Source organism: Malaclemys terrapin, chromosome 1 (assembly GCF_027887155.1).
Source record: "Malaclemys terrapin pileata isolate rMalTer1 chromosome 1, rMalTer1.hap1, whole genome shotgun sequence".
Taxonomy (NCBI): Eukaryota; Metazoa; Chordata; order Testudines; family Emydidae; genus Malaclemys; species Malaclemys terrapin.
In genome coordinates this window covers 127,376,408-127,611,367 of record NC_071505.1, presented here as the reverse complement: position 1 = coordinate 127,611,367, position 234,960 = coordinate 127,376,408, and the positions used below count along the sequence as shown (strand labels likewise).

General features: G+C 44.3%; 1 protein-coding gene across 4 annotated transcripts; it reads right to left on the bottom strand.

Moving 5' to 3' along the window:
- Positions 1–11,848: 11,848 nt before the first annotated feature.
- ETV6 (ETS variant transcription factor 6) lies at positions 11,849–178,894 on the bottom strand. 4 transcript variants are annotated; one of them, XM_054038605.1, is made up of 8 exons: positions 178,453–178,894; positions 121,216–121,345; positions 44,706–44,870; positions 40,552–40,686; positions 33,385–33,930; positions 17,791–17,933; positions 15,636–15,736; positions 11,849–12,281 (listed from the first exon to the last, which is right to left on the bottom strand). In XM_054038605.1, the coding sequence occupies exons 1-8, from the start codon at positions 178,483–178,485 to the stop codon at positions 12,176–12,178; spliced, it is 1,359 nt and encodes a 452-aa protein (XP_053894580.1). In that variant the 5' UTR covers positions 178,486–178,894; the 3' UTR covers positions 11,849–12,175. The 4 variants fall into 4 exon arrangements, with proteins under 4 accessions (XP_053894580.1, XP_053894588.1, XP_053894595.1 ...); XM_054038613.1 differs by having other exon boundaries at positions 121,216–121,342; XM_054038620.1 differs by lacking the exon at positions 121,216–121,345.
- Positions 178,895–234,960: the final 56,066 nt, after the last annotated feature.

Sequence of the window (234,960 nt, the reverse complement as noted above, 5' to 3'; positions counted from 1 at the left end):
CCCACTGCAGGATTCTCAACTAGCTCCCTGCCTCCGTTTGCCAGAGCCCAAATCCACTGACCTTCAGGTCACACTGCAAGGCCTATGTATTCTGCTGTGCTTTTTCTTGGGGGTGAGGGACACATAGTGGGAAAAGTGAAGTTGAAAGGGGGTGATCTGGCAGGATTTGGAGAATCATTATTATTTTATGGCTTCTGTGGTAATTTATTGAATATTTGCAAATGTGGCCAGGACAGAGGATGGTCATACACCTTAAAAGAAAACAAACTGATCAGAATTGAAATAAATACATAACAGTGAAGTAGAAAGAGCAGATTATCTCAAAACTTCTCAAATCAGAAACACAGGAATGGCTCTTTAAGAAATAAACCAATAGCCATTCCCTACCCAGGACTGTCAGTCTTTGGCTCTAACCAGTTCCCCACATTTAGTGATGTGTAGGTCCCTACAGGCTCAGAGATTCAAGAGATTTTGCTGCCCTTTCCACTTTCCCCCCCAGGACAGGCTGGTTGAACATTTTTCTTTTAAACTTTCTTTTCTTTTCTGAAAAATAGCTTTTTGACCAAAATGAAAACGTTGGGTTTGGGTGACTTTTGTGTGTGTGAAAAAAATGACTTTTTTTTCTTCTTCAGTTTTTGAAAACCAAAACCTGAAAATATTTTGTTTCATTGAAAAACTTAGTGAAAATTTTTGAACTACGTGAAATTTTTTTTTTGTTTCTTTACCACCTTCACCTCCAGAATTCTCCATCCTTCCAACGACATCAGAGGTTCGTGGTTCAGCCCCATGCCTAATGGCTATTATGTTGTGCTCTGGGGGAGGGACTCCCTCCTGACCCTTTGCTGATCAGCTGATGACCTGGAGCATGATACTTGGGCTAATTCCAGACTGGTTCACCATTTCCTATTCCTAATGTCACCTTAAAATGTCTGCATCCCACAGCATCTGTCACGAGGATAAAAAAGTAGTGTTTGCATCGATTGTTGCTTTGTCTTTAGCCATCTGAGCATCTCAAACCCAGCAAAGACATTTAGGAACCAAAGGAAAACCTTTTTATATTATCAGCATTCTCCCTGCTTGAAACAGCTGCTGTACCATAGTATTGGCTGGAGCACTTTTTTGTGTGTGTGCTTCAACTGTAATAAAGATTTCAATTATTCATCAGTACAGAAGCTCCTAGACAAATGCCCAGTTATTATTCATCTATAGCTAACTAGCCTCCTGTTTCCTTTAGAGGTATTACAAGTCTCTTTGTGTGCCAGAGAGCCTGTGCATGGTATAGCTCAAAGCAAGATTTGGTGTCCTGCACTTACTATTAAAAAGTTTGCAGCACTTTTTCTGGAAATTGTGCTTCTAGACTGAGAGAACAGAATGGTTTCCCCACAGAGGAACAGCCCTATTGCTAGAGAATACCAGAGGGCAATTATACAATAGCTGTGCAGAGATGGAAAAGCTTATATGTCCATAAGTGGCTTTTTCCTATTTCCTTTCTGGCAGTTCTTCATGTCCTTAGACGGAATGTCGGGGACAACTTGTGACATGCAAAGGATCCCCCCACTCCTCACTCAATCCCAAACAGACTCCAGTAATGGCCCCTTCTCCATATTCACCCATAAAGTTCCAGTGGAAAAATACAGCAAGAATAAATAGTTGCAGCTGATTTCCATATGGTCAGCCAGGTGCCGCCCTGTGTTCACTTCCTAAAACCAAGCCACTCCAACCTCAAAATTTCCTTGATACTCCTAGAACACAGACAAGGAAATTACCAATCCCAAGCATTCAGGATTTAGTCTTTCTCCCTAGACTAACGAGCCTTTAGTAACCAGTGAAGGTACTTAGTCACTGTAATTAAGTAACCTCTCAACCTTCTTTCTGATAAGCTAAATGGATTGAGCTCTGTAAGTCTCTCACTGAAAGGCATTTTCTCCAGCTCTCAAGTCATTTGTGTGACTTTTTTCTGCAACTTCTCCAATATTTCAACATCCTTTTTAAAGGAGGGAATGGAGTCTCCATTACTGTAACAACAATGCTCAGTGCATCATTCTGAAGACACCCAACATGACAAACTTTGCATTGGATACCACACAATCATTTTACAAGGATGAACATGGGGGTGCTGGGTGTTCCCCCGAGATACAGAATGTAACACTATGATATCCAGGAGGCCTAGACTAGAGGATTTAATAGTCCCTTCTGGTCTTAAACTCTGTGACTCTATGAAATGCTCCTGTGATGAGGTGTTCCTGGCCCTTCTTGGCTCCCTACTGGGGGCCCTGTGGTCCTACTACACCCTGCCCTAGTAAGGAGCAGGAGAGGTGGGTCTTCCAAGTCTGCCTAGAGAGATTGCATGGAAACAGCCAATCAGAGCCAGCAGACTCAGATAAAAGGTGCTGCGGGGGCTTTTCTTGGGTGAGACTAGAGGGGTCTCTGCTCTGTCCAAAGGAGTGCAATGGGCTGTGTTTACTGGACCTGGGAGTGAGAGGACCTGAGAACTGTAGCCCTAAGGTAAGGAAGGGTAGAGGCAAAGAGAATGCAGCAGTGATGAATTAAAGGCAGTACATGGAGGCTGTTTGTAGGGTCCCTGGGTTGGACCTTATAGTAGTGAGTGGGCCTGGGCCCTCACTAATGAAGTGGTTTTGCTACCCTGGAAGGGTTTTGTTTTGTTTTGTTTTTTGTCTGTGTGACTTGACTGGAGGGCTGAGCCACAGAAGACCTGCCTAGTAAGGTCAGCAACCTACAGGGGGTGCCAGGAGCAGGAAAAAAATGACAGCACCACACCTAGCTAATAGGAGGCTCTCTGGAGGTGAGTGTCCCCTGTCATAGATCCTTTCCGTAACTCCCCCAATTCCTTTGTACCAGCTTAGCTTCTTTGTCTCACTTTAGACTTAGGGCATGTGAATCCCCTGTTCCGCTGAAATCACAATGAACAATACCTGCCTTGTTAGAGCTGCCCTCCCTTCAGTTACCTGCCTTTGCCATGATGAACGTTGAGAAGGGATAATCTGAAAACATTACCCATTGAACAGAGTTTGGCTTCAAATCAATGACCTCAGGCTAATACTGTTCATCAGTCAGTGTTTAGATCAATTATAATTCCTGAACTTTTATCATTCTTCCTGTTTCAGCCATTCTTCCAACACTTCTAGATGCTGGAAAACTTTACACACAGATGTCTGCAGGAGGCAGAAAGATTTATTTGTTTCTGCAGGTTTTGTAACTGATCCTATCAGGCATAATGACCTCTATTGTCTTACAGGAGGCACTGTGCTTTGTTCTCTTTCAAATGGCGCTTGTAGCTCTTCAGCACTAGAACAGCTGAGTGAGATGAGAACTATGCCTGGTCAGTAAGTGTCTTTATATTCAATACGGGTTGGGTCGGCTCTCACCCGGTGTAAATTGGCTTTGCTCCATTGCAATTGATGATGCTTTGCTGATTCACCCGTGCTGAGGATCAGGGCCAATGTTTTTAAAATAAATATGCCAAACTGAAATTTAGGCGGAGATTAAATAAATGTGGAGCTGCCCAAAATTTGACCTAACATTGTTTGCACAGTTCTTTCATTTGTTATATATATTTGACAATTAAATTAATGCCAAGCAGAGAAGCCCCATGATAACAAGCCACTGTGTGTAACCCAGTGCTCATGAGTAACCTCTCGATAAGAATGAGCTGTGTGTGTAGAGGGAGAACTAGTCTGTAAATAAACAGATTGTAGTTCCAGCTTCCAATGGCTTATCAATTGTGGAAAGCTATTTTTAAAATCTGTTGACAGTGTTCATTTAAAGTAAACAAGGATGTTGCCGCAAGGACAAAAACCATTGTGGCAACAAGGAAAAAAAAAAAGTTGCCTCTTAATTTCACTGATTACTTTCCCTCAGCTAGATCCGGGCTTGTGGCTAGCTAAAGAAATTGGCAGGTGGCAGGTTCCCCAACTCACTCAGTATTAGCACATGCATGGCTATGCATACTTGCACACAAATATTTCAGTGGGCATTTGGCAGCTTGTCATTTCGTATCCAGACGTCTCTTTTTTGGGTGTGTGTGGAGAGGGGGAATAACCAACATGTCCTGCACATAGAAGATGGAAGGAAGAAAGTAACGATTTGGAGAAGTTCTATGCTCTGTGTTCTACAGGAGGTCACACTAGATGATCACAATGGTCCCTTATGGCTTTAGAACTGATTAATGTTGGTGCCTTCCAAGCTTCTGTTTCAATGTAAGAACTTGACTCAAGCTGCAGAAAGACAGGAAATCTGGAAAGAACATAATGTGTTCTCCTCACTGAATATTATTTCTTGCCCTGGGCTCAGATGTTTCAAGTTGGATCCTCAGCTGTGCTGGTCCATCTCTGGGCATAGGCAATGCTGGCTCTCTGGCACTCTACTGTCTCCTTCCTCCCTGGTGATGCTCCAAGGCCTCCGGTGCTGCTCTAAACTCCTCCTGACTTCAGAAGTCCGTAAGAAGCCAGTGCACAGCTGGGGATAGCTGGAGCAGTGTGATCAGGACTCTTCCCCCATCTCCCTGCCCCCCGACACACTCCTTATGCTGGGCCTAGGGCTGATAGTTGAACACATGCCACTATGTCTTTTGGAGGTAGGTGTTCATGGAATATACTTAACTCTTTAACCTGCTGTAATTCTGCATTGTCCTGTGTATTGCTGCACCACGGTAAAAAATAATGTAATAAATCAATATGAAAAGGTGTATATTAGACATCCAAATAAAACCTTAGTTAGGCTCAGTGCTGGGAATGCTACTCTTGTCCTTAATGCCCCAGTACCTGCTTGCTATCTAACTTTCAACAAGGAAAGAAATTTGTTTGGGCTAGAACTTGACACAGCGTGGTAATGCAGGGATAATCTGCATTTAAACAAATCTTAGATCTAAAGTGAAAATGCATGTGTTGGTTCAGCCCTACCACTAGTGAATGTTTGTTTCTCTGATGAACATTAACCCCCAAATTTGGTATGACTTCCAATTTGTGCACTACATTAGGGGGGTACTGCTGACTAGGATAGAAGCAGGCTGGCAGAGCTATGAGGGTAGTTATGAACCTGAAATAGCACACAGTGTGGTACATTAGGATTTAGGCATACTGGTAGATGAGTGGGAATACAGGACTTTAGTGGGATACTAAATGGTGCTACAGCACAGGAATGGGATAGCTTTACCAAGGACTGGAGCATTTTAGTACAGGACTGTTTATATACTTCACTGGAGAACGGTCATTCACTGAAGCGAGTAACACTGTTTCATTCTGTGGCTTCCAGCACCTGGGAAAATGTGAGTTCTCTTCTGATTCAATCACATACTTCTTAGGTGGTTTCTTTTTGGGGTCGCTGAGAAGAGCTTTGGGTATAAATCTCCAAGGAAATAGTTTTCTTGGAAGCTGCTGGCTTGTATGCCAAGTCCCCATTTTAGAGCATGTTGGAAAAAATCCAAGTAAGAAATACTTATGTCCACATCATAAAAAGCACCCTTATAATTGACAGCCTCTCTGGCAGGCTTAATGGAGACACCACAGCTTGGTGGGCACGGAGCCTGACCGCCCTTCTCGAGCCTACATGTGTTCCCACCAGTCAGAGCTGGGCAATGTTGGAGGAGGGAGGGCGGAGCTTCCACAGCAGCTGCTTGGGTAATTCGTGTTCTGCGAATAAGCAGATGACTTCATAGCCCCAACTCTCAGGCTGGTACCTTCCAGCAGCAGTTTATAAAAGCTAAATGAGGATGTTGAGTGTGTACTCCTTCTCTGGGCTGGGATGCTCAAAGGGAGGTGCACTGAGACCTAGATCCTCAAAGGTAGATAGATGCCAAGTTCCCATTGAAATCAGTGGGAATTGGGCACCTAACTCTCAGAGAGGCTCTGGGCCTGAGCTCCCTGAGGAAGTGAGAGCTTTTGGTCCTTAAACTAATCCTGACCTCAAATCACTGAATCTCCTTCCCATTCCGAAACTTAATCATAATCCCCAAATTGCTGCTCTTGCCACTGTTCCAAATGCCTTTAAACAACAGCCCAAAGGCTGTGTTAATTAAATTTGCTTCTTGGCTAAAAAGCAAGAAAACAACCCCTGAGGCTGGAAGCATGGAGCAGCCTAGGGAATCTCCCTTTGGCAGGATCCCTAGCTACACAGGTGCACTCCCCCCCCAAAAAAAACTTTTTATAACCATGGCTGAACAGTCTATGTAGATAGTTGTATGTTGGAGGTCACTCCAGACCAGATTATAATTGTTGTGTATGGGTAACTCTCAGTCTTGAACTACTTCACAACACAAATTTATCTTCACCTCTGCCAGCCACCCCAGAAAGCACCAGGCCCAGCTGGCCGAATGAACCTGCTGTGACATCATGTAGCAGCTAGCCGGAGGAGCACTTTAAGAACTTTCATGAATTACCCATCAACAGGCATGCAAGCACTCTGAGCCCCATTGTACAGATGGTAACTTACCCCAAACTACCCATATCACCTCAGCGCATCAGACGGCTACCCCTTCAAGGCGTCAGATGCCTGGCCTGTGATTGGCTCCACTGAAGGGAATGGGTCAACCCAGGACTGCCTGGGGTTAGCTAGCTGGCTGAGTAGCCGGACGGCAGCTAAACAAGGCGCACCTGAGCCTACTCAAAGGCTTTGGAGAGCTCAGCTGGAAACAAGCTCCGGAGGAGAAAGGATGCTCCAGAGCAGGGGCACCCCTAAGGAGCCTTACCTAGGCAAAAGCTTTCTGGGTACGGAGACCTGGGAGAGACCCTGAACGGGCAGGAGAGCAACTGCAGAAGGAGGCCTGGGCGAGACCCTGAACAAATTGTGGGGAGGGAACGGGGAAAGATTGCAGAGCTCTCCAGGCAGCAGAGAAGCCTGAGGCCTTACAGCAAAAGTTGCTGCTGATAGAATCTAGAGGCCTTTTGTTTTGGGACTTTTAAGTTTTATCTGAACTTGGAGTTAAGAGCCTTGAAGCCCTTGTACAAGTGCCCCTTTCAGACAGCTTTACTGAAGGGAGATAGCTGACTATAGAATAGAGCAGGAATAGGCAACCTATGGCACGCGTGCCAAAGACAGCACACGAGCTGATTTTCAGTGGTACTCACACTGCCCGGGTCCTGGCCACCCGTCCGGAGGGCTCTGCATTTTAATTTAATTTTAAATGAAGCTTCTTAAACATTTTAAAAACCTTATTTACTTTACATACAACAATAGTTTAGTTCAATATTATAGACTTATAGAAAGAGACCTTCTAAAAACTTTAAAATATATTACTGGCACGCAAAACCTTAAATTAGAGTGAATAAATGAAGACTCAGCACACCACTTCTGAAAGGTTGCCAACCCCTGGAGTAGAGTGTTTGGCTTCTCCTTGACTGGGCTAAGTGACATCATTGTTACCCCATTAAGGAGGAGAATCTGAGGCAGGCTACAGCAGAGTCTCACTGACCTGCAAGGGGATGCTTGTGAGGAGACAGTGCTCAGAACCCACATCTCCTGACTCCCGGTGAGAAGAGTGGCAGCATAGTGAGATGAGGATGACCACCTGCCCCTGTAGAGCTGAACTTTGCCTTCATAGTACCCTAGCCTTGACGGAGCCAGGGACCAAGAGACTGGATTTGGGAATGGGTTTGCCATGTGGTAAAAGTGTAGAATATTAGCTGCTATTTGCCTAGGTCAGCTGGCTGCTGTTTCTTGGGGACATCAACAATCTATAGGAGAAATCCTAGTCCCCAGACTGCTTCATTTTCTGTATGACGGTTGAGATGTTTGACAGAAAAAAGCTGCAATGACGGTTCCTCATGTTACTTCAGCCTTTTCCTTCTCTAGCCCTTCTCCAAAGCAGCTGGTACTGCAGCAAAGGGAAACTGGGGTATATACTTTGATCTATGAACAAGTGGGGTGGGATTCATTAGTAAGTAAGAGAACAGAGAGAATGCTCTGAGGGATTGGATTCAAATTGCAAACCAAAGGAAGCATGAAAGATCAGACTCTGCCCACATAGGTTTGGCAATGGCAAGCCTGCTGGTTTCTTTTTGTGATTGAAAACTGCTGCTGCATTCTGTGTGTATTCCCTTGGTGGAAAAGCAGTTGCAACACACCGGAACTGTAATAGCTTAAAATTGCATCTCACAACGATTGGATCAACAGAAACTTGGCATTCCCATTTTTATATTAAAAATTTTTTTTATTGAGATGATGTAATTACAGACATTTTTAAAAATTATTTGCAACTCACTGGCCCTGAGAATAGGCTTTTGTTTTGTTTTTGTTTTTTTACATTCATTTGATTCAGTCCCATAACCCCACACCTTTTTTTTTTTTTTTTTAAAAGCCATCAATAAAAACAGACTAGAATTCATTTTTAAAAAAATGCATTCTGGATTTGCACATGGTTGCAGTCATATAAAGAGAAATCATGAAGAATGCATGCTCAGTATTTATCGGAGATCGGGGGGGGGGGGGGTGGTTGCAGTTACTTAGTGTTTATGCAGGTGGCCCTAATAGTGTTTTCTCAATGGATAGTCCTCACAAGGTTTGAGACTTTAACTGCAAAAAGGTTTCCTTATTGGCTTACAGATCTGCCATCTGTCCTGCCCAAGCAGCATTGTCCCACTTCTGTTTGCAGAAGGATCTGGCTTGTACAGATTTGTAGCAAGTTGATGGCAGGGGAGGGCCCTGTCTAGCCACACTATTTCAAGAAAAGGCCCATCACCCAGTGATTAAGGGGTTCCTTAAAATCTTTCTCCCTTTTCCAGTTTCCTTTGAGGGAGTGGGCAGAAAGTAGGGCTACGTAGCAGTTGGCAAATCCTACGCTGGGAATTCAGGGGCTGAGGGCAAAATTCTCCTTGATAACCACACTTCCAAAACTGGAAGCCATATGGAGTGTAGATAAAACATGACTGAACTATCAGTATAGGTGGGAAATGGATCTCTCTGCAAGACAGGAGGGAATCCATTTCCTACAGTTGCTGTAGAAGTCTTTTTCTAACAAACTGGCCCACAGGATACTAAGGACACCTCAAATTCAGATATTGCAAGTCCCTTCAGCCTGGCTGGCTGCTCGGTCATACACTCCACCTCTTGGCACTTGCTCTACCACTCCATAAGCCATTTAGATCTTGACTGAAAGATGGCAACCCTACTTATCTGAAAAGTTCACTATGCTAAGGACCTGCTGTGCATCCAAAGACTATGTTCATTCTTACTGGTGTGTCTGTGTGGGTCTTCCTTGGCAAAGCTATTCTTCATTAAGGATGTGATGGAGGAAGTGGACTCTAAAAGGGGATGGAGAGTCACATGCCATAGTTCTGTGGTGAAAGAAAATTCCCAACATTCATAACACCAGAAAGGAAACATAGCTCAAATATTTTGCAATCTGGATTATTTCTTGGTTTCTGCAGGTGTCAGTTACCAATTATTGTCAAAGGCAAAACATTCTCTGTGAAATTTTACCCTGGGGCAAATAGGTGTGAGTTCAGGATTCCTTACCTTCCACCCCTTTACCAGCCCCATGATGACGTTTCACCATGTTTGCCATCACAAATGGCAAGGGTGTGTAGACCAAATTGGCAAACTCCTCAGCATACAAATACCAACACAGCAAAAAAATGTAGCTTAGAGCCCTTAAATACAAGAGTTCTCCTCCTCCTCCCAACCGTGTAGTTGGAGCAGAGGAAATGAATGATGATCACCTATTGGTCACGGCCAGAGTACCAAGGGATACAAATAGCAAACTCTTCCTTTCTACCATCTAAAAATAGAAAGAAAACAAGTGAAGAATAAGGAACTTCCTTTAAATCTGATGCCTTTTTGATGTTTCTCTCTCCATTTCTCAGTTGCAGTCTCCCTTTTTTTTGTCTTGAGTTTTCTTGGTTAGGTGTTTGCCAGCTCTGTGTGCTATGGCTAAAGCCAGAAGGTATTTTCCCTCATCATCTAAGCATGAGCCTCTGCTCCTAAGAAGGGACTGCCACTTGTCTCCTTAAACAAGGTCACTTTCTTTAGCTAAAACCAAACAAAAACAGCTCCCTCTCCCTTCAGTTTCAGGTCCATGGCCACAGAGCCAGAATTCCTCAGCACCTCCCCCACTGACCCTTTTGAACTACAGGGTTTCAAAGCCACCTCAAAGACGATGGGGTGGTGGTTTTCTCTTTTGCTGATATTTGCTGCTGCTGTTCTTTGATGCAGGAAAAAGTCAAATTCGCAGTGTGTTGCAATCTGTAAGCACATCCACTCAGAGCATGGGGAAAAAAACAGTTCATTATGTGGCTGGATGAAGCTTGGGGGAAGATGTATTGCCAGTCTTTCTTCATGTGAGGCCAACTGGGAAGGGTTTGTTCTCATTCCAGGGTGTGGCACTCTATGTCCATTAAAAACCCCTTCACTCTGCCATAGGTGACTCAGTGCACCTTGCAGTGAAATTAGACTATACTTACTTAAATATACAGGGTACCATGCCTAACCAAATGGAAAGTTTTCTGGATAGCCACATTCCTGTTCAATATTTGGTTAAGATCAGGTTTTGTATCTGGGCTTTTTGGTAAGATAGATTTAATGATCCCTTGATTTCTTCCATTTCAGAATCCTACAAAAGAGATTTTATTAATGTCCTTTCCTTTGGACATCACATGATGCCTGTGCAGAGAAACGCTAATCTCCTTGTTGAAAAATTACTTGATCTTCTCCTTTCCCAAATGAATATTTTGCAGATAGATTTTTTTCCTTGACTAACAAGGGATGGCTGAGGATGGGTCCATCACTTGTCCAGAAACCACCAATTCTCATCTCTACAGAGACCAACCGAAGTACAATTACAAAGGGAAATCGTTTCTCCAGTCTCCGACATAAAAGTCCATATGGATGAAAGGACCATTGCTCCTGCTGATAGCAATCTAGGCAAGGTTGTCTCTTCCACCAGGAGCAGGCAGCAGCCAATGCTGCTCTTGCCCTAAAGGCTGCACACCAAACTGGGGCTGCCAAAACAAGAATATCTTAAAATTAAAAGGACAAGAATGCAATGGGGTGGATTTTTTAAAAATAAACAATGCTAAAAATGGGTAAGCTGAGAAGTGATCTCTGGCTGGTAGAACTGCCTTTAGGAGGGGTGGGGCAGGAAGTGGGAGGCATCAAATAACCAGTTTCAGGATACCAGTATAGCTATTTGGTCTCTGGTTGTCTACCACATATCTTCATGCTTCTGATTTCACTTTCTCTCCAGCGGTGCCGGCTGATCCTGGGGAGGCTTCTGAGTATTATAAGCAATTGCATCTTCATCCTTTTTCTTTCCTCTTAAGATGTAAAAACAGCCCTTCACCTCTACCTCAAAAACTGCTAGCTGCTGTGGAAATCACAACTACTTGTAATCACAAATACTTCAACCCTTGCTTTTTGATAGACGACTTGGACCAGAAAGTCCACCTTGTTTGTCACTTCTGTTCAAAATCTTCTTTGCTAGAGAAAGGGCGAAAGCCAGCATCAGTCTATTGTGTTTTGTCTGAGGTCTTTCTTGTTTTCCCGCCCCCCGCTTCTCAGAGCACTTAGATGATTTGGTCCATGTGCCAGAAGTTAATAGGAGCCCATTGCTAGCCCAACATACACTGGGTCCCAAGCTTGTAGCAAAAGATGATTTTTTTTTTTCCTTTTTCTTCAATTAGTAGGTGGGTGTGTGGATAAATTTTCTTGGTAGCTTGAGACCTTCCTTGTGCCAGCATGAGCAAATGTTATCTGAGCACCAGCAGGGTGACCCCTTCTGTGCCATGGTCACCATAGTTTTGATACCACGTTATGTTGTGAGACTTACACAGAAAATAATAGCGCTCCATTTATTTCCATAGGAAAGCCCTCTGAAAAAGCGAAACCTGGCGTCTCGTCCTACATGAATTAAGAAAAGGCAAACTGCATATTTATTAGGAAAGAATGAAACAAACCAACAAAAGGAAAATAAAAACAAGTCAAGGGAGACTTGGCAGGGACAACGAAGTAGTGCATGAGTCCAGGCTCTCTCTCCTCCACCTTGCTGCCGCCACCACCTCTGCCAGTTTTTATTTTTACTAAGGTGCTTTGGGTCCTGCATGGTCTTCAAGGTAAGCGTTGACCCCATATTCTGCTCCTGTGTTCTTGTTCCCCTTTCCAAACTCCTCCAGACGTCCAGGCAGACATTTCTCCCACGGACCCACTGAGGTGGTGCGTGTTGGTTCCTTCAGCACTCATCCTCTTGATATATTTGTTCATCCAGTTCCTGGGACTCAAGGTGCTCAAGGCGGTCTGTTCGGCCACTCATAATCTCATCTGGAGTCTTCATGAACCTTCAAAACAAAGTGACAAGTCAATCAATGACTTTCCCCCCTTAGCCCCTACTATGAGTCTGAGTTTCCTGGGCTCCTGAGTATCCCTAATATCCTGCCACAACATCTCCCTAGTGACTCTGACCCAGATCCTCAAAAGTATTTAGATGCCTAACTTCCATTGAAATCAATGGCCATTATCCTCAAAGGTATGTAAGAGTCTCTGTGCTTCCTTCCTAGTTTTTCCCCCCACCCAGCACCCCAGTGTTTTCTGCATGCCATGCCCCTGGCAACCCCAGATACTGATGGGCTTCCCTAGAACACAATCAGAAAAGCATTTAATTACCTGTTGGTTTAAATACACTATGTGGATATGAAGGCAGGCCTACACGAAAGGGAGAGGAGAAGCCAACTGTACAGAGTGGGGCCTCCAGCTCCATGCCTACTCTGCTCAGTATCTGAAGAATGGGGGAGATGGGCATAGGCTCAGACCTCATCTTCCCTCACTGGCCTGCAGCAGAGCATAGGAGAGGGAGGAGTCTCTCACGTGGATTCTCACTCAGACCTTCAGTCCAATACACCAGTTGCCAGAGCAGGGAATGGGTTGAGAGCCCTAGCACCACTTTTAGTGCAAGTGGTGGGTTGTGGGCTGGGAACAACTGGTATGTATGCAGTGGGGCTGTAATTTCCAGCTCAGGTAGACCTACCTGCCCTAGCTTTGATAGTTAGCATACTAAAAATAACATTGTGGCCCTGGCAGCGTGGGTGGTAGGACAGGCTAGTTAAGAGTCTCCGTATGTACTCAGGCAGTTAGCTCATCTCCCCAGCTGCACTGCTGTGGCTACGGTGTTATTTTTTAGCGTGGTAGCTTGATCACAGAGCTAGTGTACATGTGTATGCTGGCCTGATCTGGAAACTACCTCTTCAGCTTCAGTGCAGATGTATCCAGAGAAATATTGTGGGCACAAGGCAACAGCTGGAGGGGGGGGGGACACACACATTCTAGTTTTTAATACCCACTTCAGTTATGACCATCCCTCTACACTTTTTCATGTGTATACTCCCCCCCCCATAGATAGATGTCATGTTTATATAGATATTAAGATTCTGATTTTGCCTTCTGAACTAGATGAAATGGGAAGAGAAAGTGGCCCAGGGACGAGGAAACTCTAGTTTAAGCATAAATCACCCTCATAATTAATAGTGCTACAAACATTGGGACAAATTGTGTGAGGTTTGTCTAGACTGGGTGCAATGAAACATTTTCCACGGTATGAAACTCCCTTGTAAGTGACTTATTGGCTAACACAGCGCAGCCCCAAATTTATGAATCTGAGGGGGAAGTTTTATTTTACCCCGAATATGTACTCAGTAGCCTCACCCAGTGAAAACAAAACCAACTGTTGGCAAGCATGTAAAAACTCCTGATCCAGAAAAAATGCCCACTGAAGTTAAAGGAAAAGATGTGATAACACCTCTCCCTGTGAGATTGTAGCGCTCGGGCCTTTTATTTTGGATGCTGGAAAAATCTGGAGTCTCTCAGTAAATGTACACTTGCTGCCCCTTCTCATTTGGAATTTCATGTATGCACTAGAAAGAAAACAGTGGGCATGATTCAACCCTGTGCAACTCCCATTTTATGCTGGAGTAACTCCACTGTTATGAATGGAGTTACAAAAACTGGAGTGGGGCAGTGGTGACTCAGGCCTTATATTTACAAGTAAAACTCACTAAAGACTGGGTCCAGATTCTGCCCCAATTTCTGCCCCATACCAGTCCACTGACTTTAATGATCTTGCATGAAGGTTAAGTCAAACCAAGATCCTGTATTTCTCTCTTTCCTTCCCCCCCCCGCCCCCGCCCAAATCCCTCTCAGCTTCTGTCCATCCTATCTTCTAAAAGACAGGATTCCCCATGTACTTCCAGGTTATAGCAAATTGCACTGCTACACTTTATCGTATTAGTTCTGATGTTTCTTAAATTATTCCAAAGGCACCACTGCCTATGCACAGGGTGCCTTTTATAGCATTTGTAATCTAAATAAATAAAATAGTAAGTAAATGCTGGTGAATTAAGCAAGGCCAAGCATCGGCACTGACCTCTCGTGCTACAGAAAACACTCAGTCCCTCTAGTACAGATCTCTCTCTACCTCCATCTTGCTCTCTGTTAGGAACTCTGCATGGTGGTTTTAATACAACTGCCTGCATGTTATTCACAAAGTCACATTCCGCATTATTCTACATTGATGTGAGAAAAACATGAATGGGGTGACTTTCTACAGTGGTTCTTTTTCTCTTTCAATATTAATAGGACCAGCTAAAAAACATCAATTGTTCATTGGAAAGTTTGCAATTTTAAAAAAATTTCTCATCAAAAATTGAAATGACAATTGATTTTCCCTCCCCATTTACTCCCTTTTTTCCTTTGTCCTTTTTTATTTTTATTTTTTTATCAAAACACAAAATTTCCATGAACCTACCCTTTTCCATCAAAAATGTTTTCAATGTAAATATTTTGACTGGCTCTAGTTATTTCTTTTTCCATACCATGCTAAGAAGCCCCAAACAAAACCCTGCCTTCCAGTTAAAATGAGTGTTAGCTGAGGCCCAGATCCAAAATCCATTGATGTCAAAGGAGAAACTCCGAATGGCTTCAGGGTGCTTTGCATCAGACTCTAAAGTGGGATCAGTTTCCAGTGATCCTGCCTCACTAGATGCAGAGTTCCTCCTAGATACTGATAAATTATAGACCTAGACACCCACTACATCTCTGTTTCCCACTGTCTAGAACAGTGGTTCCCAAACATTGGGATGTGTTGCCAATACTGGTACTTCAGGTTTTGTGAAATGGCTCCCCTAGCTTTCCCCTTTCCTCTGTTCATTATAAGCCTCTATGTTGGGTCCCATTTCACGGCCGCTGCACACCTCCCATTCCGCAGTACATGTTATAAACCCTGCTGGTGTTCAGGGAACTCCAAATCCCAGTTGAGTGATCACAAGATGAAGGTTTGGAGTAGCTCAAGCTCCAATGTGGTGAGATCAAGAGACTTGGGTTTAAATCAAGCACTGCTGTGACTTAAACTGTTAAACCAAATGGGAGGCGCACAACTGAGGTCTTGAAGCCTGAGCCAGTGTCCACTAGAGTCAATGGAATGATTCCAATGAGCAGTAGATCAGGCTCTTTGTCTGGTACATTGGTACGGCCCCGTGAAGGTGTGGAAGCACCAGTGTGGAAGGCTCTTTCAGCTTTATGCCCATTGACAATGGTGCTACATGGCTGGTAGTGGAGCAACTTGCCCAAAACTTCTTCCTGCTATCATCAAAAAGAAATCACCTCAAGCAGAGAAGGGGGAAGAAAAAAAGAGGAAGAATTACCTGAACAAAAGCCTTTGTCCTGGCTCCTTCCGGATGATATTTAGTTTGTAGTAGTGGCGTAGGGCTCTGGACATTTTCTCATAGGTCATATTTGTTCTGTTCTGTTTGTTCCAAAAGAAAAGCAGTGAGAGACAATTCAGTATGCCCTTCCTAAAGCTTTGGAAGCAGCTATAGAAATACCACAGCTAGGCAAAATGACCATGCTAGTTAAAGAAGCTACCTGCTCTGATCCTCTGCTGTTTGTAGGCCCATCCTGCCTCTCCAGCATTCTATGGTTTTCTTTTCACACAGTGTGATTTGAATGAGGGTGGCTTCCAAAAATGGGGAGAGATTTCTAAATAGGTCACATTGGATTGTGCTCAACAAAGGCCTTCATCACCAGAAGAGACTTCAGTATGAAAGAGAGTATCACTCCATGTAGGACTTACTTTCAATGAATGGCCTTTTGTAAAAGTTTGTGAACAGCTAAACTTTATTTGACAGCACTCCTTCCTGTTAAAGATGGTGCTTCTCTGGGCTTCCCCTCCATTAATTAGTTAATTTTTAAACAGCACTTTGAAATCTAGAGCCTGTTTCTTGTCTCACTTTTTTCTGGTGTAAATCAGGAATAATTCCACTAACGTGTACATATGTTTAAGTTGCAACCCCCCCCCCCACACACACACACACTTTGGCACACTGGGAATCTCTGCTCAGGAGAGGCTCATAACTGGAACAGTAGGAGGTGCATTGGCAGAGCCGTGCTGAGTGTCAGAGGTCTGAAATAAGATATGCTGGCACAGCTGTGTGTGGGAAGTTTGCGCAGTGCTTGCCCATTCTATGCCTGACATGAGCGACTGCCATCAGTCTCTTACTTAACTGAGCCCAGATCCCTCACTCTGGTTTTGTTTTCCAAAAGGGCCCCTGCTTGAGAACGAGACTCCTTTTGTTTGCCCCTCCCATTGAGAGCCAGGGCTGGTTTGGTGATGCTTCAGGGAAGGCTCCAGTGGCAAATGAGAGCGTGAGAATGGCAGTGTTCTACCTGGAAAAGCTGGGTTTTGTTCACCCAAGCCCTTCTGCAGCCAGCACGCTCATTTTCCAGCAGAAGTGCCTATTCTCCAAAGCCTTCCTATGCTATAAGGCCAAGATTTTCAAAAGTGGCCTGTCAGACAGTGGGTACTCAACACTTTCTGAAAATCAGGCCCCTTTAAGGTATCTCAAAGTTGGGCACCTAAAACTGAGGCACCCAAATCTCCATTCAATTCTCTCCGATCACAGCCTGGGAGGAGGGACAGGGGGCACGTAGCTCTGCGTGCTGCCCCTCTCTGCAGGCACTGCCCCCAAAGTTCCCATTGGCCACAGTTCCCCCATTCCCGGCCAATGGGAGCTGCGGGGGCGATGCTTGCATGCAGGAGCAGGGTGCGGAGACCCCTAGGCGCCCCCTCCCCCATCCCCAGGCCAGGGCAGGCAGGGAGCCTGTCTTAGCAGCAGTCCCACTGCGCCACCAGAGAGTGCGATTGATTGGGAGAGTCCCCAGGATCGACCAGTCAATCACAATCGACAGGTTGGTGACCAATGCTTTAAAGCAAGCAAATCAGAATCATTCTCAGACAAGGAAGATTCTAACACTATTGTATTTAGTGTTTCTTACAACATAATATTTTCTCTTCCCAGGCAATAGCTGTTTTATCAATGTGGCAAGGAATGCAGAACAGCTCAGCCTTTGGAAAGAGAAAACAGGCAATGTCTCAGATGAGTCCCCAAGTAGAGATTTCTATTAAATTGTTAACCTGTGGTTTTCCTAAGAAAGCTCCATGCCAGAGACATTATGGCCCCTTCCAGACATCACTCTAGCTAGCTTGAGCACCCAGTAGGGTCAGACCTAAGGAGGAGGGAGATACCTTCAGAGAGCAGAACTATTACAACCCGAGTCCATATCATTTTCTAGCTAAATGTCTTTACCCACAAACTACCAGGCTCTTTATATAATGCCTGGCTTTCTTTGTTCCCCGCTGATGAAGGTTGGATGCTTTAGATACGTAAACTGATACAAATAGAATGAAAGATTAAACCTTTCCATAAGTATTTTACTTTCTCTTTCTCTCTTTAATGTTTCTGGATGAACTCCAGAATATTACAAATGGCAACATTCCAGGAAAACCCCACCGCTCTTTACCTTGTGGTTTCCCCACAGCCGAGCCAGCCCGTTGGGATCCACTATCCGAAATATTTTGGATTCCTTGTCCTCCCATCGGATGAAGTTTTCGTACCGGCTGTCAGAAAGCAGCTGATAGACGTAATCCCAAAGCAGCCTGCAGTCTGGGATGAGAAGGGCAAGAAAACATAATTCAGATACTTCTAACAGGGATGAATTTTGGGAGCTCGCAGATCAGCTTGCAGTAAAAAGACCGTGACCCCATTTATGGCTTCATTTCTCAGCCTTCGATGCCCTTGGGATGAAACAAGCCAGTAGCAACCAGAAGTAAAGGCCTGGGATAGAAGTTTTTGCCACTGGTCAGACTATCTCTCAGATTGATAATGACTGAAAATCATTACCAGCTCTCTGAAATGAGAGGCTGGGCTCAGTCTTATTTCACATAGAGAAGTACCCGTACAACAATAACCACTGACACAATTAGCCTTAACTGACCCCTTTATTGGCTGTCTCTTCAGAGAAGCCAAGGAACCTGCAGCCATGGAGACTAAACTACTGGCTCCCTGCTCCAGGTGGTCACTCCAGGTCAGTGCTAAGGCATACTGGTAGAAGCGTGCACGTTATACCTTTCCTATAGAACAGAAGGTTTCAGTGTTCTACATTATAAAGCTGACACCTTTCACCAGTTCTAAATGTGCTTTTAAAAAAAACAAGCAAGCAACTGGAAAGAAAACCAAAGTACTGTAATTATGTGAGAACAAGAGGTTAAATACCTTCTATTTGGACAATTGAATTAAAATTCCCTCATGGCAAACACTCCTGAGGTCACTAACAGATTTAAATTTTATTAGAGAATATTTAAACAATAAATGGTACAGAAAATTTGAAGCATCAGTTATTGGTCATTGGGGGTAACATACAGAGTATAGGGGGGATGTTGGTGTTCTGGGGTTGGGCAGCACACATAGTATATACAGACTGCAATGTCCCCAATGAGGAGTGGGTAACCAGTGGGCGGGATCAGGAAACAGTCGATAAGCGGTGAGGGTCTATCACCCATACAGGAAGTAGAGACAGTCATGGTTGTAAGTAATTGGGCTGGGTAATGGGGATGGGGTGACCCTCACGTGGTGGGATTCAGTTAGGTTTGGTGGGTTCAGGGCTCAGGGGATAGAGTCCAGCAGAGGGGGTTTGTGGGCACACGAGGTCTCCCCGGCTCACTCTCGGTATTGGCGGTGTAGATGTCCCGGGACCAACTAATAGTGTCCGAGACCATTAGGCGTCTCGGCTTTAGCTTGATGTTTTGAGGCAATCTCTTACGGCAGAAGAAGCCAAGAGGCTGAGCTGCTTCTCCCTTTTTCCTTGAGATGTGTACGTGGCACACACGTACAGCATAATAACAAGCAACTGTGAATTATAGATTCACAATTCCTTGGATAGTCCTGAATAAACCACAAAAGTGCAGGCAGAACCCTAAGATGGCCTCATACTTGCCTTTTATCAGAAAGGCAAAAGAGAAGCACTTCTTCGCAAACAAACCAATGAGAGACAACATGGTTAAAACACAGGCTGAGGCATCAAGAGATGTGGGTTCTAGACCCAGCAATACAAGTGGCTCACTTCAGCATGTCATTCTACTCTTCTTTGCCTGGGTTTCACTATCCGTTAAAATGGAGATGATAATATGCAGAGTGGGAGAACTTAAAATGGGAGTATTACTAATATACGTGAGTTATGTTAATATGGATAGAGGTATTTTTAGTAGTATTGCCCATTTTAGAAATGTAGGGTCTCTGAAAACCTGTACTAGCTCTAAAACCGGAATTAATGTTGCTGGTGCACCTTTGTACCCTGCCTCATAAGGAATGCTCTGAGGAACAAAGCCTCAGAACTAGCTACGTTTCACACAAATGGCAGCAGCTACTTAGCAAAACTAGTCCCCACAAGCACAGTACCTTGGTGCGCCTCTCTCTTCACTAAATATACTGTTCAATTCAAGGTCTCTCTGCCCTCCATGGGACTGGCCCTGCCTGAGAGGTTGACTCTCTCTCTCTCTGTGACCATGTCTTCCAGAACTGGTACATACCATGAGAACAATGCAACCTAGCATGTTGACTGATACGATGAGGCTTGTGAATGTGGGGCAGAGCTGGCTGAAAATTTTGCAATCGAAGGTTGTATTTGTGTGTGGGGGGGATATTTTGGGGGAAAATTGTTTTAAAAAAAATGATTAATTTTTATTCGCAGAAAATTCTTCATTCCATTTGAAATTTTCTCCTGTTTGATTAAAAACAATAATTCAGTTTTTCATTAAAAATTGGAGTATTTTTGCAGAAAATTTCAGAGGGGAAAAAAACCTAAAGCATTTTTCCTAATTTCCCACAAAACAGCAACTGGCATGCTCTGTTTTGCATGACATGGACCCTTGAAACTCACTCTCACTGGAGATAAGAGCAAGCTGCAGGCCTTCCAGCAATCACAACTATGATACTTAAATGGGATCCATCACTGTAGTATCTGACCACGTCATAATCTGTAACATATTTACCCTCGCATTCCCCCTGTGAGGCAGGGCAGTGCTATTATTCCTATTTTTACAGATGGACCACCGAGGCACAGACAGACTAAGGCCTCTATTCACAAAGATACTTACTGCCTCCTCCTCTGACTGTGCAAGAAACACCATAGGCACCTGGAATCAGGTGGCTGGTTCCTGTTCGTGGATTGCTAAGCAGAAATAGGCACCTCTCTGCAACCTGTACTTAGGTGCCTAACTCCAAGAGAGATCCAGGGCTTAAGCCACACCTGTCTAGTTGGCATCTCCCACTGGCTGGCTTAGGCAGGTCCCTGCGTACTATGCTGGCTTTGTGGAGTGCATTCTAAGGCACCTATCTCCCCCCATTCATTGTCTAGGGAGCGTAGGTAGATCAGTGTTGTGTAGATCAGTGTTGTTCCTGTGATTTTTCTAGGCGCCATGATGCTCAATGTTGCAATGCTTCATTCCCTTTGTGGATCCCATCTTAAGTGACTTCCGGGAGGTCATACAGGAAGTCTATGGCTGAGCAGAGAATTGAATCTTAGCCTCTCAAATCCTGGGCTAGCACCATAACTACTGCATGATCCTCCGCTCATGAACGGATCACAGAATCCAGTTAGTCAAGTACCTTTTTTGTCAATAACACTTCACATGCCAGCCTCACCCTCTTACATTTACAATTTTTTTTTTTAAATGTCAGTAAATTAAACTGCCTATTCCTGTTTTCTCCTACAGGCAATGAAGGAAGGAAAACTCTGTTTTTGAATTTGGTTTTGGTAATTATTTGGGAGGTGCTTGTTTATAAAACAGTGGAGGCCCATGTAAGTACCTAAAGAGACAGATAATTCATTACTATTTATGAAAAACATTGAGCTCTTTCAGTGGAAGACACTATGGCAAAACAAATGTTAATACAGGAATCTTAATTTAAAAAAAAATCCCCCTCCCCCCGTCCTGTTTGTTCTCTCTGTTTCTTCCATTCCCCTCCTGGCTCTGATCTTCCAGAGCATTGTTTTTACCCTTGTTTGATCATTCATGGATATAATGTTCCACCCTGTGAACTACCAGTTTTTTTTCCTATATGGGCTGTGGTATGTTTAGCAATACAACCTGCACATTCTAGTCCCTTTTACACTAACTGAAATGTAGGCACAGGTACTGCAGGATGAAAATACACCTCTGCCTAACAGGAAGCTTTCAAAAATTGAGTAGCTAGTGGAGATTGCTGAGGGTAGACTCAGCATTGGCCTAACTCTGCTCCCACTGAAGTCAATGGAAGTTGACTTCAGTGGAAGTGAACTTAGATCACCGTCAGCACTTCTGAAAATTCGACCCTGAAGCTGTACAGAGAAGTACTCTTTTTTAGTTATATATTAGAGTGGAATAATCTATACTGTTGTAAGAATTACTGAAGAGGCAAAACCTTTATCCCTGAAGGTACATTGTATCCCTAATCCACTGGGATTATTTCAGTCTGTTGTATCCTTTACAAGAAGATTGGGATAGGGCACCTGCACCGGAATGGGTGAGCGGTACATTACCACGTCTCTGCTTTGACAAACTCTGATTGCAGACCTTATGATTCACATTTATAGGACTCTGCTGACATTTGGCTGACCCAAAATTTTACACATAACCTTGATTTACGTTTTTGTGTCCTTCAGAATTTCTGATACTGGGCACTTCTCTTTTCCAAATCATTTTGAGTGAGTGCAGACTTCAGGTATCTTGAACAGCATTGATTATATATATATCTTTCATTTATGGGATGTATGATAGTAGGCTAGCAAGTCGTATGTTGGCACAGTTTTGCTGTCCAATTTCTTCTATTTTATGAATAAACATAAATGGCCAATACTTGCTTCCATTGAAGTTAAGGGAGAAACTCCCATTGCCTTAAATACAAGGGATTGGGCCTCAAAGAAGGTTTTTAACTCTCCTGTCCATCTGTACTACATGGCAAGGTAATTAAGAAATCGGGTAATTACCAGGGTAATTAAGACAAACTAGCTTTACAGATGGAGTTATATGACCATGGTTTATTTTTGTAAAATCTAGAAAATTTCTCCAAAAGTGCTTTTCTGTACAAGTGACATTAAAAATGATGTTATAGTACACCTCTACTCCGATATAACCCTGTCCTTGGCAGCCAAAAAATCTTACCACGTTATAAGTGAAACCGCGTTATATCGAACTTGTTTTGATCCGCCGGAGCATGCAGCCCCGCCCCCCCCCCCCCCCCCCCCCCGGAGCGCTGCTTTACCGCATTATATCCGAATTCGTGTTATATCGGGTCACGTTATATCGGGGTAGAGGTGTATAAAGTTTTTAACTGGGCTTAGAATGATTTACATAGCTCACCCCTGGCTCTGCCACACAGGCTTATTGCAGCAATTCCAGTAAAAGCTTTGTACCACATATATTCTCTTGATCTAAGTTCTGTTTGTAGTTCTGTCATAAACTTCCATTGTGACCCTCAACAAGTCAACTATCCTATCTGTTGCCTCATTATCCACATCTGCAATATGGGATGATAATATTTTCCTGCCTTGTAAGTTTAATTAATTAATGTTTGTAGCTCCTCAAATGGAAGCCATTGTTGAAGTACAGAAGTAGATTATAGCTCTCTGTACATTATTATCTAGCTATATCTCTGCCTGTATGTATTTCTGGATATATGCGTGAATGAGCTGTGAGATGTAAACCGTTCCTAAAATCTATTAAGAGCTGATAGCAATGCCAGCTAGTCTTCCTTAGATTTGCAATAAGGTTTCATATTGTACCTAAAACTTAAGTGTCATGACAATTTGTGCATTCTGAATGTGTGGTCAGCCTTGACCAGAGAACACTAGAGGCTGAAGGTTGTAACTTATGATATTGGAAAGGGACTTTTGTGTGACTTCCTCAAATGGTAGCATATCTGACCAGTGACCTTGATGTCGCAATAACTAGGTCACTCTTAAACATACCCATTCTTGGAACAGGTAACACTGCTAGTAACCTGGCTAAGATTCTTGGGTGCACAGAATATAGATTTTTCACTGGGTTATATGATATTTCACTAGAGATAAGTAAGGGAGTCACTCTTATGGTACTATAGGTCCCATGGCCAAGAAACCGAGCTCTCTCTCTTACGCACTGGGTATCCACTGCTGAAATCCTCTTCCTTTGGTTAAAGAGAAATATTTCTATTTCCACCAATATCTCACACTGCAGAGCATTATATACATTTGTTTAGTACAGATCGCTCACTCACATGGAAGTCAATATGGCTTTATAGAAAAATAGATCATGCCAAAGAAACTTAGTTAAGGAGTCAACGGAGTTACGACAATATATACCAGCTGTCTGCCCCTTGCTGTATAGATTAGTCCAAAGTTTCTCTGGCATAATCTATTTTTTTTTTTACTTAAATGGAGCTACGATAATTTATACCAGCTCAGGATCTCCCCCAGATGTCCACCATTTCTCTAACAAAATGATAGCTTGTGGGCAAGCACATTTGTTTCCAGTTTACATCCACACACAAACCTCTGTCCACAACCAAGGCTAATGCATGGTTGTTGCTCAACCCAGTTACAGAAACTTTTAGAACAAAAAGGGAAATTCTACTGTGGGGTTTACTGCTACATTCAGACAAATACTGAGACTGGATTTTCAAAAGGGCCGTCTAATTTCGTGACCATTAAAAACCATCTGTTGCGATGTCAGCAAAAATAATAAAAGTAATCTAATCTCATACCTCAGGGTATAAAATAATTATTTGGGGACGAGGGAAGTCAACAAGGAATCAAGAAACCTTTCTCACCCTCTCTACAGAAGAGAGAGAGCGTATGTGTGTGAGAGAGAAAAAGTGTACACAGGCTTGACAGACTACTATTTCTGCAGTTCAGTAAAATCAAAGCTGAGGAGAAGGTTGCCAGATTTTACAATACAACAGGCCTTACATGGCTTTTGTCTTGCACCCAGATACAAGGGTGACAAACTCAGGAGAGAGACTAGAATCTGGAACTGTGCTGCGTGCAGTCATGAGGGTAGGGCTGGGCAGGGAACAGAGAAGAGGAAGTCTGGGCTCATCTGGCTGGGAATGGGAACGTGGGGGTGGGAGGCTCAAAGGCGTTTGGCCTTTGCATTGTGTTTGTGGAAAGATGGCAGGGAGCTCAAAATCAGCCTGTGTAAGAAGCGTGCCAGGAACTGGGAAACGGGGTAACTGAAACTCACACCCACGAGGCATCGAAGATGAAACCAACAGCAGAAATGCAACTGCTGCTCTGCTCTCTGTTGTTTGTCTTGCTGCAACAAAGGAATTCACATCCTAACAAGCACACTGAAGGCAAAGCACTTCATACAAGGCATAGTGCCCCACACCAAACAGGTATTTCCAGTATAGATGTCAGGTGTTGTTTCCTCCCCCGCTAAAACACTCATTTTAACTTAGTCCCTAAAGAAATCTCCCTCAGAGCTCTCATGGCTTTTTGTCAACTGTTCTCACGGGAAAAGAGGGCAGGGACGAAGAAAGAGTGGGATTCAAGCCAAACCTGATGGAATATTCCTGGGCAAAATGGAAGTTCTCCCCCAAATGCTCAGTATGGCCCAATCTTATTCAACATCAGGAAACCCTGAAAGTGGCTCAATAGCCAAATGTAGTACAGGAAAGGATTAAGGGACAAAGGCTCTTCAAGATTATTAAAAATATCTCAGATGAGTGAGAAAGCGAGGGCAACTTCACTTAAAAGAGAACCCTCCCAACAATGGTCGTGCTTTTGACTGTACAGTGCAAAAAGCTCCAGTGTTTTACACTAGGGGCCCTATTTACCTCTGGGTTGTCTCCAATAGTAACCTGACCTGCAGATTCACAACCATGGAAAATTCAGCTGGAGGGATCACAACAGCACAAGACACTCACAGTCCCGCTCCGCCAGAGAGCCTGGAGCTCTCTACAGAGTGAACATAGCCAGGGCTCTGCTGATACACCTCATCCCCTGGAAGTCCCTCCTGGAAGAGAGGATGCAGTGCGGATGCAGTAAATTACATATACCCTCCCCTGGCAGAACCCCTGCGGAGAATGACAGTAGAAATACTCCCTGACTCTCAGCAGGGGTTAATCTTGTCATGGGGCACAGCTGACACCCCCAACACAGAGGGGTACAACATGAAGGCTTTGAGGCCTTGGCCACATGCAGTTTAACTACTGGTGTGAATTGAAACCAATTTAGTTCAACTGGTGCAAACATTTTGATTCTGGTTTAAACCAAGTTTATTTCAGTTTAGTTTAAGCTTATTAAACCTAAGCCACTCCTAAGGCTACGTCTACACTACGGACCTTACAGCGGCACAGCTGTACTGCTGCAGCTGCGCCTTTGTAAGGTCTCCTGTGTAGCTGCTCTATGACAGGGGCAGAGTTTTCTCTCCTGCTGGCTTAACTCAACCACCCCCGATGAGCGGCAGTAGCTATGTCGGTGGGAGAGCAAAAGTGCTAGTGTAGACAAAGCCTAAATCAAATAAGTGTGTCCACACAGGACTGTTAACTGTTGACAAGGCTTGAGGTACTGAAGTGAATCTAGCCCAGGAGTGCACAATGTTCAGTCTAGGGAGCTAGATCGCTGTGAGGTACTGAACGCCTCCTGTGAAGGGTTTCGCACCCAGTTGACTTCAATGGGGATCTACTTATCCCATCTGTCTAGCTATGGTATTTGTGGAGTGTAAGTCACCATAACACCTAGGCACTGAAGCACAGTAGAATGAGAGATGCTAAAGATGCAAAAATAAATACTATTGTTGCTTCTGGCTTCCGATCTCACCAGAACAGGACCATAATCTAATCTGTGCCCCCTGTAACTACAGGGATAGGACAAAGGCTGACCAGATGCGGGATGCTACTGCAGGTGAAATCAAACAACAAGCAATTTCTATTCATTTATCAAGTGACAAAAGCTGAACTGAAAAAAGACACTCTTATACTGAAATGAGAGTGTCGACACGGGGAATATACGGATATAACTATATCAGTTGAAATTCACACCCTAGGTTATACTGAAAAAAATTTCCCATGCAGACCTTGCCTTATGGCCTCATTCACATCACTCTGGCTGTGCAAAGGGGCCTTGGGGTATGTCTATACTTAAACTGTTACAGCGACATAGCTGCAGCTATGCCTCTGTAGTCCTTTAGTGCAGATGCTACCATGCCGACGGGAGAGGTTCTCCATCAGTGTAAGTAATCCACCTCCCTGAGAGGTGGTAGCTAGGTCAATGGAACAATTCATCTATCAACCTAGTGCTGTATACACCAGGGAATAGGTCTGCATAGCTTTGTCTTTCAGGGGTTTGGATTTTTCACATCCCTGGCAGATGTAGCTATGCAGATGTGAGTTCTCAACGTAGACCAGCCCTTACAGTGTGTGTAAATTACAGTGTAAAGGGGCCTCTGTGTAAATGAGGCCAGGTCTACATGACACACTTACTTCTGTATAACTGTCGCTCAGGGGTATGAAAAATCCACACCCCTAAGTGACGTAGTTAATCCGACCGTAACCCCCTGTGTAGACAGTGCTAAGCCCGGAGAGCTTCTCCCATTGACATAGCTACCGCCTCTCGTGGAGATAGCCATTAAGCCGACAGGAGATCTCCCATCGGCTTAGAGCATCTTTACCAGAAGTGCTACAGTGGCGCAGCTGCATTGGTGCAAGTTTGTAGTGTAGACCTGCCCTCAGAATCAGGCTCTTAAGTCTATAATTCAATGGCAAGTATTTAAACAAGGCCAACGATCTTTTCGTTGGATGGCACAGTTGGGGAAAGAGTCACAGGCCACGTCCTTGATAAAAGTGATTCTGCTGCAGTGGTGTTAGCAACATTAGGCATTGTTTTCACTGCTAAAAAGGGGGTATTTTTTACTTGAGGGTAACTAACACATGTGAGGTAGCTTGAGGTTAAAAACAAAGTGAAGATAAGGCACTTCAGTTTTAGGTGAGGTAATTTGTGGATGGGCCATAAGGCTGTTAACCTCACAATTTACCTTACAGTAAAACTGCAGTGTCTGGTCTTCACTATGTTTTTACCTCAGGATAGCTCAGGAAAGTTAGTACTTGTGGCACCTTAGAGACTAACAAATTTATTTTGTTAGTAAGTCTCTAAGGTGCAACAAGTACTCCTGTTCTTTTTGCGGATACAGACTAACACGGCTGAGACTCTGAAATCAGGAAAGTTAATTACCCCTGAGGTAAAAACAATACACCTCTTTTGGCAGTGAAGACAAGGTCTTAGTGTAAACACTAGCTGCTGACACCATTCTCAGTACTGGGCCGTCTAACCCTGCTGGGAGGAAATCTAATCAACAGAGTGCTGAAAATTGAGTTGGCAGCCAAAACCCTGCGTGAAGTCAGGCTCCCACACTGCTACAACTGTGAGTAGTTTTTCAAAAATGTCCCTCATGTAGATAAGGGTACAGATTGCAGAGTCAAATCTGAATAGCTTGAACTGTCAACATTTCTCTCTTGCAAAGAAAAGAAGATCACTGAGTTACAGCTTGCAAGACAGTTCACTGTCTAGCATCTCAGTTTGCACAATGAAGTTAACACTTTCACTTGCTCAGTGGCAAGGTGAGCTGGAGAGGGGAGGAGCAGCAATCATATCTGACAGCTAAGTACATAATTGAATGGAGAGCCTGAGGGCTTGTCTTCACAGGGAAACTGAGTAGAATAGCTATTCCAGCATAATTATTCTGCAATATCTCCCTGCATGGACACTCTGTTGCAAAATAACAGTGACTGTCTACTTCATTCAGAAAGCAGAGTAATTATTCCAGAATAAAAACACTTTCATTCCAGAACAGTGTCCACACAAGGGAGTTATTCTGGAATAGTTAACATGAGAATGGCCTTTCTGGGTCAGACCAAAGGTCCATCCAGCCCAGTATCCTGTCTATTGACAGTGACCAATGCCAGGTGCCCCAGAGGGAGTGAACCTAACAGGTAACGATCAAGTGATCTCTCTGCTGCCATCCATCTCCACCCTCTGACAAACAGAGGCTACGGACACCGTTCCTTACCCATCCTGGCTAATAGCCATTAATGGACTTAACCTCCATGAATTTATCTAGTTCTCTTTTAAACCCTGTTATAGTCCTAGCCTTCACAACCTCCTCAGGCAAGGAGTTCCACAGGTTGATTGTGCGCTGTGTGAAGAATTTCCTTTTATTTGTTTTAAACCTGCTGCCCATTAATTTCATTTGGTGGCCCCTAGTTCTTATATTATGGGAACAAGTAAATAACTTTTCCTTATTCACTTTCTCCACACCACTCGTGATTTTATATACCTCTATCATATCCCCCCTTAGTCTCCTTTTTTCCAAGCTGAAAAGTCCTAGCCTCTTTAATCTCTTCTCATATGGGACCTGTTCCAAACCCCTAATCATTTTAGTTGCCCTTCTCTGAACCTTTTCTAATGCCAGTATATCTTTTTTGAGATGAGGAGACCACATCTGTATGCAGTATTCAAGATGTGGGCGTACCATGGATTTATATAAGGGCAATAAGATATTCTCCGCCTTATTCTCTATCCCTTTTTGAATGATTCCTAACATCCTGTTTGCTTTTTTGACTGCCGCTGCACACTGCGTGGACGTCTTCAGAGAACTATCCACAATGACTCCAAGATTTCTTTCCTGGTTAGTTGTAGCTAAATTATCCCCCATCAATTTGTATGTATAGTTGGGGTTATTTTTCCCAATGTGCATTACTTTACATTTATCCACATTAAATTTCATTTGCCATTTTGTTGCCCAATCACTTAGTTTTGTGAGATCTTTTTGAAGTTCTTCACAGTCTGCTTTGGTCTTAACTATCTTGAGCAGTTTAGTATCATCTGCAAACTTTGCCACCTCACTGTTTACCCCTTTCTCCAGATCCTTTATGAATAAGTTGAATAGGATTAGTCCTAGGACTAACCCTTGGGGAACACCACTAGTTACCCCTCTCCATTCTGAAAATCTACCATTTATTCCTATCCTTTGCTCCCTATCTTTTAACCAGTTCTCAATCCATGCAGCTGGGCATAAAATCTTGGTGTTGATGTTAATAACACAAGTCCCATTGACTTCAAGAGTGCTAGGATTTTATCCTGCAGTGGCCCAGGCTCCCATCACAGGTATTGTGTCTCCCATAGGCACAATGCTTGCAGGAGCTCCCGCCAAGACACTGCCCCCTGATCATCCCCCATGCCATGTGGCAGTGCCTTTAAAGCACAATCTAGCTGTAAATCGTTTGATAACATACCTTCCCAGTATATTTGAATAAGTATTAACTCCAGAGCTTTTAAAGCTCTGTTTTTTATTATACACTCACAGGATTAATTTTACACAGTTTATTGAATATTGACGTGTCTCACTGAAACATGTAAAAAAATAAAATAAAACTACAGATACAGCTATAGGGTTTGATTCTGATCTCACACTATTTATACACTTATGTGGCTCTATTGACTTCAGTGGAGTTATTCCTGATTTACACCAGCGACAGTGAGAAATATGCCCATGTTTTGCATAAATAGAAGATAGATGGACCTGATTTTCTTGCAAATTAAGGCCTCTTTACACTCTTGGTAGCATAATGGGGCCTTAAATGGAGTGTAAGTGTAGCATATGCCCACTTTAAGAACTCTTTACCCTTTCAGAGCAGCAGATGAGAGTTGGGCCCTACAGTTGCTGAAAAGAGAAAGTATTTTATCATCAGTCAAATTACTGTTTTGAGAAATGATGTTACACAAATTTGTAAAACAGATTAATCATCCAGCAGGTGGAGGTCATTATTTTGTCTGACAGACTATCCAGCATTCTATTGATTGGGTTTCTGAAAACAGGATGTTTGTGGATAATGGCAAAGGAAAACAACATTTTCTTTTCAGCAACAAATAACTGTGTATAGGTTTTTTTCTTTTTTGGGGGGGTAGGGGGTGTTAAATTTTAAATGAGGAGGGTTTAGGGCCAAATTCTGCTCTGATTCCCACCTTTTGCAAACTCACGGTAGTGGGAGGGTGTAAACCAGGGTAGAATTTGGCCTCTGATATTTTAAAATTTAAATATGTTTTTATTTTAGGGATGACATTTTTTTAGAGCGGTCTCTATTTTAACAGATTCATTTGCAGACTCCCAGCCTCTACTTGTGGGCACAGAGCATGCTCACAGTTGCACAGACATTTTTTATGCACTAGCACCTACACACAGGGGTAATGGATTCTTCCTGCGCATACAGGGACACAACGATCACCTGCAAAATCAATTTCTTCATGCAAAAATGCCATATTTGCCTAGATAGTCACCATGGGTCAACTCTACCCCTTCTGAAGCTGTTTGCCCTTTTTTCCTGTTATGCAGTAGTAAGGCCCTTATCTATTTGTGAATAGTTGAGAAGACCCTCCTTTGTTCACTAACCTACTCATAACACTAAGGATTTAGGATGGCTTTCTGGAATTCCTCGGTGTTGCTTTGGGGAATATATACTGGGAAGGCATTGTGGCCTAGTGGATAGGGCACTGCACTGGGACTCAGGGTTCTATTCCCAGCTCTGCCACTAAGCCTGCTGGGTGGTCTTGGGTAAGTCATTTCTCCTATCTTTGCCTCAGTTTCCCCATCTGTAGAAAGATGCTCAGGTACTATGGTGATGAGTGTAGTAAAAAACCTATATAGAATCGAGTAGATATCGACTTCCTCTGTAAAGTGCTTTGCAATCTAGTGAAGAAAAGTGCCATATAAAAGTTAGATGATATTATTATTATAATTCTCAAAGTTCTTTTGTTAAGTCAAAGCAGCATATCTCTCAACATACCAAGCACCTAACCTGACACTGGTAGTATTATGAAGAGAGGGAAACTCAAACTGATAAGGGGTTAATCTTGACGTAAAGGGTTAATCTTGACATAGAAACAGATTGTGTAAAAAATTAAATGACTTTATGCCAAGTACTCCAGACAGGTAGAAGGAACACATTATTACCAGAACATTTTCTATTAGGGGCCCAGTGATGCTCTCATTGAAGTTAATAGTGAAATTTACTTCCATAGGTATAACCTTAGGCCATTTGTGCTTTTGCACTGGGTAGTATCTGGCTGTAGTGAACAGGAATTCAGAAGTATCCACTGTAAAGAGTTTGTGAGCCTGTAGTGGCCCTCCCTGTGTTTCAGAAACTATCCAAATTTGCCAGAGCATCACAGTATATACATAGCTAGGGCCTTGCATGTTGTATATAATCAAAAACATGGTTATTTTGACCCCATTGCACCTAGGTAGTTCCTTTACATTATGTTTGTTGGGTAAAGAGCAAAGTACACAACACCAGTGCTGACACTTGTTGCAATGCCCAGCATGCTTTCTTTTGGGGATATCACACCCATCACAGAACCTATACGAGACCATAGCTGGCTGACGTTAGTACAGGGAATTTTGTTTTATTTTAAAACATTACAGAGTTTTCCAAAGTTTTACTATATCTTATTTTAGAACTTAAAAACTATTTTAGAGAATGCACACTATTCAAACAAACAAACCCAACCCAAATCTTAAGATTTCCCTCACCCCATTGCACAGCCTGAAGTCTCCAGGAAGGTAGAGTGCTAAGACAATGTCACCAGCAGAGTGCCTGCTCTGACATTACACCAAGCGTACCTGTCAACCTGCTACAGGCCAAATGTGAGACAGAATGTATGATGACACCCAAAAGAAGAGATATAAGAAAGTCATTCAGACAGGAAACTTAAAATACGGTGGGATTCATTCTTGGAATGTAAATGATTCTACAACTTCTCTTTCAACAGGGTGAGGGTCTATGCTCTACGTTATGTACTAGGTTAGATGATCATAATCATACCTTTTGACCTTAAAATTCATTAATCAATGATTCCTTGTTTCTGATGTAATTATTAACAATAAAAGTGAAGAGGCTCCCAAATCTGTTGCAAGGAATTTTGGGACTCAGTGAGGCCTTAAAATGAGGGACAACTCGGAGGTTTGATACCAAATACAAGCCTGTGCCCCTCACTGGGCCTAGACATTGCAAACCTGACATTTATTTTCTGAAGTAAGTTTTATGTTAGCATAAACGTGTGGAATGTCCTCTTCACTTGGTTATTTGGGGCATTCAGCATATATTTCTAAAGCGGTTGGATTTCCCCCCACCTTGATCTATTTACAGTTCTCTTTTACGCACAAAAAACATTTTCTGTAACCTCAGTTTCCTGATTCAGCAGATGTGATGTCAATTATTTACGATAACAAAAGTGAGACAATGTCTGAGGTTTGTGTGGGATGGAGGTAAATTTGAATCTGTAAAGAAGGACAGTGGGTTAAGTGTCACACAGGTTGCCAACTGTTCCTTTTGGTCAGATAATAGAGCAGTGGCAATTGTAGAATTTGGAGATGAATGTTCCTCCCTTACCCACCTCCCCCACAGTGAAGGCATTATGTCAGTAATTATGAGCCATTTTGAGGTTTTTACTGGTCAGTAAATGTCTGGCAAAAGGAATTAAGGGTCTGAGATAAAGACAAAGGCTTTTAAAGTGCTATCCAGTCATTAATTGACTTGTGGAAACTGCAGAACGGGTCATTAACATTATCATAAAACTTTTTATTTCAGACATTCCAACTTTGCTGCACTGTTGATGGGGCTTTCCCCTCCCTGGACCATTTTAGAACATTTGTTTCTCACCATTCAGAGGCCCATTAACTACTCCATTAGGGCAAGCTCTATTTCAAAGAGTTTTATTTTAAAACTAATTGGGAGTGGATAGAGCTGGGGACTAGGAGACAGGACTCCAGCATTCTAATCCTAGTTCTGCCACTGATTACTTGCTATGTGATCTTGAGCAAGTGACTCTGCACCTCTGCTTACCTACCTGTATAATTGGTTTCAGTAATACTTACCAGCCTCTGCAATGGAAGTTGTGAGGCTTACAAGATGCTTGTACCCTTTTGTAAGATTATAAAAGCCCAAAGGAAGCTCAAAAGGTCCTTCCTAATGATATTACATGGTTCATTAGATTAGTGCGTGGCAGACTCTGAATGAAGACCATGGGCTAGAGAATATTGCTTACCTGCTATTCTTCCAATTGGCATTGCATGCTCCTCAGGAGGGGAGACGGACACCATGATGTGGTTCATGTATGCTAACTCTTCCCGGTGGGACAAATTGATAGGCTTTACCTCCCTGTGTAGCCCATCCTCAGACAACCGTGATGGTTTGAATTCTACAGAATGCCTGGGGTTCAGTATCAAAGGGTGCATGATGGGGCTGGGCATCAGCTGGATGACCCTGGTGTTCTCTTGGCGGGGGCTGGAAGGCTTCTGTAGTACTTCAGGAGGAGGCGGGCAGTGGTTGTTTTCTATAGGAGACACTGAGAGAGGGTAGGGCTCTTGATGGTTGTTCTCTTGGTGATGCCTTGTCCCTGGGACCCTATCAGCTGGGGAGAGGCGGCGGATAGTGTTGTCCAATGGGGACTTCAGCGACCGCTGCTCGGGGTCTGGTGACGGTCGATGATTGGTGGTGATAGGCGATCTAGAACGATGCAACAGTTCAATGGTTGGGGGGTTGTGATGGACTGTTTCTGCTGATGGTCTTGAAGGTCTCTGGACAAAGTTGTCTGGGGAGAAAAGGTGAAAAACATAGATCATGATGAATGTGACAGAACCACAGGACCTAACTCAAGATTCAGTGCGTTTCTGGAAAATATGCTCTAGCACAAGTTATTGGGTTCCCCCTGAGTGAAATTTAATGGCCTGTGATATACAGGAGGTCATACTAGATGTAGTGTGTTCTGGACCACACCTCTATGAATCTACAAAAAACTCATTGACACATTTTAACATAGTCTTCATTATATCTGAGAGGGAGGGAGTGTTGTCTATGAGAGTAGGAAACTAGTGGTTAGGACATCTCCGTTCTAGTACTAACTCTCCAACGAGTTTCCTGTGTGACCTTGGACAAGTGATCTGTTCTCCCAGAACCTCAGTATCCTCACCTTTAAAAAGAATTACAGTTATTGTTTGCAAAGCATTTTAAGATCCCTTGATGAAAGGTGTTATATAAGTACAAGTTATTATTATTATTCATTTCCCTTTGTGCTACCTTCAAAACTGAACATAAATTTGTCCTAAGCCAACATAACCTGGCTTTCCTACAGTAATTTAATAGTGTGAGCGTCAAAGCCACGTAGGTGGGAAGCACTCCATTAATAGTAGGAAATCAGAGAGGGTGGCAAGAGAAACTTCATACATGGCAGCTTAATGGGGGACGTGTCTTTGTTAGGCCTAACAGCTTTGTTTCTGTGCATATGTTACAAAGACCTGGATACATGTTTTGTCTTTCATGTTACTCTGCCTGCAGGCCCTGTAACTTAAAATTGAAGCCCAGAGCCAGCAGCAGAGTGGCTCAAGACATGGGACGAGTACTGGATACATTAGTCATAGAGTTGTAGAAATCAGAGATGGAAAAAAAAAAAAAAACCCTGTTAGATCACCTTGTGAATATCACAGCCTAATGCTTCACTGGCAGGAAGTTTTGACTGATAGCCTAAATTTCACCCGATCACCACCTATAAACCCTCTAGAAGTGTCTCCACCAAGATTTTTCTCTTGTAGGATCATTCCAGATGAAAACTTTTAGAGCATCTGATGCTGGAAAAAACAGTTTGGGTGGACCTTTTGACACTAGCAGCGTCCCTTAAAATTAAAGGTACATGCATCTGATGAAGTGGGTTCTAGCCCATGAAAGCTTATGCCCAAATAAATTTGTTAGTCTCTAAGGTGCCAAAAGGACTCCTCGTTGTTTTTCCTTAAAATAAAGGAGAGCTCAGAAAGCATGGATTTAGAATACCATCCGAAAGGGTTGTTAACATCCACAAACCAAAACATTTGCTTCAATTAACATAAAATAAACTGATTTTGGCTGATGAAGGCCATAGTTTTCTGAGTAGAAAGCTACAAAGAGCAAACAAGGTGGGTGAAGTAATATCTTTTACTGGACCAGCTTCTGTCGGTGAGCTTTCAAGCTTACACAGAGCTTGTCTCTCTCACCAACAGAAGTTGGTCCAATAAAAGATATTACCTCACCCACCCTGTCTCTCTAATATCCTGGGACCAACATGGCTATAACAGCCCTGCATACAACAGAGAGCAAAGGCTAACCATTTTTTATCTAGAAAAACAAAGCTCAAATTTCAGCCCTGTTTGCCAATAGCCTCAGGCGATAAGAGCAGGAAACTGTTAGGCACATGTCAACAATCAAAACAGGTAAATGTGACTGTCTTATTTGTTCACTCATCCACTCTGCTCCTTTAAGAAGGCTTGTTCTCCTTGCTCTCTCCTCCTGTCAAGGGAGAACTGCCCTTTGAAGCTTCTATTCAGGCAGAAAGGAATATATGGGCTCCTTGCCTACCCTGGAATCCATACAAGCTGCAGTAGAGGGATCAGCACCGACCCATGCAAAAGCCTTAACATACAATGCTCTATTGCTGGGAAGATGAAATTCCAGTCAGCACTGGCTCAGTGACCTTAAACTGACTCCTCTGCCCCCCCAAATGGGCACCTACATGATTTGCCAGCAGCCAGCAGTTTCCTTGTGAAGGCCTAGGAAGAAGCTATGCCTGCCTGGAGTTTATTTATGATTCACACACCTGAGGTCATAAACAAGAAAAATGTATTTGTGTAGCTAGTTAGGTTAGGAACAATGAAATGGCAGGAGGAAATGAAACTTACAGATCTAGGCTATGCTCTGACTGCACTGGATGAAAAACAAAGTTTAATAATGGGGCTTCAAAATGGGTTTAAAGTACATTGTGGCCAGAGATGGTTTTGAGTTTGGCCAATTGATATGGAAAGGCCCACATTGCTACATTGCTCAAACATTGTTCAAAAACCATGGCCTGGTCTATGATCCTGCCTAGTGACTTCAGTTTAAACTGTGCTTAAGGAAGAATGTTCAGTGAGCATAGATGGGACCTAACATCCATTAACCACAACCGAAGGAAAACCCATTTAGTTACGACTGCTTCCCCCATACCTGGCCCATGTCATATACAGTGCCCTGTTTTCTACGGGCTGCCCAATTAAACCGCCACATATTCATTCAAATGCATTATGCTCATTCTTGGGCTAGATGAGCAAAGAAGCTTGAGAAATGAGAGAGCAACCAGGGACATTGCATTGAGTTCATCCTGATGTCTAGTAGCAGTGCCGTGCTTCTGTATGGGAACTGAGTCTGTGTACTGAGCTGGAGCGGGACTGAACTCAGCCCAGGAGCAGGAAGGAATGCCTCTGTTGCTCTCTACTGAAACCTCTGGTGGAAACATTATGCAACATTGATGGGCTCCAGAGAGGGGCACCTTCATCCCCCTCCTTCGCCAGGGGACGGGATGCTGCAATAAGGATCCTTTAGTGAAGGGCAATGGATCTCAGAGGACTCCCTCTCAACTCCTCTATCAAACCTAGCAGGACCAGAAAAGGGCTCACTTTGACATCAAATTCCCTTCATCATCCTCTTAATTTGGAAACTGACACAGTTAAAACACACTGATGGTCAGATCCGGCTGCCCTTACTGAATAAGGCACTTTACTCTGTGAGCACTTCCACTGTAATGAATGAAACCAAATGCGGTAAGGTCCTTCTCACTGTGTGTAAGGGAATCAGAATCTGGCCCTGATAAATTAAACATCCCTGTGCATGCACTGCACCAGCTCGTGCCAGAATGAACATGTGAACACATCTGCCTGTGTTGGAATACACCCTCAGACCATCCTTTCCATGTAGCTTTTTAAAAGTGAACTGGATGTTGTGGAAAGCTGCTGGCCTATCTGATCCCTGTAGGGATGGGTGGGTGGAAAGTTGCTGGACTGACAGTCCTGGTGACTGAAGCCATCTGTTTAGCTACAGAACAAGTGCAGGCAACAACAGTGAAAGCTTCCTCCACAGCATCCCAAGTCATTCAATGCTGATTCAGAGGGACCACTAGAGATGAGGGGCTAATTCAGTCTCCGTGGCTCATTTGGCCCTTAATATCTCCACAAAAGACTGCCAACAGGGGGTTCCAAACCAATGGCAGTTGTGGTGGCGTTTTTGTAAGAGATGTGAACGACTGCACACTGGGAACGGAACAAACTGGGAACTGACCGTTAAACTCACTTTGCATAGGCTGTGAAGAGCCATGAGGCTGTAGCAACTCTTGGCCACCATTGATTTTGGATGGATTGGTTTCAAAACAGACGTTAAAATGATGATGATCCTTAGGAGCAACTCCAGCCTCAGGTGGAGAGTTAAACGGAGAGGGAGATTGCAGAGGGAAAGAGAATGAGAGAGACCTCATCAGGGAGGGATACAAAAATCAATTTGATATCTGTGAAACTAGCCTTAAAGAAAATCAAGCTTGAGGAAGGTCACATGCCAAGGAACCTACTGGCCCCTCTCCACTGGTCATTGTGAGTTAAGCTGGGGTGAATACCCAATAGAGAACACAGCACAGAAAAAAAAAAAAAAAAAAAAAAAAAAAAAGTAGATTCAGGAAGGCAGCAAACATTTAGCTGGGCAAGTTCCTCACGCAGCAACAACGAAGGGGGCACAGCAAAAGAGTCAAAAGTACGCAAGACGCACTCATCACCTGCCTGTGAATGCTTGGCATAAAGAGCTTCTCTCACTGCCCAGAGTATGTGGCTGGGAGTCCATAATTAAAACATTTGTATCATTCTATATGTAGCAAAATAAAAATAATAAAATGAAGCTAATTGTAGTGGTTGGGAATGAGTATGAAGAAAAGAACCAGCGTCACAGCACTGAGTGCTCTAAGGACCAAGTAAAATAGGGCTACAAATCGCCTTAAGAGAGGGGACTTAAAGGAAGCAATCAGATTTGGTTTAGCAAGTGATGCAAGCGAACGCCTAGTCAAACAACACTGTGAAACCTTCTGTAGCTCAGGATTGAAACCAGGTGGGCTGTAGTCCACGAAAGCTTATGCTCTAATAAATTTGTTAGTCTCTAAGGTGCCACAAGTACTCCTGTTCTTTTTGCGGATACAGACTAACACGGCTGCTACTCTGAAACCTAGCTCAGGATCGTCATTCTGATCTACCATTCCCTTCTTTTGCTAGTCTGGGATGTTTAGGCAGCTGTAAGGGGCTATTAGTGTTTCTATTAGAACCTGGCTGATACTGGGCATATAAAGATCGTTAGTTTTCTTGTAGATGCTGAGGCACTTTGGGTAGAAATCTTGTAGATGCTGAGGCTTCCATAGAAATCAATGAGAGTTGGCCCTTACTGTTAATGGAAATTATGTACAGTGATCAAGTGGAAAAGTGATCCTATTGATGACAGAGTTGTGTGCAGTAAGGGACACTTGGTGTGGAAACCATTCTACTAGATCATTAAATCTATAGCCTTTAAATCACTGGATAGGCTTAAAATCGTAACTATACTCTTCTTACACCTGTGACTTAGCTACCCCAGCCTAAGAGATTTTGCCCAAAGGAACTGAGTACTAAAGTACAAAATGTTCAAACCCTGGAATTTTCCCAGTATGTTCTTCATCACACACATTTCACAAAGGGTTCACCTGGCCCATTCCCAGTTTTCCATTAAAAAACCAACAAACCCTTGTGTGTGATTACAGGACTCGTGAAAGTGAGAAATTAATAACAGCCTCTGCCTAAAGCCAGGTATACTGGGCAGGAACTCTGTAAATTTCCTTCACTCAGCTCTGCCAGTGCAACCTACTCCTGACTTGCATCACCTCCTTGTTATTCTAGTCCTGACATTCTCATGCAGCTTTGCCAATGCCCTTCAGCCCTGCCCTGCAGTGCCTCCTGTTATGCCGGTCCTAGGCTCCCCACAGAGCTCTGCCAATGCCCCTTAATCCTGTCCTGCATCATACCTCATCTGAATTTTGCAAAATTGTGCACTTCTAGGATGAGCGGGGACTAGGGTGAAATCCAAACTGTTTTTTATTTGTGATTAAGGATGGGAGATACCAAGAACGGCTAGTTGAAAGTTTTCTGTCAAAACTTTTTTGGGATGGAAAATTGGGTTTTCAATTAAACACAAATTTTCCTGGAAAGTGTTTTCTTCCAAAAAAATAATTTTTGTCAGAAAAACAAAAACCGCAAATCTGAAAAAATATCATAAAAAAGTCCAAACATTTTCTGACCAGCTCTAATAAAGAGTAAAAGTGCCCAATATCTGCCATGCCATAAAAGCAAATCCATTCAAAAAAGCACCACTTGTTATGCATTGTGGGGAGATATCTGCAAACAGACTGGTGAATTTGTCTATATTGCCTCCAGATTTTATCACAATAGTAAAACAAACTAAATTTAAGCAACAGTTCTACAAATGTTTCTTTCATCTCCCCAACTATGTATGTGTCTATCTTATCCATCTAGTGTTGATCACAGTGACAATGTGTTGAAATTTCAGTTCAATCTCAGAAGTTAGGATTTTCCAATAAAAGAAAGCCATTAGTGCTCATGACAGGCCTCTTTGGTCCTGCCACTGTCTAAGATGTAATGTTCAGGATAGTTATTTATTTGTTAATTTATAAAATGTGCTTAATTACAAAAACACATGGCGCAGGTGCAATATTTGAAAGAGAAACACACACACACACACACACACACACATACACACACACACATATAAAGAAGAACAGCCTTTCCCTGAAAACAAAATAATTACCACTCTTACAATTAAGGCAAAACTTGAGCAAAAAAATGGGCCTGGCACCATGCCATACATGTTAAAAGTCTCTAGAACCACCAGAGGAAATGAATTCCAAAGTCAAAGTCTCCAGTCCCCAATTTCAGCCAGCCAATCACAAGTGCAGTAAGAGTACATAAGGTGGGAAGGGAGTTTTCTTTCCCATAAAACTAGGGAAAGGAAAGTTCTGTGCAACAGAGTGGGTTCTACATATAAGCTCCAGAAAAGTTATCCCCACCTAGTATATTTTTAAACAGGCTTTGAAGCAGGACAAAATAGCGGAAAATAAATGGAGATTTACACCAGCAAAAGACTAAAATATTATAAAGCACTAAGAATTTGCAACCAAATGGCTTGGTGGATCAGCTTGACATTCTAACAACTAAAGGACTGTTCTACTTCTGAAGGGAGAGAGATTGTTTTAAAATGAAATTTTTATTGGTTTAGAGTAAGAAAAAACCTCCTGATGGTCTCATCCAAACTGCTGACATAATGACACCTCCAGTAATAAAAGAGACATTATTACCTTCATCGTGGTTCTGGTGTAATATGACCTCTGGCTGAGCATGGATAGAGTTCCCAGGGTGGAAGAAAGGTGAAAATAGCATGCGAGCTTTCCTTTGCTTCAGGATATGCTGAAGGAGTTCATACAGCACGTCACCTGAAAGACAAACAGGCAGCTAAAGGAAATGAAAAGTTACAGACTCTTGGAGAAGACTCATTTGGCCACTGGATGCATGAATTCTAAGCTCCTGGTGCCATTTTCAGATCCAAAAGTACCTGCAAGAAGAACTCGCATCTTTCTCACTCCTGAGTAAGACTCCTTCTTGGCAGTCCAAAAGTTGTGCATGTCACGCAGAGGCAACAGTAATGAAAAGTGGGGGGAGCAATATAAACCTCAGTCCAGTTGCACTTAATAGGCTAGTGGATAGATTTTGTACTTCCACATCACCTCCCATCTGAGGATCTCAAAGCACTTTACAAACATTAGTTTACTAAGAGGAGGTGTGAGACTTAATTATGTCCCAGTTTTGCAGATGGGCAAACAAGGGCATAGAATGTTTAAGTCATCCAGGCAAAACTTATACAGCAGGTTCATGGTAGAATGACAATCAGCACCCAGATCTCCTGGCTCTGAGCCTTCTGCTTTAACCATTAGTCAACACTTCCTCCCTTAAGTTTTACTGTATAATGAGGTTTTATGCTGGAGAAGATATACATTCCATTAAAAAAACATCACTGATGCTCCTCCACACCGGTATGTGTGTTGTGGCAGTGATGTTCCTGTGTCATTATGACATTCTATGGAAATCTAATAGAATGTTGATAAATTCTCCCCACAGTAAATTTAGCAGGTCAGTCAGGCCCAGATCCGCAAAGGTAGCGAGGCACCTAACTCCAATTGTCTTGTGGGTGTCAGCAGGAGCAGCGCCAGGGTTTTTGCCGCCCTAGGCGGCAGCGCTCCTCCTCTGAGCATTTGACGGCGGGGGTCCTTCCACTCTGCGTCTTCGGGGCACTTCGGCGGCGGGTCCCAGAGCGAGTGAAGGACCTGCTGCCGAATTTCCGCCAAAGACCTGGAGCAAAAGGACCCCCCGCCGCTGAATTTCCGCTGAGGGTGGCAAAATGCCGCCCCCCAAATCCTGCTGCCCTAGGCGACCGCCTAGGATCGCCTAGTGGAAGCGCTGGCCCTGGGTGTCAGTACAGACTCACACAAAGCTACCTCAGAGCTAGTGCTCATTTATTAGCAGTGCTTCAGGAGTCTTGTTCCCATTCCAACAGCACAGCATGGGAATAACTTCCAGCACTGCTAGAGTTTGCAGGTAACAATATGGTGGCCTCAAAGGAACACACATTGCAGTTGCCAGAAGACTGATTGTTTATGTGGTGATTTATTTATTGTGAGAATATTTCACCTTTCAGTGACCTCCCGCCTCCAACTGTACCTCCAACCAACAGTGGAGGTGCTTTTTGCCTTTTAAAGCTGGCGACAAGGAAGCAGTTAAGTAGAAAGAGTTAACCAAAGCACAAAATGCAGGTGATTCTAAGTGCCCCAGAGTGTGTGTGATTAATCTTAATAATACCACATGCAGCCCTTTGCCTATCTCCTGCCCCCACATGCAGGAGTGAACAATATTCAACAATGGTACTTTGCCTGAAATATTAACTAATTTTCATAGGTCCTTTAACTGTCTTAATTAAAGTGGCATTTAGGAGACCTTGGATTTTCTATTACTGTTATTTTTCTTATTTCTGTAACACCTGTAAATCCATTTCATATTCAGCACTTGCCGCTGTAAACCTCCAAGGTTCTACCAGTCGGTCAAAGATACTAAACCTTTTTTGTTTATTTCCTAGCTATTTCAGCCTAAGTCATCCTCATTTCCATAGTCTGACTTTTTGCTCTATTTCTCTGTCTTGGCTGCCTTTACTATGTCAGGGGTGACTTTGGGGCACTTTTAAAAGAGTCTGTAATGCCTGAAAAATTAATTAAAAATGAAGCCTCGTATTTAATACATAATGAGAGACCAGAGAGGGATTTTACCACGTAATTTGTATTTTACAGAGCAAGATAGAGACACACACATAAATTGTGCCAGATCACTCCAGGAGAATATGGTGGTCATCCTTAAAAACTGCCCACCTTTGTTTTAGGCCAAGTCTACACACAGCTTTTAGACCAATATAAGGATTTCATGAGGGATGTGATTTCCTACAAAACAGTACAAGCCCTTGTGTGGATATATTGGTTATATTGGTATAATGGTGTTTATCCTGGTATAGCTATTCCCATTAGGGAAGGGGAATAAGTTATACTGGTATAAGCACATTTATACTGCTATAACTGTATCTACACAATGGGTTATAATGGTATAACTGTTTTGGTTAAAAATAATAATAATAATCACAACCCTCACTGAAATGCCCCTGCCAGTACAGTTAAAGTGGTGTAACTTTTGAGTGTATGGAAGCCCTTAGCTAACTTAATAACATTAGGGCAGAAATGGCATTATTCATTTCCTTATACTTCAAATACAGGGATATCTGGGAAATACTTCAAATACGAGATGATGTTATTTAGTGATCTATAGTCATCTAAAAGTTTTAAGGGCAACCTCTGTGCCTGTTATTGCTGTATGTGGCATAGATTTAGCAGGCCTGAATGGAATGTTTTCTCAAAAGTTTGTCAACAGCTACCATAAAAAAATTAGAATAAAATTTTAAATTGAGTTCACAGATCAGTAGTCAGTAAAATCATGCCTCACATTCAGCAAAGTATGAGCTCCATTCACAGTGAGGAAATAAATTCTAGAGCCAAGGATTCTCCTCCGTGAATGCTCAGTCCCCAGCCCGCAGATGCTTAAATCCAGTTGACGTCAAGTGCAGTAACAGTACATGCAGGGACAAGAGAGGTGTCTCTCCTAGACAGCTGGTGCTGGGGATAAGGGAAGGCCAGTCACATGCAGCATAGTGGGTGCTACATACAAAACACCAGAAAAGTTGTCCTGCCCAAGGTTATTTATTTATTTCTTAAGCAGTCAATGGGACTTAAGCACATATTCAAGTGCTTTGTTGAATCGGGGCCTATATGAAAAAAGGATGGGCCAGATCCTATAAGAGGATGCTAGTAGAGGGAGGTGCCTTCGGGGAGTCACAAGGTTAGTGTCTTTCAGAACTACTCCACATTTTGATTGGTTAGTGCAACACGATCTGTATTCCTGTGTCTTCACATTGGAACTCTGATAGCAGCTATTTTCCAGACACTCAGTTCAAGCTGTATGATCATTTCTGGTAGCTGATTGAATTACAAGCCTTTTTATTTAGCAGGGGTACCCTATATGGTCATAAAAAGAAAGCTAATAACTTTTATTTAGAACCATTCATTCAAATTTAGTTAAACAGCCCTGACACAGGAGAGGAAGGAGGTTCAGTGTGATTGTAATGCTGAAGGCGACAGACTGCAGGGAATATAAATACAGGCAGGTGACACACACATGTTTCTAAATCTTCTGTGTGAGTACATAACTAAATTATTTGGCAACAGGCGGATTGAGTCACACACCTGCCTGTGCTTTGCCTGGGGCTGGACTCCAGCATGTGAGAGAATATGGGCAGAGTAATGGGAAGCCCACGGGAGCTGTAAAAGAGAGGAAAGGTCCCCAGGGATGAGTTTTGCTGAAGCTTTTAGCAGCACAATCAGCTGAGTCAACTGTGAGGCAGAATGCTAATGCAGGCTTCTTAAGTGGCTGGAGCAGTTGATTAACTCCCTTCTCTAGTTGGGTCTGTGAAATGATAAGCCTTTAAAGGACAGAGCTGGATGTTCTAAACTGCTGCCAGGCAGTCTCTCTCTGGGTTTTGCAGAGGGTTTTAACTAGAGATGGGCCAGGCACTCTCAGTTTGGATTGGGATCTAAACTCTCTCAAAGTTCAAGGGTGTTTGGATCTCTCTCTCCCTCACCCTTTCTTATTTTACTGGATGTTTCACTCTTCCCTGGCCTAATTTGCATAGCTCTCCTTGTCTTTCCCTTCCCACCCCAACAACTATGGGTGTCTTTTCTTGTCTCTGCAACCCACCTTTCATGGCTCTCTTCCTCCCTCCCTTCCTTCCCAGAGTCTGTCTCTGCTTCCGTCTCTTTCCTGCACCCTGTGTGGCTCCATCCTTCCCGGTGTAGATAAACCTCACCTGAATGAGGAGACCTGTATCGAAAGTCCTCTTTGGTCAGGAGCAGGAGTGCTTTGCCATTCATCTCAAAAGTGTTGCTGTCAATCGGCCTCAGAGAAAACTCCTTCTCTGCCCACTTGAGCCACTGGGCCACATCATCCCTGCTCCAGTAAACTGGCTGCAAGCCTGTGGGAGATAGAAACACTGTGGTCACGTTAAGAAACTGGAACAAAGGGTAAGCGATTCTGGGAAAGGACTAGTGCAGGGGTCGGCAACCTTTCAGAAGTGGTGTGCCGAGTCTTCATTTATTCACTCTGATTTAAGGTTTCGCGTGCCAGTAATACATTTTAACGTTTTTAGAAGGTCTCTTTCTATAAGTCTATATTATTGTATGTAAAGTAAATAAGGTTTTTACAATGTTTAAGAAGCTTCATTTAAAATTAAATTAAAATGCAGAGCCCCCCAGGCTGGTGGCCAGGACTCGGGCAGTGTGAGTGCCACTGAAAATCAGCTCGGCACGCGTGCCATAGGTTGCCTACCCCTGGACTAGTGAATCAGTAACTGCATTTGGATGCAAAGCCTGAGATTGGTCTGGGGCAGCAATACAAAGTTACATCCACGCCCCAACCCTGACTGTGAAGTGCTGCGTTCGTCCGCATGTGTCTGCCTCTGAACAAGACACAAGACCACAGCTTTCAACTGGCTGGATAGAGATTGTGCTCATCTACATACAGTTATGTTGGTTCGTGTGTGTGTGTGATTTTTAAGAATATAATTATACTGGAACAACCCCTAGTTTAGATACAGTATAGTTTAGTCCCCTTCCTACATAGAAATAACCTACACTGAAGAGCTCAAAAACTTGTCTCTCCCACCCACAGAAGTTGGTCCAATAAATGATATTACCTCACCCACCTTGTCTCTCTAATATCCTGGGACCAACACGGCTACAAAAACACTGCATACTATACTACTATAAGCACATTTGTACCGATATAACTGTTCCCTTACAAGCCGGGTTGTGTCACTTTAACTATACTGATATGGATAAAATGATACAACTTTTGTGTATAGACCAGGTTTAAGTTTGGTCTCGGTGCCTGATCTTACTACCAGTGAAGTCAAAGGGAGTTTGGCCATTGATTTTATTGGACACAGGATGAGACCTGGGATGGGTGAGATTAAAATATCAGTCTTACATACAATTTTAAAATGGCTTCCTTCCCAAGGAGAAAAAAGCAGCTTAATTTTCAGGCAGCTGCTTATACCTAGATAGATAGGCAGGCAGATTATCTCTTATCCATTGGGAGATAAAAGCTTCCTTTCCTTTTCCCCTTATGAGATGACTCATTGTTTGACTTGTTACAATGCGTTATGTAGAAAGGAAAGCTTCACACTGCGCATAGAAACATAAAATTTGCCATATCTGATCAGATCTTTGGTACATAGCCCCTGGCAGTGCTTAAAATCTTATGCTTCAGAGCAAGATGAACCACCCTTTTTTATATTGCACCTGGCTGATTGTATGCTGCTGCATATGGGAAGACGTTTCCTTCCTGACACACTATTCTATGAGACTGATTACCCCAATCTTTGCAAACATAACTACAAATCTTGTAGTTGGTTATTTTTAAAAAAATGATATGCAGCCCTTTTGCCAGGGTTAAAAAAAAAAGTCATGGGTAATGAATTCTGTTCTGCTGGTATGAAAGATTCAGATTCCCAAAGCAGCTAATCGGAAAGCCCCCCGCATCAAGTTACATACAGAACTGAATCTGAGTCAGGAGGGGAATTGAGAGCAAGCTTCTGGAGCTTCAGATGAGCACGTACTTGACTCCCGAAAGGAACGAGATACCGCTGATCTGAACAGCAGTTACTCAGCAGAAAGACACCATATCAAATCTGTCTTCATTTGTAATGTACTCCTTAGCATTGCATTATGAGCCACTTACAAAACAAAGAATCACATCTAATTGTCTCTGCAAGAGGACCTAAACTCTCTACCCCTCCTGCAATTTAGTCATTGGTTAGAGTGGGATCACTGAGGTGGGTGTTTTCTGTAGCTCCATCCTTAGGAGAAGGTCTATGCAAAGAGATGTGCACCATGGTTTAAAAAAATATTGAGACTCAGACTCATCTTCCTCTCTGGTAGAAGGAATTCCACAGCCTAAGGTCCTCCCAGTGGAAACAATCTGTTTCCAGACCCCAAGAGTTTAATCCTGAGAACTGCCAACTGCAGCACTCGTGTCAATTGCAGCTCTTGTGGTTGGATACGAAGGATGAGGTGGGGTATAATACAGCACAGATCTAGGACATTAAGGACTTTAAAAAAGAGGAGAAGGACCTTGAAACACCCAAGAGTGACTTTCCCTGCCTTCCACACAAATACGGATGGTAACAAACACCCCAAAGAATATCCCCCAAAGTTTAAAAACTATGTAATGTTTCTTTGCATTTCCCGTCGGCCTCTCCCAGAGCAACCATTTCCTCATTTATTAAACACCTGTTTCTTCTTCCAACCAACACGCCTCCCCTCCTCTCCCTTCTTCATGCATAGATTAACAGATTGTAAACCCAGAAGGGACCCCAGTGACCATCTAATCTGACCTCCTGCACTTGCATCTCATCTTTGATTCACTGAGACAACGTTCCTTGGATTGAATGACTCTTGTACTTGGACGTGGTGCTTTCTCAAAAATGCTTTCTACATACACAGCCATGTCATTAGGGAATGCTGCATTCCAAAATATTTCCTAGTTTAGTCCTCCAAGTTCCAGTCTTTAAATCCTCCTTTCCCCAAGAAAGGTTAAACTTGTATCCTCCTGCAGGAGGAGACCTGTTAGGTATGTGTCATAGGCCTGGTCTACACTACGGGGTTAGGTCGACTTTAGCAGCGTTAAACCGAATTAAGCCTGGACACGTCCACACAACGAGGCCCTTTCTTTCGAATTAAAGGGCCCTTTAAACCGGTTTCTTTACACCACCTCCGACGAGGGGATTAGCGATAAAACCGGCCTTTGCGGGTCGGAATTGGGGTAGTGTGGACGGAATTCGATGTTATTGGCCTCCGGGAGCTATCCCACAGTGCTTCATTGTGACCGCTCTGGACAGCGCTCTCAACTCAGATGCACTGACCAGGTAGACAGGAAAAGACCCGCGAAGGTTTGAATTTCATTTCCTGTTTGCCCAGCGTGGAGAGCACAGGTGACCACGCAGAGCTCATCAGCACAGGTAACCGTCATGGAGTCCTCCCAGGATCGCAAAAGAGCTCCAGCATGGACCGAACGGGAGGTACGAGATCTGCTCGCCATATGGGGAGATGAAGCAGTGATAGCTGAACTCCGTAGCAGTAAAAGAAATGGAAAAGTATTAGAAAAGATCTCCAAGGCCATGAAGGACCGAGGCCATAACAGGGACACACAGCAGTGCCGCGTGAAAATTAAGGAGCTAAGGCAAGCCTACCACAAAGCCAGAGAAGCAAACGGAAGGTCCGGGGCAGAGCCGCAAACTTGCCGCTACTACGCGGAGCTGCATGCGATCCTAGGGGGTGCAGCCACCACTACCCCAACCGTGTGCTATGACTCTCTCACTGGAGAAACACACAGGGAAGACGGTTCGGGGAACGAGGAAGATGACGATGGAGGTACTGTAGGTAGCTCACAGCAGCAAGGAAGCGGAGAAACCGGTTTCCCCAACAGCCAGGATATGTTTGTGACCCTGGACCTGGAACCAGTAACCCCCGAACTCACCCAAGACCCTCAGGGCACACAGGAGACCTCTGGTGAGTGTAACTTTGTAAATATTTGTAAACATTACAAAAAAAAAGCAAGCAAGTCTGTTAACGTGTATGGGGATGGGGCGGAAATCCTCCAGGGACATCTCCAGAAAGCTCTCCTGGTTGAAATGGGGTGATTTTATTAAGGGGGACATTCAGAGGCGCCCGTTCCTGCTCTTCTGACCAGAAATGTTCCCCGCTGTTAACCACGCGGTGGGGGGGAGGGGTGAAGTGATCATCCCAGAGAATCGTGTGTGTGTGTGTGTGGGGGGGTGGTTTACTTGTGTTTGTGCCGCATGTTAACCGGGAAACCGCAGCCCCCTCCTTTTACATTGAAACCCCATTTTAAATGGACAACCCAATTCATCCTTGATATGGGAAATGCGCTGCTGTTTGCAACCTTTCCCGCATGTTAAGAAGGTTAAAAAAGCCAAAACACTGTGGCCTACGATGGCTGCCTGCAAGCCGAAATATGCGACCTTGTAATGAAAGAGTGTACCCATTGTTCCCTAAAATGTGTCCTTTTTAACCACCTCTCCCTTCTCCTCCACCAGCTGCAAATGTTTCTCCTTCGCAGAGGCTCGTGAACATTAGAAAGAGAAAACGTAAGACGAGGGACGAGATGTTCACGGAGCTGCAGATGTCCGCCCAGGCTGATAGAGCACAGCAGAATGCGTGGAGGCAGTCAATGTCGGAGATGAGAAAAGCCCAACATGAACGAGAGGAGAGGTGGCGGGCTGAAGACGATAGGTGGCGTCAGCTTGCAGACAGACGGCAAGAGGCAATGCTCCGTCTGCTGGAGCATCAAAGTGATATGCTCGAGCGTATGGTTGAGTTGCAGGAAAGGCAGCAGGAGCAGAGACCGCCGCTACAGCCCCTGTGTAACCAACAGCCCTCCTCCCCAAGTTCCATAGCCTCTTCACCCAGACACCCAAGAACACGGTGGGGGGGCCTCCGTCCACCCAGTCACTCCACCCCAGATGATCGCCCAAGCATCAGAAGGCTGGGCTTCAATAAGAGTTAAAGTTTTAAAATGCAGTGTGTCCTTTTCCATCCCTCCTCCCCCACCCATCCCAGGCTACCTTGGCAATTATCCCCCTACCTCTGTAAGGAACTAATAAAGAATGCATGAATGTGAAAAAACAATGACTTTATTGCCTCTGCAAGGGGGAGGGGAGGGTGGGGTGGGGTGGTTGGTTTACAGGGAAGTAGAGTGAACCGGGTCGGGGGGGGGGGGGGGGTTGGAGGGTTCATCAAGGAGAAACAAACAGAAGTTTCACACAGTAGCCTGGCCAGTCACAAAACTCGTTTTCAAAGCTTCTCTGATGCGCACCGCGCCCTGCTGTGCTCCTCTAACCGCCCTGGTGTCTGGCTGCGCGTAATCAGCGGCCAGGCGAGTTGCCTCAACCTCCCACCCCGCCATAAAGGTCTCCCCCTTACTCTCACAGATATTGTGGAGCGCACAGCAAGCAGCAATAACAATAGGGATATTCTTTTCGCTGAGGTCTGAGCGAGTCAGTAAGCTGCGCCAGCGCGCTTTTAAACGTCCAAATGCACATTCCACCACCATTCGGCACTTGCTCAGCCTGTAGTTGAACAGGTCCTGACTCCTGTCCAGGCTGCCTGTGTACGGCTTCATGAGCCATGGCATTAAGGGGTAGGCTGGGTCCCCAAGGATCACGATAGGCATTTCAACATCCCCAATGGTCACTTTCTGGTCCGGGAAGAAAGTCCCTTCCTCCAGCTTTCGAAACAGAGCAGAGTTCCTGAAGACGCGAGCATCATGTACCTTTCCCGGCCATCCCACGTTGATGTTGGTGAAACGTCCCTTGTGATCCACCAGGGCTTGCAGCAGCATTGAAAAGTACCCCTTGCGGTTTACGTAGTCGGTGGCTTGGTGCTCCGGTGACAAGATAGGGATATGGGTTCCGTCTATGGCCCCGCCACAGTTTGGGAATCCCATTTCAGCAAAACCATCCACTATTGACTGCACGTTGCCCAGAGTCACTACCCTTGCTATCACCAGGTCTTTCATTGCCCTGGCAAATTGGATCACAGCAGCCCCCACCGTAGATTTGCCCACTCCAAATTGATTCCCGACTGACCGGTAGCTGTCTGGCGTTGCAAGCTTCCACAGGGCTATCGCCACTCGCTTCTCAACTGTGAGGGCTGCTCTCATCTTGGTATTCTGGCGCTTCAGGGCAGGGGAAAGCAAGTCACAAAGTTCCATGAAAGTGGCCTTACGCATGCGAAAGTTTCGCAGCCACTGGGAATCGTCCCATACCTGCAGCACGATGCGATCCCACCAGTCTGTGCTTGTTTCCCGGGCCCAGAATCGGCGTTCCACGGTATCAACCTGCCCCAGTGACACCATGATTTCCACATTGCTGGGGCCTGTGCCTTGTGAGAGGTCTATGGCCATGTCAATTTCCTCATCACTCTCGTCGCCGTGCTGCAATCGCCTCCTCGCCTGGTCCGGGTTTCGCCTTGGCATGTTCTGGCTCTGCATATACTCCAGGACAATGCGCGTGGTGTTCATAGTGCTCATAATTGCCGCGGTGATCTGAGCGGGCTCCATGATCCCAGTGCTAGCTATGGCGCCTGGTCAGAAAAAAGGCGCGAAAGTAGTATCTGATGGACCAGGAGAAGGAGGGAGGGAGGGAGGGCCAAGTGACGACATGGCGTACAGGTACAGGAACAGGGAGAAACACAAACAACTGTCACACAGAATGGTCCCCCCAAAGATTAAACTGGAAACCCTGGGCTTAGCAGGCCGTTGATTTCACGGAGGAAGGGGAAGCAAATGAACACAGAATAAATCTATTTTTTACATCTTAAGGTGGCAGCCGACGCTGCAGCATGAGTGACAGCCATACCAGTATGATGATGATGGGTACCAATCATAATATACCATCATCTGCCAAAAGGCAAGGGGCTGCTGCTGTGTAGCAATGCAGCCCCATGTCTGCCAGCCCCACGTCCGCCAGCACCCAGCATCGCCCTCGGCCTCTTCTGGGTGCTTAGCAGACAATATTGGGCAATTGGCAGAAAATAGTACATTATGACTGGTAACCGTCATCATCGAGACAGTAGCATGTCTGCCCAGGTGGCCATGATTGACAGCCACTCCAGTACGACGACGACGGGTACCAGTCATAATATACCATCGCCTGGAAGGGGCTGGTGCAATGCAGCCCTACGGCTGCCAGCCCCACGGCTATCACTCATGCTACACCGTCTACTACCAAAAGGCAGTTAGCAGCTGCTGCTGTGTAGCAATGCAGTCCCACGTCTGCCGGCACCCAGAGGACATATGGTGACGGTGAGCTCAGCTGTGCTGAGCGGGCTCCATGTTGTCTGCACAGGTAACCCAGGTAACCCAGGTAAAAAGGCGCGAATCTATTGTCTGCCGTTGCTGTGACGGGGGAGGGAGGGGCCTGACGACATGTACCCAGAACCGCCCGCGACACTGTTTTGCATCATCCGGGCATTGGGATCTCAACCCAGAATTCAAAGAAAAGGCGTGAACCGCTTCGCGGCTCGAGCTGTGGCGCAAACGTAGTATCTGACGGCCTAGGGGAAGGAGGGAGGGGGGCCGAGTGACGACATGGCGTACAGGCACAGGGAATTAAAATAAAGAACGGTGGCTGTGCATCAGGGAGAGACACAAACAACTGTCACAGACTGGTCCCCCCCAAAGATTAAACTGAAAACCCTGGGTTTAGCAGGCCGTTGATTTGACGGAGGGAGGGGGAAGCAAATGAATACAGAGAAAATCTATTTTTTACATCTTAAGACGACGGTGCAGCGTGACTGATAGCCCTCGGCATCTTTCTGGGTGCTTGGCAGCAAATACGGGGTGGTGTATGACGATGGTCTTCAGGCCTATTGCACGAGCTGCTGCTCAGGGAAGACTCTGCTAATGTGCGATGACCCGACTTGTAATAGGCCGGCTAACAGTCATAATACACCATTTACTGCCAAAAGGCAAGCCCCACGGCTGCCAGCACCCAGATCGCCGATGAAGGCTACCAGTCTACTGCACCGTCTACCGCCAAAAGGCAGTTAGCAGCTGCTGCTGTGTAGCAATGCAGTCCCACGTCTGCCGGCACCAAGAGGATATATGGTGACGGTGAGCTCAGCTGTGCTGAGCGGGCTCCATGTTGTCTGCACAGGTAACCCAGGTAACTAACCCAGATAAAAAGGCGCGAATCTATTGTCTGCCGTTGCTGTGACGGGGGAGGGAGGGGCCTGACGACATGTACCCAGAACCGCCCGCGACACTGTTTTGCATCATCCGGGCATTGGGATCTCAACCCAGAATTCCAAGGGGCGGCGGAGACTGCGGGAACTGTGGGATAGCTGTGGGATAGCTACCCATAGTGCAATGCTCCGGAAGTCGACGCTAGCCTCGTACTGTGGACGCGGTCTGCCGACTAGAGCACCTAGAGCATTTTATTGTGTGGACATACACAATCGGCTGTATACAACCGATTTCAATAAAACCGGCTTCTATAAATTCGAACTAATTTCGTAGTGTAGACATACCCATAGAGGAACTAGACTGTACTCTCTAGAGCAGTGTTTTTCAATCTATTGTCCACAAACCCCTGGGGGTCTACAGACTGTGTCTAAGGGGTCCATGAAAGGTTGCCATTACCATAGGACTGTGGTTTTCCACCTGTGGTCCATGGACTGCTAAGGGTCCGCAGACTATGTCTAAGATTCCAAAGGGGTTCGCACTTCCATTTGAAAATGTTTAGGGGTCTGCAAATGAAAAAAGGTTGAAAACCACTGCTCTAGAGCATGGAATCTGGGTTTTATTGTAAGGGAAACACCAAGTGTGTCTATGGAGTTATATAATAAATTCTAATGATAAATAAACTCTGCTCCCCAACAATCTTTCTTTTTCAACAAAAATTAATTCAGGCTCGTGGAAGTAAGGGAGAGTCAGCAAGGCTAAGGCCAAGAACAGTAATGGCACAGGGTGTAGGGGTTTCCTATATGCAATTCTGTCAGTGCATCTCTCTTGAACTGCAATCCTGCTATTCTAGTCTTTGTGCCTCAACCACCAGCTCTACCTATGCACCTCAAACCTGGGCAATGACACTCCTTTCACTTCCAGTGCTGCCTTCTCCTAGTTCCCTACTGCAAAGCTCCTCAGGCCTGACATGGAACACTCCCCGCTGTTTAGTTCTGGACCCTCACTCAGCTCTGTTAATGCACCTCATTCCTGACCTGGAAGAGTTCTAAGCTTCTTCTGAACAGAGGCTTCCAGTCGTGCCAGTTAGTGTGGTGGTTTTGGTGTGTGGAAAATGAGAATATCAAGCTCATTTTAATTTGTGTATTATTCTCTCATTTGAACCAGTCTCTCCAGTGGTGATAGGCTTCTACATGTCTAAAGCCTACTTCAGAGATTATCTCTGGGTAGCTAATTGGTGCAAATTAATGTGAGTGTTTTCTGTTTGACCTGGTCTATACTATTAAGTATTACCATGTCTGAACACACTTGTGTTAGGTGAGTCAGTGATGAACACAGTTCACTGCTCTGGATAGACCAGAACAAACCACGTTCAGCATCATCTTGGCAACTGTTGTTTGGACACAGTAACATTTCGTAGCATATGCCTCTGTTCAGTCTACTCCTAGATCTGACACTGAATCACTTTGACTTTCTAATTCAACTTCCCCATTGGTAAAATGAGGTAATACTATTTACCTCCTACTGATGGGGGTGTTCTGAGAATTAGTGTCTCTCTGTAGTGTTTTGAGCATATAAAGTGCTATCAAAGACAACAAAACAGGTTAACCACTTCTCCTCCTTGATCTTCTCCTCTCTTCTCATCCCTCCCTCACTTTCCTGTGGAACGATTTGCTTCAAAGCACTCTGTTCACTGCATGACAGTTCCTTTGCAGTGCTGAATCAATTCACTCCAGAGAGGCTTTTTGTGGAGGCGCAAATACTGCAATGTGAGTAAGCGTGAGGCAGGCTAACGTCACTGACAGAGCTGCTGACACCTCATGGAAAGCTCCATTCAGAAACAATGCTGCCCTGTAGAGCATCACATATTTTCTTTTCCTCTTTTTTTTTTCTTATTAAAACAGATCATTTCATGAAAAGAAAGGTATCAAAGGGAGGGCTGTGCAGCTCAAGGGGGTTTTAAGGCAGAGAGGAAACCTAACTATACAGACCTGCTAATACTTCATTAAAACATTTGTCATATATTCTCCGTAAAAGAAAATGAACTCTGCTTATGTTTTTGGATGCTGTGTTCTATATTTTTGCCATTTCTTTTCCCATTGATCTTTATTACCAGGGACACTATGCAAGAAAACAGACTCTTTCTATATCCCCCTTATCCTCTATTCTCAATAAAGGATGCTTACTGCATCATATTAAAGTAACAAAAAGCATTTACCAAACAAAACAGTGAGGATGATCAGACCTGTGCTACAACATGAGGGCTAAATTCTGCCTAATGCAATGACCACTGAAATCAGTTAATGATTGACCATACTGGGCATTGGGCCAAGCCTGTTGGGCAGCATCTTTTTCCTTAAAAATTTCCACTTAAATTAGGGAGGTGGCAGTGGTGGCTAGGGCCCTGGCTTGGGACTCTGGAGACCTGGGTTCTAGTCCCAGCTCTGCTGTGAGACTTTGGGCTAGTCACTTCACTACTTTGTGCCTCAGTTTCTCCATCTGTATTAAAATAATAGGGATAATGATGCTGTCCTCTTTTGTAACGAATTTTGAGATCCATGGTTAAAAGCGCTCTACAAGAGCTAGATATTGTTATTACTCCATGTGAATAAAGATGGCAGAGTCTGGCTCTGAGAGACTCACATTCTCTAGCTAGCCTGTCGTGTCAGCTCCTGAGCATTAGCTTCAATAGAATAAAATTATTTATAGTGCTTCTTTCAGTCTTGAAGCAGAATATGCCTTAAACAGGGAGAAAAACATGCACTCGCCTTTCTGATGCTGCAGGCTGGATCTTGGTATCTTAATAGATTATCTACTCCTGTTACTTATTCTTCACCTGAAGTCCTGCTTCTGACATTTGTTACATTAGCTGGGATAAAAATGATGAGGTTGATCCACTCTCATGCTCCAGGGCACAAACTGATAACCACCTGGAGTTAGGAAGAAACCCACTCCCAGCTCCTAGATATGGTAGCAAAGAGGAACTGCTGGGGTGGTTTACACCTTCCTCTGAAGTAGCTGGCATAAACAGCAGGGGGGAAAAAATCACTCACGCATACACACTTCAGAATTAACTGATTTAAAATGCCATGCTTTCCAAGTTTTCTGTGAGGCAACTGCAGGTCCCTAAAGCCGTGTTTGCTCTGGGCATTAAAAGAACTCTGAGCTGCATAGGCGCTCCACAATAACCCATATATTCATAGATTTTAAGGCCTAAAAGGACCATTATGATCATCTACTCTTCACTCCTGCATTATACAAGCCAAAGAATTTCATCCAGTAATTCTTGCATAAGACCATAACTTCTGGGTGAATGAGGGAACATTTTTATGAAAGATATCCAATCCCGACAATGGCAACACTAACGTTCAATATCTCCCTTTTCCCATAAGAGGAAAGGACATGTGTGGTTCATATATGTACTGTATGCAGTAAATCACGTATTTTAGAGGTACGTTACATATGAGTAGGATGTGTAGTATACAGTATGAAAGAGGCCTTTTCCACATTAGTTCCAATGTGAGTCAATAGATGAGGTCAGAAGTTCAATATATAAATCATACGCTACTTACATAGCATTCACAAGTACGTTACATATATTTTTGTTCCGTTTAGGCTGGGAGATTCCATCCTAGTGCCTGACTGCCTTATAGGCAAAAAGAAGGGAGAGAGAGAAGGGGAAAAAAGAAAAGACTCCCCCTGTTCATTCATCCTTTCCAGAGAGCAGATGGAATTGTTTTTACTCCCACACTGCAAAGTACTTATCACAGCTGGGCAAACAGCAAAGGGACCAGCACATGCAAATCAGCAGCTTGGTTTTGTACACCCAGGGACTCAAGCATCATCACTCTGGCAGCGTCAGGCAGGGAAGCCCTGACTACAGAACAATACACAATTCACCAGTGGGAAAACTGCACTAGAAATGTTCACAAAAAGCAAACGTATGCTAGCAATCGGCGTGCTCTAAACTGAAGTAGAGGCTGGCTTTGGGTTGTTAATAATCTGCAATGTGCTGTATTACTCACATCACATAGCACACTGCCCATGGCAGAGAGAGGTGTGTTTGATGCAGGTTGGGGCAAGAGAGTGGGTTTCTTTGCCCACCACTGTTAAGGTACTGTGGTCTGGAGGGGCGAACATAGGCTTCAGAGCCAGAAAGGGGTCTAGTTCAGGCTCTGCCACTGATTCAATGTGGGGTCATGGGAAGTCACTTCACCTTTCTGTCTCAGTTTCCTCATGCAAAGGGCTCTGATGAGGATTTATTAGTGCTCTGAATACAGAGTCATAAAGTATAAGGCCAGAAGGGGACTACCAGATCATTTAGTCTGACCTTCTGTACGTCACAGGCCACCCGCACACTAAACCTAACAACCAACATTAGACCAAATTGTTCCCACCTGCAGGAGACTAAGACTGTTCTGTGCCTCAGGCAGAGACTAGGAAGGTGTGCCAATGTCAGAGGCCGCTGCAATGAATGGCAGGGAAATGACTAAATGAGATATACCCAGTAACCAACACCCACATGCTGCAGAGGAAGGCATAAAACCAGGTCACTGCCAACCTGACCTGGGGGGAAATTCCTTCCCAGTCCATGTATGGCAATTGGTTAGACCCAGAGGCAGATTAGGGCATTGTGGAGCCCTTGGCCAGAGCAAGTGGGGCCCCCTCTCCGCCCCTTCTGCATGCAATCCCCTCCTGCCCCACCTCGGGGGCTCCTGCCGGGGAAATGGGGTCTGAGCACCAAGGCTTGCCCCCACTGCCCTTCCTGCCGGAGAGCAGAGTCAGGGCACGGGGCTTCTCCCATTCCCCAGCAGGAGTGCCGGCCGAACAGTGTGGGGCAAGCCCCTGTGCCCTGACCCTGCTCCCCGGCAGGAGTACTGGGCAGGCGGGCACAGCGGGTCGGGGTGTGGAGGGGTGCCCATTTTTCCGGGGGCTCCCAATTGCCTGGGGCCCCTGGGCACAGGCCCATTGGCTTAGTGACTAATCCGCCACTGGTTAGACCCTGACCATGTGAGCAAGAACAAGCCAACCAAGCACCTGAGAGAGAGAATACTCGGTGCTACCTCAGAGCCCTGGCCCACTCTGCCCCGTATCCCATCTCCAGCCATGGTCATCCTGGAGGCTTCAGATGACAGAGATCAAAAAATAAAATAAAATGCTATAAAAATGTTAAGTATGACTCTTGCTACCATTCCTTTACTACTACCCCTCTTTCTCTCCAGCTTACCAGTGTTCAGAGGAACGATGCAGGCCCAGGGCTTGGCTCTTGAACTAGAGAGCACAAACCACACGGAGCCGTTCCATGGAGATGGCTGGGGAAATGTGTGCTATGTAGCATCAAGCTAATTGTGTTGAAGGGGTTTTAAGTTGAATCACAAATTGAGCGCCAATGCGAGGAATTACTCCCTCCTGAGACTGGAACTGAACCCTCTCCATTCAAAACAACAGCTCTGCCATTCTTATTACGGATGCTTTCCCAGTAGATGTTAGCACTGGCGGTCAGCAGGAGGAGGCCAGCAGGCATTTAAGACATGGTGTTTCAGGGATGATAAAAGCAGGATGGTTAAGGATTCTTATCTTCATGGGGAATTTCTCCTACTCCCAGTACTTGGGGGGTGCAGAAGGGTATGGTGACAGACACAGACAGATGGCTTTGTGGCATGCTCACTTACCTGGAAACAAGCATGCAGCACTGCAAGTGAGCTGGGACAGCTGGTGTGATGCAGCCCTGTAATGGGGACTTGCCTCCTTCCTGTTGGCCCATGTACTGTGGTAAGTGCCCCGAGGGGACTAGAGGGCTGTGAATGGTGACTCCTAAACTTGCCTGCTCTTAACAAGTGTCACCTGGATTGTAACCATAACAGGGCCAGAGCTACTGCAGCTGGCAGGGATTGTCCCCTCCCCTAATGGAAAGCTGGTCCTGCAAGTGGGGGCCCAGAGACTAGGGTTACCATACGTCCTCTTTTTCCCGGACATGTCCGTCTTTTCGGCAGTCAAACCCCCGTCCGGGGGGAATTGCCAAAAAGCCGAACATGACTGGGAAAATGGCGGCTCTGCTCCTCCCCGACTCTTCGGCTCTGTTTAAGAGCCGGGCTGCCCGAGCGCTACCGGCTTCGGGCAGCCCCGTGCCTCCAGACCCTGCGCCGCTGGAGCCCGGGAGGGGAAGTGCCCGGCTGGGGGCACAGGGTCTGGAGGCATGGGGGCTGCCCGAAGCCGTAGCGCTCGGGCAGCCCGGCTCTTAAACAGAGCCGAAGAGTCGGGGAGGAGCAGAGCTGCCGTTACACAGTGTCAGTTACACAGAGCCGAAGAGGAGCAGAGCCTCCAGCCGCAGGGGCTCTGTGTAACTGACAGTGTCAGTTACACAGAGCTGAAGAGGAGCAGAGCCGCGGTGGCTCTGCTCCTCTTCGGCTCTGTGTAACTGACACAGTGTAAGTTACGCAGAGCCACCGCGGCTGGAGGCTCTGCTCCTCTTCGGCTCTGTTTAAGAGCTGGGCTGCCCGAGAGCTACTGGCTTCGGGCAGCCCCCGTGCCTCCAGACCCTGCGCCGCCGGAGCCTGGCAAGGGAAGTGCCCGGTTGGGGGCGCAGGGTCCGGAGGCATAGGGGCTGCCCGAAGCCGGTAGCGCTCGGGCAGCTCGGCTCTGTTTAAGAGCCGGGCTGCCCGAGCGCTACCGGCTTCGGGCAGCCCCCGTGCCTCCGGACCCTGCGCCGCCAGAGTCCGGGAGGGGAAGTGCCCGGCTGGGGGCGCAGGGTCCAGAGGCATAGGGGCTGCCCAAAACCCGAGCGCTACCGGCTTCACGGTTTCCTGGGCAGCCTCCAGACCCTGCGCCACCGGCTGGGTGCTTCCCCTCCTGGGCTCCAGCTGTGCTGGGGAAGCGCCGGCTGGGGGTGCAGGGTCTGGGGGCTGCCCGGCAAACCCTGAAGCCGGTAGCACTGGGGCAGCCCTTTCCCCCTGGCTGGGAGTGGAAGGGAGGAGGGGGCGGAGTTAGGGTGGGGAAGGGGCGGAGTCGGGGCGGGGCTAGGGGGTGGGGAAATGGGCGGGGCCAGGGCCCGTGGAGGGTCCTCTTTTTTTATTTATGAGATATGGTAACCCTACCAGAGACACCAGCTATTAGGCAGGGGTAGCATGTCAATAAGTACCTCAGAAAAAGCCTCAGGCCAAAGTGTGCATAGGCCACCTTCAGCTCAGGCTGACTACGCCCCAAAGAGGATTAATTTGGGGGTGAGCATTGATTGGTGGAGGGGAAATTGACTGAGAGGTGTGTCTTGTGGGGGAGAGCAAATAGGATGGGGGAGGAACTTTACTGGGAAAGAAGGGACTGGATGGGGAGTGGAGGAGTTCTAGGGTGGGGAGTGAGGAGACTAGCCCGCGTTACCCAAACAAGACTTGCACATCATAAAAAAAATGTTGTACAACTGGCTTTAATTATAATGTCAAGATGTAGAAGTTCCCCACAGTCCTGGCAGAAATCTAGCAGCTGTAGAATAACAGCAAAGGCCAACCACCTGAAATTCAAGAAGGGGCTCACAGACCTTTTGCAATGGGAGATGGGACTAAAGTAAAGAGCAGATGCCAACTGAATTCCTTTCACCACTGAACACAGGTACAGGGTGTGCTTTGTGCACACAGTCTACTTGTGAGCTCCGTATGCACCATGCATACTGCATTTTTCTGTATAAGTGCTAGAGAAATTAATGAGAGGTAGAATTCTGCAGATCACACAGATAATACCAGCTTTAACATCTGCCCAAGGGCTTACTCTGCTCCCTATGAGAAGCTCTTAATTTCTCACTAAGAGTATTGACTGTGTGAAGACCCTGCAAACTCTAGACACCCTGGTCTATAGGGCTACCCTGTCATATAATAAAATAATAATAAATAGATCAAATTGTTTTTTCTAATGCAGCCTTTGGAGAGTCTGTGAGAAACGTATTGATTGGAAAATGCTCGAGTAGAATGATGAGGCTCTGAGCCCTGGTACAGGGAAATAAATCTTTCCAGCTCCCCACACCCATTGCCAAATGCAGCTTCCTGGAAGCAGCTATGGCCCTTTCTGGAACTGAAGTGAAAATCCCATGTTCCATCACCTCTCCTGACCTGCTGACATTACACATGGTTTGAATTTGCTGATCAAATGCACAAGCAGGACTCTAAATTAGCTTGCCAGCCTGAGATAGTTTACTGATTAATGAGAGCGGATGAAGTCACTAATAAAAAAAACCCTTGAAATGTGGTGAGGAAGAAGAAGGGAGGAGAGAGAGAGAGGCAGGCAGGCAGGCAGGCCGGTCGGTCAACCGCTCCAAAATTATACAAGGGAAAAGTTCCTTCTCCTTCCTTAGCTGAACTTTTCTTCACAGATGTAGATTAGCAGCTGAGGAAACCCACCTACAAAATTACTGCAGAACTGCATACCCCTCTTCTAAATAAAATATCAGAGTAATCGCCCCAGAATAATGCAACCAAATCCTGAAGTCCTTACTCAGGACTGGATTCTGATATTATTATGACAGTGAGTGTAAAGCTGGAGTAACTTACTGTAGTCAATGGCGTTACATTGTTATAATTGACATCAGTATTTGACCCACAGTTTTTATTCCTTCTTCTAACATCATTGGGAGTTTGCCTAAATCAAGACTGAGTAAAGCCAGAGTAGAAAGTGCACCTGAGGACTTAACCCTGCAGTAGCAGTACTACTATTGTAAGCTGCATTTTGGATTGCAATTTTGGATCATTCTTGTAGAATACTATAGCACTCTGAGAAAGCATGGAAATCAATTAATTACAGCAATGATTTTATCTTCAGTTATCTTTATTTAACACTCACTAGGTGTTTGTGAAGATAGTCACACCCACCCACAGCGCATATTTGTCACGTATGGATTTCTCTCTATCTTGTCTCTAAATTGCACGTGTCTGTAAGTTTTACCTTAGCACAACGCTTTCATCATCACCACCACCATCGTCATTCACAGTGACATACCAATGTCTTATGTACCAAAGTGGCCATGATAGATGTTCAGGATTCTGCCTGGGGCAATTACCAATTGGAGGAGCTAGCAGTCACAGCAGTAAGTAAAAGGACCTACTAGTGTTCTAGGAACTCATTAAAGAAGCCTTGTCAAACAATTTTTAAGTCATTTTTATCCCCTCCAACTCCCTTTTCTCCCCTGTGCACTGTTTGTAAAGCCCTCTTAGGCCATGTCTACACTACCACTTATGTTGGCAAAGAGGTGTGAAAAACACCCTCTCCTACCCCCAAGCAACATAAATTTCGCCAGCATAAGTGGGACTGTGCACAGCGGTGTGTCGGCAGGAGGGCTTCTCCCGTTGGCACAGACGGCTACACGAGAGATCTTACAGTGGTGCATCGGTACATCTGTGCTGCTGTAAGGTCTCTAGTGTAGACATAGCCTTAGAAGCCTGAAAATACCATTTCTTCCGGGGAGGATTAAGGCAGGATCCTTGCATCTGGACACCACATTCAGAGAAGGCCCTAATGCATCAGTGGTCAGTGAGCTGAGGAAAACATAGCACAGCCAATTCCTGCCAGTCACCCTCTCCTTCCCCGCTGTGGGTGCAATACCCAGGGAAGGAGGAAATTTGCTTGGGTCCATCGTGACCCATCAGTCATTCACGTCATGTCACAATGTGACTGTAAATAAGGACGGCAGGGGGTCATGTGACTTTTACTTGAGCAGTACGTGCAGCTGTCTAGGGGAGGGGATGGGTGAAAGTTTGGTTGGATCTGGTCCCAGTTACAGTCTTAATCCACCCCTGACTCCTTCCTAACTGATTCTGGCTGCTTTCCATGGAGCACACTTTGCTTTCCCTACTCCCCCTTCCAAAGGAGTCAAAATAAATGTCTTCTGTGGCTTGTTTCATTGCTTGTGCACCAATATATCCTAAATAACATTAGCAGAGCTCTGGGAATAATGTTCATTAACTAATTGCTTAGACCCAGCAAGCAGTAGCAGCACACACTTTTGCAGGTAGAGGTAGGGGAGGTTGTCCTACAGGAAGTTTGTATTTTTAAACTTCTCAGCAATTTTCTTTTTAAGTCATACAATTTTTTAAGCTAGGTCAAATGTTAGGCTTAAACTAAATTGTGTTACTGTTTCCCTTTGTGGCCTGGTCTGCACTACAGAGTTAGGTCGATGTAAGGCAGCTTATGACTTACGGTTGACGCACTGCAGATACTGTGTTGCTTACATCTCCTGTCGTTGCCTTTGACAGCCCGAGCCCCACCATGCAGGGCTGACAGCTGGAGCCCTGCCACCTCAGAACGTGCTCATTTCTCTAACTCCTCTTCCTCCTTTCCCCCACCTGTTTGTTTCATCCATCTGGTGTATGTTATTGTAAAGCAAGGACTGAACATTTGTTGGGGGCAGGGACTGTCTCTCACATATGTACTTGCTTAGCACAGTGGGTCCCTGATCTCAGATTGGGGCCTCTAAGAGCTATTACAATGCAAGTAATGAATGAATAAATAAATAATAAACTGATCGGCATAGTCTGAACTCATGCCCTGACCCAGTCCCCTGCCTACCCGCCAATCATTTAACAGTACTCCTTCCCATTGTAAAGAGCTTATTCCAGCTCAGATGAGGTAGAATGGTGGTGAAATCAGAAGTACTGGCTTCATGTTGCCATTCAAACAACACATCAGAGGGATCTAAAAATCAAGGAAAATGTCGTCTTTATAATGAATCAGATTGCTGGAATTAAGATGACACTTTTGGCAATTTATCACTTGACCTGTCATCCTTTTGGTCACCGTGATCTTTCCAGTGGCTGCAAACACAAAGGAGATCTCAGTGCTTAGAAAGAGGCACCAGGAAGTGATTTTCATAATTCTGAATTGGGAGGAAGTTTTCAAGCCTCACACTTTCATAATTCGGCAAAGTGCCAGCTGTGGCCTACTGGGATGTTACAAACCCCCTGTGCTAAGGAGCTGCCTTCTTTTCCCAAGGATATTTCTTTCTCAAAAGCCCAGATCATGGTGAAAAGTTCCGTGGGTCCCTTTGTTTTAAGGAATTTTGGCTAGATTTTCTGTTCTTAACTCAGCCGTGACTGTGAAGAAAAAAAAAATACATCACCATGTTTTCCAGGCTGTTTCCATGGAACATGAAACTGATTTTGTCACAGAAGAGTCCACTGTGAGACAACAAGAAGTTTGCTCACTTCCTCAGCATCTGGGGTCCTATAATTCTGAGTCATGGCCACATTTGCTCTGCTACTGTAAAAGCAGAACTTGGCAAGGCAGCCAAGTTCATGGCTCAGTTTGCCTGGAAATATTAACTAAGGCAGCGCACAGAAGGTTTCACTTACAGTCAGGCTGAAGCCATGGAGCACACTTGACCCAAAGGGTTTTTTCATTGCAGGACTTGTTTCTATGTTCCAGCCCTTTTCTGCTGGATTACTAATCCGGGGGGTGTAAAAGCCGGCCACACTGGATCAATATACGAGTTCCTCTCTCTCCTTATACAAAGGCCAGCCCTCAGTTTGACATTAAGCATTAACCTTGGGTACCATTCTGCAAATGGTGTGAATTGCGAGTCCAGGGATTCCACTCTGGCTCAGGTTTCTAACAGGACAGTACACATATCCTGAGATACAAAGGGGAAAGAGCCATGGCTAACATGATAAAAAACATTCTTCACTCCAGCATGCCGCAAGCCCAGCTGCCAAGTGGGTAAAAGGTCTAGTCTCCGCCTAGTTTCTCAGGGGCTCCTTACTGAACCAAATTCCCATTGCTTTGATTAGCAAGCAATTGCTACTCCAAGGAGGCACTGCCTAATTGCGTGGTCAGGGGCTCAAAATAACCTCTGAGAGCACTAGACAAGGCCTTTCCTCACGTGGCATTACAGTGGGACTGCTGAGATGCATTCCAAACTGCCTCCTAACCCGATATACTCAGTGAAGAAGTAATTCAGTCACATTTCTATTGGGCGGGGACATGGGTGAGAACTTGTCCCAAGCCTCTAAATGGGACGACGGGAAGGATTAAACTAAAAGCCAAACTCCAACCACTCTCATTGCGTTATTCCAGCACCACCAGTGGTTTGATCTTGCTGCTGTCACTGAGAGGCAGACCCAAGAGGCTCGCTCCCAGAACCCAAAAGATTAGTATGAATTTTTTTTCCGAAGACAACAACATAATATCCACATCAGCAAATAATTCACAAAATACATTTTCAGCCTAGGATCAAGCTATGAACCAAAAGCAAAAAACCTAGCTAGAAGACTTAGATAATCCACAAAAACACTGTCTGTCTCCCCCTACTTTTCAGACTAGTTATAAGGTTACAGGGTTGTGAGTGAGGTTGCAAATTATTAAGACTTTATTACTTGTATTTATTATTTGTATTACAGTACCGCCTAGGGACTTTAACTGAGATTAGGGCCCCATTGTGCCAGGCACTGTAAAATAGAGTGTAAGAGACAGTCTATGCCCTGATGAGATTACAATCAAAACTAGCAAGGCAGACAAATGGTCGGGGGGAAGGGATCTCACGTGCAAGCAGAGTGAAAAATATGATGGTCCGCAAAGCACACTAAGGCCCATTTACTAGCATCCTTGTGTTGTCAGATGTGATTGCAATTAAACTACTATAGGTGGTCAAAAATGCAGAAAAAAACTGGTGAAAATGTACTTGAAATTTTCCCCCCATGTTTTTTCATCATCAAATTTTTGATGAAAATGTTAATAAAAAATTAGCTTGGCTCATTTTGGCAAATTTCAACCAGCTTTATAAACTACACTTGTCAAAATAAACACGGCATATTGCGTGATGCAGGAACCCAGATTTATAAGCATATTTGCTCACCCACTAGCTTTTTCACAAAACTCAGTAATCCACATCAGGCTGCACTCATGAATGCAAATGAGTGAGTTTCAAGTTTTATTATTAAGTCATATTTCTCACATTCTTCAAATCATCCAAACCTGCTTTCTCTACATTCACTCAAAATTGCTCCCAAATTACCTATATCTGAATCCAAAAACAAGTTGTACAAAAGGAAACGTCTGAAAAAAACCACCATTTGGGTCCGCTTGTCACACATTCTAGCACTTGCCTGGATTTGAATATCCCTGCTCCAGTGTCATTTGCTCTTGCAGGCAGTATAGCTCCATCAACAAAGAATGCTACGTCACAAGTTAAGCGGCCCTGGAAGCTACTTTTGCTACCAGTTGCTGACAGCAAGAGCAACTTTTGGAAATGCTCTTCAGTGCTGAAGCAAGAAAAGCAGAGTGGGCTTGGTGACTGGATTATGGAAAAAAGAAGAGACACAAGGTCAAATTCAGACTTGCATGGAGTTGCCCCACTCTCTCACAAACTTCTCCACTCCTATCCTGTGGGCCAAACTGAGTGAGTGAGTGTGTGTGTGTGTGTGTGTGTGTGTGTGTGTGTGTGTGTGTGTGTGTGTGTGTGTGTGTGTGTGTGAGAGAGAGAGAGAGAGAGAGAGAGAGTGCGCGCAAGGGGAGGGGAAAATCAGAGAGACATATAAATGGGGAGGGAGGAAATGATAGTCATTTACACACAGTGGGGAGGGAAGGGACAAGAGAGAGGAGAAGGAACTAGATTTTGAGGAGAGGATATCCTCTGACCCTGCTTCTCAGGGTGCTCTGGCTGTGCTGTTCCTCATCAGTTTCAGGTTCTACATGTTGGAAGCTAAGTGAATATATTATTATACAGGGCACAAAATCAATGCAAAGCTACTTGAAATTGAAGTCCTTTCACTTTTTGCTAAGAACTTGCAAATGGGAGGCCATCTCCATGGAAAATATTTTTTGGGTATGTAAATTTTTTCAAGTGATAGGGACCCTCTAGCTTTGCATGGACAACACGCACAAAGCTGCAGTTCCGGACGATGCTGTGAATCCAAAAGCAGAGGTTTCATCGACAATTTCACACAAAATGACATTTTGAGATGTGGAGAGGGTGCAAAGTGGCAAAAAAAATTTCCGCAGGAAACGCTGCAAATTGTAAGTTCTAAATCAGATCCAGCTCTGGTAGGTAATAAACCTGAAGCACACAGACTTCCCCTAGGTCAGATTGACAGTGACTGGGGCAGGTTTCCACCTCCCTCTGCAGCATGTGGGTGCAGGTCACTTGCTAGGATTATCTGGGCATATCTCACTTAATCACTTCCCTGTCATTGCTGGGGCCTGGGCACCGATGCACCTCGGTCCCTCCTATTCTCTGCCTGTAGCACCTAATAGTCTAGTATCCTGGGGGGTGTGGTGCTTTGGTCTCATTTTAGTTGTTGGGTTTAGTGCGCTGGGAGGTGTTGGTGATCCGGTGGTCTTTTCTGGCCTTAGATTCTATGACTCTGTCATTTAAATACCATATATACATTATATTCATGCAGACATAACCCCCCATTTGTGACACCACCGGTAGTTTCTGACGAAATGAGTGCAACATCAGAAAAGATACAAACCCTCATGCGCATAAGCTGAAAGCTCCTGCACTCTGACTAATGGAGGTTAGGAAGAAAGTTTTGTTGTGGCAGGTTATTCTGTAATTGTCTACAGGAGGGTTTCTAGTACTTTCTTCTAAAACAGCTGGTATTGGCCACTGGCTTGATCAAATATATCAATTGTTCCGTTCCTAAACAGGGCTTTATTTGACAGAGTAGCAGTAGTGCAGGGGACTGGATTAGATGACCTCTCGAGGTCCCTTTCAGTCCTACACTTCTATGATTCTAATTAACACTCCAAAGGGCCACTGTGACAATCTTTAAACAGCAGATTGTTTTGTTACTGCCTCGTTTGGAACTTCTTCTGAATTTCTTTCCTCCTCCCCCACGGTCACTGAGGTCTGTGTGTGTAAAGAGGAGATTTCTCTTGTCTGATCAGCCTCACCCTTATTCATTTAGTGCTGTCACAGTCATGCTTTTACAACTCTGCTGACGGAATCAGGTAGGAGGTGGAAGAGGAGGAGGTTGGTTTGGCAAGAGGAAGCTTTTGTCTGTACGCAAAAACCTTGGTGGAATTGGCTATGACGGAGAAAGAGAACAAGGAGAGAGCAGGGGGTGTTTTATAACTAAATAGTACAGCTTTGTCTCCCCCTAGATTTTAGCTGTGGTTTGTAAGAAATGAAGATGCTGTTTCCATGCAATTTTGTTGATAGCAATGAGGGGGTGCGGGGAGAGGAGAGAAATCCAGAAAAGAAGCAATACAGAAGCAAAAGTGTTTCTAAACTCAAAGGGCCAAATTCAGTGCTGGCTAAACCCCAATGTCTTGCCCACCGAAATTAATAGCGTTGCATCGCTGAGGACAAATCAGCACAGAATTTAGTCCAATGTTAACTGCGATGCACCAGCATTTCTTGAGTCGTGGTTTGTAAAAACACACACGTCTTATCAGGTTCACAGGCTTTTTTGCTTGACAAGGCAGCTGGGTGCAGAGTTGACCCTAACTGGGATTGAGAGGACATGGCTTCTCTAAATCAAACTTTCTAGTTCTCCCTTTGGCTAAGCACTGAAATGCTGGCTGGCTTGGGGATTGTGGGTGCTCAGCGGCACCTCTCAGGACCAGGCTCTGCATTGCAAAGAAGAGCAACAAGATTTATCTGGGGAGAGGGAGGATTTTCTGAGGAGGACCCTAGAACTGCTCATATTTATGGTAATGCTGTTGATCTTCCACAGTCTTTCAGATGTATAGATATCGTAACACTTTATAAATTGCAAAATGGTGTATAAATTATGCTTTAAAATCCTTCATTTGGCATATCCTTCATGTAATAATATCCTTCATGTAATATCGTTACATTTGGCAGTATGGGGGAAGACACCACAGAGGGGATCTAATCAATGGTAGGTAAATATCTGGAGGAGAGGGATCAGAAGACAGCCTAGGCTTACAAGCCTTTCAAGGGAACCTGGGCCTGCTTATTGTACTGAGACAAACAGAATGGCTTACGCTGAATTTTGCTTTGTTTTTTGGTTCAAATCTGAAACATAAAACTGAGACCATGTCTATATAACCCACACACCTTCTGGGTGTGGTGTTCTGTCCCATCTAGTGGCACCGAGACCACTTAGAGAGAGAGATAAAATGAATCTGCTCTACAACCTTAGCTAAGAGCTAGTTGGCTTTTAGCTCATGCACTAATCTCCAGAGGTCCCAGGTTCGATCCCGCCCGCCGACGACTGGGGTCTGTCGGCGTTACAAATGGGGTCTTGTACCGGAAAGCACAACGAAGAGGAGAGGATATAGACCAGCTGGTAATCTCCTATACTCATCGGGACAGAGTACTGGAAGGCATCCATGATGAAATGGGTCATCTTGGGACTGAGAGAACTTTGGAATTAGCTAGAGACCAATTTTATTGGCCTAAGATGACCAAAGCAGTAGAAAGAAAATGGCAAGATTGTGAGTGCTATATTCGAAGAAAAGCTCGAGTGGAAAAAGCTGCCGAGCTTGTGAACATTAAAGTATATGCTCCTATGGAACTGGTTTGCACAGACTTTTTAACCTTAGAGCCAGATGCTTCCGGCAGTAAGAATATCCAACTAAGGATCAGATGGCCAGAACTCTAGCAAGTGTGCTCTGGGAGAATTTTATCTTCACTATGGTTTTCCCCGATGGATCCACAGTGATCAGGGTGCCAACTTTGAATTGGAATTGATTATTGAGTTAAGTAAGATCACTGCAGTAAAATCACGCACAACTCCTCATCACCCCAGAGGAAATCCAGTGGAGAGGTTTAATCGTATTCTACTAAATATATTAGGCACTCTCGAAGGGCATAAGAAAACCAACTGGAGGAAGTATATTAAGCCATTAGTTCATGCATATAACTGTACCAGAAATGATACTACAGGACACTCCCCATATTTTTTGATGTTTGGGAGGCAACCTATATTACCTATTGATTTGTGTTTTGGGATTAAAGCCAGAGGACAACAAGAAGTGACTCATCAGGAATATGTAAGAGATTTACGATGCAGGCTTCGTTACGCATATGACCTAGCTGCTAAAGAAAGTGAAAGGAGCCAATTAACCAACAAATTAAGATGGATGCCAAAATAATTAGGTCAACAATAGAACCAGGAGATAGGGTTCTAGTATGCAACCTGAGTCTTACAGGAAAGCAGAAGCTTGCAGATAGATGGGAGCCAGTAGTACATATGATACTGGAGCAACTAAAAGAAGATATCCCTGTCTATAAGGTTCAGGCAGAATCAGGAGATGGCCTTATCCAAATTCTTCATAGGGACATGCTAAGATTGTGTGGATATATTTCTGCTCATAAATCAATGGAAGATAATCAGTTAAAGACTCCTGTAAGTGATAGACCTAGACAGAAAACCACTAAAGTGGTAATTCAGATGGAGGATGAAGATGAATCTGTACTTGATTTGACTCTGGAGTCTGATCTTAACCCACTGGCAAGAGAGTTTGATCCAAACCAAAGTGTTCATTTTGAGGAAACTGAATTGGAAGAGAGACGAGATGTGGGAAATTCACAAAATGGGCTCCGGCTCCCCACAGAAAATGGTGTGAATTCTTCTGTTTCTCCAACCACACCAGAAGTGCTGGTGAAACCTTGCAGGACTGGTAGAATTAGAACTGGTACAGTTAAATATAAGGATTACGTTCTTGACTTCCCCACTATTCTAAAAACTACAGATTCAATCGATACAGGCCTATTGTACATACCTCTCCTTGTTACTTGACTGTGAAGAACAACAAAGGGAAGATATTGTGGATTGTGTCTCAGGTGCACCGCTGGGACAGCAGTGATTTAAGCAGGGGAGAATGTAATCCATGTGCCTAATTGGGAGATAGCTCTTTAAGAGACCCATTGGGGGGGATGTAGGAGTGAGTTGTGTCTGGGTCATTGTTGCTAGGCAGATTAAGCACTCCACATCCAGACGCTTCTGGAATTAGGTGTGGTAGTTTTGGGTATGCTCCAATAGGTTTCCTGTTGCTGGGGTCAGACTCCATGAAGGCAAGCAGTCAGGGCAGCTGCTTTGCAGAAGGCCATATGTAGGGTGACCAGACAGCAAATGTGAAAAATTGGGACGGGGGTGGCATAGGCACCGACTCCGTGGGTGCTCCAGGGCTGGAGCACCCACAGGGAAAAATTGGTGGGTGCTTAACACCCACCGGCAGCTCCCCGCCCCAGCTCACCTCTGCCTCCGTTCTGGCTCTGCCTCCTCCCCTGGGCACACTGCGTGCCTGCTTTTTCCCCCGGCTCCCAGCGCTTGCGCCGCGAAACAGCTGATTCGCGTGGCAAACGCTGGGAGGGAGGGGGGAACGCCACACACTCGGGGAAGAGGCGGGGCCGGGGCGGGGATTTGGGGAAGGGGTCCAATAGGGGCAGGGAGGGGCAGAGTTGGGGCGGGGACTTTGGGGAAGGGGTTGGAATGGGGGCGGGGCAGGGGTGGGGAAAGGGTGGAGTCGGGGCAGGGCCAGGGTCGGGGGGGGTGTGCGAGCACGCGCCGGGAAAAGTTGGTGCCAAGGGGGGGGGTGGGGTTATAGGAGCCTATATAAAAGACCCAAAAATTGGGACTGTCCCTATAAAATCGGGACATCTGGTCACCCTAGCCATATGCCCTGTGTGAGTTGGGAGAAGCTGAGCCCAGGAGCAGAAAGCAGGCAGCAGGCTGTTGTCCCTAACTCTGAAGCATTTTGCAGCAGGGTTTTCTTTAAATCTATACGCTTAACTGAGTGGTTGGTTAATCAGTTAGCAGACTGGCTAGCAGTGCATGGATTCCAACTGAAGATTCCTACAAGCAAGTGGAGGGAAGATGTTTTAGACTCAGCAGACTGTATAGATTTGGTGATCAAAGCCTCTAACTGAGACTTAGGTGAACAAGGGAACTCTCACTTTCTTCTCACTGTATTTCTGTTGGGACTGAACTGTTCAGATTTTAATTTTTCTTTATTTATGTTGATGTATAACTGTGAAGGTAATGTCTGTGGATTATAAAATAGCCATGGTCATGCTGTAAAAAATAGATTATTTGTTTCTTTATCATAAGATTTATGAAGTATTTAATTAAATTCATTTCTTTAGTTCCTTTTGGGACTGGACTGTAGGGAGGTTGACCCTGTGCAATCCCTGCTGAAAAACCTTAGAGACGGAACTCTGGGTCTCTCAGCTACTTTCTATGGGAGTTTTTTTTTTTTTTTTTTTTTTAAAGGCACTGGAGATGGGAAATGAAGTGAACTCTAGCGCACCCAAAGGTTACATCTACACTACGGCCGCTTCAGTGGCACAGTAGCACCGTAATGTAGATGCTTCTTACATCGACGGAAGAGGTTTTTCCGTCACTGTAGGTAATCCACTTCCCCAAGTGGCGGTAGCTAGATCGACGGAAGACTTCATTTGTCCGTTCAGCCACATCTACACTGGAGGTTAGGTCACTTTAACTACAGCTGAGGGGTGTGAATATTTCACACTTCTGAGCAACGGTAGCTAGGTCAATCTAAATTTTAGGTCTAAGAAGGGAGGAATTAACCAAGGAGCAGTGAAACCTAAAACTTTTTTGTGCAAATACCTCTTAATTAAAACCACTGATCTCTCAGCTAATCTCTCAGCTCTGATTAGCTAAGCCTTACACTGTAATATACCGGGCATCTTGCGGGGGTTCGCCTAGTTCAGGACTCATTTAACATCCCAGCCAACCTTTTAACAGGGCATAAAGAAGGAGAGGATTTTTTTAATCTGCTTTCATGGTGTGGTTGCCAACATCACAGGCTAAAGCTACATCTGTACCAAGCCAATGAGCCCAAGAAGACGGAGCTGAGTATGTCCACAGCTGCTATTTCTTAATTGGCAGACACAATGTAGAAGCCTTTTTGTTACACTGATAAGGTCATTTGCATAACTCCACCCATGTGGCTTTGCATATATTGCATATATTTCCCCCCCATTATATTCTTTTTTCTTCTCTCTCTCTTTGCAGTTCATCACATTCCATATATTTAACCAGGTATCATACAAGTCCAGGCAAAACTTAGCCTACAACTAATCCCAACATTCACTTACTCAGTTATATGATTATTGATATTTTTTAAAAAGCCAATAATCTAGGTATTCCTAATTGTTCAATGCTAATAAACTGGAGTCCTCTGAATGGGGGGAAAAAAAGTTGCTTGTGTTCAAGTGATTTTATGAAAATCAGCTATTAGTAAAAATGTTTTCCGGGGGGTTTGTTTTAAATTCAGTCAAAATAGTGTTATTGTGTGAACATCAGAAAGTGAAAGTGACTCTAAACAAAAGTGAAAGAGATACACATATTTTCATTGTCAAGTTGAGAGAAATGCAAAATGCAAGACAAACCACATTAATAGTAAAAAGGAAAGAGAATTTTTAAATTGATCAGTTTCAGTAATTATGATCTTACAGGCTAGATCATGCAACCCTTATACTAGTTTAGTGAGCATTTACTCAGACAAATAGTCCCACTGATTTTAATGGACTCCTTACTTGGGTAAAGCCAGTGTGAGAGGGCTTTCCCTTCACTCTCCCACTTCCCTGGGTTCTTGTCACGCAGACAGCAAGTAGCAAATGACCAGAAGTCCGAAGTGCAGACAATGCAATGTTTATTGGGGTTGGTTTCTGATGCCGCAGAGTGTTTACCCCATGTCCCCCTTCCTAGCTCTGATGCTGCAGAGCCTTGCCTGGTCCCTGTTCCCCTTTCCCTATTCCCGTTTCCCCGCCTTAGCAAAGCATGATTCCAATTTCCCTTCCCCCCACTTCCTGTTTGACCCCAGTTTATATAGTAATATTCTCAGTTATACCTTAACCAATCATTTTACTGAAATTTAACTAACCAATCCGAACATATTGTAACATAATTCTCTAACCAATTATATCCCAATACCGTAATTAACGTACACCTAGCAATATTAATTATACAGCAGACAGAAACAGTTAGAGAACCAGACAGATTAACAATAGAAAAGTGGGGCCATAAAGATAAAACAATAGAGAAATGAGGGTTTCACAGCCACAACCATTGATAAGTGATTTCTTGCCAGACAGGATGCAATCAAACTAAGTTTTCTTTAACCATCTTAAAATCTGTTTCTTTATCTGGTGGTGGTGGGCATTATCAGGACAGGATCGTCTTCCTAACAGCCCAATACCACCTTATTTCAATGTGACTGGTTTGGGATGTGAGGAGGTGATTTATGAGGAGAGGCTAAGGGAACTGGGATTGTTTAGTCTGCAGAAGAGAAGAATGAGGGGGGATTTGATAGCTGCTTTCAACTACCTGAAAGGGGGTTCCAAAGAGGATGGATCTAGACTGTTCTCAGTGGTAGCAGATGACAGAACAAGGAGTTATGGTCTCAAGTTGTAGTGGGGGAGGTTTAGGTTGAATATTAGAAAAAACTTTTTCACTAAGAGGGTGGTGAAGCACTGGAATGGCTTACCTAGGGAGGTGGTGGAATCTCCTTCCTTAGAGGTTTTTAAGGCCCGGCTTGACAAAGCCCTGGCTAGGATGATTTAGTTGGGGATTGGTCCTGCTTTGAGCAGGGGGTTGGAGTAGATGACCTCCTGAGGTCCCTTCCAGCCCTATGATTCTATGTGACCGTACACTTCCCAGCTTATGGCTGCCCCTGCTGCTTAGCCAAAGGCCTTGGCCTAAGAACAAGGCCTCAGACTATCCTAGTGAGAGACGGCCCATACACAGGTGGACTGTGATTTTGATTCTTCATTTTTATACCCCTGTAACTAGCTAAGTGATAAAAATACACCTAAGTTCTTAAAGTATAGGCCTTTACAGGCAGGCCTGAGTATCTATATTCTAACAACCAGTATGAGTAAGCATTAAACAATCTATCCTTCTGTTACTAAGGATTTTTTTAATATATGATTTTTTAAATGATAGTGTCTTTAAGTCTAGCTGTTCTGTTCTGGAAATGATTATGCAAAGATTTTCACACATTCAAACCTTCTCAATAAAAATACAAACCTCTTCTCCCCATTAATTATAGCAGCTTAAAAATGCAAAATGCCTATAAATAAATGAGAGTATTGGCTTGTTTTTAGAGATGGACTGAACACAGATATTTTCTTGGGTATAGCACCTCGCTCAGTGGGGCCCTGATCCATGATAGGGCCCTCTAGGTGCTACCACAATACAATAAAAAAGAAATAAAAATAAAATAAAATAATCATCAGCATCAGCTACCGCGGTACTCGTATGGCTCTACATATCACAACTTTGAAGAACTCCATTTATTGTTCTTTTCCAGAATTCCTGACCTGTGAAAGCTAGACTTCCAGAAATGACAAACTGCTTCTGAACTAATTGATTTGGTATCTTAATGGACCTTATTTAGAGGAAGCGAGATCTTGCTCTAGAGTGAAGTGTGATGAATAAGAGGGCAGGCGACTCAGAAGAGAGAAGAGCCTGCCAAACAGAACTGGGTGAAATATACCAAACCAGTTTCACAAAAAAATCAGCATTTCAAAGTTGTTTTCATTTTGACATCTTCAAAATGAGACCATGTTTCACTCTTTCAAAAAAAAAAATATTTCACCATTTTGATTTCAAAAATTTGATTGAAATGGTTACCAAAAATTTTTTTTGTCAAAAGCCAGGTTTTGGGGGTAAATAAATATTTTCAATAACAATTATAAGAATGTTTTCAATGACATTTTTGAAAGCAAACGTTTTTTAAAAGTATGACATTTTGAAAAAAAATTGAAATTTCAAGTGTCAACAACTGGCTGCTTGTTGGTTTAAGAAATCTTTTCATTTGAAAAATTCAACAAGTTTTCTTTAGGACTTCAGTGCTCAACTTGAACATTTTTATTTGCAGTTTAATAATAATTCTGTATGATGATTCTCACAGCTCCTTTCCGGGCAATCCCATCTTGCTTCTCTAAAACGACTTAATAGCAGATGCTGTAGTGAACTCTCATTTTACCACGGTTTCATTATATTTACAAAATACACTTCAGAACACTTACTAGTAGATTATGAAGTAGTATCATAAATTAAAATCAAATGACACTTTTCAAAATAAACGATAACATCTATTATGCAGTATCCTGGATTTTTCTTTAGCATATTTGTTTGATGTGCCCAAATATATATTGAGTGTTATTATTGTAGTTTATTATTTCTATAGCATCATATGCACTTGACAATATAGCATTAATAATAATAGGTATGATTTTTCCTTGAAAATCTCACAACCTAATGAGGCTCCAACCCTGACCCAAGGCCCATGGGACCCTATGGAAGAGCTGCCGTTGACTTGAGTGTCCTTGACTTGTTTTGGAACAATAAACAGATGAAAACTATGGAATACATGTGACTCAGGACTTCCCCTCTCACGTAAATTTACAATTTGTCGGTATATGCATGTATAGCCTTGCCTATCTGCCTCTCTCATTTATAAAGACAAAGGTGGGTGAGGTAATAACTTTTACTGGGCCAACTTCTGTTGGTGAGAGAGACAAGCTTTTGAGCTTACACAGAGCTCTGCTTCAGGACTCCTCCAGACTGGAATAAAAGCTCTGTATAAGGTCAAAAGCTTTTCTTTTTAACCAGCAGAAGTCGGTCCAATAAAAGGTATTACCTCACCTGCCTTGTCTCCCTGATATCCTGGGCCCAACACGGCTACAACAAGACTGTCTCTCATGTATGGTTTAGTTCATCAGTTTTCAAGCTGAAAGCACTTTCTGGTGGTCTGCAGAGAGGTGGCTCTTGAAAGTGCTGTCTCTTCTTGTTTCCATCTGCTAAATTGCATTGAAGACTGCTAAAAATACATTAAATACTTTCCTGATATTACTTTCCCATGTAAAGAATTGCCTTATTTGCCACAAGACTTTTGAGAGTATGAGTGGGAGTCCAAGAAATTGCGAAGGGAAGGATCGTCTAGTAGATAGGGCACTACACTGGGGCACAGTAGAGACCTCAGTTCAATTTCTGTTTCTGCCACAGGCTTCCTATGTGACCTGGTGTAAATCAGGTTTGGTGTATAAAGCCCATATGTAATGAATACAACCAGGAAGAGACTGCCACACAAAATCAAAAGATATTCATTAAAGTTAGAAGTAGGGAAGCACAAGCAGAAGGACTGCCATGGTAGGGAGGGAGTGTGGACCAGGGGTTAGAGTGGGGGAACAGTAGGGTGACCAGACAGCAAATGTGAAAAATTGGACAGGGAGTGGGGGATAATAGGAGCCTATATAAGAAAAAGACCCAAAAATCAGGACTGTCCCTATAAAATCAGGACATATGGTCGCCCTAGGGAACAGATAACAGGACGTTTGGGGTCAACTCTAGATCCTGTTACTGATATGCTCTGTGACTTAGGGAAAGTCTCTTATCCTCTCTGTGATTCAATATTCCTACCTGTAAAATGAGTTTAATAGAATGTATCTCTTTCCCAACACCAGTAAAGGTTTGTTAAAGGCTTTATAATCATCTATAAACTGTACTATATAAAGATATTAATGTTATTTTGTCTTATATTCTTCACGCAGGTCAAAATAATAGCATTGTTGTCTCACCATGGGCCCGATCCAGCTTTCATTAAAGTGCTTGGAAAGGCTCCCATAGATTTCAGTGGGAGCTGGATCAGGCTCACTGTTTCACTCTTCACATCAAATGTTATTGCAATGTTTGAGGAGGTAATGGTGCTGGTATTGTTGTTCTCCATGTCCTTTGAAGGCAGGGTAAGATATTAGGAAAAATGTTCTAATTATAAGGGTAGTTAAGCTCTGGACTAGGTTTCCAAGGGAGGCTGTGGAATCCCCATCACTGGAGGTTGCAAAGTCAAGCACTCAAAAGCTAGTAAAAATCAGAATTAGGATCGTCTGGGCAACCTTACTTTTGGCTCCCTTGTGTGTAAGCATAAGCTTCTCTATTGTGCTCATCACTACAATAGCAGAATGCTTCACGAACAATGTATTTTCACAACCCCTCTATGAGATGGAGCAGGAGTATTCCATTTTTGGAAGAGGAATTAAGCAACTGAGAGATTAAGTTCAAAACTATCCACCAGTTTTGGGGTCTAGGTACTGATTGTTCAGGGGACGTAGCATTAGATAACACTTAATATAATGCTTAGCTCCCACTGACTTCAGTTGCAGCTGTGAATGTTCAGCACTTCTGCAAATCAGGTGCCATTGTTTCAAGTCAGGCATCCAGGAAATGAGGAACACACAGTTAGTGACCACCTCTGAAACTCTTGTTTTAAGGGACCTGTCCAGCATCACATAGGAACTCTATGGCAGAGACAGGGATAGAATCTCTAGTTCCCCATGTCAGTATGCAACTGTCTTAACCATGAACTCGTCCTTTCTCTTTTTGCAATCCCCTGCCTCATTCACTAAGTACCTTCCAACTTCTGGAACAAATGAGGCATGGATCTTACAGCAAACAGTCTCCTTCACTACAAAACCCTGATTCATTCCCAGAGCAGGTCCATCCTGGGCACTGAATGAGGCAGGGGTCTTATGGAAAAAATCGCATGCGAACATGAGATTAAAGACTGTATCATGATGCATATGCACAGGGGGAGGGGAGGTGAATTAAAGTTGCAGAGGCAACCTCAATTCTGGCATTTCCTGACTTTTGAGTGTTTGACTTTGCAACCTTAATAACTTTCAATGTAGGGGTTTTGTGTGTGTGGTTAATTTCCTATGTTATTAAAAAAAATCCCTGAAAAAACAGAAATTCTGTCATATGGCATATTGACACCCATGAGTCATCAGCAGGGTGGGTCCACTACACAGACCTCTGCCACTTAAGATAACAGAGAAACTGATGGCAGTAGTAGGTTGTCATCTTCTATGTGGATCAGCACTAGAGGGGGACACTTTGCCAGTGGGTTTCACAGATATTTGCTGACAGCTGAGGAATGCTGAGACCCCGGAATCTTGGGTTCCATTCCAAGCACTGGAAGGGAGTGTGCTCTAGTGAACCCAGACTCCTCTGCCCTTTCTCCCCAAGTAAAACTCCTTCTGCCCCATCCCCTCCAACCTCTCACAGCTTTGTCTCTTCCCCACTCCTGTTCCTCATCCCAGTCCCATTTTCCTCATCTAACTAGTCCCAGTCTCCACTCCTTAAACTTCTCATCCCAGTTCCAATTTCATTCCCCAGCTATTCCGAGTTCCCCTCTTCCTCCAGCTTCTCATCTGATCTGTCTGCCCCCTCTGTCCTGGCCTCCAGTCCCTCCCAACCCTCATCCTCTGTCTACATTCCCACTAGCTCCCAGCCCCAATCTCCTCCCTGGGCTCCTTGTCCAATCTCAGTGCCTTACTCCCTCCACTGCTCTTTTTTCCAGGGTCTTTGCCCAGCCAATCCCATTACCCACCCCTCCTGCACCCCAGCTCTCTGTCATCTCTGTCCCCCCCACTCATATTCTTCTTCCCCATTGGTTCTCAGTCTGTCTCCTGGCCCAGACAGTGTCAGTTTGACCCTTACTAAAATTTTCAGTCCCAGTTTCCCTCTCTTCCTCTCCCCCTGCAAGCCTCCAGTTTCCCCTCCCCCACACTGCAGATCCTTCACCCAATCTACCACCCCCACAGGTCTGGCTGTTGCATTCAAATCAGACATGTTCCTCCTTCGCACTGCCTGAGGCCCTCAGAGGCATCATTGAGGGCACATCAGACACAGGCTCTCTGCTATCAGATCAAATACCCAGACCCGGACTTGGCAGAGCCCACAGAAACCCAGAGGTACAATGGCAGAGCTCTGGGCTGCAGCATGCTTATTGAGGATGGAATCTTCAGGGAATTTAACTGCTACAACCTAAGAAGTCTCTACTGAGCATGTGCAAATTATGAGTTTTTAAAGACCTACAACTTTTCATGGGGATGGTAAAAGGCACGTCTCTGATACAAAGACCACAACCCTGCAAAATTTTGAATCCCTGTTCCAAAGCATGAAGGTGCTAAATCTTTTCAAAGAAAAGAATGTCTCAATACGGACAAAATTGTGTATTTTTCCCTAACTTAATTCTCAGATACACCTGAATTATACTGACTCAAAATTCTGAAAGAAAAATTCAGGCTTAGCATGGAAAATTTCAGTCTAAATGGTTAATACCTGGCAAAGTTATAAGCAAATGAAAACAACGTAATATAATGGAAAATGTCAGGCAACTTTAATAACAGGCAGTGCTACCAGCCTCGCTAATAAGATACACCAATATATGTAGTAGGAGACAGTCCCTGCTATCAAGTGCTTTCAGTCTAGACAGACAAGACATATGACGGCGGGTGGGGGCAGAGGGGGATTCTATCATCCTCATTTTACAGATAGGGACTTGAGGGGCACAGAAAAACTGAGAGTATGTCTACACAGCACACTAAACACTGGCTCATACTCCAGCCCAAGCCCCTGTTTCGTCCACACAGAAATTAGTCTGACTCAGGCCAATAACCCCTTTTGACTTGGGCTCGCGGACTTGCCCAAGGTCATATTCAGAGCCAAGAATTTAATCCAGATCTCCTGATCACCACAGAACCAACCTTCCTCACTCACTCTTTCCTCTCCAGATGAGAGGTGCTTCCCAATAAGTTAGAGGGGGTTTCTATAGGGGCTCCTAGAGCTGCCAGAAGCAGCTTCTCATCACTGACTTAAGGATGACACGACAGCAGCAGCTTGATCTTTAGCACAAATATAAGGCTATATGCAAAGTTCTAATAGTGCATGGTTCTTCCTGGAGCTGAAAGAGACATTGTGTGATGCGGAGTAAGAGGAGAGATGAGAGCTTAGTCTTCCCACACTCATTCTGGGCCCAAGAATCTTGCTTGATTCTTAGCCTGTGGTATTCAAAGCACCTATCTATCTTGCCCCAGGGATTGAGAAACATTGACTGTGGTGACCCCCACCCAGAAGTCCCTTGCAAGTCAAGTGATTCTACACTTTACAGGGAATTTGCGTTATACAGGCAGGAAGTTTAATTACACACAATGATTGGTCTTTATGCAAATTTCATCAGCCAAAGCTGCAGTCACTGGTTTCAAGTGAACACTTCCACTGTCCGGACAGTTAGAGCTCACAGCTCTTCCTGCATTCCATCCTACTCTTAAAGAAAGCGGTATGTGACAACGCCTCCTCAGCTGCTGCGGTTTGGGGGTTGGAGTGTCTCCGTTATCGGTCCCCTGCAGCACCTCATCTGACAGGAAGTTTCCCCAGAGTTTTCCACCACAGGAAATTTCCTGTGGGGAAGCACTTATCAAGCAAACAAAGAGTCTTGATACAGCAAAAACTGCCAGAGAAAAGCTGAAGCAGCATGGGCAGACTTTAGGGGTAGATACACACAACACTTTGGTCCACAGGAGCAAGAACTGCATCAGAAGAACCTCTGGGTTTGAGAGCTGGGGATACTGGATGGCTCAGAAAGCTGGTAACTGAATTCAGAGCCTTTACCTCTAGGTCAGTGCCTTGAATCCAGCCCAGAATGATAATGGTCAAGTATTATTACTGTCTGATGCTTACTGAGTTAATAGCTTCTTTCCAGTTTCTAATACATCAATAGATGCAGCACCAAAAAAATTCATATTTGCAGTTTCCCCAGAGAGGTCAATGACTGGATGAGCATGAAGAATGTACTATTACAGGGGCAGGCAAACTTTTTTGTGGCCTGAAGGCCACATCGGGTTTCAGAAATTGTATGGACAGCCAGTTAGGGGAGGCTGTGCCTTCCAAACAGCCAGGCGTGGCCAGCCCCATCTCCTATCCGACCTGCCCTACTTCTCTCCCCGATGCCCCCCCCCAGACTCCTGCCCTATCCAACCCCCCCCCCGTTCTCTGTTTCCTGACAGCTCCCAGAACCCCCACCCCGACTTCCCCCGCCGCCCCATCCACCCCTCCTCTCATTCCTGACTGCCCCCTCAGGACCCCTACCCCCATTCAACCTGTTCCCTGCCCTCTGACCGCCCCGACCCCTATCCACCCCCCCGCCCCCTGACCACCACCCTGAACTCCCCTGCCCTCTATCCAACACCCCCCCCCCACTCCCTGCCCCCTTACCGCGCTGCCCATCTCTGTACTATCATCTTCCCCCTAGATATGGGGTCAAGGATGAGACACATTGGCACAGTGTTGTATGGGAAGGCTCTGCACTGTTGCGTCCTACATTATACTTGTTCCATGGACAAAAAACGATGGGATTTGATCACCTTAGGCTCCTTTGAAAATCTCATCCCAAGTGTATTACGGGATACATTCTCAAAGTCATCAATGACAGGTAGGCACCTAACTCCCATGGACTTTCAATGGGAGTTAGACACGCAGCTGCCGTCTTTAAAAATCTCCTCCTATGTCTCTACACTCTTTTGTTTACCTAATTTAGGATGTGATCCTGCCTTGCACATACTGTTAAGAAAAATAAATAAACCCTTCTTGGGTTTTCTCTTCTTATAAATGACCAGACTTTTGTCATCTCTCCTTTCCCCTCATTCTCTCCTCTGCTTGATCCTTCTCTGATGTTCCTTCCATCTATCTCCCTTCATTCTCATCAGCCTATCACCCCAGCACTTTCTCTTCTACACTTTATCTCAGTCTCTTATTCCTCCTCAGCTTTTTGTCATTCCTCAACTCTCCCAAACCAGTCTCCCTGTACCCTGCAATCCAGCCTAGGACACTCATCAGCCAATGTTAGAAACACAGAACTACCTACAGACTTTCCACTTGTAGCACTGGCCATGTCTACACTAGCATTTTTGTAGGTATAACTTATGCTGCTCAGGGCTGTGAACCCCCTTCCTCTGAGCGACATAAGTTACACTGACAGAAGCCTCGGTGTGGACAGCACTATGTCAGGGGGGAATGCTTTCCCACCGACATAGCTACTTCCGCTCATTGGGGGAGATTCAATTATGTTGATGGCATAGAGCAGCTGCACAGGAGATCTTACAGTGGCACAGCTGAATCGGTGCAGCTGTAAGCTCTCTAGTGTAGACATGAGTCTCTGACACTAGGTGAATTTGAGTGTACATGAGGGATATGTCTAACGCCAGATCTCTTGTGAAGCTGGCCGGGAGATTCACTGGGAAGCCACATGCACAAAGAAGATATGGTATCAACATGTGACAGGCCTGATGGAAGGCAGGCACTCTCACCCAACCTGCTGTTAATTATACTAGCACATGTAGCCAATAGCTTTGGAGAGGACCAGTCTCAGTTGGTTTAAAAAAACGCAGAAGGAAAAAAACATTTTTTGTAAAACTGACTGATCTGTTGGGAGAGGACCAGCAGATAGGGATATACCTGGTTCTTAGGGACATGTGATCATGTTACTAAGTATCCCCGCTCCAGCTTCAAGGAGCAGGACTAAACTGCAAAGAGAGTTATATGCCGCATTCTCACCCAGAGCCACAGTAATTGGGAACCAGATCTTTCAGTGTCAGAAGTAAACCAGAAAAATAGGGATTTGGCATGGAGTTCCAGGGGAGAGTAAGGGAAGCCCTCAGTTACTTTACATGGCAGAGAAAGCAAGGCTTTTTTTTCTAGTTTCCAGCTGTAACTATGGACCATTTTTATTTGCTCAATTCCTGTGCATGAGCGTATTCATCTGCAAACCCACAACTTTGATTTAATGTTTGCTCATGCAGTAGTCTTTTTTTTTTTTTCTTCAGTTCAGACTCCTCTCTCTCAAGTTGTATGACTGCAAAAGGCTGATGCTGACTATTTTCCATCCTTTTCTGGTTAATTGCAGCTGTGGTAAAGGGACTTCTGCCAACAGTCCCATAATGCACTCCTCCACAGGAAGTTCCCAAGATCTCTTCCTGCACAGGAAATTTCCTGTGGTCCAACAGACATTCCTCTTGGCTTTTATCACTCACATACATTTGTTTTGGCAAATATCTGTTCTTAAGTAAGAACAACAAGAAACGGACAGAGCAAAAGCAAACACAGCCTCAGAAAAAGCAGTTATGGTCGGGGCAACAAGCATGACTAAAGTAGCCTCTGTCTCAAAGGAAAATAAATACTAGTGGAGCTGAATTTGAGGTCTATTATCTTAAACATTATTCAGACATAAAAAATGTATGATATATACAGAACATACTTTTTCCAAGATCCCACTCAGTATATTTCTTACATCTCTTCTCTGAATTCTTATACCTCTTTGCAAAGCCCATGTAATTATTTTTGGGCCTGATCCTGATCTCATACCAGTTTAAACTTGATTAGTAACTTAAATAGAATTACATCTGATTTATACTGGAGTAAGAGCAGCATGGTGTCCTATACACAAATTTGACTTAAGAAGAAATGCTTCAATGAGTTTTTGCTATATTAACACCAGCCACACACGGCTATCATCAAAACAGTACAATAATAAATCCATATTCATGAACACAATTAAGCTAACAAAATTTCAGTAGAGGAATAGATTGCTGCTTCAAGCTTCCAAGAGGTTAAAGTTATGAACAATCATGTAGACATTCGGTTCAATTTTCAAACATATTTAAGAGCCTAAAGACACCATAGAAGCCAGTGGGATTTTCAATAGTGCTAATGCAGATTAGGCACCTAACCTGCATAGACACTTTTGAAAATTCCACTAGGTATCTATCTGCATCTTTAGGCACCTCCATACCTCTCTAAAGCGTGCCCATTGTCCTTGAAAGCTGTTATCAGAAGTCCCTTTTTCTTAAAAAACAAACAAACAAAAAAACCCCACAGAGTTTTTCTTAAACGGCAATAGGACAGTTAGAGCTCACTGGCTGCATCTTAGAAAGAGTGTCTTTTGAAAGAACTGAACTGAATTAGGAGAACAAAAGGAGCAGATAATATTCCATAAACCAGGCTTTGAAATATTTCAGCGAATGCATGGAATTCCATGACTGTTACGAAATTCAGTTCCAAAACTAAAATCCAATTCAGTCCCCAGCACTTGCCGCCATCTAGATTCTTTAATTGCTTTATTTTATTCACACAGCAGAACAAGGATAGCCATCAAATAGCATGGGGTGCAGAGAGGTTCCTTATTATAAACTTTTCTCAAGGTCCAGCCTTTGGCATGCACATATCTGAGAGACTAAGAACTAACAATAGGTGTCCATGTACTACCAACAAAAATGTTACACCCTAATATCAAACTTTATATCAGGTCAGTCGTGATCAAAAGAGTTCAACGAGGCAAGTTTTACAGCTAGAGGATTTTCTTTAGCCTGTAAAGTAAATGGATCACTTAGAACAAAGAATAACACATTTTTATCTTTTTGATATGTAATTTTCTCCACAGAATTTTCTCCAGGCCAGATATTTGTAAATCACTGAGGCCATAAAGGGATTTACAGTATGTTGCAAGAGTTAACTTAGCTGCAAGGAGTAAAACTCAGCCCTGGTGAAACTTAACTTAAGACAAAAGAGTTGCCCCAGACATTCATATGGCCCAAGTGGTTTTGTTGCATTCGGGTGTTTACTTTTGTTCTGGACCTCTAATGTAATTGAAAACTTTATTAGGCTCTTTATTAAGTCTTTGAATATGCCGTTGCTAGGTTGCTCCATTTCCTGGAATATTTTGATCTCTGGACCAGACCACTTGGTATGTCGAAAGCACCAGTACTACGCCCCATCCAGTAAAAGTCATTACCCTCATTCATTCTGAACAATCTGCCTTGGGTACTGCATGATCTATACAGGATTTGGAGCTGGGTACACAGATCATTTGTACATATGGAAGTACCTGAGGTGAGTTTCCATGCTTTGTTCCAAAATTCGCAGGCCTGTTTAGATTTCCAATCGGATTTTGTTTTCCCCATTGCGTCTCTCTAAAAATGTGTCTGGCTTCTCACTATTTCCACTCTTCTAACTTTCAGACACTATTTCCTCACTGGCAGCTCGCTATCTTCCTTTCCCATTCTCAGACAGTGAGGCATATATATTCACCCAGTTTTAAGTACATACTCAAACAGATCCAGCCACAACTAAATACCGAGAGAGACCATGCATGTAGTGGCAATTTTTGAAGTGGGCATGCCATTATATTACATATGGTATGTACGATATATGGTGGATGATGACCTATGATTGATCACAATCTATCTTTTGGGAACTACTGTAGGCAGTAATAACTTTCGGAGGCTGGTCACAAATAATTGACAGCACCAATGCACACATGCAGACTAAGGTACCATCGACACATTAAAAAAAACCTTCACCAGCAAGTCTCAGGACCTAGGTCAACTGAATTGGGCTCGTGCTGCAGGGGTAAAAATAGCAGAGTAGATGTTCCCAGTTAGGCTGAAGCCTGGGCTCTGAGACCCTCCCCCTTCACTGGCTCCAGCCTGAGTGTCTACACAGCTATTTTTAGCCCCACAAGCCCAAGTCAGTTAGCCTGGACTCTGAGACTCACTGTTGTGATTTTTTTTTTTCTTTTTTTTTCTTTTTTTTGGCGGTGTAGACATATCCCAAATGACCTAAAAGAACTCAATAACCAAACAGTCCAGCTGTGAACTGAGAATAAACCCCTTCGCTGTGTCAAACACCTGTGGGCTTCAGATTCTTACGAAGAGCTTCTCCTGACAAGGGGGATATACTAGCTAAGTGAGCTGGGTCCCCCTGTAGTGGCCGGGCCACAAAGAGGTAAGTGCCTGATATCATTAGCAGCTAATGGAGTTCTCCTTTAGCTCAAGAGGTAGAGATCTGTGCCTTCAGAGATGAAGGACCCAGCTCACAATCCCTGCCGACAGTGACAGCCCATAGTGGAGGATGGTTAAATGTGCATGCACAGAACCCATCTACACAAATCCCCATTTATATATGCGCCACACAAGTGTATGCATACACATTTGCTCGGTATACTGTAAGTAAGAACATCATCTGAATAAAGCACCCTAGCATTTTTTCTACACTATACAAATAAGAATACACACTGCCCAGATACATGCCATGGCAGATTGGTGATGTGGAGTTTATTTCTACTTGACGGCTGTTGATCCCCGATCATGCTTCTAAAAAAGTGAAAAATTGTCTCATTTTCCCGAGTTGCTCACTTTATTATTCTTTTTATGAGATTTTATACAGTATTAGTATTAGTATTCCTTTACATTTGGTTTCCTTTTTTGTGCGTCCAAGAACAGAAAGAATTAAAACCCAAGGTCCTTAGAGATGAAAAAGAGAACACAGTCTAGTTTACCTGTATGCAGGAGTCTGTTATCTAAACTGGAGATCAAGATCAAGTTTTGAGAAACTCTAATATGCACAGGTCCCCTTACCCCACGCAGCCTTCCAAAATTACTAGGAAACTAGGCTTGGCAGCCTCTGTAAAAGGAAATACATTTGATGGCATGCTGAGTCCCTGCCCTCTCTCTTTTTCTCCCCATGATTCCTCCACCTGTGAGGAAGAGGCTTTATGGCCATAAATCAATCATTGAGAGAAGAGAGATCACTTTGAAATATAGTCTGCTAATTTCTTAGGATGTGTGTTGGAATAGGGTTCTGTCCTAGAAGACTGTAGTGATGTCCCCACCACTTGTTGTGAAGAGTTTTGGGTTTTCTTGGGTCCAGCACTGTCACTGACTTGCTGTGTGAGCTTAGGTAAGTCACTTAACCTCCCATGCCTCAGTTTCCCCATCTACAAAATGGGTAGCAGTAATACTAGCACTACCTACTTAACAGTTGTTGGGAGGTAGGGTTGTTTGGGTTTTCTTTTTTTATAATATATTGATGTGTGTACAGAGTTTTGGGCTCTTTACAGGAAAGTCACCATAGCAATACAATGCTCTTGCTAGCGCCCTACCATATTCACAGTCCATTTTGGTCAATTTCACAGTCATAGGATTTTAAAAATTATAAATTTCATGATTTCAGATATTTAAATCTGAAATTTCATGGTGTCGTAACTCTGGGGGTCCTGACCTAACTCTGAAGGCAGCAGCACAGAAATAAGGGTGGTATGGTATGGTATTGCCAACCTTTCTTATGCGCTGCTGCTGTTGGGGTGCTGCATTCAGAGCTGGGCCCCTGGACAGCAACCACTGCTCTCTGGCCACCCAGCTCTGAAGGCAGAGGAAAAGTAAGGGTGGCAATACCGTGACCCCTCCCTCCCAGAACCTCTTTTGGGTCAGGATCCCCAGTTTGAGAAACGCTGGACTCTCCCCCATGAAATCTGTATAATATAGGGTAAAAGTACACAAAAGACCGGATTTCAAGGGGGGGAGACCAGATTTCATGGTCCGTGATGTGTTTTTCCTGGCTATGAATTTGGTAGGGCCCTAGCTATTACTATCAGTCAATCCAAAGACTGAGTTAGCAAATGATCACAACTGCTATTTTGTCAGCAACTCAGAGCAGTAGCAATGCGTTAATATCATCGGTGTGCCAGGTACAGACAATTAACATGTTGTGAGGTCCTTAATCCTGTGAAAATAATGTCAGACAAACTGCCTTAGGTTCACCAAACAATTTATTCATAGGAGAGGGTTATTCTCTTAAAGGTTACTTGTTGAAGAGACTTTTGCTCTGCTGGAGAGAATTATATGATAGATGATGGTTGGACTCACTGTAAATGTTTTCTTATTATCATTTTACCAACAATTAAAGTCTTCCTGGAGGGGAGGATGGGGGGAGGCGGAACACTGAGTGTGTGTGTGTGTGTGTATGTGTGTGTGTGTAACAATTTAATTGGTTATGCAGAGAGGTGGGTTCTTCTCAGCTTTCTGCCATCTTCCCCAGCCCTATCCCTGCAGCATAGTTTTCTCCATCATTTCCCTTTACATTTTCATATTGGTAAAAAAATTAGAGCTGCGGGAAGGCATAGAATGACAGACTCCTGGAGAATGCAATGACTGGCCTATGCCTCGAAAAGGCACAGCATGGGCAATAGCAGAGCCAGTTTACCCAGCCCCGTCCTGGCAATGAGCTTCACCCCCAACCTGGAGGAGCCACTTCTAGGGATAAGAAGCTATTTCATTCTCCATGGCCATTCCATCTTTCTGCTGGGAGGTCAATTAACGATAATGGTGATGGTGGGTTTTGCAATGTGGACACCTATTCACAAAATACTGGACTGAGACAGTCAGTTCACTTAAGAGAAACCACCGAAGCACCATCCAATATTAGCTACTTATGGTTACTGCTAGCATGAGCTGGACTCCAAACAAATCCTATTAACAAACCCTTGAGCCAACCTGTCTCAACAAGATTCATGCACATGAGTGGGATGAAAAATGACATTTACACAAAGTTTGTTTTCTCTCTGCTAGACCATTATGTGGGGTTTGGGGAAACTGCTAGGGTGAGGTACTCAGAGAAAAGAGCCTACACTAATGGAAGAACAAAAACAGAAAAGGAGGGAACTGATTCACAGGACTAAGTTATAAGGATTCCAGTCTCTAAAACTGGTTTAAATCTCATGAAAAAAATGTGAAGAGTCAGATGAAGCTGTCAAGAGGCAACTTCAGCTTGTGCAACTATGGCTCATTCAGCCAAAGTCCATTAATGTCATAGACAATGGCTGCATTAGAAAATCACCATTGAAGGACATGGATCAACTCTTTGGAACAATTCCTCCAATGCAATGGGTATTTTTCCATCTATTTTCCTTATTTATTCTGTAAAGAAATTCCACACTTACAGTACACCTGGGATGTGACGAAGAACAGGATCTTCTAAAACCCCGCTACTGCACCAACACTAGCAACGTCTGGACTCAATGGAATAGTGAATCAGGAGTAGCTGTTCTGGAATAACTCCTGTGAAGCTCTTGGGAACACTGAAGCATGAAAGACATTAACTGCCTTCCACTTATTGTGATCAACTATCATTGTATGTAACATGGACACTCATGTACTAAGAACTGGACTGAGTCCTCCGAATTCCTTCTTCTTAGACCACCAAACAGCCATCAAGTGGGAACAACTTTCAGTCACCACTAGCCCAGGCTTGGTTTAAACTGGCAACCTAGAGGTGAAAAAATCTCCAATAGTTTTCAAGAGAAGCAGCCTTCATTTAATAGCCACACCTTTACACAGGGGAAAGCAATTAATCGAAGCCTCCAAGGTTTTGGAACTGGTCTCAATTTAAAGCCACAAGAGGAAATAATTAAATATAATAGATGCCAGGATTTGTAAAAGAAAACAGACAGTATATATGCATTCTGTACAAATAATGGACTAAAATATATGGACCTAATCCTCCATTCCCTTACACTAGTTTTACACTGGTTCATCTCCATTGATTTTCTCCCAGTTTACTTCCAATTTATACCAGTGTGAAATCAGACTCAGGCATCGTGTTTTATATCAGACATAGACAGTCAATGTCTTTTAGGATGAATTAAAAATTATTGAATTTCATTTTTAAAAAATGCTCTGGAAAATGTGCATTCTGGAATTATTTTCAAGTGTTTGAAGAGAAACCTACAGCAAAATCCCACACAGGAAACAGAGTCAGAGCATCTCCCTCTCAAGTTCCCAGCACCCTCTCCTTGTCGTCATTGCCACCACCATTACCCAAAAAAAAGTCTTAAATTTACAGTAATTGAGTCCAAACATTTCCAAAAAGCAGCCATCACCCTGTCAGTTTAAACAGCTCCTAATGACTATTCTGCAGCAGGGGTGTTGAAAAGAATTAAACACGCAACCATAATGTAGCTACAAGAACATGAAAATGAAAATCAAAACCCTGATTCCAGCAAAAGAGGAAAGCAAAGGGGGAGAAGGGATCTTAATTTTTGCCCACTCATTGTGCTTCACTGAGTTATCAGTACATTCATATGAGCTTTGTTTACCTACATGTCCAGCTGCACATCTGCTGGTTTCAGCTCCACGAGTTTCACACTAAAGGCTGGCCACTTGTAGAAAACAAGACTTTTGGTTGTTGATGCTATTTGACCTATATTCCCTGCTCTCTTTTCCTCCCTAGATAGAATTGAGGTTAATACTTTGGATTTAGTGGTCAACTTTAGTGGAACTTTTCCTCAGAGGATTTTGAAGTATGTTACAACCATTAATATATTTACCCTCACAACAACCCTATGGAGCAAGGAAATGCCATTCACCCATTTTATAGATAAGGAAGGTAAGTCACACACACTAGTGGAAGTGGCACAGCCAGTTACCAAACCCAGGAGCCCTGGCCACTGATCTACAACCTCTGGACCAGTGTTTCTCAACAACCAGTCTGTGGACCAGTGCTGGTCCTTGAGATCTCCCTGACACAGCTTAGGAAGGCAGCAAGCCAGTCCCTGGTATCAAAAAGGTTGAGAAACACTGCTCTAGACCAGGCTAGATTGTTAAACAGGGCACAACAGGACAGTTTAACCAATAGTGCAAGTCTAGAGAAAACTCCCACTACCTGGAGACTCACACTTGAACACTCAGATAGTCAGATAAAGAAACCATAACTGCTCACTCTGCTGATAATTCTGATCAGTTGATTATCAGCAGATAAAAATTCATGGGTAAATGGACTCATTTGCACTCATTTCCTGAGACTTCAGAAAAACTTCCTTCTCCTGCAGAGTTATAACTGATGTTTGCCACTCACGTTCCAGCATCGCATGATGTGGAGTACAGGCTACTTCGTGCTGATGCTCTTTGGAAATAACTCCTCCTCTCTGGGGAATTTACCACAGACCAGGCCGGGGACAATTTGTGGGTTCCTTGACCTCCTCCAGTTCCACAGAAAACATCTATCAGCTAATTCCCTAACTCCACACACAACTCTTCCCTCTTCAGCTGCCTCTTGTTTCCTGGGTCTCACATTCCCCCTGCTGCCAAACGCATACAATTTGCATAGTTGCATAGTACAGGTGTTTGGGGTATGTGAAAGCAGAAGGTAACACAATAAATCTTGGCTTTTACCGATGCAGGCTTGACTCAAACAACTTTGCAGAAACTTTGCCCCAGATGTGGGTGAACCAGCCTTTCAGACATACACAAAACATTAATTGTCCTGTATTATTCATGCATGGGTAGAGGTTGGTATATGTTATTTATTTGTCTTAATTACTAGCCTTTCCACAGCATAGGATGTGACTGCCTTGCAATAATTAAAGATACAATATTGAAATGGGGCCTTCAGCCCACACCAATGAGCTAAGTGAATGTATGTAGAGGTTAGCATGCAAGATACTGCAAGATTGTGGCTCATGCTATTATTGGGGAGGAGAGGGGGTTCCAATTAGTGGATGGGCTGCAAGTTTTCAGGTGAGACTATAGAACTATCTGGGATAATGGAGGTCTGGGCCTGTAACTAAACACAGGATGGGAGATAGTGATCAGGGAAGGATAAGTGTCTGAGTTGCAACATAAATGGAGGGCCATGAGATGAAGCTGGAATTACTGTTACATACGGAGTCAGGTGTAAGTATAGAGAGACCAATTAGAAAAGTACAGAGTCCTTTTATGAGCGCTTCAGACTCATTGCACAGGGTTAGCACTTACTCCAGCAGCACAAATATCTATCCTTCATTCTGCTCTTCTGGTTCTGCAGTGGATTCTGTGCACTACTCCATAGAACAACCTCAGATGGCTTGAGAATGCACAAGGGGGTCGGGGGGTGCAGACTCTATTCAGGCCCACTTGGATGCACAGTCAGTGAGTGGGGAGGAAGAAAGGTATATTTATTCCATCCACTCCCACAACTGCACCAAGTACACAGCCCTTCCACACAGGAGTGGCGCCAGGGTTTTTGCTGCCCTAGGTGGTAGCGCTCCTCTGAGCATTCGGTGGTGGGGGTCCTTCTGCTCCGCATCTTCGGGGCACTTCAGCAGCGGGTCCCGGAGCGAGTGAAGGACCCGCCGCCGAATTTCCGCTGAAGACCTGGAGCGGAAGGACCCCCCGCCGCCGAATTTCCGCCAAGGATGGCAAAATGCCGCCCCCCAAATCCTGTTGCCCTAGGCGACCGCGTGGTAGCGCCGGCCCTGCTTCCACACACTGCAGCTAAGGGTTCAGCTCTTGCATTTATTTAACAGCTCACATGTGTCTGACGAAGTGGGTATTCACCCACGAAAGCTTATGCTCCAATACATCTGTTAGTCTTAAAGGTACCACAGGACTCTCTGTTGCTTTTTACAGATCCAGACTAACACGGCTACCCCTCTGATACTTTAACAGCTCAGATTCTCTCTCTCTCTCTCTCTCAATCTGGATTGTGCAATTCAGCCCATGGAAACTTCCTTGTTTGCATAATTGTATTCTGTTGATATTGTTGGGGTCAAAAAAATTGCATGATGATGATTCTAAGATTAAAAATAAGACTGGTTTCTGTAGAAGTAGAGGGTGTGTGTGGGGGGGTGTTTTTTAGTTAACTTCCAGTAAGGCACTGACGTCATTTCAGGTTGAACTAAATGTTATACATAATCCCTTCTCTTAGACATAAAAGTCAGGGTAGCATTTAAAAGTGCCTCGGTCGACCCATTCCCAGATGTTTCTGGACACTGCCTTAATGCATGCTAGGAAATCTTGCAGTAGTAGGTAGGTAGCACTTTGAACCCCCGAGGATTTCCAGTCTAGACATAAAGTTACAGGTTTAATCCAAGATCAGAAATGGTCGAATTTCTTAGTGTTGTCATCCTCAATAGTCAAGGACCATCCTGGTTTTTACGGGAAATCCGTCTGGGCTGCTCACAAGCTTCGTTGTGTCTCCTTTGTGTTTCTCTTCTTTCTTGCTATTCTCCACTTCATGACATTGGGCTGCCTAGGCTCAGTGTCATATCATGATGACAGGCAGGCTTTGAAAGTTATTTCAGGTCACTTTCATGTTCGACAGCTAGGGGCCTGAACTTGCAAGCGTTAGCAGGTATGTCTACACTGCAAAGAAAAATTTGTGGCAACGAGTCTCAGAGACTGGGTGAATTGATTAGGGCTCAGGCTGCGGGACTAAATATTGCTGTGTAGATGTTTCTTTTCAGGCTGAAGCCCGGGCTCTGAAACCCAGCGAGGGGGGATGGTCTCAGAATCCAGGCGCCAGCCAAGTGGGAACATCTACACTGCTATTTTTAGTCCTGTAGCCCAAGGTCAATAGACCTGGACTCTAAGGGTTTGTCTTCACTACTGGCTGGATCGGTGGGCAGCGATGGATCCATCGGGGATTGATTTATCACGTCTAGTCTTGACACGATAAATCGATCCCCGAGCGCTCTCCCATCAACTCCTGTACTCCAGCTCGGCAAGAGGCATAGGCAGAGTCGACGGGGGAGCGGCAGCAGTCGACTCACCGCGGTGAAACACCACGGTAAGTTGATCTAAGTACGTCGACTTCAGCTACATTATTCATATAGCTGAAGTTGCGTAACTTAGATTGATCCCCACCCACCTCCAGTGTAGACTGGCCTAAGACTCAGTGCTGCAGGTTTTTCTTTGCAATGTAGACATATCCATTAATACAAATAATCCTGTTCAGAAAGGTTTGAAGAAAAAATATCCACAGTCTGTACCTTTAAGGCACTCCTGCCTCTTGGAATGAGTTTATGGAAAGGAGATGCCTTTAGCAGGCAATTTTTCATTAGTCAGTGATATGTCAACAGCTGCCTTTTCCCAGGAAATGTGCAATCAGGACACTCCCTCTACCCACACTGGATTTAAACAAGAACTTTTTATTTATTTATTTGTTGGGTATGACTAACTTCCTCAGAAAGGAAATTTCCCTCCGAAACAAAGTATCATTCTGTCCCTTTAACAGGCCAGCTCAGGAACAGGCTGCCAATGTCAGAGTACAGAAAGAGAGACCATCCCCACCCAGTTCCTCTGGAAATATCTGGAGGACCTCACCAAAAGCAACTCTAGGTATTGCTGCCTGGGACTATCATCTTGTCAGGCCCCCTAACTAAGTAGAGCTGAATCTTTGCTATTCTTAGAAGGAACAAGGAAAACCCTGATGATATGAGTGCAGCAGGTGCAATTCCAGTTCTGGACCCCTACACAGCTTTGGCAATAATCTTCAGTCCTGCCCCCAGCACCCACTGCTATTACTGGGCTAGTCTTCTCCTGGTCCCAAATCATGTAGAAGCTCTGGGAGGACAAATGTTTCTTCTAGAGACAGCACTAGGAAGACAGCTACCCAACTCATTTCATTGGTGCCCTAATCTACATTTGAATACAGGTCATCACAGAAAAAAGACTAGGGCATTAATTTACTGTGTCATCTAGGCTTTAGTCATTGGTAATTATGTGTGGCATGAGTGCCATCTTTATTCACCCTTTCTCTGCGCCTGCATCCTTAGTGGAACATTCATTCAAATTCATTCATATTCCCTGGATGTACTTGTTACTTCCAGCAGCATACATGGGAATAAGTATTTTATATCTATAGCTAAGTTGAGAACTTGAAACCCCATGATGGGGGTTGTGCAAGAAAGGAAACTCATGTCCATATTTTTCACGTTCAGGCTCTGGACCTGCTCGCGTAGAACGGTCACTGGCACCATGTTGAAATGTTGTCATTGCGATAGCTCTGGCACCATGCAAACGTGCACTGATTCAGGCATAGTATTATTGCACTCTGGATCCCCAAGGGATCAACCAAACTCAAAGCTGGGTTCTCCCAGGAGTCGCCAGAAAGTTTTTATTTTTTAATTGAATAAACTCCTCTAGTACAAGCATATAGATATAAAAAGGAAGTCAAACATAGAGAGTATTTACTTCTATGTCTTTCCTGTTCACGTTCCTATGGCAATGTATCTGTGATTGTAAGTTCCAGCGAGGTGAAACAGGAAGCATTTCAAATGATGAGGGTCATATTCAACTAGATAAAATACCGGTTGCTCTCAGCCCAGTCGGAAGTCAGGGCTGTAGAACAATCCTAATAATGGCTACTTGAGAATGTCCTTCTCCCTCCCCAAAAGACAAGCCCTCTTCCCTCCACAAACACACACATCCTGGACTGTTTTAATTCTGAATCTGCCATGCTCTCAAAAACATGGCTTCTGCACGGCAGGAAAATGTATACCACCAGTATATTGGGGGGCAGGGGAGGGGAGGGGAGGAAGATGCCGGCAAATATTAGATATGTGTAAACACCAAAAAGGCAGAGATTGTTTGGGGTGAGATTGAACTGAGCAAGGGAAAATTAAGGCTGAATCAGGCAAACCTTCCTCCTGGTGGGATCTATGTACAGTAGTCTCCCAAGGGGGTTGGCAGCGCTCGGCCCTCAGCTGTTTTCTTTAGAGTAATATGGCCCTCGCCGCTTTACGAGTTGTGCAGGCCTCAGCGGGGTCAGGAGTGAGCAACTGAAACACTACTGCCAGGAGTGGGGTATAAAACTCCCAGCTCCTGCCAACCCAAGCAGCAAGAGAGACCATGGACAAGCGGGTATCATAGCCTGTGGAAGGCTGTGCCTTCCCAAACAGCCAGGCGTGGCCCCGCCCATACTCTGCCCCCAGATTCCTCCTGCTTTCCACTCTGACCCGCTCTTCCCAGTTCCCCTGTGCAGTGGCCCCAGCTCGGGCTGGGCCCCGGCTCGGCAGTCCACACGCTGCCCATGAGAGAGACCACTAGGAATCATATCAGGATTTTCTTTGGGGAAGTAGGAACAAAACTAATAGACTATCAGGCCAGACCTGTGGCTGTGATTTTAATGTCCTTTTTCTACCTCATTTCCTTCCAGCATTGCTTTGATTTCATGCCAAGAACTACCAGTCTGTATCCTTAAAGCAAGAGGGGCGGGGGGGACACAGCACAAATTAAGTCTCTCCCCTTGCATTTTGCTGGAAATTGCTATGGTTAAACTAAACAGTGAGCCTGGAGTGGCACCTGATTAGCAATGTAAACCTTCATTATGAAAGGCTTAGTGGAACTGTGCTGTTCTACATACAGCTTAACAATTGTGTTCCCACTCAGCTTTCCTCCTGTGGTGGTGGCTGCTGCTACTTCTGGATATTACCTGGATTTGAGGTCTGAGTGGATTAAAAGTAATTCTGTTTAGTTCTTATTCAAAAACCTTAGAGAAACCAGGTCTGTATTCTTTTTTGGGGGGGGAGAGGAGGGAGAGGAGATTAAGGGATTTTAACAAGGGAATGAAGAGGGGTGATAAATCAGAGAGCTGTTTGAGCCTGTGTCAAGTGCAAGAAGAAAAGAACAAATTCCCCCAAACAAAGGGGCTGACGCTAAAGGAATCTGGATGAAATTTCTTGACACGGAGATTAGTTGAACAAAATAATGGTTTGTGTGTTGATTTTAATAATGAATTTAATGCTATAAAAAGGTGGTGACAGAGGAAAAGGCATAAGCCCTCTGTTTATTCACTCTTTGTATTTGCATTGTGAAGCATCAAGCACACATTTGGGTGCTGCAAAGTATAATAATAATAAGCAATCTTGCATCCGAAGAAGTGGGTATTCACCCATGAAAGCTCATGCTTCTATGCGTCTGTTAGTCTATAAGGTGCCACAGGACTCTTTGCTGCTCTTACAGATCCAGACTAACACGGCTACCCCTCTGATACTTAATAATAAGCAAGTACAGCATGGGTAGCAGCAATGCAAGCTTCCACGAAAGGTCCCACCAGTATGCTTTAACCCTTTCAGAGAATACTATTAATTTAGTCTCTAAGCCTTTTTAAATAGCACAGACACACACTTACAGTATGGGTGCCATTTTGGAGAGCCTACTTCCACATATGACATCAGAGCATCCAAAATTCCACAGGACTTACAATATGGATTTTAAAAAAAAAACCTGAAAAAAACAGGCACTTCTATAATACCCCTCATTGTTGAGTGCTCCATGATCTCTTGGCCCCAGCCACCTTCTTCCTAAACTGGCACATCTGTGGCACCAGGTAGAGCTATACACAATTTTGCCACGTGGACCACTACACAGAATTGTCATCAGTACAGGCAGGAAAAAGGGTATTTGAATGCAAGCCCAAGCTCTAGTGAGGACTTTTCTGTTGTGAACCTTTTGTTTTTCTTTTCTCACTGAGCTAGTGATACTTAAAAGCATGGAATGAATGAGAGGGCTAAGCACTGTTGCAAATATCTGTTTTTCCTACTAACCACCTGTGCTTTTGCTGTAAAGCTGGCATTTCCCACCATAGGCCCTACTCTGCTTTTTTTTAATATTCTCTCTCTGCTGCGAACCAGTTCTGATCATGCCTTACTATCAAATGTGCCTCCATGGTGTTGCTTTATCAGGAGCGCCTCCAGCTTTTCCGCCACCCTTGGCGGCAAAAGGTCCCGCCCCGAAATGCCGCCCTCCCCCCCCCCACAAAGGCGGCGGAAGGCCCCGTCATGGAAATACCGCCGCGGTCGCCGCCCCCCAAATCGCAGCGCCCTAGGAGACCACCTAGGTCGCCTAATGGGTTGCGCCAGCCCTGTGCTTTATGCATGATAAATCGTTATGCTAATCACAGTAGGCAATGTACTAGTTATAGTATTTTCCTCTTCACCCCTGACATTGCTGAGATAAACAAATATGCACTGTTGTTGCTGAAACATCTCTTTCCGCAAACTGATATCAAAGTCCTGACTCTAAACTATCACCTGCCGAACTGCCAATCTCAAGTGTTGGAAAAACACAAATCAGGCCCCCAACAAATTATAAGATTGGTTTAAAAGCTTGAGGGGTTTTTAAATTATACATTTGGAGTACTTTTTATTTGCATTTTGATTTCTGAGCCTCTCCATGTCAGGTTTTCAAGTTTTTTTCTGCAACCATGAGGGCTAAAATGAACATGAAGGAACTGAGGCTTTAAGGAAAAATAAAAGCAGCACAAGATCTGCAACAGAATTGTGAGAGTTGGCAATGTTGCACCAGTGATTTGGATGTTAGAAACTCCAACAGAATCTCATAGCAATGGAAAAGGGCGAGGAGTCTTTCACAGAGTAAAAGCACTAAATACCGTGCTTGACAACCTGGCCAAATAAGGTATGCACACTTTGTGGGGCTGTGACAGAATGTTAGAGTAACTCTAATTATCAATCAAAGGGGGAGGCTGGAAAGAAAGACAGGAAGGCTGGCCAAAGAATATAACATTACCGAGTACTTACGTAGAGCTTGTCATCTGTAGCCTGCAAAGCACTTTACAAAAATACGTACTATCATCATCCCCATTCTACAGATGGGAAAGCTGAGGCACAGAAAGTTGAAGCAAAATGCCTCTAAATATTTCCTCCCAACTGGAAGGCATGTCTCCAGTCACTCTGTGCATGTGTATGTATGTGTGCATGTCAGAGAAAGAGCAGGGAGGATGGTTTCTGGTAGTCTTCATGGAATAGGGCTCTGACCCAGTTCAGACATTCCAGCAACAGTGGTCCTGCGGGTCATGGAGAACCATCAGTGCTAATGTGGTGCTTATGGCTCACACTTCAGTGTAATATGGGGCAGGAACACATGCTGCTTTGTGCTTACTGAAAACTCCATGCTGCTAACACGGGCCCTCTGGGGAATTAGGATGCTTCCCCTCCCCATTGTGTCCTGGTTGGGGTGTACTGAAGGTTCTCCTCCCTCTTATTTAACAGGAAATATGTACCTGCAATCCCCATAACTATCTTCATGATCACATAAACATGCTTGTCAACATTCCGGGGGATCGATTCCCCACCCACCTCACCTCCACCCAACATGCAGCTGCCATGGCACAAGTTTTGTGCTGGTCGCAGTCAGGATTTGGGGGCCTTGCAGTTGAGATGCCAATCAAATGCTTTCAGAAGGGGCCCTGAAATTGCTTAAACTGCCCCATGGGCCTTAAAGTGACGTATGCTGCCTGCTTTGTGGGGAAGGGGTGCAGCAGCAGATATTCAACATAGCAGCTTGAGCCATACACCCACTTACCTGCTGTTTGGAGGGGGCTGTAAAAGATAGCTGAGATGGCAGCTAATAATGGGGGTGGCAGAAAGTGAGACCAATGGGAAGTGCGGGGGCAGGAGGGAAGGATATTCTCCAGGATAGAGAATCCTGTCAGGATGCAATTTATTTTCATTCTGCGCAGGAGTATAATGGTGCACTGCCTGAGCTCTCTCAATAGCTGTTTTGAAGTGAACCAGGCTGGTATGTCTTTAATTTGTCATTTCATTATGAAACGGTTTCCCTTCCAAGAAGCCTTCAAGTCAGGAAGCTCTGTCTGCCCACACAGGAAATTCCTTTGCAGCAACTTCCCCAAAAAGGAAATTTCCCTCAGAAGTGAGCCCAGCTCATGCCTTTGAGCAGAGACATTTGAAGAGACTTTGGCATGCAAGCGCTGAAAACACCCCTGGATTGCTGCTGCAGCCGGCATGCTGGGATCAACAGCTCTGCTTTCACATGAGCGTGTAGAGACTCCACTGCATTTGCTTTTACTCCCACTCCCCCTTGTGCCCCCTACGCACACATCAGACACCCAGGAGTATTCAGAGGAGATTAGTTTCTGAGTCTGTTCTATAGGAGAGAGATACACAGGACACACACACAGTTGGGATTGCTGAGAAGTGACAAGGGATGAGGGGGCGAACTGCAGTCCCTGCCCCCGCACCCCACCCCCCCAAATTCCCTACTTGGAAATCAGAGACAAATTCTTCATCTAATCTTAGATCTCATCTGATGGGACTTTGGAAACAGTTTTCTGTTCCTTATAACTACCAATTGCTCTTGCTCTGTGGTGGTTTTATTTAAAATAAACTTTCACAGTGAGGATTTTAAAGTAAAGTGGAGGAGCCAAGCTTATAAAAATGATTCTCACAGACATCTTGTGAATCACTAATTGGCCGAGAGCCAAGAGCGGCTGAGCTAAAGTGAATAATAACATACCCTATTTCATGAAGCACCTTAGCAAAGGGAACATGGATCAGAAGCACTGCCAGAGTTCCAGTAAGTTTTTAATTTCCCATTGCAAATCACACGTAACAGTTAACAGTAATTGAAAAAATGACTGAGACAAGGAAAACGAAATGCCTGCAGGTTGGGTTCTGAGCAATAGGGGAAGTGGAGCTGAACTTGAAATTGCGTATTGCATGGAGGAGATAGGGCTATATACAGGGGACTAGGATTAAACTGGATCTCGTCCCCACTTAGATTGCCGACAATGGCTGGGTAATAGGAACCAATTTATTTACACTATTTCATATTCCAAGACACTGAGGGGAAAAGATTAGATACCAAGGAACAAAGAAAGATATATGATCCACTGGAGGCCTGTGCATATTAACTCTGAGACTCCTTACCTCCTCCTCCTTTTCTAAGGCTTAAGTCAGTTTGCCCCCGAGATCTGCTTCTTGAGCCCCAAATTCCAGCAGGTGGCTGGTTGCATTCTCTCCAGTTTCTTCCTTCTCCAAATAACCTGCCCTGTTGCCTCTTTAATTGATTTATAGTTTTGTCAGAACTGCTGAAAGGCAAATTCCCTCCTTCACTTTTATCCATGATCTCTAGTTTCCGAGTTAATTATCACCTAAAACAGCCCTTCAGGTTCGCTCTCTCTCTCTCACCCACAAACACACAAACACAAAATATAAAGGCTCACATGATGTCTATACTGGAACAGCTACTGTAAGCAGGTTCCCCAGCACAAACACCATAGTCACCTGTCATAGTTAAAAGATAGCTCATGTCAGGCAAGGTAGGAGCCTGGGGGAACTCAGGCTACTGCCCTAGCACCCAAGGGACAATTGGAGAACCACAATGTAGTCCAGGGGTCGGCAACCTTTCAGAAGTGGTGTGCCGAGTCTTCATTTATTCATTCTGATTTAAGGTTTCTTGTGCCAGAAATACATTTTAATGTTTTTAGAATGGCTATAAGTCTATAATATATAACTAAACGATTGTTGTATGTAAAGTAAATAAGGTTTTCAAAATGTTTAAGAAGCTTCATTTAAAATTAAATTAAAATGCAGAGCTCCCCGGACCGGTGGCCAGGACCCGGGCAGTGTGAGTGCCACTGAAAATCAGCTCGCATGCTGCCTTCGGCACATGTGCCATAGGTTGCCTACCCCTGCTGTAGTCACTGGGTTCCCAACAAAATAGAAATGACAGTGCAGATGAGACCACTAGTGTATATAATGGTGACTACTGGAATGTTCACTAATTCCTTTAAGTTCTCTAGCTCTCTGTAGGACCTCAGGGTTAAGGCAGCATGAAATTTGGCCATATTGCTTTTTCTTTGGTATCAATTTGGGCATGCTCCATTTGCACTGCCAAGTGTCACATTGAGGACTGGGTTTGAATGAACTCAATATCTCAAAAAGATCTCACTCAAAACCGCTGTGTTTCACCTGGCCTGTGTGTCAAAACTGCCTATTTCTGACAATTTTGGTGCAAAAGCATAAAATCAGCCCAGGTTTGCTTGAGCACTTCAGCTAACTTTTGATCAACAAAATCCTTTGATTAATGTGAGTTAAATCTGCAGCCAGGGGAGGTTCACAATGTAGTGTAAAACCTTGTGAATATTTCATGGCGTTTCCCACACTGAGTATTTATTTATCTTCCTGATGGACAACCCCCAGCTTTCCTTCTGGATTTGAGATTTTCCTGTGTAGTGGCCCCCACAACTGTCTCAGTGACTGCTCTGCCATCAGAGAACATGGGCCTCTGCCCCCACACAAACAAGACAATAAAATTAAAGTAAAAGATTTACTTTTATCCCAATGCTAGGTGGTATCTGGATCTGAAGCTGTTAATTAAACAGAGGGTTATTATTTCAAATAGTAAGGATATTCTAGGTGCTGTATAGACAAAAAGGAAGACATGGACCCTGCTTCTCCAGGTGACAAAATCCACGAAGTACAGCTGTTCCTGTGCCCCAGATAGAATAATGCACATGTGCACTTTAGGGCTGGTCTAACCACAGGTTTTGTGCCACTTTAGCTATAATGATTTAGGAAACAATAGAGTTAAAACAGTACAACCCCCTACTGTGGACGCAGTTATTCTGGGATACCACGACAAGGACCTTTATACTGGTATTACTGTGTCCACACTACGAGGTTATACCAATTTAAGTATATCAGTTTGTAAGATGTTGTATTTAAAGTAGTACAAAAACGGTGTGTAAATCAGGTCTTACATTAAAAGGCTTCAGCGCAACAGTAAAAGGCCCAGAAAGCATCAGGCACTTTCTAATGCATCCTCAACTAATGAGCACACACGAAGTGCAGTGAAGGCAAGTTGCACTGCCTGACCTACAGTTTCAACCTAGAGCCTCCACTGTACAGCATACACCATAATGCCCAATTTGAAGACCATCTCTGGTGAAATACTGGCTGAAATCTAAACACTATTTCACAAACACAGTAACTTTTCACTCCCCAGTGCATATTATACATAGCTAAAATTATTATTATTATTATACATATGATGGCACTCTGAATCTTTCTGGGAGAGTTAACATGGGATATGTCCGTGCAGTATCCACCATGTTTTTTGAAAGAACAGTGTTTCTGAGCAAGTGCAGTAATCTGTCAAATATGTACAAGATAAACGGTTATATCACGCAGTAGGTGCTAATTAGAGCTAAAGAAGAGAAAGAAGTGTAATAAATAGTGCATGCATGCATGAATAACACCTGTCTTTCTAGGCATTTATACCAGGCTTATCGCTGAGGGGTTTGAACACCTACGGTATGTCTGCACTGCAAAGAAAAACCCGTGGCATCAAGTCTCAGAGCCCAGGTCAATTGACTTGGTTCACGGGGCTTGGGCTGCAGAGCTAAAAATAGCAGTGTAAACGTTACCACTTTGGTTAGGGCCCAGCTCTGAAACCTGGCAAGTGGAGAGGGTCTTGGAACCCAGGCTCCAACCCAAATGGGAATGTCTACACAGCTACTTTTAGCACCATAGCCTGGCCCTGCAAGCCCGAGTTTATTGACCCAGGCTCTGATACTCGGTGCAATGGGTTTTAGTTTGTTGTGTAGACATATCCCTACATATAGATACATAGTGATGGATGGGTGACCCAGTTTAGATAAAACTAGAAACTTCTGCAAAAACTCAAACCCAAACTTAGAATTTTCAAAAACTTTAATTTTTTATGCACTTCTGCTGCATCTCCAAGTCCTGTCCCAAAGTATCAGCAGGCTGTGTGGTGAGAGTCTGTGTTCTTGTGGTAACTCAGGCACAACTGAACACTATCAGAACTCTCAGGAGAAGACTTGTAAACAAGAGATTTTCACCCTCATTTTGCATATCCAACCGGTCTGGGAAGGCAACCACCTAGTTCAGCCTAGCCTAGGATTTGAGAGACCTGGGTTCAATTCCTTGCTTTACCACAGACTTCCTGTGTGTCCTTGAGTCACTTAGCCTCTCTGTATCTCAGATAGCAGTACAGTAACTCCTCACTTAAAGTCGTTCCGGTTACCGTGGTTTTGTTGTTACATTGCTGATCAATTAGAGAACATGCTCGTTTAAAGTTGCACAATGCTCCCTTCTAACGTCGTTTGGCAGCTGCCTGGTTTGTCCACTGCTTGCAGGAAGAGCAGCCCATTGCAGCTAGCTGGTGGGGGCTTGGAACCAGGGTGGACCGGCAGCCCCCCTATCAGCTCCCTGCTCCTCTAAGTTCCCTATCAATTGCTGGCAGTTCAGCTGACCCTCCCCGCACTGCCATGTGCTGCTCCTGCCCTCTGCCTTGGAGCTCCTCCCAGAGACTCCTGCTTGCTGTGCAGGGGGGGGAGGAGGGGCCTAATGTCAGGGTGTCCCCCTCCCCCCTGCTCCTGCACCTCACTTAGTCCTTCTTCGTATAGAACAGGGAGGGGACATGGATGGAGAGAGACATAGAGAGCTTGGGGCAGCAGCTGCTGTCTCAACTTCCTGATCCACTTAAAAAGACAATGCACTTAAGAGTGGGTCAGCTTACTTAAAGGGGCAGTGTGCATCTCTCTCTCTCTCTCCCACACACACGGTGTGTGTCTGTCTCTGTCTGCTATGCTGTCTCCCCTCCCTCATGTTCGTGCTGCCTTGTGTGAGAGGTGACATTAACAACAATGTGTTAACCCTTGAGGGCTGAGCCGAGTACTAGATCATCATTTAGCAGCAAGGCATTCCCTGGGAAATATCCCTCCCTCTTCCACCCTCTGACTTCACCACCTCAACCAAGTTTCACAATCATCATAGCTGTGAACAGTATTAAATTGTTTGTTTAAAACGTATACAGTGTGTATATCTATATAATATATAGTTTTTTGTCTGGTGAAAAAAATTTCCCTGGAACCTAACCCCCTCATTTACATTAATTCTTATGGGGAAATTGGATTCACTTAACATCGTTTCGCTTAAAATCGCATTTTTCAGGAACATAACTACAACGTTAAGCGAGGAGTTACTGTAATAACACTTCCCTACCTCTCAGGGGTATCATGAGGATAAATACATAAAAAGATTGTGAAGGACTTTGAGATCTATTGATGAAAAGAGCTAGGCATTATTATTATTATTTATTATTACTTTTGGGTGTTCAGCAGAACTAAACCAGACTGCAGACTTTTTGTGATTTGTCCAGCAGTAATGCCTGTGCTGCTAACAGGTAGGCATGAGGCCAGCAGGGACTATTAACATCATTAATGTCTCATTTACTTAGGCCTGTCAATTGTGAACATAGCCAGTCTACCTAACCATACCTTCCTGTAGGGGTTCCCTTAATTGTCTTTCTCCAGCCCCTCTGCTTATTTTTCATACTAGCGTGTTATCTTGTCTTAATGTAAGCTCCAATTCTGCAAACACTTACACATATGATCGGTCCCCCTGATTTGTATGGGACTACTCATGGGCTTAAAGTTAAGCATGGGTATAAGGGTTTGCAGGATCAGGGCCATCGCATTTAAACTCTGCCAGGCAGAAATTGTTCTTTACTATGTTTGCACAGCATCAGCAAAATGGGCTCCAACCTGACTGGGGCCTCTAACTGTAAAATGTGACCATGCCGATCCAGTAGTGTTTTATGCTTACTTTGTAATGATGCAAACACCACAAGTTACAGGGCAATAGTGAATTGGGTCTTATAGGTTCAATAATGATGATACATATTATCTCTGAGTATCAATAGTTATTTGTTTAGCTTTAAACAGTAGTAAAAAAATACCCCCATAAAAAAGATCAAGATGCCCCAATGATTAATTAGACTTTCAACAACACAGTAGTGACTACCCAGAATAATGCACCTAATGGCCCAGAGGCAATACGGCCACTCAGGAAGTTTCCAAGGAAGTTGGATACAAAGTCAGAGGCGTGACACACAAAAATAGGGGAACAAGGAGTATCTGCACACAGAGGGTGGTTTTTGACAAGCTGCCTTCCCCAAGGCCCATTGAGGAAGTGAAAGCCAGTGAGGGGTTAAACACTGATGGAGACAGATTGTTTGGAAGAAATCAGAACGAAAGAGAGAGCAGGAAGGAGGAACCTTCATACATCAAGGGAGATTTCCACCATCAGGAAATCCTTTAGGCCACACTAAGTGGCAGAACTGAAATGAGTAATTGGTTTGTGGACCTGCCTGAACCAGGGCTACTTCCTTCTGCAATATGGAAGAGAGAAATTCTTCTGAATATTGCGCAAGATCCAAGGGACCTCTTTCTTCCCACCGTCATTGTCTAAAGCAGCAGTTATGCAGAGAAGTGAAGAATTCTGGGTAAAATCCTGGCCCCACTGAATGACAAAATTCCCACTGATTTCAATGGGCCAGGGTCTCACCCTCTATTTTCATTCAGCAGGTATCTATTTCCGCTACACTAGGGCTGCAGCACCAACCCCTACTCCCATTCCCAGTCCAGCATAAATGTTTTCCACACCGGCTAACATCCTCAACTGTGTTTTTGTAAAACACCCCTTCTTCCCCTGCCCCCCGCCCTTTTTTTTTGTTCCCAGGGTAGCAGGACTCTGAACTCTGGAGTCTGAAAGGAGGGAGGGTTTAAATATCACAGGATCTTTCTGCTGGCTTGAGCTGATGGAAATGTTCTTTAAAGTTCAGCATCAAAGCATTCACTTTATAATCTGGAAGCCTTGGTTCTTGTGCCAGCAGCAGCTTCTCCCCATAATTAATTAATACCGTATTAATTGTGCATGTTCCATGGGCCAGTTGAGGAGGCATGGTATGGCCTGTACATGCAGATCAGCCTACTCTTTGCAACCCCAAAGCACAGGAGCCAGAAGGTAAAAAGCTTCAGGTATCTTTTTTTTTTTAATAGACGATATTCTCAACAGGTTACATGAGGAATTTGTCTAAAGGGACAAGTGCTCAGCCCTTGGAGGGCATTTCAGTGAATAAAGAAGGCTGAGGTCAAGGAGGCAGCTACCAGCAGCTGCACCCTTGTGCAATCTGTTGGGCTCCGGGCCAGCCCAGAGCAGGACCAACAGGCCAAAAGGAGGGGCTCTGAGAGCAGCTGAATGCCTTTTTGGGTAGGAATTGGCTACAAGTCAGAATATCCTGTGAAGTAGCTGAGGGGGAGGAGAAGGGAAATTATTTGATCTAGTCGCTGCTGGATGAACCTGTTGGAACTGCTCATTTAACCCTCAGTCACAGAGCCTAGGAAGCCGCTCAGAGCCTAGGAAGTCTTACCAATGGCTTTGCCACTACTATTTAATGCAGCAGGTGTACTGTATATTGCAAAAGGGGTACAAAAGCACCCAGTCAATGCTGAGTCCATCAAAGCCAATACTTACAGCTTACCTCCTGAAATAAACAAGTGAAAGGAAAGAGTCACTCACCTTTCTTTAGTCCTGTCTATGAAGAACTAGACCGGACAAAGCACTCCAAGATATGCTTCAGGATTTTGCCACTGATACTTGGCCAACACCCCTTACTAGCCCTCCCCTCCATTACTATCTGTGGGCTGCAGGGAGAGGAGAAATTTGAATGGTGCTGACCAGTGCAGGTGAGGTCTTAGTCTGGTGAATTGGTATGTGGCTGTAGGGCACAACCCTGCCTTGCTATTGGGATGAGCAGGATGATCCCATAGGTCTGACCCCTTCCATTCCTTAACTCTGCTCCCCCTTTAATTCCCTTCCTGCATGCACCTCTTGACCAGATTATTTTTCCAACAACACTAGGAGTTGTGGATGTGTGATGTAGTAGCTGGTTGTGTTGGGAGAGGGTATTTTGGTAAAGGGTAGTGAACAGAAGGGCAGTATAAGGGGGTGATGTAAGGTTAGTATCCCCAGTTGGCCAGAGTTAAGGTTGCAGTACATGGTCTGTGGTGTAGAGTAGTAGTGGGTATGGTAAATTATTTGCGGGTGGAGTAAGTGGAAGGTATGTGCTGTTAAAGTGGCTTAACTTTTCACTTCCTTCATTTCTGTTGGTTTGTATCTGGTATGTTGTGTGTAGCAACTTTAGCTGCTTCGCAGGAAAGTTTTTTGTGTACTAATTTCCTAGGTTTTTTTAATGCTTAAAAGGGGAGGTGGGAGGGCTGTAGAAGTGCAGCTGCTGACAGATTATATTTTATCCATCAACAGCCGCACATGAGCCCTCCTGTGTCAGCAGCACAACGTGAACCCTTCTCTAGTGTAGGATAAAATCTGACAGTGAAGTGTAGCTCCAGATGGAGATGGTTTCATGTGGGTCCAACCCCCATAAAAAATCAAGTTTGTGTGCACAGTACAGACATTTTCAGTCATATCATGAACAATATGTAAAAGTGACCCTAAATCCAACTTTAAAAAAGATTTATTTTTTTAAAAGTTACCTATTACATCAGATTTACTCAGGGTTCCCTCTCTATCAAGTTTTGTGTAGACGATGTTTGATAAGCTATATTAGTCAACAATAAAAGTAGTACTGCTGTGGACACATTTCACCCAGAGCCCAAGTTCACAGACTTCCTATTAAAAATTTATGAAGAGAAATCAAACAAAAACTAGACGAGAAATTCAAAAGGCCTAAAAACTAACTCTGTGCAAAATTCCACACCAATCGGAAACCAACTTTTAGGACAAATCAGGAATGAACGCCCACTTTTAAGCCTATTTATGCCAGAACTATGGAGCCACTATGTGGCACCTCCATAATAGATAAAAATAATGGACATTTATATAGTGTCATTCATTCTGAAAGACCATGAAGCACTTTAAGAAACTATATACATACAGGTGCACCAAAATTCAGCCACCTCTGGCGCTTAAGCCAGCACACAGCAAAGGCAGGATGAGTTTTCCTCAAAACGCTGGACAAATGTCTGCTTGTGTGAAAAGTGCCCTGGGGTCTTCAATGTCCCCCATGCAACGGTGATTGGACATTGGTTTTTAAGATCTTGTGCAAAAGACGGAGGCACACACCTTCTAAACTTCATATCACTCAATTTATCTGCCTTGTAAAGATAAAAGACTCAGTCAATGCAATTAGAATCTGAAGTTGTAGATCTATGGAGCCCAAAGGTGACAAACCTGAAACTCTGATCCTAAGCCAACCCCTCTTTCAGCAAACAGAAAGAACGGGTAAACAAAGCTCTCGAAGTATTTTAAAATAAAAAAGGTAGCTATTTTTAGCTGCATTTATTGAAACTGCTTCCTTATCAGGAAGCATGTAGCTGGGAATTACTGTCTGCCTACATCGGAAATTCTTTCAGAGGCACAAAAACCCAAAAAGGAAATTTCCCTTCAAAAATATACTGTGTATTTTTGTTGCTGGTGGGTTTAAAATAAAAAGAGTCAGTGCTTCTGACCAGGTCACAGCCCCACTGGGAGGTCTGCACTGCAAACTAGAAGTCTTTAAGACACCTGAGGGAAACATAAAAGTCTTCCAAAGCACTGAAAGAGAAAAGTGCTGAGAACTCATTAATAAGTTTTTTAAAAAACCCTGTTTCTCTAGTACATGCAGCACCATTCCTTAACCACACAGCATCTCCTTCCCAACTATTCATGCACTTAGGGCATATCTTCACTAGAAAATGTCATCACAATTAATCACTATGGTGAAGACCCGAGTTAACACACACAATGACTACGACTGACCAGTTAGTGCAAATCAAGACAAATCGGGTACAGTTTTGTATCAGCTAATTGTGTTTAAAAATGTGTCCCCCATTCCTTGCTTCTACTCCCTCCCCTCCCCACGCCCCATCCAACAGGCAGTGGAACCAGTGCAATTGCACTAAGCAGACTGCCAGGGGTTCCACACCGTCAGTATGCTACAGGGCTGGGATAAGGTGAGGGCCAGCTAGGGGATGGGTGCAGGATTGTTTGCTCTTAGGAGAAAGGTCCATGTCTTCTTAGGTGCGTACATAGTGCCTCACACATTATTGTGAAACACAAATAATAAATAAGACCTGCCCAGTGAAGCTGCAGCTACAAGGATCCACTGGCCAAACCCCCATATGGCAAGGGCTTAGCTGCCTCTGGGTCAAAAACAGCAGTAGTGGCTGGGAGCAATTTACTACAGCCTCAGGGAAGAAGGATTCCATCAGGCCTTCCTTCTACTGCTGCAAAGCCCCCTGGACGAAGCCAGCGTGCTTCAAATTCAAGCAGGAAAGAGTTTGTTGCTTAGGGTTCAGCTGCTCACCAGAATGGACACATTTAATGCAACTGGTCGATTCTTAATTCAGTGTTTCCATTTTCTATTCTATTTAAGTGTTGAACACCTGCTTGACCCTGCTGTAAATGCGAGGCAGGCCTAGCTTTCAGTGGATGAGTGTACAGAGATTGAACCCTGTCAGGCATATGCATTAAACAAATGTAACCAACCTGTCAGGTCAGTGCTAGCCCCGTCTTAAGATTTTTTAAAAGATTCACAAGCAACGAAGTGGTGCCAAGTGACTATCCCTGGTGTTCTGACTCTGGAAAGCCCAGCCATTAGTGGCTATTTATTAACCTGAAACACCATAAACTACAGCCCAGTTCTATAGGATGAATGACTCGTACGTTCAGATTTTTTTAAAAACATGAATTGCAGGCATTTTACAGGCACCGCTGGATCTGCATAAAGCAAAACCTACATTCAAAGCGGTTAATGTCAGCCTCAAGCCCCATAGGAGAAATTCTCCCCTCACGGACCTATGTAGAAGGCCACTAACTTCAATGGGAATTGTGTGCAGGCAGCTGAGGATAGAACTGGGAACTTTGTGTGCATTTTCTAAACTTCCATTTAATTGCTTCACTGCTGGCTAATGTACCAAGCAGGAGTGGAAGGGCCAGGCACCAAGTGTACCCTCCACTGCTGCCCCCACATTGCTGGCACCACCCTATTGAAAAGCCACAGCTATATAAAAGAACGATGCTTTGTGTCCAGCTGTTGTGTGTAAGTTCTTGCCTATTGTACATTTTTGGAAAGGGACTGAGGAAAAATAGTCTCCGGGTAAAGGCTGTGGACTGGAACTCAGGAGACATGGGTTCAGCTCAACCATAGAGTTCCCATGTGACCTTGGGCAAGTCACTGAATGCTTCTGCTATTCAGTTCCCCATCTGTAAAATGGGGATAATAATGCCTCTCAGCCTCGTAGTTCTGTGTTACATACATTAATACTTGTGAGGCACTCCGATGCTATGGAGATGGGGGCTGTAGAAGGACCTAGGTATACGGCAGAAATAAACCCAACCATTAAAAAGGACACATAAGATATTCTGCATAACTTTTAAAAGCTCAATTATTAATATTAACCCTTGAAACCTTGATATTGGAGTTTGGTTCATCCTCACGGATTGTCCTGCCTGCATATGATCATGTGTGCATTAGTTTGTTATTATAGAGCTGCTTGTGAGTGCTGGGCAGTGCATGCTCATTTGACCTTGTAAGGCTGCTCATAACACAAGTTATTTGTTATTGACGGGTGGTCATAGCATGTGTGCTCTATTGTTATTGAAGGGTTCCTTAGCACACGCTGGTTTGTTGTGAAGGATCCCTTAGTCATGGCTTACACACGGTTTCTTGTTTCTTTTTTCATTATAGGGTTATTTGTGAGTGTTGAGCTGCTGACACTGAATTTTTCTTAGGAAAAAATGAGCCCCGAAGCATTTGTTTTATAAAACACAAATGCAAAAAATATACAGAGACATGGTGGAAGAGAGGGTGGAAGGGGAAGAACAAGTTAATTTTAGGTTTCACTGAACTTGACATCATCGTTTTAAAACAAGGCTAAAAATGCTTTAAGCCCAGTAATACCATAAATGTCCTGCTGCTTTTGCTTCTGATTTTTCCTCACACTTTCTAGGGGAATTCCACAAGCGAACTGCTTGAATCCCAAATTAAAGTGACAACACCCTCTTTCCTCTGTGAAGAGAGATTTGTGTGTGCATGTGTGCTTTTAAAAGACTAAAAACTCAGTGGTGAGACCTTCCATGTGTGCAATAGACTGGCATGGCACCACTAGTCCTGAGCAGTCAGTTGTCTGTGCTCTGAAACACAGGGCTCCTATACCCTCCCAACTTTGCCCTGTGAGCTCCCATTGGGGCAAGAGGGGAGAGAAGATGGCATGTGTCTTTCTGTGCATTTCAATTGGAGAGGGACAATCTGGATAACCACAGCATTAACTGGGTTTGTGTCACAAGCACGCGAGACAACAACAATGTGTATTTGCAAACGACTTGCTTGAACAGCAGAAGCCTGCTCACAACGCCTTCCAACCCCAATTTTTAAAATTTTAATTGTGATGCATCTGCCCTGGTGGCCAGATACTAGAAGAGATGGAACCAATTTGGGGTTCACTTCTGCACCCATTTAAGTCAACGGTGACACACATAAACGGGCTCTGGATCAGGCCCTTGGTGGCGTCCCCAATGGCAAGGTGGTTCAACTCACTACCCATGTCCACATGTTACTCCAGAGGAAATTCAAATGAAGATCTTCCTGGTCCATAGGCCACAGCTCTCCCAACTGGGCCAATAATGAAGTCTTGCTCAACCCTAGCAAAGAGTTGCCCTGCTAAGCTTGTTGCAAATTAATGTCTCTCTTTGCATCTCTTCCATATTGATTTAGCACTGCCATTCCTACAGGAGAGAAATAAAGCACTGCATTTTTATCTTTACTTTTCAGAGCTTTATTCCTCCTATGTCTGAGGGTAGTTGTGTGGCTTAATTCATTTATATCTGTCCAGTGTTTTGAAACTGGCAGAGAGAAGTGTAAAATAGTAGCATAACTGCCTAAACAATATTCTGTTATTTTTTGTAAATGTTAAATGTATTGTTTTTATTACATAAACTAGTACTGCATGACAAAGCCCTATGATACTACTACTCTTCAGTCTATAGTGCCTTTTACAAAACACTTGACAAATATTAATCAAGTTCACCTCAGACCTGGGGGAGATTTTCAAACTCAGTGGGGTGTCTAACTGCCATTTGGGCCTTTGAAAATCTATCCCTGTGTGAGCTACAGTATAATCCTCATTTTACAAAGTGGGAAAACAAAGCACAGAGCCCTCGTGGTTAAATCACTTAATTTCCGGGGAGATGTCTATGCTAAGCTTCACACTAAGCCAGGTTCTGAATCAGGCTTGAGCCCAAGCCCCACTTCCATCCACACACAAATCAGTCTGACTCCGGTCAGCAAGCACTCTGTACCTGTGACCTTGGACCCTGCTAGGGGGTGGGGGAGTGGGTGCGTGGGTGGGTTACTTATAGCCTAAATCCTGCTGTAACTCTTGCTCAAGCCCTGTCATTTTGCAGTGTGGTCACAGGTCAAGCTGAAGACCTAAGTCAAAAGATCCGCGCAGCACAGTATGGATGCATTAGCACGGCTGTAAGATCCAGGTCCTGCAATTGTAAACCCAGGTTTACAATGCAGTGTGGACGTTCAAGCATAGGCTTGAAAACATCGAGTCCCCACCAGGCCTGGGCCCTACAGAACTGGATTTACAATGCAGTGTAGACATAGCCGGGGGGGCTCAGCAGCAGCACCAGAAAGAGTGTCCGGGAGCCCCTGACTCCTAGTCCCATGTGCTAATCACTAAACTATATTCCTTCTCCAATAAATTATTCAGCAGTGCCTAGGGGCCAGCCAAACTTGTGGCCCCGTTCTGCGAGGCACTGTATAACCACTGAATAGTACAAAGGCCCTGCCCCAGAGAATGTACAATCTAGCTAGCCAAGACAGGCACCGGGTGGGGGCAGGGGTCTAACGCGCAAACACAACGAACAATGCAATGGCATCACAAGTCATGGTAATGGCAGGACTTTTTTCTTTGGCATGGGTTGAAGTTTAGTTAGAAGTGGGTTAGCTAAACAGACAGAGAAATGATGGGAAAGGGGCCATGGAAGGAAAGGGCATAAGGAAGACAGGGCAGAGGAGTGTAGGCGTGTCTGAGGAGCAGATGCGGAGCCAGGCTGAGATTAAGTGGCTATGAGGGAATGGGCAAACCAGCCAATCAGCACAGGACAGAGAAAGATTACACAAAGGGTCACATCCAAGTCCGGTTAAAATCAATGGGAGTTTAATCACTAATTTCAGTGAGACCAGGCTTAGTTCCAGAGTCATTAATTTAACATTCTGGGCATCTCTCAAAATCCCTTTGTCTTGTATGTAGCTTTTATTTTATTTCACTGAATGTGCGTCAATCAGTTTTGTTCCACAAGGATCCTTCCAAAGCAAATATTTTTATTGCTCTAAATATTTCTTAGGGTGAAGGGTTTTCTTTTTCTTTTTTTCTTCCTTTCTTTCTATATACTTGCAGTGTAACACACTGAAGATTCTAGTAACTAAATAACCATATGTCTAACACTTGGAATTGACTTTTCCAACTGCTAGCCAAAATTGTAGAATGATTAACAGGTGCCAATGGATTAATAAATAGAGAAACATAATTAATAGACATTATATAGAAAAATGGATCCCATGAAACTGTGACTGTCTCTCCTAATCTCCTAATTGTTTCCTGCTTTCCTTTAAAAAAAAATTAAAACTGAATCAGTTGCTCTTAAAAACAAATGATGCATATGAGCAATATTGTGTGGTCAGTAGTAGAACACTCACAATAAACTGATTTGAGATCTGGTAAATGCCTCAGCTTTGCTTCAGTATATACCTGACCCAGCAGCCCTTTAAATGTACTACCCATCACCACCCATTATGGCTTAGTTAATAAACAGATCAAGCAAAACCTCTTTTCACAGAGCGGTGACATCATATGGGCAATTTGGGTGAGACCATAAGGAGTTCATAACCATGCAAAAGCAAATGGTTTGGTCTCACCTGAATCAAGAATTCAACTACTCATGCAACGAGAGATGAATTGGGTGCATACAATGCACTTCCTGATATTTAAATACTTCTCATTAATATTTTCATTGTAGAGAGTTAAAATTAGCGACCCCTCTCTCCTATCCACATGGGCAATGGAACAGTCTATAATTACTGCTACAGCGAGGGACCACCGGCATGTTTAAAGAAGCAAGCAACCTCACTGGCTGAAGATGGACATGTTTCAATGGTGTACAATACTACTACTGTTAAAAAGCACTGAAGCTCATCAGAGCCAATCAGACCCTAAAACCACTAAGGGCTGGAAACTGAAGAGCGCAGAGTACCTGCAACTGCTTTTGAAGTATGTTGGAACTGCAGGTACTGGGCAGCTCTGATGAATAGACCCCAACTATTCTAAAAGCCTCTCTTCTCCCACCACCCAAAAAAGAGAATGCTTTGCATTATGGAGCACAGATATCAGAGTTCCTCTTTACATGGTTTTGATATGACAGCACCTGGAATATTGTGTTCAGTTCTGAGCATCGCAATACCAAACAAGTTGTTGGGAGTTCTAAGAAGAGTGACAACAACAACCAGGGGGCATGAATGATTGATTCATGACTTTCAAAAGAGCTAAATATGTACAGTTTGCCTCACTATGACTAAGATGGGAGACATATGATCTCCAAACATATGAAAGACAGAGAGGAACTGTGTAGGGTGGGTCTAACTAGGAGTATATGAAGTGTCAGGAGGAACCTCTTGACAGTGTGACCTGTTAGATTGTAACCTATTAGCCTCTGAAATAGCCTCTTAAGGGAAGGAGGGAAAACCCTTTGAAGATGAAAACTAAACTGCAGAAAGTAGTAAAGCAGGTACAACAGGGAACAAGGGGATGGGCTAGAAGATGTTAACTGTTCCTTTCCTTCTATAGCTTCAGTATTTCTATGCTTAGTGCTGTAGAAACTCTATATCCAAAGGGGTACAAAGAGATTCATGGCAGGTTTAGAACATTCCATCACAGCAGTCATTGCTGACGATGTGGAGAAGAAGGCAAAATAGCCATTTTATTCTTGCATGGTAAAAAAAATATGAAAAGCTCCTTTAAAAGATGTTTGCCTATGTTTCAGTGCATAATGATATACATAAGGGAAAGGTTTTCTGACCCATCTCTTCTCTTAAGTACTCTGTTTTACACTTTGTCCAGTTCTAAGAACTACTCACCACCAGGGTATCACCCAAAGTGCAGGAAGACAGCACTAAATGGCATTGTACTAGACAGGGACAGGAGCCCTTTTAAACACAGAATGAGGAGAAACTGGATTTTTGTGGCATCCCTCAGGGCAGAAAAGGGATTTGCAAGTACCTCCAGGATATCTATTTATCTAAGTACTTATTAGGCCCCCATTACCACAATATCTGAGTGCTTCACAGTATTTAATGTATTTATCCTCATAACACCCCTGTGAGGTAGGGAAGTGCTATTATCCACATTTTACAAATGGGGAACTGAGGTACACAGAGACTACGCGACTTGCCCAACATCACACAAGGAGTATGTGACAGAGAAGGAAATTGAATCTAGGTCTTCCACAACCCAAAACCACTCACTAATGACTGGACCATCCTTTCCCTCCATCAGCTGTGCAGGCTGATAAAGAAAACACAAACTGCAGAGTTGACTGTCATATTTCAGGGTAACTGCTCCTGAATTCTCCCTCCATGGTCCAGCAAGGACACCCACTCTAGGCTTCCAGCTCTTCAGCTGTCACCTCTGTTGGGTGGAGACACACGTCTGTCTTACTCCTAACTGGGGAATTTCCAGGCTGCACAGCTCCCTGCCTATACTGTAAATTCCCCAGCAAAGTCAGACTGCCTAAGCAGGCCTGCTTTGCTTTTCTCCTCAGAGATGGTAAACAGGTGGGTTACCACATAGCTCTTTCTAAGCCAGCACTTTTATTTTTAAGGTGAAAGCGTTACTGAGAAAACATTTTAAAAACAACAAAAGAACCTACATGTGTGCTAATAAACTTCCCAGGGATCACCCCCTCACCCCAACAAGGGCTCTCGGTGGTTATCACGACCAAAGGGTTTATCGGTAAATTCATGATAGCTATTAGTTCACAATGAGCACCCTCAGCCTTATGGGGCCTCGGTAGGCCAAATCCTTCCAACCCTTCCCTAAGGATTGGGGCCCTCTTGGACAGAAGGCCCCGTCCGTTTGCAGGATCAGAAAGAAGGCCCCATGTCAGTTTTATCTCAGGCTATTTAACCAAAATTCCTTTCTTTGTTTGTTGGTCCTTGGAGAATCCAGTATGAACCAGTATATCTGAGCCTCTCTCCAGGTGCGGGTAGCTCTCTGAAGGTGTTACAACCTGAGCGAATCTGACCAACCACCCCCCACTGTTCTTAGTTCCTGGAGGGCTGTGGTCCCTCCTCCCCCAAGGGATTACATACAATGGCCAACAATGATCCATCAACTTTTTCAATAAGGTTTGTCCAGGATAGTGTCCCATCTGTCACAGTGGCATGCTCGATCTGCCAATAGATGGTGAGGACACAGGGGAAACTGGCAACTACACCATTCTCTGCGTCTACCAGCGGCTTGAGCCCTTGCCTGACATTAATTCTAGTGGTGGAGGACACCAGGTCTTCTACCCTCCTTGCTGATGGGTGGCCGGCCATGCCATAATAGCAGCTGGCAACAGAAAGGCAGAAGTTAGGGGGAATGTTATGAGTATTAGATGGCAGGGATATGTTTAGATGCCTAGGACAAAAGTCTTGTAAGGAAGAATGTGTTTTTTGGAGAAAGGATTTCAGACCCTCACAGTACAAAATTAAGTTTTATTACACAGTGCTTCCATATTATTGGGATGGCAGTAGAAGATCAGAGAGGGAGAGCAAATAAGGGTTTACAGTAGATTTAAATGATAGGGGAGCTCTCCACGCCAGCCAAGGGGGAGGGGGCTCTCCCTAGATTTTCAACAGCACCAAACGCAGCGGCGAGGGAGCTCTCCCTGTACTTGTAGTGGAGAGGAAGTTGCACTTCACTCTTTCCCCTTCCTCACTCTTACTCCCCTCACTTCAGTTCCTGAAGCAAATCCTCTCCCTGTCGCCTGTCTGAAGCCCATTTGCTCACCAAACACTTGGGACTGATTTACAACATTGGAGGAAATTACTGCCCTAATTGTCCTGGCACTATTGGCTGTTACTGCCTTGAGAGTACTCTTAACAATTAAAATAGAGGCATTATTATAGAAAGGCATAAATCACTCTGTCTAAATCCAGGGAGCCCATTTCATATTAATCAAGGACATTCCTTTCCAGTTCCATCTTTTCCCTTCAACTGCAGAATATATTTGAGCCTATTTCAGTGCAGAAGAAGGCAAAACCAATCCCTATGGCAAATTATGCTCTCAATAATACCCATGCCACGCTATTGAACCCCACTGGTTTGCTAGGAGTCTAAATGAAAGCAGAAAATAGCCCTATTAATTTATCTGTTAAGGCTAGAACTGGGCTCTAACTGCATTTTGCTAAGAGTCATTAGACTATGCTATGAGAATAGTTCTGTTCAGTGGCTGTGACTTGAGAACTGTACCAGATCTCCCTGTTGCCTTCAGAAATAACTGTATGAAGGGGGAGTGGGTTTGGGGAAGATCATCAGCTATTTAATCTCAGCCAGGCAAAGCAAAGATAGACTCAAACCATGATCTGGATCTGAACGTCACAAATAGCCCCTATTTCTATTATGGATTGAACTAAAATGACCAATTCAAGCTACCCTACCTAAGTTTTGAGGAAAGTCCAGCTTTGGATCTAAGATACAATATTTGGATCTATCTTTAGTTAATAGAAGAGGAGCCAGCAGGAATTATTAACACTTAGTCCCTGTAGTGGGGCAGCTGCCCCACTCCCACAGAACAGGGTTGAAAGCAGCCCTGGAGAGGGCTGCGGCTGGGAAAAGGAGTGAAAGCAGCTGAGGGAGTAGCTGACCACGGGTGTGGTCAGCTCAATTAGGGCCCGGCTGGCCCTGACAAGAGGCCTGGAGGCCAGGAGCTAAAGGAGTCTCACTCTAGCCCTGGAGAGGAAAGGGCTAGCTGCCTGGGAGCAAGGTAACTGAAGCAGAGTAGTGCTGGGGAAGGGCAAAGGGGAGATGAGGAGCTCCCGCCTGGTAAACCCCCAGGCTGCAGGCAGGCCTTGTTGAAGGCCTATCAAAGGTACTGGGGCTACAGAGATGCAGCCTGGGAATAGGCAGAGGCAGCTGGTCCAACCTCCTTGCCAATGATGAGGGCCATGACAGACTGCAGTTTGTCCCAGTGAGCAGAGCTAGATGATGACTGACAGTAGCCACTGAGGTGAGTGGGCTTAGAGGGTTGGGGAGGGGAGACCCAGAGAGTGGGGGTACTGCTGGGGCAGAACCCTGAGGTAAAGGGGCACCGGGATCTGGGAGGGACACGGGGCCAGCAGCAGGCGAGACACCGGCCTGTACGCTGGAAAAAAAGCTCATTCCCAAGAGGACCAGCAGGAGGCGCCGCACCGGTGAGTCTAGACCTCGCTACAGTCCCACATCCCATTTTAATCCTATTACCCAAGGTCCAGAAAGATTAGTTATCTCTGTATACAGCACTGTCAAGACCATTACCGGAATACCGTGTCTAGTTCTGGTGTCCCTACTTTAAAAAGAATGTTTAAAAACCTGGAAAGGTTTCAGAAAAGAGGTACAAGAATAATCTGAAGTCTGGAAACCATGCATTTTAGTGACAGAGTTCAGAAGCTCAATTTATATATATAGTTTAACCAAGAAAGTTACCCCTTAACCTTTATCATGGGTCTAAAAGTTCCTATATGGGGAAGAGACATTTGATAGTATCTAGCAGAAAAAAGATATAATGAGATTTAATAGGTTGGAAGCAGAAGCTATACAAATTCAGACTAGGAATAAGGCACACATTTTTAACAGTGAGAGTAATTAGTCACTGGAACAATTTATCTAGGAATATGGTGGATTCTCCAACACTTAAAGTCTTTAAAACAAAACTGGATGTCTTTCTAAAAGATGTGCTATAGCTCAAATAAAAATTATGGGCTAGCTGCAGAAATCATGAGGTGACATTATATGGTCTAAGTTATGCTGGAGGTTAGTCTAGATGTTCATAATGGTCCCTTGTGGTCTTCATATCTATGAATTCATCTCCAAAAATCAAGGAATTTCAGCAATATAGTACATAAGTCAATAATAACTATTTGTTGAGAGTCAAAACTCTGGTCTCCAAGGAAGACTGTGTTCCCTGAATCCATGGAGTTTACAATCTATATGACAGACTGATATGGTAGAAGAATCTTCCAAATAAATGTATTGAATAATCTGTAATGATTTTTCACCACAACAAATCAGACTGGTATAGAAATGCGAGGTACTAATGGTAGGGATGCCCTGTGGATTTCAAACACACTTCCCTATCAAAGTTGGGTCAAAAGTTTCCTATCAGAAGGAAATCTTCATGCCAGCTGGTCGAATGGGAGTGAATTTGAATGACAGTTCACACATTCTTTTCAGCAAGCTAATCACATGATATCATCTGGGTTGAATGGCAGCACAGGAAGAAGCAACAGGCAAAAACTCGTGGCTATTCTAGATGCAATAGGAATAGGTGATGTGAATTAAGGGCAAGCTTAGGTCATAATACCTGGAGTGAACATGGAACAAAGAGGGAGGAAGACCAGGACCCTAGAAGCACTGAAAGACTGGGTTCTGTCCCTAGGATGAGGAAAGGACCGTGCCTGAAGGATAATTTAGGGCAGGCATTTAAGATAATGGGGACATTTTTAAAGAAAAAATTTGTCTCATGGACTACCTCCCCTCCAAAAATCTCAATTCTATTTGTCATTCCCACTCTACATCAATCCAGCAGCAACTATAATACAGTGTTACTATCTGTCTTGCCAAAGCACCTGGGGACATGGTGTTTAACAAATTAATAATTATATGTAAACAAGAAAAATTCCACTGGCTCCTTTTTCACTCTGTTTCACCTCTCACTGCCCTGCCCCGCAACCAGCAAGTTACCTCAATGAGATGAGGCTCTGGCCCCACCATCAACTCCAGTTTTGGTCCCTATGTTAGCTTCTCTTTATGGACTAGCAGCACCCTGGTGAGTTCCGTGGTAGGCTCACTCCTCCGGCTTTACAGTTGCAGGTGTTCACACTCTGCAGTGAAGAGCCTGACTGTGACCAGTAAACACTCTGGGGACCATCATTAGTGCAAAACACTCACCGGCCAGAGTTGGAGAAGTACTGACATAGAGCCAAAGTACATCACCAAGTGATCCAACTCTGAGAGATTCATCCCACCCAAGGTGATCTTGCTGAGTCAAATTGATCCCTGGTGTAACTCTACTGAAGTGAAAGTCATGGTTGAATTGAGTCCTCTGCATTTTTCCTGCCACATGAAATGAACGTATACTGTGGAGAAAAGCACGTTTTCGCTGTGTTTCTGAGCAATTTCCTTTGTTCCAAAAAAAAAAAAAAAAAAAAGTGTTTTAAAAGACAAACAACTAGTGCTTTCTCAAAGTCTAACCACGGAGTTCCCCCATCCCATTCTACAGAATAACCACTTCCTCCTCCCTCCTCAATCCAAGAGGTGAGCCACCACTCAAACACTCACGCAGGTGTGCCGGCAGTCTGATCGCGTCTTCCTCCATCCTGATCGCTCGAGGCACTGGGACATGTAGTGGTGACGAGGAAGGGTAATTCACTACTGGGCTCGCTGGAGGTGTGTAGGAAATTCTTTCCTGCTATTAAAAATAAGAAGGCGAGAGAGAGAGAGAGAGGACAATGTGAACTTTGGAGCGGAGGTGTGAAACTAAAACAGGGGACTGGAGAGGGAAGTGGGTGGAAGGAAGGAAGTGTGTATGAGTAGTGGGGGCGAATAGCATTTATTATGCACCAGACTGGCTAGGGAACCACACAGAGTGCAATTTGTCCACTTGCTCTATAGCTCTGCAGGCGTGACATTCAAATCCCTGGAAGTTCCAAGCTTGCAAATTGCAACCAGGGACTAGAGAGAGTTTTCAAGGTGATGGTTTTCATCTTGCTAAGGCCCAATAAGTTTCCCTGGGTTTTCTCAGAAGTTTTCTGAAGGAGGAAGGGGGAAATGACATAGAGGGGAGAGATGGGGAAGATTTTCAAGTCAATGTAAATCTGATAGCGGTGTGTGTGTGTATATATATATATATGTGTGTATGTGTTTTACACACACACTGTCCTACAGTAAATGCTCAAAGCACTACATCTCATAACAGCATAATGCAGTGCTCTGGGCATAATTATTAAATATTTAGCACTTTAAATCTTCAGAATATTTTACCAAAATTGAGTAATTAGTTGATATGCTGTAGTATTTACATTGCTATAGAGAACCATATTATATTGCTGTTCACTTCTGTATTTACTTCAGAGGACTGCAGTCATTTTTCTAAACAAAAAAGAAATCAGCATAATAAAAGGAGCCATTTCCACTTTCTTCAACATACAGTAACTTTGATCTAAATATTGCACAAAACTCGCAGTTAAACAAGATGTTTCCTATTATTATTACTACTCATTATGGTAGTGCCTAAAGGTCCCGCTAAGATCAAGGGCCCATTACACTAGGCACTCTACACACACACACACACACACACACACACACACACACACACACACACACACACACACACACAGAGTAAGACATGGCCCTGTGTTGAACAGCAAGTCCTGCATTGCGATTCATGCAGGCAGACTGTAGTGCCTGCACAGAACCCCATTAAAATCCATGCAGACAGAGCGGTCTGCCCATGTGGATCACACAGCAGGATCAGGTCTAAAAATAGAGAAGATAGACACAGAGCAGGAGAAAGGGATATAACATACAAGCAGAGTGATCAGAGGGATGATTTGCAAAAGTCATGATAGTGCCACAATCTTTTGTTCGTTCGGTTTTATTCCCTAACAAGTTTGTCCAGAAACCTAAGATCAAAACTTGATCTGATCTGGTGGGAAAATTCCTCCATATTCTAAACATGTACTGTAATCACAACTCAAATGATACCCTTTGTAAATAAACTAAGCCACAATATTTGCAGGAGCACAGAAATCATTGCTGAACACTCCCCTGCTGGTTCAACGTGCTATTTCCCAGAGCTGTGCTGAATGCTGACAGTTTTGATGATGGTAGTACGACTAGCACGGATGTGAACAAAAGGAGCTATGCTCGCTCATTTCAAAATTTCAGTAGGGATGCAGTAAAAGCTATCACCACCAAGCCCCTCCCTTACCACAGTGTCTGTCTGATGGAAAAGGACAAACTTACTGGCAAGAAGAAGAAAGTTATTTCCTTTACAAACAATAGCATGCTATGGTACCAGAATGACAGTCTTACGCTCATCTGCGGAACGGAACGCTGGCACTATAACCAATCTAAACAGGGAACGTGAGAGTCCTTCTCATTCCTGACAACATGATTCAAATAGAAATTAAAGCTATGAAAGGAGAAAATTCCAAGGGGCACTGGACAACAAAGGGAATTGAGAGTAGGGCCTTTCACCTTCTAGCCATGGCTTCAAACCAAGTCCAGGGCAATCTGACCTAGATCGGTTAGCTGCTCAGTGGTCCACATTAAATGCATTGTTAGTCTCAGATTCCCCATAAACAAAAATCAACATTCTAAAAACCACCATTACAATTAACATTCTTTAGCATCTTTGCTGGTGGACTCAGCAGAAAGGCCAAGGACCAAGTGTACACAGAGAATGAATGACCCTTACAGGCAATTTAATTTCTCTTTTGGATTGAGGCATATTGGCAGAGCAATGTTGAGAAGGTTCTACTGAAAAAACCCAGGCTTATCTCTGTTCTGTGGAGAAGTGCCATCTCCAGGGCTTTCATTACAGCACCTTTTACCAACATTAAATTCACACCGGATTTTTAGTTAAAAAGCTGGGACATTCTTCCCTGGGGATATCTGACATGGTGAAAAAGCTGGTGGACAAAGCTGGACATGGAGTTTGACTGTTCAGCTTTGATATTCATGCGCCAACCAAAGATGGCTGGTTCAGTGCTTCACATTCCAATGAGGTCCCCACCATAGTACTCCGGGGCAGTTCTGCACTTTCACTGGCACTTTGCTCCCTCTCAAAGTTGGCGCATGCATAACAAATGGAGAGTTGGTAGAAAATGAGATCAGCCACTTCCTAGCATTCCCTGCCGTGATCCACGGTTCTGAACTGCATTACAGGTTGCCATTTTGTTCATGCAAAAAGATATTTATAAAAAAAGAGGAACCCTGCTGAAATAGGGCCAAAATGATGCCTATCCCTGCACAGATGCATTAAATCTGTGGTTTTCAACCTGTGGTCTGAGGAACCTGGGGGTCCACAGACTATGTCTAAGATTTCCTGCACCTCCGTTTGAAATTTTTTAGAAGTCCGTACATGAAAAAAGGTTGAAACCCACTGCTCTAGAACAGTGGTTCACAAAGTGGGGTCCTCAGACACCTGGGGGCCGGCCATGGGTTATGAGGCGGGTCCGTCCCTTGAGGCAGGGATGGAATGTGCCAGAACAGCATTCCGGAACTTTTGCCACATGGAGGACACCATCTTGCTCTCAAATTAGCGCCCTCTGCACAGCATGATCTCACACGCACCGTGTGTGAGGTCATGCTGGCGGGGATGTTCCGGTAGTACCAGAAATGAAAGGGGTCTGGGACCCTTAGTAGGATGCCAAAGGAATTATTGGGGGGAAAAGTCTGGAAACCACTGCTCTAGAGGGAAGAGAGGCAACAAGAAGTCCCTTCCCACCTTAAATGCAGCGTGGGGGCGGGCGGGGAGGGATGCTAGCAGCTCAAGCCTCGCTTCAGCTAGGTACTGAGGCACACGTTTAAACACCTTACTGGGCTTCAGAGAGGAACACTAGGAGCTGCAGAGGCCCCTCCCACTGGACATCAGGGGAGGAATGTATTGGGTATGCCTGTAGCAGGCAGGATCCTCACTGCATTTCCCTCAGCACCCAGGAGGTGCTGTTCTATATGAAGCCATAATGCCTCAAACCACCACTCCCTTCTTCTCCGGACAGCTCCACCTCTTAGAGGTACAATTTAGCCTATGGTGCTTTAAACAATATTTATACCAAAAAAGGCACTTTCATAGAGATTGCTAAGTAAATGTATCTGATCCACTGTTTCCTAGCATCCTATATTCAGGACAGGTAGAAAAGACACCAAAATTTTTATGAAAAAAAATGTGGGCTTGATCATTTTGTCACAGTCAATATTTCCATTACAGCTCAGACTACAATAGCAGATTGTGAAACGGCCATAATTGCAGGGGAGATTTTCAAATGCTCAGGTGGGTGGTAGGCTCCCAGCTCTCATTTGTGGCTTTGAAAATCTCCTCCCATAGTAATATGATGCCCTACTACAGCACCCTTAAGCCAAAGATCAAAGAGACTTTGAAGATACTAGGTAAACCCATTTTACAGATGGGTATCCTGAGTTATAGAAAGACTAAGGCCCAAATTAGCTAAGCAATTTTAGAGCTAAGATGCCTTAAAAAAAAGAACAGCAAGTGCATCCTAAAGTGGAACAGACTTAACAATGGCATCCCGAAAATACAGCCCTCCCTAAACACTGCATAGTTACTACTGGACAGATTTCCAAAGGTGCTGAGCAAGTCAGCAGCAGGTAGAGTTGCTCGGCTCCTTTGAAAGTGAGGCTATAAGCAACTTGGCCAGGTTCACACAGCGAGTCAGCAACAGAGTGGGAAAGGAACAAGTATCGTTCTAGTTCTGTGACCTACCCTAATCCTGTGCTTCAGCCACTACACAACATCCTGGTTAAATACAAATGTGAATGCAGAGGGTCATATTTGAATTGGTTTTAGAGCCACACTTCCAGGATGTGTTTGTTAAATCCATCCCATTTTAGGATGCATTTAAAATCTTCACATCTCCAAAATTACTTAATTGTCCTCTATGGGATCTATAAAATAAAACGAACTATGAAAATTAGGTAGGTATCATCATTTTAAGGTTATGCAGACAGATCCTCAGCTGGTATAAATTCGTGTAGCTCCTCAAGTCAATGGAGTTACAGTGACAGTTTAAAAGGGGCAGATGCTATAGTTAGGGGGAAATAAATAGTTTTGTAATCAATTAATTTCATATTTCCCTTTGCAGTAAAGCCTATAGCGGGTGGGGCTGTGGGGTAGTGGTTAGAGGACCAGATTGGGAATCAGAATGCATGGTTCTGTTACCCAGTTATGCCACTGACTTGTTGCATGAACTTGGGCAAATTCCATTGATTCTATGCAGCTCCGTTAATGAATGTTTGTAAGGGAGGATTGCTAGTGAAGAGTGCTATAAAAGAGCAAAGTGCTATTACATTCCAGATTCACAAGCTGCTGTGATAGACTGGGAATACCGAATCCCACAAGTGACAAAATGATCAGCCTCAAATAATTGCAATCTACAAACAATTTCGAAATCACAGTTCCATAATATTTTGCCTGCAGCCATAAACTCATGAGGAGGATGCACAGATTGGCACAATTCCTGCTGTCTTGGCTTTTGGAAGGCTTCCCTTCAGCTCACAGTGAGCTAGGAAAGTTTCCAGGGAAACCTCACGCCGATTAAAATAAATTAATTCTTTAATTAAGACCCTTTAGGGATATCCCAGCTCTGGGGTTTATTCCACTGTCCCCCAGTCTGTTAGGAGAGAGAACCCAGCAGTATTTGGACATCTAACCAAAGGCTTGCTAACTATTTTAGGGATACATCTCTAATCAGGACAGCCCTTAAGCAGATGCTGAAGTCCCACTAGATTTAAACTTGTGCACATGTTTAAGTGCTCTACTAGGTAGGGATGGATTGAAGCACGTGCTTAAGAGATTCCCTGAATCAGAGCCTAGGATAGAATCCAGGCAACACTGGGTGCCCAGTTACTGGAACCTCCTTAAATCAAAGCACCAAGTGAGGTAACCATAAGCTTTATTGATCACATCTGTGCTGCACAAGCATTCACACACCACTGACTAAACTCCCAAAGTCATGTCACAGCATGCTTGAAAATCTTGGAAAATCCTCTGTGGACAGAGTCTACTGTGGGTTGTTTGAAAGTTTTAGTCAGGAACATGGAGGGGAAGACCACAGGATAAGTCATAGGAGCTGCGGGGGCGGGGGGGCGAGGGGCAGGGAGGGGATCAATTTTTGGGGGGAAGGGGAGCAAAATTCAAGTACACTTTGTACACTTAAAAAAAATCTGAAATTTGGTGGAGTTGCAAATAACAGCTTTTCGCAAGGTTCAAAACTACTTACATTAGGCCCTGTAGCCCCAGAAGTCACAGCCCTAGCCTGTAATGCTCTCCAACTTCCAGTTCCCACAAGGAAATGTAAAAGTCTGACAGTCATATTTTTGTCCCTACACATCAAGTCCACCACGAGCTGCACGCACAAAGGTAGATATGTATTTTTGCAGAAGCGAAACACTCACTGAAGACAATCTAGTACGCAAATGCAAAAGTAGCCCCAATGATAGGACAGTCTGAAGAAGATGGAAATATGGCATTTTGCAACAGAATATTTTTAAATTGTTGAGACAAAGCGACACATGACCTGCCCAGTAGCTTTCAGGATAGCAAGATGGCTGACTTGGCTCAGTAACCCTAGAAAGATATTTTAAAGGCCTGTATCCAAATCTCAATCACTGCATAACAGGCCATTACTCTTCTACATGTAACAATATCACATAGTGCCAGGGCTTAGCTCCCAACAGGGGAAGTATAATTCCAGTTGTCCTAATTCGCTTTACCTGAAAATTCTAATCATCCAAATCCACAGTGTGTCCCTCATGTAGCCATATGTCACTTATTCATCCACTTATAACTCCTCAGTTAGCCTCTTAGCACCTGTTAGCGCTAATCAATGGCTTGGCATTCGGATAGCCGTAAAGCAGATAATTAATAATTCAGAAAAATTATGTCCACAGTGGTTTTAACACAATTTTGGTGTTTTAATAAACTTAAAGTTGTTTATTTTTATCCTTTAGCAAAGTACAAAGTATCAAAACTTCACCTCAAATAGAACTTCCATTTTACTGAATACCTGCTACTCTGAAAATTTCGGATGTCCCCCAGGCCATTCAAATAAGTGGGAGTGTACTGTGTCTGCTTGCCATCCAGTTTGCTGATCTCTATGTCACCCTCCATGCCTGCCTCCCTGCTCTTCCTGTTAGACCAGTGGTTCTCAACCTATTTACCATTGTGGAATGCATATGCAGCTCTCTGTGGTATGTGGGCTGCATCCACACAGTATATATACTACCTGTATGGCCCTGAGGATGTCACATGAGCCACAGCTGTGTGCTGATTGGGACACAAGTGGCCCGCAGGCTAGGGGTTGAGAACCACTGATCTAGACTTTCAAAAGGGTAAAATCTTACTTCTACTTTCCTGATGAGCTTATTTCACCAGTAGGTGGAGACACAGTAATTTGGACTTTGATAGCTATCACACAGAGGCCAATAAGGAGAAACGGAAGGTGTGAACTACCTACAGGGGACATTTGCTGTCACTGCCCTGTGAAGAACAGGACTTCAGACTCCCGGATTCTCACTCTGTCACCACTGACCTCACTCCATGGGCATGGAATGCTTAGTCCTGTGGCTGCAGTGCCGTCCTGGAGTGAGGCTGCACAGGTGTTCCAGCTCTGCTCTTAGGTTGTGAGGAAGGAAAGTACCTCTTTCCTGCAACTGAGAAATCCCCTCAATCGGGGCAACCAGGAATCTTTCCCAGGTAGAGTTGCCAACTTTCTACTCACACAAAACCAAACACCTTTGCCCCACCACCTGCCCTGCCCCTTCTCTGAGGCCCCGCCCCTGCTCATTCCATCCCCCCTCCCTCTGTTGCGCACTCTCCCCACCCTCACTCACTTGCTCATTTTCACCAGGCTGGCTAAGGGGCTTGGGGTGCCAGCTCTGGGGGGGAGGCGGTGCCAGGGATGAGGAGTTCAGGGTGCAGGAGGGGGTTCTGAGCTGGGGCAGAGGCTTGGGGTGCAGGGAGGGTTAAGAGCTCTGGCTGGGGGTGTGGGCTCTGGGGTGGGGTTGGGGATGAGGGGTTTAGGGTTCAGGAGGGTGCTCCAGGCTGGGATTGAGGGGTTTGGAGGGTATGAGGGGAATCAGGGCTGGGCCAGGGGTTTGGGGTGCAGGATGGGATCTGGGTGCAGGCTCCAGGCAGTGCTTACCTCAAGCAGCTCCCGGAGGCAGCAGCATGTCCCCCATCCAGCTCCTATGTGGAAACGCGGCCAGGCGGCTCTGCGCACTGTCCTGTCCGCAGGCGGTTCCCAGACAATGGGAGCTGCAGAGCCAGGGCTTGGGGCGGGGGCAGTGTGCAGAGCCCCCTGGCTGCCCCTACGCGTAGGAGCTGGAGGAGGCACGTCGCTGCTTCTGGGAGCCGCGTGGAGCCATGGCAGGCAGGGTGCCTGCCTCAGCCCCGCTGTGCCACTGACTGGATTTTAACGGCCCAGTCAGCAGTGCTGACCGGAGTTGCCAAGGTCCCTTTTAGACCAGGTGTTCCGGTTGAAAACCTGACACCTAGCAACCCTATTCTCAGGTGAAGGCCATCAGCTTCTACAGAATCCAAGCTTTCATTTAAAAAAGAAAAATACATGGCAGCAAAAGTAAATGTTCCAAGTACAAACTGATTGGAACCAACATGGTGATGTCTGCCTGAGTCTGCAGAGACAACCAGTGCTGCCACCTCTGTCAGCAGCCAACGCTTAGGGGTAAGGTGGAGAGATCTCTTGGGTGTGGGAATGGCAGTTGTTGCTTGGGTGGCTGCTGGTATGAGTACATGCACTGGGCAGGAGGAGGCCACCACACTCACCCCATAGAACAGGAGGCACTGAGTGAGGGGAGATGCTACCACCTGGGAAGGAAGTACCAGGGGCAACCAACCCCAGCAGAGGATGCTGCATGCGGGGAGGCCTCACCAATGCTACACTGGCAAACCGGCAGAGGATTAGCAAAAGGAACAGTATAAATAGGTTATTTGTTGACAGTGGAGCATACCCCACATTCATTGACCTCTTTTGGGTGTGGTGCAGCACGACCTGATAGATTTCTGCGCGGGGAGTGGCATTAATTGGAGACATAGAGTTCAGCCAGCAGGAGACCAGGAGACCAAGCAGCAGAGATTACCTGAGTAGGGGGAGACGGGGCAGGAGGGGGCATGGCTCTGGGGGACCAGTGGATTTCAGCCTGGTGAGCAAGTGTAGCATTGGGTAAATTTTCCAAGCCCTGGCCCTGCACACAGGGTTTGATTCCATGTCCACTGAAGTCAACAGAAGAACATATATTGACTTCAATGGGCTTTGAATCAGACCCTTAGACCATGTTCTCCGACTACATGCAGGGAGGAAGATTAAGTCCTGCAACAGGGAAGCAGGAACTCCGCAGCACTGGAGGGCGAATTAAATCTCCCCCACCTCCCAATTTCTATCTCCTTGTTAATTTCCATGGTGGACTCGTACACATTTTTGATCCCATTACTAGAGCAATTCACAACAAATCTACAGCAGCATAATCAGCACACTACCAGTAATTAGAGAAATTAAAATAAACACAGCTCTCTGGAATGGACCTTATGCAAAGCAGCCCTGGGAAAAGATTAGCATCTCATTTCCTGAACACAGAGAGCAGAGATTGTTTTAGTGACCTTAGTGATTTCATAGAGTTCAGTTCCTCCCTGCCTCCTCCCTTTGGACTCAATCTGAATCTCCAAGCACTAGGGCAAGAGAGCCCTGCCCTCACCTCTCATTCCCTGCTACAGCGATTTCCCGGGCAAATGAAAACCACAGAGGTGCTGCAGTTCAACGCAGGAGGGGGTGAATGCTTTCCCCCAGATGATTACAGCCACTGTTCTAATTAAATTAAAATGCTTCGGACAGCAATATTAATGCATTCAAGTGTTGTGAAAACGCAGCCAACGGAGGTCAACGATGTTGTCAAAAATGCCGTGATACAGTTGCATTATTGTCTGAGAACTGCAAAAATGGCTCAAATTAGCAAATACGAACTAAGACACTAACTAGCTAAACCACACACACAAATGTTGCTTCCCTCTGAGACTATTGCTAATATGTGGGAGAGAAGGAGAGAGAAATACTGTGAGAGGATAATACAAGGTAAAACTACAATATATTATTGAGGCAAAGAGCTTAGTATAATTCAAAAAAGGATTAATCATTTATATGAATAGTATGACTATTATCCACAGATTTGCTAACTATCCACTGCAATATTTCTAAGGGAGAAAGGTCCAGAAAACTGTCGCACTGCACCTTGTGCAAAGGGATGTACAAGACCACAGAACCAGAATGGTAGTATTTTACACCCATTTTGCACTGATGACAACACAAGGGGCAAGGTAGTTGTGAACAGGCCAAGTGGCCGTAATGTATCAAGGCAGAAGGTAACCTGGATTCATCTGCCTGATGTTAAAAAGAAATGTATATAGTATAGCGGTTGCCATGTCAGTCCTAGGATATGAGAGAGACGAGGTGGGTCAGGTGATATCTTTTATTGAACCAACTTCTGCTGGTGACAGAGACAAGCTTAAAAAGAAACTCTCTCTTCCCCCTAGCTTCCTTTGATAGGCATGTGACTGCAAAATGTGTCCATTATTGGGCGGGCTGGGGGGGACAGAGGTTCTTGCACCTTCCTCTGAACCATTTGTTACTGGCCGCTGTCAGACAGGATGCTGAGGTAGGTGGGCCACTGGTCTGATCCAGCATGGTAATTCCTATGTTCCTAAATACCCAATTCCTATAGTGTATCAAAAAAGACTTCAGAGACAGATGCCTTGTTTACAATACAAATGCTTTGCCACTGCAGCTATGCCGGCAGAGCCCCCTACTGTAGGCAGAGCTTATGCTGACAGAAGGCATGTCGGCATAGCACACTGCCTCTCCAAACAACAGCAGCTAAGCCAACAGGAGCACTCTTCTGTCAGCACAGTTGCGTCAACACTGGGGGTTTTGCCGGCACAGCTATGTGTGGTTTTTTCACACTCCTGACTGTCATCATAGCTATGCCAGCAAACCCCTGCAGTGTGGACGTGACCACAGATCGTTAACTGTAATTTAGCGGGGGTGGGAAGGAAGGTTTTAAGGTGTAATCTGCAGAGGGGGAAATGGCTCAGATGGTGGCAGAGAGAGAGGGCTGCACATAGAGAGGGCAGTACAGTAAAAGAACAGGCGTAGACAGCTGCAGGATGGAGAGACGTTTCTTAGTATTTTTTTCCTATCCTTGCTCTCTGCAAAGCGGAGGCACTACTGCCATAAGGTGATTATGCAATCTCGCCTGCATGGGAATCACACCCTGAATGCCCATTAATGTTAATTGCAGTCATGTATACATGGTTTCACTGTAAAATTTCTGGAGGCCGTGAAACCGAGCTGCAAAGACAGAGAGAAGGATTGACAGCACAGTGTCCGGGGAGCTACACAAATCTCAAGCTAATGTGGGGCTGCACCCAATGACTCTTTCCCCACCGTGTCACAAATGAGACAGCGGCACATAGTGGTTTCACTCTGCTACATTTCAGAGTCCTCACTCCAGTACAAACATGCAATGTTACTGCATGCCCAAAGCATCCACAGAACTAACATCATAATTAGATTTCAGCAAGTGTTGGAGAGGCTTTCTCTACTTTTACTGGAGGGAGGAATAACTTCTTTGAAAAGATTAAGTGACACTGCAGGTTACTCCAGAGCAGGGGTCCACAAACATTGTCATAGTGTGGACCACATCTTAGACATTGTCACACGGATACATCCCATCTTATTCGCAATCACATAATATCCTTGTGGCAGCTACAGCTATATCTTACATGGAAGAGTAATCTTAGGAAAGTATTTCATATGTTTTTAGCTTCTTTTGATACTAATTAGCTGCTGGAAACCAAATGGAGAGCCAGAACATGCTGAAATTCTGAAATGTGGGACCTTTTTCAGTAGTGTTAAATGGCCATATTCTGATCTCAGTTATATCTGTGTCAATCTGGAGTAACTCCACTAAAGGTAATGGAATAGTTCCAGATTAACACCAGTCAAAGTGAAATCAGAACGTGGCCCACAGTCTTGGTTTCCTAGCAGAATCACCCAAATTGGCTCCCTACCCCATCTCCCCAAAATCTCTTAATTTGGATCTCAGGGTGATGAGCGCGTATATGCATATCTATTTGAAAACAACTTGTACCATGAAATACAGCAATTATCTTTTGCAAAGTCTGACACACCCAAAATTCAAAGTAAATGCCATAAGGAATTAAAGTAAAGCTGTTTGTGGTCAATCACACACAAATACATCCCAGACCCAGACAACATGAGAAAAATAGTTGAACAGCCTCCCATGCCCTCCACAAAGGACAGCTAACACTCGCAACATGCAATAAGAACACTCATAAGTAACAGGTTTCAGAGTTGCAACCGTGTTAGTCTGTATTCACAAAAAGAACAGAGTACTTGTGGCACCTTAGAGACTAACAAAAACAAAAAGCTTATGCTCAAATAAATTTGTTAGTCTCTAAGGTGCCACAAGTACTCCTGTTCTTTTTACTGATAAGTGAGGGGTTTGAGGGTGAATATCTGGATGAACTTTTAAAACCAGGGAATCGAGCTGCGAGTGCCATTGCTGCATTTTCTTCTTATATAAAACAGGCCATAAAATAGTGTGGTTGCCAAGTCTATGGATCCATGTTTTACCCCATATAGGGATGCCATCTTTAAAAGTTTACCCGCCAGAAAAAAATGGCATTGACTTGTTGCTGTTACCTTGGCCATGACCATATTTTATGACTCTTTGGGCTCCAGCCATAGTTTGCAGGATGGAGGACAACCAACCAAAATTAGACAGTCCTGGGAAAATCATGATGAATGGTAGACCTATGCCTCAGTCCTCATCTCATACCCCCTGACCTGCAGACACTGTGAAGGTAACACGCTCCATCATGAAGTGTGCTACGCATTCTTCAACAGCAACCCCTCTGATCAATTTTTTAAAATGTCATAGAGACTTTCCAGAGGGAATTGAATCGTGTCCTCCCCAGCTTGAAAGAGAATGGCTATGAGGCAAGGCAGGAGAATGGATAGATCCATTTGGGTGTCCATGAGAGCTGAACAGACTAAATGAAGATAGACACACACATGCGTATCCCATGTCCACAAAGGTGTATCTCAAAATGCAATTATCCAAAACTTTCTTGATAAGCTAGTCCAGAAATTAAATAGAAAATTGTTTGTTTGCCATCAGAAAACATCAGAAGGATTAGTAAGGTTACTTGTCCATCAGAAATCCCAGCAGAAGAAACCCCAAGGGAAGACTGTCCTAGCACTGACCTCCTCTACCATACAGAATCTGTATGGAACACCAATTATGGCCTCCCCTTCGTGGTTAGCACTAATTAGCCACCTACCTCAACAAGAACAACATGAGGGAAATGAGGCCAGAAAAAATTGTGTCAAAGAAGAAATGAAGACAATTGGTGAGGTTTCACTTGGAATACTGCAGATGGTATGACAGGCTCTTCATTCTGAGAAGGATAAAAAATAAAAGAGAAAATACAAAGAAAAGGACAAGCATCATTAAAGTCAGAAGGTCTTGTCTTGCAAGGAAAGATTAAAAGAACAACTAAAAAAAGAGAAATATGACAGATCTATAGGCATTGCCAAAAGCAAATAATAATAAAGGAGGGGAAAGAAAACATTGGAAGTTGATCTAGGATGTATTTGAAGAATGGCAAGTTTACATAAGAAAACAGGGAAAGTGCCCTAGTAGTAAGATACTGGAATAACAGAGGAAGAGCCACCAAGAGAGGTCGAGGGACATCAAGGGAAATGGCTAAAATACGATACACAGGAGGAACTGGCATGGGGTGATTTGTACTAGGCATAGGGAAGACTGGCCTTGCTGATGTTCACAGGGTCCCTCCAGGCCTAACCTTTATTATTCTGTACCATATAAATAATCAGTTAGTAATCTACTGCTATGAGAAAGCAATCAAAAAGTAAATGAATCCTTTCCAGATCAATGTATCAGTAATTTGTAACTGTTTACTTTTTCTAAATAACGTTAACAACTTGGACAAGCGCCTGAGACAGAGCAAAATCTTTATTTCCCATAACAGGTGGTTCCCTCCAGCTCAGGCCTGTGGATCTTGGCAGGACATTAAGGATTTTTAAATATGTATGTTGTATGTTTACACAGGCAGTCGGGTCTGGCACAGAACTCTTGTTTTACAATGAAGAAAGTTTTTCTTTCTTCTGTCTTTGAAAAGAGGCTGATGCTTCCTTTCCATACAACCTTTCTAGCAGGTATATGTGACAAAAGGAGAGCAGGAACTGAATTTAACAACCCGGTCTGTGCTTCAGGGATGACAACATGGTCAAGAGAGGACTCTTTATCGGATGCTTTCTCCTCCATTAATGCTGCATGTGCTAATGATTTGACCATTACTAGTAACAAATCTGCAGTGTTCCTGCCTGAAGATAATAATTAATGAACCGAGCAGGTTGAATATTTTGTTTTGTAAGGAGGAGCACTATTAGCAATTGTTTTCCAACTGCTCTGAAAATGAGCGATGCCTTCCAGGTATTACCTGTCCATGTGACATGGTACATCCCACGCAGCCCTTATTCACTTTGGGAATTCCACGGGCACTCCCAGCCCTTGGAAGTGGGAGAGGGGGAAAGTGGATCATCTTCTGTAATGTTGCAGAGCAGGTCTGAGCCAGGAAGCAGAGCAGAAGCTGCTATACAGAAAAGCAAATGAAAGAGTAGTGCTGCAGCAAGGGAATAAGTAGGAACAGTGAGAGGACAAAAGGAAAATGATTGCATTAGAGCCAAAGGACTGAAGTCGGCATCAGGACATATGGTTCTATTCCTGGGTCTGCCACTTACTCGCAGGGTGACCTTGGTCAACTCACTTCATCATTCTGTGCCTCAATTCCCTCATCTGTGAAATGAGGATAATAAGTAATGTGCCCAAGGAAGGCTGCAAAAGAGCTTAGAGTGATTTGAGATCATTGCATGAACAAGTGCAAAGTATCCCTTTAACTATTCTCCTCTCCTACTTTTTCCTGTACACTCAGATTTCATTTCTTTGATTTTTTTATTGCTTCCTTTCCCTTTCTGTTTTTTAATTCCCCAAGTTATTGGTATTTTGTTCTGTAGATGTGCTGTGACTCTGCCCCTGGCAAAAAAGAAGCTCTGAAGTTTCACTCTGCTTGTCCTGTGCTCATTTTGACAAGTGGGCACTCCAGAATCACAATGAACCCGAAACCATAGAAAGAGCCCACCATTTTGGACAATAAGACCTCTTGCTGGATGGAAGTTTTTCCTTGATGCATTTATCCTTCACAAGCTTGGGCACCAGGAATTGAAGCCAGATTGCCTGAATCCCACTCCAGTGCTTTACCACAAGGCCATCTTTCCTCCCTATCCAACTGACCACATATTAAAGCTTGGTGGCTGTTGTTGTTCTGGAAACCAAAGGATGAAAAGGTGAATTTAACAAATAAAATTAATCAAGACGGATGACAAGTACATGCAATCTAAAGCTCTTAGTGGGTGGCATGTCATTTTGCATTTTTAATACCTATTTTAAATGATTGTTCTTATGATGTACATACAACACCCCAGAACACTATGGTGAGGAGGTACATTAGAAATAAAGAGTATTATGTAATTGACTCAAATCATTGGAGAGCCAACCGGGTAGCAGGATTTGGGTATATCTACACTGCAATGAAACACCCACGACTGGTGCATGTCAGGGGTTTCAGAGCCCATGCTTCCGCCCGAGCCCAACATCTACACTTCAGTTTTACAGCCCTGCAGCTCTGTGAGCCTGAGTCAGCTGACACAGGCCAGGCAAGGGTGTTTTATTGATGTGTAGGCATACCCTCAACAATGTGTAAAGAGTGGTATGGTCATATTACAGAATCCTATCTCTTCCTTGTTGTAGGAGCCAGGATGGACATACTACAATGCTCCCCAGAGTGATGTGTGCAGAGATCTAGTTATGAAGGCAGTTTTCTTTACATGACTAAACTGTGGTAGCAAAACTGCTTTAAAAACCAGCATAGCGTTCTGCTAGCGTAGACAGAGAGGGCATCGATCACAGCAACCAAATCAAGCAGGGGCTGTTTAATACATAAACTGAGCTGAGCTGTTAGACTTACAGGAGGTAAAAAAGAAAACCTTACAAAATATCCCCTTTTCCCCCTACAACCAACAATTACTGGGACAAGTGAAAACAGGAACATTACCAATTTTCAGAGACACATGGTAGGTCTCGCAGGCATCAGATTATCTCTTACAACCCCATGGCCTGCCATGTGGCACTGCTTACACTTAGTGGTCTGAGGTTCTCACTATGTGCATATTAGTTAGATTTCTTTTCTTTTCTTTTTTTTTTTGAAGCTGGCAACACAGGCACATGAGTTCTTCTAGCATGATTCCTGTTTGTACAGGACTCACCAAACTGGTTGTGTGATTTTGTGCTGCTTTCTTTCCACGGAGCCCTTCAAAATGCCAGAACAACAGCAAGTAAATAAGAAATAAAGTTTAGTGGTAGAGTTCCAAAGATCAGCGATGGGAATACACTACCAACATTTTATTGCAAATACCCAAGGACAAGAAATCATTTAATATAATTATTTGCTTTAATTTATATTAATTATTTGCATCACGGGAGCACCTAGAGGCCCCAGCCGAGGCCAGGGTTGCACTGTGCAAACACACAGTGAATGACATTCCCTGTCTCAAATTGCTTACAATCTAAATAGATATGGCAGGCAAAGGATAGGTGTGGAAACAGAGGCACAGAGATAAAGTGACTTGCCCAAGGTCATACAGGTCAGTGGCAGAGCCAAAAAACAGAAGGTAGGTCTCCTGACCCTCAGGATGTGTCTACACTACGAGCTAAGGGTGTGATACTGTAGCATAGCCACAGTAGCACAGGCAGCATCAGGAGACACACATGCTAGCTGCCTTGAGTACTTACCCACAGGATTGAGGCAGGTTTGTACTCGAGACAGCTAAGCATGCATTTGCTGCCACTGCTCATGGCTACACTGCTATTTTTAGTGCGTTAGCTCAGATAAGGACTCACATGAGTATGTCTCCATGAGCAGGGAATCACATCCCTAGCTTGTAATGTAAACCTAGTTCTAGTTTCCTCTGCACTAGTCCACGCTGCCTTCCCTACGCACACAGACATGAAATAACACATGACCGAGACCATGCTACTGTATCGGGATATGTTTGCATTGCTTTCAGTGCCAAAATAATACCTAAACAGTCACATAGCTCTGCACATTTTCAAAGCAGTGCACAAACAATCACTGCTCAATCACAGGTGCCCACCCACAAACCTGTTATTAGGACTCTGCGAAAAGTAGAACGGGTCAAAACTTTTGCAGCCGCATGCTTTTCCATTGGAAAATGCTGTTTTGTCAGAATGGAAACTTTTTGGGGGGGATCAAAACAAAGCATTTTGAGAATATCCCTCCATTCTGTTTCAACGTGTTTGGAATGGAACAGGATGATTTTTTATTTTTGAAATAATGTTTGGTTTTGAAATTTATTTGATCTTATTTTAAAAAAATCAAAAATCGTAAGGGTGAAATTGGGGCAAAATGTTTCAACTGAGCCGAAACAACATTTTTGAAAACATTTAATCTTGTGGGAAATTTCAGCTTTTTTTCCTGAGGCAGGCTGATTTTCTTTCCAGTTCCCAACCATCTCTAGTGAAAAAGTTTAAGGAAATGAACGCAATTAAATGTATCAAACTATCCACCCTACCCATAGGGCAGTGGGTATCCACAATTTACTCAGGTGTTGTTATCTATGCTGGCATCGACTGCACACCTTCCCCTCGAATACTCAGGCCCATCAATCAGTTCTCTAGCTGATAGGACAGGGGTCGGCAACCTTGCAGAAGTGGTGTGCCAAGTCTTCATTTATTCCCTGTAATTTAAGGTTTCGCATGCCAGTAATACATTTTACATTGAGCCACTCAGCCCGCTTCCGGTGTGGGGTTCCATCTGCCGGCCCCTGCCAGCTGGGGCCCCGCCGCCGGCCCCGCTCAGCCCACTGCTGGACCCCGGGATTCTGTCCATCCAGGCAGGCCAGGCTGAACGGGGTCGGTGGACGGAACCCCACACCGGCAGCAGAGTGCCACTGAAAATCAGCTCACGTGCCACCTTTGGCACGCGTGCCATAGGTTGCTGACCCCTGTAGTAGGAGCACCCAAAATACCCACATGCTATCACAGAGATGGCTCAGTGTTTCAGGGAGGAGCCTTCATATTAGGCTATGCAGGAACTGCCACAGTAAATGTTCATTTTCATTGGGTTGTATAACCAAGGATCAGATAAAACCCTCAGTAAATGGGCAAAGTACAAGCTTATAGCTGCTCCTCATGGGCCACATTGAACTGACACACCTGCTTCTTTGGCAATAGTTTTCTTTCCCAAAGATTTGGACTTATTTACCTCAGCAGGGCAGGGTAATAATGTTTATATAGAGTCTGTCAGCTGGAAAGACCCCAAGGTGCTTTACAGGTTATGCTCCAGTCCTTACACACAACTGCACGACGGCAACCATGGACATATGGCGAATATTCGGACCGCTCACAGTCATATAAACACAAGGATAAGTATTTGCAGGACCGGAGTCTTGGATACGCCAAACTGTGAACCCTTTACTCACACTGGTGAACAGTTATTCACTCAAGTAATCCCATTTGTGTCAATAGTACTCACTTAAGTAAGTGCTCACCAGTGAGAATAAAGTAGGGCTGCTAACATCATATTTCAAAAATAAGGGACAGTTTCTTAGCACCCCTGCCCCACCCTTCCTCCCGATATTATCATTTATTAATAAATAATATAAAGCAGCAGCACCTACATTCGCCAGGGGTATTTTTGAAGCACTCAGCAACTCACAATCTTGTTGTACAGAGATGAACAAGTAAGGGATGTCCCTTGTAATAAGGGGACTGTTGGCAACCCTAGAATAAAGGGTTCACAATCTGGGCCTCTGTGAGTAATGGTTGGGCTTTAAGAGCATAATTCTCCTAACCAACTTGCACAAACCTCTCCTCCCCATTCTGAATATTTAGAGCCTCTTCTGCACTAGTTTAATATGCAGACATTCCACTGATGGGAGTGGAGGTGCCTAGGAGAATATGCAATAAAAATTTGCAGTGTGGATCAGAGAGAATTACTTACACACACACACTCACTTAGAGATGGTGATATCTGTGATCGGTAGCACTCATCATATCATGCATCAATGACCACAGCTCCTCATCTGCCTGTTGCCTACTAATCCATCTCCACAACGGAACAGACTGCCTAGGGAGGTCATGGAAGCTCCTTCACTGGAGGTTTTCAAAAGGAGGCTGGATAGCCATCCGTCTTGGATGGTTTTGACTCAAGAAATCCTGCATCTTGGCAGGGAATTAGACTAGATGACCTTGCGGTCCCTTCTAACCCTATGCTTCTATGATTTTAACACTACAAAACTGTGAGTGGCTTCCAACAACTATCATTTTTTGAAAGGTTTCCTTTTATCCCCACCGAAATTTAGAATTTCCCTCCATAAAATTACACTGTTCTAAGGCCCAGGATGGGATAAGTCCTTTTCCAGTGACAGGTCTAAGATCAGATATAGTAGAACCTCAGCTATGAACACCTCAGGAATGGAGGTTCTTCGTAACTCTGAAATCTTTGCAACTCTGAACAAAATGTTCTGGTTGTTCTTTCAAAAGTTTACAACTGAACATTGACTTAATACAGCTTTGAAACTTTACTATGCAGAAGAAAAATGCTGCTTTTAACCATCTTAATTTATATGAAACAAGCACAGAAATGGTTTGCTTACTTTATCAAATCTTTTTTTAAACTTTTCCTTTATTTTTGGTGGTTTACGTTTACCACAATACTGTACGGTATTACTTTTCTATATTTTGGTCTTTCTTGTCTCTGCTGCTGCCTGATTGTGTACTTCTGGTTCCAAATGAGGTGCGTGGTTGACCAGTCAGTTCATAACTCTGGTGTTCGTAACTCTGAGGTTCCACTGTATCTCACAATCTAATCTATCTAGCTATATGTGCATGCGCACACACACACACACACACACAGATATATTATATACACATATATACAAAACAAATACATTGATAATTTTAGTTAAAAGGACTGCCTGAAGCATGGCAATCAGGAAGCCGTGCTGAAAGGTATGTGAAAACCCCTCTTATTAGTCGCGTTTTCTCAGGGTATGTCTTCACTACCTGCCTGATCGGGGCTCCTGTCAATGTAGCTAACATTCTTTGGGGAGGCTGTGTTCCTACACTGACAGAAAAACTCCTTCTGTCAGCGTAGGCTGTGTCTACACTACAGGTTACGCCGACATAGCTATGCTGGTATAGTCTCCATAGCGCAGGCATACTGCTAGGATGTTGGGGGCAGGGAATGGGGAGAGGGAAATGGGCACACAGAGCCCCAGGCATAGCCAGATAATGGAGGATCCTGGCAGGGGCGGGAAGGGAGTGCACAGAGAGCCCCTAGCATGCAGGAGGTGGTGAGAGGCATTTCAGGGAGTTCCTGGCAGGATGGGAGGGTGGTACACAGGGAGTTTAGGAGGCCAAGCAGGGGAAGGAGGGAGAATGGAGGGATGCAAGGAGCCCCTGGTGTGTGCGATACACTTGGCATCCACATGCAACAAAGTGAGCAACCCTCTCGTTTTAACTTTAAAAAGCCTGTAAAACAACAACCTTATCATTTATTCATTTATTTGCATTTGGTTCTCATCGTGGGATCGCAAAGCAGGAGGGCTTAAAAATGAATGAGGGTAAACTACAAACGTTTGTGTCCTGGAACAAACATCTGTGGAGTGTCTAAACTAGCACGAACAGCCATGTTAGTTAAGTGGCAATCAATTAATTCAAGTTACTACAGGTCAGCTGCAACTCCAAACATCCCGTTGGATTTTACCAAATAAAGCCCACATTTTTCTGTTCATTGTTCTGGACATGTGGGGCACTACAAAATATGAGGAGGAGCACAGTCTTTTAAAGGATTTGATTCTATTTTTTCCAGCAAAATTAGTCACTCAAATGAAGGCAATCATAAGTTCAGGGTCTGGAGACTCTCTTTTCAGCCAGTGGTTCCATTAATACCAGTTTCTTCTGAACCCGTATTTAAACAAGGATTCCCCCAGTCCTTCAATCCATTGCCCAACCATTGTCACCCTTCTAACTGGTCCAAGGCACAGATTCAGCCACCCTTGCTAATCAGGAGTAGCCCTACTGAAACCAATCATCATGAGTAAGGTTGGCAACATTCTTCCCTGTTTGTGTGATGCATGAGGCCTTTGTTAAAAGATCTCTATCCTTCCATCAAACTGGGGGGAGAAAATCTGACAATCTCATATTTACTTTAGGGTTTGACTGGACTAGAGTTTGTGGTCCTGTAGTAAATGTAAATTAACTGATTGCCAATTAACTCAAATTAACTAACACAACTGTTTATGCTAGTGTACATACTCCACACAAACATTGTGTTCCAGGACACAAACATTTGTAATTTACCCTAGGGGATACTCTTGTGGTTTATTTTATGGCTGAAGCCCCATCCACTAGTGTGTGCATCTAAACCAAATGTTGGGGAATGTCTGGAGTAGCATTTATAACCATGTTAGTTAATTGACTATCAAGTTACTCTGGTTAAAACAGGATCTCAAACTCTTATGAGACACTTAGGGTAAATCTAAATTAAAAAGCGCTTTAAAAATATGATAGTTAATACAGTTTAGCTAACACGTTTTAAAACCCTGGCCTAGACAGGGCAAAGTGTATTTTAATACGTGCTAGCTGATCATGGTGAACACATTTTAAAATAAAAACTTATTTTCCTACTCTAGATATATACCCTCAGAGGGTATGTCTACACTGCAGTTGGGAGCGTGCTCCCCAACCTAGATAGACAGATACGCACTAGCTCTATGCGAACTAGCACACTGAAAATAGCAGCTTGGATGTTGCAGCCCGGGCAGCAGCATGAGTTAGCCACCTGAGTATGGGACCCAAGGGGTTGGGGAAGTTTGTGCTTGAGTGGCTAGCCTATGGCATAACATGCACACTGCTATTTTTAGTGCACTAGCTCATGCAGAGCTAACATGTGTCAGTCCACGCGGGCTAGGAGGTTCATTCCCAGCTGCACTCGAGACATACCTAGTGTTCTTGAAGAACCTGACAGCTCACTTGCGTATCTAGCTAGCTCATTAATGCCAATCAGATAATTAAAGAGACAAGTACTCAGATTCCCACCCACCGTTCAAGTCACAGCCACAGATGTACGGGGACAGCATGAAAACAAAGATCTTTGTTTACTTAGGGCAGTGGTGCAAAACCAATGGCTGCATTGGCAACTTACAAGGGGCCAGAATGCCGGGCCTAATTTGCATATATTTACATAAATTTACATGTGTGACTTTACCAGGTACACACACACACACATTACTTTTATTTGCACTATTGGTGTATACCAGGGGTAGGCAACCTATGGCACGCGTGCCAAAGGTGGCATGCAAGCTGATTTTCAGTGGCACTCACACTGCCTGGGTCCTGGCCACCGGTCATGGGGGCTCTGCATTTTAATTTTAAATGAACTTCTTAAACATTTTAAAAACCTTATTTACTTTACATACAACAATAGTTTAGTTATATATTATAACTTATAGAAAAAGACCTTCTAAAAACATTAACATGTATTACTGGCATGCAAAACCTTAAATTAGAGTGAATAAATGAAGACTCGGCACACCACTTCTGAAAGGTTGCTGACCCCTGGTGTATACAGTGCTTTGCAAAAAGCACATAGAAAGGCAACATAAGCCCTGAAGGCTGAGAACAGGCATTAGTGCTGATACAGGCACTGCTTTTCTGCTGTAACTTCTTGTTCTCCAGGTTTAAGTCTGAGATGGTCACCTCTCTGTTCTAGAGATGGGTCCCAACCAAAATGAGAGCTGAAGCTCTGGAAAAGTTCAGCTCCAGATACACAGTTTGTGTTTGGCTCAGCCCTACCTTGTTCAACTACACAAATGAGTACCTCTAAAGACGCTTGTATAAAAAGCAGTCCCCTTCTGTCCCTGTGTAGCTCCCTCTCACCAAGCACATAGGGCCTGATCCAAAGCCCATTGAAGCCAATGGGAAACCTTACAGAAATTAATTCTTAGGTTGACTTTCATTGGTAGCAATTCAGTTCATTTCCCTCACCCTTGTAGACCCCTCAGTTCTAGCTAAACTTTAGCCTGTTTCTTCAGGTTCGGCTGAAAATAGATCTGTGAACAACCTGAGCGTGGTTTGTCCCTTTGAAAGTGCTTGAACCATAGACCAAACGAGCCTTGAATACTCTTAATCTCGTCACCGCAGGGACAATTACTCAGGACTTCTCTTCACAGAGAGCTGCTGTTAAAATGTCCGTGATGTTTCTTGCAGTGGGTTAAGATTTCAGGTGGAGTGGAAGCAGTGGAAGCAGATGGACTCTTAAGAGGCAGAAATCCTGTTTGCATGCAAACACCTCGCGTAATTAAAAAACGAGGGAAGAGAAGTCTAGAAAACATTATGCCTATGCACAATTCTCTCTATTAAAAAATGCTTTCCATAGTTTCCCAGGAAGAACTAGCAGGTCTTTGGAAGAAATATTGCTAAGTATTTCTTTTAAAGCAGTGACAGCTGCTTCATTGTCACCGCACAAACATCTGGGTCATAGAGCCCTTAATGAATTTTCAGAAAGACGGCAGTTTCAGAACGGGGCAAAACCATGGCACAAGGGCTCAGGGCAGGCCTATTGTTCGGTGGTGAGCTGTAGCTAGCTCTCTTCAGAGTGAGTTGGAAGAAAGAGAGAGAGAATGAGCCTATCTCCAGTGTGGTTGTTCCACAAACTCCCATGCTCATTAGTCAATCCTATCTCGATTCCTGTGCAATGTCTTTCCTAGCGAAACATGAAATCAGCAGGAAACAGAGGTGGTTTATGGACTGCTTGTTGCTGAAAGCAGCCTGCTCATTCTAAACGGCAGTTAAATTCAGTATAAAATAAAGGAGCTGAAGCAAGAAGCAACTTGCACTCTCAGAACGACACATCCTTTGCTCCCAGTTCTCTCTCCCCTTTTGCACAGCAGAATTACTTTCCTACTAGTGGGATGAACATTTAGCTGAACAGATGTTGCAGGGTTCAGGATAGAGGGTGAATTAACATTAGCAGTCAGAGCACATGGGTAATAGCTGCAGAGATGGGGGAGCCTGGTTTTGAATGGAGGACCTCCTGGCCTCGAAGCAGTAACTTCGCTCAATTGAGCTAAGAAAACAGTTGCCATAGGTCAGCTTGAGCGATGCTGGGATCAGAAAATACATCAAGGCAATGAATTATCTGCTGATTAAAGTTGCCCTGGGATAATTTCAATTACTTCCAGTTCTAGGAACCCAGTCTGCTTTTACAGAATCAGGTGCTTTCAACTCTGTAAATCAGGAGTCTGTAACTCCTGTAAACCATGTGCAGAACCTGGGGGCCTTGCTGATGCAATGAGTTAGCACATTGGCCTCCCAATTCTGGAGACCTGGGCCCGGGCCACAGGAAAGATGTTTCCTCCTAATCCTCACTTATCCACACACAAAAGACACTGTGCAGTTTGGCACAATGCAGCATAACCGGCAGTCTCTGTCCTAGAGAAGCCAAACGACTGGAAGAACAGGATGTGCTGCAGGTCAGGATGCAGTGTATTGTGCCGCACTTGTAAAGCTACCTGGCAGCTGCAGGTCATGGACAGAGCTGTGAAGGGGGAAGCTTCGGCCACAGTTGCTCTCATTACGCCTGAGGTGTTTTTAGCCTGTACTACCAGCCTCCCACTTTCATTTTGTCACAAAGATAATTGAAATGAGAGCTTAGTGCAAAACATCCCTTTTACTCCAGTTAAGTTTATGGCACTTTTGGATAGATTTTAAGCAGAAATGCAGCCAGTCACAAAATACCTCACTCTTATACAGCACATTTCATCCATAGATCACAAAGCATTTTGCATACGGTGAGTATCATTATCCTCATTTTAAAAATGGAGAAACCGAGGCACAGAGTGATCAAGTGACTTGCCCAAAGTCACCCAACAGGCCAGTGGCAGAGCTGGGGGAAAAAATATGTCCCAGACCAGTGCTCTGTGCACTAAGTCACGCTGTTCTGAAGAATAAACAGGGTATGTTGTGCTCATTTAAAATGACACACCTAAGTAGTCAATATATTCGTTTGGATCCTGATACTTCAGCTGCTATCAGTGGACACAGCAAGCTGAGCTTCCTGCAAGATTTCAGGAAAAAATTAGGCAGAGGCAAACCATAAAAAGGCTTCAACGTTTGAAAAACAAGGCTGGGCAGGCAGGCTGCAAAAATGGGATCCCCAGTTCATCACCAGCACAGCTCTGCAGGTAGAAGCTATTGTGTCGACATGGATCAGGCATTTTTTTGTTCCAGTGTCATTTAACTTTATTCGGAGGATTTCAGGTGGAGGCCATGACAAAACTAGCTCTGTGGAAGTCCCAGTTCCCCAAAGTTTGGGATTGCTGGGATCCAGATAGTGGTCTGGGCCCCTCCATGCTGGTAAAGCAAATCACATTACAGGTGGGGCCAGGATCTTTAAGGCCTCATCTACACTGGCAAAAATGGGACCTGCAATTTACTGATGTAGCAGGTTCACTGAAGGTACCAAAGGTAGAAGCTGCGGTGTAGACACAGCTCAGGCATTTCTATCACCATGTCATCTAACCCTGCTCAGAGGGGTTTTGGTTCAGGCTTTGATAGAGCTGTGTTAGAATGTGGCTTACTTGGCAAATGAGTTTGACCCGCTCACATTTAAACACTATTTTGAAACCTGTGTCTAGGGAGCCTAATTTAAAAGTGCATGGGCATTCAGGCAAGGGACCACTGGGTGGAATTATAAATTAAAGGCACCAACACCATTTAGTTCTTTTGGGCCAAATTTGTAACAAGACAATAGGAATGAACAGGAAGTTTTCAAGATGGTGAAAGGTTAACAATAGGGTTTCCCAAGGAACCATACTGGACCTGGTGTCATTTAATATATTTAATCTGGAAATGAGGATGAACAATGAGGGGCAAAATCTTCAGAGGACACAAAATATTTAAGGTTAGTCAGGAATAAAGAATGTAGAGAACTCCAGATGGACCTAGCCAGATTAATGACACTTGAACGAGAAACATGATGGCAGATGAACTACAACATTGACAAAAGCTAGGCACTGCACTTCAGAAGGAGTAACCTGAACTAATGTTACACAGTGATGGACTTTAAATTAGCTATAAGCCCTCTGGAAAATGTAGGGTTACCATATCTAACAAATAAAAAAAGAGGACCCTCCACGGGCCCTGGCCCTGCCCATTTCCCCACCCCCAGCCCCGCCCCAACTCCGCCCCTTTCCTGCCCTAACTCCGCCCCCTCCTCCCTCCCACTCTCAGCCACGCGGAAAGGGCTGCCCGAGCGCTACTGGCTTCACGGTTTGCTGGGCAGCCCCCAGACTCTGCACCCCCGGCCGGCGCTTCCCCAGCGCAGCTGGAGCCCGGGAGGGGAAGCGCCCAGCCGGGGGCGCAGGGTCTGGAGGCTGCCTGGCAAACCGTGAAGCCGGTAGTGCTTGGGCTTCGGGCAGCCCCCTTGCCTCCGGACCCTGCGCCCCCAGCTGGGCACTTCCCCTCCCGGGCTCCGGCGGCGCAGGGTCCGGAGGCTTGGGGGCTGCCCGAAGCCGGTAGCGCTCGGCTCTTAAACAGAGCCGAAGAGTCGGGGAGGAGCAGAGCCACCGCGGCCGGAGGCTCTGCTCCTCCCCTGACTCTTCGGCTCTGTTTAAGAGCCGGGCTGCCCGAGCGCTACTGGCTTCGGGCAGCCCCCATGCCTCCGGACCCTGCGCCGCCGGAGCCTGGGAGGGGAAGTGCCCGGCCGGCGGCTGGGGTCCGGAGGCAAGGGGGCTGCCTGAAGCCCATAGCGCTCGGGCAGCTCGGCTCTTAAACAGAGCCGAAGAGTCAGGGGAGGAGCAGAGCCGCCGCGGGAGGGGAAGTGCCTGGCCGGCATTTTCCCGGACATGTTCGGCTTTTTGGCAATTCCCCCCGGACGGGGGTTTGAGTGCCGAAAAGCCGGACATGTCCAGGAAAAAGAGGACGTATGGTAACCCTAATTAAGATCAGTGGAAGTCTTCCCATTGACTTCAATGGGCTTTGGCTCAGGCCTATGTAGAGTATGTTACTTAAATCACATGTATATTTTTTTATACTCCTTTTTATAGAAAATCACTTGAGTACACACATGAGTAATCCTCTCAAACTCAGTGGAACTATTCTTGTACATGTGTGTTTGCAGGACTGGGTCCTTGGTGTGTCTAACTTTGCAGGAGCAGAAAGGGTAATATATTGCCTCTTAGCTTTCCTTTGGGGGTGAACCCCATAGCTAAGGTTGCAAAGCATGTTCAACCACATTGCATTCCCTGTTTTCCTAGGTTTTTTGGTAACATGAACCTTGTGATGGACACTGAGGAGAGCTGGGTGATTGAAGATTCACTCACAACCTTCCCAGCAAATTCATCTTTCAAATTAAATACACAATGCTTGGTCTTTTTTGTTGTAAGCAAAACACCCTTAATAATTTTTTATTTACATAAAGATGGGGAGGGAAGGGAAAGCCAACTTTTTCCATTTGAAAGTTCTAAGCAGATCTGGATATCAAAGCTCCAAGTCTGGGAGCATTCAGATCAAGGACTTTTGTTTAGGCCCATCTCTGGTCAAAAGCACATATAACCAGAGCTTTTGAAACCGTAAGAGACTCAAGCCATGGTAGGTCAAAGCTTAGCACAAGTTTGACAGCAGGTGCACAAAACTCAGCAGAACTTTAGATGGACCAAGCCTGAGTTGTAGCAAAATCTGACATCATGTGTGTTGTGCAAGATCCTGATGATCTGGTTATGAAAGTTCAGCAGAGCTTTGATACAAACCATGTGTCCTGCAATTACCTGGGCACGATGGGGTGAATTAAAGACAAAGTGTCAGTCTCAAACTTGAGTCTGCTTCCCCTCAACGTGCATCACAAATGTCTTGTTACTTAAGGAATCACAGAAATCATAGGACAGGAAGGGACCTTGAGAGGTCATCTAGTCCAGTCCCCTGCAGTCATGGCAGGACTAAGTATTATTAAGACCATCCCTGACATGCATTTCTTTTCCTTTCCTCAGCGATGCCCTGTTATGTGGTGAACTAGACCTCTTGATGCACTGCAAGGGTGAGCAATCCCTTCTGGACTCTACATTTCCATCAGCCCACCCCCAAAATCAAAGTAGTTCCCTCAGAACATGGGACATTCCATATTCCTTTATTTTAATGATTCTGGGTATCTGCTAAATACTACGAGGAGGGGGGAAAGCTTATTATTTTACTTGCTAATTATTAAACATTTTTTATTCATCAAGTTAAAAAGGAGGCTCAATGATAGCTTGATGCTTCCCAATTTGATGGCATCTCCACAAACCCTGATGGCCGTGGGTAGGTTCTGGTCTCTTTCTCTGATCTTTCAACCATCTACCTCCTTTCTCTTCACTTTTCTTTTCTCACATGCCTCTTCACCTCTTTCTAAACTCCCCCCACCCCCGAAACTAAATGATCCCCTTTAACAAATAAATACAAAATAATTTCATATTATTGCTAATACTCTGCATTTACAGTACATGGAACATTACATCTGAGGATTGCTAAATACTTTACAGATATAAATTAATTAAAGCCTCCCAGCATTCCCATGGGTATATGAGTATTTTATCCCCTCTGTGATATAAGAGGAAACAAAGGCACAGAAAGTGCAACCACCTCGCCAGATAAAAAGTCTGGGGCACAGTTGGTCATGTCGTTCTATCTCACAGACCCCTGCTTCAACAATCATGCATTACTCCCTAATGTTAGAAAATAAATCTTTTTTTTTTAAATAAACCTTAAATCCATACACAAGAGCAAATCACTGTTTCTTCCTTAAGGGACCAATCCTGCTCCTACTGAAACCAGTACCAAAATTCCCACTGATTACAATGCGAGCAGGATTGAGTCCTAATTTTGAGAATGAATTTGCTGCTCACAAAATCCTGGGTCTATCCAGTAGGGAAAGAAAAGAAAATCCTCTAGGGATCTGAGACTGAAATTCATTCTCTCACAAGTAGTCCCAGCTGACTAAGTCCCCATGCAAGCGTACACTTTGGACCTGTTCCTATTTAAGTCAATGGCAAACTTCCCATTAATTTTTATGATGCGGGATCAGGACTATTGTATGGATCCTAAAAATCTGGTGGTGGTGAAGGAAAGGGAAGGAATCTTCTAGTGGCTTCCAGCATAAATGATATGCACTCATGTAGAAAATGGAGTTGTAACTCTCTCCCCTCTCTATCCTAATCCCACAAACAGCCCATGACTTGAAATCTCTGGAGGGGATCATTTTGTTGGCACAGCCTATTGGTACTAGTACAAAAGCTAGGCTGGCTGACAAACCTTTGGATTCATTAAAGCAGCTTCCCTCTGCTGACCTAAGCCTGCCTCTTAGTATAATCGTGAAAAATGTTATGCCAGAGCAATTGCAAATATTGAGGCTCTCTTCTGAAGAGAGGCAGGAAAATGTATTGAAATAATCATCACTTTAAAAAAAAAAAAACCCGACGGTGCTTTAAATATTCCTGGCACGATTAATGGGGTCTTTTTGTGTAGCTGTGGTAGAGTTTTTAGTTGGCGAGTGTCCGTTAGTGTCTTTCTTTTTGTCTCTTTCAACATCTACTCAGAGCTCCAGGATTTAAATTTCAACACAGCTCAACATAGAATCTGACAGTCCTGTCAACTTGGGAGGGGGAGGGGAGTGTTTGTTTTCCTCCCCTCCATCTCATGTATCATTAACAGTAATACAGGTCCTGTAAGCCAATTTCTGTCCTCATTTACACCTCTGCAACCCCATTTTTTCCAGTTCCCTCCTCAGTGACACCCGTGTAATCCTATTATAGGGTTGCCCAGGTGTAGTTGGCCCTGTGATCAGAATTTAGCCAACATTTCTGGCGATGCTGCTCAGCAAGGAATAGGGATGTCAATGGGGCTACTCACCTACTTAAGTGCTTTGCTCTGAGAGACCAGGGCTGCTAATGACTAGAACTTTGTCTTGGATCTGGCCTCATCGGGGGATCTGGGCCTAGTTACTGCTCAATAGGCAGCTTCCCTCAATGCAGCAGCTGTATGGCTCATCAGCTTCTCTTCCTATCCTCCCCTCGCAGCTGGGCAGCCCAAACAGCAGTCAGTGCATGTCCCAGATAATCACTAGGAGGAGAAAACAGCTGCTATTTGGGCCCAGGGAATGGATTGGATTATCTAATCTCCCTTTGACCTTGCCATGTGGGGGGATAGTTGTAGGGAGTATTTCTCTTCCACCCATGGGGGGAGCAACAGGGGAGAAAAAAAGGAGGGGTTGGCTATTAGGCTGTGTCAAGCCCCATAATCTTTCAAGACATAAACTGAGTGCTACCACTGACTGGGGGGGGAATTCCCTGCCCCACATACACCATTTCACACCTGACCAGGTGTTTTATGGCAGGGGATTTCACCTTCTTCTGAAGTATCTGATATGGCACAGAGCTGGAGGTAAGATCCAGCGGCTGATGGAGCCCCGATCTGATCTGGCATGGCAAACCCTACATGCCACACATTTTCACTGGGATAGTTCCTGGCTGGCCCTCCCAGGGGAGCAGTGCCCCACGAATGACACACTATAGGAGGCATCTGAAGGGAGCCATCCCCACACCTTTCTGAATTCACCATACAGATATTATCTTAGTCTCTCTCCTCTGCACTTCCACACTTTCAGGAAGCCCTCCTACCCTCATTGTCTAATGGCAAAATGTTCAAACGGAGCTCCCGGGCCAGTTCAGCCTTCCCCTCCTTACCCCTCCCTGCCCCCCAACTCTATAAAGCCTCAGAGAAGCTTCAAACTTGCATCTAGATTCATGTGGAATTCATGGAGTGGTAGGAAAGAGAAAGAGGAAATTGACCCTAAAGCCTGATGTAGAATCTCCCCCCCACCATGTTGCTGATTCCCCCGCCCTTTTTCCCCTTTTCTAATGTAATGGAACTGTGTACAGATCCCTCAATAAAATGACCTGAACTAATCTAAATCAAAGATGAGTCCAATAATATATAATATCCTAGGAGGATAAGCAAATCCAGCAGTGCCAGTGGCAGGTAGCAGCTGCAACTCCATCACTCCACGGCTCAGCTGGCCCTTGGTGGATCCTGATTTTGCATCAAAAGCTGCCACCACTTGGAAGGTGTCCTTATATTCCACACCAATGAGTCAAGATCGACTGTCTCAACCTAGAAAACAGGGAGCAGAGAATGGGGGCACAAAACTGAATTTGGATGGGGTGCTAAAGTTCAGAGCTGCAGTATATTGACAGAGCTGAGTGAAGCTCCTGTACAGATACAGCAAAAGCTGTTATAGAACATATTTGAGGGGCATTTGGCAGAGTTGTGTGGGGCCCCCGGGCCAAGTTAAGGTGGGTACTGGAATCCTAATTGAAGATTTTCACACTTTGATATGTGTTTTCTTACTAAAAATCAATTCTCCCTTTCAGATGTTTGGATAACTACAAAGTTCTAAAAGTGGTTGTTTTAACATGCATATTTATGAAATTAATTCTAAGTCACATTTTCAGTCTAGATATGTCTTTTTATAGTAAAACAAAACAAATCTGCAGTGGTGTCTCCATTTCTTGCTAAGGCTAATGTAAAGTACACTACAATTGCAGATAACCAAAACTCACACACTGGAATCCACTCTCAGGTACAACAACTGGAGCCCAATTCTCCACTGTGTTACACCTTGGGTATTTATTCACACCGAGGCAAAATGGGTGTAAAATGATAACATTCTGATCTCACTATTTTACATCCACTTTATATAAGCATAAATGACCAGGTACAAGGCAGTAGAGAATCAGATCTCTGATCTGTGACCAAAGAAAAAGGTACAAGAGAACTGTAAACAAATGGGAAAAATATGTTTAAGATCAAGTTTAGATGTTTACTCCATGATGTCCCATGTTGTTTGAAGGTATGTCCAGCTGGGGGTGCAGTTCCCAGCTAGAGGAGACATACCCATGCTAGCCACAGTCCCAAATATTGCCCACAGTGACGTGAGTAGCCAAATATTTCTGCTGAAATGCTGACACTTAAATTATCATCATTAGGATTCAGAGTCCACACACTATGGAAACACTCCACACCTCTCTGAGCTATTGCTTTAGTGGCTGACTCAAGAAGACATACGTTAATGTACTATAAAGACCATGAACTTCATTTTCATTTTAATGGAAGCTTAAAATCTGCAGAATGTCTGACTTGCTCAATGTGACCCTCATGGCTGATGTGTGCGTGTTGTACTTCTAGTTTAATAATTCCTCCCTGCTGATAGGAGAGCATGTCAGGCTATCATCATTGCTCCCTGGCTGAAATATGAGAAATTATCTTTTTATTCTTAAGTTACTTCTCTTTGAAGTTAAAATTGAAAGTAACTTCTGCATGCAAGGAAGGAGGGGAGCCATTTTCAGGACTCAGTCATTGAGCAAAGATGATCAGATAATGGTGTTTTTTGGGACTGACCCAAAGCCCATTGTAGCCAATGGAAAGGCTCCCATTGACTTCAGCAGACCTTGGCTGAAGCTTTTTGTTTGGCAGGCAATACCTAAGTAATGGAAAGTAACTATTGCCCAGGGTTAGTGCCTCTCTGTAGAGCTCGTTGGGAAGGAGAATTTTTGCCCCCTGGGAAATTTTGACATTTCAAAATGAATTTCTGATTCAAGCGTTAAAATATTCAAAATGTCATGGACTGAAAAACTCCAAAGAGTTCTGAATCTGAAGTGTCGAGAACAAAAAAGTGTGGACACATTTAATCAAAATGAAATGATTCAACTTTTTGAAATGGCATTTTCGATTTTGATTTTCTCAGTTGGGGAAAGCCAAAAAATGAAATTGAAATGAACATTTCCCCACAGAAAATAGTGATTTTGACAAAACCTCATTTTGTGACAAGAAAATTTTGTCCAAAATGCTGACTAGCCCTCCCCATATCACATAAGATAAGAAGAGGTAACATTTTATAGGTGAAGCAGTGATTAATAAGGAGTGACAACAGACTCCTCTCATGACTTCTGATAGTTTCTTCTGGCCTTTACATCTATTTAGCTATGAAATGACCTTGGCAGACAGATGAGAAACACCTCTGGGCTCTCAGTTCTTGACCCCCACCCTACTTAACTGCCCTTGTTTCATGTCCAGCAGTAATGCAAGTGATAGATTGAGTCCGTTCTCTCTGGTACTGTGTGCAACATTGATGGGAGACATTCTGCAGATTTTAAGCTTTCATTAAAATGAAAATTAAATTCATAGTCTTTATGGTTGTGAAAATACCCTTCCATACATGAACTAACGGTGATAATGTCTTCTTGAGTCAGCCACTGAAACAACAGCTGGGAGAGGTGTGAAGTGTTTCCCTAACATGTTGATTCTGAATCCTAATGATGATAATTTAAGTGTCAGCGTTTCTCTGGCTACTCAGGATTGTGGGCAATATTTGGGACAGTGGGTGCAATTTAGTTAGAGTATTACATCCTATTCTGCACCTCGCCAACACATCTGACCCTTCTTTGGATCTTGTGTTTCATAGCCGCGAGGAGGCGCCCCAGCGGTAAGTGTACCCCGTAACAAAATATTCTTCTACAATTAACTATAAAGGGCACAATCAAGGGGTATCTTTAGAAAGAGAAAGCAAACCTAAGCACATCAGTTTATCAGCTCATCCTGGTACAGCTTCAGCCTGACATACAAGGAGTCAAACTTACACATTCTCCATGCAACAAGAAAATAATACTATCCGTATCTTCAGCGTAACGAACTAACCTGAGCTCTCACTTGCGCTTCTGAGAAGCTTGGCAATTATTGGCCCAAAGAGAAGAAGGGAGAAATGGTTTCCTTGCAAACAGCGACCCAGCCAGCTCCCTCTCCTTCAGAGCAGCAACTGCGAATGATCAGTGATCACTTTTCCTGTAGCATTAGAACTCCTATCCTGCCTAAGCTCAAGGAGCAGTCCTTGTAGGGAAAAGGGAAGGGAATCTTCAAAAGCAGGATTGGATCTGATTTCAGGGACTGTAAATCAGCCCAAAGTCTAATTCTAAGTGTAATAACTTTGCACTTTTGAGAACCCCAAACTATTTTATCAGCAGTAATTCCTACCTGTTAAGTAGGAAATAAGAATACACAGTGTTACAGAGAGGTAAGCTGAGGCAGAGAGTGGTGAAGAGACATTAGGGTAAGGTCACACAGCAAGTGAGCCCAGGAGCCACCAGTAGGACCCTAGAGTCTTGATTTCCAGATCCCCTGCTCAAATCACAATACCACGCCCCCTGCTTACTATGAATTAGTCCTTGAGCAGCATTCTCCTGACTTCTCTCACACACAGACTTCACCATTGCTACTGGGGCTCTGGCAAAACACACAGTGCTGCAATAAAGAAGGATCCCACTTGTGAGCCCCTGCAAACTAGCTTTGGCCCAGTTGCACCACAGTGTGTCACTTTCTGCTTCTGTTTTGCTCCCACAAATAACAGGGAGAGAGTCTAGTAATGGACCTGGTGCAAGCCAGGAATACCAAGGCCTTTTGCTCTCAAAAGAGAGGGAAGGAAATGGGAGAAGAGTTACAGCCAACAGGCAAATGGAAAGCAAGGCACTTAATTAACCAAGAGAGAAACGGAGCAGCCTTAGTACAAAAAGACTTCCATCTGGAAAAGTACATGGACTTCAAGGTCTCTAATGATCCCCAAACTTGTATAATTGGCAAACAATGCACAACAGTAGGACTCAAGCTCAAAAAATGGAGGGAAGAAAGTTAATGACCCAGCCATGCAAGTAGTCTACTACTTATTGCGTACTGGGATCTGTGCATTGCCTCTTCCCCTGGGGCAGCTGCTATACAAACCTGCCATCAATGGGAAATCAAAAAGGCTGAGATTATCCTTTCAGCTGACACCCACATGCCTATTAAAAATAAGTATTTTCCATGAATGGTCCAAAACACTGCCAACTTACAATCACATTTCTATAGAACGCTGTCACTTCCAAATTTCTCTTCTACTTGAAAAAAAAATGACATAAAATAGAGCAGTTTTTTGTGGTGGGGGGAGATTGGTTTTTAAGCCAGGACTTTAGTTGAGCTCCTACTTTGTGACTCAGATAACAGGAGGACTCTGCATCCTGTTGGGATTCAGCATGCTCACTACCACTTTTAAGGTTGTGGGGCCAGTGATTGTAGCACCTTCCAAAAGCCTGAGTGTCAGATCAAAAGCCTGAAATTAGGCTGGGTCTACACTACCCGCCTGAATCGGCGGGTAGAAATCGACCTCCCGGGGATCGACGCTCTTACTCCACCAGCGGAGGTGGGAGTAAGCGCCGTCGACGGGAAGCCGCAGAGGTCGATTTTGCCGCCGTCCTCACAGCGGGGTAAGTTGGCTGCAATACGTCGAATTCAGCTACGCTATTCACGTAGCTGAATTTGCATATCTTAAATCGACTCCCCCCTGTAGTGTAGATGTAGCCTTAGACAGGTGTTCATGCTACAGGCTACCATATTAGAGGATGGGGAATGAACGACATTCTGCAGTACCTGAGAGACAATCTGTGATCGTGTAGCTGCAGAGTGTGGTGTTATGCATACACAAGGGGTCAGAGATCAATTTGTGCATGAAAACTTATATCCTGTCTGCTGAATGCTTAACTTTACACACTCTGTTTCTATGGAATATTAAAGCTAATTTACTTCAGCGACGAGAAACATCATGTCCCTGAGTCGTATGCATCTCTCAAGAATGTTCTTGCATTTTTGTAACCATGTTTTGATAGTGGATGTAGTGTCTCCGTTTTCTAACTCGGACTTTGGAATAGCCAAAGAAGAGTCTGTCCTCTTAGGATCTATCCAGTTTTAAAACTGAACCTAGTGACCGCCGGGGCAGGATGGAGGTGTAACTCCCAGCTCAAGTAGGTGTACACCTGCTAGCTGTGATTGAGTTAGTGTACTAAAAATAGCAGCGTGGCTGCAACACTGGGATGGACTAGCTGCCTGAATACATACTTAGAACGTCTGACATGTCCACTTGCAGCACAGATGTCCCCTCAGACAAGACCATAATGCAAATGTAGTGATTGCTGCTAGTTGTGCGCGTAGCTTTTGTGGACATATGTCCACAAAGAGCCAGACTGAGGAAACTCACTTATGTAGGACAAACAGAAATCAGATGCCAATAATTTGTGGCCTCTATCATTAACCTAGGCTATATCTAGGTTAAAAACAAACAAAAAAAATAGACACACCATATCAGTCCCTTAAATATTCTGGGAGGGAAGGAGAGGGACTGTGTGTGTATAGCTTGTTTTCCATTTCAGCAAGCAGCAGTGTTGCTTGGAAGATTTGGGTCCTATCCTGCATGGTGTGGAGTGCCTCCCGAAAAGTGCTCAGCTTCCACCGAAACCAACAGGTAGTAGAAGATACTTGACCTCTTGTAGGATATGGCTCTTGTGTACTACTCGAGCAACCCAGCTAGTAACTTGGCAGAACCAAATGCTGCCCATTTGCAGCGCAGTGTTAAGCCATATGGTTCAAGCTGATAGGTTTGACTTGGCACATTCTATTGCTCACATCATTGATAGGTGTATATCGTTCTCTTACTATGCTTTCTGATAATTAATAGTGTATTTCCATGCAGGCTCCATTTCAACCCATTAATGGAAGACACTCACTCACCAAGAGTCTGAGTTTCCACCTTATTTAATTGCTACACTGCTGCATTAGATGTATTTAACCGTTTGGCAAAGGGTGTGCGTACACATACACACACACACTCTCTCTTGTGGCTTTATTTGCTCTTTTGGCAGTTCACCTTTCAGTTTCAGTTGCCTGCCATCTGCATTTAAATAAAGCAAGTGTGAGCAGATAGATGCTTCACTTGCATCGAAGCAAAGCTTTATATTCACTGGGTTCTAGGAACGCTTACTGGTAAAGTGTGTTTGAGAGAAAACTCTTGGTGGTTTCAGCCTGGCTACCTCCTTAACTGGTCTCCATGGAAAAATAAATCTCACCTACCCAACAAACACTATTCCTTCTTTCATGGCCCTGACTATTGGCAATCTGTGCAGTAAAGCCCGGGATTGCATGGGCATAGAGTTGGAACCACCAAATCTAGTCAGGGGCCCTCCAGGCCAGAGACAAGACACACTGATGGGGTAATATAGGAAAGCCTGAACGGACATCTCCACTGTAGTACCTGCTCATTGCAGTTATTCAGCAGTGCTAAAATCAAGTACCATGCCAGAACACAGCAATGCTCCATCTAGCCCATTAACATCTCGCTGATAGCGGCCAGGTTTCCCCAAGGAGGTGTTTAGAATATAAAATAAATGCAGGATGTGTGTCTGTGTAATTTAGAGAGTTTTTTCACTTCAAGGTCCCAGAAACACAGACAAGGTTTTCATCTCAAGGCCAAAAGACCAAAAACATCAAGACACTTGATCACGGCCTTGGATAGACCAAGAGACTACTGACACTTGACCAGAGCTCAGAACTGGGGGACATTCCATCCTGAAGCCTGCCAGTCTCTTATGGTTTGCATTGCAGTTGAGCATAGCAGCCCCGATCCCTATTGTACTAGGCACTGTACGCACATAACTAAAGAGAGGCCCTGCCCCAAAGAGCTTACATTCTAAGGACCTGAAGCATGAAAGCTCTTGTAATTGTTTTTATCCAGAAGTGTGAAATGCCAAGGAGATTTCTCAATAACACAGAAGATCACAAAATCCTGGGCATAGCACAGCTCTGTGGCTCAATGGGCTTTTTGCTCACAGGGAGTGTGTGGCTGAAAACGGCACATGGCACTTGAATTCTTTAAGGACCTGATTATTTTTCATGCTCTTCACCAGCCAAATCTGGAGGAACTCTGAAGAGAGGCTACGGTAATTAGAAACAGAACAGATCAAAGCATTTTACACCAAAGGAGGTCAGGGTCAAGAAGCAGAGTCAGGAACAGGAAAGCTCCTATACATTTTCTGAACGGTTGGGATAAGGGTCATCATAAAGGCCCAAACATTTCTAAAAAAATTATTTCTCCTCAAACTTACACTGTCAGGTTTCCACTGCTGAGGAAACCAACAACAACAGAGAGCAAGAAATAGATCACAAGGCCTGGCCCATATTGGTCAGCTTCTAAATGACCATTTCTTACAGAATATTTCTCTCTTTTTCAATGATATTTCTAGGGAGCCCATCACTTTAGTATCTGAGCACTATCTAAACTCATTAAGCTTTGCATAGAGGCGTCCACAGTGGACTCAACAGCTTGCATTTGCCTTCCGAGCTAACTCCTCTTCCCTTCCTTTTATATATCACTCTCCCTCTGCCATACCCATTAATTTCTTCATTCCATTGACTCTCAGTCCTTTGGGTCACCTCCCTCTTGCTCCTTTTGTCCTCCTTCCTACCTCTCCCGCATAACCTGCCACAATCCCATTCTCACCTGTGGCTCAGGACAGGTAAAAAGAAGTACAGACACCAGATCCCTATTTAGATCAGTAGCCCTCTATGTATGGATCTGAGCAGCCTACGGGCTCAGCACTTGTAACAGTACCTGGTGTTTCAGACTAAATATGGATTTGACTGCATGTGGGGAAGGATGGGTTGTATGGGGGTGCTGACTGGGAGGCTGTATGGAGGTCAGGGGGGCAACATTATGGGGTTATTTGACAAGGTTGCCTGCCATACGAGTGGCTTGGACTCAGTGATCCAGGAAGAACCTTCCAGCCCTATATCCCGTGTTCCTATTACATGACAGTCCTTGAAATGCATGGTGTTCACCCAACCCCCTGTCAATTTCACCAGCTCAGCTGGTGACCAATTGCCACTTCTTCAGGTGACCAATCTGTAGGGGCTTGCAAAAACCAGGACAGGACACTTCTGACAGGGGTAAGCTCTGAAAACAAGAACTTCCCCAGTTTTCAGGGACACATGATTACCTAATCTAGTTCAAAAGCATGGAGGATGAATCAATTAATTTTTGAGGAGGGTGGGGCAAGAGTCAGTAATATTGGGGCTTGGTGACAATGTTTTACTGACCTGTCAAAAATGCTAGGGCTGGTCCGGTTCTGGCTTGTAGATTTTACATGCACAGCAACCAAAATGGAGCACACACACACACACACACCCCCGGTTTCTAGCAGCCTCCCTTCCAAATGTCCCTGCAATCTTTTTTAAATATATGAATAAAAATTGTACTTCCATGCTCAGCTTTAAACATGCATTGGAAGCCAGGCCCTGCCCTGAGCAACCCATTGACTTCAGGCTACGGGTATATCTACACTCCAGTATAACACTTGCAGCACAGTCACGGCTGGCCTGGGTCAGCTGACTTGGGCTTGGGAGCTAAAAATTTCAGTGTAGATGTTCAGGCTCGGAGTGGAGCCAGGCTCTGAGACCCCCTGGGGAGGATGGGTTTCAGAGCCTGGGCTCCAACCCGAGCCTGAACATCTACACTGAAATTTTTAGCCCCATGGCCTGAGCCCGAGTCACCTGACCTGGGCTCTGAGACTCGGTGTTATCGGGTTTTTTTATTGCAGTGTAGACATACCCAATGTGTAAGTCAGAGCAGGATCCGACTCTGGGTGAGGAGGGTTTTCTCTCTTTGCACAATATGGACGACATCCCAACAGAGAGATTGTCTGGTTGATGTTCTCATTCGTTATGTCATGGACCCACCTCTCCTCCCATTCACTATTGAATAATCCTTGTGTCAGCCACAACAATTGCTTACATGGTAAATTAAAATTAGGAAAAGCTTCTTTAAACTAGCAATGGGAGACAAATAGGAGAGCCAGCACCACATGACTAATCAAGCATCCACAGACAAATACACATTCTGTAGATCATTGTTGTACCCTACACTACAGTTTGGGAACCTCTGGTCTAGAAACTAAGGAAACAACCTGCCTGCTGTTTGAATATTTTCACCTCATGATATCATTCAAACGAAGAAAAAAAAAAAAAAAAGGTGGTGGACTCTGAGGATAATTAACAAAAAGTCCCCTACTTCACAGGGATGTAGTGACAATAAATACATTAAAAGAATGTTAGGTGCTGAGATACTGTGGTAATGGGGGCTTTAGTATTTCAGAGTTGTCTCCACAGTGGGACAACTACTTGAGGTCTACTCTGCAAAGCAGATGGTGGTGGGTGAGTAGCAGGAGAGGAAACCCAAATGAGCCCAGACAAGATGAGAGAGCTGTTACAGTAGTTTGTTCTCTGCTGCAGCTGGCACTATCAATAATATACCTAATGGTGTAGTTGGCAAAGCACAGATGATCTCTGAACCAGTGAAAATCAGCAGGTTTGGAGTCTGCTGAATAAAGTGGTGGGCCAATGAACCATAAAGTGGTGGGCCTTATCTCTCTGTTACCACCACTTCCCCAGACTATCATAAATAGCACAGGCCGCACCTTTCTCCCTCTGGTGTCTTAGGGAGAACTCCAATGCCTATTTCAGGGAGACAATTAATTTAGCATGTGCATCTTCAGCTCTAGTAGATTTTATCTATTATCTGAGATGCATCATAGGATGAAGACCATCCCATAAGTGGTCCCGGTGTACTGAATACTCTTAGCTCCCATAGGGAAAATAAGACTACACTCTTCTATTCTAGGTTATCCCCCCAGCCATGGTCAGTATTAGTTTATTATACATCTTAGAATTAATAATTTTTCTACCCACAGTAAGTATTCTGAAGAAAGGGCACTACTGGAGAAGCCCTCCTTTCTATGCCATGCTAGCCATTTTAAGGCGACTGTTCAGGTAGCAGTTAAAAGATAGCCTGGCCCTTTTTCAAAATATTAGGGGTTACTTTTGACCAGTATTCTCTCTCCTAATAAGACAGGTTCTCAGACCCAAGATAGCATCTGAGCTACGGCTGAACATGGACATTTGCTGTTTTGCCTACGGTCACTTCAGCACTGGTATTGGAGTTGTTGCACATTAAACGGGTGTAGCTAAGTAGAAAGGGAGGAGGATGGTCCAGTGGGTTAGGGCAGCACACCAGCTTAGGACTTGGAAGACCTGGGTTAAAGTCTCTGCGTGACTTTCAGGCAAATCACTCAGGGTATGTCTACACAGCACCTAGACACCTGTGGCTGGCCCATGCCAGCCGACCCAGCTCCGGCTGTGGGGCTGTTTCATTGGTGGGTAGGCTTCCAGGACCCAGGGTCCTGGGTTCCACCACAAGTCAAGAAGTCTACACACCAATGAAACAGCCCCGCAGCCTGAGCCCAAGGCAGCTGGCACAGGCAGCTGTCTAGTTGCTGTGTAGACATACCCTCAGTCAATCTGTTCCCCATCTGTGAAAAGGGGTTAATAGCACTTCCCTACCCACCAGGGTGTTGTGATAATAAATATATGAAAGATGGTGAGGTACTCTGTTACCATGGTAATGGCGGCCATATAAGTACCTCATATAGAAAGCAGGTTAACACTCTGTATTAAAGGTGCCGAGGTACAATCACAGTCTATTCTTTTCTATCCATTAGAACTATATTAACTCATCTTGAACAAGGAGGCTTGTGCTAGGTTTAGGATAGTGCCCTAGGCTGCATATCCAAATACTGTGGGTGCTGAACCAGCAAAATGCCCCTTCCATCAAGTGACCGCGTAACATCTGTGATGCTCATGTTCTCTCTCCAGCCTCAGCCCAGCAGGGATGAGACACAAGATTCCCATGGCTGGGATTCAAAATGGGAATTGAGTATAAAGGATAAAATAAAGGGAGACAAAAGTGCTCTTGTTAACTTTTCACCATGGGAGCTCTGCCCAAAGGTCTCTGCAAATGAAGCAGTTGCCTGAACAAGGCAGCTCAATTATGGCCAGACGGTGAAAGCAGCAACTTCAGTGCCCGACTCTGAAAATGCCAGTCAGGGCACAACTCCAGCAGAGAAGCTGCAAGAGAGCTGGTGGATGATCATGGGGCTAATATTACAGGGAGCATAGATGTGCATCAGTTCACTGCACACAGACTTTGGCAGGAGGGGAATGCGGGGGGAAAGTAACTAAAGGAAAAAGAGCTACAACAAATACAATCTCCTCCATTTCTCAGACAGGTCATTTTCCGCTCCAACTTTTGTCTTCCCATTTATCATGCACATAAGAGGGCTAACGCTGAAGAGTTCAGAAACATATTTCAAATTAATAGCAATGGGACCTCAAAGACCTTTGGAAAGGCATACTTCAACCCAAATACGACTCCTGGAAGTGAACAATGCCTCTTCCTCAATACCAGACAACTTCTGCTTTTTCAAAGGCTAAGCTGGAATTCCCCTTCCATGTATTCTCTGAAGGGTTTATTTTCACTCCCTTTCTTGAACCTGAAGAAGTACACCAACAAAACTAGCCTCCTTCTAGTCCACTGCCTAATAGACTAGACTTCTTAAAATATTCCGATTCTCACTCAGAACTCTTGCTAGTTACAAATAATGAGAGACCCCAAGAGGGCAGGCAGATGGTTGCTTAGGACCAAGATGGAGGGTTAAGTGTTGAGTACCAGTTTTAATGAGATTACTCCTATGAGACCTCTGGACAAGCTTTTTAGTGTATGGAATTTTCTCTTTTCTTCCCCCAAAAGCTCATTCAGGACTGCATTTGCCATTACCTGAAATTTGGCTCCAGGTTGCAAGATGAATTCTTAACTGGTGGTTAAAGTAGACCAAACAGGAGAGGAAGTTCTCCCTGTTCCCACCAAGGAGGAGGGTGAGGTGTGGGGGAGCTCTGCTCTGCCAAGCCAGTGACAGAAAGGGCAGCTCGCTGTTCGCTGTAGCAGAGAAGGGGGAATTGTGCACCTCCTTCCCGTAGCCTCTGGAGCCTCCAAAGGGACAATTCCCTCCTAGGTGCTTCTGGAATCCTCTGCACACTTCCCTGTTTCTCCCATGTGTACCTGAAGAACGCATCTCAAGTTAGATTTCCCTGCATCTCAGAGGATAATAGTATTAGGGTTACCATTCGTCCGGATTCCCCCGGACATGTCCGGCTTTTTTCAGTTAAAAATAGCGTCCGGGGGGAATCTGTCAATGTCCGGACTTCTCCCCCCCATGCAGAGCGTGCGGGGCTTACAGGGCAGCCGGCCGGATGGTGCCACTCGCAGGGGGCTCCGGCAGCCAAAGCCCTTCCTCCACTTCCCCGCTCCTCTCTCCTGCAACTTGACACCACTCCCCTCCTCTCCCTCCGTCCCTCCCCCCACCCTGCATTCACAGATCGCCGGCCATCGGCTCGGCCTCCGGCAGTCTGGAGCTCCGACCCTGCTCCCCTCCCCCGCTGTCGAGCGCGCTGCTCTGCAGCACAGTAAGGGGGCCGGGGGTCAGAGAAGCAGCAGGGAGGTTCTGGGGGGGGGGTAGTCAAGAGACAGGGAGCAGGGGGGAGGGTTGGATGGGTCAGGAGTTCGGGGGGGGTTGTCTGGGGGTTGGGGGTGTAAGGTTTTGGGCAGAGTACAGGTGGGGGGGCCTCAGGAGGGGGCAGTTAGGGGACAAGGCACAGGGAGGCTCTCTTAATGGCTCTCCATGCGTCTCTGGACCCTCTCAGCTGTCGGGCTTGGACGGAAACATTGCCTGAGGGTAGTGAGAGAATGGGTTATCGGTGAGGTGGGGGTGGGCGTGAGCCCGGTCAATAGGGGCAACCCCTACCAAGATCTGAGCCTTTTCTCACACGCCCGTTAGAGCTCGACTTTATGCTGTTTGGGACCCCTCTTTGAGGAAAGCCTCTGGATTGCAAGTCCAACCGCTACCTCCTCGTGGTGAGAGTCGGTAACTGGCTTGGATAGCCAGGCGGATTGCGGAGGACGAACCCACATCCCACATTCAGTGGGGTGTGGGACGGGGTTGGGCAGCCCCATATGGTGCCACATGGATGCCCCCCTGGTAAGGGTAGCCTCCCCCAGGTACGGGTTGACTCCCCCTGGTAAGGGTAGTCTCCCCCAGGCACGGGTTAGTTTCCCCCTGGAAAGGGTAAGTTTCCCCCAGGTACGGGTTAGTTTCCCCCTGGAAAGGGTTAGTTTCCCCCTGAGAAGGGTAAATCTTTTAGCTATGGAAAAAAGTAATTTATATTTTTATACCGGATTGGCGCTGGACCGGGTTAATAACGCCCCCGCTGTTGGCTTTGATGCCCCGGCTGACAGTGTTAAATATATTAGGGGTGTGATCAGGGTCGCTGGACCAATGGATAAAATGGTGTGGACTATAATGAAGTCTCATGAGCATGAGAGTGAGAATCAAGTCCTCCCAGTGGAGCATGGAGAGGAGGTAGAGGAGAATGTTTGTGATGATCATGGTGAGGAGATTTTATCTATCTTACCGATGGTTTTTACAAGGGACACTTTTAATGATTTAACTATGGACAGTTTTAATCCAGATTTTAAGTATTTAAGTACATTTGATGATCCATATGTTAGGGAATCGGGATATCTTAATGCTCATTTAGTTAATGGGTCTAGTTTATTAAATAGTTTTAGACCAAGTACTGATTTTAATAGGGATCGTCATAAGGATCTTAACAGTACTGGTAGTAATATAAATATATTAGAAAGTAGTTCGTGGAAGGATGGGGTTTTTTATTTAGAGTATCCCGTTGATAGTTTTAATTGTCCAATATGTCCCCAGATATTACCAACATTTGGTAAATGGGCCAAACACATTAATGTGGTTCATAAAAGTAAAGCCATACGAGTTGTATGTAGTAAATGTGGAAAATCTTCTCAATATCATAATATAGCTTGCCACTACCCAAAGTGCATACCCAAGAAGGCGGATACCCCAATGAAGAGCCATACATGCTCAGTCTGTGGGCTTGGTTTTCATACTAGATCTGGATTGAGCCAACACTGTAGACATAGACACCCTGCTGTGAGGAATGAGCAAAGAAAAGAAGATATGGCTGCTAAAAGTAAGATCAAAGAGGGATCAACTAGATCTCGTATATGGACCAAAGATGAGGTTGCGCAGCTTATACAGTTGGAAAGGAAATATATTGGGAAAAGGAATATAAATAAATGTATTGAGAGCGAGATGAGGACCAAAACGAATAAACAAATATCAGATAAAAGACGAGAATTAGCAAAGAAGAAGTTAGTGGTAACAGGAGATAGGGAAGAACAGGAGTACTTGTGGCACCTTAGAGACTAACAAATTTATTAGAGCATAAGCTTTCGTGGACTACAGCCCACTTCTTCGGATGCAGAAGTGGGCTGTAGTCCACGAAAGCTTATGCTCTAATAAATTTGTTAGTCTCTAAGGTGCCACAAGTACTCCTGTTCTTCTTTTTGCGGATACAGACTAACACGGCTGTTACTCTGAAACAGGAGATAGGGAGGAAGTGACTGAGGTAGAGGACATTAGAGTAAATATATTAGAAATTCCGCCCCCAAGAGAGAGGATTTTCCCACTAAAAGTACATCCAGAAGTGGATTTAGTGGAGAAAATATGTAAACGGGGAAAACAAAGTAGGGAGGGAAGAGAAATAATAAATAGTTTAGGGGAAATTGAAGGATTATTAAAGGAGGATTTAACAAAAGCTCTCGGATGGGCAGTGTTGGAAAAATTATGTTATTCATTAGTAGAGGGAAAGGACCCTAGAAATGAAAGTCAAATAGAGTTGAGGAATAAAGGAAAAAGGAAGATGAGAAAGGAGGGGAGAAGGAAGCAATTTAATGCAATTAGGAGATATGCTACAAAGAAAGCTAAGTATAAATTCTATCAACAATTATTTGATAAGGATAGAAGATTGACTCGCATTATAATGGGAGAGCCAGATAAGGCTAAGTGTGCTATCCCTATGAAAGAAATTGAGGAATACTATGTAAATATTTTGGGAACAATTGGACATGGTAATATGATAGGGTGGCCATCATCCACAGAGAATGCGGATAATGATATATTAATGAGTCCGATCTCTGTGGATGAGATTAGAATAGCTCTAAGAGAAATAAGAAAAGATAGTGCTCCTGGCCCAGATAAAGTAAAAGTGAGCAATTTGTGGGATATTTTTAATTTAGACTCCTTAATACTTACAAAAATTTTTAATATATGGTTTCTAAATAGACAGGTACCAGATGAATTTAAGAAAAATAGAACGATTTTAATACCAAAGACACAAGATGAGGAGGAAATGAAGAAGTTAACATCTTGGAGACCATTGACTGGCCGCGTATAGTAACCAGGAAAGGGCAGGTAGTCACGCCTGTACATAAATAGGGGGTGGAGTCCTGGGGGGCAGTTAGGGGCAGGGGTCCCAGGAGGGGGCAGTCAGGGGACAAGGCGTGGGGGGGAGGGTTGGGGATTCTGAGGGGGCAGGAAGTGGGAGGGAGTGGAAGGGGCAGGGGCGGGGCTAGGGCAGGACAGGGGCGGGGCTAGGGCGGGTCTCCTCCCGTCCTCTTTTTTGATTGTTGAAATATGGTAACCCTAAATAGTATCAGCGTGCACATATGTATGCTTGCACTAGCTCTTCGCTGAGTGCACTGCAAGACTTGGATGGTGAAAGTCCTTTCACCTCCCAGACTTTTCAGATCAGCCCTGGATCAAGGTGTCAAATTACCCATGCATTTGAGAAGATGAACCCTGACAGAGCTAATACAATGCAACATACAGCATGTAACTCAGGCCATGTGCCATTAAACATTTGAAAGTGTGTAACCCGCTCTCCTGTCAGGCCTTTCCCATGCTTCTCCCTGGATCCTCTCCCAAAGTCTCCATTTGCTGAAGTCAGTTGATGGTGACACAACAACCTGTGTAGTCAAATGAGAAAAATATTGCCATACCTTTGGCCAGTCATTCCTGGGTTCATAAGCACCCATCCCTGGGAGCTAGCACTCCAGTTGTCATCCCAGGACTGTTAGCAGGAATGGGAAACTCCCCTTCCCTAGAGAAAACAACTAAGGTCAAGCCCCTGCATGCCCTTCTCACCTCTAGTAAAATAGCTAGCAGTCTCCCGTGAGGTCTTAGATACCAACTGTTTTCCTGGAGGAGATGAGGAGCAGCTTGAATTGTTCGTTGCTTCCCTGGAGGGGAGGAGCCCACTGCTATTAATTGACTCAACCATTGGCCTCCACCATGGCTCTGACAAGTGTGCGTCCCCCTCACCTCACACAGCAACTCCTGCTTCCCAATCCCCATCACCCACCCCCAATCCCTTGACAGCCGCCAAAGCCCTGGCTTCCTCGCACAGAACGAGGCATTGGCAGCCATGTAAGTGAAGTAAAACTCAGCATTCAGTCATGTATGGGTTTAATCCCATATCATAAAACAGGCTAGAGAGAACATGCTGTAGCATTTTCCTATCCTAATCAGACAGAATAAAAAGAATCACTTCCTTTGAGGGGAGGGTTCCTGGCACAGATCTCTAATAAAATTCCTAAAAAGCAGGAAAGGTTTCTCCATAATACCTCTCTGATACTGTGCAACTTCTACTGGAGGCTCTCAAAGCGATTTCCATATTTTAATGAAATGAGGCTCACGACACACATGTGAGTAATCTAGGCTTCCCTTACATTGTCATCTTTTTACAGGAAGAAAAAGGTATGTGGCTTACAGATAATGGGCTTAAAGCATCCCAGAGTATAACCCGGCTGATTGGAGAATTTGGCATAGTTCCAGTTTTGCCAATTCATAGATTTTATCATGAATCTCTCAATATCTAGTGCTTTTCCTAGAGTCCCAGATCCTGGAGTCATGTGATTAGAAAAGAATTTCATATTACACTTTTTTAATGAAAGTTTCTAGCACTCAGTTGCAGATAACAGTTTCAAATTGTGACCCCGGTGCACTCATAGATCTCAGAAACCATAAAGCAAATAAAAATAATCGACATTTTACTATTTTTTTAAAATCACAATTTTTAAGCCAATCTTGTTATTTTTGAAGCCTGACTTACGACTTTTGAATGCTTGGGGTTGGCTTTATTGTAGTTCTGTAACATAGTTTGGTATCCTGTCCACACATACTACCTATCTATGTTACAGTCCTGTCAGTACACTGCAGTATTTTAACATGGAAATCCAAAACAGTAAGATGATAGGCGTTATGCTCCATTTAGCCAACCAATGCAGATTGGGCCAAATCAAGTTTCAGTTGAGTTTAGAAACTGTCCTTATTGAAAATCCTATATAATTTAATACAGATAAAATCATTTGTGTTCCATAGGAAGTATTCTTAAAACCTACAGTATTTAGTAGACAATAAGATTCTTTATATATCCATCTATAGCAGTAATATTTGTATTAAATTTTAATAGAATGGTCCAAACACCTACATATGGAAACTGATACCTTCTGAAGAAGTCCTATAGAAAAGTTATGTTCTAGCCTGGGTGTCATCCTAGGCTAGAATTTTATTTTATTTTTGATGTACTCTGGGCCATATTTTCAAGAGAGCCCATCTCCAATTTAGGCACCTCAGTGGCCCGATTTCCAAAAGGGCTGAGCACATCAGCTGTCGATGCCTTTTGAAAATCTGGCAATAGGTATCACAGTGAAAGCTGCTGACAATTTCTGAAAAAACAGCCACTTATTTAGGTGCCTATAGGGTAGCTGAACAATTCTGAAAAATCTCACCCCAACTGTTGGCACTGAGCACTTGGAAATCTGGCCCTGAGCTCTGTTAAAAATCTGGCCCAGTGTGGCTTCATGCTAATTAGCCAGCTGAATTGGTTTCAAAATTTGAGCTGGACACACCTCTGCTTAGCGTATGCTACAACTTTCTCTCTTTACTCTTACTTCCTCCTTCCTTTACCCCGGTTGTTAATCTCATCCGACTGCTGCTTCTTGTCATAGCCTAGACTGTGAGCAATTTGGGGTAGGGATTGTCTTCTGTCTGTCTGTCTGCACAGCACCTAGCAAAATGCATCCTGATCCTTGATGGCCAGGGGCATTATTGCAATACAAATAAGTAGTATTTCCGACCTCTGCTTCTGGCCCAGGATAGGTGCAGCCTAAAGCAAGCAATATCTTAAAGGACCCCAGGAAAAAAAAATGGAGAAAGAAAACCAAATAGTTTAGCTGAGGGAAAGGTGAATTAGAACTCTGGAAAACCCTAGAGAAAAACTACACTCACTAAATCCAACTACAAGAGCCACTAAATAAACACCACAAGTCAACTGTGTGAAAATCAGAAAGTATTTCAGCAGGGCCATTCTAATGCCTATTAGGTACAGGATAACTCTCTAAGGCACACTCTGTGCCACTCATCACAGTATTCCATGTGGCTTTATCCAGTTTAAAGGGCCACCTATCTGCTTCTCATATATAAATCTTCCATATGACATACATGTGATACTATTGTGAGCATCTCTGTTTCTCTCTCTTGCCCCTGATTTGACCCCTTAGAAAACACACATTTTCTTTACCATGGTAATACTTTCAAAACACTGTGACAACTGAGAAGCAAAGGAACAAAGCAGCAAAGGGCTGTGACAAGGAATAATCTTTAGAAAACCATGTTTATGAAGAAACACCTATAGCTGCAGTACCCCAGCCAAAATGCCCATTGGAGTTAAGTACCATTATATTAGAAATATGCAATGTAGTTGTAGCCGTGCTGGTCCAAGGATATTAGAGAGATAAGGTAGGTGAGGTAATGTCTTTTATTGGACCAACTTCGAGCTACATTAGCTCGAAAGCTCATCTGTCTCACCAACAGAATCAAGTGGAGAAGAGACACTTCCCTAGAGGCCACATGATGGAGAGGAATGGGCACAAATCAGAGAGCTTCTATGCCACTGGTTGTCTCAATAAATGATCTGACCTTACATGATGTATCGCAAATGGTATTTAGTTAAGCCTCAAAACACCGCCATGGAGGTGGGTATTATTCCCATTTCATGGATGGAGAAATGGAGGCACAGAGATATCAAGGTCAATACTTCCAGAAGAGATCACTAATTTTGAATGGCTTAAATTTTGGGTGCCCAACTTGAGACATAAATCTCAAATACCCAAAAACTGAGGCACCCAAAATGAGTGGCTTCTTTTGTTTTTACTTGGGCACTGGTGGCATCTCAATCGCTCCTGTTCTCTGCCTGTGGCACACAACAGTTTTGTTTTCTGAGGCCTGAAATGCTTTAGTTTAACCCAAGTTTTGTGCTCAATACTGGGGTAATTAATGTCCTGTGTTATACAGGAGATCAGACTAGATGATCTACTGGTCCCTTCTGGCCTTAAACTATGAACAAAATGGATTTTTAACCTCCTAGGAACCAGATTCTCAGCTAGGCAGAGTTGGCTCAGCTCTTCCTCGAGATAGGCAGAGTGCCATGCAGTTTAGGTAAGGTTTTCATAGAAGACCTTAAAAACTGAAGATCTCTTCAATTTAGGCATTAAAGAACCCCTATTGCATTTTGTAAGAGATGGAGTTTACCGCAGCGTAACAGTAGATTTCATCTCTACTTATAATCATTCTAATTACCTATGCGTTGTTTGGCTGTCTCCCTTCCCCCCCCCCCCCCCCGCCCCAAGGCAATGTAGCTATGTAACTTATTTGAGACACAAGGTGCTATATAAATGTAAATTACCATTACAGTGACTTCCATGTAATTGGGCCAGGCTAGATTGGGATGGCTATTTGATTGTATTGCCTCCCAGGAAACTGACTTAACCTATAAGGATATATAGTGAATAGTAATGACCAATGTGTAATTGGGACAGTATTAGCAAAATTTTGATTCATGAGGATTAATTTTGCTAGTGCTAATTAGTTAAGCGATTAATCGGGTGTTAAATACCTTTGCATTTCTAAAGTCTGGTCTCTTTGGTTTGACCTGCATCCACTGATCTTAATGGGAGTTTTCTGATTGGCATCAAGGTGAGATGAATCAGCACATTAATAGACAGGTTTCAGAGTAGCAGCCGTGTTAGTCTGTATCCGCAAAAAGAACAGGAGTACTTGTGGCACCTTAGAGACTAACCAATTTATTAGAGCATAAGCTTTCGTGGACTGTAGTCCACGAAAGCTTATGCTCTAATAAATTGGTTAGTCTCTAAGGTGCCACAAGTACTCCTGTTCTTTTTGCACATTAATAGAGAAGTTTCCCAGTACAAATTAAGGGGTATATCTTCCCCAAGTAAAGAGTCAGCCTTGGTTAAGGGTGGCAGGATTCTGCTGGCATTAACCTGAATAGTTCCAGGGTATGAAATTTACAAGGTTCCTCATCAAATTGGGGAGAAAAAAATGGAAGTTCCTTCCAAAAAAAAAGCATTGATGAAATAGAAGTAAAGCACTGAAAAAGATATCTGGGAAACTAAAACTCAGGTAGACAGCTCAGCCTTTACGCTGGTCCTTGTACTTAAAATTTAAAACAAAGTCTCTCCTCTTATCATTATAAATTAGCTCCAGACCTAAAACAAGCACCTCTCAGTTGAAGCTCCACACCTTTGAGGATCAGTATTGACATAAATGGGGCTTCATTCAGGCATGAGAGCCATGTACAGTTCATTCCAGGATCAGGGCCTATATCAATCAACACAGTATACAACAACATCCAAGATGAATTTCTTTGTGAAATGTTACCTACGGAAAGTTGCAGTAGAGTGTGGCCTTTGGAACTAGCTTGCATTTTAAGTATCAATGAGATATACATCACAAGTCAAGTTTGAACAAACTCGAATCTGCAAGCTTAACAGGGTGAACCTTGAAAAACAGCAAGGAGAAACTTTCATTTGGATTTTTAAGATAATTCAAACCAAGAGCAGTTTGGCCTGCAAAATCCTGGGAAGCATTTTATCTTTGAAAGAGTCACACTTAGGGTTGCCAGGTGTCTGGTTTTCAACCAGAACACCCAGTCAAAAAGGGACCCTGGCGGCTCCGGTCAGCACCGCCGAATGGGCCGTTTTAAAAGTCTGGTCAGCAGTGCTGCGGGTCTAAGACAGGCTAGTCTCTACCTGCACTGCACCCCAGAAGCGGCCAGCAGGTCCTGCTCCTCAGCTGCGGGGGAGGGGGGGAGGAGCATGGGGCTCCACACGCTGTCCCTGCCCCAAGCACTGGCTCCACACTCCCATTGGGCTGGAACCACCACCAATGGGAGCTGGGGGGGGGAGGCCAGTGCCTGCATGCGAGAGCAGCACAGAGACCCCTGGCCTCCCCCTCCTTCCCACCTAGGAACCAGACCTGTTGGCCACTTCCACGGCACAGTGTGGTGCCAGGACAGGCAGGGGGCCTGCCTTAGACCTGCAGCACCACTGACCAGGAGCTGCCTGAAGTAAGCCCGTGACCCAGCACCCTACCCCTGCAGCCTGCCCCCACACCCTACCCGCAGCACCCTACCCCAGCACCCTGCCCCCGCACTCTGCCCCAGCCCTGAGCCTCCCCCCCCATACCCAGAGTCCCCTCTTGCATCCCAAACCCCTCAACCCTGGGCCCACCCCAGAGCCTGCATGCCCAGCTGGAGCCTCACCACCCCTGGACCGCAACCCCCTGCCTCAGCCCTGATCCCCCTTCCGCCCTCCGAACCTCTCGACCCCAGCCCAGAGCACCCTCCTGCACCCCAAACCCCTCATCTCCAGCCCCACCCCAGAGCCCACACCCTCAACCCAGAGCCCACATGCCCTCATGCACCCCAACTCCCTGCCCCAGCCCGGATCTCCCTCCCACACCCTGAACCCCTCATTTCTGGCCCCACCCTGGAGCCCGCACCCCCAGTTAGAGCCCTCACCCCCTTTCACACTCCAACCCCCTGCCCCAGCCCTGTGAAAGTGAGTGAGGGTGGGGGAGAGCGAGCCACCAATGGAGGGGTAATGTAGTGAGCGGGGGACGGGGTCTCGGGGGAGGGGAGGGGCAGGGCTAAGGTGTTCAGTTTTGTGCTTAGAAAGTTGGCAACCTTAGCCCTCTCCCACACTCCAACCCCCTCATCCCTGGCCCCAGCCCAGAGCCTGCACCCCCAGCCGGAGCCCTCACCCCTCCTGCACCCCAACCCCCTGCCCCAGCCTGGTGAAAGTGAGTGAGGGTGGGGGAGAGCAAGCGATGGATGGAGAAGGGGCGGGGCAGGGCCGGGGCCTCCAGGCAGAGGTGTTTGGTTTTGTGCAATTAGAAAGTTGGCAACTCTAGTTACACTTGTAGGTACCAGATGCTTCTGAGACCAAAGTCTTGTTAAAAAGGGATGAAAAACAGTTTTGTGGATAAAGTAGGCAGAATCTCCAACCCAAGTGTTCAAAAATTGAGTTGGACTCCCAAAAATCATTAGATTGGCTTAAAAGTCAGGAGAGGGTTTTTTTTTTTTTAATAAAAACATTAAAATAAATAATATATTCTGGGTTCTTCTGCTTTTTGATTCTTTCTGGTGTGCTCAGGTCATGGTTTTAGGCTCTTATCCACAAACAGGAGAGCCTGAAACTTTCATTAAAAAAAAAAAAAGCTGATTCTCACAGAATCAAATAATTCCAGGAGCTGGGAATTTAAGTAAAACACCAAATATCACTAGATTCACAGTACATTTGCAAGAATTGGCAACACTACAAAAGAGGCTGCTCAGACATTTGATTTCTATTCCTGGCTCTGCAAAAGATTTGCGGTGTGGCCTTACACAAGACACTTCTAATTTCAATACACCTCAGTTTCCCTATCTGCAGTAATACCTACCTGCTTTGGAGGCCAAGGGTTGCAAGGGTTAACTTATTAATATACATAGAGAGCTTCAAACTCTGTATATAGAAAACATAAAGGCAAAGTATTTTTACTAAAAACACGTGTTAGCTCAGAACACCTGGGAGTTAAGGTTGTCTCAGTTAAAGACAAGTATGTATATAAGGAAGAAATTCTGTAGTTTTAAATTAATGAATGTATAAGATCAGCAAGTTGAATCTTTCTCATTTGTCTTTTTAGATTGATTCACAGCGAGTGACTTAGCACACTGGGCCATCTCAAGAGTTCATAGAGATGGTGAGCTCATCTCAAACTTGAGACCATCACAAGCTTTAGGCCACTCTATGTTAAACATTCATAACTTTAAAGGCCACTCAATCTTTAAAAAAAAAAATCAAGACAAGTCTGAATACTATGTGTTCTGTACTGTATCTTAATTATACTTTGCTCAAAGCACCTTACAAAGAAAAATATCATTATCCTCATTTTACAGATGGGGAAACTGAGGCACAGGGCAGTGGCATGACTTTCCCAAGATTACAGTAGTGGAGTCAGGTAAAGAAACACAGATCTCCTGATTCCCAGTCTTGATGTATAAATTGCAAATTTAAAATGATACAGAGAGATCAGATTTTTAAAGCATAAACACAGTAAACATGAAGGGTTGGACCTTAACTCTGTGTTTCCTGACTCCTGAAATCTTATTTTCTCAATGACATTGCTGACTTAGGCCCAGATCCTGCAAACTCTTATACATGCTCAGCTTGATTGTCTTCCTACTCGACCGATGTTAATTGGACTACTCAATGTAGCATATTAAGCAAGTGCATCAGTGTTTGCAGGATCAGGGCCATGGCATTCATTTTTTCCCCTCACAGAGAATGAATTTTTATAAATACACACACACACACACTTGATGCAAACCAAAAATGTATCAATATAGAAGTATACGCGCACGCCCCCAAACAGCCATTTGAGAGAGAAATTACTGTGAATTTGTATTGATTGAGAGCAGACAAGCAAACACTGTAATACCAGAAATTCATCCCCAGAAGTCCTTCCTAAATCTTCTTATAGTGCTTTTCTGGTGAGGTAAGAAGTCTCAGCTACAAACAAAGCACTTTCCTTCACTCCCTTCTTTCTGGCTGTCCATGGTTCACCACACTAGTTGCTGTGGAATTTATTGCACGCTGACTTGCTCCTTGTTGGGGGAGGGAAAAGCCCTAACAAAATACTTATATCTATAAACAACACTGCTTCCAGTTCATAGGTTCCTAATGAAATGCCTTTGCCAGGCAGACAATTCAACACTGAAACATTTGCTGTTTACAGCAGCAAGGTACAAGACAGTGTCGCAGAAGACTTCTAATACAATGTAACGCTTGCTTATATGCTGTTGAGTAAACACTCCACACTACAACCTGGCATGGGGCTATAGTGAAATAATGGATCGCACTGGAATGGTTACACCATCATTTAGAGATGTTCTTTTGATTCCAGTTACTGACCTACAATTAACTTTGAATCTATTCTGAATGAAACAAATGTCCAAAGACAGTGACACTAAACAATCACACAAAGAGAAAAATTATCCAGAATGGTTTAACTTTTAAAGGAATATCATCTATTTGAAATTCACATTTCTGTCTGAAAAGTTCCTCTTCAGTACTTAAGAGGAACAAGTAAAAATGATTATAAACAGAGAAGTCAGCCAAAAAAATCTTTTTTTTTTCATTTTGTTTATTGTGTGCATGTAACAGCACTCTGTGTATAGTTGGACTTAGGGTTTCCCTTGTATAGTAACCAGTTTCTCTCTTGCTAATGAGATGCTTGTCAGTGTCAATGTGAGAGCAGAAAGACACTCATAAAAATGCTAAGGGTCTTTTTAAAAATTCAGGCCATGGTATTTAAAGAGGGCTTTTTAAAATGAGTCAGTTTTAAAAAAAAAAAAAATCAATTTGATGACATCCCTTTAAGCATAATGAAACACTTCCATATTTTCACTATTAGCATGATGGAGTAAGAAATACACAAGTAATATGTGGGGGACCAAGTGCGCTGTATCATAAATCAATTAGACTTTTGTCACTGACTTATGTGGGAGCATGAGCAAGCCTCATTTATTTGGAAGATGCCCCATTTCTAACACAAAGTAATGAGCTACTTTGCAGCACTATTGTTTTTGGTATAGTAGTTTGTGATCTCATCTCCAGTAAGCATATATAATGTTTTTATGGGATTTGTTAGAAAAATCAATGGCTTAGTTAGAAGTACAGATTTTCCCTGTATCAAAATGTTTTGCCATACTATTAAAACACACAATACCCTACTATCTAGTTTGCCTATCCATGTTATGAAAAGTCAGATAAACTACATTCTTTATGCCACAGGACTTCACAGGACACTGTTTACCCAGTTTACCCAGAAAGAGAAATTAGCCCAGAAGTTTTCAAATTCTAGTTGTATTGCACAGAATCCAAGACTATCATCATAAATGTGCAAACATACAGGACAAAAAGGGTTCCATTGTTTTCAGTGGGATAAATAACTTTTTATTGCTGGCTGTTCAACCTTTAAAATGCTATGCCAATCACCGTTTCTTTCTACCCATAGACTATAATAAAATGTTTCTGAGCAGTAACAGTTATGAACACATTCCTATCCAGCTTGTGAGTGAAACAAAATGACTCCTTAAGAAACAAAAGTTATTAAAACATAAATGGGAGGAGAGGTAATTAAACAGAAATCATTATCTATATGGATCTGCTGGATAGGAAAGTTCTGGACAAGAGAGGATACTTTATTTTTTTCCACTCTCAGCTTTATACCGCCTCCAACTTAAAATGGGAAACTTCACCATGTAGCATGTTCAATAGGCCAAATCACAAAGAAACGCACTGCTCAGGCCCCTCACAAGGCAAAGTGTGCTGCACTCTGCTCTCACAACACTGCCCTACATGTTCATAGATGAGAGCCACAAATCAGTTGATTAAAAAACAGCACCAACCCACTGCTTGTGGAAATACAAATCCTGCATCCCTTCCACCACAGCAAACTTCCTACAAACTTTAGAGCAGCAGCAGCCTCAACAACAAAACCCAGGATCTCCAAACTGTAAGGAGCCAGGTAGCAGGTATTAATTTAAACCATCCACCAGGAACGAAAATCACGCCTCCAACTCTAAACTACTTCTACACTGAGTTCCCCCCACTGTATTCACAAATACAGAAAGGCATTCCTGACTGCCAAACTGCAATGCTAGTCCCCCCCCCCCCTTTGTGCCGTGGAAATCAAGATAGTTTGAGACTTGTTTATAGTTGTCAAGATGCCGTGCACGCCTGGGGAAATAAATAAATAAATAAATAAATAAATAAACAAACAAACCAACCCTCACCGATCATCTTTGAAAATTAAAAAAAAAAAAAAAGCAGATACATTTTGCACACTGTGAAGATACCATATGTAGGGCGTTTGCATATCAAACACTAGTGCAAGCGCAACGTGTTCAAATTTGCGGTAAGTTATTACAGTCTAAGAAAATAGGTCTTTCCTGATCATGCTAAACTATCATTTTCATAAAGCAAATGTTTCTCTTTATATTTCTGCAGGAGACCTTTATTTTTCCCCTCTCTCCCTCCCTACTAAAAGCACAAAAAGTTCACATTCACTCTTCGTGTTCATGGACAATCAGACACCAGGTTTAACCAGTAATCACTGAGTATTTACTGCCAAAACTCAACCAGCAAACAAACAAAACAAGCTTGACTTCCCGGCTCGCTTATGACAAGGATTTAATTGTATATTTAAAGAAGAAGAAAAGGAAACAGATAGCAAGGTTAAACTAAAAGGTAACGCACAACAGCAAAAACAAGCTGCATCTTTCCCCCCCAAACCCGGTTCACACACCCCTCCCAAAAGAGAGATCAGTTAGAAATATAACCACTGCAATCTTCCACGCTGCAAACATTGTCTGGATCTAGGCAGGTTTCAAAATGGGAAAATGGGTTTTTACCTTGATGCAACACTGAGCAGGAACCTCAGACATGTCTCACAGAAAGGGGGGGGAAAGGAGAGAGAGATCAGGAAGTTCTCAGTTTTTTTCCACTTTCCTTTCCTCTCCCCAACCCAGAAATCCTTCACAGACAGACGTAATCATTTAAGGAGAAGTTACTCCAACCATCTTTCCAAATAACCCCAAAGATCCTGCAGATCTGCCCCTAGGAGAGGCAGCCCGCATAGTTTTGTTGTGATGTTTGGTTGCTGGTTGGTTTTTTTTCCCTTTGAAGGAACGGGTGACTATGTTTGATTTAATTTGCCGGTGTTATGTTTTGAGATCTGAAGGGTGAGGCTGGTTTTCTTGCTCTCTCCCCCTCTCCGTGAATGTTTTCCTTCCTGGAAGAGAGAAACTGAAAGACAGAACTGAGAGAAAGCTCTTTGCTCATTGATCTTGAGAGTTTCAGGGCTGAAACTGACGTGAATTCCCAGCACTGAGCTCTGCCTCTTAAAGGAGCCCTGCCACCAGGAAATAAAAGCTCATGTTACCGTCAGGCAACAGGGAAATAAATGCAGGGCAAGGTAGGGGGAGAAAGAAGGGGAGAATCTGCTGACACAAAAGGGTGTCCAAATTGATGGTGAAACTAGAGAAGGGAGGGGGAGTTTAATAGTTATGTTCTCAAACCTGGTGCAGACAAAATCAACAAACCAGGAAACAAGAAAATGGAATAATAGAAGAAGGAAAGAAACAGATTGTTTTTATTGATAGTTCATTGCCCGAAGATCTGTTAAAATTTAAACGCAGAAACATCTGCGTGGAGGGGAGAGTCAGGCTTGGAAATTGTTACATCGATCTTTGCTCCAATAACTGTAGAATTGTGAATAGCCTTCCTCAACCCCCTCAAAAATTACACACCATTAACAACGGTAAAGTGTGTGTAGAGGGAGCGAGGACTAAAGAAGAAAATGGATCACAACGTGAGGATCAAAATGATTTGAGGAAATAAAACAATAGGCTTTGTTCTGCTTGCCGAACGTTGCCTCTTTAAGAAAATCTACCAGGAAATGGGAGCTCGGGTTACAAACTGCACACAGGGAAATCTGGGCAGAGAGGTACACACAAGAGACAAAAGCATGAAGGGGTAGTGAAGAGATAGAGGGGATAAGACAAGAAAAGAATCCTTTAGCCAAAGAGACAGAGGGAGAAAGAAGAGGGGACATTATGCAGTAAATCAGAGGTGGAAAAGTTCCTTACCAGAAAATATTTATTTAGCATAAAAAAAGAATGGATAGTAACACTTCCCCTTCCCAAAGGAGAGAACTAAACTGCCTTTGGCATGGGTTAGGTTTCAGGGCTGTTCATTTTAAAGAATTGGCTGCTGGCTTGCAAGTGAGTCTTTAAATGAAGCATAATGGCAATACAAGATGTTAAAATAAATGTTTTCCATTTGATTGCAAAATCAAAGAGATTAAGAGAAGAGCGAGGCGGGAGAGAGTTTAGTTATGTCCTCAACTCCCCAGGGCTAGTCTGATATTCAAAGCCCTATTCCCAGCCCATTGAAAAATGGGGTCTGGTGTCTCAAAAAATTTTTCCCCCCCTAGAAGGGAGAGGGAAGTTGTCGTTTACTTTTTATTGTTTTTTAATCTGCATTGGCAGGAAAATGTATTAGATTAGTGACTGGGTCTCTTCCATTCTATATGTTAACTGTTCATATAGCTATAAAAGTAGGTTATATTGTCTTGTATCTGACTTATTGAGCTATAAGTCTATCTATATCATGTTGTATGTACACACTGTCTGTCTGTCTAGTTATTTATCTAGGACAGTATTGCCAACTCCTGTGGTATTGCGGTAGTTTTCTTAAAGCGCCAGATCCTGGAGTCATGTAATTGCATAAGAATCTCAGCTTTCATCTTTAAGTTTCTAGCCCTCATGCTTTTCAAGAAAAGACTGACCCTTAAAGGCTCACAAAACATATAAGGCAAGTAAAGAGAACCCAACATTTTTTAATCGCATGATTTTTAAGCAAATGCCAAAATTTGGGGCTCCTGATTCCTTATTTTTGAATGTTTGGTGTTGGACATGGGGCTTCCACCATGTCCCTTTGGAGACTATTTCATGGTCTAACAGGTCGCACGGCGAGGAAGATATTTGGGCTACCTTTTCATTTGTCTAGTTTCACCCAATTACTCCTAGTTCTATCGATGTATTATACTGATTGTACTAAACCATTTCTCTCCCTCCTGGATATTGGCGCCTTTCAAGTACTTGTACCCAAATATCACATCCTTTCTTAGGGCTTGTCTATGCTTAAAATTCTACAGTGGCACAGCTGTGCTGTTGGAGTGCTTCAGTGAAGACACTACCTATGCTGACTGCTGGGGTTCTCCCATCAGCGTACGTAATCCACCATCCCACGAGGGGGTAGCTATGCTGATGAGAGAATTCCCCCATTGACAGGTTTCAGAGTAGCAGCCGTGTTGGTCTGTATCCGCAAAAAGAACAGGAGTACTTTCGTGGACTAGAAGCTTATGCTCTAATAAATCTGTTAGTCTCTAAGGTGCCACAAGTACTCCTTTATTTGGGCATAAGCTTTCGTGAGTAAAAACCTCACTTCTTCGGATGCATCCGAAGAAGTGAGGTTTTTACTCACGAAAGCTTATGCCCAAATAAATCTGTTAGTCTTTAAGGTGCCACCAGACTCCTTGTTGTTTTTGTAGATACAGACTAACACGGCTACCCCCTGATACTTGACAAGTACTCCTGTTCTTTTCCCCCCATTGACTTAGCACTGTCTCCACCAGAGGTTAGGTCGGTTTAACTGCATCACTCAGGGGTGTGGATTTTTCACAACCCTGAGTGACATAGTTATATTGACCTAATTTCCTAGTGTAGACCGGGCCATAGTCACTGGATTTAGTTCTTTTCCTCTTTCATTCTTTCCCTCAGGCTAATAAACTGCCAGAAACGAAAACTTTAGGGAAAGTTAAAATAAGTTGCCAGCTATCAAATTATTTGACTGAAGCAAAGAGGATAATATATGGGGTACCTTTGGAGATTTAAAAAAAAGCCACAGGAAAAGAGTGGTAGTAAGCAAACAGTTAATTAGTAAGTAAGGAGGAGAAAACATGCCATCAATAGCAGTGCTGGTTACATTTAAGGGCAGGACTTGCCTGAGAAACTAATACTAGGGCAGCATCAGATATTTAGACCCAAGCCATATATCCCCCTTTCCTAAGGTGCTATAAGTGCCAATGATATAGGCAAATGTTTGTAAAGGGAAAATGAGATGCAGTAAATGTGGGAGTGAGCATTCCTGTGGAAATTGTGTAAAAGGGGTGGAGGTCAAGTGTAGTAACTGTGGTGGGAATCTGTCTGGCACACAGAGGCTGTATTGTGGCAAAAGAGACAAGCTAAAGAGATACAAAAGACAAAAAATGTTATCAAAATCTTGTGAGGAAGCTGTAACTAGGAAAAAGAAGAGCAAATCAGCACAGGAAAAGGGGAACTGCAGATGCAGCCTCATTCTATAAAAAATATTATAAACCCTGCAGAAGGAACAGGTGATAAAATATTAATAGAGAAAAAGAAAGGTTTATTGCATGTATGATAGAAGTGATAAATTGCACATCACATACAGGGGGGAAAATCAGAAAAACTGAAAATTATAGCCAGGGTCATGGAAAAATACTTGTGTCTTGATAATCTGTTAATGGATCATTTTCATGCAATCTTGAATGAGGGCAATAGTGAAATATGACTAGTGAGGGAATCACAATCTTTTGCTGGAATGTGCACAGTTTGATAGCACATTGTCAAGAACAAAAAGAAAATACACTAAAACAGATCTCATATGTATCTAGAAAACATGGTTGGTTGAAAAGTTTGCTTTGAAAATTCCAGGCTTTTAGACAAGACCAAAAACTAAGTAGAGATGGAAGTGTTTGTACTTTCATAAGGGAATGATTAAATTACACAGAAGTAGAGAATGAAGAAATAAGTCTCGAATATAATGCTGTTGAGATCCCAGTGGAGAGGAGAAATATTTCTTTAAAGATTTATAATATCTATAACCCTTATGGGACATTATAAAGCTCAGAATTACAAGAAATAATGAAGAATGCTAAAAGACCATATATATTTATTTATGACTGTTTAGGTCACATATATAACTGTGGGAAAGTAGGACAACTGATAGTAATGGCGCATGTCTAGAAAGACTCATTGATGAAAATAATCTAGTGGTTTAAAATGATGGCACCCCCACTAGACTGAATGCAGCAGATGGTAGGTTTTCTTCCTTAGACCTGATATTGCAAGCAAATGCAACTGGGAAATATATAAGGAAGAAGGAATAGGGAGTGATCATTTCCCTATACTTATTACTTTTCAAGGACGAGGTAAGGTTGAAAATAGAAAATTACCCACCTTAAATCTTAAGAAAACTAACAATGAAAAATACAATTAATAGTGAAGATCTAATAAAATATAAAAGAACTAAGGCCATAGTACAAACAAAAAAAAGAGTTGGAGAAAGTATTGTGGGAGTCAAATAAAGATAACAAAATATACAGGCAAATTAGAAGAATGAGTGGATTTCAGACTGAGAGTAATCACATCCCAGCTCCTATTGGAACTGACAAAAAATAGTTAGAAGTTTTGATAATGAGAATGAGAGAACAGATGTTTTTAGCAGAAATTTTCTGAGGGATGAGTAATGATGAAAATCAAAGTGTAGTTTTGTGCCACATTAAAAGACAATGCATTGAAGAGAGGTATAAACCTATATGCAGTGGGGGAAGCATGAAGATACTATACTGAATGAAAAGTTTTATATGCAGGAACTTGAGAAAGCTATTGAAATAAACAAAAATATGTCCCCGGGCAAAGATAATGTCTGCAATATAGTGTTCAGATATCTTCCTGAAAGCAGTTTGAGGATACTTTTGGAATTCTATAATATTATATGGGAACAATGAGTGATATTGGTAGGGTGGAAAGATGCAGTAATAATTCCAATAAGAAAACCAGGCAAAATATGCACAAAAGAGGATGCCTATCGACCAATTGCCCTTATGTCCCCTGTCTGGGTAAAATTATAGAGAGAATGGTGAATGACAGATTGGTTGTCTATTTGGAAACCAATGGCATTATATTTAAGGTGCAGAGTGGTTTTAGGAGAGGAAGATGCACCATTGACCATATTGTTAAATTGGAAACTGAAAAACAAAAAAATATGAAAAAGAAAGGTTTCATGATAGCTATCTTTCTAGATATTGAAAAAGGATACAGCATACTATGGAGGGGAGGCTTATTGTACAAAACAGGCACAATCGAGGTAGAAAGGATGGATGGATGGATGGATTAGAGAATTTTTGAGTAAAAGGATCATGCAGGTCAGAATTGGGAATTTTGTATCAACTATATATAACATTAACACTTCCCTGCTGTGTTCCATTTTTATCAGTCAGCCCTTATTGAATATTATGGTAAATGATCTTTCAAAATGAGTAAGTGCTGGGGTAGGTGTCACTCTATTTGCAGATGATTGTGCTTTATGGGTTAGGAGCAGAACCTTGAGATGGCAGAAAAGAGACTCAACAAAGCATTACAAGAGACTTCAGGTTGGAGATGTGCTTGGGGTTTCAAGTTCTCCATTGCTAAAATGAAAGGATTGATCTTTACAAAAAGAAAAGCTACTAAGGAATGTAAACTGTATGGGTATGGAGAACAAAAATAGTTAAGAAGTTTAAATTCCTAGGGGTAATATTTGACTAAATTACTTTGAAAAACTCATATAGGATGTTAAAGAGGAAATGCAAAAGAAGGATCAACCTGCTTAAAAGTATTGCTGGGACTTATTGGGGGGAAGATAAGAAAACACTGCCAGTGGTATAGAGCCTTGATCAGACCAGTTATTGACTATGTCTGCCAAGCTTTTGGATCAGTTTAAAATCAGAATTAAAAAAAATAGATTTAATGTAAGCACAGGCAGTATGAACTGTGTGTGCGGTGAAGGTATTACAACACTCATATGTGCTACAGAAAGCGGCTAGTGAAATGCCAGTTACATTATGAATGAAATTAGTGGACCTAACTTTCTGGGCCAAAATAATGAGAATTGCAATGATGAAAGTACCAAACAACTATATGAGGATTGTTGGGAATTCAACAGGTGACCTCTAGCACACAATGTTAAAACTCCATATGCCATTTGAGTTAAAATGTGGATGCAGTAATTAAAAGACAAGGAAAAGCTAAACAAAGTCAAAACTTTTAGTCCTGGGCAAAATTCGTTACAGATGGAAAACCACAAATCCAAACGTGGATTTAGATTTATTTTATAAACTTACAGGTAAAAAGGGGACCAGTAGGTATAAAAAATGAAGTGTACCAGCACATAGATGAAACGTGGAGTTGTTTTAGTCAAATATATATAGATGGGTCCAAAAAAGGAAAAAACAGGAAAAGTAGGGATGGTATTGTATACCAGAATTAGTACATATAAAAGAATATCTGACTTTGTAGCTGTCATGACAGCTGAACTAGTAGCAACCATGCTAGCATTAAACTGGATCTGGGATGTACACCCAACAGCTGCGGTCACTTTTTCAGATTCAGTATCAGGCCTCCTACCAATAAAAAAGGGTGTCTCCATATAGAAGTGATTTAATGAATGAAATTATATATCTAATAACAGATTTAGTGCAAATGGGGATACATGTAGCATTAACTTGGATCCCAGCACATATAGGGATAACAAGGAATGAAATAGAGGACAAAACAACTAAAAGCACTGTAAGAAATGGAAGGACTAACATAGAAATACCCCTGAGTAAACAGATATTTAGAAGCTAGTAGAGAAAAATTTAAAAGGGGAATGGCAAAAAATGTGGATGAAAAAAGAGGAAGAAGATTTTTTTTTAAATTGTGCTCTAGAGTTGAGGATAATGACTTACCTCAGGGCCTGGATAGGAAAAGTGAAGTGATTTTATTTAGAGTACTAAGCGGCCATTGTGGTTTAAACACAAAACTTTTTTTTGAATAAATAAACACAAAGATGGACTATGTGTGCATCGTACGGTGGAAAAAACAACTGACCACTTTCTATAGGTCTGTAAGGGCTTTGATCAAGAAAGGGAAAAGCTTTCTGGGGGATTTAAGGGGCTTAAAGTAAGAAAAGTTACATTACATTATTGAGTAAAAATATTGGGGAAATGGGGTTGTATTAGAAAGGCGCTGTTACATTACCTGACAGACCCAGGGCAGAACAAGAGACTATAAACAGCTAAGTGTTTAGGAATGATAGCTGGTGGTAGAGTGACAAGATGTCCTGATTTTATAGGGACAGTCCCGATATTTGGGGCTTTGTCATATATAGGCACGTATTACTCCCCACCCGAGTCCCAGTTTTTCACACTTGCTATTTATTTGGTCACCCTAGCTGGTGGTCCAGTCAAGTCTATTTTGCCAAAAAGAAAAATTCTGTGAGTTGTGTCACAGGCAGTGAGTAGGCTGCTGTGGAAGGCCCTGAGCTAAGGTCTGCAGGAGTCTGGGTACTCCTGGGAGCCCGGTGGTCTATGCTGGAAAAGTGAAGGACACAAGGAACCAGAGCCCAGCAGGGGCTGAGGATGGTACTCTGTCCAGGGCAATTAGTCTAAGGGCCCAGTGCTCTATACTAGAGCCAGAAAGACTCCCAGAAAAGGACTGGGAACAGGGCCCAGAAGGGAAGTGCAGAAAAACATTTTTAAGAGAGTTTTTAGTTTGGGGTCCACAGCTAGTGAGTCTGCACACCAGCTTAGACTGGCTGTCATCCACATCCCCTCTGTATAAAGACAGTTCTCCAAATGTCTATTTTCCTGCTTCTTTTCAATAGCTGTGTAAGAAGGGGTACCATGGTCAAAAGTTCGTAAGTGTCTTATGCACCAAAGTGCTTCAGTCACTTTTGAAAAGTCAACTCCTTAAGTGCTTTTGAAAACTTTATTCAAGATCTTCATTGCCACTTAAGCTGTCCCCACCTCTTTTCTGGGTTTGTTCTTGGTCCTGCAAAGTAGCACAGTCGCTCAGCCATTTCTGAATAATTGATTTCACATCTTTTATTAATGAGCCCAAATTCTCTCGAGTATTTCTTTTTTCCCCTCTTGTCTATTTACAAAAAGCTCTTGCATTCCCCAACACCCCATTGTTATCATTAACGTGTTCTATTCTTTTGCTGTCCTTATCTTTTCCCTGCCTTTATCTTTACCCTGCAGGACTTAACCAACTCACTTATTTAGTTAGCTTTTCCTAGCTCCATTAGTGGTTATTTTTTGCCTTCAAAACTTTGAGCGCACTTGCTGTTTCTTACTCCATTACGTTTTCCTGGTAAACTGTAGTTTGTTGTGCTTTAGTTATTCATTCTGTTTGGAAACTTCAGTCTTCTTCCACACTCATAGATTTTAATACTTTGTCCTATTGCATTTTACTCAAAAGGACCCCCGGTCCTGCATTGAAGTCCATAGGGGTCTGCAAGGGTCCACTCACGGAGATTCAATGACAGGATCAGGGTCTTAATGAACAACATGCAATAGGAAAATATTAAAATAATTTGAGTGTGGGGAAAATGGAAGCATACCTGCAATTAAGGCATAACAGACAACTTCTCCCCAGGAAAAGTCAGGTAAGTCAATAAGGCTTTGCATTGCTGCAAGACTCTTCCTGAGTAGATCCAATAGCAGAATCAGCATTTAGAATCTTCATTCTCCCCCAACTTGCTTTCTTGAAACCTACTAACCTGTAAGTCAGTATTCCAGGAGCCCGGCATGCTGTAGTCAAGTTGCTCATGGTCATAAGTACTAAAGTTGCCTTCATATCCTCAGTCAATTTCTCCCTATTGGTAAAGAGTTCGTCTACTCTTGCGGTCGGAGTCTCTGGTGCCTGGATCATGATGTTGTTCTCTATGAACCCTAAGAACTTCTTTGAAGATCAGCTGTTGGTCTTCCACAAGATGTCTGAGTCGTTAGTTAGGTGTGCGGTATCCTGGAGCTTGGAACTCTCAGACTTGAAGCTTTTCATTCTTCCTCTCAGAGGAGCCTAAGTCTCATTGAAAGTCAGTGGGTCTTAGGCTTCTATGGCTAGGGTGACCAGATAGCAAGTGTGAAAAATTGGGAAGGAGATGGGGGGTAATAGGACCCTATATAAGAAAAAGACCCAAAAATTGGGATTGTCCCTATAAAATCGGGACATCTGGTCACCCTATCTATGGCCCAGATCCTAAAAGGTATTTAGGTGCCTAACTCCCACTGAGATCAATGGGAGTTAGGTGCCTGAATATCTGAGGATTGGGGCCTCAGTCACTCACCTCTGTTCAGCCATCATGAGCACCACCTCCTACTCAGATACAATCACTCTTCACTGGGACTCTGGGTTTTCTTTCTCATGCTGTTGCCACCTCACATGAGACCTCTGAGCACACTGCATTGTATTTATAGTGGGTGGTAAATATGCAAGAGCTGGGGGCTAAAGGGCGAGGATCCCTGTCATGACTTGCTCTGGATAAAGTCAAGCAGATGTTATCTGATGCCCCAATGACAATTTTTTAAAAAAAGAAACAAACCAAAAGACTTAAATAGCTCTGGATGCAATTTAAACAGAAGAGGAGAATGAAATAGGACTCAGCAAGATGCACTCGTAAGTAAATGAGAACAAGCATGGTTGGGATATGGACCATATTTCAAAGTGTCTAGTTGGATTTGTTTGTGCTAGAGGTGAAGCCCAAAGTAGCACCAAGAGTTCAAGTCACTGAAGCATTTCCAGTCCACAGAGCCTTTTCAAGTTCCAGCTTCATCAGAAAGAGCAGAAGACACCGGGAATGGATGATCTACCAAGGAGGGACAGCAGCTGTGGATGGAGCAGCTGGAAGAGGAGAGGTCAGGTACAGGCTGAATCCTGACTCTGGCCCTAATAGTAGGGGCAGTAGCCACAGGAATTGGGGAGCAGGAGAACTGATGGAAACCTGCCTCAAAGGGACAGCAGTGGAGAGATGGCAAAGGATTTGGAAAAGTAGGTGAACCAATCAGGGTAAAATCTTCTCATTTGACCTACTTTAACCACGGTGTGCTTGCAGGTGTAAGTAGTTAGAGTGGAATTCTTTGTGTCTTTTCAGATACACATGGAATCTTGCCAGTCAAAGTCTGATGGTATGAGTGGAATCAGGGCCGGCTCCAGGATTTTTGCCGCCCCAAGCAGCAAAAAAAAAAAAAGCTGCAATCGCGATCTGCTTTACCATCGCTGCTTCAGTCTTCGGCAGCAATTTGGTGGCTGGTCCTTCACTCCGAGAGGGAGTGGGAGACCTGCCACCAAATTGCCGCCGAAGAGCCGGACATGCCGCCCCTCTCCGTTGGCCGCCCCAAGCACCTGCTTGCTCGGCTGGTGCCTGGAGCCGGCCCTGAGTGGAATAAAGCTGTGCTACGGATAATTGGCTTAATCCCTGAATGAGGCAAAGCCCGGGTAGGGTACACAAAATTGTACAAGAAATGAGCCAATGGTCTGCAGGATACATAGGGTGGGATTACATTTGCAAGCTCTTCTCCATAGCTATGAGGGCTAGAATATTACTACTTAAAAAAAATGAAAGCTCAGTCATACAGAATCACATGACTCCTGGACCTGGACCTTTAAGGAAAACATGAGATATGATGAGACTTGCAGTAAAGCTGTGATAGGCAGCAATACTACATTCCATTAACCTGTCTGTAGCGGGGTGAATACCCGCTCCAGCCCTGAAGGGGTTGGAAAAGTCCTGCAGAGGGCTGGGGCTGTAAAGGAGCAAAACCCCAACTGATTGGGGAAGTGGCTGCAGCTGGGGCCATGCCTCAAACTGAGCCACTCAGCCTTATAAGAAGGCCAGGGTAGCCAGAGCTGAGAGTCTCCCTCTCACAGGAGAGAGAGACAGGCCTGGCTGCAGGGAGCTCACTGGGGACCTAGAGTGAGGCAAGGCTGGGGAAAGGCCTTGGGGGCTGGGAAGCCCTAGGCCATCAACTCCCCAGGCTGCAGGACCTGGTCCTAGGCCCATATAGGTATTGGGGTTGCAGAGGGGCAACCTGAGGGTGGGTAAAGGCAGCCACTCCAAACCCCTTGTTGCCTGTGATGATTGGCTGATAGACTGCAGTCTGCCCCAGGGTGCAGGGGCTAGATGGTGACTGGCAGTAGCCACTACTGAGGTGACATTGGGATGAGGGTGGGGGTTCCCCTGGGTGGGGAGACCCAGAGAGAGAGTGAGGTACTGCCAGGGGGGCAGCACCCAAGCCAAGGGCACCGGGGTCCGGGAGGAACACGGGGGCCAACGACAGGCGGGACACCTGGCCTGCAGAGGGAGCTCCGGATGCTGGGTGAGCTAATTCCCATGGATAACCAGCAGGAGGCGCCACAGGGGTGAGTCCATGCCTGATTACAATGTCACATTCTAAACCAAAAAATTACAACCAAAATTAAAAGCTCCTTGTCAGAAAAAAACAGCATGAATCAAGTGTCTTAAATTATTTTGGCTGGTGCGTGTTTCTCTGACATCTTTAATATCTTCCAAAAGAACTTTATAGAGTTGACGCCAAGTTATCAGCCTGGAGATCGCCCATATTCTGTAATGTTCTCACCTGCTGGTGCTTTATTGTGTTGTATCGCTCCATGGTTGGTGACAGGATTACGATTATCATGCAGGTTATAAACTGTAATGTACACGCTCTCATGCAGGTCATTGTAATCCTCTGTCTTGCTGGCCGTAAACTGGTGACATAATTGTTTTGCAGCCAGATTAACATTATCTAGGAGACTTAATACACACAGTCCAATCCGAGCAACAACTTTGTACCCACAGTATCTGACCACACACTTGCAGTGTGTGCCCACTATCCCTCTGTATGTGAAAAATCCCATGCCAGGGGTGAGTGCTGAACACACGCAAATCCCATTGAGCCTGTTTCTCCACTCCGTTAGATTGATTTTAAGTGGTGTATCCCCACTAACTTCAATGGAATCACAGTGGTGGAAAGGAGGAGACTCCAGCCCAATGGCTTCAATGGGAATAGAGGGCACTCCGCATCTTGCCAGATAAAGCCCCAGGTGAATGACATTACCAGTGTGAGCGCAGCACCTAGGGCACAACTGATTTATCTGCTTTGCTTTTCAATAGTTCCAGTGATGTCATGATGTAGGATTTTATAGCCTATTAAATCATACCTGGCATTTATGGATCTAGTTTAGTGTGCATGCATTAAGGATAGGCAGTAGTCTCTCCACAGTCTGGAGGCAACCAGCTAAGGTGGCAACTGGTTCCTATTTTAAAGTCATATTCTGCATACCCACACTCTTTTGCTTGGAAAATTGATTTATTCTGAAACTTGCTAGATTTATTCTGAAGACAAAGGTTTCTGCAAAGTATGGGAGGGCAGGGAATCTGTCAACTGCTTTTTGAGCTATAGATCATTACAAATACCCTGATTTGACATGGACTTTTGTCTAACATTTCTTGTACCCTTTCTGGGTCAATAATGATTAGTCACTGCCCGGAGAGCTTTGCCATTGACTTCAGTGGGAGCAAGATCAGGCATTATATGTGAATGTGTGTTGTTCTCTTCTGGTTGCACCTTAGAAAAACAAAGATATTTCCAAGGGAGACGGTTAATATAGCCAAGAATGATGCTCAGGTTATGGCCAATGGAGGCAAATGAGCAGTCTATGCCCTGGTCTACACTACAAGTTTAGGTTGAATTTAGCAGCGTTAGGTTGATTTAACCTTGCACCCGTCCACACGACCAAGCCTGTTTTGTCGACTTAAAGGGCTCTTAAAATCGATTTCTCTACTCCTCCCTGGCAAGGGGTTTAGCGCTAAAATTGACCTTGCTGGGTCAAATTTGGGGTAGTGTGGACGGTATTGGCCTCCGGGAGCTATCCCAGAGTGCTCCATTGTGACCTCTGTGGACAGCACTCTCAACTCAAATGCACTGGCCAGATAGACAGGAAAAGCCCTGGGAACTTTTGAATTTCATTTCCTGTTTGGCCAGCGTGGCGAGCTCATCAGCACAGGTGACCACGGAGTCCCAGAATCGCAAAAGAGCTCCAGCATGGACAGAACGGATCTGATTGCTATATGGGGAGAAGAATCCGTGGAGGCAGAACTCTGTTCCAAAAGGCGAAATGCCAATATATTTGCCAAAATCTCCAAGGGCATGATGGACAGAGGCTACAACAGGGACACACAGCAGTGCCACATGAAAGTTAAGGAGCTGAGGCAAGTCTACCAAAAAACAAAGGATGCAAACGGTCGCTCCAGGTCAGAGCCCCATACATGCCGCTTCTATGATGAGCTGCATGCAATTCTAGGGGGGGTCCCTACCACTACTCCACCACTGTCCGTGGTCACCTGGAAGGGGGGGAGTCTCACACAACAGGGATGAGGATTTTGTGGATGAGGAAGATGACGATGAGGAGGAGGTTGAGGATAGTGCACAGCAGGCAAGTGGAGAATCCCTTCTCCCCGGCAGCCAGGAGCCATCACCCTGGAGCCAATACCCTCCCAAGGTGGGGTCCCGGACCATGAAGCCGGAGAAGGCACCTCTGGTGAGTGTATCTTTGTAAATATAATACAGGGTTTAAAAGCAAGCGTGTTTAATGATTAATTTGTCCTGAAGACTTGGGATGCATTTGCGGCCAGTATAGCTACTGGAAAAGTCTGTTAACGTATCTGGGGATGGAGCGGAAATCCTCCAGGGACATCTCCATGAGGCTCTCCTGGAGGTACTCTAAAAGCCTTTGCAGAAGGTTTCTGGGAGGGCAGCCTTATTCTGTACTCCATGGTAGGACACTTTACCACGCCAAGCCAGTAGCAAGTAGTCTGGAATCATTGCAGAACAAAACATTGCAGCGAATGGGCCCGGGCTTTGTTGGTATTCTAGCAACATCCATTCTTTATCTCTCTGTGTTAGCCTCAGGAGAATGATATCATTCATGGTCACTTCGTTGAAATTTGTTTAAGGGGATATTCAGAGATGCCCGTTCCTGGTGGGCTGTTTGCCTTTGGCTGAAAAGAAATCATCCCCACTGTTAGCCACGAGGTGCGGGGGAGGCCCGTTCATGCTGAGCTGTTCGCGCTTGGCCGACAGGGATCTTCCCTGATACTAGCCACGCGGTGGTGGTGGCATGGGTGAAGCAATCATCCCAGAGAATTGGGCGGGCGGGGTGGGGTTGGATTGTGCTGCACATTCACCCTAAAACCACAGCCCCTCCTTTTAAATGGCCAACCCAATGGGCTTTGCTTGGTATGGGAAAGGAGGGCGCTGCTGTTTGAAACCGTTCCCACATGTTATGAAGGTTGAAGAAGCCGAAACCTTTTGCCTTACCATGGCTGTCTGCAAGCCAAATTCTGTTGCCCAGCCGAGCGTATGTGATGTCTCTCACCAAACCGGCAGGCACTCAATATAAGAGGCAAAATGTGACCTTGTACCAAAGCACACGTGCTATGTAATGTGAATCACTTGATTCAGTGTGAAATAGTCTTCCCTTTATTCTCTAAAATGTATCTTTTTAAATACTACTCTCCCTTTTTTTCCCTCCCACAGCTGCAAATGTTTCTACGCTCCCCCTATTATCTCCGTCCCAGATGCTAGCGCAGATTAGAAGCCGAAAAAAATGCACTCACGATGACATGTTCTCAGAGCTCATGCAGTCCTCCCCCACTGAAAGAGCTCAGCAGAATGTGTGGAGGCAAACAATGGCAGAGTCCAGGAAAGCGTTAAATGAACGCAATGAGAGGAGGGAGGAGCACGCTGAGAGGAGGCAGGATGCAATGCTGAGGCTAATTGGGGAGCAAACTGACATGCTCAGGCATCTGGTGGAGCTGCAGGAAAGACAGCAGGAGCACAGACTGCCGCTGCAGCCCCTGTATAACTGCCTGCTATCCTCCCCAAGTTCCATATCCTCCTCACCCAGATGCCCAAGTACGCGGGGGGGGGAGAGGAGGCTACGGGCACCCAGCCACTCCACCCCAGAGGATTGCTCAAGCAACAGAAGGCTGGCATTCAATAAGTTTTGAACTGTAGTGTGGCCTTATCTTTCCCTCCTCCACCACCCCACCCGGTGCTTCCCTCCTCACCCACCCCTCCCGGGCTACCTTGTGAGTTTCTCCCCTATTTGTGTGATGAATTAATAAAGAATGCATGATTTTGAAACAATAATTACTTTATTGCCTCTGAAAGCAACGATCGAAGGTGGGAGATCGGTTGGCTTACAGGGAAGTAGAGTCAACCAAGGGGGCGGGTTTTCATCAAGGAGAAACAAAGAGAACTGTCACACCGTAGCCTGGCCTGTCATGAAACTGGTTTTCAAAGCTTCTCTGATGCGCAAGGCGCCCTGCTGTGCTCTTCTAACCACCCTGGTGTCTGGTTGCTTGTAATCAGCCGCCAGACAATTTGCCTCAACCTCCCACCCCGCCATAAACGTCTCCCCCTTACTCTCACAGATATTGTGGAGCGCACAGCAAGCAGCAATAACAATGGGAATATTGGTTTCACTGAGGTCTAACCTAGTCAGTAAGCTGCGCCAGCGAGCTTTTAAACGTTTAAATGCACATTCTACCACCATTCTGCACTTGCTCAGCCTATAGTTGAACTGCTCCTTACTACTGTCCAGGGTGCCTGTGTATGGCTTCATGAGCCATGGGAGCAAGGGATATCCTTGGGGACCCAGCCTAACTGTAGGCATTTCAACATCCCCAACGGTAATTTTCTGGTCTGGGAAGTAAGTTCCTTCCTGCAGCTGTTCAAACAAACCAGAGTTCCTGAAGATGAAAGTGTCATGGACCTTTTCTAGCCATCCCACGTTGATGTTGGTGAAACATCCCTTGTGAGCCACCAGTGCTTGCAGCACCATTGATAACCTTGCGGTTTATGTACTGGCTGCCAAGGTAGTCCGGTGCCAAGATGGGGATATGTGTTCCATCTATCACCCCACCACAGTTAGGGAACCCCATTGCAGCAAAGCCATCCACTATGACCTGCACATTTCCCAGAGTCACTACTCTTGATAGCAGCAGCTCAGTGATTGCTTTGGCTACTTGGATCACAGCAGCCCCCACAGTAGATTTGCCCACTCCAAATTGATTCCTGACTGACCAGTAGCTGTCTGGCATTGCAGGCTTCCAGAGGGCTATGGCTACTCGCTTCTCAACTCTGAGGGCTGCTCTGATCTTTGTATTCTTGCGCTTCAGGGTAGGGGAAAGCAAGTCACAAAGTTCCATGAAAGTGCCCTTATGCATGCAAAAGTTTCGCAGCCACTGGGAATCACCCCAGACCTGCAACACTATGCGGTCCCTCCAGTCTGTGCTTGTTTCCCGGGCCCAGAATCGTTGTTTCATGGCAGGAACCTGCCCCATTACTACCATGAGGTCCAAATTGCCAGGGCCCATGCTTTAAGAGAAGTCTGTGTCCATGTCCTCATCACTATCATGATCATGCTGTTGTCTCCTCCTCACCTGCTTTTGCAGGTTCTGCACATATTGCAGGATAATGCGCGAGGTGTATACAATGCTCACAACAGCAGTGGTGAGCTGAGCGGGCTCCATGCTTGCCATGGTATGGCATCTGCAGGAGAGCAGAGTTGCAGTGGAAGCGGTGGATGACAACGGATGCCACGAGAATAGATATTTATACAGAACAACGAGAGGACCTGCAAGGTGGATTCATGGCAGCAGAAGAGCAGAGTTGCAGTGGAAGTGGTGGAGGATGACAGTTAGCACCGCGCACATTTCCCGAGGAAGAACACACGTACCCAGGAGTACACGACAGACAACATGGAGAAATTCGCTATTGAGACAAGGGCAGAGTTGCAGCGGAAACGGTGTGTGATGACGGTTAGCAGTCCTACTGCACCGTCTACTGACAGCAGCGCCAGGACACAACAGCAGCAGTGTTGGTGAGCTGAGCTGAGCAGGCTGCACGCTTGCCATGGTATGGCGTCTGCACGGAAAAAAGGCGCAAAACGATTGTCTGCCATTGCTTTCACGGAGGAAGGGGCGACTGACGACATGTACCCAAAACCAACCGCGACAATGTTTTTGCCCCATCAGGCATTGGGATATCAACCCAGAATTCCAATGGGCAGTGGAGACTGCGGGAACTGTGGGATAGCTACCCACAGTGCAACGCTCCGAAAGTCGATGCTAGCCACAGTACTGTGGACGCACTCCGCCAACTTAATGCGCTTAGTGGGGACACACATAATCGACTGTATAAAATCGCTTCCTAAAATCGACTTCTATAAATTTGTCCTAATTTCATAGTGTAGACATACCCTTAGTTGAGATGGGGTAGGACCAGTAGTTCTCAACCTTTTCCATACTGGGAGACCCAACCCAGCTAGCTGAGATCCCCTGCTTCCATTTAGCAATACAGGAAGGGACAATGTAGCATGACCACCAGGCACCTGTTTGCAACTTCCAGGTTGAGAACTTTGGACTTAGACAGATTTTTGTGGCACTTACCTAAAGGAAGTTGTTTAAGACTTAAGCTGAGCTAGACGAGACAGGCCACGATGGTGGACAGAAAAGAGTTATTAAGCAAACAAATGAAACAAACACACAGCTGAGTGATGGTAACAGAAGTTAAAGGTAGAACTAAAACAATGGAGTGGGAAGAAGTAGATAATCAAGAGTGGAAAATCAAGGGACGACCCTTTTAGGATTGCAAAGAGGAGGAGTCTTGGTTCAGAGGAGGCACCATCAACAGATAGAGGGAAGGGGGGCTGGAACAGTCTGACAGAAGCATAACTTTGATAGGTGGGAACCAGAAATTCCTGGATAAAATTGTGTTCTAGAGTGGCCCACAGCATGGAAGGCTGCACTGTGATAAAAGAGAGGGAGAAGGAACCTTCATGAGCAGAAAGAGGGAAGGCATCAGCAATATGGAGGACAGATTTGCCTAGGCTGTGGCCAAAGCTAAACCTAGATTTTTTTAAAATGGTCAAAACTGCCATGTGAGAAATGAAGAAATAATATTTAACTCTGAGATGGCGCCTTTACAAGCGGTAATTAAATGTTTACAACACCTCTGTGAGGTAGGTGAATAACTACTCCCATTTTAAAGCTAGGAAAACAGTGACCATGCTGTGAGTCAATTGGAGAGCTTACATTAGAATTCAGGAGCTCCTGGCTCCCAGTCGGCTCCTCAAACCACTACACATTGCAGCCTCCTTGCTGGGTGAGGAAAGAAGGCTAATTTCCCAAGCACTTTGAGAGTGGGACAGTTAGAAATAGCCTAGGGCTGTTTCTAGAAAGCATCAGTGCTGAGGGTGAATTTCTAAGGAGAGGAGTGGAAAGGCAAATTCAGAAAAGACTGGAGATGAAGTAATTATTGGTATCCGTGGTTATGGAGGGAGCAGGGTTGAGGAAACAGAATCAAATGATAGGGAAGGAAAAGAGGTCAAAAGATCAGATAGATTTCTTAAATGGCTGTATGGCGTCTGAATGGCCTGGAGTTGGGGGAAGAAGAGGAGGAGAAAGGGAGAGGAGAAAAGTGGAATGGGAAGAGAGGAAGCAGAAAATAACAATGGGAAAGAATAAGGGGAGGGAAGCTGTTCAAAAGGTGTCATCTGTTACAGATAGAAATGTACTTGGCTCTTGTAAAGCGCTGGTCATGTGTAGATTTCAAAGCGCTTTACAGAAGAAGGAAAGTATCAATACCTCCATTTTACAGGTGGGGGAACTGAGACATAGAAAAGTGAAATGACTTGTCCAAGGTCACATAGCAGAACAGCAAAGCACAAATTATTACTATAAATGCTACCTGAAAGATGAGTAGGACGGAGTCATTCAAGGGACCGGAGTAGATGACCTCTCGAGGTCCCTTCCAGTCCTATGATTCTATACAATTCTGAGTGGGGTGGGACAGAACAGAAAAAAAAGTTTGTTATAGGATGTATAATGCCAACTAAAATGACTGTTGAAAGTTTGAGGGTTGGCTCCTCTGTGCTTTAAGCTACAGGCTAATGAATACCCGCATGCATGTGCACACACTAGCTCTGCCACTGATTTGTTATGTGACCTTGAGCAAGTCTTTTCATCCCATTTCCCCATCTATAAAATAGGGATTCTACTTCTCTTCTTCACAGTGGCTTCACAAGACTAAATTCAATAGTATTTCAAAAGCACATTGAGATCCTTGGCTGGAAGGGGCAAAGTATTATTACCAGCCTCCATCTCAAATGGAAAAAAAAATCATTCATGCATCTGATGGCCTCTATGCTCCCCACTGCCAACCTCAAGACACTGCTAGGCCATTTCATATCAGAGACCACTGCAGGGCTCACAGCCACAGCACACATACCAGAATCAATAGAAAGGGAAAGAAACCCAGAAAATGGGCTGCCTAGCACTATGGGTAACATTTTCAAAAGTGTCTAAGGCCCAATTCCTCAAAGGTATTTACACACCAAACTCCCATAAATAAATTGGAGTTAAGCACCTAAAGTGGATATTGGCCTAAATCCATTGACTTGAAATGGGATTTAGGCACTTAAATCACTTAGGTACTTAGGATTTAGGATAAAATTTTCCAATTTTCAAAAGTGCCTAAAGCCCAGATCCTCAAAAGCATTTAATTAGGTGCCTAACTCCCATTGATTTCAGTGGGATTTAGGCACCTAAATACCATTAACAATCTGGGCCTAAGCGATTTATGGGCCTAAATCCCATTGATTTGTAACCCCATTGATATGTAATCCCACTGTAATGAATATTTTTTTTTGCTATTTTCACTTTTTGTTGCCTTGTCAGAGAAGCATTAATGTAGCATAAGAGAAGGAAGATGATGGGGGGGAAATACTAACAATGAATCAGAGAGTGATATACAATTATTACAAAAGAAGAATAGAAGGGCCATAATGAAGCATATTTTCAGTAATCTTAGTTTGGAATCAGTTAAAAATCTCTATTATTTGAACTTTATCACCTTTCCTCTCTCTTTCTCTAGTTACTGATCTTCTTCTCAGATCCAGAGCTTGCCAAGCTGATTTGCGGTAGCCTCATCAGAGATGTACAGAGTCCTCAGACTACTATCAAATCTGGTCAGAGGGCAGTTGTCAGTGATGTGTGACATGGTCTGTCTTTGGCCACAGCTGCATGGGGGGGTACTCTCATTGGCCCCAGGTGTGAAGACTGGCTGCACATTTGTTACGCTTATACAGAGCACACGAGATTTTTTATAGAGGAGAAGGGAACACGCTGCATTTATTGAGAATACAGCAGATAGCATATGCTTTTTAGTTACACATACACACACCATGCATACTGTTTCACCAGTTGAAGTTATAGTTACCAGTCCGGATCAACCTAGTGGCCAGCTAGGTTGATCACGGGTAGGGAGGAGCCAGGTTCCGTTGGTCGCTACATGATGCTCCGGGGAAGTCTTGGCAGGACGAACCCAAAGTTTCATGGCAAAGCACCCTGTTTATATAGTGATTTTTTTTCATTGGGACCAATGAGTTTTGCTCCGTTATGCTGTAATTAATTGTTTGATGAGTGCTGGCTTTTTTAGTTGTTTTTTTATTTTTTATTACAGCTATCTTGTCCCCATTGATAGGTGCCTGTTTTATTTTTAGAGTTGTTAATTTGCCCTTTTTTGACATTTTAGTAGGAGTGTGTTGCAGCCTTCTGGCACCCTTGCGGTTTTTGTTTGTTTGTTTTTTGGACATTTGGTTTAGCGATGGCCTTTACACTTATTTTTTAACACATACATTTCTTATTTACACACAAAACAGAATTAATTTACACAGAACATTTTGAACAGGAACATTACATTGCAATGCAAAAGAAAGACAATCATTGCATTCTTTTACTTATTTTAAAATGCTAAACCTACAACAAAGTGGTGACCCTTAAAGGTCTGTCACTGCCTTGAAATCAGTCCAGACACAGATTCTGGCTGATGTATCTTTACCAATGGCCCATTAGGCCATTCCTTTCTGTTATTTAAAAAGGGTGGCTGGCAGGATATGATCAAATCATACACCAATACATTTAATACATGCTACATGATTATTCTTTATGCTTTATTCTAAATTATATTAATACAAATATAAAATCCTACTACTACACATTGCGCTTGGCTCATTCAAAATCAGTTTAGGGCCCATGAGCGGCATGGCAAATCAAAGCTGGGTACATAGGTAGCCAGGTCAGTTATATGAGACTGGTTTTGGATGTCAGCTGCAGACCATTCTTCATGCCACATGGACGTTGCAGAGAAATGTGGGCAGGGCAAGTGGGCTCACAACATGTGCCTCAACGGAAAGCGTGCACTTGGTGGTGGAAAAGGTCTGTGTATAGTGGTAGGCTCAGGTTTTCCCTGATCTTCTCAACCATTCTGGCTCTAGCAACCTTAAGGCAGATGTGTGGAGGAGTGATATTGCATAACACAGAGACCCATTGTGTGAGTTGAATCATACCATTTATGGTGCACATTGTTGAGTTTAGTTGTGTGTCAATCAATTTGACGCGAGATGAAAGGAGCCAGACCACAGCACAGTATTCTGCTGCAGAGTAACAGAGGGCTAAACAGGATGACTGGCGACTTTGAACTTTTGCTCCCCCGGAAGTGCCAGCCAATTTGCTTAGAAGGTTATTACACATCTGACCTTAGCCATAGTTTTCTTCAGGTGGTTAAAATGTGTGAGAGATCTATCTAGGGTTACTCCAAGGTAGACTGGGTGGGATTCATGTTTCAAGAGATGTCCATTGAGAAAGAAATTCTGTTCTTGGTGTGCTCTGGCATTGTAAAGATAGAACACACTCAAAACTGTCTTGGTCAGACTTGGTTGTAAATGCCACTGACTACAGTATTCAGCCATCTTAATCAAGTCAGCATTTAGGGTGTCTTCAAGTTCTGGGAATGGCCGTGCTTGGATGCTTAAGCAAATGTCATTTGCGTATGTGAACTAGCACCACTGGATGAGCATCAGGTAATTTGTGTACAAGCTGAAAAGCATCTGAGCCAGCACAGAGTCTTGCAGTAGACGGCTGGTTTGCCTTTTCCATGCGCTAACTCTGTCACCCATGTGCATTCCAAAATGTCTGTTGTGGAGGAGAAGGTCAACAACTTTGGCTACCTATGCTGGGAGTGCTTTTGACAATGTGACTAAGCACCCCATGTGCCAGACCAGATCGTATTATGCTGTTAGGTCCAGAAATAGAGCTCCCAGCTTCAGATTTTTCTAAAAAAAATCTTTTTTGATGAATGTTTTCAAAGCCAGCACTTGATCTGCTCCAACCTTTCTGAAAGTCTGCTTGCTTCCTGCTGAGTATTCACTCCACTTCTGGGGAGATGTCTGAAAAATAAGACACTCTAGCATCTTGAATGGCACAGACAACAGATATATTTAGTCAATAGCTGGCAACATTATATGTCTCCTTTCTCCAGTTTCAGGAAAGCAAAGACTTTGGACATTAGCCATGTCTTCCAAAGTTACTCTTCATTGACCACTTGCAGGAAAGACTCGCCTGAAAAAATTCGGGGAATACATTCTAACTAATACACCCTTCTTGTTCCTCTTCTTTTGGGACCATTTTTCTCTAGTTGTACAGTGCTGCCACTACCTGGATAAATTCAGTACCACAGAGCTCATTGGGTGAGAGTATCTTGAACTCAAACATCTTCCTGGTATCTCCAGAAGATAAAATAAATGCTGCCTTTCAGTCAGAGGCGGATTAAGATTTATTGGGGCCCTGGGCACAAAGAACATTGGGACCCCCCACATCCTGCCCTGGGCACAAAGAACATTGGGGCCCCCCACATCCTGCCCTGGGCACAAAGAACATTGGGGCCCCCCACATCCTCCCCCACCAGGGGGCCCTGCCCCCTGCTCCTCCCCTTCCCCCAAGACTCCACCCCCTGGCCTGGCTGGAAGCCAGGGCCAGGTAAGAGCTGCCCAGGGAGCCCGGGCCACTATGGGGAGCCCTGGATCCTCAATCTGCCTTAGGTGGTGCACTCTGAGGGGCAGGGACATGGGCCAGGGCTGCTCTCGAGCACTGCAGTCCCCCACCCAGGGCAGGTGAGGACCATGGGCTCCCCACAGCTGCCCAAGCTCCCTGGGTGGCTTTTACTACAACCTCGGACAGTAGTTCCCAAACTGTAGGGGGGCACAGAGGAACATTTGGGGGGTGCAGTGGGGCCTGGGTCAGCTCTACAGGGGATGGGGAGTGAGCGCCACCCATCCCTGCTCTGTCCCCAGCTCTGCTCCGGCCGCACCCCAGCCCTGCCTCAGCCCCAGCCATGGCTTTGCTCCTGGCTGCGCCCCAGTTGGCAAAAAGGGGCTTGGGGAGGTGGGGTGAGCAGCAGGGCTCAGGTCAGCCCTGCGCAGGGGAGGAGGGGGCTTGAGCAAGTGGCTCAGGCCAGCTCCGCACAGAGGGACTGGGGGGGGAGCGAAGGGAGAGGGGGCTCAGGCCAGCTCCACACAGGAGGAGGGGAGAGGGAATATACTCATTCATGAGTCTCTACACATGCAGGCTCTGTCTATCTTCTGGCTTGGCTGGGTGCAGGGCCTAAGGGGGAAGAGAGGGAGCAGGGCAGAGGAGCAGGGCTGAGGGGCAGGGGGGAAGGAGCAGCAAGGGGCGGGGCCAGAGTGCCAGCATTCCTGCAGGGCCCCTAAATTGTCCGGGGCGCCTGGGCATGGGCCCCGTCGGCCCATACAGTAATCTGCCACTGCTTTCAGTGTACTCAGGAGGATGGAGACAGTGATTTACTCCCTCCTAAGCTTCTGTACACACCGTCTGCTTTGACTGCTTTGCTTTTATACATGAATTTAGTACTGGTGAAGGACACCAGTTGACAATTCTAAATACTGAAGTCCTCAGTCCATCAATCCATCCGGCAAACACAACAAGCCAGCCAGCAAGCAATTTTTCTCCCCACTCTGCAAAGGTGTCTGAATCCTGTTTTAAGAAGGACTTTCTATAAGGGCAGGATAGTAGTGGATTAATTTGAAGTTAAAGTATTAGACAGGGACTCGGAAGATCTGAGTTCATTTTCTTGCTCTGCCACAGACTGTGTGTGTGAGACCTTGCACAAGTCACTTAATCGTTCTGTGCCATAGCTCTTCATCTGTAAAATGGGGATAATACTCCCTCCTTACCTCACAGGGAGGTTGCCAGCATGAACTCATTAATATTTGAGAATATGGCCAGGGGGCCCATAAAAGTACCTAGTTAGATAATGTTATCTCTAGTACGGTTACCATATTTTGAGTGTCCAAAAAGAGGACACTCCACGGGGCCCCGGCCTCACCCCCAGCCCCGCCCCTGCCCCCCGCCCCAACTCCACCCCTTCCCCAAAGTCCCCGCCCCAACTCCGCCCCCTCCCCTGCTTCCCGCAAACATTTGATTCGCGGGAAGCCTGAAGCAGGTAAGGGGGGGTGGGGGGAGGAGGCCCCCCCGGCGTCTCCAGCCTGGGTCGGCTCGGGCCCTGGGGTGCCGGCCCCGGGTCAGCCCCCGGCCGAGCACCCCCAGCCCGCCCAGCACCACCGGCCCAGCCCAGCACTGCAGGTCCGGCCCCGGCCCAGCACCGCCGGCCCCTGGCCCCGGCCCGGCCCCCGGCCCGGCGCCCGGCCCCCGGCCCAGCACCGCCGGCCCGGCCCCGGCCCCCGGCTCAGCACCCCCAGCCCCCGGCCCAGCACTGCCGGCCCCGCATGTCCCGATTTTCCCGGACATGTCCAGCTTTTTGGGATTTCCCCCCAGACAGGGATTTGAGGCCCAAAAAGCCGGACATGTCCGGGAAAATCCGGACGTATGGTAACCCTAATCTCCAGATCATTCAGTCCCTCATATCTGTACTGGCACTGGTGCTGTGGTACCAGAAGTGGTGGTGTTTGTGCTGTGGATATCTGTTCACTAGGAGTCACATTAAGACCCTCAGTTCATTGCACAGAGACCACCAAGCAGTCACTGGATGGTAGCAACAGGACTGTAAAATATTTGCAAAGGCCAAAGTGCTTGGAATATGAGGGCTTTATAGCATTCTGTTCTACACTCAAAAGAATGAGCCTATTTTGAGAATAAAAACCCCAACCTTTCATCTGTTTGTTTGTTGTTGTTGTTGTTTTTAACATAAGAAAGCAATGCAGGGAAAACAAGCACATTTCCAAGAGAAAAGAGGTACATTCAGGGCAAAAGGTGGCTTCAAAATTCAGATTGCAAATTCAAAGTTGGTTATTTTTGGAGTGAAAATGCATACTTTGCATTTTATAGGAAAGTGAAGTTTCGAGGGGCATAAAATGCATACACTTTCCTATAAATTTTTTGCCAGTTTTGCACATTTCTTGGAATTATTATGGGCACTACAGTCATAACGAGGCTGGATTCACACCACTGAATGAGCGGTGAAAAGCTCGATTGTTCATTACCAGTCCCTGGAGATATCCAGTCTTTCCCAGTGCATGAGGCAGGCAGGGGCTACACCTTGCTGTGTCCAAGCACACCTCTGCAGGGGCAGTGAATAGCACAAATGGCCCTGAAAACAGGGATTGGATTGGGCCAGTGCATAGTAGTCAGGGCCAGTGCAACCACTAGGCGAACTAGGCGGCTGCCTAGGGCACCTAGTGGTTGAGGGTGCCTAAAAGCCCGCTCAGGCGAGGAGGTGGAGTGGAGGTGAGCTGGGGCGGAGGGGCGCGGGGAGGGCCGCCTGCAGTAACGGGAGTGGGAGGGGCACACAGGGGAACTGCTCCCCGCCCCAGATCACCTCCACTCTGCTTCCTCTGCTGAGCACACAGCCCCTGCTCTAATTCTCCAATCAGTGCTGCAAGCCTGGAGGGGAGGAGAATTAGAGCGGCACCAGCGTGCTTAGTGGAGAAGGCAGAGCAGAGGTGAGCTGGAGTGGGCTCCCCACGCGAGGTTAGCTGCCGCAGGGGGAATGTCTCCGGGCGGGGAGGGTTAGCTGCCACAGAGGGGGGGTTAGCTTCTGAGGGGGGGGGCTCCCCGGGCGGGGTTAGCTCCAGAGGGGAGGGTTCCTCTGGTGGAAGGGGCAGGTGGGCGTGGTTAGCTGCCGCAGGGGGGGCGGCGGGCGGGGTTAGCTGGGTGTAGGGGTGGCGCAAGGTGGAAGTTTCGCCTAGGGCGTGAAACTTCCTTGCACCAGCCCTGATAGTAGTATGGCTTATGGGAACTTCTCCCAAGCTGCTGTCTTGTTCTTGTCTTCTTCAGAATCTATTCCTTAAAGTAAATCTTTAGTTGTTATGATTGTGAAGAAAATCTTGAAAATGTGAGCTGAATGTAACTGATGCACTGATGTCTATGTGAGCCTGCAGAGAGGCCTCTGAAAGTGGTGAACTGACCAATGCCTTTTAGAGTATATCTATACTACAGCCACTACAGTGGCATAGATACAGCACTGCAGCTGTGCCACTGTACCGCTGTAGTGTGGACGCTTCCTACACTGATGGAAGGTGTTTTCCAAAGATGCACTTAATCTACCTCTCTGAGAAGTGGTAAATTGGTCCAAGGGAGAATTCTTCCCTTGACGTAGCCATGTCTACACTGGGTGTTAGATCAACCTATATTGCAGAGAGCACAAATTTTTTCACAGCCCTGGGCAAAATCAGAAGGTTGATCTAATTAAGTGTAGCCCAGGTGTCAGTGAGGGATTAACTCAGATGCTCAGGGATGACCATTTAAAGGCTGGTCTACACACAGGTTTTGTACTGGTAGAACTATTTTGGTTAGAGGTGTGATTCTCCTACTAAGATAGTTAAACCAGTACAAGTGTGGATGGAGTTATACTAGTATGCAGGTATTTTATACAGGAATAGGTTGTTCCCCCTTACTGTACAGGCATAGATATATTGGCATAGTTAAAGCATTACAGGTTTTATGTAGCAACAAAGCCTATGTGTCAACATTCTCATGTGAGAAAAGAGAGGGAGGATCACAGATCTGCACAATTTGTGAATGATGTCTCAATTGGTACCACAAGAGGGTGGCATTTGGGAGATGACATCATTTCCCCCTGCCCCAGGCAAGAAGCGGTTAGCCCAAAGAGCCTATTACAGCCCATTGGCACATCCAAGCCCTACCAAGGGGAGCCAAGCTCAAGGAACTCAGCTGAGCTTAGAGCATGCCCAACCATATTTGAACACCTGCACAATTTCCTGGGAGCACAGGACAGCCAACTCTCCTGATTTTTATCATGAATCTCATAGTATTTCTTAAAGACCCAGCTCTTGGCATCATGTGGTTATGTGAGAATCTCAGTTTTCATTTTTAAAGAGAGTATCTATTGCTCCTGACTGCAGAGAAACTAGAAAATGTGACCCATAAAAGCTACAAACCAGAAGGGAAATAAAAATAATCCAAAGTTTCTTAGTTTAAAAGTCTGATTTTTTAAGCTAATCGTGACTTTTCAGGGCTTGACTCATGATTTTTGAATGCCCGGGGTAGGTACTGTGAACAGTGCCTCATTTTGGTGAGTCACGTGGATAGAGATTTCAAGAGTACCACTCTCTTTTTTCTCCAATTCACCCCCTATTTTACAGGGACCCATCCCCATTATTGCAGAGCTCAGACCAGACAGATAAAATATGAATAGTTTCCATGTAAGGGGGGTGGGAGAATGAAAGATTGAATACATCCTTCCACACCTCTAGTGCATCCATAATTCAGCCCAAAGTTCACGGACAGGGAGACTCCAATGGTAGAAAAGTTTGCTACACCCTTTCTACTAGTATAACAAAGGCCACTGCCCACAGCCCTCAGACAAATATCTATGGAGACACTGGGCCTGATTCTCCAGTGCTTTTTGTAATGAACTGTATCTTCATACATGACCATGACTGCCAGCAGAGATGAAATGTGGGACATTCAGCACCATAAGTGTAAGCCCCTGTTGCTTGAGAATCCCTTTAGCTTAGTCACAGGGGCCAGCCACGAGACGGGGACACCTTTATATGTACTAGGTCAGTGTAGGACATATTTGCCCCACTAGAAAAGTTTGTCCCAAGCAGCTGAGGTCCACACGCGGTCAGATCCTACATGTGTGCCATCTGTAATTGATGCTGTGTTCATCAGCAGGGACAAGAGCACAATGAAAGTAATCGGTGTAGCTGCTGGAACCTGCTGAGTTAGAGACATGCTTCCATGCTGCAGGCCAACACTTCCACCTTGTGGAGCCATCTGTACCTGTGACTAGTGGATGTGAAATGCTATCCAATCAGAATGGTGTTTCTATCCATTGGTCCAGGCTCTCATCTCTATTACACCAATGTTAATCCAGAATAACTCCACAGATTTCAGTGCAGTGACTCTGGATTGATGCTGGTGTAATGGAGATCAAAAACTGGCCCACTTCATACTCATGTAAATTACTACATAAGGTGCAAGGCAGTGGGGAATCAAGCCCATTATGCCTTACACAGGCATCACTTATTTGTTTTGTTTCTTTATAAATCCCTCCTCACAGGATCCAGTCTCTCATACAGATGTTTAAAATCTGCCTAACTAGACATAAAATACAAAAAATGACTTCTTTGTCTGAATATAAACTCACAAGATATAAATTAGGCCCCTCAACTGTTGGAAATGGTCGACATCCATCTTGATTGCATTGGCCTCGTTAGCATTACAAAAGTAATTTTCCCTCTCTTGATATTCACCCCTTCTTGTCAACTGTAGTCCACGAAAGCTTATGCTCTAATAAATTAGTTAGTCTCTAAGGTGCCACAAGTACTCCTGTTCTTCTTTTTGCAGATACAGACTAACACGGCTGTTACTCTGAAACTTGTTGAGAATAGTCCACCTTAATTGAATTGGCCTCATTAGCACTGACCCCCCCCCCCCCACTTGGTAAGACAACTCCCATCTTTTCATGTGCTGTGTATATATATATTACTGACTGTATTTTTCATTCCATGCATCTGATGAAGTAGATTATAGCCCACAAAAGTTTATGCCCAAATAAATTTGTTAGTCTCTAAGGTGCCACAAGGACTCCTCGTTGTTTTAACTAAAGCTTGACTCAGTTAAACACACATACCACAACATAATCTACTACCAAGAGAGATCAAGATCATTCATTATTAACACTTCTGATAGAATCAGAAGAAGATAGGCTGTACTCTGATTGTCCTTACTGCTGTGAGTTTGTTCTCTTTTAAAAATACATTAGACTGAACAATTAATGGAAACTACAATGCTACACTTGTAAACCAGATACCAGAGCAGATTCTGCAACTCTTAATACTGCAACAGCTCCCCCTAGTTTCCACAAGAGGAATTTGTGCGTACGGGCTGAATACGAGGGATTCTATTTCTGCAGATTTAGGGTATATCCAGTATTGCAGTGACTTTCAACCTTTCCAGAATACAGTACCCCTTTCAAGAGTCTGATTTGTCTTGTGTGCCCCCAAGTTTCACCTCACTTAAAAACTTATAAAAATCAGACATAAAAATAAAGAAGTGTCACAGCACAATTGCTTACTTTCTCATTTTTACTGCTTAATTATAAAATAAATCAATTGGAATATAAATGTTGCACTTACATTTCAGTGTATAGTATATAGACCAGTATAAACAAGTCATTGTCTATGAAATTTTAGTATGTACTGACTTAGCTAGTGCTTTTTATGTAGCCTGTTGTAACACTAGGCAAATATCTAGATGAGTTGATGTACCCTCTGGAAGACCTCTGCATATCCCCGGGGTAAACGTACCCCTGGTTGAGAACCACTGCACTATTGTACCCACCAAATGCAGCGAGGGTAGGGCTGGCATGTCCTTTGTACCACCATTTCACCATGGCTTAAATCTCCCAGAAGGGGCTTCCTCCAGTATTGTGGAATAATACTAAGACCAGACAGACCTAATTGAAAATAGAGCTAAAATATATTTACAAGAGTAACAGCATCTCTATTTATATAGTATCTTTGTCTTCAAAGAGCCCCAAATGCTTTACAGACTACAAACCTACACTTGAATTCCTGATTCAGGCCAAAATCCTATTGGCTGCAAACCAGTGAGTTGAACTATGCAACCTAGAAAAAGACTGAGAAAAGAGATGAGCCTTGTAGGGTGATTTAAAAGAAACCATATTGGAGTGGGGGAAGGAATGTTACAAGTTCAGGAGGATCCCTTGCAGAAGACACCTGCCACCAGCTCTTTCTAATTAAACCTAAGTGCTACTAGCTCAAGTGCCTTGTTTGATGGCCACAGCCACATTATCACACTGGGAAAGAGGAGTTTCTCAGACAGCCAGGACCCAAATCACGTAAAGCCTGGTCTACACTTAAATGTTTGCCAGCAAACTATGTCAGTCAGGGTCATGAAAAAATTACACCTCTAACCAATGTAGCTATACTGGCAAATAAGTCCTTTGCCGGTATTGCTTATGTCATTGAGGGAGCTGGTTTAACAATACCAGCAAAATTATGGTTTTTTTCGGTATTTGTTGCATCTTCACTTGGGTGCTTTGCTGGTATAGGTATACCAGCAAAGTCTTTCTAGTGTAGATAAGGCATAAGATTTTATAGGTCAAAACTCAGTCTGGTTGAAAAACGGTATCTTCCACTTTTAAAAAAAAAGAAGAAAAAGAAAAAAATTGTGGAAATATTTTTATTTATTTATTTTTGTTTTAACAAATGAAAAGCTTTGTCTTTAATTCACATTGCAATGAAAAAAATTGGGGAGGATCAGTTTTATGGGGTTTCCTCTTATCCCCCTAGAAATGGGGAAAGAAAAAAACAAACAACAAAATCCGTTTCTATTTGATTAAATTTGAAACAAGTTTTCATTTTAATGAAAATTTTCAAATGATATGAAAATATGCTGCAAACATTTTTATATGTTTTGAAAAGCCATTTTGTAAAAAATACATATAGCAAAACAATCTTGACCTGCTCTAGTAGAAACCTTAAATTATTCCCAGAAGCCAAATGATGGACAATGTAAACTATGAAGTAATGATGTAATGTACTCCCTATGAGAAATACCTCTTAATTATATATGAGACTATTATAAATATCAAGTATCAGGGGGTAGCCGTGTTAGTCTGTATCTACAAAAACAACAAAGAGTCTGGTGGCACCTTAAAGACTAACAGATTTATTTGGGCATAAGCTTTCGTGAGTAAAAACCTCACTTCTTCGGATGCATAGCATCCGAAGAAGTGAGGTTTTTACTCACGAAAGCTTATGCCCAAATAAATCTGTTAGTATTATAAATATGGATCTAGATGGGAGTTCAGGTTCCAAACCCAGCTTTGCTCCGTAGTTTGGTGTCTTGGATCCGGGTTTTGGTTTGGGCCCCATCTCTGCTTATAACTGATTCATTGAACAGCGAAAGGAAGGGAAGTTCCCTCAGGATTTTTTATAAGAATGATTTATATGAATTTATGAAGACTCTTAAGGGAGGCTGTGAGAAAATTCACTGTGAAGTAAGAGCAATGTAAATTAAATTCATCTTACAAAATGAGAATTTATAGGGGAAATGTTATAATAATATAGAAACTTATGTAAGTGTCTACTGAGGGGAAATTGTAATAGCCCTCAGTCAGGACATTTTAAATCTATTTTACATGTGAGTGAGTCTACCATGCCATACCACCCTTTATAAAATCAATTTTAATATTCAAACATCTTAATATTGGTCCTTTCCTCTCCACCTGGTAAAAATTGTCGCATTACTGTAGTATGTATCAATGTAGAGGACAATTTGAATTGGTGTAATCTGGGAGAAGAAATCTCATTTGCTGACCATCCTTCCAGTTTATAACACTCCAGTCCCTTGGGCACATTCCTGCTGCTCTATCAGGAGATTTGATGTTGTAAATGGTTCCCCAGCATGGTAGTTTTCATAGAGTAGGGTGTATCTTCCTTCGTAAGCCAACAGGGGGATATTAAGCATTTTGATCAACTGGATCATATTCTGATTCTGTGGTTCTCAAACTGTGATCCATGCACCACAAATGGTCAATGAAGTTCTCCTTGATAAATCACAGAAGTAAACATTTGGAAAAACTAAGGGTTTGAGTGTAGGGATATTAACAGTGATTCCACCAAGTGACAGTGATCCCCCCATAATTTGTCCCCCACACTTTAAAATCCAACAGTTTCACCAAGTAAACTTGTAAGCTACTGTCTGTAGAAACCATTGATTGTATCTGTCCTGTGAAAGATACTTTATTACTATGTAAAACTTACAAACAAGTTAATTAACTTTGTTCTTGAAGTGAACACTATGTTACCACCCTGATACAAGGTAAACAAATGCTATAAGCCGTTAAGTGCCTTTCACTTCCTTGTAACAGCAACGGCTCCTAGGAACAGACCCCCACCCTCTGTGATTAAAGGGCCAGGAGTCTCAAATGAATTAGCACACACCCCGAAAGTGGTGGAGACAGTAAATTAAAATATAGTTAAGATATGGAATGTATGTTGATGAATGCTTGATGTACATGAATTGTTAGGGAGGTGTCAGCCTAGAAAGGGAGTATCCATGGGCCGAAGAATGTGTCAAGTAGATCACCAGACAACCCCTGGAGGGTAAACTGGGATCCACCCCATCACCTGGAAGGATGAGAAACACAAACTTTGGACAGTGTGGAGCCACCAGGAATGTGCCACTTTGGACAGTGTGGAGCCACCAGGAATGTGCCATCTGCTGATTGAGTCAGCAACAGCAGGATGAAACAGCTCCCATAGACTAACATAGGAATTAATTCCTATAAGAATGGACTCTAAGGGTATGTCTACACTACAAAATTAGTTCGAATTTATAGAAGCCGGTTTTATTGAAATCGGTTGTATACACCCGATTGTGTGTGTCCACACAATAAAATGCTCTAGGTGCTCTAGTCGGCGGACCGCGTCCACAGTACAAGGCTAGCGTCGACTTCCGGAGCATTGCACTATGGGTAGCTATCCCACAGCTATCCCACAGTTCCCGCAGTCTCCGCCGCCCCTTGGAATTCTGGGTTGAGATCCCAATGCCCGGATGATGCAAAACAGTGTCGCGGGCGGTTCTGGGTACATGTCGTCAGGCCCCTCCCCCCTCGTCACAGCAACAGCAGACAATAGATTCGCGCCTTTTTACCTGGGTTACCTGTGCAGACAACATACCACGGCAAGCATGGAGCCCGCTCAGCTCAGCTGAGCTCACCGTCACCATATGTCCTCTGGGTGCCGGCAGACGTGGGACTGCATTGCTACACAGCAGCAGCTGCTAACTGCCTTTTGGCAGTAGACGGTGTAGCATGAGTGATAGCCGTGGGGCTGGCAGCCGTAGGGCTGCATTGAACCAGCCCCTTGCCAGGCGATGGTATATTATGACTGGTACCCATCGTCGTCGTACTGGTGTGGCTGTCAATCATGGCCACCTGGGCAGACATGCTACTGTTTCGATGATGATGGTTACCAGTCGTAATATACTATTTCCTGCCAATTGCCCAGTATTGTCTGCTAAGCACCCAGAAGAGGCCGAGGGCGATGCTGGGTGCTGGCGGACGTGGGGCTGGCAGACGTGGGGCTGCATTGCTACACAGCAGCAGCCCCTTGCCTTTTGGCAGATGATGGTATATTATGATTGGTACCCATCGTCATCATACTGGAGAGGCTATCACTCATGCTGCACCGTCGGCTGCCAGCTTAATATGTAAAAAATAGATTTGTTCTGTATTCATTTGCTTCCCCTTCCTCCGTGAAATCAATGGCCTGCTAAGCCCACGGTTTTCAGTTTAATCTTTGAGGGGACCATTCTGTGTGACAGTTGTTTGTGTTTCTCCCTGTTCCTGTACCTGTACGCCATGTCGTCACTCGGCCCTCCCTCCCTCCCGCCCTCCCTCCTTCTCCTGGTCCATCAGATACTACTTTCGCGCCTTTTTTCAGACCAGGCGCCATAGCTAGCACTGGGATCATGGAGCCCGCTCAGATCACCGCGGCAATTATGAGCACTATGAACACCACGCGCATTGTCCTGGAGTATATGCAGAGCCAGGACATGCCAAGGCGAAACCCGGACCAGGCGAGGAGGCGATTGCAGCGCGGCGACGAGAGTGATGAGGAAATTGACATGGCCATAGACCTCTCACAAGGCACAGGCCCCAGCAATGTGGAAATCATGGTGTCACTGGGGCAGGTTCATGCCGTGGAACGCCGATTCTGGGCCCGGGAAACAAGCACAGACTGGTGGGACCGCATCGTGCTGCAGGTATGACACGATTCCCAGTGGCTGCGAAACTTTCGCATGCGTAAGGGCACTTTCATGGAACTTTGTGACTTGCTTTCCCCTGCCCTGAAACGCCAGGATACCAAGATGAGAGCAGCCCTCACAGTTGAGAAGCGAGTGGCGATAGCCCTGTGGAAGCTTGCAACGCCAGACAGCTACCGGTCAGTCGGGAATCAATTTGGAGTGGGCAAATCTACGGTGGGGGCTGCTGTGATCCAATTTGCCAGGGCAATGAAAGACCTGGTGATAGCAAGGGTAGTGACTCTGGGCAACGTGCAGTCAATAGTGGATGGTTTTGCTGAAATGGGATTCCCAAACTGTGGCGGGGCCATAGACGGAACCCATATCCCTATCTTGTCACCGGAGCACCAAGCCACCGACTACGTAAACCGCAAGGGGTACTTTTCAATGCTGCTGCAAGTCCTGGTGGATCACAAGGGACATTTCACCAACATCAACGTGGGATGGCCAGGAAAGGTACATGATGCTCGCGTCTTCAGGAACTCTGCTCTTTTTCGAAAGCTGGAGGAAGGGACTTTCTTCCCGGACCAGAAAGTGACCGTTGGGGATGTTGAAATGCCTATCGTGATCCTTGGGGACCCAGCCTACCCCTTAATGCCATGGCTCATGAAGCCGTACACAGGCAGCCTGGACAGTAGTCAGGACCTGTTCAACTACAGGCTGAGCAAGTGCCGAATGGTGGTGGAATGTGCATTTGGACGTTTAAAAGCGCGCTGGCGCAGCTTACTGACTCGCTCAGACCTCAGCGAAAAGAATATCCCCATTGTTATTGCTGCTTGCTGTGCGCTCCACAATATCTGTGAGAGTAAGGGGGAGACATTTATGGCGGGGTGGAAGGTTGAGGCAACTCTCCTGGCCGCTGATTACGCGCAGCCAGACACCAGGGCGGTTAGAGGAGCACAGCAGGGCGCGGTGCGCATCAGAGAAGCTTTGAAAACGAGCTTTGTGACTGGCCAGGCTACTGTGTGAAACTTCTGTTTGTTTCTCCTTGATGAACCCTCCAACCCCCCCCCCGACCCAGTTCACTCTACTTCCCTGTAAACCAACCACCCCACCCCACCCTCCCCTCCCGCTTGCATTGGCAATAAAGTCATTGTTTTTTCACATTCATGCATTCTTTATTAGTTCCTCACAGAGGTAGGGGGATAATTGCCAAGGTAGCCTGGGATGGGTGGGGGAGGAGGGATGGAAAAGGACACACTGCATTTTAAAACTTTAACTCTTATTGAAGGCCAGCCTTCTGATGCTTGGGCGATCATCTGGGGTGGAGTGACTGGGTGGACGGAGGCCCCCCCACCGTGTTCTTGGGTGTCTTGGTGAGGAGGCTATGGAACTTGGGGAGGAGGGCTGTTGGTTACACAGGGGCTGTAGCGGCGGTCTCTGCTCCTGCTGCCTTTCCTCTACCATACGCTCGAGCATATCAGTTTGATGCTCCAGCAGACGGAGCATTGCCTCTTGCCGTCTGTCTGCAAGCTGACGCCACCTATTGTCTTCAGCCTGCCACTTGCTCTGTTCATCCCGCGATTCAGCCTGCCACCTCTCCTCTCGTTCATATTGGGCTTTTCTCATCTCCGACATTGACTGCCTCCACGCATTCTGCTGTGCTCTATCAGCGTGGGAGGACATCTGCAGCTCCGTGAACATATCGTCCCTCGTCCTACGTTTTCTCTTTCTAATGTTCACGAGCCTCTGCGAAGGAGAAACATTTGCAGCTGGTGGAGGAGAAGGGAGAGGTGGTTAAAAAAGACACATTTTAGAGAACAATGGGTACACTCTTTCATTACAAGGTCGCATATTTTGGCTTGCAGGCAGCCATGGTAGGCCACAGTGTTCTGGCTTTTTTAACCTTCTTAACATACGGGAAAGGTTGCAAACAGCAGCGCATTTCCCATATCAAGGATGAATTGGGCTGTCCATTTAAAATGGGGTTTCAATGTAAAAGGAGGGGGCTGCGGTTTCCCGGTTAACATGCGGCACAAACACAAGTAAACTCCCCCCTCCCCCCCCCCCCACACACACACGATTCTCTGGGATGATCACTTCACCCCTCCCCCCCACCGAGTGGTTAACAGCGGGGAACATTTCTGGTCAGAAGAGCAGGAACGGGCGCCTCTGAATGTCCCCTTAATAAAATCACCCCATTTCAACCAGGAGAGCTTTCTGGAGATGTCCCTGGAGGATTTCCGCTCCATCCCCATACACGTTAACAGACTTTTCCAGTAGATGTACTGGCCGCGATTGCCAGGGCAAATTAATCATTAAACACGCTTGCTTTTTTTTTGTAATGTTTACAAATAGTTACAAAGTTACACTCACCAGAGGTCTCCTGTGTGCCTTGAGGGTCTTGGGTGAGTTTGGGGGTTACTGGTTCCAGGTCCAGGGTCACAAACATATCCTGGCTGTTGGGGAAACCGGTTTCTCCGCTTCCTTGCTGCTGTGAGCTACCTACAGTACCTCCATCGTCATCTTCCTCGTTCCCCGAACCGTCTTCCCTGTGTGTTTCTCCAGTGAGAGAGTCATAGTACACGGTTGGGGTAGTGGTGGCTGCACCCCCTAGGATCGCATGCAGCTCCGCGTAGTAGCAGCAAGTTTGCGGCTCTGCCCCGGACCTTCCGTTTGCTTCTCTGGCTTTGTGGTAAGCTTGCCGTAGCTCCTTAATTTTCACGCGGCACTGCTATGTGTCCCTGTTATGGCCTCGGTCCTTCATGGCCTTGGAGATCTTTTCTAATACTTTTCCATTTCTTTTACTGCTACGGAGTTCAGCTATCACTGCTTCATCTCCCCATATGGCGAGCAGATCTCGTACCTCCCGTTCGGTCCATGCTGGAGCTCTTTTGCGATCCTGGGACTCCATCACGGTTACCTGTGCTGATGAGCTCTGCGTGGTCACCTGTGCTCTCCACGCTGAGCAAACAGGAAATGAAATTCAAACATTCGCGGGTCTTTTCCTGTCTACCTGGTCAGTGCATCTGAGTTGAGAGTGCTGTCCAGAGCGGCCACAATGAAGCACTGTGGGATAGCTCCCGGAGGCCAATAACGTCGATTTCCGTCCACACTACCCCAATTCCGACCCGCAAAGGCCGGTTTTATCGCTAATCCCCTCGTCGGAGGTGGTGTAAAGAAACCAGTTTAAAGGACCCTTTAAGTCGAAAGAAAGGGCTTCGTTGTGTGGACGTGTCCAGGCTTAATTCGGTTTAACGCTGCTAAAGTCGACCTAAACTCGTAGTGTAGACCAGGCCTGCGGGTACGTCTATACTTACCTCCGGGTTCGGCGGTAAGCAATCGATCTTCTGGGATCGATTTATCACATCTTCCCTAGACGCGATAAATCGACCCTGGAAGTGCTCGCTGTCGATGCCGGTACTCCTGCTCCGTGAGAGGAGTACGTGGAGTCGACGGGGGAGTCTGCCTGCTGCGTGTGGACCCGCGGTAAGTACTTTGTAGTTCAAACTAAAGTACTTCGACTTCAGCTCCGTTATTCACGAAGCTGAAGTTGCGTATCTTAGTTCGAACTGGGGGGTTAGTGTGGACTAGCCTTAAAGACTGAGGACTTTGAGTCTCTGGTTCTGCTGCCAACCTCCAGGAGCATCAGGTGCACCTGACACGGACTCGGCTCCATCCTCATGACCAAGATACCTGGCCAGTAACTTGGCATGAGCAACTGCTAGGCTGGTAACTATAACACCTATAGAGAACTTGAATGAATGATTGTGTGAATGAATATATATATATATTGTGACAGACCCAGACCAGTGGGGTACAGGAGTCTGATAGAGGACAAATATACTGGTCACTGGATGAGTAGTTTTCTGTTCCCTGAGTGACCAGAGCAGGGGCTGTACTAGAGTAATCAGGAACCTACTAGAACCAGTTAAGGCAGGCAGACTAATTAGGACATCTGGAGCCAATTAAGAAGAAGCTTCTAGAATCAATTAAGGCAGGCTAATCAGGGCACCTGGGTTTTAAAAAGGAGCTCACTTCAGTTTGTGGTGTGAGTGTGAGGAGCTGGGAACAAGAGGCGCAAGGAGCTGAGAGTGAGAGGGTGTGCTGCTGGAGGACTGAGGAGCACAAGCGTTATCAGACACCAGGAGGAAGGTCCTGTGGTGAGACTAAGGAAGGTGTTTGGAGGAGGCCATGGGGAAGTAGCCCAGGGAGTTGTAGCTGTCATGCAGCTGTTACAGGAGGCACTATAGAGAGCTGCAGTCCACAGGGCCCTGGGCTGGAACCCGGAGTAGAGGGTGGGCCCGAGTTCCCCCCAAACCTCCCAATTGACCTGGACTGTGGGTTCTTCCAGAGGGGAAGGTCTCTGGGCTATTCCCCAACCCACATGGTGAATCTCTGAGGCAAGAAAATCCGCCAATAAGCGGAGGACCCACCAAGATAGAGGAGGAATTTTGTCACTATATATATAGATTCATAGATTCTAGGACTGGAAGGGACCTCGAGAGGTCATTGAGTCCAGTCCCCTGCCTGCATGGGACTGGAATAAGTAGTGATAGGAATAAGTGGTCAAACAATGTTGTTTACGTTTATCTTGTGCTTTATTATATTTACAATAAATATGGCATTCCTCTTAATAAGATCCTGCTGGTTTTTATTCTATTGGTATAACATTTGGTGTTCATTTGATACCAGATCCATGAAAGGCTCTCTCCCTTATGAAATGGTCTAAAGAATGGAGAACCACATTACTAATTAGGTGTTTCTATAGTACATTGGTAGATCTAGAAGGGGTGAGATAGGAACCACTGAATTTCAGTAGAATTCCAATTTTGGCAGAATTTAAACTTTTTTTTTAAATTGAGAAGATCTTCTAGTTGTGAAGAACATCTTCCAAATATGAACCAATACTACTCCCTGACTTTGTCAAGCTCCACAAGTGGACTGACTGTCAGACTAACTTCATATTGTTTTTGGATGAAATTACAAGATTGGTTGACGAGAGTAATAATGTTGACGTAATATACTCAGACTTCTGAAAAGTGTTTGACTTGGTACCACATGACATGTTGATTAAAAAACTAGAATGATACAAAATTAACATGGCACACACTAAATGAATTAAAAACTGGCTGATAGTTTTAGGATTTAATTGTAAATGGGGAATTGTCATCAAGTGGGTAGTCTCCGGTAGGATCCTGCAGGGATCGGTACTTGACCATACACTATTTAATGTTTTTTATTAATGACCTGGAAGAAAACATAAAATAATCACTGATGGAGTTTGCAGATGAGAAAAAAAAATGAAGAGGACAGATTACTGATTCAGAGTGATTGGGATCTCTTCGTAAACTGGGCACAAGCAAACAATATGCATTTTAATGTGGCAAAATGTGAAGAATGTAGATTATACTTACAGGATGGGGGCTATAACCTGGGCAGCAGTGACTCTGAAAAAGATTTGGGGTGTTGATGGATAATCAGCTGAAGCTCCCAGTGTGTTGCTATGGCCAAAAGAGATAATGTGATCCTGGGATTCATAAAAGAGGGGAAGCTCAAGAAGAAATACAGAGGTTATTTTACCTATGTGTTTGGCACTGGTATGACCATTGCTGCAATACAGTGTCCAGTTCTGGTGCCCACAATTCAAGAAAGATGTTGATAAATTGGAGAGGGTTTAGAGAAGAGGCACAACAATGATTAAAGGATTAGAAATCTTGCCTTATAGAATCAAGGAACTTGATCTATTTGGCTTAACAAAGAGGAGGTTAAGGGGTAACTTGGTTCCAATCTGTAAGTACCTACATGAGGAACAAATATGTAATAATGGGCTCTTTAGTCTAACAGAGAAAGGTGCCAAGCTTTAGCCCTGCATAGGGCACCAGGGCTCTGGGCTTCAGCCCCCTGGCTCCAGCTTCAGCCCCATGGAGAGTGCCAGGGCTCGAGGCTTCAACCCTATGGAGAGGCACCAGGGCTTGGGGCTTCAGGCCTGTAGCTCCACTTCTGGTTTCAGCCACTCAGGGACACTGGGGCTCAGAGCTTTAGCCTCACGGGGAGTGCCGGGGCTCGGGGCTTTAGCTTCACGGCTCCAATCCCAGATTCAGCCTGGCAGGTTTGCTGGGACTTAGGGTGCCAGGCTTCAGCTGTGGAGCCCCATGGCTCCCTGAAACCAGCTCACAGCCCCCCAAGGGGCCACAGGCCCCTGGTTGAGAGCCCCTGGACTTGAAGACCTCTCAAGGTCCCTTCCAGTTATACACTTCTATGTATTCTTTATACATGTGAAAAGTCAGTTCTTGCTTTTGTTTGTGCTTGTAGTTGTAAAAAGGAAGAAGGAAATAAAAACCCCAAAGCACTGAGCTGGGACTCAGGAGACCTGGATTCTCTTTCTGACTCTGCTACTGACCTGCTATGTGACCTTGGGCAAGTCACTTTCCCTGTTCTGTGCCTCAGTTTCCCCATCTGTAAAATTGGAGTAATGATATTGACCTCCTTTGTAAAGTGCTTTGAGTTCCGCTGATGAAAAGTGCTAATTAAGAGGTAAGTATTATTACAAAGGCAGAAAGGTGTGTTTTTCAATTAACTGAACTCACCTTAACACTCAGGTTGTAGACACAGTTTAGCGCTTTTTAAGCTAGGTTCCCTCTAGCCTAAAATAGGACCAGCTCAAATAATTTAAAAAGGTCTTAAACTATGTATGGGCTTTTCAATCAGGTTAACCTAACTTAGTTGAAAAATACATCCTGTCTAGACATGGGCTGAATGTTCCTTGTGAAATAATTCTAACATAGTTATAATTCCTTTCTGGATCCAGCTGTTGCAAAATATTAGAAGCCCATTTATGTTTTTTTAGGAAAAGCTCCCCAAAAAACATCCTTGATTTTTTTCCCTAGGTCCAGTTTTGTTGTACAGTGTACTTCACTCCAGGTTTGCTATGTATGGTTTATAATGAGATTAGTAGAGTGAAAAATCTTTATGCGATTTAAATAAAGAGTCTCCTGAGTGTCTGGCATTACAAATATATTCTTCTGCATTTCCCTGGGGGCACTGATGTTGCATCCAGTAATTGTAAAGAATGTATCCGTGTCATATTACCAGGCATTTGATTTAATTTTTAAATTGGGCAATTTCAACTCTTCTTTGTTTCTACCATCATGTAATTTGGTTGATTTCAATCTGTTGGGTATTTGTTTTCCATTTACCACAAAAAGGCCAAAGCATTTCTTTTGACATTTATAAAGTAGTTATATGGAAAGTCAACTGACAGTATTTGGGGGAGTATTTAGTTGTGATGCTCTATCCTCTTTATAATACTAATCTCACCCCATTAATTTAGTGCTGGTGGGTCTTAATTCCTATAATTCTGCAAAAGAAAAGTTTGGATGGCTAATCCCCAGTTGCATTTTCTAACCATTTGTTTATTCTGATTCCTAGACATTTCATACTTTTACTGATCCATGTAAAACTGTCACTTTTAAATAATGTAGTCAGGCTCAATTCAGAATGGTAAAACTTCTCAGACTATTTGCCCTTTATACACTGATATTTTGCCAAATTTAGGTCTGGTTCTGCTCTCACACTAATTTCAATGGAGTTATTCCTGATTTACATCAGTGGAGTTGACAGATCAGAAAAAGACCTTCCACTATTACTTCCTGTGTTTCTCCTATTGATAGGGTAGGATCTTGCATTACTAACTAGATGTCGTATGAGTTTATGTTCCTGCTCTCCAGGGTTTATGCTCTTAATATAATTTTTGTTACTTCTTATTACTCTTGCTAGTAGTTCCAAGGCTAAAGAAATACAAAATGGAGATACTGTTCAGAGTAGCCTGATTAGGCACCTAAAGGCTAAATTTTCATTCATTTGTACTGAAGCTGGTAGGTCAGTCTATAAGGGCCCGCGGATAAGGGCCAAATTATGCACTCAGTTACGTGATCATGAACCTGGAGTAATGCCACTGACTTAATTAATTCATAGATTTTTGAGACAAGAAGGGATTATTATTATTTATTATTAATAATTATTATGATAATCTAGTCTGACCCGCATGACACAGGCCATAGATTTTTGCCTTGCATCTAGCTCAACAACTTGTGGTTGTACAAAACCATGTTCTTTAGAAGGACAGCCAGTCTTGATTTTAGACTCCAAGTGAAGGTGGATTTTCCACATCACTCGCCAAACTGTTCCAATGGCTAATTACCCTCTATGTTAAAAAAAAAAAAAAAAAAAAAGGTGTGTCTTACTTCCAGTTTGAACTCTAGATTAATGCCAGTGTAAATGAGAGAAGAAAGTGGCACAATGTATTTATAGGATTTCATAAATTTCTTAGCAAACCTAAATCACTATAAATGCTGCTGCTAAGTATTTCTATCACTCTTTATATTTTTATTTATGTATTTAAAGGCAAGGACAACACAGTTTTTGGATCCACAGCATAGCCAACCCCAACCATTAAGAGTCATCAGGCAGGCCCCCAAGAATGATGAGACTGGAAAAATAATAAATTTGTGGTTTTACTTTTACCTTCTGGTGTTTGAGCCTTTAGGGTTCACATTTTCAAGCTTTTCTCTACAATGAGAAGGACTTTTTAATTAAGGAAAACTGAGATTCTCATGTAATCACATAGCACTAGGAGCTGGACTTTAAGAAAAACAGGAAATATTGCATGCATGAGAGTTAGCAACACTTGATCTATGGCTTCCTATAACTCCTTTAACTAAAAAAAACTTGTACCTTTCACATCATGCTTGAATGTTGTTTTCTTGCCTGTCTGTCTTGTTTAATTAGATTGCCAATTCTTTCATGGACTGTCTTTTTCCCGTGTTTGTATAGTGTCTACCACAATGGGCCCTCTAGGCGCTATCAGAATACAAATAATAAACAGTAACCACTAAAGGACAGATTTCTGATGCTATTTAGGAGTCTACAGATGCAGAAAGGTGCCTAGAGAAATTTTTGAAAAGCTGGAGTTAGGTACCTAGGCCTTTTGAAAATCCTACTAGGTGCTTTTCTTCATTTTTAGGCACTTTTAAAAACCAGAGCTTTAGTGACTAGCAAAAGATCACACAGGAAGTCAGCTGGGAATTAAATTTCCTTATGCCAATGCAGTACTTTAGCCACAAGACACCCCTCCCTCCAGCCTGCACTACGTGCCCTGGTTGACTTTCCTTTTTTGGAGCTTGATGCTGGAAGGTATGAATGCCTTTTGCCAAGCAGTGAACACTTTCAACTCCCATTGAGCTTTCCTCCTCTCTATTTTCTATATCTATTTTAACTGTGATCATTCTATTTTGCGCATTTAAAAAAAAAAATCAAAGCCTGTATCCGCCAAGTGCAGAATTTTGGTAAGATTTTACAAAGATGTTGATTTTCATTGGATCTTTCTCAGATTCAGTTTCCATACCTCAGATCACCCTGGAGGTTTCCTGAATTAATAATTGCTTTGTAAATAATTTCCCTTCCGTTATCTGAATCATAATTATGTTCCTTTAATTTGAACATGAAACAGCTTTTTTGTAATATTTGATTTAGCTCTAAATTTTTCATTTTAATTTCAATAACACTTCAATTCTTTGGGGTGTCTAATAACAGAGCTAGATGTTCTTCAAACATTCAGGGTTTTTATGGGGTTTTTTTTTTTTTTGGATGGGCTCTTCTTATGTACCTTTGCTTGCCTCTCATAAACTCCTTAAAATATGAATCACCTGTAAACCCCTTTAACTAATCCTTCATTATCTCAAATTAAATATTTTTCTTATCTGTAATATTTTGTTTCTCTGTAATTCTCTAACACTTAGATAACACCACTGTTTTGGTTTTGGTTTGAAACACTTTTTAAAAAAAATATAATGGTGCAGTTTTCAAAAGTGCTTTTCCCTCCATTTGTAAACTAGAGCACTATCTACTGCTGAAAAATGCTAGATTGGCCTAATCCAGAACCCATGGAAATAAATTGAAGGTTTCCTATTGACTTCAATGGGCTTTAGATCAGGTTCTATAGGAGATTCTTATTGTTAGAATAGTAGTATTAGTCTTATGAAAATACGTGCTTAACTTGGGAGGGGAAAAAAACTTTTTAGTAATACTCACTTTTAAGTCATAGTTTTGCCCAGTTCCACTATTAATCTATATGCTTCAAGATATAAGCTAATTGCCAATTGAGATCAGGAAGCAATTCCTCTGTCAGCTTCACAGTATTGCAGAACTGGCTAGATGTAGTATGTGGGTATCGGGGGTTGACATTCCTTCTGCTGAAGTATTAGACACTAGCAGCGGGAAGGACCATATACTAGAAGGATAATTGTTGTGTAATTCCTATTCTATCTTCTATATCCTGATTACCCTTATTGGTTCTAAATATGTCCTTTGTAGTCATTCAAATATAAATTGGCTGAATATCCATAAAAACAGAAAATAAATCACATACCTCAGAAGAGCTGTTTATGTATAGTTACCACTTCCATAAATTATTTTTATTTGGAAGGAAAAGTGACTATCAATCAATATTTGGCAGTATCTGCATCCCACGGGGCTTAAGCAATCAAATATTTTCACATCCCTCTGTGCCATGTGGTTGCTATTAATACAGTCACAATATCACCCCATGCAAGTTGGGGAAAATTAATCTTTAATGACTTTTGCAGACTACTAATTCCTCATGAGCAATTTCCTCAATTAATAACTAACTCAATTATCTGATAAAGTCAGAGAGTTATAATGTGCAGAACATACCATATTCAGTAAGCCAAGACAAATAGCAGTTGGTCATTAATTGTTACATAGAATCAATTATTTTCAAAAATCTATTTTGTGATATCAATAGTTCTACTTTTCATCCATTTAGTATCATTTTCAAATCCTGATTCCTCCTGGTGTCCTCCTCTTCTTCCCTTGATCTGAGCAAGTCTTTTACCAGCTTATCATAGGACCTTTCAAATACTAGCCCCCCTGAAGGTGCCTATAGTAGTTGACAGTATAGAATTATGTCTGGCGGAAAACAGGTAGAGTTCCAGAGGGCCGTCTCAGAGAATGTACAAAGTAATAACAATTCTGTAATGAGCTGGTTGGTATCCTCTACCAAATGGAAGTAGGCCTGTTAAAGTGTAAAGTCTTGCAGTTATAGCACTGGGTTGGCACTCTAGAGCTCTGTGTTCAATTCCTTGCTCTGCCGCAGATGGACTGACTCACTCAAGGTCAGACGAACAATCTAGCTTGGGCAGCTTTTCAGCAGTTATACACTGTCATAATTCTATTGACTTCAACAGAGCGATAATGGTTTAGACCAGCTGAAGCTGTGCCTCTCATTCCCAGTTCCCCATGTACAGCGTGAAGACATTATTGTGTTATTATTAATATTAGGGCATGTAGAGCTTTAGTTAGGACTCGATGCTTCCTTTGTTGTCCATCTCCCCCCAGCCCTCTATCTACTATCTATTTATGGGTGTAAGCTCTTCCGGGGAGGGACTGGTTTTTACTGTATGTATGTACATTGTGTACCACAATGGAGCCCTGTTTTTGGTTGGGGCCTGTCTGTTCCACTGTTATACAAACTATTATTAATATATTCAAATGTATGTCATAGGTCTTAAAATCATTTGTGGAAATTCTCCTTTAGCTCCACTTATAACTGAACTTTTGGGAAAGAAGGAGCTGGATTCTGTCCCTCCTACTGCCATGGATTCTGAGTGGTTCTAATGTGCAGCAGAGTGACATCAAAGCTTTCACGTGAATGCATTTTTTTAAACACTTTTATGTACTTATCACATATTTTATCCCAGGATATTGAATTACTTCATAAACATTTAATATATTAAGACACACAGCACCTCCTTCAAGTAGGCTTTATTTAAACTCATTTTATTGTTGGGGAAACAGGCACAGATGGGTTATGTGACTTGTCCAATTTCACAGGATGTCTCAAAGGCAGAATCAGGAATATATCCCAGCATACCTGACAAATTATTGGTTCTTTTTTCTAGACAAACTACCTTCCTAAAGGCAACCATGCTTTAAAGTACAATACCCAAGGTCTGATCATCCAGGTCCAATGTAGTGAACTACAGGCTGTTACACTCTTCTTTGGCTTGTAATCCTTCAGAAGCCCCCCAAATAGCTATATTCTTTCAGATTATAACAATTAAAAGACCGTCTGTTTTATGCATATTTTGGAGCTCTCTGTATGTACCTGTGCAGACCATATGGTTACTGTGAACTCATCAGAAATTGATACGAAGTTGTCACAGCCAAAGTATTATCAGGAATCAGTATTTTCATCAAACTGAATCTTAACAGAGGCAATGAAAGGTGTCAAGTATCAGGGGGTAGCCGTGTTAGTCTGTATCCACAAAAACAACAAGGCATCTGGTGGCACCTTAAAGACTAACAGATTTATTTGGGCATAAGCTTTTGTGGGTAAAAAACCCCCACTTCTTCAGATGCATGGAGTGAAAATTATTGTCAACACTGGTTCTCCACTTCATGTGTCAGTATAACAATGCCTGCATCTGTAATTTTCACTCCATGCATCTGAAGAAGTGGGTTTTTTACCCATGAAAGCTCATGCTCAAATAAATCTGTTAGTCTTTAAGGTGCTACTGGACTCCTTGTTGTTTTAATGAAAGGTGTGTTGGTTCCATCTAGTGGCTGCAGACTAAACAAGCAGACATCTCTACACTCTTCTTTCAACAAAGCCAGGAGAAGTGAAGCACCTAAAATACTTTAAGGGTATGTCTACACTGCATGCACACGGCAGCAGTATGTAGGATATATGTAAGTACAGACTGCAGTTAAAAGCAGGCTGTGTCTCTGCTGCAGTGTGTAGCTACATGCAGTAGTGACAGGCTCTGACATGGACGAGGTAGTGGGGAAAGGCTCCAGCAGGAGGAGTTGCTAGAACCTTTCCTTCTTGCCTCCCCCAGCCAGAGCCTTTTCCCCTGCTGGGGCCTTTCCCTGCAGCAGGGAAAGACTCCAGTAGTGGCACACTACACTGCTAAAAATGGCGTATAGACAGGGGCTTGGGCATGTGGAGAGCAGTGTAGGGTACATACCCTAAGGTTCTGGCATGTGTTTACTCACCTAAGCAGTGCCTCACCATCTACACTGCTATATGTACCCTTGCTAGGGGTGTGTGCAGTGTATGTACTCTACACTCCACCATAAGGAGTGTTCAGTGCAGATGTACCCAAAGACCACCCACCCACCACCACCACTACTAGGCTTTGATCTCTTCTCTCTTATTTTCCCCTTGCAATGTATTGAAAATCAGCCACTGCATTTCGTTTTGGTGTTCACATAATTGTCATATGTTAGGATTATCAGAATTTGGGGATTGTCGCTCTCATAAGCTGGAGAGGCAGTGTGGCCCAATGGTTTGGGTACTAGACTAAGAGGCAGGTGTGACGGGTTTGGTCACAGAGACCCCCTTGGGACTGTCCCCTGACGTGCTGGAATTACCTCTGAGCCTGTTTTCCCTGCCAGCTTGGGACTCCAGAACCCTGCCTTGTTGAGTCAGACACGCTAGCTTGCTGCAGCACAGACTCAGGTCTGGTCCACGCCCCCACAGTTGCAGACTTTAACCAAAAACTGCTCAGCAGGTCACCTATCTCCAACACCCAGACACCGAGTTCCCAATGGGATCCAAACCCCAAATAAATCCGTTTTACTCTGTATAAAACTTATAGAGGGTAAACTCATAAATTGTCCTCCCTCTCTAACACTGATAGAGAGATATGCATAGCTGTTTGCTCTCGCGGGTATTAATCACTTACTCTAGTTCATTAATAAACAAAAGTAATTTTATTTAGTATAAAAAGTAGGATTTAAGTGGTTTCATGGAATAACAGACAGAACAAAGTAAGTCACCAAGCAAAATAAAGCAAAAATACACAAGTTTAAGCCTAATACATTAAGAAACTGTTTACAGGTAAAATCTCACCCTCAGAGATGGTCCAATAAGCTTCTTTCACAGACTAGACTCCTTCCGAGTCTGGGCCCAATCCTTTCCCTGGTACAGTCCTTGTTAGTTCCAGCAGACATTTTAGGTGGAAAGCAGGGGTGTTCTCATGACTGGCAGCCTACTTTGTTCTGTTCCTTTTATAGCTTTGGCACAAGGTGGGAATCTTTTGTCTCTTTGGGTCCCCACCCCTCCTTCTAAATTGAAAAGTACCAGATTTAAGATGGATTCCAGTATCAAGTGACATGATCACATGTCCTGTGAGATCCCAGCCTCCATTCTTCCTGGGCTGGCCCACAGGTACACAGGAAGGTTTGTAAGTAAACAGAGCCATTTAGAACCAATTGTCCTAGTCAATGGGAGCCATCAAGATTCTAAATCACCATTAATGGCCCACACTTTGCATAATTACAATAGGACCTCAGAGTTATACTTCATATTTCTAGCTTCAGATACAAGAATGATGCATGCATACAAATAGGATGAACACACTCAGTAGATTATAAGCTCTGTAATTATACCTTACAAAAGACCTTTTGTATAAAGCATATTCCAGTTACATCATATTCACACTCATAAGCATATTTCCATAAAACATATGGAGTGCAACGTCACAGCAGGATACCTAGATCTTCTTTAGAAACCAGCCAGAACAACAGTACATAAGTAGCCAGGCCTTGCACATTTGTGTATGGTTAGTAAAAATTATTAGTCAGAATGCCATTTGTGAGGTTTCTACAAATTTTGTTTACAGAGCAAAAATTACCAACTAGTTGTAGGGATGCATAGCTCCCGAATCGCCAGCCCATGGGCGCGGCAAACTGCTCCCATGGCTACGAGGCAGGAGTGACCTTCAATCCAGCGTTTGTGTTTGGGAAACTTATTTGGCTGATTTGATTGTTTCCTCGCAGCTGGTGTTCACGCGCTCAAGAGATGGGTTCGTTATCTTATGTGCATGTACACTGCCTGGCTTTTCTATGCGCAGGAATGTAACCACTAAGAAGAGTTGTAAACAAAGTAAGGAGAGAAATAAAAACCCCAGGAAAAGTTTTCCTGGGAGGCTTTTTGCAAGAGGCTTGTAAAGCTCTCTGGCTACCACCAAACCTGGCGTTCTGTTTCCTGCGTCGTCACCACAACTAGTGATGAACCTGGGGTCCTAATCCAGCAATACAATGAAATGCAGTGACTGCATAGGCCTAGTGAAGGAGATGCTAAAAGGACACTGCAGCCTTCAGCCACTGGGACTGAGTGAACTAAACATTTGTGGGGAAAAGAAAGCTAAAAGTGTCTAGCTCTTTAGGGAAAATGGACTGGCTTGATAGCTCAGAGGACTGTTCCACCTCTACCAAGAGACTGGAACAGAATATAACTGAAAAGAAAAAGGTGGTGGTTTTACTAAGGCTATGTCTACACTAGTACTTATTGCAGTATAATTTATGTCACTCAGGGGAGTGAAAAAGTCACCCCCCGTGAGCCACGTAAGTTACACAGACCTAAGCACCAGTGTAGACAGCACTATGTTGGTGGGAGAGTTTCCCTACACCCTCTGAAACAAGGCTCAGTATCTCAATCTCAGCCACAGAACACTAAGCCCTCCAGACTCTCCCCCCCACCACACCATTTGGGGACCGTCTAGCACACTCTTTCAATAACTGGAGTGCCATAACAATGGACAAGTGGGAGCTGAACCTCAGCCACTCTGGCTATACAATAATTTGCATCTTTACCAACCCCCTACTCCCCACCTCTCTATGGCGACCACTTTTCTCAAACAAGAGGTGAATTCCTTACTGGAGGGAGGAGCAATAGATATGTCCCTCTGCAATGCCAAGGGCGGAGAGGGTTTTACTCAACCTACTTCCTGATCCCCAAAAAGAAGCATGGTTGGAGACTAATCCTTGACCTCCACCATCTTAACTGCTTCATTCACAAACTCAGATTTCACAGCGTCACGTTGGCAGCGATCTTTTAGCAAAGGGCATGTGATTCACAGTTCTTAATATGATGGACGCCTACTTTCATGTAGACATTCATCCCTCTCACAGATGCTTTCTCAGATTCATGGTGGGCTCCGACCATTATCAGTATAGAGTTCTCCCCTTCGGAATAGAAATCACCCCCAGAGTCTTTAGCAAGATATTCTCAGTTGTAGTGGCCCATGTCAGACATTGTGATCTCATTGTCTTCCCCGTCTTGATGACTGGCTCCTTGTTGCCACGTCCCGCCAGGAAGCCTATGCATCAACTTCCATGATGCTACATCTCCTCTCTTCACTGGGAGTCAGCGTAAATATCGAGAAATCTGTTCTCAGCCCCCCCCCCCCCCCCCCACACACACAATCTCTGGATTTCATCAGGGCAACCTTAAATTCTATCACCCCAAGAGTGTACCTGCCTACGGCCAGGTTTCAGACAATGAACAATATCATAACTCATGTCACAATCAACCCTCGAGTACTGGTCAAAATGTGTCTGTCTCTCTGAAGTCATATGGCCTCATGCACTATGTCACTCTATTCGCAAGACTCCACCTTCATTGCTTTCAAGCTTAGCTGCAGTGGGTATACTCCCCAAGCTGTCATTCCATGAACCTCATGGTGATAGTTCTGGCTAAGGCATTGTCTTCCCTACTGTGCTGGACAAATCTGTGACAGGCATGCGTTTGCATCCCCTTTCTCCCTTCCTCTCCTGACAGGACCATCATTATGGACACATCCCTATTAGGTTGTGGAGCGCACATGAACAGTCACATGGCACAAGATGCATGGACATCTCGAGAGGCCAGAATGCACATCAATATCCTGGAGCTGTGAGAAGTACAGAAGTCATTTCCATGCAAGTCATTTCTTCCATTCTTCTGCACTCACCATGTCCTTATAATGTCAGACAATGTTACATCTGTCTTCGACACCAACAAGCAAGTGGGAGCACGATCCGCCTCCGTGTGTGCAGAAGCGTCAGCCTCTGGAACTGGTGTATCAGCAATCAAATCACCCTATCCACAACCTATCTCCTGAGGAAGCAAAATGTGCTCAGATTCTCTCAGAAGATATTTCTCAGTCAACCACAAGTGGGAGCTCCATGACCCTGTAGTGTGTACTCTATGGTGAACCCCAACCAGCGATCTGTTTGCCTCTCAAGCAAACAGGAAATGCATCATGTATTGCTCCAGAAAAGTCCTAACTCCCCTCGCTCCTGCCAGGGCGAGGTTTTGCTTCTTACTTGGTCAGACCAATTCAACTATGCCTTCCCTTCACTACCGCTCCTGCCATGAGTTCTACATAGAATCTGCCAGGACAGAGTAAGGGTCATCTTGATCTCCCCCTTCTGGCCCAGACAGTTCTGGTTTCCCAACCTCTTATGCATGGTTTCTATGAGTCCCGATATTCCTCCAATAAGAGTGCTGTGGTCAGATATAAGGACTCTGCCTGGGTTTCCCTTGTTTGTGTATTTTGGGAAGAATGTAGAAGGTCCCTGGGGTAGGTTCATGGGGGATGAGGTTGTAGAGTTTCTCTTGGAGTTGTTTGGGGAAGGATTTGATGATATCCTTAAACTCCTAGATAAATTGTGGTATGGGATCTTCTTTGAGTTCTTTATAGTCGGTGGTGTTGGAGAGTTGTTGGTTGGCCTAGCTAATGTAGTCATCACAGTTGGGGGACTCTGATGGCTCCCCCCCTTTGTCTGCTGGTTTGATCACCATCTTGTGGTTGAATTTCTGTATAGCTGTCCGCTCAGCAGTGTGGAGATTGTGGTAGATGTGATGTTTGTTAAGGATTTCACAGTCAATTTTTTTTCTGAAGCAATCAGTGTTATGATCAACATAACAATGTTATGATCAAAGAGTGTGGCTTTGTCCACAGTGGGATGTCCAGTCAGATGATTCTTTTTTCTTATGACAGTCGGAGGGAACATGGTAATTGTGGGTGCCGTCGTCATTGTTGTGAAAGAATTCTTGGCAGAGTTGGTGGAAGTATTTTTCCAGTTCTCCACGTGTTAGTATGGTATAAGGTTCTGTTGTGGTACAGAAGACCAGTCCCTTGGAGAGTACAGATAATTCAGCTCCAGTTAGGGGTAGTCTTGATAAAATTATAACCAAGCTTCTTAGCTCAGGACCCTTTCTCCCGGTATCCAACAAGTATTTCCTTTGTTGCTTTAGGTGCCGTCAATGTGATGGGCATGGGGAGAGAGAGGGTCCTGACTTAAGGAGCTTGGTCAGTAAGACCACTGGAAGCATGTGGTGAGAAAACTTTACTTTGAATTTAACACGATTTGAGTTAGGCACTAGTTGTGTTTCATGTAACCATTTCTGACTTTTATGCCTCATTACTTGTACTCACTTAAAATCTATCTCTTTGTAGTTAATGACCTTACTTTATTGTTTTATCTAATCCAGTGTGTTTAAACTGAAGTGTCTGGGAAACACTATTTGGGATGGCAATTTGTGTGCATATTATTTCTATTAATAAGAAATAATGGACTTTATATAATTTGCATTGTCAAGAAGAAAGCTGGGCAGTACAGGACATACATTTCTGGGGGAAAATCTAAGACTGGGGGATGTTGGGGTCACCCTGGAGTATAACCAATACTGGTGAGAGCCTGAGTGTAACCCAAGTGTGGCTGGCAGGCTGCAGTTACACACAAACACTCATGTGTGGCTGGAAGGCTATTTGTGAGGAGCCCAGGTGGGAACTCCTTCAGCAAGGCAATGCAAGGTACCTAATGGTACAGGGCAAGTGTGACACAGCTGCTCATAAGTCTGGATTGTAATCTGATATGTCACAGCCATGTTGATTCTTCCCTAGTAAATCATGTTAATCTGTGTGTCTGATAATTCTATTCTTTACAATTTGCCTGGTACTGAAGTTAGGCTTACTGGCCTGTAATTGCCAGAATCATCTTTGGAGCCTTTTTTTTTTTTAAATTACGGTAGCTATCCTCCAGTCATCTGGTATAGAAGCTTATTTAAGTGATAGGTTACATACCACAATTAATAGTTCTGCAATTTCATATTTGAGTTCTGACAGAACTCTTGGGTGAATACCGTCTGGTCCTGGTGACTTAGTACTGTTTAATTTATCGATTGTTCCCAAAATTCCTCTATTGAGACCTCAATCTCAATCCACAGTTCCTCAGATTTGTCACCTAAAAAGAAAGATTCAAGTGTTGGAATCTCCCTCACACTCTCTGCAGTGAAGACTGATACAAAGAATTCATTTAGCTTCTCTGCGATGGCCTTGTCTTCCTTGAGTGCTCCTTTAGCACCTCGATCATCCAGTGACTCCACTGATTGTTTATCAGATTTCCTTCTGATCTACTTAATTTTTTTTTCTGTTAGTTTGAGAGTCTTTTGCTAGTTGCTCTTCAAATTCTTTTTTGGCCTGCCTAATTATACCTTTACACTTCACTTGCCAGAGTTTATGCTCTTTTCTATTTTCCTCACTAGGATTTAACTTCCACTTTTTAAAGAATGTATTTTTGCCTCTATCTGCTTCTTTTACTCTGTTCTTTAGCCATTGTGGCATAACAGATATTACCTCATTCACCTTGTCTCTCTCATGATTTTTTTTTAACATTTCGGCTTGGCCAGAGGTGTCGCATGGAGCGGTATGCTCAGTAACACTCCTGAAGCTGGCTGCCCTCACTCTGTGTCCTTCCCCTCCCCCCCTTCCTCCCCTCCACTATTGGCAGGTACAGGTCATCTCTGGGCTGGGCAATATTGCTTTGGTACAATCTCCAGTGCTCTCTCTACATTGAAGCTTCTGCTTTTTTTTTAAACAGTTCCCTCTTTTATTATAATACATGAAAAAAGCTCTGTGCATGACTGGTTCATTTCAGTTCTTTCACAGCCAAACCAGGTGGCTGGGACTCCTTCAGTTTCTCAGTCTTCTCCTTGGGCATGGCTACACTTGCAGATGTAGAGTGCTGTGAGTTAAACCAGCCCTCGGAGAGCACAGTAGGGAAAGCGCTGCCATGTGTCCACACTCTCAGCTGCAAATGCACTGGCGTGGCCACATTTACGGCATTTGCAGCGGAATTGGAAGCTGTGTATTATGGGCAGCTATCCCACAGAGCACCTCTTCCCATTCTGGTGCTGAGGCTTGTGGGAAGGGGGCAGGGGGACGGGGCATTCTGGGTCCTGTCCCAACGCCCTGTGATGAATCGCTTTGCATCCCAGCAATCCCTGTGCTTCCATCCACATTTGGCGCCATCTTTCAATGTTTTTTGTACTGCGCGCTGTCTTCCCTTTTGGTCTGCGGGAATGGACCTCGAAGTGCTGAGGAATATGCTGATGGGCCTCACCAGCACGTCGCGAATGGCAGTTGAGTTACTCCTTAAGCTACAAACTGACAGTGAGGAGTCCGACGATGATATCGACTCGAGTAATGCATACAACACGAGATTGCTTGTGGTATTCACGGACATGCTCACTGGAACGCCGCTTTTGGGCTCGGGAAACAAGCACTGAGTGGTGGGATCACATCGTCATGCAAGTCTGGGATGATGAGCAGTGGCTGCAGAACTTTTGGAAGAGAAAAGCTACTTTCATGGGACTGTGTGAGGAGCTCGCCCCCACCCTGTGGCACAAGGACACGAGATTGAGAGGTGCCCTGACGGTGGAGAAGCAGGTGGCTATTGCAATCTGGAAGCTGGCAACTCCAGACAGTTACCAATCGGTTGCTAACCAGTTTGGAGTGGGAAAGTCGACCGTTGGAATCATGTTGATGCAAGTTTGCAGGGCCATTAATCGCATCCTGCTCAGTAGAACCGTGACTCTGGGCAACATGCTTGACATTGTGGCTGGCTTTGCACAAATAGGTTTCCCTAACTGCGGAGGGGCGATAGATGGGAAACATATTCTAATTCTGGCACCAGCCTACCTAGCCTCTGAGTACGTTAATCGAAAGGGGTATTTCTCTGTGGTTCTCCAGGCGCTTGTGGATCACCGTGGGCATTTCACTGACATTAACGCAGGCTGGTCCAGAAAGGTGCATGATGCACGCATCTTTCGGAACACTGGCCTGTTCAGGAAATTGCAAGCCGGAACTTTTTTGCCAGACCAGAAGATCACCGTAGGGGAAGTCGAAATGCCCATTGTGATCCTTGGAGACCCTGCTTACTCTTTAATGCCGTGGCTCATGAAACCCTACATAGAGAGCCTTGACAGCAGCAAGGAGTGGTTCAACAACAGTCTGAGTTGGTGCAGAATGACTGTGGTGTGTGCTTTTGGCCATTTAAAGGGTCCCTGGCATTGTCTGTATGGGAAGCTGGACCTGGCCAATGACAACATCCCCACGGTTACATCTGTGTGCTGTACCCTCCATAACATTTGTGAAGGGAAGGGTGAAAGCTTCACTCAGGCATGGAACTCGGAGATTCAACACCTGGAGGCTGAATTTGAACAGCCAGAGAGCAGGGATATTAGAGGGGCCCAGTGTGGGGCTGCAAGAATTAGGGATGCCTTGAGGGAGCAATTTGAGGCTGAAAGCCACCAGTAATGTTTGGTTCCCTGCACCCGAGTGAAGTGCAGTGGTTCCAATGTTAGTAGGAATCTGTTTTTTCTACACTGACTTGCAGTGCCTATTGTTTTCCTGGGCTAAGGTATCTTTTACTTAATGCAATAATAAAGAATGTTTTCAAAGCCAAAAAATCCATTTATTGAAAAGAAACACAACCGCTTGGGGAACAGAAAGGGAAAGGGGGTGGGGTGGGGAACGGTACAATCACAGATTTGCATATGTCCTGTTATCATACTCAGCCTTCCTGTCTGGAGTGCTGTGCAATGAGTGCTGCACTTATGGCTGGCTAAAATGCATCGTGATGGGGGTTGAGTGCAGTGGGTAGGGGTCATAGTTTGCAGGGCTGGGTGGTGAAGCTTCAGGTGTTGGAGGCAGCTGGTGGTGATAAGAACCTGGATGTTGAGGAAAGTGGGTTGTCGGTGACATGGGGGCACAAAGGAAAGAGTTTGGGGATAAGGCTGCAGGGGAGGGGGGTGCAGGCGTGGAAGTGCTCCGCCTGCATTGCTACGAGCGCCTGTATTTAGTCCACTTGGCGCTCCCTAATGCTTAGCAGCCGCTCCGTGTTTTCATGCCGGCGATACGCATTCTGCTGGCGGACCCTCCTTTCACTCTCCTGCCACTCCTGTGCTTTTTGATTTTCATTAAGGGACTGCTGCTTTACTTCATGCAGCATGTCTTCTTTGCTTCTATGTGGCCACTTCCTAATTCTTTGGAGTCTTTCGGCTGTTGATAACAAGGACAACTGAGATCTCAAGGTTGATAACAAGGACAACTGAGATCTCTGTAAAGCCAAAATGCAACACTTAACAGAGGCAGCGTTGTTCACACCAGACAGAGCAATGATTCCCCCATACTTAAGGGCAAGCACAGTCTACA

Coding starts and splice junctions, on each gene's coding strand:
- ETV6 (XM_054038596.1), bottom strand. CDS start 100,886: ATGGATAAAAGTGAAGGAGGGAATTTGCCTTTCAGCAGTTCTGACAAA. Junction 44,871..100,690: donor CCTTAGAAAAGGAGGAGGAG/GTAAGGAGTCTC, acceptor TATCTCCCACAG/GCTTGCAGCCAGTTTACTGG. Junction 40,687..44,705: donor ATACAGGTCTCCTCATTCAG/GTGAGGTTTATC, acceptor TTTGTCTTTCAG/GTGACGTGCTGTATGAACTC.